Source organism: Coffea eugenioides, chromosome 4 (assembly GCF_003713205.1).
Source record: "Coffea eugenioides isolate CCC68of chromosome 4, Ceug_1.0, whole genome shotgun sequence".
NCBI classification, from domain to species: domain Eukaryota; kingdom Viridiplantae; phylum Streptophyta; class Magnoliopsida; order Gentianales; family Rubiaceae; genus Coffea; species Coffea eugenioides.
Window position 1 is genome coordinate 2139936 of NC_040038.1, and position 212287 is coordinate 2352222.

General features: G+C 38.0%; 31 protein-coding genes, 2 non-coding genes and 1 pseudogene across 48 annotated transcripts; 22 read left to right on the forward strand and 12 right to left on the reverse strand.

Annotated features, from left to right (window-relative positions):
• Nucleotides 1-5997: 5997 nt before the first annotated feature.
• Nucleotides 5998-15953, reverse strand: LOC113768490 (ABC transporter G family member 35-like). Its single transcript, XM_027312870.1, has 21 exons — nucleotides 15535-15953; nucleotides 13542-13751; nucleotides 12987-13071; nucleotides 12753-12912; nucleotides 12578-12654; nucleotides 12412-12465; nucleotides 12088-12178; nucleotides 11073-11374; nucleotides 10328-10926; nucleotides 10000-10160; nucleotides 9483-9592; nucleotides 9177-9330; nucleotides 8703-8878; nucleotides 8260-8592; nucleotides 7872-8162; nucleotides 7662-7745; nucleotides 7451-7584; nucleotides 7140-7367; nucleotides 6857-7028; nucleotides 6364-6618; nucleotides 5998-6270 (listed from the first exon to the last, which is right to left on the reverse strand). Exons 1-21 carry the CDS (start codon nucleotides 15951-15953, stop codon nucleotides 5998-6000), a joined length of 4368 nt encoding a protein of 1455 aa, XP_027168671.1.
• Nucleotides 15954-20789: 4836 nt separating this feature from the next.
• LOC113768343 (flavonol synthase/flavanone 3-hydroxylase) lies at nucleotides 20790-22515 on the forward strand. The gene is made up of 3 exons (XM_027312662.1): nucleotides 20790-21422; nucleotides 21541-21898; nucleotides 22227-22515. The coding sequence occupies exons 1-3, from the start codon at nucleotides 20878-20880 to the stop codon at nucleotides 22449-22451; spliced, it is 1128 nt and encodes a 375-aa protein (XP_027168463.1). The 5' UTR covers nucleotides 20790-20877; the 3' UTR covers nucleotides 22452-22515.
• Nucleotides 22516-24861: 2346 nt separating this feature from the next.
• Nucleotides 24862-29299, forward strand: LOC113768282 (protein SAWADEE HOMEODOMAIN HOMOLOG 1-like). Its single transcript, XM_027312564.1, has 9 exons — nucleotides 24862-25053; nucleotides 25805-25890; nucleotides 26000-26045; nucleotides 26140-26350; nucleotides 26567-26630; nucleotides 27241-27292; nucleotides 28245-28388; nucleotides 28675-28794; nucleotides 28898-29299. Exons 1-9 carry the CDS (start codon nucleotides 24988-24990, stop codon nucleotides 28940-28942), a joined length of 834 nt encoding a protein of 277 aa, XP_027168365.1. The 5' UTR covers nucleotides 24862-24987; the 3' UTR covers nucleotides 28943-29299.
• A 622-nt stretch (nucleotides 29300-29921) lies between these two features.
• TRNAK-CUU lies at nucleotides 29922-29994 on the reverse strand. Its single transcript has one exon. It is a non-coding gene; the product is annotated as a tRNA-Lys (tRNA).
• A 1004-nt stretch (nucleotides 29995-30998) lies between these two features.
• Nucleotides 30999-37206, forward strand: LOC113768006 (casein kinase 1-like protein HD16). 2 transcript variants are annotated; one of them, XM_027312217.1, is made up of 16 exons: nucleotides 30999-31838; nucleotides 33422-33553; nucleotides 33640-33713; nucleotides 33794-33863; nucleotides 33990-34045; nucleotides 34150-34221; nucleotides 34561-34655; nucleotides 34746-34812; nucleotides 34949-35078; nucleotides 35190-35408; nucleotides 35495-35637; nucleotides 35772-35946; nucleotides 36088-36178; nucleotides 36261-36418; nucleotides 36502-36690; nucleotides 36781-37206. In XM_027312217.1, the coding sequence occupies exons 1-16, from the start codon at nucleotides 31437-31439 to the stop codon at nucleotides 36838-36840; spliced, it is 2133 nt and encodes a 710-aa protein (XP_027168018.1). In that variant the 5' UTR covers nucleotides 30999-31436; the 3' UTR covers nucleotides 36841-37206. The 2 variants fall into 2 exon arrangements, with proteins under 2 accessions (XP_027168018.1, XP_027168019.1); XM_027312218.1 differs by having other exon boundaries at nucleotides 35507-35637.
• Nucleotides 37207-47329: 10123 nt separating this feature from the next.
• On the reverse strand, nucleotides 47330-47968 carry LOC113767861. Its single transcript, XM_027312065.1, has one exon. The coding sequence runs from the start codon at nucleotides 47966-47968 to the stop codon at nucleotides 47330-47332; it is 639 nt and encodes a 212-aa protein (XP_027167866.1).
• A 5943-nt stretch (nucleotides 47969-53911) lies between these two features.
• Nucleotides 53912-54777, forward strand: LOC113768841. The gene has a single exon (XM_027313348.1). The coding sequence runs from the start codon at nucleotides 54070-54072 to the stop codon at nucleotides 54619-54621; it is 552 nt and encodes a 183-aa protein (XP_027169149.1). The 5' UTR covers nucleotides 53912-54069; the 3' UTR covers nucleotides 54622-54777.
• A 3962-nt stretch (nucleotides 54778-58739) lies between these two features.
• Nucleotides 58740-62434, forward strand: LOC113767864 (annotated as a pseudogene).
• Nucleotides 62435-67046: 4612 nt separating this feature from the next.
• On the forward strand, nucleotides 67047-69936 carry LOC113768438 (protein transport protein SEC13 homolog B). Of its 3 annotated transcripts, none has more exons than XM_027312788.1 (2): nucleotides 67047-67265; nucleotides 68788-69936. In XM_027312788.1, the coding sequence occupies exon 2, from the start codon at nucleotides 68863-68865 to the stop codon at nucleotides 69760-69762; it is 900 nt and encodes a 299-aa protein (XP_027168589.1). In that variant the 5' UTR covers nucleotides 67047-67265; nucleotides 68788-68862; the 3' UTR covers nucleotides 69763-69936. The 3 variants fall into 3 exon arrangements, with proteins under 3 accessions (XP_027168589.1, XP_027168590.1, XP_027168591.1); XM_027312789.1 differs by having other exon boundaries at nucleotides 67047-67257; XM_027312790.1 differs by lacking the exon at nucleotides 67047-67265 and adding an exon at nucleotides 67329-67459.
• A 3657-nt stretch (nucleotides 69937-73593) lies between these two features.
• On the forward strand, nucleotides 73594-75729 carry LOC113768644 (GATA transcription factor 12-like). The gene is made up of 2 exons (XM_027313083.1): nucleotides 73594-74056; nucleotides 74681-75729. Exons 1-2 carry the CDS (start codon nucleotides 73727-73729, stop codon nucleotides 75458-75460), a joined length of 1110 nt encoding a protein of 369 aa, XP_027168884.1. The 5' UTR covers nucleotides 73594-73726; the 3' UTR covers nucleotides 75461-75729.
• A 5799-nt stretch (nucleotides 75730-81528) lies between these two features.
• Nucleotides 81529-82389, forward strand: LOC113768847. 2 transcript variants are annotated; one of them, XM_027313353.1, is made up of 3 exons: nucleotides 81529-81647; nucleotides 81920-81982; nucleotides 82133-82389. In XM_027313353.1, the coding sequence occupies exons 1-3, from the start codon at nucleotides 81576-81578 to the stop codon at nucleotides 82328-82330; spliced, it is 333 nt and encodes a 110-aa protein (XP_027169154.1). In that variant the 5' UTR covers nucleotides 81529-81575; the 3' UTR covers nucleotides 82331-82389. The 2 variants fall into 2 exon arrangements, with proteins under 2 accessions (XP_027169154.1, XP_027169155.1); XM_027313354.1 differs by having other exon boundaries at nucleotides 81529-81641.
• Nucleotides 82390-83456: 1067 nt separating this feature from the next.
• LOC113768634 (nuclear pore complex protein NUP35) lies at nucleotides 83457-86668 on the forward strand. 2 transcript variants are annotated; one of them, XM_027313072.1, is made up of 4 exons: nucleotides 83457-83612; nucleotides 83929-84540; nucleotides 85219-85330; nucleotides 86196-86668. In XM_027313072.1, the coding sequence occupies exons 2-4, from the start codon at nucleotides 83945-83947 to the stop codon at nucleotides 86499-86501; spliced, it is 1014 nt and encodes a 337-aa protein (XP_027168873.1). In that variant the 5' UTR covers nucleotides 83457-83612; nucleotides 83929-83944; the 3' UTR covers nucleotides 86502-86668. The 2 variants fall into 2 exon arrangements, with proteins under 2 accessions (XP_027168873.1, XP_027168874.1); XM_027313073.1 differs by having other exon boundaries at nucleotides 83932-84540.
• A 227-nt stretch (nucleotides 86669-86895) lies between these two features.
• Nucleotides 86896-89793, reverse strand: LOC113768635 (CASP-like protein 3A1). Its single transcript, XM_027313074.1, has 3 exons — nucleotides 89439-89793; nucleotides 88325-88460; nucleotides 86896-87276 (listed from the first exon to the last, which is right to left on the reverse strand). Exons 1-3 carry the CDS (start codon nucleotides 89720-89722, stop codon nucleotides 87061-87063), a joined length of 636 nt encoding a protein of 211 aa, XP_027168875.1. The 5' UTR covers nucleotides 89723-89793; the 3' UTR covers nucleotides 86896-87060.
• A 7195-nt stretch (nucleotides 89794-96988) lies between these two features.
• LOC113768207 (probable inactive ATP-dependent zinc metalloprotease FTSHI 2, chloroplastic) lies at nucleotides 96989-105041 on the forward strand. Its single transcript, XM_027312474.1, is given in 13 exon segments — nucleotides 96989-97989; nucleotides 97991-98591; nucleotides 99470-99642; nucleotides 99986-100087; nucleotides 100175-100339; nucleotides 100470-100610; nucleotides 100886-101044; nucleotides 102096-102181; nucleotides 102466-102544; nucleotides 103367-103489; nucleotides 103898-103954; nucleotides 104055-104294; nucleotides 104428-105041. Coding segments are annotated over 12 exon segments (2661 nt in total). The 5' UTR covers nucleotides 96989-97227; the 3' UTR covers nucleotides 104268-104294; nucleotides 104428-105041.
• A 490-nt stretch (nucleotides 105042-105531) lies between these two features.
• Nucleotides 105532-106507, forward strand: LOC113767867 (mavicyanin-like). The gene is made up of 2 exons (XM_027312070.1): nucleotides 105532-105733; nucleotides 106125-106507. Exons 1-2 carry the CDS (start codon nucleotides 105532-105534, stop codon nucleotides 106505-106507), a joined length of 585 nt encoding a protein of 194 aa, XP_027167871.1.
• A 1986-nt stretch (nucleotides 106508-108493) lies between these two features.
• LOC113768161 (uncharacterized isomerase BH0283-like) lies at nucleotides 108494-111909 on the forward strand. Its single transcript, XM_027312411.1, has 6 exons — nucleotides 108494-108650; nucleotides 108783-108992; nucleotides 110416-110730; nucleotides 110897-111058; nucleotides 111153-111236; nucleotides 111420-111909. Exons 1-6 carry the CDS (start codon nucleotides 108621-108623, stop codon nucleotides 111525-111527), a joined length of 909 nt encoding a protein of 302 aa, XP_027168212.1. The 5' UTR covers nucleotides 108494-108620; the 3' UTR covers nucleotides 111528-111909.
• Nucleotides 111910-112452: 543 nt separating this feature from the next.
• Nucleotides 112453-117409, forward strand: LOC113767488 (ruBisCO large subunit-binding protein subunit beta, chloroplastic). Its single transcript, XM_027311600.1, has 15 exons — nucleotides 112453-112621; nucleotides 113542-113800; nucleotides 113910-114035; nucleotides 114183-114320; nucleotides 114410-114505; nucleotides 114731-114973; nucleotides 115067-115301; nucleotides 115392-115561; nucleotides 115653-115730; nucleotides 115813-115884; nucleotides 115986-116090; nucleotides 116172-116264; nucleotides 116375-116467; nucleotides 116818-116941; nucleotides 117062-117409. The coding sequence occupies exons 2-15, from the start codon at nucleotides 113558-113560 to the stop codon at nucleotides 117073-117075; spliced, it is 1830 nt and encodes a 609-aa protein (XP_027167401.1). The 5' UTR covers nucleotides 112453-112621; nucleotides 113542-113557; the 3' UTR covers nucleotides 117076-117409.
• A 7679-nt stretch (nucleotides 117410-125088) lies between these two features.
• On the reverse strand, nucleotides 125089-126143 carry LOC113768288 (ethylene-responsive transcription factor TINY). The gene has a single exon (XM_027312572.1). It carries the CDS (start codon nucleotides 126005-126007, stop codon nucleotides 125258-125260), a length of 750 nt encoding a protein of 249 aa, XP_027168373.1. The 5' UTR covers nucleotides 126008-126143; the 3' UTR covers nucleotides 125089-125257.
• Nucleotides 126144-131711: 5568 nt separating this feature from the next.
• LOC113768663 lies at nucleotides 131712-135134 on the forward strand. Its single transcript, XM_027313111.1, has 9 exons — nucleotides 131712-131929; nucleotides 132237-132313; nucleotides 132703-132931; nucleotides 133061-133215; nucleotides 133337-133382; nucleotides 133471-133562; nucleotides 133654-133750; nucleotides 134134-134190; nucleotides 134736-135134. Exons 1-9 carry the CDS (start codon nucleotides 131789-131791, stop codon nucleotides 134901-134903), a joined length of 1062 nt encoding a protein of 353 aa, XP_027168912.1. The 5' UTR covers nucleotides 131712-131788; the 3' UTR covers nucleotides 134904-135134.
• A 732-nt stretch (nucleotides 135135-135866) lies between these two features.
• Nucleotides 135867-138751, forward strand: LOC113768477 (cytochrome c oxidase assembly protein COX19-like). The gene is made up of 4 exons (XM_027312856.1): nucleotides 135867-135942; nucleotides 136675-136763; nucleotides 136877-136974; nucleotides 138417-138751. Exons 1-4 carry the CDS (start codon nucleotides 135933-135935, stop codon nucleotides 138517-138519), a joined length of 300 nt encoding a protein of 99 aa, XP_027168657.1. The 5' UTR covers nucleotides 135867-135932; the 3' UTR covers nucleotides 138520-138751.
• A 149-nt stretch (nucleotides 138752-138900) lies between these two features.
• Nucleotides 138901-145278, forward strand: LOC113767496. The gene is made up of 14 exons (XM_027311614.1): nucleotides 138901-139718; nucleotides 140412-140829; nucleotides 141093-141184; nucleotides 141502-141660; nucleotides 141816-142152; nucleotides 142500-142618; nucleotides 142714-142786; nucleotides 142880-143103; nucleotides 143200-143256; nucleotides 143361-143478; nucleotides 143616-143741; nucleotides 143838-144008; nucleotides 144597-144656; nucleotides 144778-145278. The coding sequence occupies exons 1-14, from the start codon at nucleotides 139666-139668 to the stop codon at nucleotides 144895-144897; spliced, it is 2127 nt and encodes a 708-aa protein (XP_027167415.1). The 5' UTR covers nucleotides 138901-139665; the 3' UTR covers nucleotides 144898-145278.
• An 812-nt stretch (nucleotides 145279-146090) lies between these two features.
• Nucleotides 146091-152266, reverse strand: LOC113768677 (tRNase Z TRZ3, mitochondrial). Its single transcript, XM_027313130.1, has 12 exons — nucleotides 151754-152266; nucleotides 151215-151304; nucleotides 150200-150244; nucleotides 150057-150111; nucleotides 149907-149950; nucleotides 149342-149821; nucleotides 148994-149256; nucleotides 148712-148859; nucleotides 148564-148614; nucleotides 147400-147797; nucleotides 146629-147298; nucleotides 146091-146510 (listed from the first exon to the last, which is right to left on the reverse strand). The coding sequence occupies exons 1-12, from the start codon at nucleotides 152246-152248 to the stop codon at nucleotides 146196-146198; spliced, it is 3054 nt and encodes a 1017-aa protein (XP_027168931.1). The 5' UTR covers nucleotides 152249-152266; the 3' UTR covers nucleotides 146091-146195.
• A 633-nt stretch (nucleotides 152267-152899) lies between these two features.
• TRNAN-GUU lies at nucleotides 152900-152973 on the forward strand. The gene has a single exon. It is a non-coding gene; the product is annotated as a tRNA-Asn (tRNA).
• Nucleotides 152974-153086: 113 nt separating this feature from the next.
• Nucleotides 153087-155679, forward strand: LOC113768472 (photosynthetic NDH subunit of subcomplex B 3, chloroplastic). 5 transcript variants are annotated; one of them, XM_027312845.1, is made up of 6 exons: nucleotides 153091-153428; nucleotides 153537-153647; nucleotides 153835-153891; nucleotides 154127-154231; nucleotides 154393-154455; nucleotides 155145-155679. In XM_027312845.1, exons 1-6 carry the CDS (start codon nucleotides 153162-153164, stop codon nucleotides 155235-155237), a joined length of 696 nt encoding a protein of 231 aa, XP_027168646.1. In that variant the 5' UTR covers nucleotides 153091-153161; the 3' UTR covers nucleotides 155238-155679. The 5 variants fall into 5 exon arrangements, with proteins under 5 accessions (XP_027168650.1, XP_027168648.1, XP_027168646.1 ...); XM_027312846.1 differs by having other exon boundaries at nucleotides 153096-153428; nucleotides 154127-154189; XM_027312847.1 differs by lacking the exon at nucleotides 153835-153891 and having other exon boundaries at nucleotides 153088-153428.
• Nucleotides 155680-156883: 1204 nt separating this feature from the next.
• Nucleotides 156884-158404, reverse strand: LOC113767632 (aquaporin TIP2-1). Its single transcript, XM_027311785.1, has 3 exons — nucleotides 158112-158404; nucleotides 157534-157784; nucleotides 156884-157446 (listed from the first exon to the last, which is right to left on the reverse strand). Exons 1-3 carry the CDS (start codon nucleotides 158236-158238, stop codon nucleotides 157078-157080), a joined length of 747 nt encoding a protein of 248 aa, XP_027167586.1. The 5' UTR covers nucleotides 158239-158404; the 3' UTR covers nucleotides 156884-157077.
• Nucleotides 158405-162331: 3927 nt separating this feature from the next.
• On the forward strand, nucleotides 162332-164034 carry LOC113768704 (protein JINGUBANG-like). Its single transcript, XM_027313156.1, has one exon. The coding sequence runs from the start codon at nucleotides 162484-162486 to the stop codon at nucleotides 163816-163818; it is 1335 nt and encodes a 444-aa protein (XP_027168957.1). The 5' UTR covers nucleotides 162332-162483; the 3' UTR covers nucleotides 163819-164034.
• A 1564-nt stretch (nucleotides 164035-165598) lies between these two features.
• On the reverse strand, nucleotides 165599-171275 carry LOC113768121. Of its 3 annotated transcripts, XM_027312362.1 has the most exons (14): nucleotides 171142-171271; nucleotides 170925-170988; nucleotides 170551-170683; nucleotides 169649-169947; nucleotides 169239-169276; nucleotides 169086-169165; nucleotides 168623-168690; nucleotides 167798-168134; nucleotides 167447-167559; nucleotides 167306-167371; nucleotides 166637-166727; nucleotides 166425-166492; nucleotides 166199-166236; nucleotides 165599-166075 (listed from the first exon to the last, which is right to left on the reverse strand). In XM_027312362.1, the coding sequence occupies exons 1-14, from the start codon at nucleotides 171171-171173 to the stop codon at nucleotides 165889-165891; spliced, it is 1614 nt and encodes a 537-aa protein (XP_027168163.1). In that variant the 5' UTR covers nucleotides 171174-171271; the 3' UTR covers nucleotides 165599-165888. The 3 variants fall into 3 exon arrangements, 2 of the variants coding, with proteins under 2 accessions (XP_027168163.1, XP_027168164.1); XM_027312363.1 differs by lacking the exons at nucleotides 170925-170988; nucleotides 171142-171271 and adding an exon at nucleotides 170856-170924; XR_003468056.1 differs by lacking the exon at nucleotides 165599-166075 and having other exon boundaries at nucleotides 166204-166236; nucleotides 166425-166490; nucleotides 171142-171275.
• A 2447-nt stretch (nucleotides 171276-173722) lies between these two features.
• On the reverse strand, nucleotides 173723-177159 carry LOC113767870 (protein JINGUBANG-like). The gene is made up of 2 exons (XM_027312073.1): nucleotides 176593-177159; nucleotides 173723-174454 (listed from the first exon to the last, which is right to left on the reverse strand). Exons 1-2 carry the CDS (start codon nucleotides 177157-177159, stop codon nucleotides 173723-173725), a joined length of 1299 nt encoding a protein of 432 aa, XP_027167874.1.
• Nucleotides 177160-177928: 769 nt separating this feature from the next.
• Nucleotides 177929-179784, reverse strand: LOC113767871. Its single transcript, XM_027312074.1, has 4 exons — nucleotides 179780-179784; nucleotides 179066-179414; nucleotides 178675-178908; nucleotides 177929-178262 (listed from the first exon to the last, which is right to left on the reverse strand). The coding sequence occupies exons 1-4, from the start codon at nucleotides 179782-179784 to the stop codon at nucleotides 178188-178190; spliced, it is 663 nt and encodes a 220-aa protein (XP_027167875.1). The 3' UTR covers nucleotides 177929-178187.
• A 233-nt stretch (nucleotides 179785-180017) lies between these two features.
• On the reverse strand, nucleotides 180018-183536 carry LOC113768754. The gene is made up of 4 exons (XM_027313224.1): nucleotides 183137-183536; nucleotides 181927-182371; nucleotides 181658-181773; nucleotides 180018-180524 (listed from the first exon to the last, which is right to left on the reverse strand). Exons 1-4 carry the CDS (start codon nucleotides 183486-183488, stop codon nucleotides 180103-180105), a joined length of 1335 nt encoding a protein of 444 aa, XP_027169025.1. The 5' UTR covers nucleotides 183489-183536; the 3' UTR covers nucleotides 180018-180102.
• Nucleotides 183537-184518: 982 nt separating this feature from the next.
• Nucleotides 184519-187709, reverse strand: LOC113768245 (auxin-responsive protein IAA27-like). Its single transcript, XM_027312518.1, has 5 exons — nucleotides 186983-187709; nucleotides 186053-186279; nucleotides 185469-185610; nucleotides 185073-185134; nucleotides 184519-184835 (listed from the first exon to the last, which is right to left on the reverse strand). Exons 1-5 carry the CDS (start codon nucleotides 187516-187518, stop codon nucleotides 184798-184800), a joined length of 1005 nt encoding a protein of 334 aa, XP_027168319.1. The 5' UTR covers nucleotides 187519-187709; the 3' UTR covers nucleotides 184519-184797.
• Nucleotides 187710-194716: 7007 nt separating this feature from the next.
• On the forward strand, nucleotides 194717-195836 carry LOC113767866 (protein THYLAKOID ASSEMBLY 8, chloroplastic). Its single transcript, XM_027312069.1, has one exon. The coding sequence runs from the start codon at nucleotides 194930-194932 to the stop codon at nucleotides 195629-195631; it is 702 nt and encodes a 233-aa protein (XP_027167870.1). The 5' UTR covers nucleotides 194717-194929; the 3' UTR covers nucleotides 195632-195836.
• A 5156-nt stretch (nucleotides 195837-200992) lies between these two features.
• LOC113768391 (transcription factor bHLH68-like) lies at nucleotides 200993-204623 on the forward strand. 3 transcript variants are annotated; one of them, XM_027312728.1, is made up of 7 exons: nucleotides 200994-201495; nucleotides 201883-202204; nucleotides 202563-202637; nucleotides 202845-202910; nucleotides 203252-203317; nucleotides 203627-203701; nucleotides 204270-204623. In XM_027312728.1, exons 1-7 carry the CDS (start codon nucleotides 201266-201268, stop codon nucleotides 204396-204398), a joined length of 963 nt encoding a protein of 320 aa, XP_027168529.1. In that variant the 5' UTR covers nucleotides 200994-201265; the 3' UTR covers nucleotides 204399-204623. The 3 variants fall into 3 exon arrangements, with proteins under 3 accessions (XP_027168532.1, XP_027168531.1, XP_027168529.1); XM_027312731.1 differs by lacking the exon at nucleotides 203252-203317 and having other exon boundaries at nucleotides 200993-201495; XM_027312730.1 differs by lacking the exon at nucleotides 202845-202910 and having other exon boundaries at nucleotides 200993-201495.
• Nucleotides 204624-208022: 3399 nt separating this feature from the next.
• On the forward strand, nucleotides 208023-210514 carry LOC113768181 (probable inactive nicotinamidase At3g16190). Of its 3 annotated transcripts, none has more exons than XM_027312439.1 (5): nucleotides 208023-208149; nucleotides 208355-208468; nucleotides 208884-209118; nucleotides 209247-209392; nucleotides 210056-210514. In XM_027312439.1, the coding sequence occupies exons 1-5, from the start codon at nucleotides 208093-208095 to the stop codon at nucleotides 210071-210073; spliced, it is 570 nt and encodes a 189-aa protein (XP_027168240.1). In that variant the 5' UTR covers nucleotides 208023-208092; the 3' UTR covers nucleotides 210074-210514. The 3 variants fall into 3 exon arrangements, with proteins under 3 accessions (XP_027168240.1, XP_027168239.1, XP_027168241.1); XM_027312438.1 differs by having other exon boundaries at nucleotides 209247-209363; XM_027312440.1 differs by having other exon boundaries at nucleotides 208884-209049; nucleotides 209247-209363.
• The last annotated feature ends 1773 nt before the right edge of the window (nucleotides 210515-212287 follow it).

Consider the following 212287-nt stretch of genomic DNA (forward strand, 5'->3'; position numbering starts at 1 on the left):
TTTGGAACAGTGTAGTTACTTAGGCCCCAGGATTGGTGCAAATAGCCAAAGAATATACTGTAGTACTTATAGTAACAACTTCTCTTCAATGGTTTGGTACCAACAAATTGTTGGGTTGTTGGGTTTGTACTTCGTACGTCCTCATACATATTTTGCCTGTTCATAGCTTAGGAACAAAAAAACAAAATCATTTGGTAAATATGGCATGTAGATCAATTGAATTTGGAAGTACTTTTAATCACCACCAAAAACTTGCGTTATTTGTTACTTTTTCGCAAATTGACTTTTTTGTATTGCATGCTCTACGGTCATGAAAAAGTTGATGAAAAGAAAAAAAAAATTGCTGCACTTTTCTTCCTTCTCATTTGGTGTTGTTTTCACGGGGAACCACAACCAAGTAATTGAAGGGTATCTTCCATTCATGCTTGGTCTTCAGTCACTCACGGAATAAACTTATTACATCTGTAAATTGATTGGCCGTGGCCTTAAATTCTCGATTCTTTATTTGAAGATACAGACTTTAGTTTAACGAATCGAGCAAATATTGAACCATGTTATACATGAGAAATAATTGTGACATGGAGTCTCACAAGCGATCAGTTTAAAATTTTTTTTTTTTACATAAGTTGGCCTTAAACTATTACAATTGTTTCAAATTGGCTCCTCAATGATAAAAAAAACAACAAATTTTGATCTTTCAATCATCCTTATCGTTAAAGTTGATGGGTCTAAGGGGCAAAATTGGAAGGATCCAACGGAGAACATAGAATGAAAGATTGAAATTTGACACTTTTTTTTGTTGTCGATGGATCAATTTGAGATTTAAAATAGATGTCGGGCCAATTTAGCTGCATGGTACATCACTTATGTGATGATAGCGTGGTAACAATGGAAACATACAGCAATTCGCTTTTACGGTAATTATCACATGAATGTTATTATTTATGGACAACTAAACAGTTTAGGACTTATAATTCAAGGAAGAAGTTGCTAACAGACCAATAGAGTCGACTGCTTGTACATTATCATATTGACAAAGAGTGCCAAACCTTTGATTTCAATGCCACCACAACCAGAATATATAACGACTTGGCCCCTTTGTGTCAAACTTTTGCAGAATCATTTCACACCACCTATATATGTACCAAGATCGTATCCTGCTGCCTAATTATGTACACTACATGATGTCTATACACATGAGCAAGAGCAAGCAGGGATTAAAGGATCGATTTTCCGTGTTTAATTCTCTTCCATGTAATAGATTATAATTCCATTGGTTTTACCGGTCCACGGGATTTTATTATTCCCTGTGGAATCTTGAAATAATAAATATAGTAAAAGGCAAGGAAAGGATTATACAAAAGCTGGCTGTATACGACGACGCACACAACACAGTTATTAGTATATCTAAGCATACAGGAGATGCAAATATAGTACTACTGCTTTTAGACTACTAGTGTTAGGGAAGAATTGAGCAGCTTTCCCTGACAGTGAAAGATGCCTTCTAGTCTAGTAGGTATATGTAGCATTCGGGGGCCTCGAAAAATAAAAGAGGTACTTCAAGATTAATTGCATGGATAATTAACTAATACTACTTGGAAAGAAAGAGCCTAATATTAAGTTAGCCCCTTCTTTCACTACCATCAATAATGCATAGCTAGCATGCTGTGGAGTGGCTTCCGTTTCAAACTTTGTTTCGTGTAATCTTCTACTTAATTTCTTGAAAGCAAATATTTTTAACAGTACTACTAATGAAGTGTCTAGTACTTATTATGATGCTTATTCAATCTCAGTAGTTTAACTTCAATGCTGGAAAAACAGCTTAAGATTTCACATTAGGGACACCTGCAGGAACTTGAAGTCGTGTTTCAGTGAGGGTTTAGGCCTAGTAGAATTTCGTGTCCTGCCTGTTTAGCATTTTTAATTAGGGACTAATAAATTCTCAGCATCTCTTGAGTGTTCCCACAGGAAGTAGACTTTGATAAGTTTAGCTTGTGCCTAAGTTCATAAACAATCAATGGCTTAACTTTGAATTTTAAAGTTTGATCTCGTAATCAAGGACATAATTTTACCCGTTATGTATGTCAAGGAGTCGACCCAGCAAAAGCTTTAAAGACTGTTGTATTTCTTCATTACCAAAGAGATCTCCATACAACACTACTAGTGATTATTTTGTATGCTTTTAATTAACCTACTAGTGCTCTAACCATTTCCGGTGCATGTCGTTTGCAACATCTTCCAAGCATGAAAACCACAGAACCTATAATTTTTTTAAGGGCAAAAAAAGAAGAGGGGATGTATCATATGTAGGGCCGTCGTTCACCTAATCCCTTTTTAGCCCCGTTACTTTCAGAATTGGCACGACACTTCAACAGTAAATCCCTTTCATTATCTGTCTTCTAATGTTGTTGGTTTTTGTTGTTCCCGAGTAGGTATGAAATTTGTTCCTTTTTGACGCCCAAGCCACTTTGGTAAACAAGGTCCACGGCCTTTTACCTCCTGGGGTCGTCCTCGTTGAAATATTGCGTAAAGAAGTTAATAGATAGGTCCCATTGTTCTTCTTGTATAAATTTCTGAGGTACGAAAATGGATCAACTAAATCAGCTCGATCTATCTCATCCTTTGATAATTGCGTATGTACGTGAGCATGTATTTTATATTCAAACTTCAATTCTTTTCTTTGAATCCTTTACTCCTCCTCCTCCTCCTCCTGTAGAAAAGGGTCCAATGAATTCCATTTGGGTGCTTCCAGTATTGCTTTTTTCTATCTTAAACGATAGATGATTGAGGAATGAAATTGAAAATTGTTGCAAAATTTCTCCAACTAGGTGACCCACCAGTCTAGCTATTGGAATCCTTTGTCATTCCTTTTTTTTTTTTTTTGGAACCAATCCTTTGTCATTCTTGAGTCACCATTGCGTATAGTTTTTACAAGTAAATTATGTAGCAGTTAATTAAGGCATCAAGGATTAGGATTTGGGCAAGACTCGACAGGCGCATGTTGCGTCTTCTATTTGCCCTCTGTCGCCTTCTTAATTTTCTAAATTCATCATTTATCAATGGAATTTATCCCTCACATTGATCACTTTGATTTTTTCCCCCTCGTTTCAAGGATCGACCATTTATCTTTTTTTTTCATTGGATAAAAGAGAATAGCTGCGATTCAATGTAAACAAAATATATAAACCTGCTGGTCCTGAAGTGATTCACGCACATATCTCCCATTTTTGGATTAATTTTTTACTTGTTGTCAGTGTAGAATTTTTTTTTTTTACTCTGATGGATGTGAATTTATGCACGTGTACAAACAGTAAATTTTAAATTTGAAATCTAAATTTAGATTAAGTGACATGCATATGTAAGTAAGTCTGCTAGTATAACAAAATAATTACACTAATAATGTATAAAAAATTAACCCTATACTCTTGTATAAAAAGTTTTACACTATTGATGACGAAAATGATTCAAACCCTGTCACAATTTCAATCAAAACAATATCATTAATCGGGAAAAAGATAGTTTATCATATACTCTTGATCAGAAAATTTCTTGGCCATGGCTTTATAGATATATACCTAAACCCTGTCACAACTTCAATCAAAACAATATCATTAATCGGGAAAAAGATAGTTTATCATATGCTCTTGATCAGAAAATTTCTTGGCCATGGCTTTAAAGATATATACCTAGAATGATTGAAACTCCGGCCCTCTGCCACGAGGTGAGTCCAAAACATGCAGCCCCACTCGTGGACTCCATCAAGAAAGAAGGGTATGCGGTCGCCCAAAAAAATGGATCAGCACAGAAGGTCAAATTTGTTGGAAATTTTGAAATCGGCTTTCGATATCAGGTTGTTGAGATCTATTGACTTTCTAGCCTCATAATAGATAGGTAAATATATACTACGTACTAGCAAGCAGAAAACAAATTTTTTTTGGCTCCTATGGCTGGTGACCAGACTTGCACCCATCGTACCAATCTTCCAGGCGTACTGAATTAGGATGGATCGGTGTTGTTATTTCATTATTGGGGGAGCCGTCAAATGTAAAAGGGTCGCTGTTATTTATGCGTGTAATTTGTCATTATGGATCATCAATGAGATTTACATGGTAGTTTCAACTATTTGTGACTAGGTCTCGACTGTCTTATTCTTGAATTAAATTGAACATGATCTAATCGTCTAATGCGATTTAGTATTTGACGAGGTTAAATCAAATACCGTACGCTTATGTATGGTTGTGAATTGAAAGATAGAATAGGTGACAACAATTACATTTTAGACTCGACAAATTGTCAAACATAATGCTAACTCAAGATAATGTCATACATAATAGTTCAAGATGATGCTTATTTGTAAATTCTACTGCATGTCCAAAAACTCGGGGGGTGTTTGGTAAGTGGATTTTATATTATACGAGAGAGTGGATTTTCAATTCATTATAGTGATGCTTATAATTTAGTTATGGCTGATGGGAATATAAGTTAATAGGTATAATAAAATCGGTCTCTGGATTTTATGATTAGCCACTTCTTAGTGAGGAATTAATGTTTATATGTCCATGAATTTACAATTTTAATTTAAAAAAAAACTAAAAAGGATTAGAAGAAAAAGATGACTGCTAGAAAAACATGTAAGAAAAATGACGAGGAAAAGGAACAAAAATGTAAAACTGAAACCTAAATTTTAGTTACCAAACACTTTATAGGTTTTAGCAAAACCTCATTATTATTAACTAGTTAATCATAGTGATACTGATTGTAATTCATGATTTTTTTTTTATCAAATAACTCCTTAATTCAACTGTAGAGATATTAATTAGACAACAATGAGGTTTTTGATTTGTTTATCAATCCCTCTCCTTTACCTATTGTCCTGGTAAAGATTGGAATCTCCATTAAACCAAAATAAATATATGTATATATATTACAAAATACATTTTCATCAAAAAAAAATTCATTTATCGAATGTAAAACTAAAAGGTAAACAGGAAAAATCTATTAACCGATGTGGCCGGAAGCCTAAATCCAGTAAACTGCAAGTCCATAATCTTTCCACCCATGCGGCCCTTAGATGCATGGACTTGGGAGAAAGAGCGACGAGATCGTAAGAAATATTTATTTTAATGCTTCTCTTTAGACCGCATCGATCGGCATTCCCGAAGTCCACAAGACATTTCAAGGAACGTATCCTGGCCCATTCTCCTTTCTTCTTTGGAATCTCCCTGCCTTGAGCCCAATGTACAACTTGCTCTTCTTTTGGGAGGTGGAAGCTTTTATAGAACAGAAAAAAAAACTAACAAGGTATATATTCCAATCAGGGGGTGGGCGTTTCTTTCTAGTATTTTTGTTCCTATTTGTTTCTTTTTTTCCCCCCCTTCTTTTGGCCTTTCACTTAAGCCAGTTTCTGCTGAATTTTGGCATCATGTTCTTGAGTGGAGAATAGACCATAGATGCTTTCCTTGGTGTTATATTTCTGTTTTTTGTTCAGAGTTCACTGTGTTTTGCTTTCTCAAAACTAGTTTTGGTGGATATAAGTATGAGGTTTCTACTACCTCTACTGTAGAGCTTTCAATAGTTGCTCAATGCTAAAAAAAGGATCTTGGCAAGTGATTCTCTCTTTTGCCCCTAATTGAGTTTTGTGTTGTTCTTGAACTATTTATGCATCAGTGCTTTCAGCTTTGGCGCTGCGGTAAGAATTATAGATCAAATGATATCCCTAATTAGTTGATTGGCACAACGCGCATTTTGTCTCCCAAACGAAATGCAATGCTGCCGGGGTCCAGCATTTCTAAGCCCAACAATTGCTTTGAGAAGATATCGTGTAAGGATGAATAAGATCTTACAACCTCTTCACGATTTTGGTGTACAAATCTCCAAATTTAGAAACAACAATTCATAAAAATGGTTTATGTTAGTTGAAACCTTATTACTTGGATCTTTAATTAATGCATGAAATTCTTATCACATTCTATTCACCTAGAGAACATATTTGCTATCCTATCTATTCTGGAAGTTCAGTGTCTTAATGCAGAAAGCGTACACAAATGCAAACAAAACACAGAAACCGATCAAAACTGCTGCCGCTGGTCCCATGAAGTCTGATTCGTATCCGAAGTGATCCCTGATATAATCTTTGATTTTTGGATCAGGAGACATTCCGGGGACTTTGATTGTATCCTCTACATCACCATATTGTGATAAGACTAGTCCGTAGAGTGTCCATGACACAGGGCAAATCCAGTAGTACCATATCCACCATTTGGGAATTTTCTGTCATTATAAACTAGGAATAAATCCACCATTTGTTGACGAAGCATTTTCAAAAGACAACTATAAGACCTTAGTGAAAATTAACTAGCTTACTGGTCTGGGGATGTAGAATCCAGCGAAGATATTGAAAATTCCGTAGAATGCTGCTGCAATTATTGATGCCACTTGGTGGTTTGGTGTGATGGAAACAGTCATCATTCCGTAATATGTGAAGTAGAGAAAAGAGAAGAAGGTCACAAAGTAGAACCAGAAAAATTTTGCTGCTGTCCATTCGAAGCCCACCATGGCATACACTATAAGTGAATAGTAGGAAGTTTGCAAAAATATGTATGGTATCTCTGCAATAACCTGTTTCAAATGAAAAAACTGTTCAGTAAATTGACAAGTTTTGTATAACAAGGTGGAGAGGACTGTATATTCTGTGAACTAGACTGATTTTTGTGGCAGAGCTTAATAAGCTTCATAACATTCTCTTCTTCAACTTGAGCATTAAACAAGTTGAAAGTCACCAGAAATGTTAGCATACACTTGGCTCAATAGTATAGGTAATGTAACTTGTTGGATAGAAGTTTGAAATGAGCCTCACTTGTGCCATGGCATATGGTATGGCTGAGTACATCCCAGCAGCTCTTTCCCGATAAACAACAGTTCTTTCGATGGCAACAACTGGTTGCACAGTCGAACAATTATTGATCCCAATAAAAAGTACAGCAATGAACATAGCCCCAATGATGGTCAGAAGATCAGCATTGCTCTCCCTGGTGTATGCAAAACATAAAGAGAAGGATTTAGTGCATAATTCTTTATCCTTAATTCTAATTATAGCTTGACTGCAAAAATTGGCTTTCCATTACTCCTTAGAAATAGACCTTTTACTTCCAACTCTCCAAAAAATTGTTCCAAGAATGAGTGCGGCAGCTAAACTGAAGACGATTCTGACAAGGTTATAATCGGGACTTCTCCAGTAAGTTATCTGTTGCTTCCACAGGCAGGATTTGAATTGACTCCACGTGGATTGACAATATTGTGTAGGGAAATAGAGGTCATTTGCACCTTGAAGTGGTATGCTCAACTCTTTCACTAGAGCCTTATTTTGTCTGTTTATAGTTATAACTTGTTAGGTGCTGTCCTGTAATTTCCAATCCTAATTCAGAATGGAATTTTTGTCCAGTTTACTTACGCATACAATACTGAGGATTTGTATGTCTCAGCAAAATCAATTCCATGCCTAACTTCGGTGGCAACTGAGCTAACATTTAGCATCCATGTTGCTGGATTGTACTTCTCTGTAATCTTTTGCACTCCAGGAATTGCCTGCAGTGGTTGGATTAGTCTTTGTTTTTGTAATTCTGTAAACTCTTAATAAGAAAAGGTTTAGGAACATCAAGTACCTCAAAGTATTCTATCATTTTCTGGGAATGCCGTCCTATTGGTCCTGCATAAATCACTTCGCCTCCTCTTTTCATCAAAAGTAGCTATTGGATTAATTAGAATAAGAGACGTGAGAGAGACAGAAAGAGCAGGGAGCAGCAACATCATTTAAAGGAGGTACAAACATAAACTGGAGAAGAGGAAAACTTAGTCCTGGAGACACAATCTACCTCATCAAAAGCTTCAAAAATGTCTATGCTAGGCTGATGAATTGTGCATACAACTGTTCTCCCCGTGTCGACTGTATTTCTCACTGTCCTCATAACAATGGCTGCTGCTCTTGCATCAAGGCCAGAAGTGGGTTCATCCATAAATATGATGGAGGGATTGGCAACAAGCTCAACTGCTATAGTCAGTCTCTTTCGCTGCTCTGTAGACAAACCACTAACTCCTGGAAGCCCCACAATGGCATCTTTTAGGTTCTCTAGTTCAACCAGGCCCATCACTTCATTCACAAAAATCTGGGAAAAGCATAAAGCACACAGATGTCAAGTAAATATTTTCTAAAGCTACATTTGTGTAATTTCACTTATATTGATTGATAGCACTGCTTCTGACCATCTTTTCCTCCTTGCTGACTTCTCGGGGGAGCCGAAGGAAAGCCGAAAAAATCAGAGATTCACGGACAGTTAATTGAGGTGAGTGGATATCAGTTTGTTCACAGTAACCTGAAACTCTAGCAAATGTTTCTTGTATCTTTGGGAATCCAGATATTCTTATGTCGCCTTCGATGTAACCACCTGTTTTCCGTCCAGCTAAAACATCCATCAGGGTAGTCTTTCCTGCTCCGCTGACTCCCATTAGTGCAGTTAAAACACATGGCCGAAATACGCCAGTTACGCTACTAAGTAATTGGAGCTTCTCCTCTGTGACTCCTTGTTCTCTCATTTCCTGTTAAAGTGGAACAAGTTTGACGTTAACAAAGAGATTCAAAGCACTCGTTTCCAGTTAAGCGTAGAAACTTCTGTATTAAGTTGCATAGATTGGGTTTTAAAACTTACACGGGGCATGTCCACGAAATAATTCACGCTGTCAAAGGTCATGGTGAGTGGGGTGAATGGCAGAACCATTCCTCTCTTAGGAGCAAAACCACTTGTAGCCTCAAGACGTGTATCTTCCTTTCTACTGATTAAAGTGCTAGTGGAGTGCGTGCTCACTGGCTGGATTGCTATTTCTCCTAAAAGAATTGTACGCTGTATATAAGCATGGTGTTCCTTTCCATGTTTACTGTAATTTTTTTGTAATGAGCAGATAAGAATTGAGCTTGTGAGTAAACCTTTCTTTGACTTGTTCACTTTAAGTCTTGTTTCTTCCTTCAGATCTTCTTGATTATCTTCCATCTCCCTTGCCTGCTCTTTGGAAATTATAGCTTCCGGCTTTCCAAGAGCTATTGTGTTGAATAGACAACAAAAATCAAATTGCCACAGTGAAAGCAGATTCTAATTAAACTGAAAAGAGTTTGTTAGAATACTCACGGTTAAGGTACGTGAGGGCAAATGTGTAAAGGATGTTCAAAAGTACTATAAAGCCCAGTAGGGCTGCTGTACCAATCCAATACCAAGATCTTTGGGCGGAGACACCGAAGTTCTTCAGTATTTCCACTCCTAAACTTGTTTGATTATCAGAAGCCTGTAAGGAGATAAGCATAACCTGTTATGTCAATTATTTGTTTTGTTTTTCTGTGTGTAGTATGTTTTGTTTCAAAAGTGTGTTTTTTCTGTTGCTGGACCTTGCCTGGGATGAGAACTTAAAACTAGGGAGGATGATATTAGCAGGCATACCAATTTGTTCATCCACCTTGGAGCAAACATTTCATTGACGGTGATGGCATTGAAACCATACGTTAGAGGTGAAACCCAGTATCCCCAACCCCACCAATCAGGAATTTTATCTGTCACAAAGCAACACACACATGAAGTTTGATACATTTTGTGAACAATGTTACAGGATAACTAATATTGCTAGTCACTGTAGCTGTATCATGTATGTTTCATTGCATTATATATTCACTGTGCTGCAGAAAATGCATTTGCTGTAAGTAGGGATATATCACCCTTTAAATCCAATTTTATGTGAAAATTGGAAGTTTAATAGTTCATTTCTAAATTATTCTCACTATGTTGAAAGAAGTTAAAATCTAAAAGTACATGGGACACATGTAAATACTCTTTTAGTAATGCAAATTTTTTTTTATCTTTTAGTCTTTTCTTACTGTGTTCAAGGTGCACACCATCCTAAAGATGCATACTTTTGATATTCATGATTGTATTATTGCCCATTTTTAGGTTATCTACTAACCTTTAGGAAGGACAAAACCACTCAAGAGAGTGACAAAGAGAAGAGCTAGACTTCCTCCAGTATTTGCAATTGTCATTGTTCTACAGATTGCCGCAATAAACCTAAATAATCCGGCTGCCATCTGCTGGATCAGAAATACTAGCAATAGTTGCTTGAAGAACCTAGAAATGGAGAAGTACGGCAGAAGGTAAATTTGGTGTATCAAAATTTTTTTTTTTTGGTTTTTTTTTTGGGGGGGGGGGGGGTGGTGGGGGGTTGTTGGGGAGTCTGTCCTTTTGGATAATAAACCTTCTACCCTGGATTCACTCTTTAAAAGTTTAAAGTTTACCTGCTGGCTTCAGGGGCTAATCCAGCGACGTTGTACGTTACAACCGTCCACACAAGAGACTCTAACGCGGATATTGGTAATGCTAGCAGGAAAGATGGTAAGGTAAAGGCCCACGGCGGATGGAAAAGAAGATCCCTTTGCTTGTAAAAGACCGGAAGTCGCTTCATGGTAAGTGCAAGTTCAGCAATACCATTAAACATATTGGCAACCAAGCTAAACCCCAATACTCCAACGTAAACTGCGCCATCGGCTTCATTTCTGGTGTGCATTTTAGTCCTTAGGAACACCGTTGATGCGATGAGTGATACAATGGTGTGTTGGAAAGTCTTGAAAATGTATAAAAAAGAGTTTCTCTTGATTAGCATCCACTCCTTGTCAAAATTTGCTTTTAGAAGCTCTTTTTTAGAGACCGAGTACTTTTTGAACACTAGAGCTGCTTTGTGACTCCGTGCCTTGTCGTAAGGGACTGAGAGCTCGTTCTCTAGAAGCTGACCAACATGGAGACGTTTGAACATATTTGCAAATTCGGCAACAGATATATATCTATATGGCTTGCTTCGGTCTGCCCAGTACTGCTCCTGGTCTTTTCTTGACGTAACCTTTTAGCAGCAAGGTGAAAGATTAATATCATGTTTGAGATGATAATTATGTGCCGTGCTATTACAAATCTAACTTGATTGTCGACTGATTTTAATATTTAAGCGAACTATGGCTATCATATATTGAAGGCTGGACGTGTAATTACCTCCTGCAGGAAATCAGCAGTTCCCTTTCTCTCTGGACACTTGAAACCACAGCTCTCAAAGAATTCAAGAACGTGCACTCTTGGACCCTGATATACAATTTGGCCTTCTGACAAAAGGATGATATCATCAAAGAGGTCATAAGTCTCGGGAGCAGGCTGCAGGAGGGACATTAGCACGGTAGCCTCTGTCGAGTGCACAATCTGTTGTACGCACTTGACTATTTGAAATGTTGTAGAGCTGTCAAGGCCTGTTGATATTTCATCCATAAACAGTGTCTTGGTTGGTCCAACAATCATTTCTCCTGTTTGACATAAGATCATGTCTTAAGGCCATTTCCATAGCTTAGGAAAATCTTAATAAGTAGCTCCTAAGTTCTAATCATGTCAAACGTCGAAACTAACACAGAGAGAAATGAAGCTGTTTACTGCTTAGTACCATGTCAAGTCATTAAACAAACGAGAAATCTGTACGAGTGGCGTTCATTATTTTGCCTTTACAACGTCCAAAAAACCATTTTCAAATCTTACGAATGATTTTTTTTTTTCTCCTTAGTTCCAGGTATCAGAGAAACTTCCCTTCTTGCAAGAAAAAACCTAGGTTCCTATAATGACATTAACCATGTATTAATTTTTTTTTTTACCCTCACAAGAGCATGGACACTAGGTCTCCGATATTGAAGGAGTTATAGTTGCTTGTGTTTTTTTTGTTTTGTTGGATATGCACAAGTTAGCATATACGTTTCACTATCTTTTTGCTGATGTACCTATGGCTAGTCTGTCATGCATGCATCCACAGAATATGAGAATTTAGGGTTAAAATTTGGTAGTTTGATATAACACATACATTGTCTAATTTAGAACCAAGGGGAGACATAGGATAAGCCTTGGAGCCCTTGTTGCTTTTAGTACTAGCTATAACCTTTTTCTTTTATTCTAAGCCCTAAAGCCTAAACCCATTTTTGTTTAAATATTAGGACAAAAAGAATACACAATTTAATTAGGATAAGGGAATAACCTGTTGTGACACGCTTTTTTTGACCCCCGGAGATCCCTCGCTGCATTTCATCCCCAATAATAGTATCTCGGCAAATATCTAGTCCCAATATCTGCATAAGGATTTTCACCAGAAAAATTAACAAAAAAATGTTAAATTCAGCGCAATTGCCACTTCTCATCAAAATGTTGTTTACTTGGGGAGTGTCATAATGATTCCTGACTAGGATTTTTGAGATATTCTACTCATTCTTTTTATTGCTTATTAATCTCGAAATTTGTTGACATCACTTGCGGTGTTCTAACGTTCGTTGAATTGAAGTGATCGCCGGTGGTCAATTCATACTCTGAGAGTGTAGTCGGTAATGAGACTGCTTTCGGCACCTTCCACAGCTGTTGCCTAAATATGGATATGAAAAAGGACAAGTCAAATAGTATCATGACAGGCGCTGATCGAGTTAATATGAAACAACACAGAGTGGCATCAAATTGGACGCTGCACAAAAATCTACCTTCAAGAAAAGATCAACTTCAGCCTCAGGGCGAATGCCAGCGTCCCTTTCCCTCCTTTCAAGCTCAGTCAAAAGTTCTATCCATATTCGTATATTATTATCAAACTTGTACAAGGGAATAATGGTGGGAGTTCAATATCTACAAGAATGAACAAATGACAATTGATTTTAGTACCGTATCGGGATCCAACCCCTTGGCATCTTGCAGAGAAATCGAGTGTTTCTTTCACTGTCATTTCTGCAATGTGGACATCATTTTGGCTAATGTATGCCGCTGTCTTTTGCGGCACAAATTCTTTCAGGTCATGGCCGTTGTAAGATATGTATCCTTTCACCTGTTCCAGGTTCGATCACTTGTACGCGAAGGCGATCCACTTTTGTGATTAATAATTATTGAAATCATCCTTACCTTCAAACGACGGTCTAATCTTCCTGCTAGAGCCAATAAGAGCGTTGTTTTCCCAGAAGATGGTGGTCCTAATAGAAGGGTCATCCTGTTATGCAGGTAATTCATGACAATCATAATTAGCAACATTGCATTAGTCAAGAAACGAATGTGTTTCTCTCTTTTTTTTTATCAATTTTTCTTTTCTTTTTTAGAGCATAGATCATGCATACTTATGTAATCGGATCCAAGTAAGAATTCGTTAATATACCTAAATCATATTTAACCTATCCTCTCATATGAATACACGTACACTAACAATTATTATTCTATCTTACACTTATACACTTTCCTTATTTGGCTTTACTTATCCAAAATATCAACATCAGAACATTGGAGCCTATGTAATTTTTTTTGTTTTGAGTGAAGTATAGGAAAAAAAATAAAAAAGACATTGATCTTTGTGCATAGTTGGGCATGGCAACAAAACATGGATAAAAAATATTTGTAGTACAGCGTAAGGTTTATTTCAGCACATATTTGTAAGTATTTGACAAGAAATTTGACCAATAGACTTGCCTGGAAGGTTTTATAATGCCGGAGACGTCTTTTAGTATATTGATTTTGGCTCTCTCGGCCAGTCGGAAGCCAAGACAACTGAAAGCCGACTCCGCAATATTTCTGGCGACATTTGGCAACGTAGGAAGAGCTCTGTCCCCGACGTAACATTCGGCTCCAACAGTTAACTGGTCGAACCTAACTTCCACCGTGGGAAGAATAATCCCAACTCTGCATTAATATGAGAAAATCATCAATGCATCAATCTAATCTAGTGCTAATCGCCTGAAATTTACGTTTATGCGCGGAAAAACAAATGTTGAAACCCGAAAGAACACTACACTGGAGGTCCTGAATATTAATTTTAGATTTTAGTATGTCAAATAAATTTTATACTTTTTCTGTGGTCGTACCTTTGGAGGATATGGTACGTAGTAAATTAGTAGTTGAAAAGATATATTTTACCTACCATAGAAGCGTACTATTTCTCATTACAAACTGTACATAGTGAATAGAGTGCTAAAAAAAAATTAAAACACAAAATAAGTAAACTATTTGAAGCTGAGGTTGATCTATGGGTTTTTTTTTTCGAAATAATATGTGATTTTATAGATATTTAAATCCTTTACAGTTTCAAGTAAAGATTTGAAAGAATTTTACAACCAGTGCATACTAGCACTGAGGAATCCAAAATTCCTCATCTTGAATAATATCTAACGCATAAGCGCTAATTCTGTTACTAACATGGTTAAGATCCTTATTAACTAAACAAAAGAGCACATGCGAAACAAAGACGGTAGACTATGTATGTCCTCAACCGATGGGTTCATTGATAAAGAATACACATTTGTACCCTTGTGGAAGAAAAACATTTTTTTTTTTTTGGAATGACAAGCGATTCTTCATTTATTTATTCTTTTGCCGATCATCACTAATTGGCTTTTGTTCGTTTCTCCCTTTTTTTCAATCGTTTTGTTACTCTAGTAAGTGTTTGAAATTTGGGACCTGCAAGGGAAATTTGACATATGCTTTTAAGGGGTTCAAATTCTCTTTGCGGATGATATAGAGGATCGTTATCAATTTTACTTCTCAAAATTTTTTTTTTTGAAGAGTAATGGAGCGGAACACTGAAGAATACTTCATACTCATTCTAATATACGCAAGCTATAGAAGGAGGAGTACTAATCTTAATTGAGCATGCAACTGGCTACACTCTATATTCGATTGCGAGCTCTTTTCTTCTTTGTTTTGTTTACTTCAATGATCTCGTTAATGTTTTTTTAGTGAAATTAAAATGGAAATTAGGTGCACTGTTTTCTGTGAAATGATAAGAAAAGTAAGTGAATCTTCGTAAATTCAAAACTAATTAAACAAATCAATGAGTAAACCTTGAGCTTCGTAATTCTTCTCACTTTTGTCATGCAACTTACTTTGTTGAGTCAAAGGGTAAAAGAACGAAGAGTCCGAAGTTAAGAGAGAGATAACTTCTACAGTGAAAAGCAAGGGGCCAGGCCCACACGATATAAAAACAAGGATAGTCAACAAAACTTAAAAAATTAAATAATAACAGTAATAATAATCTTATCTTACCATATAGTAATGCTTGAGGTAGTGTTACTATTTTTGTCATCTTTTGAATCACTATTTTTACCCTTATAATTTTATGTAAATTACAATTGTAGGTGACTAACAAGCAACCACATATGTATCCTTTTAATTGCATAAAATTCGCTAACAATTTGATTTTCTAAGTGTAAAACCAAATTCTATGTAACGAATGAATATGATTTTTATCATGCGTTAATCTTATATACACCGTCAATGTATATATTATCAGTTTATCATGATTGAATGTATTTCAAATTCAAATTAAAATTAGTTGCCATAATAATAATACATACATATATACACATAAAGTGTATAAAGATTAATTCTTTTATTATTTACATACACAGAATATGAACTTATATACACTAGTCCTGATGATGATGATGATGATAATAATACAACTTACCTGTCGAGCCGGTTTCTGAGCTTTTCCAAGAACTTGCCATTATCTTCCTCAGCAACTTTAAAGAGCCTGTCAATGAATTCTTGGCGTTGATTGGTGTCAAGCTTTCGGACATCAACTTCTTGGAGCACTGACTTCTTGCCCTGCTCGTCGTCATTCTCATTTTCGATGAAAGATTTCAAAACAGTCGTCCGCAGTCGATTATAAGTTGGTAACTTTTCTAAAGCAGCCCATTTTAGGGATTCCTCATCCTCCAAAGCATTACTACTGGTACGCATCCTGGCGCTTCCAAAAACATCCTCCGCCACGTTCCAACCTCGCCTGCTGCTCATTGTTCTTTTGCTGCTCCTGTTTACGCTTGCATTGCGACTCAGTCCCCTTCTTATTTCTCCCGCCGCACCTCGATCTTTCTCCTCCTCCATTTTCCTCCTTCCTGACTGATCAAACAACGATTAATGACGCTGAATTCTCTCCTCTCCGTTTCTTGAAATATTAATGGAGGGTTCAATTTATTTCTGGAGCCTATGTGTATATATAGACATATATATATATTGGTTGGTGGCGTACAATCTAGTTCTCGATCACCAACAAGTTTAATTTAGCGGAAAAAAAAATGGTCAGTCAAACTCTTTATTTTCTTTGGGTTTTGGTAGAAGAGAAAGTTCCCTGTGCCCCAAGAACTGGGGTGGCTCGAGTGCAACTACGTTCTTCTGGGAGAGATTGTGGTCATATATAAGCCAAGGAAATGGGACAGCAATGGGTGGAAATGGCATCCTTCTAGAAGATTATGAAGTTTAGCATGAAGCATACCGCATACATACGATACAGTGTAATTTTCATCGTTGGCATTTTCTGAGGAATACATATTAGGTCTTAAATTCTACAGTCCTAGGAGATTCTTCCAAAAAGAAGTAGACAAGTGGTGGTCTAAGTGAAGGACAATAAGTCGGCACATTTAAAACCGGCTATCAATTAATTGCTGTAAAAATGCTAGATAAACGAATCCAACTAAACGTTTGTTCGGGAGAAGGAAGTATCATCTGCTGTGGTGATCAAGAATATCAAATTTACTAAAAAGTAAAAATTCGTTAGTGACTCAATTAGGGGAAGATTATGCATAGCCTGCAGAACATACCACATCATATATACCTCTAGCATTTGGACTCCCCATTGTAATTGTTTAGAAGTCGGTGTTCTTAATCAACTCTCATTAATGTTTTTAGGTACTCGGCCAGTTGGCCTAGGTATTGCAGGCAATTTATAGGATGAGTATTTGCGCCAACTACCTTAGCCATAGCCATAGGTTTTCCAATTGGATATACTGATAAAAAAAAAAAAAGGGAAATGAGGTTACAAAGATTTCACTCAAATCTAAATTGTGCCCGTCCAATTATACGTGACATAATACATATAGTTGCATAAATTAGTAGTATAAGGTTTTTCTAGTTTGCTATAGATTTTCTCGACTATGAAAGATAATTATGAAGAAAAATTAAAATCAGTTCAAATTAGTTTGGGAACATTATAGATTTTTACTTTTTCAGCTATTAAAATATTTAATATATAAAGATAAAAGAAAACAAGAACACAAAAAAAAAATTATCCAAAATGGGATTAGAAAATCACAGGAGATTTGAACAGGTCCTACAACATGTCTTGCATACTTTTTCTTACAACGGAAAATGTTGTCTGATACTATTAATTTCAGATGTAACTAAAAGATGCCTCTCGTTCCCTGCTTTCCTTTGATTACTTGTTCATCAGATTGTTTGTCATTACTATTTTGATAAGTTGGTTGAAGGTTTCAACCAAGGTCGTCTTGTCATTTTTGTTTATCTACATCCTCATGTTCTTTTCCTAAGTAACCTTGTACTTGCGAGAAAACTATGCATGTAAATTACTGTAGTTAGAAAGGGAAATGATCCTAGGGATGGGTAGACAATGGTGACCATTTCAACAGAAATCATTTGAAACTCAAGCCACGCCTCATTCTTCTTTATTCCCTTGTCTATAGTGTTTGTGTAGCACTATGAATAGTAATACAAGACATTGCGCGTAAATTCGTGTTTTAGCGATCGAGTTATATATATAGACAGCCAATGCGACAAACTATACATGCTTTCTGAAATTTTTATATCAGGCAACAGCCACTACCCTTCTGTCTTAGCCACAAAAACAAATGATATGAATCAGCAATTTTAAGAATTTTCTGGAAACTCAGATGAAGATTCAGTTGGTGCCATCTTCAGAAAAATAAAATAAATAAATAAAATGGTAGCATGTTTGGTTAACTAATTGAATGGTTAAGGATTAACGAATACAGCTGATATGGAAATCCCATACCACGAATGACAACCAACTTTCAAGAAACATTTAGTTACGTATTTTGAGGCAATTATTGAAGAAGTGACATATGGAACTCAGAGAACTGTGGAGGTGGAAACTGGAAGGCTCGTGATTGTAAATTTTTGTAAATTTGTAACAGCAAAAGTATAACAAAGTATCCAAGTGAGCTTTATATAGAGAGGTTCCGGTCACGACGTGTACGAGTAATCTGATGGCTGATCTGGGCTGGCTGGACGGCATGGCTAGTTAATTTGAGAAGTGAATTTGCTATATTTTCTGCAGCCTTGTTAAAATTACTTGATGAAAATGAAAGCTATTCTATGTTGTTTGCTGGTTCAATTTTTTTTTTTGTTTTGTTTTGTTTTGATACAGTAAAGAGTACATGTAAAAGCGAAGAAAACCAAGTGATTATTTGTGCTAGTCTTTGATTCTTGGATCAAAGGGAACCCTGAGAAAAGATTGAAAGGTGAATTAAAAGTTGCTACAAACGCTGCTGGCCTTCTTGTAGGGTACAAATACGATGGCAACTGTCGTCATTCCAGAGCATACATACATATATATAAGGGCTCATTTTGATGTTGACCTTCACAGAATATCTTAATTATTGTGCTATCGTAATTTTTCTTCCAAAGTGAAGGTTTTGCCATTTGAAAGGACAACTCCGAAAGTCATCCCTCTACATTTACATCTAAGGTCCTGACTCTGCCACCGCTCATCATCAGGGCTATTCATTACAGTATATGTTCTCATTGCACAAGTCAAGTTTTACAGTTGCAATTTATGCTATCTTCTTGTTGTGATGAAATGTTGATTACAAACTTGGTGACATTTTCCATGTATCCACTCTTCTTCTCCATTCAAAAGATGTTCTATTTAGTAAGAAGTACTTGACTGTGTGTGAATTGGTCATCTGACAGTCTTTTAAGTTTTGTATTTTCCAACATCTCCTCCAAAGAAGCTGGTAAATATTAGTACAAAAGTTCGGCCGTGTATTTGTCATGTTGTGTTACGAAAACAAGAAGCCTCAGAACTTCTGTCTTCATGATTGAGATCTATTCTACATTTTTTTCATTTCATGGTGCGCAGTTCTTTACTCGGTAGAGTCATAAATTTTACCCTACTCGATTATCACCAAAAAAAGTCGGATTGTACATTTTGTCTTCTTTTTCACTAGTTTCTTGGGTCGGGTAATTCGTGACTAATTCACTGTCCGGTATTCTACCATGCTTTAGGAAATATGCTATTGCCATTGGGGAATTACATTTTAAGGGGATGAGGTCCAGTTATGGTTGAATGCCAATATCTATAGTCTATACCATACGTTGAACAAAAGAATGTAGTGAGACTGACACGTCTCGCTAATGGTGTGCTTACCACAGCCTAAGCCTGCTAGTCTATACTATACGTTTTACAAAAGTAGATGCTAAAATTGACCCATCTCGCTAATGCTGTGCTTAGCACAGCCCAAGTCTGCTAGTCTATACTATACGTTGAACAAGAGAAGATAGTGAAATTGACCCGTCTCTCTCGCTAATGGTGTGCTTTTATTCCTCGGTGATCAAACTGTTGTACTTCCTAATTTGTAATACTTGCATTATATTTAGGTATTTCCAGTAGATTACAATAGCATATTTATTATTATTATTATATATAAAACCTTATACTATATAAGAATGAGTTGTGATGAAGGGGGTGCCTAAATCTAAATCCAATGGGAACTTAGAATGAGTTGTGGTTATACTATATATAAATGGATAAATCTTATATACACTGAAAGTGTATACACTATCACCGTTTGATTCATAACATGTGTGCCAAAAGATGAATTTTAAATTTAAATTTTACATAGTTGTCATTTATCCAATACTGCTGACAGTGTATACAGTGTAGGAAAGATTAATCCTATATATATTAGATGGATAGATGATTTACTCTTAACACATTAATTTTCGATCTAAGAACAGAAGAGGGGGGTCAAACGCAATAAAGAATAAGAATGAATGGCGCTTTAACCTCAGTAAAACTTTGGAAAAGAAAAACTAAGAGAGTCCTAGAGAGAAGTCCAAGCGGATACTGAAAACAAGGCCTAATCAACAAAGCTTCAATAGCCCAACTAAGATAGGCCTTAATGAGGTTTTGTGGACTTGCAACTTTGATTTAAACCAAGCGAGGCAGTGTTTCTTTGGGCAGAGATGTTGATAATTTGAAACTGGCAAAAACAGGAAACATGACATATTTTTTCTGTCATCAAAAATCTAAATGAAAAAGGGACAAATTTAAATAGAAATCCAGTCTGCAGTGTTTAGATGGTGTGCAAAAATAACAAGAGCATGACAAGAATAATATCAGCCCAGATTACAAAAATTCATCCAATTAATTCAAATTTGTGCATCAAAGAGAGAAACCACAAATTCTGGATAACTGTTTATCTTCAACAATAGTTTAAACCTTAAACCGATTATAGAATGAGAGTTTGAGCAAGGTGGCCTAGACACCATCATCCAAACACAGACGCAAAGTGAAGAAAAGGGGGGGGGGGGGGTATAATCCTGTTCATGGGATTTGATTAGAGCAAAATCATAAGGTTACCTGCTTGAGAAAGTGATGTGCACAACAGAGAATTATCAAGCAGCCTGTAATCAACATACCCACCACCATATCCCCATCTCATGCGAAGCTGGCCAGCAAGCAAGCATCAAATGATAGTATTGGCAAATTTCATAATTATTATGAAGGTTGAGTAAAAAAGGGAGCAAGATCTGTAAAGCAAAGGCCATGCATACATCATGAAAAAAGCAAACAAAAGAAAAAGTGAAAAAAACATACTGATTCTTCCCCCATGTACCTGACCCTCCAAACATTCCCATCATTGCTGCTTCCTCTGCTTTCTTTTCTTTTGCTTTTACTACCAGCAAAAGTCAGTCTAAGAATGACTTGAGCACCCTAGTGTACCCACGGGAGAAATAAGGCCAGAGAGCCAAAATAACAGAAGAAAAAGTAATGAAGAAGGCTCTCATGAGTACACCGGAATCATTGCCGGACAATACCATTATTGATTTCCGTGCACCGCCACCTTCTCCAGTTGCCTCTGGCCGGCGATCTTCCTTCAACAATGAAGATGCTTTGTCTGAATTCTTGGAAAATTCCCTCGAAGTTCCTGACCTCATTCTTCCTGATCGCGTTTTTCCTCAACAGAAATCCCTTCAAAACCCGCCAAAGCTTGATTTTCGGTATTTAAACTCGATTGAAAATGATTCGGTCACCAAGTTTGTCGATTCTGTTGCTCGAATTGGATGTTTTGAGGTTGTCAACCATGGAGTTCCTGAGGGGCTGATCAAATCTGTTTTGGCTGCTGGGGCTGGAATTTTCGGGATATCACAAGAGAAAAGGAAGTTGGTGACGAGATCGCTGGAGAAGCCATATGGGTTCGAAGAGTTTCATGGGGAAGAGGAGAAAGCTGTTACTGAAGAATTTGTTTGGTCACAAGATGAAAGCTTGAAGATGGATATGGAGGGAATCTGGCCAGGTGGATATTCAAATTTCAGGTAAATTTTGCTGTAAATTATTACTGACAGATATTGCAACAGTTTCTTATTGCATGAAGTTAGTGATCATGCAATTTTATCACGGAAAATGCTGATCAAACGTGATTTAAACTAACAGTGAAAGGATGCAAAAGCTTGTGTTAGCCATTGAGAACGTGGCCGTCACAGCTTTGGAATTTCTGGAGCAGAACACATCAACTATAACCAGGGAAAATGTAAAACAGGATCCAGAATTTGGTCCAATCTGTTACCTCCACAAGCATAATGGCCACATTATAAATGGAGATCAGTCTGTAAATTCAGTACTGAGATATGATGTTATCAGGATGCTGGTTAGAGGATCTGAATTCCCTCATGCAATATGTTTGCACATTTGCGATGGAGCTGAAGAATTCCACGTCTATTCCAAGAAAGGTTGGGCCTCTTTTTGCCCAGATCAGGGTACCATAATAATCACCACCGGAGATCAATTACAGGTAATCAAACCCCCCCCCCCCCCTCTTTTTCTTCTGCAATATTGATTGGAAATGCCGATTGGTTCAAGTCTCAAAATCACTAAAGCTTCGTTCACCTGCTAATTTTGTTCCCATAGACCATAGTAACTCCGTAACTAGCTCTTTTTAAGTACGCCTGGTAACATTTCCAAGAGGATTCTATAATTAGCTTTCTCCTTTTACCGATTCTTTGCATGGCCTGCTCTTCTTCAATATGGTTCACGGGGATAAATGATGCCCTTGATAGTTTAATGAAACATTTAAAAGGTAATATGTATTTCTTTGGCAACCCTTTCTTTCTCTCAATCAGGCAAGCGGCAAGGGACCATACAAGCATGTCATGGGAAGGCCAATATTCAGAGGTGCTGATCAAGAACGCATGTCCATGGTCTTTCCGTATCCTTCAGTCATCCTCAAATGTGATAAACATCACAAGGAACAAAAAATTTCAATTTGTTGGCAATTTATAGCTACTCTTATACTGACACTTTTCTTTCATTTTGCTGTCCGCCTTCAAAGCCATACAAGGAAATAGTGACTTATCAGCAATGTATATTCATAAGCTTCTAATTTGCTAATTCCATGCCTTTTTTTTGTCACCCAAACAGTGCATTTCAAAACATTCTTTTGAACTACTATTAAGCACTCTCGTTGCAGGTCAAAATATTCTTTTAAACTACTATTAAGCTAGTAGTTCTCTTGTCAAGGGAAAGCTAAGTTGAGAAGAACCTAAATATTCTTGTAAACTACTATTAAGTTAGTTCTCTTGTCAGGGGAGGCTAAAGCGATATCAACTTTAACTGCGAATGAGAAGAATCTAACTATGGACATCTCTCTAATTTACAATTTGCCGGTCTAATTGCTCTCTATGTCAACGAGATTGATTGTTGATTGGGTGTGCCAAAACAATCCCAACATTCTCAAACACCCACCCAAAAGGAAAATATATTTCCCAATGATAAGAAAAATATTGAGCGTGAAAAATCATCAGAACAAGTCTCGATTAAATTGACATCCCAATATTTAGAAGCATAAGTATTCACACCAGAGTCTCAATATTAAAAACAAACAACTGCTACTACTGCTACTACTGCTACAATCAATTTAGTGCGCATTGCCTAATTGAATACTCAGCAGAGGAGGCTTTGGACCACGTATTTTACTTGTCCAAGAAATTGCATGGTAAAAAGTTCAAATACTAATATTTAGGGATAAATACTAATATTTAGGGCGACTTTATCAGCGGAGTTGGGAATGAGATGGCAAATTGATCGTTTTTCTTTTCTTTCAAAAAGCAACCAGGACTTCAAGTGTTTGTTGGATTCTTTCGTTGGACTATAAATCTTGCAGTTTTGAGCATAAAGCTTTTCTTCGCCATTTGATTATACGGATGCCATCGCTTGGGCATGCGGAATAGTCGCTTGCTAGAGCACTGCGTTCAAGATTTAGAAAAGTTTTATTAATAATATGTCAAACGGAAACTAAGAAAAATATATTTGAAATAAGAGAAAAAAGAAATTAGGAGGGGATATGGGGGTTCTAATTCTTCATGCTCTAGTTGCAGGGGTGTCAACAGGTCGGATTCGGGTTGAAAACGAAAATTTTCGAATCCGAATCCGTTTTTATGTAGTTGATCCGGACCTAATCCGTATACCTGACAAGTCTTGATCTTAGAGTTCCAGCACCGGGTTCAATGGGTCCGAATTGGAAAGGACCAAATTTAAATATTCCAAAATTAAATTTAAAACCAATCACAAATTCAATTTCCAAACTTAAACAAATCAAATTACAAAGCTAAATCACAAATAATTCATAATAATCAATCCAAAACTAACCACAAATCAATCTACAAAATTATTACTAAATTGTTAATTTGGTAAAAGAATGTATTTAAAAATATTTATATTTTATAATTATTTATATTATTCGGATCCTAATCGAATACGGATCGAAATCCTATATTCTGTATCCAGCCTGCTTTTTTGTTAGAGTAACGGGTCCGAACCGGGTTCAGGTATCGGAGTTAATATTCAACCCAAACTCGAAAAAATTTATCAGATCCGAGTCGAGTCCGGATCCAAATCTAATCTGTTGACATCCCTATCTGGTTCCGAGGAGAAGGCCAAATTGTGTTGGTTTCGCCAGAATCAACACAAATTTGCATGGGTATGGTAGGAATGACCACTCCCCGCCCCCTCCTTGCTGTCCACTAATTCCCACACCCCGCCCTACTCCCTCTGTGGGTGTCTTCGTGGGTTTAATAAAAATTTGTCATATAATTTTATTATAGTCAAATTTTAGCAAATAATCAAATACTAAAATATCAACATATCACCAAGTTATTATCCATTATAATTTCATGATTGAAATTCATAAAAATAATCAAATGAAAGTTATTTGAATACAATGCAATATGATGGAACCAATACAACTAAAGTAATCAAGTTTTCACAAATACAATCACTAAGTCATTATTATTTTTTTAGAAAAAAAATATTATTATGTTAATTGTAATTAGGAATTTAGTATAAATGTGTTAAAACATTTTGTATTAATTTCTATGAGTAGACATATATAATTATTAGTATAATTGATAATATCAATTATATTACATATACTAATATACTTTATATAATACATATAACTAATTATATTATTTTATAAGTTTATAACTAATTAAATTAAATATTATACATATGTTTATATACACAAATATATATAATTATACACACATACACATATATATATATTAATTATTTTTAACAAGTGACGGGCGGGAGATGTGGCGGAAGTATACTCCCTTGTCTCCGGCCCCGTTTCTACCACGCAGGGTGGAAGCCTTTACTCGTGGGGTCTATTTGCTACATTTACAAAACTTTGGCGGCTACTTTGACAGTTTTACTACGAGTTAAGGGATCCAAACAAAAATACTCCAATAAATCACTAGTACCTTTCGGTCCTTTCCCTTCGACTCTCCGATTAACGCCGTTTTACTTTGCCTCTCTCATAACATTTTTTTTTTTGGGGTCAAATTTCATAGCCCGTTTTCAGAGAGAAGTTGGTCTGAGTTCATGGACGACAGGCTTAATTCAGTAGAAATGGAAAATGCGTTTGACCCCGAGTTCACACTAGCTGAGGTAATGAGAAGTTCCAAACACACTCTTTCTTTCAATTATTCCGACGTTTGTAATCCTTAATCCAACGTTTTGTATTCCTTAATCCATCCTAGTGTTGTCGTGGGTAAAGGGTCTCCTTTATTTCATGATATTTTATCGCTCTATGCACCTGCTCTATGCTTTCCTACCTGCATTGTGTACTACTAGCAGCTTAAAATTAGTGGTTCTTGAATGCTTTAGGCTCTTAATTAGGATGGTATGATTCTTATGCTGCTGCTAATCTCCGCTAGTTGAGCTTTTTAATGGAGCACTGTATTAATATTAGAGGCATTGAGCATTAATTCTGCTGTGTTTGTGCACTTCTCCTCATGTTGAAATACTTGTGATCTTTTGGTTGAATTAGTCTTACTATTTTAGAATAAGACTTCAGGAGAGAAGAAACTTTAGTAGCCTAAACCAAAATAAGATGCTGAAATGACACGAGATGATAAATGCTGATTAGGGCTTTTTAGTTGGTAATAAAGAGAGTCAAATAAGGTCATGTAGCTCATTTAAGGGGATATTTTGCTCTTTTCATGATCTTATTGTGCACATTAGTGAGGTAGTTAAAACTAAGGGTCAAACAGTTGATCTTTTTTCCAATTATCAATCAAGTTGTCTGAGAAGAGAGTAGTTCAGAATAGTTTTAAAATGTTTCCCAGTTTTTCTTTTGTGATTAGAGAGAAAATTAAATGGCATAGATAATGTTTTTTTTTTTCACTTCATTTATTAGATTGTGGAAATGGAAAACTTGTACAAGGAAATGGGAGGGAAATCCCTTAACCAACAGTTCTATCAGGAACTCGCTACCAAGTTCAGGTATGTTGTTGGGATGCTGAATACATAAACAGATTATTTTGGTGGTTCTGTAATACGAAATTGATGTGTCTCTAGCTAGGGAGTTAATAAAAATTTTTGTTCCCTACAGCACCTCAGTTCATCGATGTGGCAAATCTTCAATAGGATGCGAACAGGTGCTTCTTTATACGTGTCAAAGATTTCTTATTTTCGGTTATATTTGTCCTTATCAAAACTTTGCAAGCTCTAGGATTACTTATGATGTTGCAGGTGCAAAGCTGGTTTGGTGATCTAGAGAAAGAATTGGAAGCTAAAGTTTCTTCCTTTCGCCGGAAAGTTGAGAAATCTGTTGGTCCTACCAAGTTAGCAATGAATAAAAGTGAAGTTCAAAAACCTTCATTTGTTAAGAGTGAAGAAATTGATGCTTCCATGCCTGCAGAAGTCCCAAACTTTGCGGATGAAAATTCTCAAAAGCCCAAAGGTTGTTAGTTGTATCACATGATTGTGATGGCAACTGTAACATCTGGTTTTTGTCAATAGATGCTTTGTATTGTTCAGTTGTGCTTTGCACATCATATATGCTTATATGGTGATAATAATGTGCACACTGGTATAAGATGAACAGATTGGTTGCATTTGTTTGATTAGGGCAATTGCTGATTCTTGTAAGCATGCTGATGTCCATCTCATATGGCAGGTGTTAGTGTTGCAGAGCTTTCAGAGTTGGTTTTTGAGGCTAGATCCTCAAAGGATCTTGCTTGGTGAGCCTTCCTTATGCCCCTACATTACCTCCGTATGTACATATGTATGTTTTAGAGGTTTGCTTTGTTGGCTATGGAAATTAGTTTGCAAGTGGCCTATTATGTTTCTTTTTTTGTACTTTTCCATGATATGTACTTGATAAGTACTTGAGTAGGTGAGGAAACATGCAGCTGAAATAGAAGCAACCAAGTTAAAAGTTCACTTGTCTCGAATATCTTCCAGTTTTTCCTATTTCTTGACCAGATTAACATTGATAAGGACAAAAATTCAACCACAAAATTTTAAGGCAAGGTTCAAATAAAGAACATGGGATGCCTTATTCAGTCATCTAGCATTTTTGACTACTCAAAAATTCCTGAAATTTTAGGGCCACATGCATTTAAAATCTCTCATGGACCTGCTGTTGCTTTCTTGATCTCTTTCAAAATGCAATCTCAAGTGATTCAGTCACTATAAGCAACTAGCTAAACGTTTGATGTCTGAAGTTATTCTGTCTCTATTGTAGGTCTAATTACCATATCTCTAGTTTTTTTCTGAGCCTAAAAAAAAATGTAAAGTCGTATAAATATGAAATGAACTTAGTGCGTGCTTCTTTGTCTGGCTCTGCAGGTATGATGTTGCTTCTTTCCTCAATTACAGAGTTACAAGTACAGGAGAGCTCGTGAGTTTTTTTTTTTTAAATGTTGAACTTGTACCTTATCCAAAATAAAGTGGCTTGGCTTGCTGACAGTTATATTTCAATGTGTTGCTCGTTGCATAAAGGGGTTGCAACTGTGGTGCTAATAGACATGGCTAATAAAACTCAAGCCAAATGAGTGCAGAATTAATCGGCGAGCAAGATTTTGGTGTCTAGAGCGGTATCCTTTTAGACCAACCCCTAGGCTTACTATTTATATGTTGTCTCTTCATGCTTTCTGGCTTGGTAAAATTTATAATAATCAAGCCTCTCTTGTTGCCCACTGCCAACTGAATAACCAATTCTCTGGGGCCAAAATGTACTTCATGGCTCTGCAACTCATGCCTGTAAATGCCAATGGTCAACTTGTGGCTGCAAACACCTGGGCATGTATGATGAAGTGTAGCCTTAGGAAGACTAGGTCCATCCAGGTTGTGGACTATAATTTTGCTTTCTATGTCTGTTAGATGTTGACGGAACTCTTTAATTGTTTGATCCTTGTAATATCATCAACTAGAAAAAGTACAGGGGTTTGGGAGTTAGTTTACCTGTAGATTCTGCAGAATTGAGGAAAACCATGGTAGAAAATCCCAGAAATAGAGATAAATGGCATCTTGTGATTCTATCCAATACATTGGAAGGAGTTAATTGCTAATCCTTTGATTTTACTTATCATAACGTAATGCATGGAAACTGAGGTACAATCTTTAGGAGTTTGATAAAGCTTACTTCTAGCACGGTTGTATCTTGTATAAAATCATTAGCATGAGGACACAGGGCCTGATTAGCTATGGATTCTCAAAAATCACCTTCTTTCATAGGCTGTTCAATTGGAGTTGACGTAATCCGAGGACAAGTTTTGAGCTGAACAAATTTCGTTACCAAGCTCACTTAGATTTGAGTACTGCTGCAATGTACTATTCTTCTTTCTTGGCAGGAAGTTCGTGTACGATATGTTGGTTATGATAAAGACCAAGATGAGTGGTTGAATGTGAAACGATCTGTACGTGAACGTTCTATTCCTTTAGAGCCTTCAGAATGTGACAGAGTGAAGGTTGGGGACCTGGTCTTGTGCTTCAGGGTACGCTTTTATTTTCCCCTTTTGGTCAAAAATCTATTGTAAAGATCTTCGTTTGTGCTGCAATATGACTGTATTCTTGGATTTAGAAAGGCGGTGCCAATTTAATCCTTTCCTCAACATTCTAAGTCAATTATTTAAAATTTTGTTTTATGATAGAAACTCCTCCTTACTCTATTGTATGTAGTGTACAAAAAGTGACAGCTCACCCTGATGGGTAATAGAGAGATACAAGGTTGAAGCCACCATTTCCTTGCTCTATTTCATTTTTTTTCTTCCCTTATATCAGGAAAATGAAGATGATGCTGTATATTGTGATGCACGAGTAGTGGATATCCAAAGAATAGCTCATGATAGTGATTGCTGCTGTTGCATATTTCTCGTTCGTTATGACCTAGATTTTTTTGAGGTAAGCCTTGGAGAGATTTGAAACATATGCCCACTCTCATCTCATCGTTCTCATTTCAATGGGGTAAAACACATGTTGACTTGTAATTTTGTTTCATTCCCAGGACCAAGTTCAGCTAAAGAAATTGTGTTGCAGGCCAGCAACATAACATAATGGATCAAGTAGCCTGAATTATCTCTTCAACGTCATCTACTTTGTCCTGAAGAAATTTTAGCAAATGCAGTTTATTGTGGGTATTAGAATTAGATTGTAGACAATTGCTCTGCAAATGGGGGTAAATAGATGATTGTCTTAAACTGGTGGCGCTCTGAAGCAGCCTAAGCTTTGTGCCATAGTTGGGATTTCAGGATATTAACCTGTAGATGTGGTGCTGAAGTGATTGTATATCTGCTTATCTCGAAATTCTTCTGAGCTTAAGTGGGCTTAATTTCGTGCAAGAAACAGAATGCACATTGATCATTTGACCAAATATAAATCCTCTGCAGCTGCAGCTTTTGAAATGGAATATTCATCTCAAACTATGACGAACGTATCAATCAGAATCGTATGTCAATGTATTAGTGATGATATTAGAGTCAGAATTTGAAAAAGTAACAATGGCTAAAAAGCATTAAGAAACAAAGGAAAATGTGCCAAGAAAGCCTTTGAAGCATCACCTTGAACCAAATCTCCGTTGATGTAGAATGACCAACATTAACATCATCCATGATCAGGGAACGAACCTAGCTCGATAAGTATCGCAAGAGGGTCACCGATAAATTTCGTGATGTTTAACAAACTAAACGAGGCGCAGCGAACAACTTCTAACATTTTTTTTTTATTTTGAAAGGGTACACCGGTACAATATGTGCCAGTGAAGAAGTCAGTGGCGACAACTTTCTATCTTCAACGCGGGACTGTGATTTTGTTCATTCTACAAATACAAACTGAACTCATTATCTTCGATTCTGTTAAAAATCACTAGACCATCACTCGGATCTGCCAACGATTGTCCAAAGTCCGATAATATGAGCTTCGTTAGATTCATCGGACATGACCCAAGGAACAAGTGAAAAGGTCAATCGGGCACGCAGCCCAGTGCTGAAAAAGAAAAACAGCGCAGAAAAAAAGAACGCATCGCTACAGAACGCCCACCGTGGGGCTCGAACCCACGACCACAAGGTTAAGAGCCTTGCGCTCTACCGACTGAGCTAGACGGGCATCTGCTCAGGTCAATCTGTCTTTTGCTTTATCTTAACTTCTTTCGCTTATTAGTAGATGTATAATCCACGAAAGACAGCAAAAGAAGACGAACTTTTGACGCAAAAACAGCAAAGTCTTGCGAAACTAAACACCTTCTTCAAAACCTCCATTCAAAATAAAAAATATATATGTATATAAGAGTCAATACCTTTTTTTATGTCAATGATAAAATTAGTTTTTTCAAAAAAAAACCCTATCAGACGTGATTTTATTGGCTTGAGGGAAATTAGAACAACAAAGTAGTGTAAAAAGTTTTGCGGAAAATAATTCTTGAATTTTTTGAAAATATTTCCTTGATATATTTCTCTACTGCATAACACAAAAAAGTGTTACAATATTGTATTGTTTACAAAAATCCTTATAATTAAAAAAAAATGCAATTCAAATGGCCACAAAACGTTTTCTTAACAAAAGCATTACTAATTGAATATCCAATGATTGTCATAAGTCTTAAACATGACTTAACCTACCTAGATGTATGATCCATGAAAGAACTAGACAAGTCAAAAGGTCAAAGCTCCATAATCCCCCATTGTTTTTATGTACGAAAGGCAAACCGTGGCCAAAATTAGGCTGATAAACTCTTTAAAAATATCCAAATCAGAGTAAAAAGCCGAAGCCGTTACAAATAAAATTTTGGACGTTTATTTAATTCTTGTCCTAATCAAGCATTCACCCTGCTTGATGAGCATCGCATCGACGGCCCAGATTCAAAGTTCCACAAGTAAATCCTATACACCCATTACCACTCGGAACTCTACACCACCCGGCTTTAGAAATTCCCGAACACGAGTCCTCCTTCGTAATTTCACTCAGCCCCCTCTCCAGCCTTTCACATTTTCCTCGCTAGACTTCCCAAAATATCCACTCCCATCTCCGCCGTCCATTCATCTCCACCAACGGCCACCAATCACTCCCCCTTCCAACAATATTCTTGCACTAAAATGTACGAGTAGCCGAGCTCTATGTATCAAATATCTCCTTTCATCTCTCTCTCTGTAAAGATCCCTAATTTTTGTAGAAAACCCTAATTTTCTGCACAGTTAGCCTGAATCAGCTAAGCTTTTATTGATATATTTGCCGATCATCATCTCTTGAATTAATATTTAAGAATTCTTTCCACATTTGTATCTTCTTCTTCATCAGTCGTCAACATTTTGAGCCCTCATTTCTCATCGCCTTCGATACTAGTATTTTTTTGCCGTATATTTTTGTCAAGTTGATTTTTTTGAGAAAAAGTGTTGCTGGAGAAGACGATTTAGCCGGTAAGGGGAGTGAGTGGTCGGGAGGAAGGAGAAGAAGAAAAGTATTTGAGTGTGGGAGAGGAGTTAAAGTGAGAACTAGTGAGGGTTTTATCGGAGCATTTAGGGTTTTTAGGAATGAAAATTGAAGAATGAACCATGCCGGTACTGCGTAGCGGAGTGCGCAGAGGCCGGAGAAGGAAGCAGCAAGAGCAGGAGGCGGCGGAGGAGGAGGGGCAGCGGGCTCAGCAGCAGCAGCAGCAACAGGTGAATAATCAGGTTGAGGACGAGGGGATTGCAACAAGAACAAGGGGAAGGAGAGCGGCTGCAGCAGCAGCGGAAGCAGCGGCGACGGCTGCTGTGGCGGTTGATGAGAATCTAGCGGCGGCTGCGGCACCAGCAGCTGAAGTGAGGGGGGTTGAGGAGGAAGCTGTTCCGGGTGAAGGGAGGGAAGAGGGCGGTGATAAAGCCAATATGGATGATTATAACAGTGGTGGTAAAAGCAATGACAAAGGCCATGCGGCTGACGATGAAGGAACTTTGGCGCCCCTTCCTGAAAGGGTGAGAGTTATTCTTTTCGTTTTTATTTTCTCACTTTTTGCTGCATATTGTATGGGTCTTTGCTGCAAGCATGTAAATGTTTGGTGAAAAGATTTGGATTGAGAGTGTGTGTGGTATGTAATGAAAATTTTGGGGCATTTTCTTCTCTTTTGTGGGTTGGTTGACTGATTCTTTGGATTGATGAAGTCTTGCCTGAGGAAGGTCGAATCTTCAAAGTATTTTAAGCAAATATACATGTTTTTTTAAGATAGACATTTGTAATCTTGTAGAAAGTGGGGTTGAGGCTATGTGTTGGTGTTCCACTTCGGGTGTTCTGTTTACGAGTCTTGAAGGTCTTAACTTGCTTGTTTGATGCTAGAGTTTGCACCCTTGCGACTTCTGAAAGATTTACATTTCTGGGACCACACATGTATTAGCTTTAAGTACAATGTGATTTCTGTGCTATTTAGTCGATTTTTATAATTTCATGGCTGAAAGGAATAAATTTGTTTATTTTACGTGTTCCTGGGTAGTTACAAACGTTTATTTGAAATTTTTGTAGTAGAAGTTACATTCCATCAGATAGTTGTTAGTGTTGTTTGAGGATTTTGCTCTAGTATCTGCTGCATTTTCCTTTTTGGCCTGCCGTTTGTATAAACTTAATGACTATTGTCTAGTTTTGTCACATTAGTTCGTGCCTGCATTAATTTTTTTGCTCAGAAATATTAATTGTTAGATCTGTGTCGTTTTCTTGTGATTCTAGTTTGGAACTTGTTCTTTTCATTTTCTTGTTATTCAAGTTATATTCCATCAGAGAGAGAGAGAGGTGTAGCTGTATTTGAGCATTCATTTTTGCATGTTGAAAATAAGATCTTGAGTGCTGTTGATTACTATTTTTAATTTACTTTTATTACAAATGGATTTAGATCTGCTTTGTATGTAGATGATTATACTTGTGTTTATGCATGTAGCTGTGCCAAAGTTTATCGGTCTTCATACATGCCCTTATGACCTCCTCAGTTGAGCACATGCGCATGCCTTTCTCTCTCTTTAGATTCAACTCCTGGATACTGAGTTGACTGGTTGCATCTCTACACTATTGCTGTCATCTCCTATTATGATTCTTTTAAGGAAATATGGTTTTACCGACATTAATCCCAGGGTTCCATTGTTGGGCAGGACTTAACAACTTATTATGGTCCTATGCTATGAGGCATTTGCCGTGGTAGAAGAGTTCCTCTTCTTCCCTTGTTTACCCGCGTATAGAAGTATAAAGCTGTTTACAGTCTGACACTTGGAAGTTTTTTAATGAGTTTTGCTTGTATGGCCTATGTTTTCTGCTGGCTTGCTGGCATATTGCTGTTTTTTCTTTTCAACTTGACCATTTTTGCCAATAGAGATTACTGGGAAAAGAATGTTTGAGCCAAAGATGGTTGGCATTCTAGGGCAAAAAATAGGTGGGTAGTATCCTAGTTCTAGAATTAAGGTTAATTTGCAGGCTAAGTGAATTGGCTTGATTTCTTTTGTAATTTTCTTTTTCTTTAGTTTCTGCAGTCAGAAGAATGTATTACTGAAATTGACGTGTCCTGATTACTTTGTTACAGGTTCAGGTTGGTGGTTCACCTATGTATAGAATAGAAAGAAAGCTTGGGAAAGGAGGTTTTGGCCAAGTATATGTTGGTCGCCGTGTTTCTGGTGGTATTGCTAATGATAGACCTGGCTCTGGAGCCACAGAAGTATGTGTTGTGCTTGTAATCTCCTGTTGTTGATTTTTGTTTTATTACTAAAAAAAGCATTTACAATAATGCGTCACACGTTTCAGGTTGCCTTAAAATTTGAGCATAGGAATAGTAAAGGATGTAACTACGGCCCACCATATGAATGGCAAGTTTACAAGTAAGTTTATTTCTGCAGAATCCACTCTATAGAAGAAATTCTATCTGAGTGAGGCTGACATTGTTTTGATATTTGCATAGCACTCTTGGTGGCAGTCATGGTGTTCCTCGGGTGCACTACAAAGGCCGACAAGGTGACTACTATGTCATGGTATGTGATAATTATTGCTTCTTCATTCTTTTTCACCCTTTAGTTGTGTCTACGGTTCAACCTTATGTTTCTTCAGCCCTCTTGGTTGTGAGGTAGACCATATGAATGGGGTTGTCATTTCTGCAGGTTATGGATATGCTTGGACCAAGCTTGTGGGATGTCTGGAATAACAAATCTCATTCGTAAGGGGAATACTTGAGAATCTGGATTTTGTTTATAAGCTAACTGTTGCAACTTCAAACCTTTTGTTGGATTGTTAAACATCTAATTCTTATGTTAAATTCAGGATGTCTACTGAAATGGTTGCCTGCATTGCAATTGAAGCAATATCTATACTGGAGAAGATGCATTCTAGAGGGTAAGTTTCTTCTTATTTTCTCTTTTGTTACATATTTTGGTTATGCTTCTCTTGTTTGTTCGTGCTCCTTAACTTTTGTTTTCCTTTCTGTCTTAGGCTTAAACTTGGCATCCTGCGCTTTACTTGTTTACATGTAGACCCCAAATCCTTGATTTTTTTGAATAAAAACTGCAATCCTTGATATGCAAAATCTGTGCATTTAAATAGTATTATTCTGGTTTTTGAAATATACAGTGTTTTAGATGTAGGTTTTGAAGCAACCCTTAGAGGCCGAGAAGCAGATTATTAAGGGTGCATTTTTTGATGTATTTATGTATTAACTTTTGATTTTTTTAACAGGTATGTCCATGGGGATGTAAAACCTGAAAACTTTTTGCTCGGTCCACCAGGGACTCCGGATGAGAAAAAACTCTTTTTAGTTGATCTTGGATTAGGTATCTTACTGGGTAACTGAATCTCAAGTTTTTGCTTTTACTCTGCAATGCTTTTAATTACAATCACTTGTGTTTTTCTGGGGATATCAGCTACTAAGTGGCGAGATAGTACAACTGGTCTGCACGTGGAATATGATCAAAGACCAGATGTTTTCAGGTGCTCATCAAATTATCTTAAATTGGTTAAGGTGTTAATCACATTTTCTCATCATAGGATGTATGTATCTCTGGACCTGTGGCCTCACATTATCCTTGGTCCTTGGCTGATTTGGCTGATTTATTTGGTCTTTCAGGGGAACAGTTCGTTACGCCAGCGCCCATGCTCATTTGGGCAGAACTGGTAGCAGGAGAGATGATTTAGAATCGCTTGCTTACACTCTCATCTTTCTGCTTCGAGGACGTCTGCCTTGGCAGGGATATCAGGTTAGTCTTTGAAGAATGGCACATCTATAATCTTATACTGGTTCTTATGTTACAGTTGGTTTGGTGTTATCTTTGAAATTTCCTTCAATAACCTTGTATGTTGAAATTTAGGGCGAGAACAAAGGGTTCCTTGTTTGCAAGAAGAAGATGTCAACATCTGCAGATGCTTTATGTTGCTTCTGTCCACAACCTTTTAAGTTGTTTGTGGAGTATGTTGTGAACTTGAAATTTGATGAGGAACCTAACTATGCAAAATGCGTCTCCCTCTTTGATGGAATAGTCGGACCAAATCCAGATATTAGGCCAATTAACACAGAGGGTGCTCAGAAGGTGCTTATAACACATAATTTCCATAGAAAAGAATTTCTCAGATGTTATGCAGGAAAATGCCTGATTTTGGGTGTTGTATATGAAAGCTTATCTATCAGGTTGGTCACAAGCGAGGCCGGTTGACTTTTGAAGATGAGGAAGATGAACAACCAAAGAAGAAGGTGCGCATGGGTATGCCTGCTACTCAGTGGATTAGTGTTTACAATGCTCGTCGTCCTATGAAACAAAGGTATGGTGTCTATATTAGGCTCGAAAAGATGGAAAATGCACATGCCACTGTTTTCTTTCTTTGCTTCTTACTTTGTACACCTTCTCGATTTAGAGATGTATTAGCATGTTGATAGAATGGTATTTGTGCTGAAGGTATCACTATAATGTTGCTGATGCAAGACTTTCTCAGCACATCGAGAAAGGAAATGAAGATGGTCTGTTTATCAGTAGTGTGGCATCTTGTCAAAATCTCTGGGCACTAATCATGGATGCGGGCACTGGCTTCACTGCACAAGTTTATCAACTTTCACCCCACTTTCTTCACAAGGTCTGTGGTTTATTCAACTATTTCATACACTCGGGCACGTAGAATGCATGCAATGTTGTGAATGTTTGAAATCAAGAGACTTCCCTATAATTCATTGATTGAAGTATGTTGCTTAAATTTGTTCTTTTTGGCATTCTAAAGGAATGGATCATGGAGCAATGGGAAAAGAATTATTACATCAGTGCTGTGGCAGGAGCTACTAATGGGAGTTCATTGGTAGTAATGTCAAAGGGTAAGCCGATAATAATTTGTTTAGTTCTGCCTGATTTTTTCTATGCCTTTTCTTCTGACCTTATTTGGTCAATTCAATACAGGCACTCAGTATTTGCAGCAATCCTACAAAGTCAGCGAGTCTTTTCCATTCAAGTGGATAAACAAGAAGTGGAGGGAAGGATTCTATGTTACCTCCATGGCCACTGCTGGAAGCAGATGGGGAGTCATTATGTCTCGTGGTGCAGGATTTTCAGATCAGGTTTCATGTTATTGTGTATACTGTCAGTTGTGCAATGTGTTAATAAAAGCTTTATGTTGGACTAAATTGTTTTTCAAATTTAGGTCGTGGAATTGGATTTTCTTTATCCAAGTGAAGGTGTGCATCGGCGGTGGGATTCTGGATATCGTATTACTGCAACTGCAGCAACTTGGGACCAGGTTGCTTTTGTTCTTAGTGTGCCAAGGAGGAGACCAACAGATGAAACACAAGAGACACTTCGAACATCTGCCTTTCCTAGCGTACATGTCAAGGTAGTTTACACTGTACACTTTAGCCCTGCAGAATCAATATTGAATGTGAAATTTTGGCTCTGTTACATACTGTTATGGATTTCACTGCAGGAGAAGTGGGCAAAGAATCTCTATATTGCTTCTGTGTGCTATGGTCGTACAGTTTCATAGATCTGCCAATCAGACGTGCTATTCCTGGAAAGATCAGCTCCGCATTTTGATATAATTGTGCAATTGTGTGCCCTGGATATATGAAGAGGAATCTAGGACACAGAATTTTTGGTGGGCGCAAGCTTCTAGTTGTAGTTTTAAGATGGAAGGCAGTCATAGGCTCATCTGTTGTATGTCGTATGATGTGTCTTTGATGTCCCTTGTCTTGCAAATCCTTGGACGATGATAGGCATCATCACTTGTTACGTGAAATTTGTACAGTGTTTGGACAATAATTTCTTGTAATGGCTATGCTGCCATCTGTTAAATATCCTGCTTCTAGCATTCTCTGGAGTAGAATGGGTAATTTACTTGGATTAATCATCATGCCTTTTGGTCTTATTGACCGATTCTTGACTCGTAATTATTTGGTTAAAATTTGTTCTTGTCTAGAGGTTACAAGAGCTTCCCAGAAATAAGACAGAGTACTAGGAGATGCTTATATACCAATGCGTACTGGAAAGGACAGATTTCCAATAGTCACGATTGAATAAAAGTCAATAGAGCTAATGCATAGAAAAGTCACTGTTCATCGAAGGTGACGTTCAAATTTTGTGATTTTAACTGTTTTTTTGGCTGTTCGAATTTGGGAAGAAAAACCATTGGTCCTTGGTTTAGTGGCCACCAGCCTCGGCTGTTGATCGGAGTTAGAATCTTGATAACATCATTTCCGTCAAAGAACAATAGCAGCAATAGGAAGTTCCTTCTTGATCGTAGGTCAGAGGTCAAACCTTGATAACATCATTTTCTCTCAAAGAGCAGTACCAGCAATAAGAGGTAGGCACACCTTAGGAACGGTGGGAGGAAGGGTTTCCCCCCTTCTTACCATTCTCTTTTCCAAGGCCTCTCATTGTAATAGAATAAGATCTCATAAAAAGAGGTAGGCATATCATAGGAACAGTGGGAGGAAGGGTTTCACCCCCCCCCCAATCACCATTCTCTTTCCCAAGGCCTCTTATTGTAATAGAATAAGATTTCAAAAAAAAGAAAGGAAGAAAATGTCTACTAGAGCTAATGAGTAGGAATAGACGTTCTTTTTAAAAAGATAATAGGGGCAAAGTTTGCGATTTCGCTATTGAGATTTGGGAATGGATTTTTTTTTTTTGTTGTGGGGATGGGGGGACTTAGCATACCAAAACAATTTTAAGCATTCTGAGCTAGCCCTTGTGCTTTCACCTGAGAGTAAGTAGTAATTGTAACAAATCTGTCGGGTCACTTGAAATTTCATCTTCCCTCGAGAGAGAATCGTCTTCTTTTTTTTTTTTTTTAATTTTTGGGCAGATTCAAGTAAAATAGGCCTTACAAGGAGGGATGAGAAAAATGAAAGGATTTGAGAGTCAATCAAAAATGCCCAATGTCCAACCAGCTGAAAATTCTATGGACAAGGCAGGAGTAGACATGGAAACTCAGTTAGAATAAGGCTTGGTGATTTGGGTAAGGCCTACTTACGATAAATTTCTAAGGCCTTGATACCAATGGGAGTAAGAAATTCTTGCTCATCCCTTAAATTGGGCCAACGGATCCTGCCTGCGTTAAATGAACTGAGAGGAAAGCGAAGAGCAAAATCTTCCGAATGAATCAGCCTACTCCGAGGCCCAAAAAAAAAACAAAAATTCTGCTGGTATGTCTTCAGCAAACTTCTACAAATTCATCGGGTTGACAATTGTTTACAGACTTCTATAGACTGCCACAAAGGTTTTGGGGGGGGGGGGGGTGGTTCGCTAGCCCACAGCTTACTGGGCTGTTGAAAATGTTGTACATATATTTTGTTACATTGGAACAAAAGCTTTCCAATCAAGAGCGTTATAAGTTGAGTTCTGTGTAGTTCAAATCGATTTGTGTATTCTCACAATTTTCTATATAAATTTGTATAATTTGAGTGTAAATTTAAATTTGCTAACTCATAGAATTAAATTAGCGATTGTACCAAAACTATGTAAGTTTACACCAAATGGACTAAGAATTACATAAATCGATTTAAATTGTATATAACTCAACTTCTGAGACCCCTAATTCAAAAATTAAGGGCCCTGATTTGCAACAAAAAGTATATCAAGTTTCTATTGTCTCCACAACTAGTTGTAGCAAGAAGCAAGCTCTTAATTAGGGCTTGATACTTGAAGATGCTGAACTTTTCTTCTAGAGTTCCTACTTACACTTGACGACACGGCACCACTTAACTGGGATCAAAACCACCACGCCAGTGCTCCAAAGATGTTGATGTAACATATATGTAATACCTCAATTAAACACAAACTTTGGATATTATGGAACTCTCAACCCCACAAATCACAAAAGAAAGGAAAGTTACCCTAAGCTATATATATAGATCAGACTCTTCAGTCTTCTAAGCTTTGACATCCCTCTATGCCATTTGCTGCAGCGGGGCATAGCTCTTCTACACCGTATGGATGTCATTGGAGGCAATGTCATACATCAACTTTGATAAAAGTGGGAAAAGTAGAGAAAAGAGAGACCAAAACTCCGGAGAACTATTATTTTACGCTAAAGGCCGTATCCGTTCCCATTTTCTTCAATAACTAACAAATTTAAAGAGAGGATCCCAGATGCGACTTTGTGCGATCCCTGTCTACCTCAACATTGATAAGAAAGGGTCATATAACTCGATTTGAATCTGCTAAAGCAACGTTAACAAAGGGCCTTTGCTTTATGTTGTTATCAAAGTTTGAGGAGTTAAATATATTAAACAACTGCATATCATGATTAGTGGCAGATGTTTTCTAGATAATCAAAGTTCTTCTACATGGCATATAAAATGTTAAAGCACTCAAAGAGAAAATAAAACGAAATGAAACAAAACAACATACCAGTGGCAGAGCCAGAACAAAATTTTAGTAGGGGCAAAAATAACATTAAAATTTTTTATCTACTATTTTTCTAATTTTTTAAGAAAAAAAAATAAATTCACCAACAAGTACAAATGATACGTATATTCCATGAAAAACATAAAAAGACAAACTCAAAATTATTAATATAATAATTATTTTATTTCAAAAACAAACTAAACTATTTACAATTGCTCACGATGAATTTTCATATTTTGATAACGATTTATAACTTTCTCATTTTGAATTTCACGAAATATATTTTTCTCAATATAAGTAACTAAACTAAATTTTGTGACCCATTCTTTCACATCTTTTCTAAAAAAACTCTGGGGATACACTTAAATTATGTCAAAAATGTATAAGTATTATAGGAATTTAAGGGGGACACTGGGGGCGTGCCTTAAATCTGCCCCTGCAACATACGAGCCCCTATTGCCCCCACCTTAAATCCGCCCCCCGCAACATACTCCGATAATCCGTTTCCCATTTGTTAAGTCTGATATTATTGATCTTGTCCTTGAAATTTCTCCCTACCTCACATAAACAAAACAAAACAAAAGCAAAAAAAAAGAAACTGTGATATAATGGTCCTAATGGTATAAAGATGAAGAGGAGCAAGTTTTTGTTCAATCACAGAAACCGCTCTCAAACTAATACACATATCAATAAAGTTGTTGGGCTAATGAATTGGTCACTCATGCCCAGGTCCTTTTTTTTTTTTCTTTCTTTGAAAAGAATGCCCAAGTCTCATATTCACCATGTAAAATGTTATACTAATAGAAAAGCAAAACATAGAGCAGTCGTGTAAATAATATGGTATTGGTTTTGCTTCCATGCAGACAGGAGCCAAGTGGCATGATCTACAGATTCACTCGCGTGTGATGACATGACACCATCGACAGCAAGTGAACAGGGCTCTTCCCGAAGATTCAAAAGCTCACAGGATATCTGGGACTCAGCTCCTGGGAGCCAGTCCCCAATCAATCGTTCTGAGTATTAACTTTGCAGTCACCACCCCAAAGAAAGGGGGGAGGGCCGGGAGGGGGTTGAAAGAGAGAGAGAGAAATAATCTGATTTGTGAATTCCGGGACTTCAATAATTGAGCACTTCTCAGCCTCCACCAAGAACAAGAAGTCCACCTTACGTCTTTTTCAGAGGGTCGTCCTTAATTAGTTTATTCAGAAAAAAAGTACCCACTACCTAAAACAAAACTTGCACTAGTTCATTACGCTTTTCTTGATAAATTTGTTGGGACACCTGTATTTACTTGCAGATACATTACACATCCGTAAACATCATTACACGTATAAACATTACCCATCATGTTTATATATGGTGTTTCATGCCATGTAAACATTACCCATCAGTTCTAACGGGACGCTGTCTGTGTTTTTGACGTGTTCTCTCGCATATTAATCCAATTTCCGTGTTAAATGGTCAAAACGACATGCATAGGGCCGAATGATTTTCTGATACACAGTTCTATGTATGGGAGAATGTTGATTTAGAAGATTATAGTATATTATAGTAGGATGGTAGTTATACGATAAATGTTTATATATTATTTTCCATAATTCTCGCAACCTATTGCATGGTTAGCCCACAAAATCAAGTTACCTAAATTCATGCAAGCAAAGTTGTTCAAGTCATTGATGCAAATTAATCAAATGTGTGGATGTCGATGACTATTCAACTATGCAGGCTCAGGGCACATACATTCCATGGCTTGCTTGAAACTTGAAAGTGAAAGGCTACTTTAATTTTTTATGGGCCACTTTAATTAGTTTCGGTAAAGCTTGGCATGAAAGAAATGAAGCTTTTTGAAAAGCTTCCTCTTTTTCTTTTTTTTTCATGCTAACTGCCCCACCTTTTTCAGCAGCCTTCCAAAGCCAATGGTTTTAGCCTTAGAATAGTGGATATGCAATAATGCATGAATAAGTGAGTCTTAGGCATGACATTAAAAATGATACTATACATCATGTGATTCATCATGTGATTCAAATTGATCTTTAGAGACCGTCGCTGCCTATAACCTTCTCATCCCTAAATCAGTAAAATTCTTAATTGAGAGTAATTTTAATGTAGACCTCGTGTAGCCATAAGGCTCATGAACAAATTTTTTGTTCACCGCTCGAGCTTGAGATTATGGCGATAACAAGAATCCTTAACCTTGAAGCGCTCTTTTTTCCTTATTTTCTCAAAATTTTCATCCAAAAATTCCGACATCGGTTTGTTTGGATAGGAGTTTATTTGAATGATTTATTTGAGATAATTACTGTAGCACTTTTTGTGATGCGACTTATGTAAGATAAAAAGGTGATTGGAATTTGTGAAGCACTTTTTTTAAAAAAAAAAAATCATCTCAATCCAAACAATAAGTTTGTTTAAGTCTTCTTGCTGCATAATACTGTGCGAGACTCTGAGATATAGCTAAAGTATATAATAAATAAGCATGAATCTTCTGTCACTGCAGTCGGCAAAATAAGCACTACAACATATCGCGCGCAGCTTATCCGCCTTCATCTTTAGAATGAAGTATTGAAATCTCCAGAACTTGATGAAGAAAATATTCACTTAGGGTCTGTTTGGTTGGAAGTAAAATGTTTTCCTTGGGAAAATATTTTCCGTGGAAGTAATTTTCCATGAAAATCATTTCCTTTTCATCATTTTCAGGTGTTTGGTTAGCTTATTGAAAATATTTTCTTACTTCATTTTTCTGGTGTTTGTTTAACTTTTGAAATATTTTCACTTTTATCTCTATCTTTACTTTCTACACATTATAACTACATACTTCTTCCCATGCAAAATAAGAAAATTTATCTCATTGTTTAACTTTAAAAAATCTTGGAGAAATGTATATATGAATAAAAAATATCTCCTTAAGCAATAAACAAATTGCTGGCCATTTAGTGTCAAATATCAATCACATGCAATGCTTATTATGACATATATCTTGCACTCTCACTGCTAAAAATTTCTCTAGAAAAGAATGTCCCTATTATACATAATTAATTACTAACATAGGATGAACAGGATGAGATTTTTTTTTATTTTGAATATACTAGGGGGAGAGTTGGGTTGGGTGGTACGGGGGAGGGAGTGTAAGGAAGAGGTCTTGGGTTCGAGTCCTCCTGTTTACACTAAAAAAAAAAAAAGAACATACTACAAGATGTTTTCAGTAAGTTTGGAACATACTACAGGCGGGATGCATGCATTTCGGAAAACAACTTCAGTAAGTTTGGAAGGGAAGTTGTTTTCCATAAGATGAGTGAAAATATTTTACATAGGAAAATGTTTTCAGTAACTTTTGTGCAACCAAACACGGGAAATTAGGAAAATATTTTCCTGGAAAACATTTTCACCCGAAACAAACGGACCCTTATTTTCAGTTGTTTTCTATTTGTTCTTTCTGGTGGGGCAAAATATTATAAATCTTTTATTCATCAAAGCTTTTGAACTTGTACAAGGGCTTAACAGTTTGAGACAAATTACGTACTCGGCAAGAGTTAACATTCACTCAAATTAAAAAGCTCAACGAAAAGGCTTCTCTGTGGGTGTGGGTTAACTACACAACTTTTACCAATCCGGATTTTGCATGCGCCTATCTATTACTATACTTCTATAAATTATCTACAACTCGTTTATAGGGCAGATCGACGTTTAAATTATGTTATGTTAACGGTGAAATAGAAGATGATCCACGGAGAGTGGTTCGATGATATCGTTGATCAGCTGGAAAATTCATCAAGTTTCAATAATTAGTGACCGGAATGTCAAAGTTCAGTACTGAGATTAAGTACTTGAAAATGACTTCAAATTATTGAATTTCGCCCAAAAAAATCACGTATATATGGGACCAATTTTTGTTTTTATCAGCAAGTCGATGATACAGGATACAATCTTTTCTTCGAGATTGATGGTGATGTATCCTTTTTTGATGTTTTTTGTGCAGCTTACCATGTGCTTTCTACTAGCTTCGTTGATCGCTCTCTCTGGCTAAGTCAAGAAAAAGTGGCTACAAAGACTCAATAATTAAAACAGTAATTTCCCGTTGAAAATAGCATCTCCTACAGCCCAAATGTCCAATGTGCCAAACCAAATCCAAAAGAAAAAGGAAATAATTTAAAGATAGAAAGGCAGATCGATATGTTTATTAGCCTGAGCATATCATTCAAGGCTAATTTGTTTAGGCAAGGCATTAGTAAACAAGTTTAATGTTGACATTTAAAGATACCACACTTTCATCAACAGATTACTTCTTTAGGTGGAGATTGCCGTAATAAAATATATATATTCTATTTTACTTTCTTATCTTGTGTTGCCTATAATATATGACTGTCGCATAAATTTGCGGAGAACCATTTTCGGATCAAGTAGCAACAACATTGCTAGTGCTTTTACTTTTTGTGTTTTTTTTTTTTTTTTGCAGCATGTTTAATTTTCTTAAACATTTTATGGGCCTCATTTTGTGGCCTTTACTAGTTACCATTGTACTATCAGAAAGGCAACAAGGAGCATCGATTTATCACTATTTATTTTTGGGATAATTTTACAAATCACCTCTGAGGTTTCTCACAATTACAAAGAGCTCCTCTCATGTCTTAAAAATTACATAAATCTGGCCTACTTTTACTGTTCAGTAACAATGTAGATTCAGGATTTTCTTTCAAAAATCCTAAATTGTCCTTTTGTACAAAACTAAGAAAGAAAAATATAGTATACTCAATCATTTTCTTCCACACTTTGCATAAATCTAAACATAAGTTCTAAAATCAAGTAACTATCCAAAAGATCTCAAATTGAATATACAGTATCAATACTTGCTACAAAAAAAAAAAAAAAAAAAAAACCACACACACACACACAAAAACCACATTGACAACCAATTTTATACCCCCAAATTAAATATCAATACTCAAATATAAGCTAATTTGGTCTAGAACTATCATTACAACTCTTCTATGACTTAAAAAATATTAATATCTTAAAAGTGGAGAATAAATTCTACCTCCACAATAAAATCATAAGACAAAATTTCTAATCTAATGAAAGAAAGCATTATGTAATTATTGACATTTTATAAAAGTTTTTCTTGACAACAAACAAAATATAACAAATTTCACATATTTAGTTCTTTTTTCTATTTCAATCATCAATTTCATTATTTATTTCTCTATCACTGCGAGTCTCTTCATTTCCTTCTAATTTGACACATAATCTGCTCTCTTTGTAGATTTTGTAATTTCAATTTGCTAATATCCACAAGGAGATAAGTGTAATTTCTTAAACCTAAGGGGACCCGAGTGAAATTATCAGAAACCTCAAGGGGGGTTTCTAGAATTATCCCTTTATTTTTTGGCTAAGACAATAATTAAGGAGCCATCGCCAAGAGATTTCACATCCAAATGTACTGTCCAAGAATGCAAAAGTCGAGTTCAGAAGGTGACAAGTGTTTTCCATTTTCTCGTTTCCGATCACTTTCAAAATTTAACCTACCATATCACCAAAACTTTTGGCTTTTCCTTCGTCTCATTCAAGAAGAAACGATTTTGATGCATGAGAAAAGTAATACCCTTCGAATTTACAAACCGGCTCCGAAAAGTGGTAGTAGAATTTGCCTGCAAGAAAACTCAATCCATCTCTCTGTCAAGATTCTCCTCACGGACCTCAATTATTTCTTCTTTCTGCTTAATATTTTCACCCAAGCAATATGTTATGTGTCCCAAAAATCTACAACTAATATGGCCCAGAAGGAAAAAAAAAAAAAAGATTGACAGAAAGGCGTCATATCTTCAGTGTTAAGCTGTATTTAGCATAAACAATCAGCAGCTTTTTAATTTTATCTGGGTATCCTTGTCCGTTTCTTTAGCTAGCAAGATCTTGAAAATTCTAGTAGTTAAGAAAAGTTTGCTCGAAATAATCTATTTTCACAGAGTGTTTGGAAATCTTTAGAAAATCAAAACATTCTCAAATTTCCGGATCCGTAATCTCTGTGTCTTCGTAGTAATTATTCCGAGCAAACTGTAAAGCTACGGACGGTGCCAGACAGCATAAAACAAAAGATTCTTAGTCCCCACTCTGTGTAATACTTATAAAAGTCTTGGGCCACTCAATAAATTTTCTCAGCGCATGGTTTGGTTTGACAGGGTGGTTTAAGTGTAAAGAGAGAGTTTAATACTAGAAACTCATGAAATCGGCAACAAGCCGTAAGGCTGCTGACATTTCTGTGTATGTAAACATCCCAAAATATTTTACATTCACTAGTCTGATGATGATCTGAGTTGCTAATTTGGTATTTTCCTGATATATGTGATCTAATAAACTTTTCGAGTGATTAAAGAAAGCATCAATACATCCTTTATAAATGTAGAGACAGAAAAGAAAGCGAGAGTGGTCTATTGGATTTGAGTTTAAAGAAGTAATTATAACCAACGAAACATCTGCGGGCATGTCAAATGGCACCTAACTACAAAAGGGATATAGACGTCATGTAATCAGCAAATTTTTTTAGTTGCTTAGAAGACTCATTTCATTGCTTAGTTAGTTAAAGATTACCTCAATAGTTATTAAGTGTCTCAAGGTATCATGTAGTCAGTATGTGATATCGTCCCAAATTCAGGTGATTCCTTTTCCCGTGAGGTATTATTAGGTTTGTGCACTTTATGCCCGTAAGTACTCTTAAACAAGCTCGATCGAGTAAAGTTGTTGCTAATTATAATTTATAAACCCAAGTGCAACAATTTATTTTTTTCATAGTTCGAATGTGCCACCCCAAGGAGGCTTCCTAGTCGACTTCCAAACCTTAAAAGAAGAGAAGTTGCTTTGTTAAGCAATATACTATGCTCCCCGGACCCCAAAAAAAAAAAGCCACAGCTTACTTAGCACTCAGGCCACAACAGACATTCTCTGGAAAGTAGTGTGGACCTCAAGACACCGACAAAGTGGAACCTCATTAGTCCATCTTTCTGAATGAGTCCTCTGATTTATTTTGTTATAGAGCGAATGGTAAATCAATTTAATTTGAAAAATTCAGTGGAGATGAATTAAGGCCGGGGAAGATTGATAATAAGCTCTGGAAAAAAAGGAGGGGAGGGGGGAGGAAGAAAAAAGTCTCATCCTGCTTATTCCTTAAGATGAATGTCTGATCAATTAACATATAACATCTAAACTCTATAACTGAACATTTAAAATTACAAACTAGAATTGAAAAGGTGAAAATCTGATTGAATATTCTGTTTTTGACATATAACCTCTATGTAACACTTTGGAGCAACAACTACACATGATCTACATTAAAATGTCAAGTGTTTTATTTTCTTTTATTACGGAAATTTCCTGAGTGCATGGAGACACTTTTCTAAATATTTGCATCAAGTTTGCACACCCCAGAAACTCTCAAAAGTCTCAATCTTCAGTTCTTCACAAGCTTTTCCCTCTTGAAGGCACCACCACAAGCACCAAAATCAGCTCATGCGCCCTTGAATTCGTCTTATTAACTCTTTGGCCCATACAAGTATACAACACGTACACGACCATACCACAATGCATGGAGTACAGAATTGAATCCAACCCACAAGACTTTTTCATTACTAGTTTCTTCATCAACAAGGTCCCAAAGCAGCCATTGCATTTTGCCTCCTCTGATCTTTGTAAAACCTGGATATGAACTCCTCTGCAGCTTCATCCACATGGCTATCTTCATCCACATCCCTTAGAGGAAACGGCGAGTCGGTTATCCTCAGCTGCCTAACCATAGGGCTCTTTCCAAACCCTGGCAAAGCCGGCGAGGCCGTTTCGCTATGCAGCATCTCTAAGGCCCTCATGACAGCATGCACGGCTGCGTCCGAGTCCTCCGCCGCGGGCGCTTGAGTGCAGGTGAAGAGGTTGGAGTGGTGGTTGCTTTTGCGCTTGCTTAGGTGGAATGGGAGGTGGAAGCTAGGGTAAGCTGGGCTGTTGCTACAGCTGAACTCATAGTATTCGCCAGAGGGAGCCGGGAAGGGGAGGTGTTTGTCGTGGGAGCGGCGGTGATGGGCGGCGAAAGCAGCGAAGGATGATGCCCAAGTATGGCTGTGGTGGAACATAAGTTTTTGTATTGCCTTACCGGCTATCTTGCCCCGTTTCATCATCATGTTGAGATCAGTCATTAGTTTTCCCTTGGATATCCCTTTCCTCAACATGAAATATACCACCCGTACCATGTGCCAAAACTTTTTGGCTATCACTGGCAAATTTTGTTCCATTGTTCTATTATTGATTTTGGGAGTTGAGCAGGTTAGATTTTTTGAAGATAGCTGTTTTCGAGAGAGGAAGAGAGAATTTGTATGAGAGAGTTTTGGAGAGGAGGGTAGGAAGAATTAGAAATGTGTTTTAATTTGACAAGAGGGCAAGGAATGGGAGGTGGTATATAAAGGGCTGAATGGCGAAGGGGGACCCATATGAAGTTGTACTTTAACGTTAACCTAAAGTGACCAGTTAGTGCACGGAAATTTCAGCTTATTGTATTTGTAATTGTGGTCGCGTCTGTGTGTGTGTGTGTTTTCTTGCATATGTGGGATACTTAATTTGCGTAATTATTGACACTTGTATGCATTTTAACTTTTGGTAGAGTTAATCAAGGGTTAGACTTCACATTTGGTTGATAAGATTATTCGAAGTTTCTTCTGGTTGTAGAACTCTGGCCATATCAAACAAGCTCAATCAGAAATGGCCAGCAAACATGAAAAACATCATTGTTAATTGTACATCAATCATTCATTAGTGATCTACTTAACATTCATAATTAAGAATTTAGGTTATGATAATTGGCGATAGAACTACTTCCTACCTATCAATAATTGTAATGAATCCAGTAAGTAATTAACGAGTATTCAAATGGGCCAAACTTTTTGATGGCCATAGAGATATTTGTCATTTGAAAATGACCTCACAAACGAGAGCAACAAGTGTCACCCCAGTTGTAGTTTTTTTTCATGAAAATTACTAATCCTGACATATATCCGTTGATCACAAATTAATAAATGAGCATGCACCTACACATGAAAATCATTTTTCTGATGTCTGTTTCTAATGGTCAGGAACATAGGAGGGATCAGAAACTTGAACACGGTTTTGGGAGAAAAATGGTATTGAAACTTAATTAAGCCAAATGTCTGGGTCACTATAGTATACACTGTTCACTTGAACCAATTGTTCCTCTCAACACAAGCGTTGTTTCAGTGAACTCTTCTTTTTTTTTTTTTCTTCTTCAAATGATGCTAAGGCCATGCTTGGATTGCTTGTTTCCGTCGGAAAATATTATCGTTTTCCGTGATCATATTTTCCTATAACCTTTTTCCCTCACATGTATCAAATCGCTACAATAATTTTTCCATGAAAAATGACGAAAAATGCAATCCAAACACAACCTTAAGCTACTCGAACCCAAAAACGTTACTGATCAAAGTTGCATACGAGGGAGGGCCTAAAACAAAAATAACTGTTCATTTTGTAGTTTAGAAGCAAAGCTGTTGGATGAGGATCAAGGTCATGAGACATTTATTGGTGCTTGGATAATCCTGTTCCTGATTTGATGTATGGATTTTAATACGAAATATGGCGTCCAAGTGTTAGACAAACTAACAGCTGCCCAATGTTTAATTTCTCCTTGACAAGGATATTTTCTCTTAACTTTATCACACCTGTCCTTTGAAAAAATTAAAAAAAAATGAAATTACGGTTGCAAGAAATGATTACTATGCATCGGCAGAAAGAAGTTAACTTTAGCCACTGGAAAAGTTTACTTAGCAGGGAAGGTTTCCCCCAGCCATGTGCCGCGTTGTGTTCAATGTGGGGAATGGGGGAAAGAAAATGATACGCAAATCAACAAAACGAAAACTTCCATCCCATAACCAAACAAGGAAACCATTCCAATCTAAACTTGGCGGCCTGTGGGCACTTTTAAATCTGGAAAGCCAAACGTGCATAATTTGGTTGGTCACCTTCGATATCATAATTCATATCTTCATATACATATTTTTTTTTAAAAAAATCCCATTATCTGCATGGATATTGCTGGACCAGAAATAAATCTCAACTGTTACAGCCTCAAAACAAAAAAAAGTTGCGAATATCAGATTTTTTTTTTCCTTTTCTTGGATCATTATTTGTTTTTTCATCATCGTGAACCACTGGACCGTTGGCTCAATGGCCACCACCTACTTGCCTCCCACAAAAAATGTCACTGTGACTTGTCTCCAAAAAATTCAGGCGGGTGTGCTGTGCACCCGTCTGGTCTGATGGTAGTTCAGTTCCCTCTAGTTTATCCCTGGACTTCCTTAGATCAGCCCATTTCCCCTTAGCATAGGATATATTAGGTTTATCGTCTTCGGCAAAAAAAAAAAAAAAAAAAAATCATCGTGAACATACTACTCTCATTTGTCCTTTGTCTTCTTACAGAGCTCGAGGTCGAGGCACGAGCAACTAGAGAATAAGTCAAACCAACGCCAGTTCCAGGACCAGACGGTCGGTACTACTTCTTTGCCTTAGCCCTTAAGGGAAATTTTGATGCTATTTCTTGCAACACATACGAGTATTAGTGGCATTACGGACGATGGGAAATGTGGGTAAATTACTCTGATCTCCCATGTACTTTCATGGACATTCCCTCAGGTTGAATTAATACAATAACGTCCATATATATTTTCCTTCTCTTCAAGCTGCTTGTGCTTCAAACATGTAAGATTCATCTAACGTAACGTAATGGTGACACAAATATTAACAAAGCTTTCAAATTAACTGTGGGGGTGATCTCTTGTATTTATACCATGATGACAAACTTCACAAAATTAAGAGCAGATGGTGCTGTAACTTCATTCCACCACCTTCGACCACAGTGGAGGATTCAAGAAAATGTTAGTGCAGGTGTTTTCCAGCAAGTTTATGCATACGAATTCAGAGACGAACATTTGTATATACACTGAACCCGCGCCTGCATGTATGCGCACGCATCAACAATACGTCCATACACTTTGCACGAATGATTACTACCAGCTAAGCTAGTAGATAGAGTAAGATTTTTAGCTTTATTTCTTAAAACCGCAAAATGAGCCTTGACAATGCTTTGCACTAAAGCTATGACTTTTACCTATGAATCCATCCCCGGTTTCCTCCATTCAACAGGCACAGCTGTTGACAACTAGTAAGTAATAAGACAATGGGGGAAAAAAAAGCCTGTCAAACTTGAGCGCTCTATTACTCTATGCATGGATTGGCCATCAAACTCAAAGTGTGCGACCTAGTCCCTTTTGCAGTTTGCATTACTAAAAAAATGATTCTTTCTCTTGCTTTTGTGCTCTTTTTGAAGCTCGCAAGTCCTTGCTAACTTTCGAAATTCACCGAACTTTGTTGCTCTTTTGGCCATATTGGTTGACGACCTAAAAAGATATGAAAACTACATGGTTTTGCTTTATTAGCTCTGCCTTTTGCTTTGAGTGGTCGAATTTGGACAACAAAGAGAATGATAAATATGATCAATTGTTTCCCACTGCAATTTCCACGTTCTTCACTTCTTTGCTACTATTACGAAATCACCGTCTTGGCTCATGAGATATGTGTATTTAGCTCATGAACTGAAACCACTACTCTTTGAGTAACCTGCTCCCAAGATCCTTTTTTTTTTTTTTTTTTTTTTAATGTCTCTCTCTTTCTTTTCTCAAGCAAAAACTAAACATTTCCAAGTATTACATAACGTTAATGTATTACATGCACCCCTTCACCAAAATTGTCTCGGGATTAAGTGTTCCCCGGCCACCCCTCCAATTCCTATTTTTGGCCGGAGACATGCGATTTTCTTCCGCTGTACTTCATGGTGTACATGGCCCCTCCAATTCTATTAATATTGTACTATTAATTTATGTTGAAGCAAACGCTCTTCCAATTAAACTGGACTTCAATAGATTTTTCATTAGTCATACATCACTGCTTGTATAGCTGTACTCCTGTACTTCTGTCTCTTTGCAAGCATAGAGGGTTATAGTGCCGTTTTGGCTTTTGCTTTGTCTTCCTTTTTAAGTATTCTACTATTTTGTCACCAAAAGGCCTTCAAACACGGAGTCTGAGAAATGCGAAATTTGAAAGATGGTCAGAGCAGCTTTACCTCTACCTAATCAAGTCTTAGGAGTAAGGGACACAATATATGCGTACCGTGCTTGTGAAAGCACCCAATTATTACCCGTACAGACCCAATTATAACCCGTACAGATTATGGTGTACCTATATAATGAGTAGTTAATTTTGGGGGTTTAGCATCACAGATTTCATGTGATAAATAATTTTTGGTAGAGATCTGAAATTGTCTAACATATAATTTTTTCTTTGGTTAATTAATGGAGAAGATGCAATCACTTAATATATATATATTTTTTCTGCCATTGCACTACGATGAATCAAAAATCTTTTTCGTGACCCACATTAGTTGTATCATCATTGTCGGGTTTCTCTTATTTCTGGCGCGTCAAGCTTTTTATGCAAACGATTCCCATCGAAGAGAGAGGAAAGAACTTGTCCCGCGTTGGACCCGGACAAAATCGGAAAAAAGAAAATGAAAAGTTAAGAATTGTTGAGAGTAGGGTGGCGGGTGGCTGCGACGAAAATTGATCCGATAATATCTTGGGCTGTAATCTAACGTCTACTATGAATAATGGTCTCTGGTCCATAAGGTGTAATTTTTGGAGTTGGTCATTAATGAGGTATGCCAGAACTTGTTACCTGTTTATTTAATCGACTTGACAAGTCCAGCTTAATTTTTTTTCCCTCCTTTTGGCTAATTTTTGCCAAGGAAGATGAAGGGAAACTAAAACTTGTAAAATTTGTTCCACAACTTCTTTTATCCCTTTCTGTTTTCCCATTCTGGGTTTAATTTCATAAATATCAAAAGTGCTTTAACTTCTTTTTAACTTCTAATCAAGACCATTCCATGAAGTTTTACACTCAGTAATACTACTAAATGCTTTGAAATCGTACAACAGTTTGTTTTGATAACAGGCTCCTGAAACATTTTGTTAAAAGAATTCATAATCTATGCTAATGAGAGAGAATCTTTAAGAAATGACCTGACTGCTGCTGATTCATTTTGGTTTGCGTAGAACAAAGTACGCAACGTGCTGAAGTCAAGAAAACCTCTGCTCCATTCATTCTCAAGAAAGGGAGATATTTTGAGTTCTTCTAGACCGTCTGATTGTCAGTCACGCGAGAATTGGTCATGCAAAGCTGTACTATCAACTCAACTCAAAAAGTAAGTTGGAGCATCGTCCAATTTTGCATGCACGAAAGGCTACTCATACCAAATTTGACAAAAGCATTCATGTAGTATAAAGCAACAATTTCTCCTTTCATCTGGAGCAAATTAATATGTGATCTACGAAGCATGTAGTCATCTTCAATACAGTTACGTTACATTACATCGACCACCAAAGGTTGGGTTGGGGGTTCATAGATTTTGGTTCTCGTGAACAGTGGTTTCATTCCGATGGAGTAAATTGATTTCGATCACAGCCCCTCCCCTTCTCTGAAAAAAGCGTGCTTTCGTTTATATGGTTAAACTTGGCCGACATGTGAACTCGCGCAACTTGTAGCAATTTATGGACAACGTTAGCCCTCTTAAAATATTCGTGAAAGGAACATACTACGGAGCAGTTACAAGTTAATTATTAGGAGACACAAAAAAGAAAAATAAACTCTAAATTTAGGAGCCGAAAAATGGGCATGTTAAGCTCCATAACATGCTAGTACTATTGGAAATTAACCTTGGGGGATTATTATGTGTATTAGCATTAAGTATTTGTCTCAATCGTTTCAGCAACTAATTATTAATTCCGACGACGGAGCCTTGATTAAGAGAACTCGGCTAAATAACCTCGTGCAATCTTAACAAATTAATTACTAATAACATCTTAAATAAATACCTCGTGATTCAAAAGAGATGCTAGCTTTTCCTGTTGAGTGGCTTCAGTCCCCTCGTGAAAAATCCAGTGCTTTGATGTTTGATCAGCACCAATCACATTTAGATTCGAAAGTGGCATCTAAGTTTCTATGGTCCACAGATTCTACTTTTTGGCTGCCAAGAGGAAGAGAACGTACGATAATGTCTATATATACCCGATGCATTAGGCTTAAATTTCTTCCAACAGTACTCGTTGATCACAGAGTATCCTCAACAAGGAGGTTCTTAGCTTCCCATCAAGTCAAAATATTTCACCAATAACAGTACTACGTACTTTCATCAAGAAGTCTTGAGTAGTCAGCTCAACTTTGCTGCACAAACAATTTGACAATTGAGACCCCCTCCAACCAAAATCAACGTAATATGGCACCTCATGGAGAGGCAATAGTAAGCTCCTACGCCCCAGCCAACAACTTCAACAAACCCCGGAGGCTGTCAAACGATAACCTTAAAAGAACAACATCTGATATCTCTTTTGAGCTGAGTAAAGAGCCAGTAGACGTAAATCTACAGGCAATATGCGAGGTTGAAGATGCGAAGTGCGAGTGCTGTGGCATGACTGAAGAGTACACGCTCGAGTACATCAACGAAGTTCGCGACAAGTTTTGTGGGAAGTGGATTTGCGGGTTGTGTACCGAAGCAGTCAAGGAAGAAATGGAGAAGAACGGAGGGAATAGAGAAGCAGCATTGGAGGCTCACATGAATGCATGTTTTAGGTTCAACAAGTTTGGTAGGGCCTATCCAGTTCTTTCCCAAGCTCGGGCCATGAGAGAGATGTTCAAGAAGAGCGTCAGTTTGGATGGAAGAGGATTTAGAGCGAATAAAAGTGTCCAAAAGAAAGGTCAAATTGCTCGGAGCTCGAGCTGCATTCCTGCCATAACCAGGGAGATCAATGACTTTAAACTAGGGAATTAACTCTATGTATATGTACTATTTGGATCGATCTTTAATACTGTTTTTTTTTTTTTTTCTTAAACAGTTTTTGGTTGATCCGATGCTTTCTGTTAACTGCTTTTTCTGTAGGGATTTTTTTCCCTTCGGTTAATTTGTCAACTAAGTTATATTGCGCCACTAGGGTATTCTCCTGCTCTTCCCCTTCCCGTGTATGTGAGCATCCAAATACTGTAGTTTTTTTTTTAATATCCAAATAATGTAATTCAAAAGTAAATACTCTGGATTATCCAGAGTGTTCTAGTTTTAAGAAATATTCATTTCCTATTTAATTTCTTTTCTGTTTGATATTCATTTCCTGTCTCACTAATTTTTTTTGGAAGCTTTCAAGGTAGTAACATTGGTGGTGGTGGTGGTGGTGTGGAGAGTCGTACCGCCAATGGTACTACAATCTCGTGGCGCAATTTTGGGAAATTTACAACCACAAACCGCGGTTTCTTGCCAAAGTCACAATTCTAGGATTAGATTTGGCAAAAAAAATCATCTAAAAAAACGAGTTCATCATTTCATCTAAAAAAAAACGACTGAAAATTGTGACATTCATTAGTGAAAGACAGAAATATGAGAATTCTTAAAATTAAGGAAATGGATCAGTGTCATCTTTTAGTTTTTTTTTCATTTAAACCATATTATCATTTAATATAAAATTTTCTTAATTAAAAATAGAAATTTCTTATCGTGTGAGCGGCTACAGTTGTTGTAAAATAAATTATTTTTCTTACTTGGTTCCACCTCAACAAGATACTTGGGCCTCACAGGAGTCCGCGAGTACCCATTATATCGAAATCCAGGAGGCCCTAGAAATTTAAAGATGACGTAGATTGCAAATCGCCACTAAACTAACATGAAGGTGAGGCCCGGACAGTTTCTATGTGGCAGTATTTCAGGCATAGACATCAGCAATGGCCACCGCCTCAATGATTTTAGTGGCCTAGATGAACCTAATCAAGCAACTTAAACTTAGTTTGATTTTTTCTTAGAGCTCAAAATCATGTTGAATTTTGAATTGATCGTCATTTAAACTGTTTTATTGAGACACCAAAAAAAAAAAAAAATGTCTGAACAAGTTTTATTGATCGTCATTCTTTTTTGCCAACTGATTTATTTAAACACTAGCCGTAATTACTTCACGTACGGACCCTAACAAAATCACAGAAAATAGGCCTTCGTACATGCAGTGCACATAAGCATGCCCTCTGCTTTCTTGTGTGTGTCTCTTGGTATGATTGATTCTGTTTGATCCTAGGTGGCACTCTTTGTGTTTCTCTGCTATGATTTGACTATTTCTTGTTTTTCCATCTATTTTAGGTGATGATAAGTGACACTGAAGCATGGTTAATTTCATCATAGCACCCAGTCAGAAAAATGGAGAAAAGAAACTATTTGAATGGATTGTAGATTCAACTGAGAAAGTAATCAATAAAATTAGTGATGCGAATACAAAAAGAGAAATACAAAATTAGCCCTAACAAAAGAACAAAGATGACCTGAAAATACTGGAGAATGTTCTTAGCATTTCCTCTGCTTTTTGCTCCAAGAATCTATTTCCCTTTAAGCCTAAAATGTTAATCGAATAGTAGAGTATGTTAGGAAAATGATCAGATGAGAAAGCGAGAGAGAGAGAATTTGTGATCCGAAATCTATTTCTGATTTCTCAATTCTCTTCGCAGCAGCAAAATCACAAAATTATAGATCACAAGACTGTGTGGAAAAATCATTCTTAATGCACAAAAGCTATGCTGAGTTTTTGACACCTTGCTGTGTAAAATGATAAAATGTTCTTGTTATAAGTTCTGGAAATAAGTATTAAATATTTCCAGCAACCAGTACCAACATATTTACAGTCAAATACTTCAAAAATGGAAATCTTGTTCTTTTATAAAGTTCCTCATTTTATTGATGCCTCACTCGATCAATGTTTTTGAGATACTTATACAAATTATTAGCTCAAAAGTTATAGTAGTGACTCTTATAGATAGATTTAGTATACTCCAAAGTATTCACAAAGATAAAGGAAAATGTCCTACATATTTTCGAATATATTATTCTTTCAACTCAATTGAAATCAAGAGTTTGTCAATGCATGGACAAACGTACATTTGTGTAAATTACTTTTCTATTTGGGGGGGAGGGGGAGACATGCATAATAAACTCCATGCACTCTTTTTACCCAACATTGAGTATGTGCAATGTTCCAAATATCTATTCATGAACCAAATACAATATACAACCTACTTTAATTTCTATAGAGATCCATCGACTAGTTGTAATACACCGAAAGCATAGTCATTACCTTCCTCGCCTCCTATCTGCAACATTCAAAAAGTCTATTATTGAACGAGGGAACTGATTTTTTATGGCTTTTTCTTCCTGGTTGATGCTCCACTATTGTGTCGGATTAATCATTTATGGCTTTTTTTAAATTTTTGAAGTGAAAGAATTTAGTTAATTACTTAATTTACGGTTAGATCGTCCATCAAGTGCACGACCTTACAAATCGAACTGCCGTCACTGAGCAGTTGTTTCTGTTTGTATGCAGCCTATCTATTGATTCGACAGTAAGGCCCCAAATAGGTCTCTGCCTCTGCTTACAAAAATGAAGCTAGAGATTGTGCAATCGGGAAAGATACCTAAGAATCAGGCATTGCTAGTGTATAACCGTAATTTGAAGACTGAAGAAGAGGCCAGAAAAGAGGATGATGCTAATTTGAAGGATGCTGAAGCTGCCAAATTTGCCGAGGACCCAGTGGAGGAGTTCAAAGCTGCAGCTCGACGGGAAATTACAAGGGATGCTGTTGCTGGGGTTCGGGTAGCTATTCAAAAAGGGCCTATGGAAGGTCCAGTTGAATTGACCAGCAAACTTCTTGGATATTCGAAACGGAATAGGTCATTGGAGCAAAAGAAAAGGCTCAAGCAGATTGTAGCAGTCAGGGAGTACCTCCAGGAACTTGTTAAGAACCAAGCTGCTAAGAAGAGTGGTGGTCCACATGTTGTTCGGGCCAGGGGCGGCGAAGAAAGTGAACAGAATGAGAATGAGAGAGAAAAAGAAAAAGGGAGTGGGAATGAGAGTGAGAATGATGGTAGCACTAGTGGGAATGGGACCTGGAATGATAGTTTGTTTGGCTCGGATCTCTGGTAAAGGAAAGAGGAACGAGGATGCATCTTTAATATTTCAGATTGTGTTATTTTTGTTAAAGTTCCCTAAAACCTGGCAAGTACTTTAATTCCCCTACGTTGAAATTTCTGTGTTAGCATGCGACTGGCTTGTTCGGACAGCTCATGGTATCCAACTCGTTAATGTCTCTCTATACCCTGCAGTTTGCGTTACTGAAGTTAATATATTTTTATTCACCTCGTTACAAGTCTTAAGTTCATTTTTGTAGAACTTGTTGGTATTTGTCTTTGCCTTTTCGGACAGCTTATGGGTTCCAATCTGTTATAGCATGGAATCTAAACAGACAATTCGAGCATCCATCACATCTGTTGGTTGGACCGGCTGCCTTGTATTGCTACCAGGAAATATTTGGGATGTGGCCCTAGAAGCTGATTCTTTTATGACTACAATAGCCATTACTGCTTGCAAAAAAGAATGAACTTTCAGCTATGGTGCTCATTAATTAACATTCTCTGATTTCGGGGAACAAGGAAGCGTTGTAAAAAGATCAGCACTATTATCTTGTGAGTTGCAAACCATGCCAAGATTTTGCAGTGTGTCTCTGCGAAGGAGAATCAATGTTGAAAATTATTTGACCGTTTAAACTCTTGCAGCGAAATAAGTGTGGTCCATTTGTCGCGGCTAATTACTCAGAATATTGTCAAAAAAAAAAAGAAAAATTGGACATCTATGATTTATGACTCTGACAATGGTGTGGTCTTGAACTATTGCTGCCCAAAAGTCAATTTTTTTTTCTAAAAAAAGCACTGACAGCCCGGAAGCAGTTGCAAAAAGTCAAAAGAAAAGGGCTGGTCTAGTTACACAAGTCGATGAAAAAAAAGAATATGAAGCAAAAAACTCAGGTAGCAGTGAAGAGAAGATGGAACTCAGATAGAACTAGAAGATAGCAATGAAGGGGTACTAGAAGATGGAACTCACAAGTCAAGGGGTACTAGAAGATGGAACTCAGATAGCAGTGAAGAGAATGGAAGCAGGGACAATTACCAGCAAGGCTTTGAAGGAATTCCAGGCAGAAATGAAGTTCTCTCCAAGGTCCGGCATCGTCATCTGGTTTCCCTTCTCGGTTACTCTATGGAAGGAAATGAGAGGCTACTTGTTTATGAATATATGAATCAAGGGGCTCTAAGTAGACATCTCTTTCGGTGGAAGAACCTGAACCTAGAACCTTTATCATGGACAAGAAGGTTATCTATTACTTTAGACGTTGCAAGAGGTGTCGAATATCTACATAGTTTGGCTCACAGAAGCTTGGCCAATTGCTTAGAATATATGTAAAAAAAAAAAAAATATCGCACAAATGTATTTCTAACACACACCATTTCTCATTCTATACCTGCCGTGCTGACTGGGCACGACCGCAGAACGAATTGTCAGAAACTCTGCAAAAATGTCAGTGGATCAGCGGCCCACAATTTTTTTTTAATTAGCCTGTCCCCAGCCGTGCTGACTGGGCACGGCTGGGGACAAGCGGCAAAAAAAAAAAGGGCCAGCAAATGGGATGTATTTGGGGACATGAATTTTGTAGCAAAAGTGAAACGAAAGGCCATACAAATTCACTGCACTAGCTGCCCTCTTTCTTTCTTTCACTCTTTTCTTTGCTCTTTATTTCTTGGAAGAGATATCTAAACGATTTTATTGCACTAATCCTAATCAAAGATTTTGGTTTTATAACTTAAAGATTTTGCTGTGGAGTCTTATAACACTTAAGTTAGGAAGATCAAATTTTCAAAGTGGAAATGGAAGATTATTATATTTTTCAAACTGCAAATTAGTATAATTCTATGTACAATGAAAATTCAATGCTTGCTCAAATTTTTTGACGAACAACATGTGTAAGCTAATATATGAATATTTATATGTAAATTAAATGCAGTTTATACGCGACAAAATTCATGAATAAGAATCCATATATGTAAAATTAATATACATTTTTAAAATTTTTGCTAGTAATTAGATACATTTGTGACTAACTGGTATTCAAAGCTACATTTGTGAATTTATATAAATATGAATAATTTAAATAAGAAAATTAATAACAATCCTACATATTCATTCATATTAACTTTAAAAAATTAATGTATGCTAAATGTTCAATTATTTATTAATTTTTAAAAATTTGTTTACACACTTTCACTATAATATAATAGTATATATCAAACAATGTATCACATATCAAAAATTTGGTAGATATTCTTTTTTTATAAATATTCTATTAGATAATTTAAATTTTTAAGATGACCATAAATCTAGAACTATATATTCACATTTAATTAATAACGGAGAAAGGAGGGAAAAGAATAATAAAATTTGAAATTTTTCAGTTCAAAATCATAAGAATCATAGCAAACATTAAGTTAAAAGAGATGATTAGTCTATTTTACTAAATTTTATAATCATTAGTATAGTTTTATTACTTATTTGTATTGTCTAATTTATTAAATGTGAACTTTTTAGATGGTTAAATGTGTTTATTAACTATTCCTAAGTCTTAATTGTTTTTATTCTTTTACTAATACGACATATATACATGCATTAAAGGGTATTTATGGAATAAAAGTTTTATCTTTTTTTTTTTAAAACTTTTTAAAAGGGTACTTTTTTCATTTTAGTATTTTAAAGGATGCTAGATTTTTTCATGCTTCGTATTCTAAATTCTCTTACTGTCGCTCCTACATGGCGTGACGGCCAGAAAGATTTTTTTTTTTTTTTTAAATTCTGAATTCTCTGGCCATTACTCCTATATGGCGCGAGGGCCAGAAAGCTTTAAAAAAAAAAAAAATTGCCCATCGTGCGTCATGACGGGCATATATTGATACCAAGCAGTCAAGCCACCATATTTGACCGACTTTTTTGTCATCTAACAATATTCTAATCAATTGGCCCTGCGGCTTATAAAGTCCGTCCTCTTTTCTGCTAAATTTCTTACATATAGTTGTGTTTCTGGTTATCAGAAGTAAACCTGGTCTTAGTGCAGGAAAGATTCATACTAATGTTAAGCAATTTGTAGTAATTGGCACTAGATTGACTTTTGTTGCACATTATCTGACAATTTATCATCGTTTCCATCCTGTATTTTGGAAACCATCATTCATTTGAAAATTTCTTCATCCTGCAATAGCGAATTAAGTTTGAAAATTTTTTCCTTTACCTGAATTTGATTTTCCATTTTACGTTGTCCATGTTTTATCTTTTTTATCTTTTTGTGGGTAACAGAGTGAGTTGGTGCACATAGCAACAATTTAAATCTTTCTTTTTTCGTGAATACTGCCTTCGAAACCTATGATACCTGATTTACTGGTCATTTTATGTTTATGAAGATTCGTCGTATTTATGCAACATAAAGAATGCCTGATGAAATGAAAATCTCTTAGCCAAGTTCATGCTGCTGTTAGCTTGGCCAAAGTGCGTAAACTTCTACATTTGATAGCCCTGAAACTTCTTCTTAAACTTAATTTTGCTCAAACAGGCTGTCAAAGGTGCTGATAACTAGCAAATTGGAGGAGTTAAGGCTGTCTCATTTTCATTTTACTTGGTTAACAAGATACCAGGACAGAAGATTGAGACTGGTCACCAGGATACAGTTCATGATGTGGCAATGGACTACTATGGCAAGTGTCTTGCAACAGCTTTTTCAAATAACACCATTAAGATAATTGGTGTTAGTAACTCAAACTCGCAGCCTCTTGCAACTTTAAGCGGTCACCAAGGACCGGTATGGCAAGTAGCATTGGCGCACCCCAAGTTAGGGTCCATTGTTGCGTCATGCTCCTATGATGAAAAAGTCATAATATGGAAGGAAGGGAATCAGAATGAGTGGAGCCAGGCCCATCTTTTCAGTGACCATAAAGCTTCTGTGAATTCTATTGCATGGGCTCCTCATGAGCTGGGCCTTTGTTTGGCATGTGGATCCTCAGATGGGAACATATCAATTTTTACTGCGAGGTCTGATAATAGTTGGGATACATCCCAGATTGACCAGGCTCACCCGGTTGGCGTTACCTCCGTCTCGTGGGCACCATCAACAGCTCCCGGTGCTCTTGTAGGTTCTGGTGTGCTCGATCCTGTTCAGAAGCTTGCCTCTGGAGGATGTGATAATGCGGTGAAAGTGTGGAAGCTTTATAACAGAATCTGGAAGATGGACTGATTCCCAGCTCTTCAAATGCATACCGATTGGGTAAGAGATGTTGCATGGGCACCCAATTTGGGACTCCCAAAGTCAACAATTGCTAGTGCTTCTCAAGATGGAAGAGTTATCATATGGACCGTGATGAAGGAGGGTGATCAATGGGAGGACAAAGTTTTGAAGGATTTCAAGACCCCTGTTTGGAGAGTCTCATGGTCACTGACAGGAAACATACTTGTCGTGGCAGATGGCAGTAACAACGTGACATTGTGGAAGGAAGAAGTGGATGGAGAGTGGCAGCAGGTGACAACAGTTTGACTTTTGACTTCTTCTCAGCAGTATGATATCTCTTGTAATTTCACATATATGGTTCTAATGTGCTTGGACTCCTCCACGTAAGTCTTTTGACTTGTTATGGACCAGATCATGATGACGAGCCTTTGAGCTGAATACTAACTAGATAAGACACTTTCTGCTTCTACTCTTGCTCACCGAATAGTTTTTCGTTTCAATTTCTGGCCATTGTCATAAGTTTTGCTTGCGGAGAACAGCTTCATTCCTGTCACCCATCAACTACTGCATGTGTGGAAAAAAAAAAACACATTTCCTGCTAGTCTGGGCATTGATATGGTTTGGTGTTGCTTAGTAATTTTCACGGGAGAATTATTGAGATGACAGGGAGGATAAAAGTAATAGTTGCATTATGGGACTCCCTATTCCAACTCACGGGCCTTCTCTTTGGGCCCATGACGCAATCCTATGATTTGTTTTTAGGCAGCCCAATAAACAATTTGAGGAAGGTAAGTTGGGCTGAATGACTGACAAATAGTTTCAGGAAATGACAACTATGCGAAGTTGTAAAAAGGTAAAAGAGAAGCTGAAGGAGTCCCTCCTTGTCTTCTTGCAGGCATATCAACGGTAAGCATGGAATTAAAGAGAGTAATGATTGAGAAAATATGGCCACATTCTGCGGGCAAAAGGCACGTGCAGTGTGTGCCTTTCACGTGACGATCCTACACGTGCAGCCAGGTTGGTTGCGGACATGCATGCATGCATACTGTTGGCACACGTGTGGGGAAGTATCAAAGAGAAGACGGTGAGGCAAATGACCTATGGCGAGAGCTCGGAACGGGATTCCAATTTCGCTTCCGGCTATGACTATGAGCTACTTACTTAGGTTGTGTTTGGATTGCATTTTTCATGAAAAAATTACTGTTGCGATTTGACGTATGTGAGGGAAAAAGGTAATAAGGAAATGTGATCACGGAAAATGACGTAATTTTTCGACGAAAAATCGCAATCCAAACAAGGCCTAATTTATTTGCCCATGAATGTAATAATAATGTACTTAGGCTGTAGCAACTAACAACTTGAATTTTGACCACCGCTTGCTTGGTAGTTGGTACGTGGCCGGCCAATCTGACTTGGAACTCAAACCTAATAAACTGGCAAGAGGTGTGGTATCTAATTCTAAGCAGCACATACTCTATAAGATAACTAATTCTATAATGAGGTATTTGCATCTGCGAACGGTTCATATAAAGTCCGCCTCACACTCACAACGGGCATAGCTCTTCTACACTGTATGCGTGTCATTTGAGGCAATGTCATACATTAACTTTGATAAAAATTGACAAAAGAGAGACCAAAACTCAGGAAAACTATTTTTTTACGCTAAAGGTTGTATTCGTTCCCATTTTCTTTAATAACTAACAAATTTAAAGAGAGGGTCCCAAATGCGACTTTGTGCGACCCCTATCTATCTCAACATTGATAAGAAATGGTCCTATAACTCGATTTGAATCTACTAAAGCAACGTTAATAAAGGGCCTATGTTTTATGTTGTTATCAAAGTTTTAGTTAAATATATTAAACAACTGCACATAATGATTAGTGGCAGATGTTTTCTAGATAATCAAAGTTCTTCTACATGGCATATAAAATGTTAAAGCACTCGAACAGGAAATAAAACGAAATGAAACAAAAGAACTTATCACGATAATCGGTTTCCCATTTGTTAAATCTGATATCATTGATCTTCACCTTGAAATTTCTCCCTACCTCACTTAAACAAAACAAAACAAAAGAAACTGCTATATAATGGTCCTAATGGTATAAAGATGAAGAGGAGCAAGCTTTTGTTCAATCCACACAATTTTCCTCGGAGAAAATCATGCTTATTAACAATTAATTAGGTAAATCAATTAGCAAGGATCAATAACCGCTCCAACCAAAAAATAAAAAGAAAAAGAAACTTCCAGAGATGCGGAAACTGATTAGACAATGAAAAAACAAAGCCAACGAAAGTTGTTTTTAGCCAACAAACTAAACCACCTCTGCACCAAGCATCTTCTAACCATCTGGACCTTCTTTATCACCTTCTTCTCCACTATTTTCTTCAGTTTCTTCTCCTCTAATTCCTGTAGACTCTTCTTCCCTGCCAATGGCGAGGCTTTTAGCAGAATCCTTTTTAAGTTTCAATATCAATGACTCAATCATTTGAAGTTCAAAATCTATATCAAAATCAGCCATTGTGGAGTCCACCTCATATCCACCGAACACCTTCTTTAGTAGGGCCTTTCCTTCGTCAATTTCTAGCTTGATTCCAGCCAACAAGCCACCATGTTCTAAAACCGACAACAAGAACAAGAGATCAGAAAATTTCTTTGTCATGGTTTCATCAAGATCTTCAAACAAACCTTTGACAGAATAGGGAATATGCTGGGCAAGATTTAGCTTTTGAAATGTGGAAGGATGAACCACAATCTTTACACAACCAGGCTCTGTCCTCCTATTTAGGAGGACTTTAATGTCCATTGGAATGAGACACTTTTTTACCAAAGACCTTCCCACTTCTTCAAGTGTGAGAGATTCTCTGAGAACCTTGCTATACCAGGCCGCTAAACCTATGATCCGAGCTCTCATTGTAAGGTTTTGAGGATTTTAGATGAGGTTTGAGTATTTTTTGGTTGATTTGTAGGGTTTAGTGTTCTTCGTATGGTGAAAGGATGAAGTGGAGAAAAAGCATAATGCCCATGCGCCAAGTAGTTGGAAGAAAACCTAAATATGCCATAGTTGAAGTCCATCATGGACTGATATGTCAGATTGGATTTGAGCGGAGAAAGAAAGAAAAAGACTCCGCTTTGCTATGCATTGTTTCCATTAGCTAAAACACTAGGGGGCAGGGGCTGTTGCGTGCCAGGTCTAGAGGAGAAAGAGGCGTACTGCGTACGAACGAGCGAAGAGTATTTAAAAGCGGGATTCAAGTGTGGGACCCACCTCTACCAGCGCGTACTTGAGTGTGGGACGCTCTTCGAGGAACTTTTTCCTTACTCGGCTAAACCTACCGCTAAGTGCTATACTATACCTGGTACAAATTTCTGCTGACTAGTGGGTAAATCATTTTTACGTCCCTGGTAATTTGGTGCTCTCTAGTTGATAGTACCACACATATATGATCTATTTTACCTCAAAAAAAAATCTGTACATATAATTGTAGAGATAATTTGAGAAACCTCCCTTAAGATTTCTAACAATTTCACTAGTCTCCTCTAAATTTTATAAAATTATACAAACCTCCCATAAGGTTATAATTTTGATAACAAAGTTATTCCAATTAGAAAAAAGTAACATTAAAAAAGTATTTTAAAAAAAGAGACGAAATTTTTATTTCATAAATACCCTTTATGCATGTATATAAGTCATATTATTAAAAGAATAAAAATAAATAAAACTTAGGAACAGTTAATAAACACATGTAACCACTCAAAAAGTTTACATTTAATAAATTAGATAATACAAATAAGCAACAAAATTACACTAATGATTATAAAATTCAGTAAAATAGGTTAGTCATCTCCTTTGACTTGATGTTTGCTATAATTCTTACGATTTTAAATAGAAAAATTTTCAAATTTTATCTTTCTTTTCCCCTCCTTTCTGCCTTATTAATTAAATGTGAATATATAGTTCTAGATTTATGGTCATCATAAAAATTTAAAGGGTTAATCACAATTAATCCTCTTAAGGTATACTTCATTTCTCACTTTACCCCCTAACTTTTAATTTTGCTCACTTAACCCCCTATAGGACAAAATTACCCTTCCATTATTTTGATTATTCATTTATCTTTTTTCCTCTCTTTTATTTCTTTTTCTCTTTCTTCTTTCTTCTCTCTTTCATCCTTCCTAGTAGAAAACTCCATCTCAACGAAAATTTTTATCTTGAATTTATAATTGCATTTTTGGGTGAAAGTTTAAAATGCACCAAAACTAATTTTTATTTTGTGTATGATGCCACATGTCACAATTTTCAATTGATTATTATTAATCAGGTCACAATTTCATCTTTTGATATTTTCTTGAGAATAAAATGAGAAACTATAAAGAAAAGAGGAAAAATAAAAAATTAAAAGAATTGAAAGAATTTGAAAAAAATTGTATTTTAGTAAAGTGGTTTGAATATTTTGTAATCATTTAAGGAGAAAATAGGTCTCTGCAATTCCTCTTTTTAAATTTCAATCATTAAGATGAAGATTTTTTGTGGGAAAGAGAAAGAATTAAAGAATGAAAAAAGAGGCAAAGAAAATAAAGGAGCACAAAAGGGGAAAGGGAAAAAAATAAAAGAGAAAAATAAGAGTTTAGAATAGTAGAGGGATAATTTTGTCCAATAGGGGATAAAGTGAGACAAAAAAATGGTTAGGGGGTAAAGTGAGAAATGAGGTATACTTTAGGGGGATTAATTGTGATTAACCCAAATTTAAATTATCAAAAAAAATATTTATAAATATCAAAATTTTGATATGGAATACATTGTTTGATATATACTATCATATTATAGTGAAAGTATGTGAATTTTTTTTAAAAATTAATAAATAATTGAATATTTAGAATACATTAATTTTTAAAATTAATAGGAATGAATATATAGTATTGTTGTTATTTTTTATATTTATATAAATTTATAATAAATAAGAAAATAGACTATGTTAAGGCACAGACCAAATTTTAGTTTTTATTTTGAAAAGTACATTTCTTTTTGGTTCAGCTCGAGAAGTATTAAATGGTAGTATCTTTTTGGCGCCTAGATAAATTACAGGTAATGGGCCTTGGTCAATGCTAAGGCTCTAAGTTGGGCCCAAAACAAATCACCTGTAACGGGCCTTTTAGCAAGCTCAGAGTGCATTATATTAGACGGCAGTGGCAGAATTGTGCCATCGCGAAGTCGGGGACAACTTGACAACGAGTGGAGGCATTTCAGCAGAGATCTTGGCGTCTAACTTCTTCCCTCTTCGTCTCTCTAGGTTTGCCGGTCTGAAACCCACATATTACCTACTAGTGTTTTCGATAATCGATTTGAATAGCCTTTTTTTTTTGGTTGTTTTCCTGATTGGTTTCTGTGCTTGAGGGTTCTATCAACTTGAGTTTGAGTGTAATGTCTAGTGTCTAGAAATCTAGAAATTCTATCAATCTAAGTCACTGATGGTTCAAGGGAATTGGGAAAAGGTACAAACTAGAAAAACCTTTATTTTTGGTTCGGTTTGTTGTTCCTTACCACTTGTTGAGCAGATTGACTTGGCCAAAAGTCACAAATTTGGTTAGGCTAATTACTGATCATCGATGAAAAGATTATTGGATGATGTCTTAGGAAAGCGTACTTGATACCCTTTTTCCCCTTCCTTTTCTTGCTTGATATGCTTGTAGTTGTAATTTTCAGTTAGATGATTAGGATACCAATTTGATTTAAAGGAGGTCTGGGAAATACTAAGATGGTGCTGTCATGTCTTGTAGAATTTTTTTTTTCAAACCTTCTTGGATGAAAGGGTACACCAATATCTTATCTTATTTTTAAAGTGCATTAACATGGTTTTGAACTGAATTGTGAGTTACTTATTGATGTCTGTTTGACATGTATGGTAATGTTGCTTATTGTTGCATTTTGGGCTCATGACATTTCTGAATCTCATATTAAAGCACGAACTAGTTATCCAAATTTATGGAGTAGGGTATTTGGAAATTGGATGGAATTACAGGATTTTCTTCTTGCATTTTCTGCCTTTGCTTTTACTACTACATCAACTTTAGTAGTTCTGTGGAACTAATTTCGATGTCCTGCGTGTTGTCAGCCTTGAGCAGTAATTCCCACTGAGTACCTAGCATTCTCATTCAGACTAAGATCAAGCTAGTACATTGATGTTTTTCATTACTGTATAGCTTGATCAATGAGTGGCAACGCAATAAACTCTGACCTGTCAATTAGTTCCTGCTTATAAATTCCGTCCTATTTTCTGCTAAATTTCTTACATACAGTTGTGTTTCCGGTTATGAGAAGTAAACCTGCTCTCAGTGCTGAAGATTCATACTAATGTTAAGCAATTTGTAGTTATTGGCAGTAGATTGACTTTTGTTGCACATTATCTGACAATTTATCATCGTTTCCATCCTGTATATTGGAAACCATCATTCATTTGAAAATTTCTTCATCCTGCAATAGAGCAATAAGTTTGAAAATTTTTTCCTTTACCTGAATTCGATTTTCCATTTTATGTTGTCCATGTTTTATCTTTTTTGTGGGTAACAGAGTGAGTTGGTGCACATGGCAACAATTTAACTCTTTCTTTTTTCATGAATACTGCCTCCGAAGCCTATGATACCTGATTTACTGGTCATTTTATGTTTATGAAGATTCGTCGTATTTATGCAACATAAAGAATGCCTGATGAAATGAAAATCTCTTAGCCAAGTTCATGCTGCTGTTAGCTTGGCCAAAGTGCGTAAACTTCTACATTTGGTAGCCCTGAAACTTCTTCTTAAACTTAATTTTGCTCAAACAGGCTGTCAAAGGTGCTGAGAGCTAGCAAATTGGAGGGGTGAAGGCTGTCTCATTTTCATTTAACTTGGTCAACAAGATGCCAGGACAAAAGATTGAGACTGGTCACCAGGATACAGTTCATGATGTGGCAATGGACTACTATGGCAAGCGTCTTGCAACAGCTTCTTCAGATAACACCATTAAGATAATTGGTGTTAGTAACTCAAACTCGCAGCCTCTTGCAACTCTAAGCGGTCACCAAGGACCAGTATGGCAAGTAGCATGGGCACACCCCAAGTTTGGGTCCCTTGTTGCGTCATGCTCCTATGATGGAAAAGTCATAATATGGAGGGAAGGGAATCAGAATGAGTGGAGCCAGGCCCATCTTTTCGGTGACCATAAAGCTTCTGTGAATTCTATTGCATGGGCTCCTCATGAGCTGGGCCTTTGTTTGGCATGTGGTTCCTCAGATGGGAACATATCAATTTTTACTGCGAGGTCTGATGGCAGTTGGGATACATCCCAGATTGACCAGGCTCACCCGGTTGGCGTTACCTCCGTCTCGTGGGCACCATCAACAGCTCCCGGTGCTCTTGTAGGTTCTGGTGTGCTCGATCCTGTTCAGAAGCTTGCCTCTGGAGGATGTGATAATGCGGTGAAAGTGTGGAAGCTTTATAACGGAATCTGGAAGATGGACTGCTTCCCAGCTCTTCAAATGCATACCGATTGGGTAAGAGATGTTGCATGGGCACCCAATTTGGGACTCCCAAAGTCAACAATTGCTAGTGCTTCTCAAGATGGAAGAGTTATCATATGGACCGTGATGAAGGAGGGTGATCAATGGGAGGGTAAAGTTTTGAAGGATTTCAAGACCCCTGTTTGGAGAGTCTCATGGTCACTGACAGGAAATATACTTGCCGTGGCAGATGGCAGTAACAACGTGACATTGTGGAAGGAAGAAGTGGATGGAGAGTGGCAGCAGGTGACAACAGTTTGACTTTTGAATTTACCCAGACTTCTTCTCAGCCGTATCTCTTGTAATTTCACATATATGGTTCTAATGTGCTTGGACTCCACGTAGTCTTTGACTTGTTATGGACCAGATCATGATGACGAGCCTTTGAGCTGAATACTAACTAGATAAGACACTTTCTGCTTCTACCCTTGCTCACCGAATAGTTTGCCGTCTCAATTTCTGGCCATTGTCATAAGTTTTGCCTGCGGAGAACAGCTTCATTCCTGTCTCCCATCAACTACTGCGTGTGTGAAAAAAAAAACACATTTCATGCTAGTCTGGGCATTGACATGGTTTTGGTGCTGCTTAGCGCTTTTCACGGGAGAATTATTGAGATGACAGGGAGGATAAAAGTAAAAGTTGCATTATGGGACGCACTATTCCAACTCACGGGCCTTCTCTTCGGGCCCGTTACGCAATCCTATGATTTGTTTTCTAGGCAGCCCAATAAACAATTTGAGGAAGGTAGGTTGGGCTGAATGGCTGACATGGTTTCAGGAAATGACAATCATTCGAAATCAAATTGTAAAAATGTGGCCACATGCTGCGGGCAAGAGGCACGTGCAGTGTGTGCCTTTCACGTGATGATCCTACACGTGCAGCCACGTTGGTTGCGGACATGGATGCATGCATACCAAGGTTTGTAAAATCGGGATCCTACATAGGATCGATTTTAGTTTCACAGGATCGGATCGTAGGATCGAATCGTAGAATCGTAAGATCCTACCAAAAGCTCTTAATTGCAATTAAAGGTTGCAATTCTTTGATAAATTACAAATATACCACAAATATTTTCATTTACTTGCAAAATGGAGCTTCGTATTTCACAAATTTACAAAAAAATTGTAGGATCTTACGATCCTACGATCCTACACGATCCTACCGATCCTGCTACGATTCTATGCGATCCTACAAAGATTAATATGATTTGCGACTCTGCATACGATCCGGATCGATTTTAGTTATCCGGATCGCGATTTTGACAACTATGATGCATACTGTTGGCACACGTGTGGGGAAGTATCAAAGAGAAGACGGTGAGGCAAATGACCTATGACAAGAGCTTGAAACGGGATTCCAATTCCGCTTCCGGCTATGACTGTGAGCTACTTACTTAATGAATGTAATGATAATGTACTTAGGCTGTAGCAACTAACAACTTGAATTTTGACCACCGCCTGGTAGTTGGTACGTGGCCGGCCAATCTGACTTGGAACTCAAACCTAATAAACTGGCAAGAGGTGTGGTATCTTAGCAGCACACATACTCTATAAGATAACTAATTCTGTATGGGTATTTGCATATAAAGTCGGCCTCACACTCGCAGTCACATGATGGCTGACAGTATCCCCTCACCTTCGTCACGTGCTAAGTCGGATTTGAAAGCCATACATAATAGTTACGTACAACTACAAAAAGTAAATGCTGACTATTAATTTAGGAGTATTCATTCATTCTTAAATTCACCCAGAATAATAATGAAAGATAAATATAGGGACTACTATTGTAAACATCTCAGCTCAGCATAGTACGTACAATCAATCAATCAATCAATGTAACCCAGATTAGTTGGTGCAAAAACCAGCCAATTAGAAAGGCAAAATGTTAGATTGAAGATTTATTGATACGGATGAGTCCTTCAAAAAAGGCTCTATATATGTATACATATCCAAGAGATGGTGGGATCACAGATGTTGCTAAAGACGAGTCTAGCAATTCTCTGCTTTTACTTTGTTTGTTTAACTTTAACCTCGATGATAAGATTTAATATTAGAAGGTAAAAAAAAAAAAGGCTAGCGTGATGATTGGTGAGAATAGACAAACTTTTTAACTTTATCCAATCCATTTCTCAACCGCGATTGGCATGGGGATTTGTACAGGTGACTCGGGCTAGAAGTTAATGTCGAGGTTAAGGGAAGCGAGTGGGTGAATTGAATGCTTTCGTCTCAAGCTACAAACTAAAGAGCGCGTGAAATTTCCTAAAAATGAAAAAAAAATTACCAGCAATATTATTATTGTTATGTAATGAAGGAAAGCTTTTTCTGTTAGTACTTGTCTGGACAAAATAAAATGATCACACGTATGGTAGTGATTATGAAGTGCGATTCCGATTTTGATATTTGTCAGCACAGAGCTAGCTTTGCATTCCGACTTGGACAAAAAATTGTTCAAAATGGAATACTACTACATCTTCCACAAAGGCACGTTATTTTTTTTTTATTATTAATTTTAGTCTTTTTTCCTTCGAGTTCATTCCATCCGTTAACTAACCTCTTGAAATACGTACCAAGGGCGGAAAACATTATTTTTCCTCTGTTTAGATAAAGCATCTTATTACTAACTAGTATAAGAAATGAAATCATGAAATTGATGATCAAACGTTGTTTTGTTATTCAACCCCACATTCTCAGACCCAAAAACAAGAGAGAGAAAAAAAAAAAAGTGAAACACATACACATACGGGTAATTTAATTCACACCTGGAGCTGATGCGTAGTAGCATTTTGTTTGGTTTGAGGTGAGCTGTAAGCATCGTGAGGTAACGTGGGTCAAGGAATATAATAACGTGTATGGTTTTTTTTTTTTTTTTGGGAAGCAATAATAACGTTACGTGTGTATTAGAGGGTAGAAAGTACTAACTATTAGTAATAAATATGTGGGGTAATAAATTATGAGAAACAAAAATCAGAGGCAGGAAACACAAAGCGAAAAATATTTATTGAAATTATAAAAAAGAAGAGGGAAAAGCGCAGGTCCCGAGAGAAAAATAATGAGAGAGAGAGAGGAAGCAGGGGAATCCGGCTGTAAACTTGGACAGTAATGGAATGGAAGAGTCACGGCGACAAAACCTGCTAGATCGATTCTTAAGGGAAAAGGGGTTGAATAATTTTCAATTACTACTTAGTACTAGTAGTATTTCATCAATTGATCTTATCTCTCTAATATTTCAGCCCCTTTCCTTCAGTCCTCCCCTTCATTCATTAATTGATTCCTACTAACTCACTTCCACGCCCAATTAAAGATTCCGCAGCTTGCGGTTTAATTATTCACGTTGCACATGACGATGATGATATCACTTGCGTGAATTTCTTCCCACTCCTTTTGTACCATCTGGAAACTTTAGAATTAAAATAATTTTAGATATTTTCAACTTATTTACACACCCCAAATAGAAAAGGGAAATCAAACAATTTTTTAGTTGCCAATACTAAAAAATTTGTGGACGGGCTATGAGAGAATTTCAGTATAGGAATACAAAAACAAGAAATTCACGGTGAACACACGCTGCCAATACTTCATAATGGAGTCTGTGAAGGTTCCCGGGCGGCCTTGATGAGCGTGAACTGTGAAACATTTTTCCTTTTTGGGGCCAGCATTCTCATATTTTCATCTTTCAGAAAAAACATTCTCATTTTTTCATAAATCATTTCTTTTCACTAACTAATATAAGAGACAAAAAATTCAAGAAAACCAAAAAGGAAAAAGAAAAACACTTAAAAAACGAGTAGGAGAAAAAGAAAAGGGATAATAGGATGCTTAAAAAGTAAATAAAGAAAAAGAAAGGAACGTAACACCATAAAAGGAAAGAGGAATACGACTTTACACTGCAGTAGTTGCAAGTTTGGGAACAACTGATTTCTACAAAATAATTTATTCGACAGCAGGTAAAGATGCTGTTTCCAGTTCAAATAAGTGATAAAATAAATAAAAATCAATAAAATATTCCCAGTTAATTCAGTTGCTATTTTGTTTGTTTACATTTCTACCCCTGATTTCACTCGTCAAAACCCCCCCTCACTTTCAGCCCTCTTCAAAGTTCAAACTCCACTCCACCCTTTTCGTCCCTCTATTCTCTCCAAATTTGACACCCAAATATCTTAAAAGGGCAAAAAAAAAAAAGGGACCCAAACCGAAAACGTTACTTGGCTAGAATCCCCATACACAAAATGGAAGCTTCATCGGAATTCTTTGTCGGCGGATATTTTAGCCATGCCGGAGATAACGAATTCGACCATAAATCGATGGAGAATCAAAACATCACTGGTAACTCCAACAATTTTACGGTGGACGACCTTTTGGATTTTCCCAAGGAAGATGAGGTAATGACCGACGCTTTTTTTGACAGCATTACCGGAAATTCTGGCGAGTCTTCTTCTCTTACCGTGGTCGACAGCTGTAACTCGTCTGTCTCGGGTGGTGACCGGCAATTTAACGGCAATATTAGCTGCCGCAGCTTCACTGATACACAATTCTCCGGCACTGAACTCTGCGTTCCGGTAAAAACCAGCATTTCCTTCTTCTTTTGTATAATTCCCTGTCTTAAAACAATTTCCGTAGAATTAAATTACATGTTTAATTCATCAGAAGAGGAAAAGTTTTATAGTCGCTGGAAATATTAGGAATAATTTACAATGATGGAAAATTTACAGCCGTGACCGTGCAAGAACCTTTAGCAACTTTTGCAGAATTATCTGTTTCCAATTTGGTTTTTAGGAATAATTTACAATGATGGAAAATTTACAGCCGTGACCGTGCAAGAACCTTTAGCAACTTTTGCAGAATTATCTGTTTCCAATTTGGTTTTACAATTAATGCTCATCTTTAGTTTTTTGTTGTTTTGGCTCTTCACCAATTTGTGTAAGTTTCGTTTTTAGGCAAGTTAATAACGGGAGATTTTTTTTTTTTTAAACAGAAAAAACAATTGATACAATCTTAGCAACAGTAGCAAGTGTTTGCACTCTAAGCTTATAACATTTGTACCAGCTGACCAGTACTGTCTAAGTATTTTACGCATGTTTATCAAAAAAATAAAAAAAGAAGTATTTTACGCATGAGATAAATTAGGAAATAGTGGACTCATGATTTTGGAAATTAATTGGTTTTATTTTTGTCATGAACAGTATGACGACCTGGCTGAGCTTGAATGGCTCTCGAATTTTGTGGAGGAGTCGTTCTCGAGCGATGACCTTCATAACCTTCACCTCATTTCCCCTACCACAAATTTTACAGCTCCCTCCGCCTCTTCCGCAGCTACGGCTAACGCCACCACCGACACCTCCTCTTCCGCCACTACCATTTCTACTAATAACGACAACAGCAATTCATCATCTCCAGTATTCCCCTCCGACGTTTCCTTTCCCGGAAAAGCCCGCAGCAAACGCTCCCGTGCCGCCCCATGCAACTGGGCCTCCCGCCTCGTCCTCCTTGCATCCCCTGCTACGTCGTCATCCGAACCCACGAACGACGTGAACACTCCTAACCCAATTAGCGTTACCATAAAAGCTCCCAAACCGGCGCCGTCAAGGAAAAGAGAAACAACTGAAACTCCCGGTCGGCAATGCCTTCATTGTGGGTCGGAAAAGACGCCTCAGTGGAGGACGGGACCCATGGGGCCCAAGACTCTGTGTAATGCGTGCGGTGTCCGGTTCAAGTCGGGTCGATTGGTGCCCGAGTACCGGCCTGCTGCGAGCCCGACATTTGTGTCCGCGAAGCATTCGAATTCGCACCGGAAAGTGCTGGAACTCCGGCGGCAAAAGGAGCTGCAGAGACAGCAGCAACAGTTGCTCAGTCAAGCCTCAATTTTTGGCGTATCCAACGGCGGAGATGAATACTTGATCCACCATCATCATCATCATCCTCATCAGCAAAATGTGGGTCCCGATCATAGGCTCATGATCTAGCGATCGCTGGTGTACTGAAAATTACGGTGTGCCAGCAGAAATTTTCAAGTTTATTACTGGAAAGTAGTAGTACCACCATTTAGATTTGAATTTGACCGAGGAAAAGGCAGCAAAACAAAACTAGTCATAATAGAGCCGAACAAAAAAAAAATGTCAGCTTCCAGCTAATTAGAAGGACAAATGGAAGGAGAACATGGCGAATTAATTGTAGACTTGTGTAATTTCCTGCTAATTTTGGGTTTTAATTCATTTGATTTTTTTTTACTAAATTAGTGTATTTTTTTAATACTGCTTTTCTAGATTTTAGCTGAGGTTTAAGAAAATTAGGAAGAATTTGATCATAATTTGGTCGTTGACAAAGTAAAGAAGGATCATGAAATATCTGCTGGAAAGAAAGTGGCACGCAATCATACAGCTGGGTGAGACACTTTTATCAAGGCCATGGGCCACGCTAACAACGGGAAGAGTATGGTTCAGATTTCTTTAAAAGCTTCGGCATTTGCACATGGCGGGCTCCTTTGGGGCTCAACTACCGTATGAATTCTAAAGTTACGGAGGCTTTATCGTGGAGTACTGAAGAAAAGCCATTAATAAAGGGTTCCAAGTGTACGTTTAGCACTTATTAGTGTTGCTTTTTATTAGTATTTAGAAAAGTGGAATGCCCAAGTCCAACGACTAATTAATCATCTCGGTTCCGCTTTCGAACGCTGTCCAGAAAAGTAAAAAGTAATTAAAAAAAGGGAGAAAGCTTGAAGTCAAAGATTAATTGGAAACTCTCTCTTACCTAACAAGAAACGAAGCAAAAGTCAACACCGGTATGCATTTCAGTGGAAAATTGACCTATTTCAGACGTGAGGATTTGCAAGAGGGAAGAAGTTTAAGAACATCGTGCAGTGTACGAAGTAAGCTGCATGGGAGTGCGGTTCGAATCAATGTGGGAAAAGACTGAGAAGCTGCAAGAACCCAGAATACATTTTCCATATGATTATTTACTGTAGGCCATTAAAAGAAAAAAAAAATCGTGAATGCCAAGGTGTTATAGTTGAAGGGGGGAAAAAAAATTAATCAAAGAGGGTACTGTGACATTGGGGGTGATTTAATTGTCTACCCGATCCTAGACATTTTCCCTTCCAAGGGGTCCCACTACAATATCCAAGTCAATATGTAAATGCAAATCTTGTTATTTTATGAGACTATGCCATTAGTATGGCTAGAATGACGCATTGATCACAAGCAACGTGGTAGTACTACTTCATGATAACCAAAGAAAAGTATGGTCCCTCTGGAACGTTGTTCTACTAAATATTGAAACTATAAGTTGCCATTCTTTGTTTAGCAAATGGAATATGTTAGGCTTTAGCCTCAGCTCCGGTTATTCCTTAGTTAATTAGATGAACTTTTTCAGTCTTTGTGGATAGCTAGGAGGCGGCTACATCTTAGTTCTTGAAAATGAAGTGCTAAAAAATAAAAAGTGATCTTGTGCATGGCCAATCTACGCTAGGATAGAAGGTTCCGTCAGATTAATTTAATATTTCAATTAAAGTCCCTTTTTTTTTCTTTCTTTCTTTTTAAAAAGGGAAAATATGAGGAGAAATGACGAGAAGATATTAGAACATCACTTTAGAAAAGATGATAGAGGCAAAGGGTTCATATTGGCTCGGTAAAAATCAAGAAGTTCAACCGTGTCGAACTGTGAATCGAAAGATTTTTCGGCTCACTCTCCGGTCCGAGTTTAAAAGCATTGCCTAAAATGCCATCTTATATCTCTGCAAAGTGTAAGGGCATTTATATTATAAATCTTGTTAGAACTTTTCGTGGTTTATCAGAAGTTTGTGATTTGGTCTTTCAAGCGGGAAATCAAGGAAAACCATTCTTAATTGTTGGTACAAAAAATAAAGCAGCCGATAGAGTTTTTACCAAAGAGGTTTAATTTTTTTCCCAAGCCAAGATAGTGTTTGATAGGTGAATTATAATAAGATTAACCCGATACTTATCTGTAGATATGTGTAGACATATTTGTACGCACGCAAACACATACATATTGATTATTGCTACTTACACACTTCATGTATACTTTATTTATGTTTTTACTTGTATATACGTGTGCACTTATATTTATATATCTATTTACCTATACAGTTATATTTCTACAGTTTTCTGCTTAGTTATTGTATTACTGATCCTATATTTATGGTTATTGGGTGTATTTTCACTTACCAATATATCCATTTTCATATGCTTTTTTTTTCAACGGCAAACGGGAAGAAATGTCATCCCTGTTACTGTTATTATATATATATTAATAATGGAAGAGGAAAAGAGGGAGCGTTTTTGGATTATGAAATTATGAGAAGTGGAGAGATGTTATAGTCGTAGCACGCAAACAACTTCGTCTGATTTTCGTCTTGTCTCATTAGCTTTAGAAGTTAGGGTAAAGAGTAAAAAAGATGGTAGAAAACAGAAACAGCAGGCCGACACCGCCTCTTTAGAACTTAGGCAAGCAATAAATTGGAGCGGCCTACCCATCTATCATAGCATATACTATAATGCACGCAAGCTACTTGTTCTGATGAGGAAACAATCAGAATACATGACACATGCTAGTACTTGAAAGTACAATGTATGTACATATTGAAAGGTCACAAAAGTTTCACTTGCCCGGGACCATGCATCATGCATGGAGAGATCGTATCGTATGTACTTATTGTATATCAACTCAAATTTCCATGATTTGTGTTGTGGGTTCAATTTTGATGAGTGAAAATGATGGCCGGAGGGGGGGGGGGGGGGGTACAGGTAATATAGAGACGGACGTGCATGTGGGAGATAAGAAGCAGCACATGCAGTGAGTGACGGGCACGACTGTTTTGTGCAGGCTGTTCTGGATAATATATCCAAAGTGTGTGTCTTAGCAATGGCTCTGTGTCCATGTCTTGGGATCTTCTTTCCATGTTATTTGATGACCGGACGCCTTTGTTCTTGTCTCCAGTCTTTACCCTCCACATTCCACTCTACCATTTTCCCTCCCCACCACCCAAAAAAAAAGAAAAACCATTGCTTCACTGACAACGACTCTGATTACTGAAAGAAATGTTAGGATAAGATAAGTCGGCCGTCAAGTATAAGCCATATATGCTGATTACTGAACCATATAACATTCGGCACAGCTAGCAAAAAACAAGGCGGAGGAGTTGAGCTGAACATGGTGCCGGCCGGCCAACTAGACTAGAGGTGAGTCTAGAATAGATGGGCGAATGGCCCCATCCCTCGGATCGACCATCGGTCCGTGGGGTTGCTGCCTGCCATGCTTCAGCCAAAAAGGGAGCACAAAGTATTTGTATTTATTGTAGCGAAATAACCAAAAGGAGAAGCTTCATATGAATGAATACACGCGGTACGAAATGCGCAATTTGAAGAACACCATGTATGAAATGGATATGAAGAATAATAAATATATATACTTCCATAGGTATATCAAATGAGAAAGACAGTCTCATACAATAAGCGTACTTTTGTAACCGAAGAGATATCCATGCAAATGGGATCCTCAGTGACATGTTTTCTATGCCAATCCAATACCACCTATAGCATTGTGCCAAGTGTCCTGTTATTATTTACACTTTAATTTTTTAATAATTCAACTTGGTTTGGTTTAACACAAGTTTTCTCTACCTCTAAAATTTTGAACCAAACTTAACCAACCGATCTAATTCATATACCAATACTTTTGTAAGGCAACCACTCAAGATCAGTTGCTTTGGAAAAAAGAAAAAGATAACCCTAAACAAAATTGCCTCCAAAGTTCAAACCTTTTCATCGTTGATTGCTTTGAACAAAGTCAAAAAGAGAAAAAGTCCCTGAAAGCTTATGGCACCGTTGCCTAATAAGCTAAAACTGTAGCCTTCGACTGTTGAAGCAAATTGACAAGATCTATTCAGGAAGTACGCAAATTAAAGCCCTACCATCCCTAGCTTTCTCGAGCAAAGAACAAACCAGATGGCATCCCTAGCTTTCTGGGAAACTATCTATTGCGAAGGAAACAGTTACGTCCCATGACCATCACCATCAAAAGGTGAAGCATAATCTTGGGAAGCATTAAATATCCCTCTGAGTAATGGCAGAAGCAGCAAAATGGCGAGCACCTACAAGTTTTCTGTTGCATGACCCAGATGGAAAATCTGGAGTTACTTCACAAATGCCAGTAAAGTGCTACGGTACTGGATATGAATTTTCAGATGTAGTATCAGAGAAACTGGGATGGGCAAAAGAAGGTGGATCTGAAACTGCTGGTGAAGGGATTGTTATTGGATTCATCGACACAGGAATTGAACCAAAATTAACCACTTTGGAGGCAATTTTGTTTAGGGTTATCTTTTTCTTTTTCCCAAAGCAACTGATCTTGAGTGGTTGACTTACAAAAGTATTGGTATATGAATTAGACCGGTTGGTTAAGTTTGGTTCAAAGTTTTAGAGGTAAAGAAAACTTGTGTTAAACCAAACCAAGTTGAATTATTAAAAAATTAAAGTGTAAATAATAACATGACACTTGGCACAATGTTATAGGTGGCATTGGATTGGCATAGAAAACATGTCACTGAGGATCCCAAGTGATATCCATGTTACCATCAGCTGACTGGAAAAATTAGCAGAGAGGGAGAGATAAAGTATGAAATAAACACATAGTACTTAGCCTCTGACCACAGGACAATGGTAATTATTTCCTTAAAAAAAAAGAGAAATCAACTTGTTAGCTGGACACGTGCCTAGATCCACTACAATAGTTCAGCAATTAATACGGACCATTCTACAATTTGTTGAAGCATTTTGCTGCATGTTACTATTTCCAGAAGCAATCAAATGAGGATGGTAATTATGCGCTGTTAAAGGTCGTTCATTTTGCATAACGTGCCGGCACGAGCTTTCGCTCTTTTACGTTCTACTACTATTACTTAATGATGATCTCAAAGAAAGCGTTGATCTCAAAAGAGCTATTGGGAGCTTAATCGCTTAATAATTAAGGGCAAACATTAAAAGTCTCTGTAATGAAACATCAACTCATGGTGTCATATTTTGGTTACAACTCACAAGTTACAAGAAAGGTTGCTTATGAACTTTGAAATCGACACTACAAGATCACCCCCCCCCCCCCTCCCAAAAAAAAAACCTACACGCTATATATATTAGTTTGTTCAAAGGCTCAACTTCCTTTCTGTGTGGACTAGTTAATGAATTAAATACATAGCTCTATGCTCGGTCAAAATGAATAGGATGAATTGGGCTGTTAGCCAATTAGTTTTTTTTTTTCACTTGGGGTATCTCAACTTTTCGGCCAGACTAATCCCCTAAAACTATATAGACCCTTGCCCCAAGAATATACAGTAAGGCAGCACATCAAAGTCGATCGCGAGATCTGTTAGTAACTAAGACTATGAAACCAATTAGCCAATTAGTTGGATGGATACTTGATTTATAGTTTAGTAATTTTGGAGTTCAATTAAACTCGCTATTGATAAAATATTATGAGAAAAAAAGAGAAAGAAAAACTTAATTGTAGGTTCACTTATTTCATTGGATTGATAGTACATATTTTAACTACTTGCAATTTACATTGTTTAAGCTTTCAATAAAATTAAAAGGAGAAAAGGTATAGTAATTAGTAATTCCAGTTACTTACTGTAGAAGGCAGATCAAATTTTTGCAGTGATTCTTTAGTCCTTCAGCACTTCGCACCAAGAAAAAGATAGCACGATATTTGATCAATTCTCATCTCAAATTCCCAACTAACCAATTGATTGCACGAAGCATTGACCTCGTGAATTTATGTGCATGCTCAGATCTAAGATAGCCAGTCCATCGTTAACCAGGGAGGGAACGTTGTCAAGCCCTAATCACGGGTTGCAAGTGCTAAGAAGCTCAACTTTGCTTCTCCACCTCAATTTTCGGAACCCAGAGTCCACTAGATTCCGTGATTCCAACTAAGAAGCCGAGCGATGTCATCATCATGGGCTACATCTATATAAATATGCATGAATGGGGCAAATGTATTGAGAACTTGCACTGGGCTACGACCCAAACCATTTGCAACAACTTTTCTGAGTCTGCTGGTGTCTCGTCAATGGCGAACTTCTGTTGTTCTATTGAATTGGAGCCCAGAACCCTGAGACAGGGGCAAATCGACCAAGCTAGGGTCAAGTCTCTTTCTCATGGTGTTTTTCCTCCATCCTTTTTTTTTTTTTTTTTTGTTTAAATGGAAGTCTAATTACAAGCTTAGCTTCTTTCATTTTTCTTGTAACAACAAGTGGATTACCCAAAATCTTGCCATTTATTAAGAATGATAAATAAATAACTACTATCTTCGTTCATTTGGTTGAGATTGTCGGATCGATTTTCTTTTGGATGACTAAAGCATGGCACGAAATACACTTCTTACATATGTTCTTTTAAATGTTTTGACTGCAGGAAGTTGCTGTCGATATAATGCAGAAGAAGGAACAAAATGAAGCATCTAGCATTTTGGTCGAGGTAGGGTTGTGCTGCCCACTGATGAACTGCGTCTTCATGAACTAGAAAAACATCCATTTTCCATCAAAGTTACTAATAAGTTTCTTTTTTCGGATTGATTTTCAATTTTAGAAAGATGGATGATACGAAATATGTGTGGTAAATTTTCAGGGACTGAAACCAGTTGCTTCAATCAAGGAAATGGTAATGGTTGTGCAGGAAATAGACATGCTACACAAAGAGGATGAGGCTAAGGACAAGATCATCAATAGCATAACTGAGACATGCTGCCAATGTTCATGCATTTCTACCACGATTGATTCTCCAAATCAGTCTCTGCTTAAGGAGCCTGGTTCCGCTCCCTTCTAAATATTAAATAGCACCTTTATTCAACTTTAAGAAAGGCAATCGTGATTGTTCTTGTTCAATCTTGGAAAGTGCTCATAGTATTTTTTTTCTATGGAAAATGGTATGTATTTTCAATAATGACGTTCGAACTTCGCTAGAAAGAAAATCAGTATGGTCGGGTGGGTTGGAACTTGGAACGCACCCATTCACAAAAACTGAAGTGCAGTGTTACCTGAAAAGAAGATATCGAGCTACAATTGGTAGTTGCCAATAATGTTCAATATTAGTCCAAAGCAACTTTACCAATGTATGCGTCCGTGCAGGAAACGTCAAACAAGAGCAACGGAGTTCTGATTTTGGACAAGTTAATCTCCACAAGATAATCCCACCAATCAAAAAGAGATTAGTGGAACAATAATAGATGACATACACTAGGGTTGCTGCCATGCTTCTTGGGAACAAAAGGCATCAAGACTTGGCAGCAATTTTTATTTTAATTTATTCTTCGGGTTACTAATTCAACAGTAGAGTACTCGACTTTTAAGTGCAACTAGTATCTTTTACATATTTAGATGAAACTAAGGATTCATCTATACACCATCGGTAAAGTTTGGAAGATCACGACTGATCCTAAAAGAGAATGAATGGAAAAAACAGTATGTCGAATTGAGGGAGAATTTTGAAAATATTTCATTTTTATTGGATCAATAAAAAAAAAACCTGGTTCCAATCCTTGGAATGGAAGAAAATAAAGTTGGGTTGAATGAATAAATGAATAGGGTCTCGCGGCTTCAATTAATTATAGGGAAAGATAAATGATCAATTATGGAGGTTCGATTTTCTGTTGTAGTAAGAAAAAGGGTTTTGGGAAGGGGGAGGGGGTCGGTGGAGAAGAAATCAAAGTCAATTGATTTGTTTGAGGATAAAATGCAAACGTATTGCCTCATGCGGGACAGAATTTCATCATTAACAAGTAACAACACATAAGCAGCCAAGCGTTAGTTTGCCTGATTGAATTTTTTTACTTACTAATAGTAATACATTTTGTACATGGTTGCAATTATGTACGAAAGGCTATAATAGTCATTTCATCCGAAACTTCAAAATTGAAAATTCTCGAGGTCTCGTTTCTTAGCGTTGAGCGGACGCCTTTTACCCGTTTGAATTCTGCTGATGAAAACTGGACGAGTCTAGGGTTTCATCCCCCTGCTTTGCTCGCTGCTGGGGCAACTCAAAGTCCCGGTATTAATCTCCTAATCAAAGGCCCCAAGCAATATTCCACCACTCCACTGCCTCATTAAAGGTAATCCAACTCTTTTTTTTTTTATCTCTTTTCGCTGATCTTTCGGCTGGAATTTCCTGTAATTGATTCAACCTCCAGCTCATTTGAGTTGCTTTCCCCTTAGTTTAATGGCTTTTTTCCACATAATTTGGAGCTTATGCATTTTTACCCCGAATTGAAAACTGATTATAATAGCTGCTTAATAGAGGTTAATTTCTCTTGATTACAAAATTGGCGTATGAATTCGAATTTATGCCAGTGGTTTACAAATCCGTTTAAATAAAAGTGAGCGATTAAAATAATTGAAATTGAGCTAGTGTTTTTCTTTTTTTTGTAGAAGGTGTAAAATAGAAATGAGCACAACAATACAGAGAACTCCCAAATCCGGGAGGCAGTCTTTATTCTTCCATGATTTAGCTACACCGGTTTCATCTAGAAAACCTGGCGGAAAATTTGCAACCCCGGGTCAGGCAGCCGCTGTATCGGCCCTATGGCGTGAAAATTTTGCCAACTCTGATCTTCCGCCTCCACCAATGTTCACTCTTGAAGACCGGTCGGATTTATCTCCAGAATCTGGAATTCCTGACTATCCAGTTTCTCCTGGGGTCGGGTCAGATCCAAGAACACCACTGCGTAGTTTTGGCAGGGAGTTTTCAACTCCTAAGAGCAAGTCTGGACCCAGCACTTCTTATGCTACTACCATGGGAAAGCAGCAGCAGCAGCAGAGTCAGCAAACCCCAGTGGCAAGTTTGAGTTGGTGGTCGCCTTCGAAGAGTGGTGGTAGTACTGAGCAGGAGGATAAGGGAAAAGGCTCACCTGTTGAAGGTGTAGTTCAGCCTGGTGCATTAATTACCCTCCCACCCCCTAGGGAGGTTGCAAGACCAGAGATGAAGAAGAATTCAGTTCCCATAGGTAGCCTGGATGAGGAGGAGTGGGTGACTGTCTATGGGTATTGCTTCGTTTCTCATGTCTCTTAATTTCCAAAGTATTGTTGAACTTATATTTGGATTAGTTTTACTAAGACTGAATCAATGGATGGAAAAAAGCAACAGCCTAGTAACATAGCTTTCTACATACTGAAGAGTGTTGATATCTTCTGGAGTGTTACATTTTATTACCGATCTATACTGTGGTAGTCCGTATATTTAAAATACAGAGGTAGGTTTTCAGAGGATCATAGTCTCTTTGGAGTCTGTATGCCCTTGGCAGCTCCTGCCAGTAAACCTCCTGAAGGAAAAAGCTAAAAAAATGTTTACATCTAGTTTTGTCAAAATTGGGTGAAATGGCTTGATCAATTCAGTTATGTGAATTACAAGGTTGTCAGTTAGTTACTCTTATAAGTGTGTGGCATCGACATTTTCAATTCTAGATGAAAATCTATTTGGGAAGTAGACTTGGTTAATGGATGTAGGGTAAACTTTCATAAGCAAAGTTGTCTGATGGGGACTATATGATATCAGTCATGTTGCGCTGTTGGGTAATCTGCTTCTGATACTTTTCTTTTGGTCATCTTTTATCACTTTTTCTTAATTAGACATTTCATCATATAGAGATAATATATTAGTTTGGCCACATATTTAAATGTTATTGATCCCTTATGTATCTTATCAACCATTTCATTTTACAGATTTTCTCCAATAGACACCAATTTAGTGTTGCGGGAATTCGAAAAGTGCGGGGTGATTCTGAAACATGTCCCAGGACCAAGAGATGCTAATTGGATGCACATTCTCTATCAGGTAGCTGAATATTACGATAAGGTTAACAATCAAGGGCTCCTTGGTTTTGTATTAAAATGGTCTAGTTCTTTTAGTGTTGATGGCTTCATGTTGCACTAGGATATGGAGTGGAAGTTCCTGTTTTTCCATTTTGACGCATTAAATTCTTTCCCCTTGGCAACCAAATATGGTGGTCAGAGCAAGTACTTGTTTAACAGAGAAGACGTTGGAATTCTGAATGTGTCCCTGGTGTTCCTTTACGAGAATGCCTCAACAAGTTCTTTTTCATTTTTACTTCAGGGGAGAAAACAGTTTTTTTTTCCCTTTTAGCGTCTGCTTTCTTTATGGGCTTTTGATGCTGCAATTGTCCTTAGAGAAAGCATGAAATATATCTTTCCATTGACAGAAGTGTTAGAACTGGATTGTCTGTTCATCTAGGAACACCAGGATACTTTTGCAGCTTGCTTCCAAGATTTATGTTGATTTCTCACTTGTATTGATTTCTGTTGCAATTCACTCTCTTGTTAGATAGCTATTTTCCTGTATCTTTTGTTAAGTGATTTTGGAAGGAATGGCTGGACATAGACCTGCATTTTGTTCACTTTCACTAGTGACTGCTTTGTGCCAAGTCCTCCTTGTGATGATTGACCCTGTAGTTTTAATCTTACTTTGTTCTCTGATATTTGGAAAAGTAAAAGCAGCTGGTTTCACTTCTTTATTGCTACACACAAATAATTTAGACTTTTGTCATGTAGTCGACAGAATAGTTGCAGCAGATCCTTGAGCTGAAGCTTTCAAGAATTAGTTCAATATCTATACTTTTGGCAAATACATTAATCTACCTTGCTTTGTAATTCTAACATAACGTCACTGCCTTGCGGTGCAGAATCGCGCTGATGCTCTAAAAGCCCTCAGCAAAAATGGGATGCAAATAAATGGAGTTCTCATCATTGGGGTGAAACCTGTGGATCCAATGCAACGCCAGGCTCTGAATGAAAGGATCAACAATCTAGGATTCATGACTTTACCCCCTGCACCGTCTAATCGAATCTCAGAGTCAAATTTATCTAGAGCTTCCCCTCATCCATACTATCTTCAGAATGGAAGTGCCAGCAAACAAGCAGGCGGGACTGTTGCCGCTCCTGCCAAATCCTTGGTGTCTAAAGTTGTGGACTTGATGTTTGGTGTCTAATTCATTTGTATAATGTCTCTGTAGTCAATTGCAATTTTCGACATTCCCTCTCCCAGCACTGCATGCGGCTGTCTCAATCACTTCCCATTTGGTTGAGTTTAAACGTTTTTTTTTTCTGAGTTTTACTTTATATTGAGTAGCAGTAATTTGGGCTGGTTTGGGAGAAAGATTTGTTTTCTTGTTATTGTCGGTGCAAAAGTTGTAGAAGAATACAATATATTATACATGGTTCCGAAAAGATCATTCATCAGCATATAAGAATGCTGGAATGCTTCTGTGGCGCCTAACGTTATTCGAACTGGACCGAGAAGTGATTTTTTACTAGTTTGTTTATTAGGAGAAAAAAAAAAAAGGAACCCACGTAAGATATTCCGACTTCTGAGCTATACTTCAGTGAAGAAATGTTCATGATCTCTCAGATGGATCATAGATTAAGCAGTCAAAAGTCAGTCTTCGTTTATTTCAAGAGCATGGATTTGAACTGCAGAATCCGCTGAATCAGTCAGAACATGCCTTGAGCCATTATAATTACATGCCAATGCAGGAAGAATAGAAAGCTCTAGTACTTGGACAGCCAGACGACATCAAGAACCGTTGAAATGGCAAGGAATAAAGAACTCAAGAATGCAAAGGCTATTGATGCTGCAACCCGGTCGCAGAAACCATGCAAGGGTTTGCAGAAATTTGGAAGAGCTGAATGTCGGATCCCTGTACGATTCAGATTGGTTACTCCTGATGCAGCTGATCCAGCACTCAGCATTGCAAAAGCAAAGACCTACAAGTACAAGATTAAGGCTAGGTAGACGTTTAGTACAAGAGCCACAAAAAGACGAGTGATTATTTAGGAACTAATTCCTGCTTATCAGGCATCTCTTTTGCCTTAGTTTCAAACTTTTCAGAGCATATTCGATGTAAACTATGTTCCACTGTCCGTGTTACCATGTTCATGCACATTTACTATGTTCCACTGTCCGTGTTAGAAACTACGTTTACAGGGATAAAAAACAAAATATTGTCAAGCAAGCATTTGAACCCCAAAGATGAAAAAAAAAAATGCAAAGTGAAAAGTCGCACCCTGACATTGTACATCAAGGGGGCTGCTCATCAATAATTGACCAGAGTAAATGACCAACAAACACCAGGAAGATTCTAAAGCCAAGAAAACTGTTCCAACATCAGTGATAAGTTATTAATGGCAAACAAAAAGTTTAGAGGTTGAAGTAAAATATTCTTTCAGAATTCTGTTTGCAACTCCCAAATAGCATTTGTAAAAGAATCGCCTGATTGCTGAAGTTTAGCGTTCTAAAAAGTTTGAGTTTCAGAACACCTAGGAAAGCAGGACAAATAGCTTGGGTAGCTTGTCCAAATTTACTAGTTCAGTGGTATCTAAATGTATGGAGCACTAATGAGTTTTCCGTCCACTCCCTCAGAAACCAAAAAGATTAGTTCAGTGGTATTTAAGAGTATGAAGCATGAATGAGATTTCCATGCTTTATTCTCAGTATTCTCTTTTTACTTCTTTAGGATTCATTTCTAGGATCACTTGATTGATGCGACAATAAACCACTTTTGACTTTTAAGCTGCGATGCACAAACTGTGGGCTTGGCAAGGAAAGGCAACCATTAGAAGTGTAGCAGTTAGGAGGAGTATCATATTATCTTCTTCAAAGTCTGATTGGTCAAGTTATCAAAAAAGAACTTAGCCACAAGATTTTAACAGGATAATGATGAAGAAAGGAGGATAGGAATTGAGTTAAACCAGACTTGACCAAAGAAATAAAACACTTAGATCGTAATTTTCCAACTGGTACACCCTCAATTACCTGATCCCCAGCGAAAATAAGCCAAGCATGATTTCGAGAAGGAATGACTGGCGATTTTCGTAGAGATCTTGATCCGCTAATAAGCAGTTGAAGCAAGGAATGAACTGCAACAGCTGCCGAAACTCCAACCAGGTACCTGATCTCCATCCATTCCCATTACTCAACCAGTTTATGATTCATAGAGCATTTCAAGACTTTTAATCACGATTAAATGACACAATACAAACGTATCAGCTTCATGCAGGCTTTTCAGGCAATAAGAACACATTAATTAGAACAAAACATACATTTTTGAATTTCAAATGTCAGGTTCAAGGCAATTACTTTGCCACTCACTGCCGACACCTTCTTTTATTGTTGAATTTTAAAGATCTTTGCTCGTGGACGCGAGGAAAGGAAAACAAGCCAAACTGACTGATTAAAACTCTCAAGCAGGTAAATCGCATTAAAATACTAATGATAATACAGAAGACGAGGAAAAACGATACGTAGAGACTAATTGAAAATAAAAAAATATACACGCAGACATAGCTTACTTATAAATCCAGAAATAAGGCAACACATGAGGACAATTTTGGACGCTCATGTCCAGAAAACTATCACGGGAGCTTGTTTCCGTAAATAATAGTAGTGCTATGTGTAAATGTCCTTGAACTTAGGAAAGCGACAGTTTCAAGAATTTGTCTCCACTCACCACAAGTACATAACTATTCAAACTCAGGTGGCTTCCGAAGAAGTAGCTGCAATTTCATGATCTTCAGCATTTGTACAATTCAAACTTAGATAGACAGCCTCACAATTTTACTGAATTTCAATCCTAGTGGACTGAAGAATCAAATTAGTTGAACAAAATTTTGAGTAACAATTGGTTAGATGATCATGCATGCACATTATAAGAACGGAAAATTTCCTTGAAAAGTTAACATGACAAGATCCCACTATCTTGCCCGTGAAAAAAGGATTTCTTAAAAAAATTTGAAAATGCAAGATCACGAAATGTAAGACCAGCGGACTAGATTCTTGAACTAAACGGAAAAACCCAAAAGGGAAAAGGATATAAATCACACTGTAGTAGTGAAAGAAAGCAGATTTCAGGGCAGAAAGGGTAGCTTACTCGAAAGAGTCAGAGAAGGACCAGTTGGAGCGGACAGGGACGTTAAAACCATAAAGGGAGAGGGTGGAAGCTTGTTTAGCAGTGGCCATCAGTGACAGTGCCGTGACTGAAGTTAAAAGGCACGCCAGGCGTAAAACCACGTGGGCGATGTCCATTTTGCCATGAACGCTCCGGCTGGGCCTCGGGGCTACCAATGGGCCGCTCATTGTCCCCATCTCTGCTGCTACTTTCATCTCCGGCAGCTGAATGTTCACCGCCTCCCCTGCGTTCTTAGCTCCGTTCATTATTGTTGTTCTTGTAATTTTTTTCTCTTTCTTGGGTTTTCTTGGTTGTATCACCACAGGAGAAAAGAGGGTTGAAGAAGGAAAGTAGTTCTAACTTCTAAGGAGTGTGAAGGGGCTTTAGAAATGAAGGAAAGCCGGTAAGTGGTGGGGTCTGGGGGACACTTGGGAGGTGTACGAAATGATACACGTGTCTTAAGGAGGTGTCGGTCAATGGAGTCAAAATCCACTGCAGAGAGTACCCGTGACTCCTGATTTAACGGTATACTGTAGTACACTGGACTAGAATGGACTGTAGAGAAGTAATAGGGGTTTAAGGGCTTAATATTTAATACCCCCGAAAACAAATTAAACGGAAAAAGTTGTTGAGTAATTGCTGTTTAGACCTAACATTCATATCATGATGATGGATGCGTTTCTTTTAATTTTTAAATCATACAATTCAATTAGCAGTGCTAATTATTCCTTTTCTGCTTTAGCCGACGAGTAGAAAGAAATGAGAAGAAAAACCATTGTTCGTGCAACTGTACACTTTCGTAAGGGTCTCAAAATTTCCAAATACAGCTTTGTCGCATAAGGCATGTGGACTTGGACTTGGCCGATCTCCGTTGAATTTTCTTTCTATTTTTTCGTAGTGCACACTTCAATATATGGCACGTGTCCTCATTTTATTAATAATGATTAGGATTATTTAAATTTAAAATAATTATATCCCTTTCTAATAAATAAAAACACAGTATCATATATCCCCAGTTATGCATTATAAAAAATAGAAAGAGAATCCATTAAAAAAAAAAAAGCACTGCAGAGGCCCCGTCCTGGCCTATACACGTGGCAGCCCAGGAAGGTCTGAGTTGGGTTTAGACACCGGGCCCATGGGAACCATCTCGCGGCCCTCCGCCGTTAGGGCTCCGAGGGGCTCCAGAGTACAATCCCGCATAGGTCGGGATTGCTCCCCTTCAGTGCGGGATTGAGGCTATTCTGGGCAGGTTCCGAAACGTATGGAGGTCGGACTCCTAAGCAGGTATAAATAATGAAACGAATCGACTGCGCAAGGTACGCTCACTATTGGACAATTACTCCCGACCGTTCTACTTCCCGTGAACCTCACTCACCGGAAAACTAACTTGACCGTCGGAGTGCCCTCGGGGACGACCTCAGGGCCCCTGTTAGTTCACTATCTTGTTTGTCTTTCAGGCTTAGGACGCGCTTTTTCCATCAGCAAGCCGAGCTCATCAGCTCAGCTCGGTCCGGGGAAGTTCCGTGCTTCTTCAGTTGGCGCCGTCTGTGGGAATGAAGGTACGAGTAGTTGTGCTGAAGGCGAGAACGCGTTCAAAGCGAACTGAAGAGAACACCGACCCCGGAGCCAACGAGGGGTCCCGGCGAATGGAGACCGAGGCGGCTCGGGGCGCCGGGGGCTCAGCCCTCTCAGAGGAACGAAGACAGCAGATCTTTCAGTTCGTAGCGGAGAACCTTCCCATGCTGGAAGACATCATTCGGCAAGCAAAGGAGGGGGGCGAGGCCGGGGGCGCGCAAACCTCCAAGGCAAAGGGGAAGGAGAGGGCATCGCCTCCCGTTCCCTCGGAGGATGAGTCCTGGGACCAGCCCCCCAAGAGGAAACGGCAACGGACTCCCCCTCGACCGCGGGCCTCGGTGGTCGGTGACAGCGAGGGATATTCTCGCGATCGGACCGCGGGGGGCCGACCGAGAAATCCCTCCTCGTGGAAACTCGCGCGGAACGAGCTAGAGCGCTCCCCCGCCCGATCTATCAAGAGCCGGCCGCGAGACCCTCCCCAGTGGCCGCCTGTCCGGGACGAGATTGAGCAGATCCTGCGGCCGCGGCTTTACGAGGACAACTATACAGCCTCGCCCTTCACCCGAGAGATAGAAGATTACCCATTGCCGCGGAGATTCAAAATCCCGAACATCGAACTGTACGACGGCTCGACCGACCCGGAAGACCACCTCTCGGTCTTCCTGACACACATGCGTCTGCAAACCGCCGCTGATGCACTCCGCTGCAAGACCTTCCCCATGTTTCTGAAGGGGAAGGCCCGGCTCTGGTTCCAGGGCCTAACGCCGGGGTCCATCGGAGTTTCGCCGAGTTGGCCAGACAGTTCGCCACCCAGTTCGTCTCCTCGAAGACTTACTCGAAAAACGTGACTCATCTGATGGCCATCAAGCAGAAACCGGACGAGTCCCTGAGGAGTTTCATGACCCGCTTCAACACGGAGAGCTTGCAGATCAGGGATAAAGACGAGAAGGTGATCATGGCCGCCTTCATGAATGGATTTAGGGTGGAAGAGCTCTTCTACAAGCTCGCCGAGAAGCCCCCCGGAAACCTGGAAGAACTCTTGACTAGGGCACACGCTGCCGCTATTGCGGAGGAGGCTGGTCGCCTGAAGAGAGAATCAGATAGGGAGCTCGGAGATCGCAGGGGACGGGTGAACCCGCCCGAGCATAAGGACGGGCGGCCAAGAAGAATGTTTTCGACCGGCTCTCAAAGGATAAAGCCCCTGCTCAGCCGTCGCTTCCAGCGAAAGGCAACACCCCCCTAACTCGGCCCAGAGCCCAAGTTCTGGCCGTTATGGAGGCGGAGGGCCTAGTGGGGCGGCCACCTAAGATGGGGACACCCCGGAACAAGAGGAACCAGGACCGGTACTGTGCCTTCCACCGTGACGTTAGGCATGATACGGAGGGGTGCTGGGCCCTGCAAAAGGAGATAGAGGATCTGATCCAGCGCGGCTTCTTGGGGCGATTCGTGCAGCAAGATCGGCCAGGCCAGGAGCGCGGACGCACCTACTGCGGAGACAGGGGCGAGAGCCAGCGTCGCGACCGCCCTGAGCTGTGTGACGTCCCTCGGGGCAACTCTCCCGACCTGGACGCTCAAAACTTGGCAGGAGTAATAAACACCATCGCTGGGGGCCCCACGGGAGGGGACAGCCATGCAGTTCGGAAGAACAGGCGACCCCCTCCGGAGGGGGATAACTCCTTGAAGCGCCTGCGTATGGACGAAGAGATCACCTTCGGACCAAGGGACGCGGTTCCCCTGGCGTCAGGAAACCACGAGACCATCGTGATAGACGTCGTGACCAATAACTACCGGGTGAAGAAAGTGTACATCGACCGGGGAAGCGCGGTGGACATCCTGTTTTACCAGGTGTTCAAGGAGTTCGGTTTGAAGGATGGACAGCTAACCCCGGTTCGGACACCCCTGGTGGGTTTCACAGGACCGCACATCACCCCCGAGGGGATGATCACCCTGATGGTTACGGTAGGACAGGCGCCCAAATGCCGGACCATTCCCGTCAACTTCGTGGTGGTCAAACAGCAATCCCCGTACAACGTGTTCTTGGGACGATCCGCCTTGAATGCCCTCCGAGCTATCCACTCGTTCCTCCACCTCAGCGTTAAATTCCCCACCCCGGGAGGAATAGCTGAGGTGCATGGGGATCCAGAGATGGCCAGAGCTTGCTACCTGGCCGTGCTCCGGGGACATGAGAAGGTGGTCGTCCAGACGACCAGCTTGGAGCCTTACATCCCGGGGGAGAAGGTCCGGCCACTGGGCACCCAGGACCAGATTGCGGAGTTCCCACTGAGGGAGGACAGGCCTGACCAGGTCCTCCGCGTCGGCGCGTCGCTACCCCCCGAAGAAAAGGAGGGCTTGAAGGCCCTACTAAGGGAGTACGCCCAGGTCTTCGCGTGGACGGTAGAGGACATGCCTGGGATTCCGACTGACCTGACTGTCCACCCACCTCAACGTAGACCCCAACTTCAAAGCAGTGAAGCAGAAGAAGAGGAGTTTCGCTCCAGAGAGGAATGAGTGATTCGGAAGGAGGTAGGCAAGTTGTTGGAATCCAAAATCATTCTGGAGGTGTATTACCCGACCTGGTTGGCCAACCCCGTTCTGGTAAAGAAGGAAGACCAGTCCTGGAGGATGTGCGTGGACTTTACAGATCTCAACAAAGCCTGCCCGAAGGACTGCTTCCTCTTGCCGAGGATCGACAGGTTAGTAGAATCTACTGTTGGTTTTGACGTCTTGTATTTCCTGGATGCTTTCAAGGGATACCACCAGATAGAGATGGCCGAAGAAGACCGGGAGAAGACCTCCTTCATCAGGAACTTACTGCTACCGGACCATGCCATTTGGGCTAAAGAACGTTGGAACTACCTACCAATGTCTGGTCAACAAACTGTTCCAGAATCAGATCGGCAAGAGTATGGAGGTCTACGTGGATGATATGATCGTCAAGAGCCGAACTGATCGGCAGCTCGTCCCCGACCTCAGGGAAATCCTGAAAATTATATGGGAAAGCCGAATGCGGCTGAACCCAAAGAAATGTACATTTGGGTTAGGTCGGGAAAGTTCCTGGGCTTCCTGGTCTCCCGAGAGGGGATCCGGGCCAACCCGGATAAGCTCCAGGCCATCATGGACATGGCCCCCCCGAGGAACGTCAAGGAGGTTCAACGGCTCGCGGGAAAGATGGCCGTCCTGAATAGATTCCTCTCGCGCTCCGCGGTGAGGGGGCTGTTTTTCCTTCGAATTTTGAAAGCACCAAAGGACTTCCAATGGACGGAGGAGTGCCAGACAGCCTTCACCGATCTAAAGGCATACTTGGCTGAACTGCCTGCTCTGACTGCCCCGGAGCAGGGAGAGACCCTGTTCCTATACTTGTCTGCTTGCAACGAGGCCGTAAACGCGATTTTGGTGCGAGAGGACAAGGGGGCTCAACGGCTAGTATACTACGTTAGCCGAGCCCAGCGAGCAGCTGCTCCCTGTAAATGGCTACAAAGCCAGGGGGAGGTCGGCAGGCTCGATCGGTGGGTCCGGCGGCTCGCGACTCGAAGTCCGGAGGGATAGAAAAAGACCCGGCCAGCTCGGCCACCGCCCCGGGTGAGAGGGTGACCTCCTCCCGGTCGGGATGACCGTAGTTGAACTCAGAATCATTCCCCTGCTCGGAAGCAGGGGTCCTCTCGGAGGAGTCCATGTCCTCCCCAGCTCCCCCCTGGGCTCCGCCAGGGGAGTCATGTGGAGACTTGGGGGAGGGGATAGAAGTGGCTTGCCGTTCGATGAGGGCATCGAGCTCGGCCACCTCCTCCAGGAGTCGGGCAGATGGAGAGCTCATGATGTCAATGGGCTCGAACAAGTCAGGAATAAGGAAGTTGGGATTAGAAGCAGAGGAAGAAGAGAGAGGAGGAGGAGAAGATGAAGATGAAGATGAGGACAAAGATGAAGAAGAAATGAAGATTCTGGGGGCTCTACGGCGGACCGGAATCTGGGATGCGGTGGAAGTGATGCCGGAATGATCCGACATAAAATGCAGGAGGTGGCAAAAGAGGAAAAGAAAATGCGAAAGAGGAGGGGAAGAACTTACTGATGATCGAAGCGAAAAAGGATGGAGAAATCGCCGGAATCTGGGCACCTTAGGCCGGAAATGCTGCCGATGGAACTCTCAGAGAGAAGGAAAATATGCAAAGAGGAGAAAATGGCAAATAGAGTCGGAAAGAAGTTTGGGAATCCCTATTTATAGGGAGTGAAGCTGAAGGGATGCACTGGGATGCACTGTTTCCCTATGGAGGGAAACGGCTGCTCGAATTTGAACCGCCCCATGTGAACGCATTTAATAGCGGTACGGGAACCGAAAAGACGCGACAACTGAAAGGACGCGGACGCAGTTTCCCAATGGTAGCACTGTACCGGAGGTGACCGCGGCAGAGCAGTGTGATGCTGGGCTCCCACGTGGCAGGGGTACAGATTAGGTCTGCTTGGAGGACCTACCTAATCTAGGGGGCTAGTGCAGAGGCCCCGTCCTGACCTATACACGTGGCAGCCCAGGAAGGTCTGAGCTGGGCTTAGACCCCAGACCCATGAGAACCGTCCCGCGGCCCTCCGCCGTTAGGGCTCCGAGGGGCTCCAGAGTACAATCCTGCATAGGTCGGGATTGCTCCCCCTCAGTACGGGATTGAGGCTATTCTGAGCAGGTCCCGAAACGTACGGAGGTCGGACTCCTAAGCAGGTATAAATAATGACGCAAATCGACTGCGCAAGGTACGCTCACTATTGGACAATTACTCCCGACCGTTTTACTTCCCGTGAACCTCACTCACCGGAAAACTAATTTGACCGTCGGAGTGCCCTCGGGGACGACCTCAGGACCCCTGTTAGTTCACTCTCTTGTTTGTCTTTCAGGCTTAGGACGCGCTCTTTCCATCAGCAAGCCGAGCTCATCAGCTCAGCTCGGTCCGGGGAAGATTCCATACTTCTTCAAGCACTATCCCATGTGATTGTACACATGGATGCAAATAAATTGCAAGTATGCTCGGTTAGAGTTAAAGTGCATGTTGATTGACCTCGAACCAAGTCTGAACAGCTCTAATACCCTATTAGGAGGCAAGCTTAACTGAATTTTAAACACATACACATGTATATAATTCGAGTTCAAGTGTTTTAATTCAAGTCAGAGCTCAAACAGTGTATATATTCGAACTCAACTCAACTCAATTACACCCATAGAACTTGTACATAATAAACGTACCCAATTATAGAGGATAAATGTAAACTATGAAATCTAAAGTTGCAAGCACATCAATTTTAGGTATTTTGATATTATACTTGTAATTAAAACTTTAACAAGTTAAATTGAATCGAATACTTGATATTCAGATTCTATTCGTAAATTATACAAATAAAATTTGAGTTTGATCGAGTACTAGATGAGCTATAAATGCTGATAGAATTCGATTCATTAATTTGTATAGATATTTGAGTTCAAATTCGAGCACAGCTTGTTAAATTAAACCAGCTGAATCCAACATTGAGTTCAATCTTGAATTTGATTTTGAAAATTATTTAATTATGGTTTTTAAAAATCATACATGATTTAGAATAATTTTAATTCTATTTCTTTGTTTTAGAAAATAAATAATATTAATTTGAAGTAAAATTTTTTTTGAGAAAAATAGTTTTAAAAGTTCTACTGACCTTGAATTGCCTAGTGGTATAAAGCAAATATTGTGATCTTGGACCCTTGCCCGCCTCTGGCAGCTCTTTGGGCCTCGCCGGGTAGAATGCTTTACTCACTGGAAGCTAAAAAAGAAGAAATCATCTAACCTATGTCAGAGTACTATCTTGTATTCTCTTCACCCTAGGCCCGCATCAAGGAGTCCAGACCACCGAATGGCCCGGCTCAAACTTAGAGCTGGTATATGCGAATGTAAGAGAAAAAAGGCAAAATTTCTTGCTATCTTTATCAGAATCTAATTGAACAATTGAACGAGAAGCGGCGAATGTTTCAATTCCAAGTTGAAAACAGAGTCAGACTTTGCCCGTGTAAACTGAAGTAACGAGCTGCAGTTGAGACCATTTTTGTATTTCATCAGCTTTATGGATTGCTACAATTTTGATGGCGGATCTTTCAGCTGGACTACTACTCCATAATCCGAACAATGTAACTCTCTTTGCCTTTTTCCCCTTTTTTTCTCCATTGTTAATATAAAAAATTTTAGCAATGGTCTGTACTTGCACTTTTTCTTCTCCTTCTTCATTTTCGCCATCTTTATCTTTTCCACAATATAAAACACCAGTCCGCTCAAAGCACCATAAATTGATCCCAAGTGTAGTAATTTCATGCCACAAGGCTAAAAACCCCAAAGCCGATGAAGAAGTAGAATCAGAATCAGAGTCTGAGTCAGAATCAAGGTTTAGGAAATCCCATTTATTATTGCTCAAACTTGCAGTAACTTCTACTGTAATTTCAGCTGCACTTCCCCAACCCTCATTAGCTGCTAAAGTATCTGCAAAGAAGCGTGCTGGGAAAAAATCTGAGGCTTTAAGTCCTCAAGAACTGAAAAAATGGTCACAAGGGCTTCCTGCAGTGACCCAGAGGTTGCCCTATTCAGAGATTATTGATTTGAGAAGAGGTGATAAACTTAAGCATATTATTAAACCCCCTAATGTTGAGTTTAAGGAACGACCTGAGGTGGTTTTGGCTGTTTTGGAGGATAATAAGGTTGTTAGGATAGTCTTGCCTTCTGTTGATGGTGACCCGAAATTTTGGGCAGAGTGGGATGAGTTGAAACTTGATAGTGTTTGTATGAATGCTTTTACTCCCCCTTTGAGAAAGCCTGAAATCCCTTCGCCTTATTTGGGACTTTTGGGGAAGATTCCATCGTGGATGTTTTCATTGGTGAAGGTGAAGCCACAGTCAAAGAAGGCATTGGAGTTGAAGAGGATGAGGGAGGAGATGAAGAAGAGGCAGAATGAGGAGTTGGGCAAAGATGAGAAAAGAGAGGGAGATGATTGAGAAAGCGGCTAGGATGGAGAAGAAAATGGAAGAGAGGAGGAAGAGGAAGGAGATGAAGAGAATTAAGTTCCAGGAATCATTGCTACAAGCACAGAGGAGTGCTCAAGATAGGTCGAGGTTTTGGGACAATTTAGCTAGTGATCCTAATGTTGTCAATTTTCTTGGCTTGTTCTTTTTCTTCATATTTTACGTTACTGTTGTTCTTAGTTTTAGAAGGGGGCAGAAAGATTATGAAGATAGGCTGAAGATAGAGAAAGCAGAGGCCGAAGAGAAGAAGAAGATGAGGGAGCTAGAGAGGGAAATGGAGGGCAGGGAGGTTGAGGATGATGAAGAGGCAGGCGGGAAAGGAGAGGAAAACCCATACATGAAGATGGCAATGCAATTCATGAAATCTGGTGCTCGCGTACGGAGAGCCAAAAGTAAGAGACTCCCGCAATACTTGGAGAGAGGCGTGGATGTGAAGTTCTCAGATGTTGCAGGGCTTGGAAAAATCAGAGAAGAGCTTGAGGAGGTTGTCAAATTTTTTACCCATGGGGAAATGTATCGCAGAAGAGGAGTTAGAATACCTGGTTAGTTTTTAGCATGCCTTTTCTTTTCTAATGTTTCTATTTACTTTGTCTTGAACAAAACTACTTTTTTTTTTGTTTCATTAAAAAGCATCAAAACCGGTACTGTTTGCTGTTTATCTATTCTGAGATCTCCTACTTAGAAGTTTTGATCTTTTATTCCATGAATTTTCTCTGGCTATTTCAGTTGTTGTGTAAGGACAAGATTATCAATTATTTCTTACTAATGAAGAACCTCTGTGTTGGGGCCAAGGTGTTGTGACTTTCAAGCAATGTGCTGGAATATCAAATTATACCTTTCTTAGAGTGTTTTCGATATTGCTAAGGGGGTCTGGGAATCATTTTAGGCTGACACAAACTCGCTTAAAATATCTTTTTCTCTTTCATACGCTTTATGTGCTGACACGTAGGTCATTTCCGCTGCTGCAGAGTCTTTTTTTTTTTCTTTATTTTTTGTTCTTTGTTCTTTCTTTGCATCAATATGTGCAGCAAAAGTTTTTTGTTTTTGTCCTCTCTCACAAGTATGGTTATATGTATCTAACTGTAGTTCTTACTCACTCACCTATAATAGCTAACTATGCCTTTTTACAGTTGAATGATATTACAATTTTCTTTGTCTGATTTATCATATGGTTCGCCTTTACTTCAACTTTAAGCACTGTGTATGCTTGTGTTGTGTGAACTTGTTTTCTTTATATGTGACCACAATCTTAGGCAATTACTTAGACTGTTGGTTGGCTATAATAAAGATTTCATTGTACACGGCAAGATCACATGTTAACTCCCGCTCTGTCATGATTCAACATGATGGGTGTAGGTTATTCTTTTGGCATAGTACTCTGATAATGTTCACTGGGCTTTCTGTCTTAAAATGCTTCCAGGGGGCATACTTCTTTGTGGTCCACCTGGGGTCGGGAAAACTTTATTAGCAAAAGCTGTGGCTGGCGAGGCAGGTGTAAACTTCTTTTCTATATCTGCTTCTCAGTTTGTGGAAATTTATGTTGGTGTTGGTGCTTCCCGTGTTCGAGCACTCTACCAAGAAGCAAGGGAGAATGTAAGCTATAATTCAGTGTGTTTTCATTACCCACACAAACTTTTCATGTTTTTTCCTTGGAGCTATGTGCCATAGTGCATTTTGGTTGTAGTCATATTTACAATCTGATCTATTGCGTTAACTTTCCCTTCGTTGTCTTTTTCTTTTCCTTCTTCTGCTGTCTGTTTTACAATAAAAGCAAGGGTTATTGTTGTTTTCCACGGCTGTTGTTCTTAAAAATGTGCTTCCTCTAATTAAATTCTGCTTGCATGTGAATCCCCTCATAATCATTACTAACAACCATAAAATAAAGCGGAAGTTTATCAGCTTATTCTACCTGAGAACATACACTTTGTTTGCATAGGCTCCATCTGTTGTCTTCATTGATGAGCTGGATGCTGTGGGGAGGGAGCGTGGTTTGATTAAGGGTTCTGGTGGACAAGAACGTGATGCTACTTTGAATCAGGTTTCTTTAACATACTGCACTTGTATTCTATTTCACATATTGGTATTTCTCTCCATTTTGAAATGCTATGGTATTGTTATATTTCAGCTTCTTGTCTGTCTAGATGGATTTGAAGGTAAAGGTGAAGTGATCACTATTGCTTCCACAAATAGACCAGATATCTTGGATCCAGCACTTGTAAGACCTGGACGATTTGATCGGAAAATATATATCCCTAAGCCTGGATTGATAGGTCGGATTGAAATTCTGCAGGTGTGATTCATCCCTGTTATAATTTAGATTTGTAATTCCAAACTGTAATTCAGAATGTGAAATTTATTTTTCTGTAATGTCTTGAAATGGACTAAATATGAGTAATATTCTTTCTTGCATGTTGTCTTAGGTCCATGCTCGTAAGAAGCCTATGGCTCCAGACGTTGACTACATGGCTGTTGCAAGTATGACTGATGGCATGGTTGGTGCAGAGCTAGCCAACATTATTGAGGTTGCTGCTATCAATATGATGCGTGATGGAAGAACTGAGGTATTATATTGCCCACAAAAGCAAAGTTGCTTGACAATCTTGTACCTGTCTTCATAAAATACTTTCCATGTCATGTCCTTGATTTTTCCACTAATTCTTTTAATCTTTCTTTTTTTTTGGGGGGGGGGGGGGTGGTGTGGAAGCAAAATCTTTCATGGATGCTTCTGGTTTGGTGTTTTCTTTTGTTAAATAAATTAGTAAAGAAAGAGCCTTCACTTTCATGAATCAGTTGATTGTGTCTAGTGGATACCCTTAAGATCTCTACATTTCTGCAGATAACAACTGATGATTTGTTGCAAGCTGCACAAATGGAAGAAAGAGGTATGCTAGATAGAAAAGAGAGGAGCCCTGAGATGTGGAAGCAAGTTGCTATTAATGAAGCAGCAATGGCTGTAGTAGCAGTGAACTTCCCTGACCTCAAGAATATTGAATTTGTATGATCTCTACCTCATAGTATAGAATGATGAACTTGCGATTACCCGTTTTGCTAGTTGTACAACTGAGTCCTTTGTTCCCTACTTTGGTGATAATTCATGGATAATGAAACTTGTAACGAGTTTCTTATTTTCTATATCAAATTTATGCTTTTAGGTTGATTGTTTAACACAGTTGAAAATCCTATTCTATTACTCATGATAATGAAGCATATTAATACCAAGATACTTGCACGAAAAATATGACAGTTGATATTGACTACTTTTAGTGTTTCTTTTATTGATTAGTTATTTAGGACTTTGTTGGCTGCTGAAATGTGAAAATCTGCTTGTAACACCTATCAGTCTTGCCTTGTGATGCTAAGAAACTGTCTCACATTGTTTTGGTTAGATTTTTCGTTTATAACAATAAGCACTGTTCCAATTTCTGTGCATATTGGACATCTAAAACATCTACAAATAATAGTGGGAATGTTTATCCTGTTTCATTTAACTTGACAGATTTATTGGCAAAGAAAGCCTGTAGAATTCAACTTTTAGCTATGCAGGTTCTTAGTGGCACCTAATCTCTTTCAAAACAGACTAATATGACAGAATTGAAAGCCGTAATTGTTTATATATTTGTTCTGTGTGAAGTTTTTCATTCCAACTTTCATTTTGAAATTTTATTGAAGCTGAATTGCTATTTCTTTAATTGATGTACTGGGAATGCAGTTCTGTATGGTCAGTTTTTGCAGTCATTGGATGTGGTTAAGAAGTTATATGCTGGTCCCAAAGTATTTTATTACTTACTGGTTTAATCATTGTTGATACTACTTCCGTTTCCTTTCTGCAGACATATCCCTTGAAATCAACATGCTGATGATAATATTTGTTTGATTTACCACATTCCTCTTGTTTGCATTTGATATAGTTGAAAAATTTTCTTTTGCATTTGATTGCTGATTATTTTCCTACTTGGACTTATTGCAAATGGTTGTTCATTTGCTTTTCATTTTCATCATTTAATGAGTCGGGAATTGATTTGCAAATTTATTATTGTTTTGTGCAGGTAACCATTGCTCCAAGAGCTGGAAGGGAACTAGGTTATGTTCGGTTCAAGATGGATCATGTTAAATTTAAGGAAGGAATGCTAAGGTATGACTGCTTTTACCATCAGTGGTGCTTCCTGCATAAAAAATCTGTGAATAAAAAAATTGCAACATCAGTTTTAATTATTGGAGAGTTATTCATATCTGTGAGTATTTTAGCAAACTTCCAAAGATTGACTAAGTAGTGCTGATGCTTCCTATTGTTTACATCTTAAAACCGGATATTGGCCCTCACAGAAATATAGGCACAGAAATTGTGGTAATTTCTTTGACTTCTCAATAATTATACATGATTGTTCATTTAACTCTTCATGTCTGAATTTCTTGCAGCCGCCAATCTCTCTTAGATCATATCACTGTTCAACTAGCACCACGTGCAGCTGATGAGTTGTGGTATGGAGAGGGCCAGGTAAAAGAACTTTAGATCGTACTTTCCTAAGGAACAGACATTCAATTATTGGCATTAACGGTATCAGTTTTAAGTCTCAGATCAAATTAGTTGGGTGAACTTTGAATGCCTTGGTGATGCCTTTATGTGTTACTGCCTGTTGTAAAACCTTTCATTGTAAGGACTCCTTTAGAATTCATATTCTCATGAAGGACTTTAATCGTTGGCTGCAGAAGCAAACATGCAGAGACTTTCCTGAGTATTTATCATGATTCCTATAAGCATTTAGAAACTCAAACTGCATTCTGATTATTGGCTAGAACTTTAATAATTAAAACTTCTACTGGCCTTACTGAACTTGATAACTTATGTGGCCTTAGGATATTGCTAGAGCGATCAGCTGAGAAGCAACAGCCAAATGAACGAAACTTTACTCAAAAATCAAATTTCTCTCGTAATATCCTAGTATGCATCTTCCATCAATGCTTTGCCTATAATGCACATTTGCTTTATTGCATGAACGCAGATTTGTATATTGATCTGAGGGAAGATTTTTGCTATTAATTCATTTGCAACTAAAATGCACGTGCTCCTACTAATGAATCCCATCATTATGGATCTGATTTTGGTGCTTTTGGCTTATAGAGTGGGTCAAATAATGTTTTATGGGACTTGGTGGTGCTCACAACATCTTATTTAACTGGCTTTCAGAGGAGAAAATGATAGCCATTTATGGCTCTTAGTTTAAACTAACAATCCCAATTACAGTGAATTAAAAATTCTTGCATTTGTGTTTTAACTGTATTTTTAGTAACTTGCTACTTCTGTGCGATAAAATTCCAGTTGAGCACGATATGGGCGGAAACTGCAGACAATGCTAGGTCAGCTGCGCGAACACTTGTTATTGGTGGTCTCTCGGAGAAACATTATGGTCTGAATGACTTCTGGGTTGCTGATCGTTTGAATGTAAAGCCTCACTCTGCCATCCTCATTGGTCTTTTTTATTTTTTATTTTATTTTTTCAGGGGGACTTGCTGAAGCTTCCATCTCTTTTGTTGATTTCAATTTTTCGCTTTAACTTGAGAATTGTCTTTTCGCGGTTTTCAATTTTTCCCTTTAGATTGTCAATTTTCTCAGTCACTAAAAAGAGAGGAATGATCTTGTGGTTAGAATTACACATATGACTAGTTCATGCCTTTGCAGTTTAAGCTTTAATTGACTTTTGAGTTATATGTGAGATGACTGAAAATGCAGAAAATGCACACTGCCTTCTTATTACCCTTTTTTTTGTTTTTTCCTCTTGGGTGCTACTTTCTCTAGCATAAATATGCTCGTCAAGCTGCTGACATGGACAACGTAAATCTCTTTTTTCAGGACATTGATTTAGAGGCTCTGCGGATTGTAAATATGTGCTATGAACGTGCTAAAGAGGTGGCTGTACATGATGAGATGAAATATTTTATCAGAAGCAAAAGGGAAAATGATATTTAGAAATTGTACTGAATGTTTGTACTTGTAATATTTCACGCAGATCCTCCAGCGCAACAAAAACCTCATGGATGTGGTGGTTGATTCTCTTGTTGAGAAGAAAAGCCTGACCAAGCAAGAATTCTTTGACTTAGTTGAATCACACGGGTTTCTCCAACAAATGCCCCCAAGCATAATAGATATCAGGTCCACCAAACGTTCAGAGTTTCAAGACCTGATAACTGACCAGCAAGAAGCATCTCTTAGAAGTTCTTGATCATAGTTTTTTGAGAGGATCTATAAGGTTCTTACACGTTTTCATCATCTCTATCTATTCTCCCAAACTAGTATAATTGGTTTGAGATTTTGAGCATTCCTCTCTTTTGCTGTCCTCTTTTTTATCTATCCTAACGGTAGTTTGTTTTTTTTCCTTTCAGAATCAGAAGAGCAGACACAGTGTATAAGCAGTTGCCTGCTGAGCTTTCAGACGAACTATGCAAATTATAGATGAATGAACCAGACGATTGCAGCATCCAGGCTGGGGCATGGTGATGCTCTCTCCGTGTATCCCTGTAAAATGTTGGACGCTGAGGACATGCTATATCACCCTGCAGCTGGCTAACTAATTGTTCTGAGTTCCCAGAATTTTGAAAGAGAAAGCCCAGGAGGGATGAACGAAGAGGCCCTTCTTTATTTGTTGTCGATTATTAGCTCGTAGGTGTGCCCCCAAATGAATGCTGGGGTTTGGTAATTCGTTCGGAAATTTTGTTACTGCGAAGAGGGTGGCGGAGAGTTCACTATATGCTGTTATGATTTTTGGATTAAGTTCCGTAAGTGGTACTATAAGTTGAGCATTAGTCTCCATGGATAATTTTACATCATGATCTTTTGAAGTGACTATATATATATATATATAAAGTCGAGTTGGATTTCGATTTTTGCGTTTTTCTTGCACTTGGGCAATGTCACCTCTCCCTCGTATGACCTAGCGGCTTGAACTGGGGCCAATGTCGCCTTTGTTTCGGTTTAACCATCATTTTGCTTATTCTCATACTATAGTTTTTGTACTTTTTATCAATGAATAAGATACTTCTTAGTAAAGTTACCCATATAATAGGATCCAAAATCTGTTGTATTTGTTTTTATTAACTCGGACTAATTTTTTTTTTTTCCCGTGAGCAAGTTTTGAAAATTTAAAAGGAAAACATGTGTATATTACTGATGATCAAGTGAAAAAGACAACAGACAACTATCTCTGATTATCCCCACGACCTCCTCCACTCCTGGATTTTACGTCTTGCTTGAGTAGTTGAAGCGCCAAACACAGCAACTCCCTCCACGTTCACCTTGTAACTACTGTACCACTACTTTCAATTCTGCCCTTTTGCTCTTCAAAAACTGCAACTTTATATATCAGGGAACACCACCCCCATCTGCCTACCTACAACTTCTTGAAGCTTTTCATATTTCCTCTCGAGAAGAACCTTCGTTTTCAGTAACAACAGCATTAACAAGTAGTACTGCTGAAAAAAAACATCAAAATGGCACCTCGTTCAGTTCTCTGCTGTGTTTGTGCATTAGTCATTCCAGTGATATTCTTCAGTGCTACTCCTACCATGGTCGTGGCTGCCGAGGAATTCAAAGTGGGTGATGCTTTAGGCTGGCGACAGCCCACATTGAACGAAACTGATATGTATAATCTATGGGCCTCCAGAAGGAGATTCCACGTTGGAGATTCTCTTCGTGAGTTTTCGTACTCATTTCTCTCCTAAACTAGCTTTATGTTGCATGATATTAAAACCGCAGCATGACACAAGGCTAATGCAAAGTTTTTTTTTGTTGGGTTTTGTTGAGGGAGTAACTTGCATTCTTATTATGTTTCTGCGGTGACAATCTTGAACCGTACTCAGTGATGAAGTTTTTTCATTTCTAATTACAAGAACTTTAGTAGAAAGAAAAGGGCAGAAGAAGTCAGAAGTTGGAAGTGCATAACATAAGGATTTAGCACTCATTCATTACAAGACAAAAAAAAAAAAAAGATCTCTTAAATCAAGGGGTTATAATATTCAATCTTGTATGCTTGAAATGGTAACGTAGTAGTTGTTAATGTGGACAAGGTTGTGTTTTATACCAGGTTTCGAGTATACGAATGATTCGGTGGTGGTGGTGGATAAATGGGGATTCTATCACTGCAACACAAGCAGCCCAATTACCGCATACACTGACGGGAACAATACCTTGATTACTCTGGATGCACCAGGCCCTATGTACTTCATCAGCGGAGATCACCATCACTGTAAAGAAGGCCAGCGGCTGCTGATCGACGTCTTTCCCCTGCACCCCAGATCACATTCTCCTCCAGCCATTGCCCGTCCACCTCAGTCATTTCCTGGAATCTCTCCAGCCCCATCTCCCCTTTCGAATTCAGGACCGACAATTTCATCAGCTGATGGGGTGGCTTCGATATCAGTGGTCTCAGTACTGGTTGCTTTTGTCGCGACGGCACTGATGGCTTGAGTTATAGTCATAGGGGCAACTCAATACATCTATTCATCTATGTTAGGGAGACTCATTATTACATTATTATTTGTATTTGAATTTTCTAGTACGATGCAACTTTCTCGTTGATTTAATTTATGCAGTCAAATATTTCAGTATTATTCTAACTCTTTGGTCTGCATTTTGTTTTTGTAATCTTTGAACTTTGCATAAGGAAAGTATAAGATTAATTGGCGCTTCAAAATTTATCCCTCATTTAAAGTTGGAGGAAACAAGCCCTTGGCATCTTTCTGGAAATGAAAAAGGAAGAAGAGAAGACTAATGACAGACTTCTCCATGCATTATCTAAAGGAAAGTAGTTCTCTTTTTGCGACTACATACGCTGATTTCTTGATTCCTCTTGGACATTTTAGAAAACAAGCTGGAGTATTGATTTAAGTCGTATCAAAGATAGATAGTTTTTATCTTTTTACGTTGAGGATTGAGAGTTGAGACAGCCTAAAAGGATAGGAGGTAAACCAACATTTCAATTGGCAGGGTTTGACTTGAGTTGGCTAAGCAAAGGATGAAAAGGGCCCCAACAGTAAAAGTGCAGACAATTTTTTTTCCCCAACAGTAAAATGTAAACAATTGCCCTTGTCTTTTTTTTTTTTTTTTCTGAAATGATAGAGCAAGTCAAAAGGATGCATTTTTGCCCCTTTTTTAAGAATATTCTGAGTAGAGCAGGTGCAAACTTGGCAATAGTTGTCACGACCTTTGATTTGACTTTTTTTTTTCCCGGACACAGAGGTATCCGGGTTCGATAAGTCGAACCCGACTAATCTCCCTATGATTTAAGAGGAGAGGCTCCTTCCCCTTAAACACGTTAACCCTAGAATTCGAACCTGGTGGGAATGGACAACGTACTCTGAGGAGAAGCTGTGGCCAACCGAGCTAATAAGGTGGGGCAAGAGATCAAAATATGAAACAAAGATTGCTAAATACTATGGTATAACAAAGTCAAACATTCTAACGATTGTGCCAGTGTACTCCCTTGATGTAGTTGGGTCTATATACCCACTAACCCCCTACCACAGCCTCCTTAGGCTCCCCTTTTCCCCTAGATTAGGATAGAGTAGGTTATATAAATGCATAGCAACCAAAAAAAAAAAAAAGTCAAACATTCGTGTACGTTTCTTGTACCACTGAAAACAGAAAGTTAAGTCAGTTTTTGGCCCTCCCTTTTTTTTTTTTTTTGGTTCCTTCTCCGGCGTAAAGCTTTAGCCTAGGGATGGCAACGGGGCGGGGTTGGGGCGGGGGTCCCCTCCCCCGTCCCGTTGCCTATTAGTTCCCCCCGTCCCCGCCTCCTGCTCCCCCCGCCCGCCCGCCCCCCCGCCCCCGCCCCGTTCCCCCGCGGGTGCCCCCGCGGGGTTAATACAATTTTATTATATAATTTTATTATAATTAAATTTTAATAAATAATCAAGTACTAAAATATCAACGCATCACCAAATTATTATTCATTGTAATTTTACAATTGAAACTCATAAAAACAATCAAACAGAAGTTATTTGAATACAATCCAATATGATGAAATAAATATAACTAAAATAGTCAAGTTTTCACTTTTAGTACAAATGCAATCACTAATTCATTATTGTGTTTGTGGTTTTTTTTGAGAAAAAGTGTTATTCTATTAAGTGTAATTAGAAATTTAGTATAAATATATTAGTAAATTTAGTATAACTAATTAATAAATTCTATTAGTAAACATGTAGAATTATTCATATAATTGATAATATCAATTATATTACATAAACTAACATACATTATATAATATATCTAACTAATAATATCATTATCATAAGTTTATAACTAATTAACTTACATGTTATATATAATTATATATTTTTTTATATTTTTTTTTGTTTTGCGGGGGGCGGGGCGGGGCGGGGGGCGGGGGAGTATACCCCCGCCCCGAGAGCCCCCCGCGGGCACCCGCCCCCATTGCCATCCCTACTTTAGCCTGCCCCAATTCTCACTTTCTCAGTGGTTTGCTGTCTCAGATACTCCGGAAAGCAGTAGAGTAGTATCTTCAGCGCACGACAGAGCAAGAAAGAAGTCTTCTTCTTTTTTTTTGCTCGTTTGCAGAATGGTCAAAAAGCCCGTTAAATACTTTGTGGTAAACAATTTGTTATGTCATTCGTACTAGTAGTGAGACTTAGAATTTAATTGTCACAGGCAACGAGTATATATGAGATGAGATTGCTGTCTAAAACTAAAAATTTAATCAGAGTTTTGTGCGAAACTTCAGGTGGACGCCTTCACGGACAAGGCATTCAAGGGGAATCCAGCGGGGGTGTGTTGGTTGGAGGAGGACAATAGAGATAAGGAATGGCTGCAAGCTGTTGCTGGGGAGCTGAATATGTCAACCACAGCTTTTCTCACTCCGATTGACGGCACCGACGAGTTACAATCAGCATCTCCCAGGTTTGGAATTCGGTGGTTCACTCCAGTAGCTGAGGTCTGTCCCGCCTGCACCAACCACATTTTTCTTCTTCTTTCTTTTCTTTTTTGGGATAATTTCAGACAATTTTATCTTACAATTTTATCACACAAATATTTCAGACAAGTTTTGACAATTTCACTGAACTCCCCTAAAGTTTAAAAAATTATATATGCCTCCCTTATTATTTTAAATGATAATACTATCCTTAAATATTTTAATAAAATTTCATTGTTTGGTATGCTTATAGTTAGAATGCCTTTAAAATTATTTTTTCATTATTTTTTACTTCTTATTCCTCTTCATTTTAATTTTTTGCCAATAAAATTGTAAAATTACCATCATTATCTCTAGTTTCTAGCTTTCTATCATAACCAAATGTCAAATTAATGATTTTTTTAATGAGTTAACTTTATACGTAATCTGGTGTTCTTTGCTAATTTTTATTTTCTATTTTTTGGTATTAAAATTAACAATAAATCCAAAAAAAAATACCCAAAATCACTACTAAATTATGATAATCTCACTACTCAAAAAATTTATAAATTTTGAATCAATTTTTTCAACATTTTATTTTCTATCTTATAAATCTAAATCCATGATAAAATACCGTCAAAAGTATCCTATCACAGTGATAAAATTATTATTATAATTGTTTATCGAATAATAGGTATGAACATGAAAAATTTACGTATTTTCTTTATAATTATATTAGATAATTTTATAATTCTATAGGAAAGTAAATTAAAACTCATTACACAAGAGCATTTTTGGATATTCATTTAAAAATGTGATCAAGTCAATATTATTTTAAGGTTTTGTTACAAAAACTATCAAATCAAGGGAGGTATGTGTAATTTTTCAAATATCAGGGGAGCTCAATGAAATTGTTAAAAACATCAGGAGAGGTTTCTGAAATTATCCCTTCTTTTTTTTCAAAGCTAAATTTGTGAAATGCGCTGGCTTGCCTTGGATATTTAATTGATAAATATGCTTAATTTGGACTTCTCTTTTGAATTTTGGCATCTATAGTTATTTTCCCTCCCTCCTTTTTTGCCAATTAGTTTGGGTTTAGGTAAGCAGTCAAAATTATACACCGCTAAGAAACTTCATCGCGTAATAAAGTTGAATATTTTTCTTCACCTTTTGCCCAACTTCAGATTTCAGTTTATGATCATGAAGCTCTGTGCCTGAGATTCCACTTGTGGTACTAATTTCTATTCCAGCAGAATCTTGATTGTTGGATAGTAAAACGTTCAACTCCATCTTTTGTATAACTAAATGTATCTTTGGTACGCATATAATGGCCATTGTTGATCAATAGACACTGATGCTTTTATGATTTCGGTCATTTTTTGTGGCCTTTTTATATAGCTATGTATCAGTAAGTGTCAGATGTTTGAACGATGAATTCACTCTTCGATATGACTTCTGCTTGCAGGTGCAACTCTGCGGACATGCAACTTTAGCAGCCTCACATACTCTATTTACATATGGTCTAGTGAATTCTCATAGAATCGAGTTCCTGACTCTGTCAGGGATTTTAACAGCCAGGCGAATCTCAAAATCCAGGGCCTCGGAATCTATTGAGCTTCAAAATGGAGATAATGCTCAAGAGGACTACTTTATTGAATTAGATTTCCCAGTCGTCCCGGTTACTGGATTTAATTCTGCAGACGTATCGGAGATCTCTAAAAGCTTAAATGGTGCTTCTGTGGTTGAGATCCTGAAGACTACCACTGCAGAAGACCTTGTAGTCAGTTTCTTTGCCATTTGAATTATTAAACAATTTAAAAGAATTGTTCTATGTCAAGTAAAAAGACGAATTATAAGTTCGCAAATTAACCAACCACTGATACTTGTTTAATAGTATATGCTTGAGGAGTTCATTCCAGGTGACATCACTAATCGTACTTTGATAGGTTGTGCTCCCATCAGAAAAAGCAGTTGCAGAATTGGAACCGCAGTTTGATGAGGTAAAAAGATGTCCAGGTAGAGGGATAATTGTCACTGGGCCTGCATCGCCTGAAACTGGATTTGACTTCTATAGTCGCTTCTTCTGCCCAAAGTTTGGGGTTAATGAGGTGATCCTCTTTATTCTTCTAGATAATCTTGGCTCTGATATAGCACCGGGACGTGCTCCATATATGTTGCATGACTTTGCTTTGCAAATATCAGGATCCTGTCTGTGGCAGCGCACATTGTGCCTTAGCGCCCTACTGGAGCAAGAAGCTCGGCAAATGTGATTTTGTTGCTTATCAGGTGCTGTTTTACCCTCGCTCTCCCCTCTCTTGGGCACGGCGTGCACAAATTTAAAGACAAATTACAAACAAACCAAACTGCATCTTTGCATTTGTGCCTCAAAAGGCTGAGGAAATAATTTGGCAAAGCATACGAGAGCAAGAGATTAATGAATATGATCCCAGCGTTCTTCTCTTGATGCAGGCATCTTCTAGGAGTGGTGTGATTAACCTCCATTTGGACGAGAAGAATCAAAGAGTACTTCTACGGGGAAAAGCAGTTGTCGTGGCAGAGGGCTCTATCTTGGTCTAGAACCATTCTACTCGAGATGTTCATCTGTTCCTCAAAAACTGGTGTGTAGACCGAGGTTGAGATTATAAAAACCTGCCGAAACTGGACCAACTGCTAATGCAATTTAGTTGTATCCCATGCACTTGTGAGGTTATATTTGCTCTGTGTTTCGCGGATCATATGTTGTTGCAACTGAGATTGCGAACTGAGCGGATCATCACAGTGCTACTGACTTGTGCCATCATATAGGGAGGGTAGAAGCTTTTGTACTATCAAATAGGGCAGATCTAAAGATTCCACTCTGGCCATGTTTAGTCAGTACTGTAGACGATGTCAAAGGATGGATATCTCTGGGCAAAGTCGCAATATGGCGAGAGAGAAGAAGATAGTAATTAGTGTCGTATGACAATGAGAGTATTTTGGATTTTTCTTTAAAATATGGGATTTGAAAGTATATGCACCTCCATTTTTGTGAGGAAAAAATAAATAAATGAACGGAATAATCGATGGTACTATTATGAAACTCCATAAACTTTTTTGAGTGTAAGGCCTGGGTTTAAGCCTTGTACGATGAATGCATTTTTCTTGCCAATTTTGGTTGCTTCTGTAACATCAAAACGATCCAGGGACAAAAATGGGTATCAATCGGATTAGCAAATGTCTAGAACATTCATTCAGCTTGTTTATAAAAATTCCATCGACATAAAACATCAAAGATGGAATGAAAAATCTAAATCCGGGGCAAAAAGCCTTCTGCTTAATTGTGTTTAATGTGATACCCTGAAGTGGAGTATGGATTTGTCTTTTGGGCTGATTTAAGTCGCAAGTAGTGCAGTGCAACTAGAGTTTACTTCTAAGCTGGTTAGGTATTGAGAAGATACCTTAAAAAAAAAAAAAGACAATAATTTGCAATTTCCAAGTGGTAAAAATTCTAGAAAGTTCTAAACCACCGGAGCTCCCAAAGAATCTAGCCAGTAGCCCCGTCCTTACCTTCTTCCTCCTAAACACTACTAAAACCCTAACACGCCCTCCGCCCCACCAGAAAACCCCTTTTCTCATCTTCTCCTCCTACTACCTCCTTCCCTCAGCTAACTCCACTTACTTATATTCTCTCGGTAATCTTTTATTTCTACATTCTGCAATTTGTATTGTGTTCTCAACTCTCCTCATTGCTTCTTTCACAGTATAGTATCGTTTATATGTCTGATTATAATTTATTGATGTATCTCCATTAGTACTATTTTGGGATTCATTTTGGTTTTTAAGTTTTTTTTTTTGACCTTCTTATTACGTGCTTTTAAGGTAAAAGTTAAAATCTTTTTCTGTTTATTTCGCCTGATTATTCCAAATACTGCCCATTGTGGGGATATCTGGATATTATTATTGTCATCCTTAAAACCTGTTTTCTTTTTCTTCCCTTGAATACAAGAAAAAAATTTCATTCTTGTGCAGTAAAAATGGGTGGATGGTTGGTCTGTTCCAGTGTTTTTTTTTTTTTTTTTTTTTTTTTTTTTTGCGTCTGTTCCAATATCTATCTTGTAACAAAAATATAGTGCATCCAGCTTTTTCCTCCCTGAAACCCAAAAAAAAGGAGCTTTGTGAGTTGTTGCTGAAGGATGTGGGAAAGTTTGTATTTACTTATTACAATGACGTTGAGCTACACAACTGCTCCAGTCTAATTTTTGCTGAAGTTCCAGTTCCAGATGCTACATCTTCACAAGTTTGCTCATTTCTCTAATAAGAATTAATCACGAGTTGAAATTTCATGCTGTAAACATCCAATTCTACTTCCTTATTCTTGCTTGAGATCATTACTCACTTTAAATTTCTTTTGGTGCTCGAGAAAGAGACTACAAGCATAAGATTTGCAAAGGAATAGCCAATTTCTATGCTTGATGATTAATTCTTGTTAGGTTGTTCTTTTTGCAACACATGTTTCCTGCAATTCATTTTCTCTGACTTCGCCTCATAATTATGAAATGCGAGTGACCTTTTACCTGAAAGTTTTGACATGCTGTTGTTTTCACTGTTGCAGATCTTAGTATTACAACATGGCTTCTACTTTCACTGCTATGTCTTGTGTCGGTTCTCTCATTTCGCCTAGCACTTCTACAGCAGATAAGAAATTTGTTAGTTCATCCGAGGCTCTGTCCTCATTGACATCTATATCTGCCAATAAATTGGGAGGCAGGAGACAGAATGTTATTCTTCGCAAAAGACTTAGCTGCAAGGTTCAGGCTATGGCCAAGGACTTGCATTTCAACAAGGATGGGTCCGCTATTAAGAAGCTGCAGGTGACTTCCATTTTTGGATGTCATCACTATTTTTCTATGTCTCAATTGGTATATTTGTTTCTTTTATCTCATCTCTCTTGTACCTAATACTTACATTTCTCTATTTCAGGCCGGTGTTAACAAGCTTGCTGATCTAGTAGGTGTTACACTGGGACCTAAAGGAAGAAATGTAGTACTTGAAAGCAAGTATGGGTCTCCCAGAATTGTCAATGACGGTGTGACAGTAGCTAAAGAGGTAGGGCTTCCATGAATTAGTCCCCTGACATCTTCAAATGATATATTTCAAAATATCAGCTTTTATTATCTTCACTTGTATATTTCCTTTGACAACATTGTATATGGCCTACAAGTTTAATATAATATGTCATGACAATCATAATAGGTCGAATTGGAGGATCCTGTTGAGAATATTGGTGCTAAGTTAGTAAGACAAGCTGCGTCAAAGACAAATGACTTGGCTGGGGATGGGACAACAACATCTGTAGTGCTTGCACAAGGTCTAATAACTGAAGGTGTTAAGGTTTGTTTACTTGCGTATAGCTTTAGTAGAGTTTTTAATGGCTATTCTGCTATTTTAGGTATTTGAGTCTTTGAACATGATTCCTGCAGGTGGTTGCTGCTGGTGCAAACCCTATTCAAATTACAAGGGGTATTGAGCGAACAGCCAAAGCTTTGGTGGCTGAACTCAAATTAATGTCGAAAGAGGTAATGTGGAAGCTTTTAAATTTTCCATATTTAACACACGATCTATAAATTAATATCTGTGCAGGATGCCTGATATGAGTGCATCTTCAGGGGAAGCATTGCAAGTTCGTATGTCTCACTAACAGGGTCAATTTTGGGCTGTCATCTGCTGAGTTTCAGATATCAAAAGTTCTCACTCTCCTTTGAATTTTAATTTCAAATGTTTTCTCTTATGTGGATTTGCAGGTAGAAGATAGTGAATTAGCAGATGTCGCTGCAGTTAGTGCAGGAAACAACTATGAAGTGGGTAATATGATAGCAGAAGCAATGAGCAAAGTGGGTAGGAAAGGCGTTGTGACACTTGAGGAGGGTAAAGGTTCTGATAATAATCTGTACGTCGTGGAAGGCATGCAATTTGACCGTGGATACATGTCCCCTTATTTTGTGACTGATAGTGAGAAGATGGCTGTTGAATTTGAAAACTGCAAGGCAAGCAGCTATCACTTGAATTTTTCCACTTAGGTTGTTTAAGGGGAGTTTCTTATCTTGATTTTGTTAAATGGTTGAGCACAATATGTGCAGCTTCTTCTGGTCGACAAAAAGATTACAAATGCGAGGGATTTAATCAGCATTTTGGAAGATGGCATCAGGGGAGGATATCCAATACTAATAATTGCTGAAGACATTGAGCAGGAAGCTCTTGCCACTCTGGTTGTGAACAAGCTTAGAGGAGCTTTGAAGATTGCTGCACTCAAAGCTCCTGGTTTTGGGGATCGCAAGAGCCAATACCTTGATGATATTGCTATCCTGACTGGAGGTGGTATTTCATGTTGTGATACATTCCTTAAAATGCATCATGTTCTTCTCTAGATGAAGCTCATACTTAATCTCACCTATATTCCATCAGGTACTGTGATTAGAGAGGAGGTAGGATTGTCCGTAGACAAGGTTGGGAGTGAGGTTTTAGGTCATGCAGCAAAGGTGGTGCTGACAAAGGAAACGACGACAATTGTTGGTGATGGTAGCACTCAGGATGCTGTAAATAAACGAGTTGCACAGATCAAAAACCTTGTTGAGGTTGGAACAATGATTATTCTATCTCCTGTCATAGTTCTGATTAGGTGGATTTTTCTGGTCCCCAGAGTCTCACATTTGGGTGGTCATACAGGCAGCTGAGCAGGACTATGAAAAGGAAAAGCTTAATGAAAGAATTGCCAAACTTTCAGGCGGTGTTGCTGTCATACAGGTCGGTCTTTTTGCCAATGCCTTGCTTATTTATTTCCTTCAATAACACTTCCTTTGTTTTGATTTTGGTTGCTTGTGTCCAGGTTGGGGCACAAACTGAAACAGAACTTAAGGAGAAGAAGTTGAGAGTCGAGGATGCACTCAATGCGACGAAGGTTTCTTTTAACAACGTGCTTCTAAATTTATACACAACAACTCTGGTACACAGGGTTTCCTGTACGACAATTCATCATTGGAATCATTTATCTTACAACAGGCCGCTGTTGAGGAAGGCATTGTCGTTGGAGGTGGATGCACCTTATTGCGGCTTGCTGCTAAAGTTGATGCCATCAAGGACTCCCTTGACAATGATGAGCAGAAGGTGATATGTCTGTGTGATTTTCCAACGTGCCATCTGTGGGGTTCCTGCATAACGTTGAACTCATATGTTGAATGGTTGCAGGTCGGAGCATACATTGTTAAGAGGGCATTGAGTTACCCAATGAAGTTAATTGCCAAGAATGCAGGGGTCAATGGAAGTGTTGTAATTGAAAAGGTGCGGCTTGATGTAAATTGCTCCACTTTATGTGCTCCTTTTTATTGTAACAATTTTTTTGAACATTTGTTTACTTGGTGAGTTGAGTTTTAAACTCCCTCCCTCTACAGGTGCTGTCTAGTGAGAATGTTAAGTTTGGTTATAATGCTGCAACTGGAAACTATGAGGATCTGATGGCTGCTGGTATCATTGATCCCACAAAGGCAAGTGTTTTGTCTCTAGGCATACAGAAATACTTGGTTTGGCTCATATCTGTAATGTGTTGATTGTGATAAGATGATTAGTCAAGCCAAGTGTTGCTTTATAATATGGTTCAGGGAACTTCACCTTAAATGGGTTATACCCCCTTCGATTGGCTTTGTAATTAGGAGAGAGAAAAGCCTGGCTCGCTCTACATCTGGCACCTCATGCCAATAACAATTCCACTTTCATATGTTAATTGTTCCTCAAAGTACATAAACCTATTCTCTGATCAATTTGTACTTCTTAGATGTGTGTCCATCTGAACATTCTCTCGTAAGCTTGTAACTAGGTAAATGTACTTGTTGTTCAGGTGGTAAGATGCTGCCTGGAGCATGCAGCATCGGTTGCCAGGACTTTCCTCACCTCGGATGCAGTGGTTGTGGACATTAAGGTGCCAGAGCCTGTGGCTGCTGGAAATCCCATGGATAATTCAGGTATATTATTAGTATCTTCCATAATTCACACAATGCACTTTAAAGTATCTATCTAGTGGTAATGCCAGATCTATTTAGGAAGCTGCAACTATACGTCACTTTCATTGTTTGTGTGATCAGGTTATGGTTACTAATTGCTGCAGCACATAGTTGATTACCCGAACCATGAGGACTCAATTCTAGATGGGTTATCAGATCTCTTTTGCCCTTGAAGAGAGCACGAGAAACTCGTATGGTCGTTGGAAGAGCCATTGGACTTGTATTTGCAGCATTTTTACCTGCCTGATTTCTTTCATTCGTTCTGAAATTTTGTCATCGCTAATCGGTAACAACTGCTAGTCAAATAGCCGATATTTATGGCACAAATTGTACTCATCAGCCATCCATGAACCCGTAAGTTGTGCAAGTAAATCATAGTCAGAAGTTCCGAAACGTTGAATAAATCAATCGTACACTCGTTTTCTGCAACTTATTAAAGTTAGAAGATCAAAATCAAGAAACAGCAAAAGACCAAAATGAAGGAAAAGCAAAAGGTAGACGATCATCATTTTCAAATATTAACTAAATCAAATGGTGGTGAAGTTATAAGAAAGGTATCGGCTAATTCGAGACGGATCCCAGCCCCAATGTGTATTCTGCGGGCCATTATTATTATTAGAGGATCCGGCTCGGCTCGGCTCATTATTATTATTGTTATTATTATTGTATATAATTATAATAAGGTTGTCTGCGCTGTCGTCTCATTTTGCTTGTGCGACGGTAAAATCAGTTTTCATCTTTCTTCACGTTTGTGAGGATCTCCTGGGGCTAATGTTTTCCCTCCACCGTTCGATTGGTACCAATCTTCCATATATATTATTATCCATTTGTCATAGGGAGGGAGGGAGGGCGTGCTGATCTTAATCGTTTGGATATGTTTGGTGGCTGGCTTTGGACGGCGTCTAATCACAAAATCGTGTGCATTGTAAATCAGTCATAACTTATCTTCTTATGCATGCAGTTGGAACCAACTTAAAAAGGCACTCTACAACAAAAAGCATAATCATAGTGCTTTAAGACTATATCATCTAATGTGACTTGCAGCCCAAAGAGAGAAGAGAAGAGAAGAGAAGAGAAGAGGAGGGGGTCACTTTCCAGACAAAAAATAAAAATAAAAGCCATTTTCTCGTTTCATTTTATGATTTATCCCCTTTGTTTAGGAAGAATCAGTCACTTTCCAATCAACCATTATTATACTGTGTCTTCACTAAAATAACCTTCATATAATTGGAAGAGGCCAGGGGGTGGGTTATATAAAGTCGCATGCCAAATCCGACAAGAAAACTCCTGTGTGTATCCTAAGAAACTCCTTTGTGGTTTCCGCAGGCCACGTAAGTGGGGTATCTTAAGGCAAACAAAAGGAGAAGAAAGAGGCCATGACTATTACAGCTTACCAAATTGCTGTGGTGCATCATCAAATTTTGGTTTTGTTGTTACTCTCTTCTTCTCTATTATCGTTCGTGTACTATATGATGTACAGAAGAGCCATAAAATACCAAATTTTGCGCCCGTTAGCATGATTTGGCACATAATCATTCCTTTAGATGCATGTACGTGGCTAATTTTTGTCAAACCCTTATCATTAGTCTTTGACACAGATTATATCCGTGCCTCAAATCGCATCGTTGGAATTTGAACAATCACGAGTGTTTAATGCAAAATGTTGCAAGTTTGGATTGTTTATTTATGACTTTTTGGATTAGTCTAGAACTACATACTAATAATAGATATACATGCATGTCACACGTGTAAAAATTGAAGTTAAAATTTAAATTGGGAATAACTGACATGGCATTCACACCCGTTAGTAAGCAAAGCACGTATATATATATATACACGAGATCAGCCTCTTTTTTTTTTTTGTACCTCATGTAAAATTTCAAGGAGAAGAGTAACGGAAGCTCAGTGGTCACCAGGGAGGGACTTAAGTCCCTTGGTTTAGTACTCCTTTGGTTTAGTTGAGTTTGTATACCCACTAGCCCCTAACACAAGCCTCCTTAGACTCCCCCTCCCCTTAGATTAGGATAGAATAGGTTATACAATGTATCGTTGCTTCCGTTTGCATGACTTGCATACATACAACAAGGGAAGTCTAAAATGAAAGGAATTTTCACGAAAGTTGTTGTTTATATCTTTTAGCAATGATTATGGACGTGGAATGAGAAATTTGTTTATGAAAAGTGCAAACTGGTGGCTGGATTAGGAATGTAACATGAAAGGGAAAGAAAGATGGAAGGCCAAGAAATCCAATTTAGTTTAATTCCTCCAACTTTGGTAGTGCCAGCCAGCAATCAAGATGAACAGTTCTATGCGATTCCTTCTCTGGGGCAATGAAGAGCCAGTTGAATTCATTTTGGGTTTGTTATTGTCTAGTGATGATTGACTTTGTTAAAGATATACTAGTAGTATCTTAATCATCTGGTGACACGTATTGGGAAAGAGAAGGTTTCCGTTTTGTGGAGACACTACTGTGCTTTTAAGATTGTGAATGAATGATTTCCGTCGTCCCTACCAATCCCATACAATCAAGAGACAAAATACGAACATCGATGAATGCAACCGAAGATGAAAAGAACTTTTGAGTTGGAGAAGTCTGCTATAAAATTGCAGCATTCGTTCCCTCGTTCATTTCCAGAAATAATAATACCACTACAATGTACTAACTAGTAAAAGATGGTGCTAGACGCTCGCAACTTCACGAGACTCAGCGCAAAACTTGATCTCTAACTCTTTAACATTATTTGTCAGCACAAAACTTGAGTGTTTGTTGTATTAGCTATAGTTTTCTTGGCTTCTTTCATCACGAGACTCAGTTCTGTCTGCCTGTGTCTCTAGACGCAAACGACAACTAGGAGCAATGGAATGAATTCTATAATTGTTTTTTCTTCTGCTAGTCATTCTTTAAACAAAAAAAAAAAGAAAAGAAGAGAAGAGAATCATACAGTTGAAGTTTAATTTTCTGTCTGCTGAGCTCAGTGAACATGCCAGAAAAAGAAAAGAAGAGAACGCATATACTGAAACGAACATCCTGGCCAAATGTCATGATGTGATAATTGGGGCGGCGGTTAAATTTTTCCAAGGACCAAATCATGGAGAGTATTATAAGATTTGCCTTTTTAATTAGTTTTAGAGACAATAATGAGAGCGGCCAAATTAACGGAATATTGCGGGCGTTTGCAGATGTGAGGTGGGCAAAACCATTTGACTTGTTCATATTTATAGCATCAGACCGTACGAGTAGTTCCGTTATTCTTCTGCGCAGCAAAATGCGGTACCTGCGTGCATCTAAATGGAATCGTGACTCAAAACCTGAGTCAGAAAATGATGATGATCATCATGCTTTACCTTTGATTCGTAAAAGCACACATCAATTATGCGATGCGATGCGAAGGTACACGGGTTATTTATTTTTATTTCCACGCTAGCTCCAGCACACCACTAGTAAGTAGGACACGGGGTTCAATTGGGTGTAATTTTGGACTTAGTTGCTGAAAAGGAAAACGTGCAATTTTCGCGTTCACAGGTTTTGACTTTCTTCCGACATCTTTTTTCTCTTCATTGAAGGAAACGAGCAGTGACCAACGAACAGGTGTCCAATTATATTGATCCATTTAAATTCCTCCCATTAACTTTGAATGTGGCTATATGCTACTCAATTAAATCCGTTTAATTAGTAAGTAGTAGGTTGATTCGACTCATCAATTTATATCCATTTATTTAAATGAGTATAAATAAATGGGTTGGGCAGATAAATTCAAATTTCTTACAAATTTTAATAACAAAAAAAATTTCGTTATTTCTTATCAAACAACGTGCGAAAATCACCCAATTTAACACCAACTTCTGTCATCTATCGATCGTGTTATGCTATGGTACAACAAGTGAATGACCGACCATTCTTAGAAAGTAGTAGTTGTATGGTGGTACGATAGAACTAATGAAACCATTCCATCTATTTTTGGCTTGGCCGGTATATGCTTTTGTTCATCCAGTCTGTCACCACCAACCTCCCGAAATTGTAAACCTGCAGCCTACAGCACGTGCTAGAAAAATGCATATCATCATATATACATTCCATTCCATTCACGGTAACCGGTAACCCAATTCTTCAATCCTAGGAATTAGGATATATATACATATATATATAATGCTGCTTTTAGTTTAATTTTCTGTCCTCTCTACTCTCTACGTGAGAGAATTGCCTCTCAATCATGGATCTCTTCTCCGGTTCATTTCACTGCAAATGTTGTGGCAGACGGCAAACCACGTGACACGTTTTACACTACGTCTTTCTTTTGAAGTTTGTTAATGATGCTTTGATTATGGGAATTTGATTGTCTCGTATCGTTACCTAACTTAACGTGCAGGGGTGAAGAAATGCATAATTGGTCAAGCTACAACATCTCTGCAACTAGCTAGCTAGCTACCATGACGACCAATTCTTTCTTCTTTTTTTTTTTGAGTGTTGACCAATTCGGCTACCTACCAATCCGCAAAGTGTTAGAATGAAGAAGCATCATTCTAGCTACCATTCGTAATACGTACAAACATGTTATTAATTAATTATGATCGATATTGCTACTACTTAATTACTAGTAGTTGTCTGTGTCTCTTGGTGATTATGTGGTCAATGCACATAAAAAAAAAAAAAAGGATAGCCGGAGAATTAATTTCTTGTGGTCTCATATTTGTACAACTTGTCCAGCAATTAGTAATACGGAGCTAGATTTCCCGTTTCTTTTCTGAAAAGAAATTGAGCTGTAACGATCATGCCCAACTAACTAGCAGTGTAAGCTCTACCGGTTTATTCCCTCGATTAAACCCATTTTTCACCGTTTCCATTTTTTGAGATTTCAAGATCAGGATTCGAATAAGTCTTATGTATGGTCTTCTCGCCTATATATAATTAAGAGTTGAATTTTCCCTCAAAATTCTGAACTTGAAAGCGAAAAAATCGTGTCGTAATTTAAACAATTGATGTCACTGTGAAAAGCAAGTATAAAAAGGATCAAATGTTAATGTTGTTGAAATATAGGTTAATGAAATTAAAAAAAATAAATAAAAAAAGCTTTCAAAATCATGTGGATGCGTTCGCTGTAGATAAAGTTGTGTGTATTAAACCATGTGCGATTAGGGTTTTGATTAGAAAAATCCTCATTGGTGGAAAAAAAAAATGAAAGAAAGGGATCTTCGTAGCCGTACAGTTCATAACAAGATTAGGGTGAGAGCCGAAAACTGATCGAAAGGCAACATCATCATCATCTTCTAAGCTGGCGAAGGAAAAGGCTCCATTATTAGCTTGATTATATAAGTGGTCCACGAAGCCCTGGGAAATAAGCTCCTGAAAATTCCCAGAAAGAAAGAGAGAAAAAAGTCATTTTCGGGAACCTCACATAATTCTTGATTGTCCCTCCAAAGCTAATGCATCTTTTAGTAATGCCAGCGCCTTGGAGGGTGACTGGTGATAGAAACTTGGAAAACTCGGAGAGTGACTGATGATAGAAACTTGTTTTAAAGTAAACAAGACTCTGCTCCGCCTCCGCCTTGTTTGAGTATGATATCCTGAAACGGGGTTCTAAAGAGTCATTCATTAATTAATGGCTAGTAGTATAATTTAGTGGTACATCTCGTATGGTATTTCATTTTCACTAGAAAATGAAGCATGATAGATAGGGTGAATTACGGCAAAGTCAACTTTTGTTGTATTACACTCTTGTTACGTTATGTTATGTACTCGTACTCGATTGGAATTTGTCCCATATAACAATGGATAAGAATCTAAATTATAAAACATCTCTTTTGATCAATTTATTGTTTGTAAGACATTTCACACTTGTCCCTTTAAGAAGTTATCCGACACTAGAACACAGCGGGAAAATATATATATATATATATATGATTGTCGAGAAAAGAGCATACTTATCAATTTGTGTCAATGGTGAAACCATTCAAGAATTAGTGGCTGGATAGTGTCATTGTTGGCATTGAGATTTTGTATGTTGTAAAAAGATACTTACAAAACTTGGATGGATGCATGGATTATAAACAGTTTTATTTATGGACTTTTGACGTTTCGAGAATTCTCGTGATATCCATAAAGTCTAAAGGCTTCAACATGTGATGGAACCACGTACGTACTCATCTAATCTAACTAATCAAACATGTGAATCTGCATTAATTTACGTTGATGGTGCTGGAAAAACCTCTGCAGCCTACACTATTAATATTATTATTAATATTGCTGAGTGAGTGAAAACTTGCAGAGGAGTTTATTTGTACCTCAAAAAAAAAGAAAAAGAAAAATTTTACATGTACCAAACGTCGATAGAATGTCTTTTTAAGTTTTCCAAAGCTTACATGTACGAAGTCGCCAGTTACTGTATCGAATTAACAATTACCAGGAAGAAATTAATTTACTCACTTTCCCTGTGTTATTTCCCAAAAGCCAGGTCGGTTTCATCTTCACGTGCAACAAGTTTCAAATACTTGCCGAATATGGTAGACTCTTGATGAAGATTAGTACTCCCTCCGCCTCACTTTGATAGTACTGTTTTTCTTTTTCGTCTGTCCCAAATTGTAGTCTATTTTTTAATTAAAAAATGCAGTTGTCTTTTAATTTTTTTTAAAAATATCCTTATTTAATATAAATTGTTATTACTATAACTATTTTATTTAATATAGATTGTTAGTATTGAATATAACCTAACTCATTTAATACATTTAGATTTTTCAAAACATATTGATATATGAAAAGCCAACTTTATTTAATGTAAGGGGGGTTTTTAGAAAAATAGTAATCTAAATTTGTTTTTCCAACAAAGGTAATTACTTTTTCTTAAATTGTGTGGAAAAAAAATTAGAACTATCAAAATGAGACAGAGGGAGTACGAGGAAAACCTTAGCAAAAACAAAACAGGGGGGAAAATGTATTTTGTAAAAGACGTATCATGTAACTGATACGAGAAAGAAACAAGTAATCGGGTGTAAGGAGAACCAACCCGACTACGTAGTCAAAGCAAACTAATTAAGCTGAGAAGATAAGGTACGTGGCTAGACTCTGGAGATGCAAGTCATTATGCCCACACAGATTGCAATATATCTGTTCTGCACAAATGATTTGTTTTCCGGGGCACAATCTCTTCAAATCATTTGAAAGTTAACAAACAAACAAGCAAGACATAATAGTTCAATATTATAACGTCTATGGTTAAAATGATGACATTAGAAAATGGATTAAATTTATCCTAATCATTACTTACTATATACTGCTGATAAAAAAAAAAAAAAAAATCTGCCAATGACTTAGAGGGACAAGATGGTAATGGCATATGACTTTTGACTGGGACATTTGTTTGCTTGTAGACAAACTACAAAAACTAGAACGCCCATGTTGTCTTTAAGATAATGGGCATCGATGCTACGTGCGACAGTCACCACACTTTTTTATAAGTAGATAGACAGAAGACCCCTCTCAAGTCCCCATGAAGTATTTTGTTCGTGTTGTCCAATTGACCATTCCACACTTCTTTTTTCATTTTTTGTCAAGAAATGGGAAGAGATTCTGATTTGCTTCTCAAAACTTTTCAGGCCCAGCCAAGTAAAGCTCGTTTTGTTGGCCACGAAGTAGTTATCAGCTTTTCTGGTGAAAATTACAGCACGAAGTAAAGCCATGGCCGCCACGTTATGACCTTTTAGGCGATCGTCTTTAGTCTTTCACCCGTAAGAATTACTACAAGTTTTAAGGACATTTTCTGAATTCACAGCTTCCAGTTCAATTGAAAATGAAATAGCATCATCCCATCTTACAAGCCCTCTTCACAATCCTTGGCCTTCTATGCGAAAATGAAGCATCTCATATATATACATACCACAAAGCAAAGAGCAAAATACCCAATTACAAAAAGGAGAGATGGTAAGATCACTTTTGTTTTGGTAGAAATTACTTGCAATCTGAACTATGTAGAGTGGAAGAAACGAAGTGATCAACAGAAACGGCAAAACATGTCTGATTATATAGATATAGATATAGACTAGTCTGTGTGAATAATTATTAAACAGCAAAAGTATGTATATATATGTATATATTACATGATCATCGTCCGGGAACATTAGCAAGAACCAAAATATTATAGACATGGGTATATATTATATATTGTGGCCCTAGTGGAACAAAAATGTAAACCATAAGCCAAACAGCTTCTAGACATTTTCTCTTTATAATAAATAAAAAAAAAGAGGAAAAAAAAATTCTAGACATTTTAGGTGTACCACGTGGAGCTAACCCATTTCAATGTCCCCAAAGCTGCTGGGTTTCAGCAACTCGCAATCACCAACCGCAGCTTGACCCAGCAAATAGCCGTAGAACTCAGCGTCAGACACCCACCACGGCGGGAACAGCCACCCGTCGACCACCGAGTCAGACAGTGTCAACTCGGACGAGTCAAAACTCTCCTCCAGACTCGGCAACTCGATAATCTCATCCAACTCCTCCGACGAAGTCGTCATTGTAGTTGTTGATGGTGATGATATTGAGTCGCTTGCAGATGACGATAGCGACGACGAGGAGGAGGAGCATAAAGAGCTGAGCTCCGCCATTGCGGCCGCCTTAGCTGCGGCAGCTTGAACGTCCCGGGGAGCGAGCGAGACCGGGCGGGGCAACGACTCAACGAGTTGAGGAAAATTTAAAATGGCCGAGTTGCCTTTAATACTCAGGGCAGCTACGTCATGGGCTCTAGCAGCCATTTCAGCGGTGGAATAGGTTCCGAGCCATATGCGCGATTTTTTACGTGGCTCGCGAATTTCAGACACCCATTTTCCCCAGCTCCGCATCCGCACTCCTCTATAAACTGGATGCTTGTTCCCGCTGTTGTCGCGTTGTCTCTTGAGCCGCGGCCTGTCTTCTTCTTCTTCTTCCTTGGAAACTTTTACGAGCTCGGTAGACGGGTTAGACTGAGTTGACCCGGAGGACGATGATGACGACGACGAAGAACTTAAAGATGAAGAACACGAACTCGGTGGCTCAGACATTATTATTATGATCAGGAAAATAAAAACCGCATGCAGGGGTGTTGGTACACTGGAAAGAAAGAATGGTTAAAGATAAATATCGAGGAAAAAGAAGAAGAAGAAATAGAATGTAGAGACGAAGGGGACAAATGTCAATATACCCGTTGGGGAATGGGGGGTGGAGAGAGAGAGTGGGGGGCTTTATAGAGAGGAGGGGGGTGGGGGTGGCCTGAGTACGAAGTTAAAAAGTTAATACGCTCTCTTTCAATTTCTGGAACAGTGACAATTAACCTACCGGCTACCAATTACAGCGCTTACTTACGGACTAATAATGAGCTCATTCATACTCTTGCCTAAGTGGCTAAGTACTAAGTACTAACTACTACTACTACTAAGTACTCCCTCACTCACTTACTTGAGAATTGAAAATGAGAGACCCACCCCCAGTCCGAGAGAGAGAGAAGCTGAAAAGTACAAACAACGAGGCCGAGGGCAGAAGAAGAAGAAGAAGAAGGAGAAGACGGGGGTTTGGAGGGTGGGACCTACGCAAGAAATGGGTCATGACGTTGAACAGTAATATATGTGGGCTCCATAATGGTTGGTACCCAATGCCTTAAAAATAAATTTTGAAAATGTCTGCCCATCTTGAATCACTTTGTTTTTCTTTTTATACTACACTCTTTTTTCTTTTTTTTTGGTTGTTTCAACTGGTGGCATCGGTAGCACAAATTTGAGGAATTTTTTGTCGCTGAAAACCAAAAGGTTCAATTGACGAAGTGTAAAAAGTGATTCACATGAAGACGACGTCTAATGAAAAAGTATGATCCGATTAAAAGGACAAGAAACTATGTATCAAAAATCAACATGTTGTCTTGAGTCTTGACAAGTTAAATACTTATTCCGTCCCACTTTGATAGTTCTGATTGTTTTTTCACACAGTTTAAGAAAAAGTAGTTAACTTTGTTGGAACAATCAATTTAGGTAGCTATTTTTCTAAAATACCCTCACATTAATTAGAGTATAACTTTAGGGGAACTTGAATTGATGGTAAAAAAATAATCAACTCTCATTAAATGGGGTAAGTTTATAGTAACAACAACTTACATTGAATAAGGGTATTTTAGAAAATTTAAAATACAACTACATTCTTCAATTAGAAACTGAATTATAATTTGGGACAGACGAAAAAGGAAAACAAAACTATCAAAGTGGGACAGAAGAAGTACTAAATACTACTCCCTCCCTTTTTTTATAACTGACGTTTAAGGTTTTGCACACCAATTAAGAAAAGTTTTTCATTGTTTAAATCTATACACTACTTTCCTTTTGTACCCTCATTAATTGTCCAATTCACCCATGTTTTCTCTCACTAGAGTACTAAATGGTGCTGTTTTACTAGGCCAAAAGCAATGCAAACTAACTAGGAGTAGTAATTAAGAACCCTGTATTGGAAAAGAGAGATAAAAGGGTAAAATTGTGAAAAATTAATTAATGCTGCATGAGGATAGTAAAACGACAGATAAAAGTACTTAAGAGCAAATTTCTTAAATGTCAGTTATAAAAAAAGGGAGGGAGTATTAGTACTATAAAATCACTGCTTATTATACTAAGATATAAAAGTTTGTTTTTTCAGGTTTTTTTTTGGGTGAAGTCCTTTTATCATATTATTAGAAAGTCATTCTATTTCAATTTATAATGGGGAACAAAAGAATTACTAGTACCAGATAAAGGCCTTCCGTCACCAAAAGGAAAAGGTCCGCCGTTGTTGGAGCAAGTCTCGTAGAATGGCATCTTTCAAATTCCATTCATGTTTGTATCCGTTGGAGGGATCCTACTCCTACGTCGTAATCCTGCCACTTACACTTTGTCCCGTTGTCCGTTATGGATTGGTGGTAGACCAAATAGTCGTACTTAGCAGTAGTCGTCGCAAGCTATTGGCCACTGGGTGTGAACGTGATTCTCATTTGCCTCCCAACTCTTCTTGAATTCATTCATTATTGATGATTAGGAAATTGTAGTCGGAGAGCTCCGCTCAGCTCTGTCCTCTCCTCCTTGCTCCAAATCCCAAGAGCTGAAAGACGGACCGCCCTTGTGAGCAAGTGACGACACGAATGAGCGAAAAAAGCAACGAGATGACGCGAAAGCGCATCTATCCAATAAAAAAAAAACATGTTAATCGCTCCATTTCAATTATTTTGTTATATTTTGAAATTTTAATTTTTTTTAAAATAGTGCTATGATTGTAACGTTCATACCACTCTTTGGAATTTTATTCTCACAAATTCAAAATCTAAATTTGAATAATAATATATAAATGATTAAAAAAAGAAAAAAATTAAAAAAGTGATTTAACTTTCTCAACATAACAAACATACTAGGACGTCCGAAAATGAAAAGTACAATGCTTTCGACGAATGAGACAGAAGGATTACTATTTTTGTACATCTTCCTTTGAATGTAATTCATGACAACCCTTTTGTCCTTTTCTTTTTTTACATACTAGCAATAATTGACCTTATCTCGTTCTCAATCCATATGACAAGCCACGCCATCTAGTTGTAGTAATTAGCCGACTGTGAATAATTACTCTTTTGTGATGTATTTTACGTGAAAAGAAAAGATAATTAAAAATATATTTCTGGTCTATCTACCGCTTCAGTAATTTGGTGGGATGAAACAGGTGCGAAGAAGTTACTTTGACATAATGCCTCCCAGAGAGGTTTTGTGGCTCACGGTATTTAATTGTCTGAAATTTCCAACCAAGTTGTGAATATAGCTGGGTGTCAGTAGTATCCGTCTGCAGGCCTCCTCAAATTTGCCAGAAAAAGAAGACGGACGACCTCTTCTTGTTTATGTCTTGGCACGTACTACAATGTTGTACATCAGGCCCCTTCTGCTGCTCCGCTTAAAATCCCTACTATTAGACCTACTGCACACATCCTCCTGAAGCTCTGGAAAACTACACTTATTTCCCTGTAAGAATGCTGTTGTGTCAATACTCCGATTTATTACCGACCGATGGCAACTCACCAATCCCAATCAAACAATAAGGCCCCCCAGACCCAGTTGGAGTTATGAACTGTGACAGGACATTGGGATCTTAAATTTTGTTTGACAATTAATTCGTGAAAAGTTCTCGTAGAAGCAGCATAAGAATCTTTTTTTTTTTTGCATTGCTATTAATTTTGGACCTTTTTATTAAAAAAAATATATATTATAGCAATTTAACGTATGTAAAATAAAAACGTGATTGAAATAGGTGTTCATAAAAAAAAAACGTAAAATATGAAGAATACTTTGGCTTATACAATGGGAAGTAACAAATACACTGCTGCTAAACAACACTCAAATTGTTTTTCAAAATTCAGAACTAATTCAGCAATTCTTATACCACAATAAATAGTTATCCAAAAACAAAATATCCTTTGGGTTGGTGGTCACCATCAATGCATTAAAACTTGGTGGGGTGGGAGACAAGGTCATCAATTTGCCACACTACAACGGCTCTGTTTAAAAAATTCAGGGGGGTGCACAGAGCACTCATCTGGTCCGGTAGGTGATTTAATCCCCTTCGAGTTACTTTTAAACCTCTTCAGATCCTCCCATTCCTCCTTAGTGTAGGATAATCTATCGTATTTTTTTTTTTTTTTTTTTTGAGGTGAAATTTTACTCCTTGAGTTTTTGGCCCAAGGCATACTCCCGAGAATCAATTGCCCATAGCAATTTGTAATACATATCAAGCTTCCTAGCCCCTTAAAAAACTAGTAATTATCCCGTGTCTCATTTGCTTGAGACAATGCCATAATCTGTTTTAAGATATACTCATATATGCATTCGTAGTATATAATATAATTGTTGAAAGTCATTATTTTTGTTGGGGATACATGCATTGCAGTATACGGCTCATAAATCAATTCGCAATCTACTTGTCATCTTACGATAAATGATCTTACCATCCCACAACATTAACATATTATTTCGTGCCATTCACACAAATATAAACTTCAATACGACATTATTATTGTAAAATTGTTTTGCTCGGATAGCCCCATCATTGTGCTACTTTCAGATGGGCTTTGGAATATGTCCCAAATCATCAAAAATTTGTCGGATTCTGGAGGGTGTTTACTCAGCCCACATATACGCTCTTGGCCCGCGTGAATGTGCCCAACCATATTTTGCGGCTCTCGAGAAGCGTTAGTACTTACTACTACTAGTGCTCTTCTATCGGTGTCAAATTAATAATGTTAATCAGATTGATCAACCAAACAACCTCTCCCGTTTGGAGGATTTTTCTCTAGTCATTAGTCAAGAATTCTGTTCTAAACATGTTTGACTGATCACCGCAAAAAAGAGCAAGTTTACTTCATTTTCCTAAGATTGCTGATTTCAAAGAGGTTTTTTTTTTTTTTTTTTTTTAAATTCAATCAGCTGCTAGAAGAAGGCTCGACACCATGAGAAAATATAGAACCACCAGAGTACCTGAAGAGAAGGGGGAAAGAAAAATATTTAACCCCACCCCACCAACTGCAGCATAAAGAATTTAATTTATGATGAAACGAAACTATGAGCAGCATAAAGCTCTCTAATGGAGTGGGATTCAAGAAAGCAGTAGTTTGCAAGTGTGTTTGTTCACCTAATGTGAAGTATGCTTTTTTTTTTTTTTTGTGATGTAGTAACTAGAAGGAATTATATTATATATAATATAAATGAAGCCAGGCCTAAATGGAGCTACGGAAATTTGGATTAAGGTCAACGCCAGTTGCTCAGGACTGGCAAGTTGTTGGTCAGATTGTAATCAACCCGTGCGTGCTGATCTGTTTCGATTTTTTGCATTTTTTCTTTTGAAAAAAATTTGATAATTGGATGGATCGTGGGGCGGGGCGGGGCGGGGGGAAAAGGAAGCCAGAATAAAGTGCGCAATTAAATCCTAATCGAAATCCTTGTTCAATATGAGCAAAATTTTCCTTCTTGTTAGTAGGCCAGATTTCATCATCCTCTTTTTTTCTTTTTTTTGGTCTCAAATCGGATGACCATCCGATTGTTGAGCTAATTCCAGCAACGAAAACAACAAAACATACAAAATTATTATAATGGGGTCATATCATAAGGACTAAAGATGCAGAATTTGAAGAATGGTTTCGTTGCATGTTTTTTTTCAACAACTGCACATCTCTGACCCGCAACAATATATAATTTGGACTTCACATCTTTAATAAAGAAAATAAAGAAAGGAGAACTTAAATATTAGTAGTATCTTATGTAATTAACGGACCCGTGGTTCCATAATTCTTTGCATAAGGAATAACACATTATTACCTCCAGAAAACGAGTTTAAGTTCATCTCATTTGAAATCTTTTTTTTTTTTTTGAGATTAACTTATCCAAACCTCGATTACAGAGATAAGTAATTACAATTTCAATATGTAATAGATTACTAGATTAAACCATTAATCCAACAAAAAAAGAAATCTATCTAACCTCTCCTACAGATCTACCAGGAAAGTAAACAGGGTTTGCGACATTAACGCGATAGTACAAAACAGTAGTGTAGTAATTAGTAGCAGATAACGAGGACAAAGGAGTCATTTCGAATCCACAATTCTTGGTTAACATAAGCTAAGCTAATTAAGTGGAGAAAAATTTTATTAAAAAAATTTAAAAGGAAAAAGAAAAAGAAAAGAAATTCAAAGCTACACTATTGACAGTAGCAGTTTTCCCCGCGTTATAAGCAGAAACTGATGAGAACGGAAACTCCATGGTTGCTTTTTTCTCCCTTAGAATTTGAGAATTCCCCCAAGGATGGAGGCGTCTAAGACTAGTTACGATGGCATCAACGAAGCTTATCGCCCAATCCCTTCTCTTAACTTGGCTTTTATGGTGGTTTGGCTCCTCTCTGCAGCTTGTTGGACCATCAACACTTACAAAAACCGCCATTTTCAGGTCTCTCGTCACTACTCAAATCTTGGCATCCCACCTCAATTTCGACCTCACTGCTTCTTTGATTTTGAAATGTCAATATATATTCATGAGCCCAATTTCCAAATGGGTTCTTTTATTTGATCCCTGTAATTTAACGATTGACCTCAGTATCTTATTTTCACATTTTCTTCCTGTTTTGCCTGCAAGTGTGGTTTCAAGAATAGACCTTTTCTTTTTTTTTTTAGCAGAAAATTTTGTTCTAAATGTATTTTAAGTTTGAAGTGCTAATTTGTGAATTTTGCGGTGATTGTTACTGTCACTAGAACAGACGAATAAATTGCAATGGACACTGACCGCTGTTCCATTAATTAAAGCTTTGCAGCTGACCTTATCTTTTCTCTTCTGGTAAGTCTTTCTTTGTTGGAAGTATCATGAATTATTAGTCGCGGTGCCTAGTTGTTGATTGTTTTCATCACTAATTTCTGAAATTTGTGCAAGTTTAGCAACTAGTTAATGTGAAGGACAGGCCCATATTTTTCTCCAGTGCCTATTATGATTTAGGTCTCTTTTGTACTCCCAGACTCGTATTAGTATGTTTGGTTTAATGGTTAGAAGATATAATAAGAGCTCATGTTCCCATTAAAGAAAAAAAGAAGTTTGGGTAAACACATATGAGCAGAAATTTGGAACTGAAATCTAGACTTGATGCTAAAAGGGGACAACTTATGTTACTTCTATATATTGATTACTTTCCTTGCAGAGGTGCGTTCTTTGATCTTGTGTTTTTCCTGCAGGTACTCGTGCTTTTATCTTCAAGTATGCTCTTTATGGATGTCTTTTGGTGTCTTTGTAACTGGAGTGCTCTTTCAGACTGTAACTTTTGTGTTGTTCCTCCTGATTTCTCATGGATATTGCATCACATATGAGCGTCTTTCCATTATCGAGCGGAGAACAACAGCTGCTCTTGGGTGTGTCTTTTACTTGACTCTTGTTGGTTATCGAGCATCCGTACCTTACTTCTCAGTGAGTGTTCCTTTACAAATTTTTGGCCAAAATGCAGCTGAACTAGTGTCGTGGAGCCTTTTCTTTACAGATTAATTTCTCTAATCTATAGAATTAAGAAACTGATTCAGCTTAGTTTCCGTGAAACAGGCTCTTATGCTGCTAAACTATTTCGTGTCCTTCTATATGATATTCCGCCACATATCCCAGAACTTGTTGTTACTACGGGAACAGTTGACAATCATTGAAGATGAGGAAGTTCATGCAATGCATGACACAATCTGTACAAAATACATGATGTTCAAGTATGCATTACTTTATGTAGTACATTGTGCTTTTCTGCATAAATCTGATATCCCATTTATCCCCGGGCAAAAGTTTAGAACTAAAGTAGTTGATAAAGTCTCGTGTGTTTGAACTGTCCAGGAAATTTCAAGGTGCAATGCATATTGTGGCAATGGCAGAATTGGCAGTAAGTATATTCTGCTTCTACCTTAGTTCTGCAGTAGTCAGAATGTAAAATGCAGATCTCTGTACTAAGCAAACATTTTTCTTTTCAGATATTTTTTAACATAAACGATTCATTGGACAACTATTGGCTCCGGTTGGTGGTTAGAGAATGGGCACAGTTCTGCATTATCCTTTACATCGGGTTTGTAAGATAATTTGTTGATTATTTAGGTGGAATGCATTAAGTTTTCAACCCTACCACTTTGATTAATTATACTCAATTTTTGTTGCAGATGGACTTTTAGGTCAAAAGACTTGGCACCACGTTTCTCAGTTATGCCTACTTTAAAGAGCAAAGGGACGAAAATGGTGCCTCCGATATACAGCATTGTAAGTTTTATGCAGAAGTCTAAGCATTCTGTGAAATCACCCACCCAGATGCATGCAAGATATGTATCTCGCCATCTAGTGAGTGGTAATTATGGAAGAAAAACAGAAAGGAAGAGATAAACTGGTTACATTGGACCAACAGAGAGATAAACGGTAAAATTCCAAAATAATGACGTCAAAATAGTGGGAAAAAAATGGTGAAATATCCAATTCTGCATCTGTTTTAGCATGACATGGCAGTGTAGTTGCATACCTTGGGAACATTTCAGTTATGTTTATCTCGTTAAGTTTCGCTTGATCTATGGAGTAAGCTAGTAACTATATGTTCTTCCAGAATTTGGTAGAACATGGTTTTCAAAAATTCTTTTTGTATTTTGATGCAGGAAATGGATGCAACAACTTTCAAAGAGTTTAAGAGTCATGAGTGGCATATTGGTGTGGTAAGTTAGGGTTGTTGAAGCTGAAAGCTCCAAGTTACTTTGAAATGCACTTTCTTGTGAACTTCAACCTTGACCTTCATTCTTTTAAGTACAAGTGGAATGTTTCCCTACTCTCCAATAGGTTAGTCTCAGAATATGTCATTCCGTTTTTAAATTTTAATATCTTAGTTTAGACTATTAGCCAATGCACTCGTGGATTCTTGAAAAACTAGAATGAGGGAAAGGAAGAAAGATATAGTAATTGTTGTCTCACTTTTTAGCCTGACTTTAGTAATAATTCTACAACCAATTAACTCATCTTCTTCTTAAACATGTAGTCTCTTCATCAGCGGTGATACTTTTTCTAATTTTAGCTAAAGGGTTTTAATAAGGCAAGGTAAGAACTGGTTGGAATGAGGGTTATTTTTCTTTTTCTTTTCCACACTAAAAAACCTTGAATTGCTTCCTTATCACTGCCTACCATTTAGTAGTTTGCTCTCGGGGTGCATTTCTTGATCTCATGATTTCATTGCTATGGTATTGAACGCTATGGTTTGTACTTGCAGCCCACTTCTCTGCAGAAAGGACGCTTAGAGGGTTCAGTCTTAGTTGTGATTCAGCATCCCCGTGCAGATACAATGACCTCAATCAGCCCTGCCTCGCTCTGCACCACTCAAGTTCATGCCTCTAACCTGCCTGTAAACCAAAGAAACTTCAACAATCAACTTGTATAGCTGTAGGTATTCACATATATTATTATTTTCATGACAACACATTTTCTGAAAGAAAGGTTCGCGTATGTCATACCAGTTCGTCTATTGTTATATGGACTTGAAACTAGAGCATCTCTGATGCAAACAGATTCGTCATTTTGTAACATGTTGGGCAGAAATGTGCAGCCTAATCAATATGTAAATGGAACATGTTAGGCATTTTCTCATGTGGTATCCTCCCTCCCAGGTTTCAAGAAGCAGTGTCACATAAATCAATTAATCTATTCTAGCCAAACAAAAAAAAGTGATTGAATGTAAGTAAGACTGTTTGTTGCATTCAATTTTTTCGTGAGAATGGTCCAATACAAAACCGACCTAAATAGTAGCAGTGACTTTGCCATGGCGCAAGCCGATAATTGGACCTTCGAACCATCTTTCGTCGAAGACTTGCTCCTGTAAACTTTGCAAAACCGAGTAAAGCTCCAAATGGTGGTGATATTTGGAAAGAGCTCTTAAACAATGAAATTTTTGGGGAAAAAAAAAATATATATATCAAGTAAATGCAAGTTTTAAAAAAATGTATTCAGTGAAACATAATTTTTAGACAATAAACGTCCACAAAAAAATAATAAAAAATGCATTCTGCGAATACAACTTTTTCAATAAACATTGCATTTAAAGAAAATTTCTGTGGGAAGACCTTTGAGAATTTGTTTTAAAAACTCGCGCTCTTTGAGAATCTATTGTCGCAAACCTCGTAATAGACAGATCAGCCTATTTAAATCTCACAAAAACGAAGTCGTGATGAAATGTACCACACCTAAGCATAAGGTAGGGCAAAGGCCCAATTACTTTTCCCAGACATTTGGACCTTTACATTGGTGGGTTGGGCCACGAACCCGTAGAGATAATTACAGTACAGCTAACCATTCGGCCCATGTTAAGAGAATGCGAAGGCGTTCATCCTCACTCCTCAGTTGTGAAACCGGCGGCAACGGAGTATCGTTTTCGTTTGTAGCAGCAATAACATTCCCAAGAACTTTAATCCCCATGAGTGCTGGTAAGTTCTCTCTCTCTCTCTCTCTCTCTCTCTCTATGCTTTTCCATCATAGTATTTGCCATTTTCATTGGAGATGACGGTGTCGACTATGTGGCCAATTGGGATCACCTAGATTGCACCAATTATTATGAATATTTGGCTTTGACTATGATGAAGCTGTACCTGAATATTTGCGCCACATAAATTTGTTTTATTAGCTGTTCTACGTATTTGTAGCTTGAAATACAGCATTTTTGTTTACGTGTTACACTTGAATTTTATTTGCTTATATGCTGTATTGAGCTTCTTTTTCTCTTTGTTTGAAGTTGATCTTATTCTTAGTTGGGTTCGAGATAAAGTTTTGTTATGGAGCAACCCCTGTAGAAAATTTTGCTATTTAGCTGCTTTTTTCCATGAAGATTGGTCTGGAGGGCGAAAAAGATTAGTTTGTTTTTTTAATCAGAACTTTCGCTTTTGTGATCGCTCTCTTGAAAGAAATTTGAATTTGGAACAGATGTAGTCATAGTGGAAGAGTCGGTTAATATTTCCGGACACTCTATTTTGTCTTCCAGATTGACATTAGTTACTCCCATAAAGGGGTAGATGCTGGATTTCTTTACATGGTGTAGAAATATTCCCGTCTCATACCATATCAATCTCCGGGTTAAGGCTGTTAAGCTTGCAAGGAAGAACAATCTCCTTAAACGTGCAACTTACAGCTTAATGTGCCTTTCTTTGCATTTTGCTTTGCAGGTGGTGCATTTGGCGGAAATAGAGGAGTAAGACCTGTACCACCTGAAAAAGGAGTTTTCCCTTTAGACCACATGCATTTATGTGATCAGGTATGGCCATTTAACTGTGTCTTTTGGTTATCATTTGTGTATTTTAGGTTGCTAATCGTTTAAATATGGTAAAAGTTAGTTCTGCAAATCCTTGGCCCTCTGAATTGTTTCAGGAGAAGAAAGAATATATCAGTTGCCTTAAATCTTCTGGGCATAAATCTGAAAAATGCCGTCACCTCTCAAAGATGTATTTGCAATGTCGTATGGAAAAGTAAGTAATCTGCTTCTTTGACAATATGGACCTCTTAATCTGTTTCTAAATTCCCGTATGAGGTATTTGATTTTTTTTTTTTTTGTTGGTTTGAAAAAATCATTCAGCAATCTGTTTCAGTTTGTGGGCTAGGTGCACTATCTGCTACAGTTAGCTTCATTAGTCCCATGTTGACATAGATATTTGTGCCCAAACCTTTGGACTGACTGGAGTCAGTCTGAAAAAAAGTGTTTTGCCATTTTTTTTGTAAATAGTTTTTTTTTTTTGGCCATTATTACTACCTGAACCGCTAATTTTCTTTAGTCAATTGAACCTACGAGGCTTTCTCAGCTTCTTGTGCTCTGCAGACCATTTCAACCTTCAACACTAGCCATTTTCAATTGCAAATATCCGTTTGTGATGGCTGATTCATAATGTGAAAGTCTGAACAGTTTCCTGGATATAATTTGCCTCTCTATCCATTTGAATGACAATACACGCTCAAATCAGTAGTGAAGATCGCTTGTTATGCGTTTCATTGTTTAGAAGTACGTATTTCATGATTTTTGTACCATTCAACCCTAATTTTTTCCTCCTAATTCAACAGACAAGAAGCTAATCTTGTGTAGTCATCCAGGGAATCATTCAAATAAAATCCTGTGCATTTCAAGAAGTATATCGATTTCTTATGCATCAAATACACAGTGATACTGTTCCTGGATAATTTCCTGTCAAAGAAGATCACTTTTTTATAGATAGAAATGATTGCAGCACAGCTGCCCTTGTGCTTCCCACACCTACTCTTGAGTTTGTCTGGGTTGTTTTGACTCTTTATTGGACCTCTGCTCAAAAGATTATCCCCTCCCGTCTCTAGTTCCAAGTTTCCATTGTCAATCTAGAGCAGAAAAAGGACTAGATATGAGCCAATAAACTCTTGCCCATGTTTGGAAGAATTTGTTGTAATGTCCCTGTCAATCAGTGCATCATTTTTGTTTAATGACTATTATCTCAGGTAGACATATGACTCCTGTCCTCCATTTGCATTGCTATTGCTAGATGTGTGATCTTGGAGAAAAGGCATAAAACTACTTTATTGATACTGCTATGAAATTGGTCTTTGAGCGAGCTGGATGGCTTGAGGTAATTCAAATAGCCAACCGTATCAATGTGAAAATCTTCAAACAGATTGAAAAGAATTATGACCAACACCAGCTTATTCAATTTGTAAGCCTAGTTAAAGAGATGTTGTAAGACAACTAAATCTGGAGGATACAATAGCTTAACGTCCCTGCTGCATGCCAATCAAGAGGACAAGCAAAGTAGAAGAGAGGAAAGAAATGGAAATTTTTTGTGTTGCACGCTTCCTTTCTACATGATTTGTTTTTCTGAATAAATTCAGCTCTATATGAATGCACGGAACTATTGGCTTTACAAGTAATTCTTGTGTGGGATATTGCATGCAGGAACTTGATGGCGAAGCAAGACATGTCAGAACTCGGATTCAGAAAGGAGAGTGATGTGGAAGCCTTACGAGATGGAAGTAGAAATGGTAGCTTAGATGACTGAGGAACTTCATTGCTGGGCTCTAACGGGACAATTGCTCACCGAAGATAGAATTTCCTGACTTTGTTGTATCATTACAGTACTGCTTTGCTGTATTATTACAGTACTGCTTTGCTGTAAAATTGTGCATATCGTGCCCATAAGGTTTCTGGTCCTTTGACATGTTAGTAATTTGTCGGAAGATTTAAGGTGAAACTGTTGAGTTTTTTAATCTATTCATGTTTTGTTGCATTTACTATTTCGTTTTGCTCACCTTTTAAGTAATGCTAGAGATACAAGAAGTTGATCAGTTGATGTTAGGTGTATCTATGCCATATATCTTTCATTTTCTGATGTGGAAACCATGATGCTACAGCTTTACAAAACTATAAAATACCCGAAAAACCTGAACTCTCCTAGCGCCTCCCTTTCCCCCCCCCCTTCTCGGCATCCCCAAACACATACAAGCAGGGACATAGCCACTGGCCTTGTATTGCACAACTTCTTTTGGCCATTCTAGAGTAGTTGCTAACCAGAAAAGACGGGGTTGAAGGAGAAAAGGAGGTGGGGAAGATACAATGATGAGATAAGAATTCAAGATTAGCCTAACAGCCATCAAGGACCAGAATAAGAAGTAAGCTACGAGGCTTTTTATAATGATGGAATCAGCGCCAAAAGTTTGGCGTACAATAATTAATAATAGCAGGGATGTGATTCTGAAGGATCCACACAAATCAACTTGGTGCAACTCAATTTAAGGACCTTATTGGATAAATCTTGGCGCTTGATTGCGGCAGCTCACTAAAACGCAAATACCGTCGAACAAGAAATCGACCGTATTGGATACATCTCGTCGCTTGACAGCAACAGCTCACTAGAAGGCAAATGTCGTAGAACAAGAAATCGATCAGATATTGTTTGGGTGCTGGTGGGGGAGTTAAATTCAAGAACTTCTACATACTTGTTCAGAAAAAGTGGATAATCTTATTTTTGTTTAAATTCAAGAACTTCCACATGCTTCCACAGAAAAAAATACAAAGTATTGTTATTGTTTAGTTAAATTCACTCATATTCTCTCTCTCTGTACCTCGATGGCTTCGCTTGAGCATAGTTGTTTATATACCAATCTTGGGTTTGTTCCATTTTCTTCATTTTTTCGTCTCCAGCTCCATGGCTTCCCCTCTACCTCTGCGACCTGCCCTATTTCACAAGGACTACAGCCCGTAAGCTCTCTTTTTAAACTACATTCTAATCACCCAGTTTACTTCATCATTTCACTGTTAAAAACAACATAATAAGAACTTTTTGGCATCTAAAAGGTGAAATGTTCTGCTTATTCCTACTTTAGTCAGCTGGAGTTCTTGCAGTCAATGTGCTCACTTTAGTTTAGTTCAGATGATTTCTGATCATCAGCTCATGCCAAAAGACAACGTTTCCATGATGCAGTCAAAGTTATTTCTATTTGTTGAAAGGATCTGATAGAGCATTCTAATTCCATGGCGATGTATTGTTCGCCATTTAAGTTTGGATCTAAACCTAATTGACAATTGTTTATAGAGAAATCATGAGCATTCGTAGCATGGTGAGCACTCGTAGTTTTGTAGATAACTGAAAGTTGAAATAAAAAGCAGTTTTAATATGCTATTTAGGATGTCATTAAGCTGGTATCCAATTGCTGTCAAGGATTTAATTAGGGTCACCAGATTGAGAGACAAGGCACAGGACTAATCCATAAATTTAAGTCGTTTCCATCTCAAACTCCAGGATAGTTCTCTGCAACTCTCAGATTTGTGTTGCAGAAAATCTGCAATACCTAATGAGATAAAAGGCAGAGGACTGAACTCCATGAATTTAAGTTGTCTCCATCTCAAACTCCAGGATACTTCACTTTGTGATTCTTATTTTTGTATTTGCAGAATATCTGCAATACCTAAGTCCAGCGCACTATGTCAATCAAAGGTAGTTAACACGAAAGACCAAGAGAATCATGGTCCAGCAAGAACTTCCATTTCTCATGGATTCCAGTTTCCATGTTGTACATCAACAATCCAAACATCTTCACAAAAACTGATGCCTCCAGGAGTTTTATCATCCATGGGATCAGCCCCTGAATCTGATCACCTGATCACAGACTATGAACCTTTTGTAGATAGGGCTAATAATCATGAAATGGAATTCACTCGGGTGAATTGTCTTGTATGGGTATTGCATGAATCTGCCAGAGGTTTTTCACTTGCTATACAGGCGCTTGAGTTGGCAAGGACTGGGCCAGAGCTTGCAATGGCATGGAGAGGAGTTGATGTGCATGCCTGGCATAAAAACATGGCATATCAGGTATGTCAAAATGGAACAGGAGTATGCCCAAATAGAGAAAGGGAAATAAATATTTCGGAAGAAAGAAAATAATTGAAACATTAGAGTTGGGTGGTACATATAAGATCTAGTGATATACTTTGTTTAAATTACCATTTGACTAATAATCATGATCGCCTCCATTTACTGTGTTGGAGATGTACCAGAATCATTGATATTTGGAAGTTCAAATATCATCTGATGAGGACTCGAAAAACAACTACTTCGTTAATATGGTTGTACAGGTAGCAGTGTTTGCTTTGTTGAAAGCAGCAATTGAAGTAGACTTATTTCTTTCTCACAAATGCAGCAACAACCTCTCTCCTGTCCATGAAATGTAAGTTGCAGAGACTAAGTTGAAATAATATGTTGAATGTGGTTGAATTTGAATGTTTAAATCATGAAATTCAATGTTTCTTCATAAAACCTTGCAAGCTTCCAATTAAACATGATGAGAAATGATTTCTAGTGTAAAGACGACACTATCAAGCAGCTGTTTATTACCTTGACTCTTTTGATGATTGGGATCTCAAACTTACGTGTCTGGCATGAGGTTTGCCATTATGATCCCTAAATCTGATTAAATGTTTAGTAATTCAAATTGACAAAAGAGGTTTACATTTAGATGTTAGTATAATTTTGCTTTTGGCTCAGCTTGTCCGTGAAGGCAAACTTACTTGGTGAGCACATAGAAAGAGAATTGAGCACGAGGAATCCAAGATTACTGCACTGGTTTAGAACAGTGGAGCTGCCACGCATTGCTGGGCTGTTCATTCCGTTATTTCAGAAGTGGTCTATGGAATATGCTGGAAGGTTTGTAACTTTATCCTCTTAGCTTCAGAATCTTATGCCTTTGTACTGAAACTCCAACCATCAGTTCCTCCCAAGTCAGTTTCCTATATACTTGCAAACACCTCGTACTTGACAGTCTGAGAAAATCTAAATCATATAGTTGGCACTTGGCACAGTGGTGTTGCAGGAACCATTCTCGCTATAAGCTGTTGTGCTGCAATAAGGAAACTGGATCCTGGACGAATTTCCCGTCCTTTCTTTTGTATTTCAATTGAAGATGCATTAGTGAAACTCATGAACCTGTCACACAGTCTCGTTTCATTAGATAAATTGCATCATTTGGCAAGTGAAGCCGGATTTGAAGAGGATTTCCTCTTGCACTTTGGTAGAAATGTTTTGCCTTGTAAGAACACAGAAGATATAGAGTTCTGGGTTGGATTGGTACAGAAGAAACTCTCTGCAGCATTCTACAGAGAAAGTGTATTTACGCACAGGCATATGTTCCACAACAAGGTTAGCCTCTATGTTGTATTGATTTCTCTTTTAACCTGGAGGTATAAATGCTTGAAAAATCCTATGTTATCCTAAGTATCCATTTGGATGGCTCGTGGAGCTTGCTTTGGGTTCTTATGCAATGTATTAAATCATGTTCTCCACATGTTCTTCTTATGGTTATGCTTGCCTGTGGCTTTTCAACACTCACATACTCTAATGAACCTCATTGTTAAATGGATCTCTCATTTTTCCTTGGGATTGTTGTTTCTCACTCAATAGATTCCATGTTTTTTCTGCAGATGAATGATTGCATTTCCTATTTCCCCCTGATCAATAGTATAGTTCTCAATTTTAGATCTTATCAGGTTCAAGAGAACAGTTTGGCTACTTTTGGCCTTTTTGCTTATCTAGGAAGAGAGACAAGACTATATCTTTCAGGAATGGGAATTAAGGATCTTGACAAGCAAACTAAAGATTTCTTGAGGTTGATTCCTATACATTTGGGTTTACCTAAATCTCACAATTTTGACCCCTTCGTACATTGTTTAAGTAATGAAGCTCCTATACACTTCCATGCAGTTATTTAGAGTGTGGTAGCCTTGTTATATATCCTGAACTTTCAACCTTATCAGAGTATCAGCTCTTCATGGAGGTGAGTTATCTTTATATTGAAACAGTGGAAACATATGGTATACAGTTTGGGGTGGCATAAAAGTTTCCAGTGCTGCTGCATTTGTGGCTACAGGTAGTAACTGATGAAATTGGATGGCTGCATTTTTATCCTGTGGTTGGCTTTGAATGGTGTCAAGATAGGAGGAGGTCCAAACAGTGCATGATACAAGCAGAGAAAGAGATTGTTCTCTACAAGGTTCTTACTGCATGCTATGATGTTATCTCAGGGTTTGCTCATTACAGCCACTCAAGAAAGCAGCCAATGGACTCAAATTTGTTAGAATTCTTACTTCATTGGTAATAAACTTTTACTGCCATTGCTTATTTGCATTCTGCCTTCTGCCTTACTGGGTTTGCTTGAATTTTGAGTTAGTTTTTGGTCATATTGTTTAGTCAGAGCCTGCTAGCGACTTGTATGAAGGATTACTGGGCTGCTTATGATGAGATAGGGTATGAAGCTTTGCTGACCGGCCTATACGTTTTGATTATTTATCTTCACCATTAACACTATGATTTTTATAGAAACCATAAAATCTGTTAATTGTCTGGAGCAGTGAACCACAAAAACTTGTGGAAAGAAGTGTATCAGAGCCAAAATATCTTGTGGCAGAGCACTCGTCAAAGGATTGGATAAAAAGAGGAAAGGATCAATATGGACCTAGAGTAAATAATGTAAAGTACCTTGGTACTCATTTAGATTTTATCCAATTTCACTTGTTCCAGATGGATAACAACAGAGACTTTAATACCAACTTTCACACATCTATTTTTATTCGCAACTACTATGAATGTTGGTTTGTAAATGTCAGGAGGCGATTGGCTCAGCTGTGGAGAATGAGATAACCGTAGGGAACTCGGGCCCTGCTTCTCCAATAAAGCCTTCAGATGAGAACTTTCTGCAAAAATCCTCCAGGAAAGTGATATCTGCAAGTGCTGTAAGTATAGTAATCTTGTGATATTGTGTCATTGATTGGGTAGAAACCTAGAATATGTTACTTCTGGATAGCTAATTCGCAAATAATACCATTCAGAATGTGTGGATGGGTACTCAGTTACTCTTTATAGACATGCTTGATGTTGTGGGGCTTCTGAAGAAGCAACTTCGTGGCTGCAAAATGACGGAAAGGGAGAAGAAGAAAATAAAGAAAACACTGGTCGACTTTGCGACACTGGTTCCAGTAATAATATTAATGCTGCTTCCTGTAAGTCTCGACACCGAAATTTTATACTCAAATTCACCTATTCATTTCTTCAGAGTTTTCAATTATTTCGTTGTACGATTTCTCTGTTGTTTGATAGTCACGCACTGCTAGCATCACTCTCATTCGTGTACTAATGAATCTAATGAAAGTCAAGATGATATAAAACAAGCCAAAGTCAGGAAGCTGAATATTAGGATGACACTGTTCTGCATAGAAACATGATAATCAATCAAACTTTCAAGAAACACCTGCTTAACATGTCGTTTGTATTTGAATTGTGGTTGTGCCCCATGAAATCATTTCTTGACAGAGGACCCCCAAAAGATTTTCAACAAAAAATAGAGCGCTGTGCTGCCATCATTGGCAAACACTGGCCCAACTAGAGCTAGTCCATTGTGTCTACTGGTTTGGCTGCTCAGAGGCTGGTAAATTAACCAAGATTTAAAAAAAAAAAAAAAAAATCAGATGTGCAGCATCCAAATGGCAAGCTTAATTATTCTTAAAAGAAGGAGCCAGCAAGTCCGGATCATGTTGTAATCCTGCAGTTGAAGTGAGAGCTTAAGAAACCTTTTCTTCTTCCACTAACAGGTTTCAGCTGTCGGGCATGCAGCAATGTTGGCAGCAATCAAAAAGTATATGCCATGTTTGGTATGTCATCTAATCCCTTCGATAATAGAACCGTACTCTATGGGTGTATATGTTTATCAGCGCATGCATTTGTTCGTTTTCATCATCGTCCTTACTGTAGATTGTCGCTATCATTTGTCAGATTCCTTCGCCTTATACTTCTGAACGTCTTGGTTTGGTGAAACAAATAAAGAGAATAAAGAAGATGGAATTGCAACGGAGGAGCAGCATCCAAGATGCTTCCACTAGAGTTATTGTTTGACTAATGTTCTCATGAGACCTGGCTTTTCAATTTGCTCTGGAAGAAAAGTGCAGTGCAGTGCAGTTTTCCGGTCGGTAAATCAGAGTTACATTTTTATTGCGGCTGCAAATATGGTGGTGGACAAGCAGTGTAACCCGCATCACCGAACAGACTGCAGTTTGCTCGCTTAGACTTTTTATTCTCGGCTTCTGTGTTTGCGCTTTTAAAAGAAAATACTCCATTCGGAATCCACTAACAGTGAATTGCCTAATTGTACTCGTCGAATTCCAGCTTTTCTACTTTCTAGGTTTCATGTAAATAAGCCATTTCATCGCATTTCAGCATGTAGCTTCCTTCTACACATCACAAGTAATAAGAGGGAATATATGCAACTTTCAATTATTTTTTCTTTGCATTGTGAAATAGGGTAAAAAAAAACTAGGAGGTCACTAAGTTGTGTGGACTGTGGACCAATGGACATTCCCTCCCTTTTAAGAGTTTTTATAGGTCCTTTGAGAGGGTCTCCGTATCTTACTTTCCCGTTGGACCATTTACTTTTATAGCTAGTTTGTGAGTTGAGGATAGAAAAGAAAAGAAGAGAAAGGGTAAGTTATGTGAGAAAAGAAAGGATAAAAAAAAAATTTGTAAGCTTCCATCAGTTTTCCTTCGCTTTCCGCCCGTTTTGGTCAGAAAAATTTTGCACTGTAGCAGCGCTTGGCTTCTCTTCAAGATCCGTTCGTTTCTTTTCTTTTCCGTCTCACTTAAATCTCCCAAACGTGAAAAGTCCACCTTTCCCTTCCTTTCTTTTCTATTCCTTTGAAATCTGAACTCCCAAACTAGCTTTTAGAGTGGTTATGGGTTTCTTTCCTGTTCATATATCAAATAGGGACTCACTTAAAAAAATTTGTTAACCTCCTAGGCACCTTACAGTAAATTTTCTGAACATATTTAGTGTTTTTTGGTAATCATTGGACCTCAAGTAAAACCACGGAATCCCTAATTGATTGGCAGACGGTAGTTAGACTAAAATAACTTTCATTTGACAAGAGACTGTAAGAACCTAATTCTCTTCCCACCAACTTCCACCTGCTGATATCTAATTTCCCTCTATGTCACTCCCCTTTAAATGTCCACTCGTGGAAAAGGAAAACCACACACCCATGCAGCATCCAAAAGGCTTTATGTTATCTTGCTTGAACTATATATATACCAACTGTATGAAATGTAACCATCCTTGTACTACTATTATGGTCATGGCCCAAAAAAATATGGTGTGTCAAAGAATAAACATATACATCTGAAAGGCAGAAAGAATATCTTTATGCAACAGTGGCTATATCATTCATGTCGTCAGATTCATCTACAGCCATCTCATCTCTAAACAGGAGTTTAATGTAGGGAAGAATTCTTGGAAGTAAAGGTAAATCAGCCAAGTTGACACTCATCATGTCGAAAGCAATGCAGGTATTATGGAGGTGACTTTCATCAAAAACTGGAATCTTAGGGTATCTTTGGCTAAAGTGTGTAAGGATAACACGATATGCTCCTGCAGAAGCCCCAACTTCAACAGCTTCTTTTGTTGTGCTGTGATTTCTTGCTATAGCCTCCTCGATCAGTCCATCTTCAAATGTAGCCTACAATTATGAACAAGAAACTGTTAACATCTGTTCAAGTCCCACCTCAAGGCATAAGATAGTTGCTTGGAGAGAATAAGTTAGGGTAACAAAGCATCTATGAAATGCCTATACATACCTCATGTACAAGAATAGTTGCACTCTTCGAAGCTTTCACCAGTTCTGGACAAGGTCTAGTGTCACCAGAATACACGATCTTCCAGCCTGGTATTGTTTTTCCAGCGCCATTGGTTCTATCTGCAGCCTTCAGCACAACACCATATGCCTGTGGACAGTGGATTACAGGAAAACTTATTAATGCCTGTAATCCCGCTTCCCTGAGCACCTTCATTAATTTCTTTAAAAGTGGATAGACCATAGCATTTTCGGCTGGACTGCCAGGCCTCTTAAAATAACTCTGCATACGGCTTCCTTTTGCAAATAGTGTGGAGTCGATTTTTTGATCCTCTGACCTGATTCTATCGGCATCTTTTATGTCCTGACAATTTATTGCAGCTTTTGAAGCTAGATCAACTTCATTTGAATCAAGAGCTGCTAACGAAGATTCTGAGGTATGCTTACAGTCGAGGAATTGCATATCTAGATCCTCGAGTCTGTGGTAAGCATCTAGAAATCTCTTCAGCCGCCAAGGACCAACAACCATCAAAGGCTCATGAGGTACTCCCTTTAACAAGTCCCGTCTACGAGCAAGTATTCTTGCAAGTCCTGTATGGTGATCTCCATGAATATGAGAAATCCAGATACACCTTAAATCTCTTATGATCTCATCCGCTCTGTCAACACCAAACCTGTTTTGCAAACAGCATACTAAAGTATTACCTCCCAGATGTCAAGAAGGCAAGAAATCGAAAGGCAAAACACAGAATGAAAACTAATAAGAGTAGTTTACCTTCTTTTTAGTTGGCCAAGGGTTCCTTCACCACAGTCAAAAAGTATACTTCCTTTAGAGAAAAGATTAAGAAGAATAGAACTGACATTCCTATACTTTGAAGGCTGAGAAGACCCAGTCCCAAGGAGAACAATTTCTAAATCTTCCCTTGTTACGCCTTCCAAGCAAGCTGGAAGTTCATTATTGTGCAACCATGGCTCTTCAGTAGGAAGTTCCTTAGCTTGCTCAGACATCCTCTCATTTTTCCCATTCTGAAGCCAAAGCTGGCTAACTTGTTTTGATGCCTCTGTAATTTCTGGAATCCTTGATACCAGCTCATCAACAATTTCTGATTGTGATGCTGAATCAGGAATCCCAGATCTGTCCAAGCCAAGCTGAGTGATTGGACGCAAATGGAACTGTTCCAAAATTAACACAGTCACCTCCTGCCAAACTTATGGAAACAAATACAAACTACTAAAAAAAAAAATTTTGTTTTGCCAGTACACGATGATGTGTCTATAGATGGAACATGCAATGCATCAATATAAATAAAAAATTTAATGCAACACCTGTATCCATTTTGCAATAGTTGGAGATGCCATTAACAAACAATCGCTTAATATAGGCACCATAAATTATACTATTTCTTCTTATCAGAACCCAAAGAAGAGAGTCAATTCAACTCCACAAGACGTGTACAACCATAAACTAGTACTCCTTTAAAGGACAGGGAAAGGGATGAGCATGAAATATATGCAAAATGAATTTCTGGGTCCATTTTAATCTGGAGAAGCAAATGTATTACATTCAATAAAATAGGACTGATAGAATGCATCCTATAAGTTGTTACTTATCAGAACCCATGTTTTAGCATTCTCTTCCCTTTTTCTTCCTAGAGCTAATGAGAAAGATTATTTAACACACCAGACACAGATGGCAGGAGCTTTCCAAAGAGATAGCTTAGTAGCCACATTATTAGCACCTTGGAAGAACTATAAATAAAGGAGCAGGGTTCCTAATGAAAAAGAGACCAGTCATATGTAGCATAGTCCCGGGAGAGCCACTTGAAATCTACAAACATACACACACAATGTATGTAACATGTCTTGGTTTTAACATCATAATTCAATAACTAAAAGAAGCAAAGGAGGAAATGTCAATATTCATTCTTGCAGACCATACCTTGAGGAGATTCTGTGCTGGTATGCTTTCACAAAGATCTGAGAAAGGACCCTGTCAGCAAGGAAAAAAAAATTGGCTTAATTACCCATAAATCTTACCAAATTTGATATCCTTATCAATCTCTGCGATACATAATGCTACAACCAACCTCACTTGAAGCCCTCAAGTCTGATGCTATATCTTTCAAGTGCTGGAGAGACCAGATGCCAGGAGCAGGAAAGAACTGAGGGCAAAGGTAGTTAAGCTGTGCTGCAATTCTTGCGCTTGATTTTATAATTGGAACCTCAATATTCCTCCTGTGACCAAAAGGTAACGCATCAACTCTCCAATTATCAGTGTAAAAATATGATAGGCATGTATGTGCGTATTGCATGCACAGACAGATAGATTGGCACTTGGCAGACTTGTTAAAACAACAACCAGAACTCACATTTCATGTCCTGCCATGATATGCTGGGCTTCAGGAAATCTTGACATCCACTTCTGATACTCGATTGTGTTTGTGACATGAGAAGGACTAAGGTGAATGACGCAATTTACTGTTCTGGAACTAGAGTTACCAGATATTCCAGCATAATAGGACGAAAGAGATTGTACAGATGACACGTCTTTAAAATGAGACAAAGTTGGGCAGTCCACGAGGAGTACAATTGGACCAGGAATAGAAGGACCCAGGACGTCACTAGGGTGAACCTGAATTGTGCATATTAAATTGCTTATAAATATGACAGTCAGGAAGCAAACCAAATGCTTATATAAAGTGTACTATTAAAGTTACCATAATATCTTGACGATCTGACTTCACTGAGTTACCAAGCTGAAGTTCACGATACTTTGGACCAGGTCTCAATCCGAGAGCAGCAGCTTTCTTAGGGTCAAATTTCCCCTTAATTTCAGGCAATTCACAGATATAAATCACTGAAAGATCACCAGGCTTTGTGGATGGCTCAGCTCTGGGCTTTGAAATTGAAGATGATAATTGTTCCACTAAATGTTCATCTGCCTCCTGTGATCCAGGCTTTTTTGTGGAGGAACCTTCTGCTGCCTGACTTGGTCTCAAGATGATAGCTGATAGTTTCACAACTTCATCGTCTATAAGAACTACAGGATCACTGAACACATCCTTTGCAGGAGTCACAAGAGCACTGGAATCAGATGCAGGCCCAAAGCTACGTGTATGAACCATTGCAGCATTTGGAATGAAGGCTCTCATTGCATCTACTAATAATTTGAGATCCGAGGGGCCCCACACATTAACCTGAAAACAGAAAAGTGTCATTGTCATCAAAATTCCTATTTCCTAGAAAGCAATGGATGGCTATTATAGAAAATCTGACACTTACAGACATTCCTTCCTCACTTATGCCTGCCAAAGTCAACAAAAGCCCTGCAATGAAAAATAAAACTTAACAATTATAGCCATTATTCTGGTTAGGCCTTTCTGCACAAGCAAAATAAGAATAAATCCATCTACCAACTTGTCAGCAACAAACCTGGAAGGCCACCAGCAGTTTCTGAGCATACGCGTGAGAGAAAAATGTGATCAATCTACAGGGATTACAAACCATTAATAACATTGCAAACTAAAAAAGAAAGAAAGTCTCAATCATTTTAAAATCCAAATATAATCACACACCTTTGACAACTTGATTTTATGTTCTGTACAGAAGCGTTGCAATCCCTGGAACAAAATTCCCATAATAAGGCTTTGAAAGTCCTCATAGACATTGAATTAACCAGGTAACAAGTTATATTTTGCTTTTCTGTGTGTGTAAAGAAGAATTCCTTATGACCGTGTAAAGAAGAACTCCCAGTCGTGAATAACTCCATTTTACACTTACATGCCAAACATGAGCATGTAAAATAAGGCCAAAGGCCGTTGACCATTACCAGAACCAAATAAATAGGCCTAAGGAGAATAAATCCATCACCAGTAAATCAATCTCTTCTATTCAGAGGAGATATCTTCCTTTTCATTTTCTCCCCTCTAGAACAAGCACCTATTCTTTAGCTCATAAGACAAAATGGAACAACTTTGTTAACCCATTCATACATCTATTTGGCTATTTTCTTATTTGTTTCCCTTTCTCTCTTTAAGTCTCATCCAGATATAGAAAACAACGAGAAGAAAAAATCAAATAAGCATCTCCAGACAATCTAGCAAATAAAAATGTGCAATTTTAGATAGCTTACAAAAAACTGCATCAGAAACGTACCAATCATATGTAGGATTAGCAGCAGCAGCAGCATGAGTAATTGCAGTTACACCTTAAAATCAATATCAAATGGCCTAATGTTCACAAACTACTCCACTGAACAGTTTAGAGATATAAGAAAAGCATAACTCAGCATATGAGATCAAATCAACCCATAAACTTTTCTTTAACCACATAACCACCAGAAGAGTATCTTGCGTTACAAGAAAAGCAAGAAATGAGTGAAGCTCACCACCAGATGCATTAACATGAGTACGTAATATGCAGAGAAAAAATTATTCTCCACTTCATAAAGCCGTTGTAACTCTCAGCACCCAAAAAAAGATAGAGCTTCTCCAAACTTCAAAACATGCAATTTGCTATGTTCAATGGAGACCACAGTCCATCATTAAGAAGTTAAAGAGAATAGTAGGAGTATCTTAAAGAGATACTTACTTCTCCAGCATTAAAAATAAATCTCTGCTTGTCAAAAAATAGCAGGACAGATGGTGATGTATCATGCGTATCCATTCCAGTACCAAGAATCTGCAACATGAATAAGATCAAAATCTCACTCCACTTATGGTGCATAATATTTCCAACTCAAGAATTCACATCCCACAGAATAATTTCCCTCAGAAAGCTACTGCATTCATGCAAACTTTAAAAAAAAAAAATTTAAGATATAAGTAATCCAAAATGCGAAACCCAAAACCCACGAGAAGTTTTGCTTCCTTCTTTTCCGCATGTATACAGCCTCATAATTATATACCAGTCATATCAGAGAAACAATTGTCGCATTTCCTATTGAAATAAGCTGCAAACACTTCGCCCAAGTCAAAGAACCATAATGGAGGAAGCAAACAAAAAAATTTAGGTTGCCTTCAAATTAAGCCAATGGTTCAAGCCTCGAACAGAATTTGACTAATGGAGGAGCTACAAAATTCCCAAGTCAAATTACCAAAAATTAAAACGAAAAGGGAAAAAGAAATGACCTGAACATAACAAATAGTATTAATAGGATTCAGTTTTCGGACTTTAAGCTCAAGGGTCTTCCTGGGCAAATCTTTCTTCTCCGAACCATCAGCCCTTTTCTTATTATACACAAAAGTTGACTCAAGAGCGTTGTCAGCAGAACCAGCCTCTTTTTCCAATTCCATCGACAACCCACCTTTCTGGTTATTAAAATTATTATCCCTCCCTCTCGTATTAGAAGTGCTGCTGTTTCTATGCTGCTTAGTGCTGGAAAAGGGAGAACTTGAACTATTCCTATTGCTACTCCGGCGGGGTTTTCTGGAATAAGAAGAAAAAGTAGTGAAGAAACGTAGAGTGTTGGGAAAAATACGGCGCGGCAGCTGCAAAGATTGGATTTTGGGTTGGGAAAAAAGAGGAAAGGAGGAAGAAAGGAGGTTTGAAGAGGCGGGAAGGGTGGTGATATGGTGATTGGCGGAGGAGAATAGGAGGCGAAGGTTAGTTAAGTGGGGAGGCATTGCCTTTCGTGTTGCTTGTATTTGTAGCCTTTTAATTCCCAGTTTCCCTCTGCCATTCCCCAAAGGGTTTAAGGCTACTTCAGTCTCGTTTCACTTTCAGCAAAAACCCATAACCCATAACCACTTTCGTCATCCCCGTTTAGCCCACCAAAGAGTCTGTGATGGCGCCCGGGTCGGATATGGAATTTTATGCCACTTGAACTCCAAAAAAAAAGAATAATAAATAATAAAGTAAAAGAATTTTAATGGAATTTTATGTTGATTGCAGATTTTCTTTCCAAACAATTGAATATAGTTACATAATTGATAAGTTTAAAACTACTGTTGTTTTAAGTAACTTCTTTTCTCTTTTTGTTAAATAAAAAACCAAACATCAATTAATAATAGGATTTAAGTTCAACGTTGCATTTGCCAAAACAATATGTTTTTGGTAATTTAATACCTTCTCAACGAAAATGAATAGGATATTAAGCACTAATTTACAATATATGAACTTTAGCATTTGCATTCTAGAGTCAAAAGAATATGTTTGACCTTCTAATATTGCTTCAAAGTTCAAACTAGTTACTATTTGTATGTTTTAAAATTTTTTTATATGAAGGAAACTCATTGCTAAATTATAATTAATTTAACACACCGCCTACACAAGAAGCTGGAGTAGCTCAGTCGGTTAGAGCGTGTGGCTGTTAACCACAAGGTCGAAGGTTCAACCCCTTCCTCTAGCGTATTTCCCTTTTTTCCTACCCCCAACAGTACTGTGTCACGATCAAACGCCTGCAAAATCAGATAAGAGGAATAAGGGCCACAAGCAAATTCCAAAAGGAGCATCCTAACTATCCAATCCACTATATCCATCTCAATAGAATATATCCCTTTTTTTTTAAAAAAAAAAAAAACTTCCCCTAAACGAAAGATGGGAATTCTGGAACTGAATTCAGGTGCCCGCTTAGCAGCTTCTTTCTCAGTGTCGTCTCACAGCTTGAAGAGCAGTAACTTTTTTCCAGCTCCTACCAATGCCAGAACTTGTGCAAGGTTCCAAGGCGCGGATAAGCAGCACCTCAACTTGAACTTGTCCAAAGGAAAAATCAGAGCTGTTGGGTCTTCTGCTCCAGATAGCCAATCAGCCGAGACCAGCACAACTTCACATGAGCCTCCTGCAGTCAACTTTGCATTCGTTAGCGTGAGTCACTTCACCTGTGGGACTTCACAGTTCATAATACCCCTTCTTCTTTTTTAATCGATCATTTCTAATTAGTGGCAGTATACTATATTGTGATTTTGTGGTTAGTCAGTTTTGCTTCCTGATGGAACACCTGACGTGCATTTTCGCAAAGCTTGCGGGGGCCAGAAACTCAGAGACATAATGCTTGATTCTAATGTTGAGTTGTATGGACCATATGCAAGTCCCTTTCACTCTCCCTTTCTTTTTCTTTTTCTTTTTTTTTTTTTAACTTTTAATAGTAGAAGAGTAAAATTGAGAAAGATAAAACTAGATTACAATTATTTTTCTTGCTTAATGTTTCTCATGATGCTTAGCCATATTAGTTATTTATTTGTTGTTTTGGTTCTTTTGACGACATATATAGGCAAGACCTTTGCTAAATTGTGGTGGAGGAGGAACCTGTGGGACGTGCATTGTGGAGGTGAAGATGATCAATATATAATTTCACTTTTTAGTTTTTCTTACGACTAGAATTTAGTTAGTAATTTGTGATGTCATTAAGCATATAGCGAAGAAGACTATTTAGCTTGTTAACCTGTGGTCCTCTATCAAAAGAAGATCTGCAAGCTATATCCATGATGAAACCAATCAGGTTTCTTTTTTATTTCCCCCCTTTTGTTCATGAGAATTTTTTTTTTTATGTGTATTTTGTTCAGGTTGTTGAAGGGAGAGAGCTATTAAGCCCTCGCACGGAGAAAGAGAAAGAAAAGCTCAAACGGGTTTCTTTTATTTCCTTAACAATCATTACAAGTCCAAGAAGAGTAGGATCTTTTCTTTTCTTTTTTTCAGACGGAAGAAGAGTAGGATTTTTAAAAAAAAGTTTACAAAGAAGGAATAGGGATTATTAGAAATAGAGGAATCAACAAGATTGCCCTCCTAATGTTAACTCCACTTAGCACTGATGTGATGCTGCAAATTGCAGAATCCAAGAAATTGGAGACTTGCTTGTCAAACCACCGTTGGCAAACCAGATTCGACGGGGCTGGTTCGTAATCTCTCCCTCTCGGCTACTGTATTAGACTTTTATATGTATATGTATATGTATATGTATATGTGTATATATTATATAGTGCATTGCATCCGCTTCAATGGCACCTCCACCCACCTGGAAGCTAGGCGCTAGCTACTACTGTAGGAGTATTTGTTTTCTTTCTCACGTAAATGCATCAATGCTTATTTTAAGTCAAAGTACGTTTCAAAAATGCAATTTCTAAGCTAAGAATTGATATGCTTAACACGAACCTCGATGCTTTTAGTTAAAAATCATGCCATGCCGAGTCTCTTCCTCGCCTCTTTCCCTGTCGGAGGGGAGTCCATCTTTTGTTTTCTTTGGACATATTTTAACAAATCTTCATCAGTTCTCTTTTGTTGATTTTTCTGGGTGAATGCCCAACTCTTATGTCAGGTAAATGGGTCCTTCTACATCATAATGGCACAATTCAGATACACGGAACCCCGTCGAATTTTGCCAGATGAAATTAGTTCAATAGGCTCAGTAACCAAACTAAAAAGAACAAAAAGGAAAACAAATCAACTTATAATCTTCAAAATCATGGCTCGTCATCACAAATATTTCCATTTTCGAATGATTTAAATGGAAGTCAGACATCCAGTTTCTTGGTCGTCCCATGAGAATTAAAAACTTTTCATTTTGCTCGTGCACTTGCTCTGCAGGTTGTGATTCAACAACTACCTGAATGGAAAATGCACGAATGGAATTATGGGAAGCAGCCACCCCCAGAAGATGCATCTTGTTACTTCTTATAATTTTGCAAATTATAATTGGCGTTTGTTAAGAATTTCCCCTGGATGATCAGTAACACACGTATACTCTGGGTTGCAAAATCTCCGACTTTACACAGAACAGAAAGGTGGCCCAAGCAGCAGATACGCAGAAGAACCGGCAAAATAGTGAGAGTAAATAATCTCTATATAGGGAGCCTTGATCCAATTTCATTTTACCCTTGTGTTTTTTTTTTCCTTTTCCTTTTATTGTGTTTCTTCCTAGCCTAGCAGGCTTCTGCTTCATCAAAGCCAATTGTGCCGCCTTAGCATTGCTCAATGCAGCCTGGCAGACTAATTCTGTCAATACATTGGCTCTCCCTGCCCTTTTTTTTTTTTGTGTTTTTTTGGCTTTCCATGCTTGTGTAGCATGTCAAGACTTGCATAAAATATTATAATACTTTAATCTGTGGGTGATGCATATTAATAATTTTATCTTGATTTTGGAAACACTACTTAGACCAATAAAATTCGGCTTAAGGATTTGTAGCCGGAGGGCAAATAGAAGGAATTTGGCTTTAAGGATTGGTAGCCAAAGGGCAAATAGGAGGGCAAATATGTAGTAGTAATTCTTAATGTACAAATTAGTACGAGTCCATTAAGAAAAAATCTGGAAATTTTTCCAACGAGAAAGGATGGCCGGATGAGATTGGTTCCTTTTCTTGCTTCTTTTTCTATAGCAGCTAAAGGTAACAATTCGTGTTAAACGAAGCATTGAAGGGTGAAGGATCATGTCTAAACTGGACCTTATTCATAAGCACTAATTGGGAGGAAACGCTCTATCCAGAGAGAAAAAGATTATGAAACTGGTTGCGAAAGCAAAATTTTTATTGACTTTCATAATCACACTATTGCAAAAAATGCATAACGAATCTTCTATCACGCTTTCTTTTTGTCACTCTTTGTTCCATTTTTTATTATTTTACTATTTCTTCTTCATAAACAACATATTTTAGTTCATTCTTGTTTTCCTAAGATCCAATAACTATTCCCTGATTTAATAACGTAATACAACAATACATTCATACTTAATTCCTGCTACTCAATCCCAATTGCAATGGATTTATTCAATCCAAGTTTTTGTTCATTTGTTGATAAAATATTGTAAATGTTACAGTAGCATAGCATTTATATATGAATACGTGTGAATAAGCATTAAAAGTTTCAAATTCCTTACAGCAGGAGGAAATTTGATCCATCAAGGCTGCTAGTGACAGTAGCGTAAGAATGCACTACACTTATTCTCTTCAATGTTTCTCTCTTTGATTTTCTTCTGATACATTTTTGTGCTTTGCTTTCTGAGTCTTAAGAACAGCAAACCTAATTTGATAGCCTAATACAATAGGACATTATATTTAATTTCTGCAGCTCAATTCCAATTTCAATTGATCTATTTAATCTGTGTTTTTTGCTGTTTGTTGATAAAATATTGTAGATATTACAGTAATTATGTTAGACATGCATACTTTTTGATAGATCCCATCTTCTTCTTCTTTTTTTGTAGTTGAACGTGGATCTTTTGATGACCTTCTAGTCTATTTTATTGCTTTTTATTGAACGAAACTTACCCATTTGCGGAATTAGGCGTGTAGGTGCTACATAATTGATATTCACCGACTTTATCTGCAGGCTTCAAAGGTTGAAATATCATCCTTTCGTTTCAAAAGATAAGAAGACAACTCTTGGCAGAAATGGATTCATAGCTACACACCAAGAATGAAAAGCAAAGAATAGCACAAATTTGGCCATACTTTTTTTTTTTTTTTTTGTAATGGTTTTTTGTTGGGGAGAGAAAACCAACGGAATAATGACAAATTGTCATAATTTAAACAACGCTAACAAGAGGAGCATGGTCATGCTGCATGAACACATAGCCATAGATGACACCGGCCAAGCCACCACCAATGAGGGGTCCAACCCAGTAAATCCAGTTGCCGCTGAAGTTACCGCTCGCCACGGCCGGTCCAAAGGAGCGAGCTGGGTTCATTGATCCACCGGAGAATGGTCCGGCGGCCAAGATGTTGGCACCGACAATGAAACCGATGGCAATTGGGGCAATGACACCCAGTGAACCCCTCTTTGGATCAGCTGCCGTGGCATAGACTGTGTAAACCAAAGCAAAGGTGGTGATGATTTCCATCACAACTCCTTGAAGTGCTCCTACCCCGGCGGCAACACTGTGGATTGGAATAGCCTGACAAAATTCACCACAAAATTACATTAGAAAAGGCATCTATAATTTCGAAACACACTAATTACGGACGTTAGAAATGGAACTTACCAAGCCTCCAGTGACAACTTTGAGAAGGTAGGAAGCCACAATTGCGCCCAAAAGTTGAGCAATCCAGTATAGGAGACCGGTGAGGATGGTGATTTGACCCCCCAGAGCCAAACCGAAAGTAACGGCGGGGTTGACGTGGCCGCCGGAGATGTTGGCTGCAATGGCGACTGCAACAAAGAGAGCAAAACCATGGCAAACTGCGACTGCCACAAGCCCAGAAGGATCAAGAGCCGCGTCTGATGTCAGTTTGTCTGCCACAAATCACAATTTATGTAAACAAGCTAGTCAAGAGATTATAAGCAAGCCATAAATGGCCTTAGTGACCAACTCAAATCTGCATGGGCATGCATGGGATGAGGACTCCATACTAGGTTTTTTGGGTCATTGAGATGCATTGAATGATTGTAGGGAACATTAATAACACTATCAGGTGTGTGCTATTATCGCTGCTAAAGATCAATGTTATCTGTTAAAAATGCATTTCTCTTTTTCATCTTTTTCTTGAACGTTAAAATTGACTAGGCTTGTGTGATAATCTAGAAACTAGAAAGTAAAGGTACATAAGGAAGCTTATTTACTGTAGGCCATGGCTGAACCAACTCCGGCGAAGACGAAAACCAATGTGGAGATGAATTCAGCAAGATATGCCTTGAGAGACCCTACACTAAATGAATCATCAAACCGTCCGAAAGCAATTCCAGCCATTCCTTTTTTTTTTTTTTTTTTCCTTTTGCTTTTGGGGGGTGGTTGGGGAAGAAGGGGGAGGAAGAGGAAGATAAGCCTGAGAGTTGAGAGCGGCGGAAGGCTGGAGCTAGATGTAGGAAATGGATAGAAAGCTTTCAGATGACAAAGCTACTTTTTCTTTCTCACGTATATATACTAAACACGTACAAATAAAATAAAGGTATTTGGATAGCAAATTATCCGTGAGTTTTGTTCCTGTAGCACATGCCATTTGCCAAATTCTAAACCCAACCAATAATCATTTATGTATGTAGTAAAGATTAAGTAGTACTAGTTGGATTATGAACTTGATAATGTGACTGCTGGGTCATCGATATTGGATTGGGATCCCGAGCTCCGGATGACTATTTTCCTCGTTAGAAGATGAGAGGAATATGCTGTGTACAATTAATCCATGCATTTGCGAACAAGGGCTGTGTACATACATTTCTTGCAATCCTCCTAGCTGTCCTTGACTAACATGCCTTGGATGCAATTGTCAGGAATGATGCATCCATGTGAACCGACCAATAGGAGAGGAGGCTAATGGTGAATGTCCCTTTTGGTGCCCCCCACCCCCTTTCCCTCCCTTTGTGATAAAAGGAACTAAGTCAAATAATGACACAGAGAGAAGGAAAGGACGAAAGAAAGAAAGTGGTTTCCGGCATGAGTTAACTTTGCGCCAAAAAGTGGACCGACCATTACTTTTTGAAGAGGTAGGGATGATTGAGGAGGACTGAGTTGCTCAAAAATGTGTGGATAAGAATGGAGTAGGATTACTAATTACTATTTGCTAGCATCTAATTTTTGTTGCTTAATGATTGCAATGCGCACGTACTTTCAAGGGGTTTGATCAATGTAATTGATCAATTCTAAGATGGGATTGGGAGGAATCTCGTGAGGAGTTGTTGGCATATTTGGAGGTTTTGGCTCCATCGTGGAAGATATTAATTGTTGTACTAAAAATGTGCTTAATCATTTACGTATGTTGATGCATGGTTCAACATGTCCAATTGAAGAATTAAAGCATTTTGTTTTCGTTAGTGGAGGAGGGTTCACATGATTCCTTTTGTCCCCTGGGACTGCATCGGAATTAGGGATGGCAATGGAGACGGGTGCTCGCGGGGGACTCTTGAGGCGGGGGCGGGGAGGAATTTTTTCCCCCCGCCACCCTAAAAAAAAAATAATTATATATAATATGTAATTTAAATTATAAATATGATAATGATATTATTAGTTAGATGTATTATATAATGTATATTAGTGTATGTAATATAATTGATATTATCAATTATACGAATAATTAGACATGTCTACTAATAGAATTTATTAATTAGTTATACTAAATTTACTAATACATTTATACTAAATTTCTAATTACACTTAATAGAATAACACTTTTTTCTCAAAAAAAAGCACAAACACAATAATGAATTAGTGATTGTATTTGTACCAAAAGTGAAAACTTAACTATTTTAGTTGTATTTATTTCATCATGTTAGATTGTATTCAAATAACTTTTGTTTGATTGTTTTTATGAGTTTCAATTGTAAAATTAAAATGAATAATAAATTGATGATGTGTTGATATTTTAGTACTTGATTATTTATTAAAATTTAACTATAATAAAATTTTATTAATCCCGTAGGAAAAATTTTATTAACCCTGCGGGGGCACCAGCGGGGGAAGCGGGGCGGGGCAGGGGGAGGGGGGGGGGTCGGGGGGAATTGCCATCCCTAATCAGAATGTTTTAGTGACGACGTATTGACAACTCCAATTCATCAAATACTACTATTCCACGTACGTTTATTCACTTCACTACTATATATTACTGTGGCCTTATTCCAAATTTGGTAGTATCGATCAAATTGGAAAGTCTTGTGTCCTCATATGATATGAGATGGTGGGGCTGGTAATTAAAATGAATTAGCACTAAACTTCCAACTTAGTAGCATGTGCACTTAATAGGTATACCATACAAAATCTCTACAACTTGTATCCAATCGCGCTATCATTCATCTGCGCACTCGCAAAAGGGATTTTACTTTACACGCCTTTTGGTTACTTAAAGCATGAATTGCCATCGCCACAAGCTTTGTGAGTTAGTTCAACGGTACCACTCAATGGCCGTGCTCTTATCATCTCAGAAGGGCACCACCAATACCACCTTTAAGCCTGAATAAGGGCGTTTACGTAAAAGAACCTTAGACTTTCACAGTTTTGGGCCTAGTGACTGCTAAGGCAATAAATATATAATGGACAAAGAGTAATCATTAGTGTCCGTCCACATTCTTTGAAAATTGACAAACCCATTTAAAATGCCGGTTGTTTTCAACCCATTGATAAAGCGTCTCCTTGAAAACAAACTGAAATCCCGCTTCTTTGATACAATCGGGCCAAGATCCATATCGAGTGATATTTCTAAACAGAAATCAAGTACTTGCAAAAAACATGATCTAGATTCTTTTGATTTCATTAAAGAATTTTCCAATAACCAATGGATGTTGGTGCAAGTAGAAGACAGGAAGACGCTTGCATCTCTTAACCATGAGGTCTCGGATTCGAAACTCTTGAAAATAGAAAAAACAATGTTGGAAGAGCTTCCCTGCAAGGGGCCCGATCTTGCTCGAATAGAATTAGTGGCAGACCGTAAAACGGATGCGAACACCTGTGAGTTATACCTAAAAAAAAAAAAAACGGGGTCTAATTTGATACACACATTACAATTACATTTATTTTTTAAATTATAGAGTGCATTTTTTTTTTCAAATTTAAGTTCACTTTTCCAGACCACCATCAAGTACTAGTTGGACGTTCTTTTCTTTTATTCTTTCCTTTTGGATCAGAAAAGTTCTTTTCTATGTCAGGCGAGAACGGAAAACACAAAACTCTCAAGAAAGGAATTTTTTGTCCAAGGATCTTAAGCAGGGGCAGAGCCAGATAAGAAAATCGAGGTTAATGAATCCCAAGTTTTTTCTACTTTCAGTTTTTGCAGCTAGATTTTGAAGAAATTTGTCTTTTAGAATATATATCAGAGGCAACTGCGATTAGAATTTATTAGAGATCAAGAGACGACAGAATTTCCATATTCAGGTACTTTGGGTCAATGAGGCCTTAGTTTGGTTACGCAACAGAAAGTGATTATCTGATATCCAGACTTGGGATAAAAATCCCAATTGGCAAAAATCTTAATTTTAGTTCTTACTGGTGTATGAGTTCTTGTTCATATGTAAGTTTACTGGCCGGAACTGAGACTTTTCAGCAATGCCAATATGCTGATTTCATCACTGTTGAAATGAACCTGGAAACTGGAAATATGACTCTAAATTGAGGAATGAAACAAATTGCATTTACATTTGCATGCATGTAGTAATTGCCAGCACCGAACTTCTGTCAAATTCGGCAAGTGGATAAAATAAACCGCTGTTCATGGGGGTGGGGTAACAGTTTTTTAAACCGAGAAGATAGCAATGCCAGTAGTTATTTATGGACCAGCTACTTAATTTACTGGAACATGGCTCTTGCCTCTTGGCTTGGGTAGAAATAGACACTGTGCCCATTGCCTTGCTGAGAATGTATTGATGTTATGTGCGCCCACGTATTCAACAACTGTTCTCCCTCATCGTTTCACGAATTGATTCATGACGCGAGAGCTTTGTCAATTTAATTTTAGAGTTTAGTCATTCACCAACGGGTATTTACTATCACTATTGTGTTCGTTGAAACTTGAAAACAAACAGTACAACACCAGTGCCAACTTAATCAAGTAGAAATTATAGCAAGAGGTCCAACAAAAACGGGGACTCCTACCACACAGGATCCTCAGTACTATTTTTTCTGTGACAATTCAGTGTGATTTCTATATTTATGTCAAATGTCCTGTTCATTTAATTTATCAAGTGTTGTTTATTTAAATTTCTTCTACCATCACGTGATAAGTGGAATTGGCATTGGATTTGACACCGAATAGTGACACAGAGAGGGATCCCAACTGATCTCCTACCCGCCCTTGTGCATTATGATAAGCAGTAAGCTACTCCAATCCAATACCTTACCTGGCAGTTCTATAGTATTAACTATTAACGCCACCTGGTCCAGAGTTCAAAGTGTTTCACTTGAGCGATCAATATAGCAAATTCATGCGTTCAAGTTGATTACCTCACTGAATCAGATTATTCCTTCTACTCTTAACCAGTGCCACTTTGAGCCCCAACTCATCTGCATGCTATGGAATTCAGTGGGGAAAGAACTCTTTGGAGTTTTGTGGATGAGGAGAAAAAGAACATAAACTTGCCAAGGAGACTTTCATTTGGAAACCAGGAGCTTGATTCTCATTTGGCTTCCGCAAGAACATCTTGTGCTTCTGCCGCATCTTTCCCACTCTGGCCGATGAGCCCTGAGACCCCGTGGACCAGATCTCCGTTGCATGCATCCGCATCCCCAAACTCATCTCTTCTCTACCATTGTATAGCCTCTCTCCATCGCAGTGAAGGTAAAATCTTCTCCATAGCCGCATCAAAAGGCTTTGTCTTCACTGCGTCAGACAGCAGAAGGATCCATGCATGGAAACTTCCGGATTGCACGGAGATGGGATACATCAAGGCTAAAGCTGGGGGAATTCGAGCCATCTTGGCTCATGGGAAGCTGCTCTTCACTGCGCACGGCGACCACAAAATCCGGGTTTGGGACATGCCACCAACAGAAAACTTTCAACACAAGAAAATCACCACCTTGCCAAGAAGATCTTTCCTGGTGTATGCTAAAATGAATATCCATAAAGACTCTATATCATGTATGGCTTACAACCACATGGAAAACCTTCTGTACACAGGTTCCTGGGACAAGACAGTTAAGGTGTGGAAAATCAGAGAAAAGCAATGCCTCGATTCGTTCGAGGCTCACGAAGGTAATGTGACTGCAATTGTGATAAACCAAGAAGACGGCTGTGTTTTCACGGGTTCTTCAGATGGAACGGTGAAAATATGGCGAAGGGTTTACCGTGAAAGCTCCCACATTCTCACAATGACCCTAAAGTTTCAACCATCACCGATAAATGCCTTGGCTTTGAGCTCGTCACCTGGCGGTTGCTTCCTCTATTCTGGCTCGTCGGATGGGCTCATAAACTATTGGCAGAAGGAGAGAATGTCCGGGAGGTTCAATCATAAAGGATTTTTACAGGGTCACCATTTTGCAGTTCTTTGTTTAGTGTCGATTGGGGGCTTGATCTTGAGCGGTTCTGAGGATGCCACCATAAGGATATGGAGAAGAGAGGACGGAGATTCCTTCCATTCATGTCTTGCGGTCATTGATGGCCACCATGGGCCAGTGAAATGCTTAGCGGCTTCACTAGAAACCGCTGATGTATTGATTCGACTGTTAGTTTACAGTGCTAGCTTGGACCAAACTTTTAAGGTATGGCGAGTTAAAGTATATCCAGCTGAGAATGTGAACTTGGAAAAGTCAGAAGCAAAGCATAGCCAAGTAGAAATGGAGTGTCAAATGAGTCCAGTACTATCTCCTTCATGGGTGGAGAGGAAAATGCAGGGAAGCCACTTTGAATAGGATAATGATAAAATACATGAACTTTACATGCATGTTTATCTGATAATCCTGTTAAGAATTTAGGTTATTGTAGATGACAGCAGTGTACGTAGTGTCCGATAAGATCTAGTTTCAAGTAGAAATAGAACTGCAAAATATTGAGTTTATACTTGATTCGTTTCATATCTTTTCTTAGTTCTGTGTGAGAATCTAGCTCCATTTATGCAGGCAGATTATGGTGCCATTTCAGTTAACCAAATACTGAGTATTTCTTGCTGCCTGGCCTGAATTTAAGAATTTAAGGTTGTGACTTGTGAGTGCGAGTTAAGCGTTCTCTGACATCTTTTACATCTGTTTGTAGCTTTATGTTTCCTGCTCAACAGTACGGATTTCGTGAGGATGAAGCCTCTACATCTTATAACTGTTCGAAGATGTACTTTGCCTGTGCTAACCTGTCAAATTGTGATTTGCAATCTAAATAGAGAGGTAGGAATCGAACCCGACCACTAGGAAGGACCTCAAATCGCTCAGCATCCCTACGGGGCGGGGGATGGCCGCTAGGGATGGCAACGGGACGGGGTTGGGGCGGGGGACCCCTCCCCCATCCCCCGCCCCGCCCTACAAACTCCCCCCGCCCCCGCCCCCACCCCGCTTCCCCCGCGGGGTTAATAAAATTTTTCCCGCTGGGTTAATAAAATTTTATTATAGTTAAATTTTAATAAATAATCAAGTACTAAAATATCAACACATCATCAAGTTATTATTCATTTTAATTTTACAATTGAAACTCATAAAAACAATCAAACAAAAATTATTTGAATACAATCCAACATGATGAAATAAATACAACTAAAATAGTTAAGTTTTCACTTTTGGTACAAATACAATCACTAATTCATTATTGTGTTTGTGCTTTTTTTTTGAGAAAAAAGTGTTATTCTATTAAGTGTAATTAGAAATTTAGTATAAATGTATTAGTAAATTTAGTATAACTAATTAATAAATTCTATTAGTAGACATGTCTAATTATTCATATAATTGATAATATCAATTATATTACATGCACTAATATACATTATATAATACATCTAACTAATAATATCATTATCATAAGTTTATAACTAATTAAATTACATATTATATATAATTATATTTTTTTTTTTGCGGGTGGCGGGGCGGGGGAGTACCCTCCCCCCGTTTCTAAACGGGGGGAAAAAATTCTCCCCCGCCCCGAGAGCCCCCGCGGGCAACCGCCCCCGTTGCCATCCCTACGCTCGGCCCACCATCCTTCCGTTCCGTGGGTGAATCCTCCGCTAAGGGGCCATACCAACTTGTACGGCATACATAGAAATTCATAACTCAGGGCAAATCACACCACCATCTAAGTCACCCCATTTTGCAACCGAATTTGTCCAAACACATCAAATGGTCCCCATCAACCCAGTCTACCAAATAGTACTAATTTTTCAATCAAATTTACGAGATGTTGGGTTTTCTTCATTCAATTAATGACAGCTAACCACCTCATTTTACTGATGGGAAGTGAAGGGTCCTCTAGAACGGTAATCTAGTTGCAGAACCTAATAAAATTTAAGCTAACAAAATGATAGATCGAATCACCAACAGGACAATAACTGCACGATGATCTGCTCCCGAATCCTGCATTAGAAACTTGGACGAAGCAAATTCTTCCAAACACGAAAGTGTTACCCAATCCCCTCGACACGAGTTCCAACAATTTTTTATTTGTATATTAGCTCAAGGGGATGATGGAAGACATTGTGGATAAACTAATAGTCGATTACAAAACACGCGATTATTAGATTTGGCATACTAGAATAGTCAATTACAAGACGTGTGATTATTTGATTTGTTGTGTATGTCACGTTAAAGAGAAAAGAACCTCAGTAGTCATACAAGTTCCAGCAAAAAATCAAACCGCATAAAATTTCTTTCCTACACATATTGAAGATTGTGCGTCACATCTTGGGTAAATGAGTATGAAGACAAAACCAGGTGAAGAGAAAATACTAAAAAAACACTTAAACAGCTAAAGAGGGCACAATGTTTCTTTAGATGCAGGCGAGCAATCTAATCTAATTGCGTATCTTCGGGAAAGGGAATAGAAGTGCAGCAATGGTAATAACCATTTTCATCAAACCGAAACCTTTCAGAAAGATGGGCTTCACGGATGACATACACTCCCCAATCCTCAGATCCGTATTGATCAGCAATACTTCGTGCATCAAAGAAATCAAACTTTCTTGTTCTCATTTTTCTGCAATTTATCACAACGAAAGTAACCTTTAAAAACGGCAAAATCATCAGGCTGTAGAAATGATCAAATACTCAACCATAAATAAGTTAAACTGATTAATTAAAAGCTTAGAAAGTAAAGCACCTTTTTCTGTGTCGGACATTCATCACAGTGGCATGTAACTGCATTTTAACGGGAACAGGTTATTGCTGCAACATTCTAAATGAAACTACGACAGCAAATTATTGAAGAAGCAGCAAATACATACTACTATAACAATTTAGTAAGGAAATATACCAAGCAGCACCTGGATAGAATGAAAGGTTTTCCGAGGGGGGGAAAAAAGAGATAAGAAACTCCAGTGCCATACCTTTAGCTTGTGTGTCGCATCTCTCTCAAGAACAAGACCAGCTTCAACAAATGCATCAATGATAACCTCTAACTTTGTTCAAGAAAAACACAATAAAAAAAAAAGAGCACTCGGTATAATGTTAAAAAATAATGATTTGGCAAGCCAACTATAATACTTCATGTGCAATGAGGAACAAAAAGTTAAATTGGACGACCAGAATATTTGGATACGACAAGCACGTAATAGTCGTTCCTCGCCACCAATTTCTTCAACAGGAGCATAGAGAACACGAGCTTTAGCAAAAGAACCCTTCATGCATTCCTACAAGAACATACACAAGAAACCTTATGCAGTTGTGAAGAACTAAACATATGATGAGCTTAAAAAAAGGAAAAAAAATAAAAATCGTCATCCTTTACTTTTTTTTTTTTTTTTGGGCTGCAGGGTGGTGTCTTTGGTATGAATCTCAATCTGGTACTCTCTCTAGTAAAGTAAGTCTATAATAACAATCATTCAAGTAACCCAGCAGTGTGAAATGTAATTGGGAATTGCATACGTTTAAGGAAAAAAAATAAAAACCGTCATCCTTTACTTTTTTTTTTTTTGGCTGCAGGGTGGTGTCTTTGGTATGAATCTCAATCTGGTACTCTCTTTAGTATAAGAAGGATTGGGATGTAAAGTAAGTCTATAATAACAATCATTCAAGTAACCCAGCAGTGTGAAATGTAATTGGGAATTGCATACGTTTTTTCTAATTTGCCTCAAGGATTTTTTTGCTTTCTTTCTGTTATGAAAAACTTCAAGAAGTTATGGTTTTCTTAACAAAAAATGTGTTTTAAACTCGTAAAATAATGATGCTCTGCGACTAACTTTCCAAGATTAAAAAATAAAAATGATACCAGGCCTTTAAGTTGAATAGAAACAGGCCGGCTGTCCAAGGCTTGGATTACTTCTGATGAAATGCTCTGCACGGCAGGATGTCTGTCATGGTCCACCACCAATGTAACTATCCAAACTCAAGATTATGAAGACAACCTTACCTGCAATACCTCGGCTGCAGCTCTAAGTAGGTCCTTGTTCCATAATTTCAGCATCAGTACAGTTAAGTGAAAAGTTTTCGGCCTAATAAATATGGATCTCTCAATGCCTGACTCTGCCATGTGAACACTACTTCAAATACTACTCAAAGATGAGAAGAAATGATATATGAAGATATATTAAGGCAAGAGAACTATTTGACCAAACACTGTCAAGCAAGAAAATAGTCTCGGACAAATATTGATGAATGAACATATAATCTGCGGAAACTTACAGGTAGACGCCAAGAACACCAAAGAAACATGATGACAAAATTTATTAATTCCATATGCCATAAAGACAGACTTGCATACCAGATACTTTTGAAGTCTTCTCCAAAGCAGAGGCCTTGGACATTTTAGGTGGGTAACTTGCAAGTGGTATGCTGGTGACACTCCTTCTAACATGTTCATTACCATCTCTGGCTTTAATTTCAATTGCATGTTTTGTTGCTTTATCTGCGTGCTGTACATCAGGTTCCTCATCTGATGTACTTGCATCTGAATCCACGGTTAGTATATCGCCTTGATCTGTGTCTTGGGTTCCTAGGATTGAATTCTGAAATTGGACCAGCTTATCTACCAGTTGAGGATGTATAGCCAATGGAAGTGAGACAAAGTGAGAGTAGTCAAGACTTGGGCTTTGAACTGCCTGTAGAGATCAGAGGCATACAAAAGCAATACGCATTACAAACTTAAGAAAAATAGAAGACTCCACTGCCTAGTTTGAATATTCTAGAGCCCAAAACAGATTCAAGAGAAGAAGAGAAAGACAACACATACAAATGAGGTGTGATGATCAGATGTAATAAAGAACAACAGCAGGAAATCTACAGACTTATTTGAAGACTGACAGAAATGACAAAAGGATATCTTTGCAGGATAAAATCATCATGTGGTTGCAGGTAAATAGGTAAACCAATTCATGTAAGATAATTTTACAAGAAAACAAAAAGAAACTCTCAGCAGTTTCCTTCAGTTTAGCTTTCTAAATCTTGCATTCAGTGTATATATGATAAACCAATTAAGGATGATGGAGGTTTGGGAGAAAAAAGCTGTGCACTAAGATGCCAACCAAATGTAGTAAAATGATAATAATTACTATAACAACTTCAGGAATATGTTCTAGCTGGTACTGACCTCATCAATAATGTCCAGTACTCTCTTGTGTGCTCTATCAACACTTTCAGCAGAATCACCTTCAATGACTGCAACATATGACTGTCAAAGTAAAAACTATGATACCCTTGTGAATTTCAGCAGTGCATCAGAAACTCCAAAACAAGAGAGTCCAATCCTTATAATGGAGGGAAAAAAAACAAAGAGGAAAACGCTTAAAACAGGAATTAAGACTCTGAGAGCCTGATGGTTGAGAAAAAGATTGTAAAGAGTGTACAACATGAGTGAGACTCTATTTTATCAGCTACCAAGGACAATTTTCTGATTCAGTTGTCCAACTTCAGCAAATATAAAAGGATTACTAGTGCATTATATGCCATCAGAGGCTAAGATTGTTGACCCTAAATCACAGAGCAAGATGTTCATCATATACGTTCATAACAGAAAAAGACTGAACTAAGTTGGTCAGATATAAGAAACCTACTTATAGATTCCTCCTTTTTGGAAGAAGGAAAGATAATTTGAACTCCCATCTCTTCCTCAACTTTTCGTTGTGTGGCTCCCCTGTAGGAGAAAATTTTTAGGAACACATAGAATGATAAATAATCTCAAAAGAAATGGACATATGCTTTCATACCCTTTTCCTTTGATAAAACGGATCAGTGAAGACCCCACCTACAGATTGTCAAATAAAATTAGACACAAGAAAGACGAGAAAACAAAACTACTAAATATTATGTTGAAGACAAATTGATACTTACCATCGTATAGTAGCAAATTAGTCATATGCTAGGAAAAGGATAAGAAGCATGTAAATAATTACACAATGCATATTAAACTTGTGATAAAATTTTGCTTGACACACGTACTTTAATGGTTAAAAACTCAGAACCCCTTATATTCAGAGGCATGCAGGAACCGACATGAATTTACAAATCCATAATGAAAGTTTGTTACTGCAAGCAACTTCCTACTGCTAAAACATATGCTCCCTAGGAAGATAAAGCAAGACCAGTTATGTCGGCAGTAGATATATCAGAAGCATACCTCTAGTGAAATCGAATGCTTTGCAGTTGAAGATATTGGCTCTATTGAAGCTGCATCCTTCTCAGATGAATTTATGGGTTCTCCTTGTAATCCTTTAACTTCATCACCAGATTTCACTGACCGAAGATTAATCTCTTGATCATCCCCAACTCTGACTTCATTTTCACGTTCAATTGTTGAAAGATGTGAAGAAATGCCATCCTGCACTTCTTTCACTTGACTCTCTATTTCATTCTTCTCACTACCAGCAACAACTGCAGAGTTCTCAGAATCAATCTTTACGCTGTTGCCTTCAAAATCTGTGCATTCACATCTAAAACCAGTCAATTGCCAGACGTAATTCCATTCTGGAGTGCATGTGTACCAATATCAGCAGTTCTAAGTTTCAAAGACAGATCAAGATCGGTAATTTCAACAAGTTTTTAGTAAAGCATCTGCAGCATAAAATAGATATTGTAAGAGCAAGGCAGGTACTTCTTCGGAACTTGGAAAACAACAGTTCATCTGATCAGAACACCAACACCACTTGGTCTCACACTTTCAACAAGTCACAAGTGTAGTCTTTTCACATGATCTTCAGTACAAATTTACCCTGCTACCTGCTCTTCACTTTCTCCCAAAGAAATTGAACAGCGAATAAATTCTTCATTTTTGTCACTTGTTAATTAGATTTTTTAACCCATCCGCGTTTCTAAAATGACAGAAATAAATTTTCCATAAATGATCATCTATTGGTCTTCCTAAGACAGCACCAAGCACCGTGAAGTGAACATATGAACAATTCCCAGGAGTTGATTGGTACAACATGAAGCAAAGTTGTAGTGTGACTAAAATCGACGTGGGAGGTAGATATACAAATATGCAATGAAAAGTGAACTTCAGATTCAGCTGAGAAACCTCACCTTGGCTGCTACTTGATTGTGTAGCCACTTGTCTCCACACACGGGAAACCTTATCTCGTCTTGTCCGGTCCATATCTGAATGTAGAAGTTCCCCAATATCAACGCTCCGCAACTTATGATGAAAAGAGCATCTCTGCCACATGAATTACCAGAGTCGGTTAATTCAGAAATTTGTACCACGAAAATTCATAATTTCAAATTTTTCTCTCCTCATTCCTCAAAATGAAACATAATAGTACTCATAACCTCACTATTCAGACCGTGTGAAAAAAAGTGTAATTCTAGCCATACGATTTAGATAATACATTAAATGAGAAAAAGACATGTATCTCCATTAAAGAACATCTTCAGCAATTTGTGAGAGGAATTCCAACCAGTAAGTGTCGTACGGAGTTAGAATTTGCAGAGAGTTTAGTGACTGTTCGAGCAAGGTCGGCTCTGCAGCGACAGTGAATTAGACATGTAATTAGAACCAATAACTCTGAATAATTGATGAATTGCAAGAGCTGTTAATATGTGCAGTTCAAAGGCGAAAGAGGTTGTCTTTCTGAATTTTAGTGGCGGAGTGAAGTTACGATTTTGCGAGTTTACCTAATGAGGGACCTGCAACTGCAAGCTAGCATTCACGAACGTCGTCGTCGTTGGCGGCGGAAGCAGCTGAGATGAGTGGGAAATTGGCACTTAGGTCTGATCTCTTGGTAATTTTATTTTTAATTTTCCTTTTGCTGTTTCCAAACACGTGTGAAGAGTTGGCCTAAAACTAATAAAATAAACTACAAAAATAAGAATAGAGAGAAAATAGAAAATTATTTTTTTATTATTTCAGTTGATCGCAAGTTGTTACGAAAAAGTTAGAACACCTCTGTATGTATATATATATATATAGATAATACGAGATTAAGGATACATGAATCATATTAAACATCCATTCACGAATTTAGTACTTCAAGTACATGAATTGAATAGCTCCATTAATGAACTAACGAATAACGAAAGGATTCACCTAATACACCAATGAATCTTGTCGAGAATTCATGAATCAATTTTCTCGAAAATACGAATGGACATTGTAAAAGTTAATTAATCCTCCCCTTAACATTTAAGTAGAAAAAAATTAAAGCTTGAATAACTTTTATGTAAAATTTTATCTTTTTTTTCGACTGAACAGAAGGCAGGAAACAAAAGAAAGATTTATGTATCAAGTATGTAATAACTTATGTAAACTTAATACAATGACCTTTAGTTATAAGAGGTTGGTTTTATTTATAAGCATTTGCAATTTGGAGATCCATCTAAAGCAAGTTGTGAGAATGATCTGGGAGTTGTTCGTGTTTGGATCAAAAGTAGACTCAATTATGGTATATTCACCCGTCCTCAGTGTTCCACTTGGTCACAAAAGCAGAGAAAGACCGTTTCTTAAATTCTCAAAAGCATACCTTAGATTGTGCGCAGAGTTGATGTAATGATTATACAAATCAATCAAATCCATGCTTCGACTTTATTAAAAGATTTTGCGCACTGAAAAAAAGTGTGCCGGTATACCAAGTCCTTTTCACTATCAAATCAAACAAATACCATACTTGGGATATTAGACTGCCAAATACCATCAGCTAAAGGCAGGAATACCATAAGAACCCTTTCTTTATTTTTGCAAGGAACCTCAAATTCCAGCTTATCCTCTACCTCTATTTTACAGTTCCAGAGAGCCATAACGGGCCTCTGTCAAACTGATGGTTTGCTTAGGAATTGCATTCAGGTGCAAGCACACTTCTGGAATATCTTATCTCCTCTCCGCGTTGGTGATCGTAGCCATTCTTGTGGGGTTAAGAATACTTTGTTACGGCGTATATCGGCTTTCGCATCGACGGGAGCCCAGCAATTATGGTTCTGATGCTGGGGTGGAGTTGCAGCAGCCGAGCAGCGGTCCATGGCAGCCTCCCCTGAGTTATATGATCAGGACAAGTTTGCCGGAGAGTAAGCTTGTGATCTTAGCTGCTGGAGATGATCAAGTTTCATCCGTGGCTCAACCCGTAACCTTTCTTCGCCCCAAATGATTGATTGGCTTATGTGTGATTCAAGAATCAAGCCTACCACCATTACTGGATGTTCCTTTCATGCTGATGGCGGCAATGAAGTGTTCATTTTTCAACCTCAAACTCAATTAAGTACCCAAGTACGTATACACCAGAAATTGATTTGTATAACCACATCGCCACCATTAATAATGCTAAATAGTTGATAAATTCACCGTTCGATTATTTGAAGGCCTCATTCCTGAGTTATAGGCTTGTTCCTTTGTGGGATTTATGCTCTACCCAATACTGAACAAGTGGGGTTTCGAATCATAATTGATTGGGAAAAGGTGGTAATATTCAATACACTTTGCTTTCTGTTGCGTCTTCCCTCATCTGAGATCCCTGGGGAAGGGGATCAAGTTGGCCCTTGTGAACAGCTTGCTGCAGTATCTCCCTTTAACCCTTTGAGCGAAATGTGGCAAAAGGAAGAAAAATCTATGGACCGACCCCATCATCTCCCCCCGTAGGAACTAAGAGATCACCCCAAGGACGCCTTCGGCATCCAGGGGTCACGGACCGACCATAGAACCATGTTCAATAAGTGGAACACATTAGCTGTCCGCGTTGGGTAGTAAGGGTCGGGAGGGCCTTAATCCACGATTCCTCCATCTTAAATATACACCTAATTAATACTACAACTTCTTTACTAGTGTCATGAAGCAGCAGGAGTGTGAATTTACTAGTCCATTCCTAAAATTTATCACTAGCATCATGTTTTTCCAAACAACAATATATTAACACCTTATCTCGGAACTAATCATTTTAAGCGTTTATTTTTTTTTCTTTTTTAAGTTTGAACAGAAGAAAAAGCAAAGCATCCAACACATACACGTACTCCGGGGTTCATAGATGAAGCAGGCAAATCTCATACTAATTCACAGTTGCTAGCCAGCACGAGTAAATCCAGTATTACTCCCTAGTCTTCTGTACATCTAAGCATTAAATTTGGTCGTCTAAACTTTGCTCTCCTGGTGTCCATTCCTCGAAGATGGGAAGAACTGAACCGTCATTATATATCTCCTTTTAGTCCATGGCATCTAAAAGACTGAAAACAGTTCCAGCGGGTTTTTTACCAGACGGGTGGGTCATTTTCCATTTCATGCAAGCTCAAAGTACTCGCAGTTGTTCTGTAGGGTACCTCGTGCGGTACTACTTGCACACTTGACCCGCCAAACTTTAAGGACTCCATCCAAACTTCCAGTGCAGATGGTACAACCATCATCAACCTCCTCATTGCCAGTCCCACAAGCAGCAACAAATGCTGCAACGCACCTGATCGGTCCTCTATGACCCAAAAGGACTGCCAAACATTTATGCTGACCCTCTGGATCCCTAACCCATACCCGGCAGCTGGAGTCAGCCGACCCGCTAACCACATAACTGGCCGCGGTGGCCAAGCACATTACCGCGTGAGTATGGCCTTGGAGGGGGCCCCCATATTGCAACTGCCCCGAAAACCAACCTTTTAGCCAATAGTGTATGTAGCCATCGGTGCACCCGCCGTAGAGGAACCCTCCATCCGCCGTCAAGGTCAGGGTTTTTACCGGGGAATACTTTGCGGGCAGGGTGACTGTCAGGGAATGTGGGCGGTCCCCGCTGCAAAAGTTGCGCCTCCACACCCTGACCGTGGCATCGTCGGATGCGGTGTAGAGGACTCCGTCGTCAGCTACAACTATGGCATTGATGGGCTCTCGATGGGCTTGAATTGTCTCCATGCATTTTAGATCAGATATTCTCCATACTTTTACTGTTCTATCAAGAGAAGCTGAGTAGAGGATGTCATCTGATACGTTAATTGCTAGTGATGTTATTGGTGCCGCATGTTTCATCTGTACGTTGCATGTATTGATCAATCTTTAGGGGCCAAAAAAGAGGGAAAAGAAAACTCAAGGGTTATGCATGTATGGGTTCAATTGTGAGCGATGTTTACCCGTCCATCATGTTGCATGCGTTGGTACATCTCTAAAAGAAAAAAAAAAGGGGGTGGAGAAACAAACTGCCTCCAAAAATATCATGCAAGATTCTCTAATGAGATCAAAAACAGAGTTGAGGGGTTGACACCTTAAAAAAAATAAAATGTAGTTAAATAGGAAAAATATATAAATATAAAGTAGGATAATAATTATTAATATATGCACATACATGTTAAGTTAGATGTGATTTTAGATATATTAACGAGTATATATTGAACATTCTTTTTAAAACAAAACCCTGTATATGCACAAGTTGGATACTCAGCATGCAGCACAAGTATTTAAGATGGAGGGATGGTATAAATGTTTGTAGAAAGGCCATAGTTGCATGGTAGATGAAAATTGTCTGCCATATTATGGAGCTCGCTCTGGACTTAGTTGTTTGTGCATTTAATTGCATCACCTTTAATTTGCTGTCCAAACCCAGAAAATTGCACAATAAATGGGAACGGATGAATCTATTGAATATGTGTATGAAAGCTTTGTTATGATTTCAACAAACAACTGCTATCTAGCTGATATATTCAGAAATATTTATGATAGTTAAGCTGATATTTGGAGGGTTAGGTTAGATGGCAAAAGCCTCTTAGTTAAAATTAAAAAAAAAAAAAAAAATCTTGGCATTATTGCACTTGAAGACACATATCGGGCCAATGTCTACATAATTTGCTTTTATGAACAAAAGAGGCCAATTCATGGCATTGAAGGTTTATACTACTTGTATCATTCTGTGGCTTTCCCGCCACCGGAAGACCCAAATTCCCAAATTGTTTGTGAAAGATAGGGAAGACGGCGGAGACGGGTGGGCATACGGGATACTTGATTACATAATGCACATAGTATATGATTCCATTTTTAATGATAATCTAGTTATTCTCTTTCTTATTGCAGTCGTTGAAAAAAGCTTTTTAATCATTATCCAAAGAAAAAAAAAAAGCTTTTTAATGGGAACTGGAGTCCAAAACTTGACTTTAATTAGTTTCAATCCTTGAAAGGCCCTAAAACTCGATTTCCCAATGGCAGATAGTTCCTGAAACAAGTAAAAGTCAAGACTCCTCCAATCATATGTTTAGACCCCCTGCATGCTTTTTAATCTCTTGTAAACGGCAGGCCTACAGTCTACTTTTTATTAATGAATTGCACTCTCATTATTTATTTTATCATATGGTCTAATAAATGAAATTCATATGATAAAAATGACAGTGGGGGTTTGCAATTAACAAAAATTGGAGTGCGATTGACATTTTTGCTTTTTTTTTTGGGAAATCCTGATTAGTAAATCATACAACGTAAGAAAATTAAACATTCAGTTCTCTAAAATCTTGTCATATGCCCAAAAAAAAAAAAATTTTTGATTTCGCATATAACAAAATTACTGCACCAAACCAGCTCGGTTCTTTAAAATAATAGAGTTGTTTTCAGAAACTATGCTACTTATAATGGGGTTAACCTAAAGTAGTTTAGCTCCCCCCAAAAAAAATTATGTTAAAGTGGACTGCCCAATTGTTAAAAAAAAGTGTAATGAGAGTCGAATATTAAGGATGGGTTCAGTTTTATTCTTATCCAGGTTTAGTAATTCATAATAGGAAAAGGTAGGTTTGGAATTCATGTCCGGAGCAGTAATGGAACCTATGCTGTTTTCTGCATTGCTATTTGGAGGTCTATTTAGAAGTTTTAAAGCAACTGTTGCTATGAATCTTATAAAGAGTCGACTGAAGCACGCGATCTTTGAAGCAACCACATAATCATCACCGTATTTCCATCCACATGAGGCTTTTTTTTTTTTTTTTTGTTGAAAACAGAAAAAATTAGTAGTAATAAAATCGTTCTGATCCTAATTAAGGACCGGTGTCCATGCAGAACACAGTGATATTTAGCACTCACACATGGCCGACCTATTCTACTCTCTTCAGATTAATTATGATATACAGTTGTATGCCAATTAACTACAACAATAAAAGAAAGCTTGAGTAATTATGAAGAAGAAAGATTACCATCTTATCTTTGCCGGTGATGTAGCTGCGGACATAACCTCCGGGCTTAGGAATAGTTGCTACTCGTACATGTTTTACAGCTCCTTCCCAGGTTCGGTGCCAAACCCGGATTTTACAATCGGCATACGCAGCGTAAACCTTATCATTCGATACTTGTAAGGAAACAACCATGTTGGCCTTGGACTTGAGCTGGCCGCATTCGGCGAACTCGGGCAGCTTCCATATTCGAATGATACTACCCTGGGAACCGGTATACACCAGACCATTGGACGCTGCGATGGACAAAATCTGGCCGTCCTTTTTTAGCACCGAAGAAATGCATCTGTAGATGGTGTGGAGATCATGGTCCTGCTTGGAGGACGTGAAGGAAAGGCGAGGAGAGGAAGGTTGAGAGAGGTAAAGGCGGGGAGAGAGGGAAGTTGAACTTAAACGAGGTGGGGTTTCAGCGAAGGAGGCTTCTTTATGGGAAATACTCCTGGAGAATTTGTTGGTGGCGTCTTGAGTTCTTATGGCTAGAGATGGAATATTTGGGGGAGAATCGGGACGGGGAGAGTCTAGTGATGCCATTTGCATCTCTCTTACTCTTTCTCTACTATTTTCCTTTCTTGATCTTGAATGGATGGATGGAGAGATGGTACGGGAATTATGGAGCTGGTGGAGCGTTACGGTAGTAGAACATTTAATTTATGTGCCATGCACAAATTAATGCTTCTACCAAGATTAGGCAAAGTCATCATGTCAGCAGCGTAATAATTATGGCAAAAATTCTTATTTCTTAATTCTCTGGAGGATGTGGTCTGTGTGAATGGTAGCGTGGGTAAGGAACGTAAAAGTTTTGTCACATGAAGTTGTGATAAGCATTTTTATCTTAGTTTTAGCACAGAACGTCGTGTGTCAATCTTTCATTATCTTAGGCCGGCTTTTATTTATTTATTTATGCCCAGGATTAGAAAGCGCAATTGCTACGCATTGTGCCATTGGCATTAGTGCTGTTAATCGAACCGAATCGAGTATCTAAGCGCCGAGCTCGACTCGTGATAAATTCGAGCCAGGTTCGAGCTCGCTCGACCGCGCGGGCGAGCCATGATATGCACTCGAACTCGACTCGAAAAATAGAAATGTGACTCGAATTCGAGTTCGAGCTCGACTCATTTATCACAAACGAGCCAAGCTCGGAAGAGCTCGAGCTCGAGCTCGAAATATCTGTCCTAGCTCGAGGCTCGATTTTGAGGCTCAAGTTCGAGGCTCGAGGCTCGAGGCTCGATTTCGAAATCCTGCTCCAGCATAGTTCCAATTAATAGATCCAAAAATTTGTCCGGAGTTAGGCTATCCAAAATCAACAAAAATTACTAGGATTGGCAACCAATGCCAATCTTATTCAAGACTACACAAACTCTAACCACATTTCATCCGAGACAACATATAAGACCATAACATCCATATAACACAAACTAATAATTAAAGACTAGGCAAGAAAACAACCATATTTACCTTAAATTTAAGCTATATGCAAAGTAAAAAAAAACTTTATTGAAAGGTCACATCTTCTTTCTAGTTTTACATTTCCTGATTGTACAAATTTCTGAATCGTTCGTTCAGAAATTGGCCATCAAGACTGCCTCCCCAAGAATGTGTCTTTCGATTGCTTCCATCACCTTCTCCTTCGTCACCTACATTTATTACAGTAATAGTAGAAATCGATTAATTACACATTAATATTTCCAATGAACTCAGTAAAATAAAATAGGGGTATACACATTAAATCTGATTCTATTCAACACAGAAAACTTAAAAAAAAAAACTCAGTCTTGAACCCATATATAATCAGCATAAGCAGCCCCAATACTCAGTAAACAAGAACAGGCTTAAACTCGTATGAACATAAAAATCATGTTTAACAATAATGAAAGGTAGCTAATATCAACATTGGGCAGCCAACTCTTCCAGACAATAATGCAACAAAATTGGGCTCCAGATCATTAATTATTTGATGAATTGACCTTGCTGAAACAGTGAAACTTAAATATGAAAATATTTATAACGTCTTTTGCCAAATACAGGAAATTAGCACCAGAGATTTACCTCATCAAGAGTTGTTATCAGTATACCACGAACTTTTTCCTGCACAAGGTTCTCTCTCAAATCTTTTAACTTGTCTGCAACTGAACGACCAGAAAATTGTGGAGGATGCACAGCAACAGGATTCAGTTCAAGTGGTGGGCGGCTAATCCAAACTTCATCCACCAAGTTTCTGGGTGTCTGAATCAACTTTTGCCGTTTCTTACTAAAAGCAATGGCAGCATCTTTTGGTAAATTCTAGTGTGGCAGTTAACAAATACCAGTTAACGTGGTGAATGTTTCCAAAAAAAGTGGTTCATCAGGGATTAGGAAACTAAAGAATTGCTTCTTCTTGCGGCTTCACCGCTTCAGTAAACCCAGAAGTAAAATTATATAATTTAAAAAAAAAACTAACGTGGGTAGCGGCATGGGTTGCCAAGCCTCTGGCTGTGTTTTGTTGTTGCGGCTGTGGGTAGCGGCGGCAAAGCCTCTGGCTGTGGGGTGCGGGCCGTGCGCCTGAGAGGCAGAGACGGAGAGGGAGGTTGTGGGTAGCGGCGACGGCAAAGCTTATGACTGTGGGGTGTGGGCCGTGCGGCTGAGAGGTAGAGACGGAGAGGGAGGTTGTGGGTAGCGGCGGCGGCGAAGCCTCTGACTGTGGGGTGTGGGCCGTGCGGCTGAGAGGCAGAGACGGAGAGAGAGGACTGTGGTCTAGTAGGGTGCGGCGGAGAAGAAGAATGAAATGAAAGCAATGGAAGTATCGAACCCTAGTCCAAATTTCTACTCTTTGACTGCTAAAATGACAAAAATGGCCTTCGTTGTCGAGCTCAATCTAGCTACTCGATTAAGAAAAAAATTCGAGCTTACTCGGCTCGATAACTAAATGAGTATATTTCGAGTTCGAGTTCAACTCGTTAACTGAAATTAACAAATCGAACTCGAACCTTATCGAGCAGAACTCTAACAAGCTTTCAAGCTACTAGTTTAGCTTAACAGCTCTAATTGGCATTCAAAGGTTTAAAACAAAAATGGCGCGATAATAGAAAAAGAAGAAAGAACTTCCAATCCTAACAAACGCACGATGGCCATGTTATACCAACTTCAGAGGCACCATAAGTTATACTTAGATTACACCATTAGCCCTGCTTAGAAGAATTTAAAGATTTGACTCCGCCTCAGATCAACCACAAACATTGGCCTCAATTTTTAATAATATGTCTCGAAAGTTGACCGCGATGCACAACTGCTTTCTTCTCCTTTTGCATTTTTGCCCGTCTACACTCCGCAATTACCTGCTAGCACAGATTCTGGTGCAGTGATAACTAAGAAATTAAGACGAGGCATCCAAGGTCTATCAGGAAATGCGCAAGGAAGTCAACTTGTTACGTCAACTAGAATCTAGGCTCTATTCTGAAAAAAGGAAAAAAAAAATACAACAAATGGCCCAAACTAGCCCTAAGAGTCTTGTTCAGAAATCTGGAGGTATACCATCTGAGTATATCCATTAAATACAGATGTTTCTAGTCGACCTAATCCAAGCCTCCGGAATAAGCCGTATTTCCCATCCTCAACAATAGGACTGGGAACCCGAGCTGGATCATATCTTGTTTGATGGGTAAGTGAAGGACCAGCAACAGGGGGCAGCTCCCAATAAATATCCAGCACCGACTCTACAAACCTGCTGTTCTGAAAATGTTGCGAGTATGTTATTGCCTTGTTACTGTGATTAAAATCATCGCGCATCTGCCCTCTTACACCCCACCATGCCTCACCTGGCCCACATAGTTCATCCATATCCACAGCCTTTTCCCAGAATTTCTTCCTTCTAAACCTTATCCTAGCTTCGTCACCATCTCTAAAGCAGCTATGGCCACCACCTGGAAGAAAAGCACAACTATGTCCACTGATTAAGAAAAAAATACCTACTTAGCAATGCAACGTCAATATTCTAAACATCCCCAGTTCGAAATGCTTACATTAAAAAAAATCTAATGTACAATACAAGCAAATCAATGCTTATCTACAGCATGAAAATGATTAACCACCCTTCAACACTTGCATTATGTGATGAACATATCAACAAAGCAATTCTCATGTGAAGGGCAATGCTCTAACATGGAGGGCTGTCTTTTTTCTGATCCTTCTGCACTCTCGCAAAATGTGTACTCTTTTTTCAATTTATTCCTCATTTAGAAAAGAATCCTTAAAATCTTAACACAGTCCTATTACCAGAAACACAGTAAGCTGCAGAGTTGAACAGTATTTTATTGACTGATGAACAGATGGATGATTTGGAAGCACCAGCAGCGTAATAACAAATGACTTAACACACATGCATGTATGAGGATGATTCACAAGACCCGAACAAGATATAACTTAATAGGTCAGAAGATCGAGGCCATGAAGGGGCAAACATGTAGAGCTAGATTTGCGCAGAAAAGATTACAAAATGGGACAGCAATGATTGCCACATATCCTTGAGGAAGAGTACTCAATTAGGCTCTATATTTTGTTAACTGACAACACTGCAGAAAAGATAAATCCTAGGCTCTATATTTTGTTAACTGACAACACTGCAGAAAAGATAAATCCTACAAAACAAAAAAAAAAAAAAAGAAGAAGAAGAAGAAGCTTTCCATATTGCGTAGCCTTTCATGTGTATGTTTTTATTAGTTACAGGATAACCCTTTTTATTCTTCATAAGATGCTAGGAAATGAAATCAATCTCAAATGTGACATGGCCAGTAAGAATCTTCTGCTTGCTTAATAGATCAATAAAGCACAGGCAAAATTACATAGTTAAGCATTAAATAAAGTTATTTAACAAAATTGATTTTACATTTGAGTTGGCGAAGTTTCATCTTAAGAATGAAGTTCTATAACATGTGTCCCATAACAATTCATCTGTCCAAGACAAGAAGACTAGGTGAGAACAATTCATCTCATAACAATTCATATGTACCACAACAATTCATCTGTCCAAGACAAAGAAGACTAGGTGAGAACCAACCTCTAATATAACTTTGATCACATATCTGTCTGAAGGAATAATGATCCCCTGTTCCAGTGTCATAGTTATCCTCAAAAACCAGATGCCTGAAGCCAGCTTTGAGTGCTTGCTTTAACCTACAAGTCATATGAAAAAGTAAACAGAAAAATAAAGATCAGGGCTTTGATAAACTCGGCCTGCAGGATATAACTGGATAGTGGATTGCTGATCGTAAATAATCCAAGTTCTAACTAGAAAGTGCAATCCGAAATTGCAGAAACCATGATCACCTTTTCAGTTCATTCTGATGGTCATCAAAGAAGACAAGAACCCGTGTGAGATCTTTTATTTTGTGTTTCTTCATCACTCGGCCCCAGTCAACACTGCCAAAATCCACAAAGTCTTTTCCAGCAAAGTACGTGCAATTCCCATCAACATAAGCAGGCCCTTTTTTCAGGTACTTCTCAGGATGGCGAGGGGAAAGCGATACAATTGGTGTATCAGGCATTGCTTGCCGTAAAACCCATGTTGAATGTCCCTTGAAGGCACCACTCTCAATCATCAATTCTGGTTTCAGCCACTGGGCAATGAACCAAAGCCCAAAACTGTGGTCAAAGCCCATGCCATACATGTTGTTCTTTATTGGTCGAGTTTCATAGATAGGCACAAACTCCTCCAAACCTTTGAGTAAATCCTTCATTGTCCATTCAACAGTTTTTCCTTGTTTCGATCTGCCTTTTGACAAGGATAGCAATTAAACGGATGAAAACTATATAAACATTTCTTTCTGTTCTCAACTTAATCCTCAAAGTGATAAAAACGACGAGTTTAATCTCAATTGTGCTAATTGGTTACTGATTTGATTCGCAACACATTTAGGAACAAAGCCCCTGAAGGAGAAGAACGGTGAGAAAAAAAAAAAAGTAAAAAGGCCAACATAAAAGGTCCGGATAATAGTAGTTGAGCGGCTTTAGTACACCCAAGGCAGCAATTAACAAGTCGTGTCAACTATTGCTTGTAGGATCAAGTAATGGTTGCCGCACACAGGTAAAGGAACAGTAACAAAGTACTAAGTTAGACACTGAATTATTCTTCTACTTAATCCTTTTGGACAATGACCAAACATTTTATCTTCAAACCCCATATTCCCAAGCAAGAAGAATGATATAACTCAGGCACAGCTCGATTTTTCTTCTGTATAAGCCTGATTAACCCCTCTTCCCCCCCCCCCCGGGGGGCGGGACCCCTGCCCCTTCCAAAAAAATACCGAAACCGCAGCTCCAAAGGTTCCCGCACAATTGATTGGCAAATTAATAACTCACCTTTAGTCAGGCAAATCCTAATAAGAAACCCTCAAGAGAGATGAAATTTTTCTCAAAATACAAATCCACATATATCACAAACGATTAACAAAAAAACTAATCAAGTCAGATCTGTATTAACAAAGCTTCCTTAAAACCATAAAAAATCCCTGAAAAGAGAGGGAGAAAAAGAACTTACACCAGGGAACACCAAGGGACCCGAAATCCGACTCAAGGTCATCGAAGCCGAAGAAGCGTAACCGAGATATATGATCGGACGAAGCGGCCTTGAGGCAGACCAAATCACGGGTGTGGACGAAAATGGAGCAAATCACGATAACCACAAGACCTAGAATGAGAATGGGCCATAAATGTCCAGTCCGGGTCAAGTAATTGGTAAGCCGCATTGCAGCAGTGGAAGCGTGCTTCCGGGTCTTGGATTCATCGGCGCCGGATTCTTCGTCGCCTTCCACTTCATCATTCACTTGCGCCGCCCTTCGTGTCGATACCGAGAGTGCCCTCTCCAGCATCTTGTGTGGTGTACTCGTCATTTTCGTTCCTCCACTCTCTTTATTAGTGAAGTGTTGAGGAGAGCAGACTAATTAATCACTGTTGGAACCTAAAGTTTAAGAAGATTAATTAATCACAGACTTATATCCTATGTCGTGGTAGTACTAATTGGAAGCGGAGCTCCCTTCTACCGCTTATTTGTTAAGTGCATATTACCATGCGATTTTAAGACTTTCCCTCTTATTCTTTTTATTACTACCTGATCAAGCTATCCTTAAATTCCATCCCACCGCTGTTTCGTGTATATGCAAAAATATATATAATAATAAAAGTGAGAAAAATTTTTAAATGAATTGTTGCAACTCGTTCAGAAAATTTTTGAACCAAAATCAATTCACAGTACACAACCTAATACACTCCGTTTGGAATAGTTGTGTTTTGAAATATTTTTGAAATATTTTATTACAACAATTTATATAAAAAAATTTTCCCATAAATATTTTTTGTAATGTTTTTAAGACATTTTGGAATGTTCTTAAAACTTGAAAATTTTTAAGATATTTTTTAAAAATTAACACTACTACCCACCGCCACCACGCCTTCTCTCCCTCCTCCTCTCTCCTTCCCCTCCCTCTTCCTCCTCCTATCTCTTCTCCTCCCTCTCTCACTTCCTCCCCTTTCGCACTCCTCCCCTCCCCTTCCAAATCACAGCCTTTGGTTGCAACCAAAGATTGAGGCCAGATCCGAGAAGGGGGGACCTTAAGAGGAGGGTTGTGATGGAGAAGGAGAAGGGAGGATGGGAGGAGGAACACGAGGAAGAAGAAAGAGGGAGTAAGAGGGAGAAGAAAGAGGAGGAAGGAGAAGATGTTGGTGGTGATGGATAGAAAAAGAAGATGGTGTAGATTTATATATATATATATATAGAGTTGTTTTTGATATAAAGTATGAATGTGATGTTTTTGAATTTGTTTTTGTTTATGTATTACTGTAACATTGTATATAAAAAAAAACTTATTTTTCAAAAAATGGAGAATCCAAACAGAGCATTTGTCTCAAGCTGGCCGAGCAACAAGAATAAATAATCTCCAACAAGTGAATAAACATCATCATGCGACAAAGGGAGGAAGGTAACAGTAAAACTGATTTGCTGTTAGCAAGCACTTCATTTACATTCTGATTTCTGTTCAAGAAGTTAAATAAAAGGAGGAAACAAGATATCTGGGCTTTCTCCAGTTGTGCTGCTGTTCGTTACAATATATTTCCATCTAATTAAACCTAACACTTTAACCCAGCCAAAATATCAAGAAAGCTTCAGCAAAATCCCCCATTTGTGGAACTTTTTGCAACTTTTTAACTTTGGTTCTTGAACTTCTGCATAGCCCTCGGAGCTGCACGAAACACAGAATAGATGTAAGCCGCTTGTCGGTCAACATATTTCAGAGCTAGCTATTCAGCCTATTGTAATAGATCGCCAAGTTGAGCAAAGTTCATCATTTCTAATGGCCTTTGGAAGAAGTATAGTCTCATATGAAACCATTGTTGCCTTAGAATTCTAGCGCAAATGAGAAACTAAGACAAAAATGGAATATATCAATCAAATGGAAGCCTTCATGAGTTGGACGTACCCAGCCCAATTGCCTCTGACCCTCTCATGATCCTTAATCTCTTGCATGAACATATGAACATCCTACAGAAACCAACAAGAAGGAAATAAACTGTCAATTTTCTTCAGAAGTAGCAAGTTCATGAAAAAACTTATAATATTCATATCAATGATATGACTCCCAATCCTCCTAACTTAATCACCAGAGAAGGCTTAAAGAAAAACCAAGAACTCACATGAGGCTAAAGAGAGGGAAAAGAAGAGGATGAGAAGGAAATTCAGACAATATTTCATTATCCATCACAACTCCTCCCATGATGGCTAAGGCACTATTCTTCAACTAAAACCATATTTAACAAGTTACATATACTAATTTCTACAGACTTATGAAGCTAATTTAATTGAGACTGAGACTTACTCCCATGGAACATCACCAACTAGCATCCAATCACCATCCTTGTCTTCATAGGTTAGCACATGTTCAGAGTCATGGAGGAGATCCTTTAAGCCCCTCTCATTGAGCCCCTCTTGCTCTGAAAGTCCATTAGAAGTGCACTGTCCTGAATTACAGCGAGGAAAACAAGTCAATCATCACTGTCATACATGATTTTAGAACATGACTAATAACATTTTAACTACAAATTAACCACACACAACGGGAAGATGATGTTCTGGCACCAACACATGAAATAACTAGGCAGGCAGATTGCTATGAAAAAATTCTCAAACTAAATCTAGCTTACTTGATGTCCAGTTTTATACTAAGAATCTCAAAGAAAGAAAAAGAAAAAGGGAGGCAAATAGCATCCCTAATCTGAGAACAATGTAAATTTTAGGTGCTAATTATTAGACTAGAACTATTGCTGCTCAAATTTTCAATCCTTCATGGGCAATCAAAATTTCGATCTTTCAGAAATGATAAATTGTGCAGATGAATATGTTTCCGCGTCTGTGTAACTGTTCATCCGTGTGATTGTGTGTCCGACAGAGTTAGAGACTGACCAATTGTAAAGCAGCTGAACATCTTCTCAAGAGCAGATGAGAGTTCTGCATAGTTGCAGTATGTTTTGAGATCAACTTTCCTAAGGTATGGAGCACCATCCATGCTGACCTTAACATAAAGGCAGCTTGGTCCTGATTTTGCTTCAGCATCACTATTTTTTGATAAGTTTGTAGCAAGGGTGTTCTTTCGGAAAGATCGAATTGGTGGCCATCCTACCACTTGTGCCCTATCAGAAGATCATATGTGCTGAGTGACTTAAAAGCGTTGCAATATATCACATGTGACAATAACTCAAAGGACAGGAGCACATAAATAAGATGCATTAAGAGCTCCCAAAGGATTCTGAACATGAAACAGGGAAAAGGGCAATCACAGGCGCAAGTAAAATGTATCCATTATGACACACGCTGCCTTCTTTTTTTAGTAGAACCAAGTAAAAGTAATACTAAAGCTGCAATCAAACAAACTAGAAGACTCACTGATTATTACTGGAGTACTTCAATTTTTAGGGTATCCCTGAAGAAGGGCAGAGTTCACCTCTGATTTGCCAAGATTGGCGATCTTCAAAAGGATATGAATTGAGAGCTTCACCTTTTTGATGTTTTCTGAATAATCCATCGGAAAACTGAAGTTCAACAAAGCTAGATAATAGCCTACTTGCAAATCGGCTTGAGTCGTGCAAAGACTACTATTAATTCTTATTTAGCCCAAGAAACTCGACAAACGAAACTATGCATAAACCAACAAAATGCATTCGTAAGCCCACATGTAAGTTACAGCATACAAAATCTCTCTAATCAGCACTTTTTTGAGCAGGAAAAGAAAAATGAAAAAGAAAAGAAACAGCTAGACACACGGACATAAGTAGGCGGTAAACGTTAGAAAGGGGAAACAACAAAGAAGGAAAAGGGGAGGAGAGGGAAACTTACTTTGAAGCAGGAGAGCTGCCATGGTCTTTAGCAGAAGAGGTATTCTTCTCCTCAACAGGCTTAGCAGCAGGGGGAGCACCTGCCTCTTTCCCAGGGAGCCCAGGCAAACATGATTGCAGAGTATTAATGTTCTTAGAAGCACCATCCTTCCCTCCCCCAGGAGAGAACAAAACCTCAGTCTTTCCAAAAGACACATCAGAACTAACCTTCATCCTCAAATCCCATTTTCCAGATCCATCAATGGCATCAGAAAAACCCCTCTTAGCCCCTGAGACACAGCTCTTAAACCCACTAGTTTTTTCCTCTAAATCCTTTCCAAATAGGGAGACCCCATGTCCAGCTTTCCTTTCAGGAGACTGTGAACCAGGCAAGCCAAGTCTCAGCTCAGTCTCCTTCAGATTCAAGGCATTATTTCCTTCATCCTCCGGGCAAATATTAGAGGAAGAAGATGACGAAGACGAGATCTTGTCAGAGTTTCTTTCAACTGAAGAAGCCTCTGATAAGCCTATGTAATATTGCTCCTGTGGTGGAGACATTAAAATCTTGAGCAAAAAATGAAGGTTGAAGAGGAATGGAATGAAGCAAGGAGAAATGAAATGGAGAGAAAGAAGGCAGCTTGAATGCTTGAAGCAAAAATATGCTACAAAGTAAGGGAGTGGTTGCTCTTGGTTCTGCACTTCAGCAGCAAAAAGAGATGGTTCTTTTGATGGCAGAAAAGAAAAGAAGCCTCTTTGGCCTTTCTGTAGCCTTTTCCATTTGTCTGATTTCAATTTTATACCTCCCACTGTCCCACGATAATAGATTTAGCCAAAAATCAAACAGTCCTAACATAGGAAAAATTATTCATGTTACTATTATACTCTCTCCCAGAAAAGTAAACATAAAATTAACCAAGTCCCCTTGATAATTTGCAGGATATAGTTAGTGGAAAGAGTGCTATTTTGTGGATAACTAGAAAGATATATCATTTTTATTATGTAATATTTTAAAATTTTTGAAAAGTTGAAATACAATTCAAGAAGTAATTTGTTGTGTAAGAAGGATTTATGTTAGTGCAAAGTATACAAATGATGATATTTTGTAAAATGATGATATTTTGTAAACATAGGGTGTGTTTGGATAATTACTATTTGTACAAAATTTATTTTTTTCATCGCAAATAAAATTTTCAACTCATTTTTTTTATCTTTCTATTAACTTTTTTATCTCACATACAATACATTATAAAAAGTGTTAAAATAATTATTTTAAATAATATTTTAAATAAACTCGTAATTGGCACGAGCTACGCTAAAAGTTCATGTTCAGATTCAATTTATCTCCTTCTCGCTGCAAAATAAACATAGGTAAAAAGAGCGCTATGAGGGGTAACAAACTTGAAATTGCCTATTCAAGTTTAGTTTGTTTATTTATTGAAACGAACCTAAACAATGTCCGAGTAATTTGAAATGTGTATATGTATATTTCCAATGTGACGCTCATCGAGTCGAGTTTGAAATTTTATCAATTATGAAAAAAAATTTCACATTTGATATCAATATATGGTTGATGTTGTAACTTTTATCATTAATACACATTTTAATGAAATTATGATATTTTATTAAAAAATTAACAACGTCAACAAAGTCTAATAATAATGTCGAGCTCAAATCAAGTATTGAGTTGCTTTATTTGTCTTTCAACCCAAGCTACAATTGAGGTTAAGGCAACATTTATAGAATTGTTAATAATCTTACGAGTTCGCTGACGTGGTCTAGTCTTCTAGATATGCTATTAGTGTCAATTATTAATTACTAGTAAAATGCTGATAAATACGGCTAAGTACATATCTTTCGAGACAAAGCCACCAAATTTCGTGACCGCGAATGGCCACGGACACGAGGACCCCATCCGGCAAACCCACCGACAGGAGACAACCTTTAGCCAGAAAAAAAATAAAATTATCAAATCGAATACTAATAATTTATCTTATCTCCCTAATCTACTTTAATCAACAGCAGCTAACGTGCACCGTCCACTAGGCGGCGCAGGTTAAAAGGAGGAATCAGTTGCACGGAATAGGAGATGGAGAAATAAGATGGGAAAAGCCCGAGGTAAACCCGTAACGTATTTATCAGCAAATTAATAAAACAATAAGCGATTTTACTGAAGGCGACAGGGTGAAAACGTGCGAAATCCTAGAAAATTTTACAGTCACTGGAAACACTGACACAAAAGATCAATTGTAGAACAACCAGAGCAGACCAAACTTAAAAGATGCCTCAGAAGCAACCGTAAAGAGTTAAAAAACCAATTGTCAGCTCTGCTTTTTCTTTATTCCTTTTTTGTTTTTATCTTTTATTTGTCTTTTTACTCAATGGCTCTACTTTTTTCTTTTTTTTTTTTACCACGCCCATATCTAACAGTAATTATTGTGTAAATCCAAAAAGTAAACAAGCGTGCGGATTTGATCAGACGGTGTAGAGTGAATGGGAGGAATGGAAGGCTAAGATCCATGCACTTCCCATCACATTCGGTGGTTAGGGGACACAACAGCGTCTGGTTGTTGAGTTGAGTTGACTGTAGTAAGCAGATATGATGGAATCGTTGACCCTACGGCGCACGCCTCCCTCCTTTAACGTTTTCCGGGCCGTTGATCACCAGCTCGTTAAATTGCTAATTAGACCTTCACATTTCTAAAAATTCTCAATCAAGTCTGTTTATTGGCCAAGGAAGCAAGCAAGCACCAAACAAATACAAGTCGTACATGGAGGGGAGGACCAAATATGAGCTAGATTCTAAAATGTTTTTCTATACTGAAATTTTTAGCATTATTGGGACCATAGTGACCGAGTTGCCGTCACCGTTAACTGCTTACTCTGCTAAGTCTTCAAACATTTTTATTTTGCAGCTCGCTGGGAAACACCATCATGTGCATAGAATTGTACCAGTCTCCCATTCCTTTTTCTCTCTGCAATCATTTCTTTGATGAAATAGTAGCAATATAGGCAGATGTGATTAGAGCTGTTAATCGAGTCGAGTATTTGGCTGCCGAAATCGACTCAAGCTCGTTAGGAAAATCAGCTTTAAAATGTGTTCGAATTCGGCTCGTTAAATGTACATGTGGCTCGAGTTCGAGTTCGAGCTCGAGCTCGTGCAAATTAATCTTAATAAAAATCTATAATTTTTAATTTTTATAATTTTGATTTTTAAAATGACAAATATGCCCTTCATTAACGAGTTCTAACGAGCTACTCAAGTATCAAACGAGCCGAGCTTACTCGACTCGTTAACTAAACGAACATGTTTCGAGCTCGAGCTCGACTCGTTAACCAAAATTAACGAGCCGAGCTCTAACGAGTTTTCGAGCTATTCGATTGACTTAACAGCTCTAGATGTGGTGAAGAAGCAATGAAAAGAGTAAAACAAGGGGCTATACTTTTCTTTTCTTTCTTTTATTTTTTGACTTGTTCCTAGTCTATAGGATTGAAAAAGAGTGATCCAATCGGACCAAATAAGAAATTCAAGAGGACTGAATCACTATCGATACAGACAAGTACCTGCTGACAAAACATTGATCAATATATCCTTAATCTATATCTAAGTAGAGCCTTAAAACTCTTTTGTGGTCAGCTATTTTAAGAGCAATTGGTCAAGGGGCTATACAATGAATCGGTATGCGGCATGATATACTCACACTCGGAAGATACTACCTAAGTAATTACCTAGACTTGATCCAATTTGCTCAAGCCTTTTAAAATTCAAAGCTTTCTTCTTCTTTCTTCTTTCTTTTTGTTGGTGATTGTCTACCATCCAGCCTTTGAAGCACTCGTTAAAATGTAGTTTAAGTGTTGAGGAAAAAAAAACCTTTTAAGTGTTGAGGAAAAAAAAACCTAACAATTGAACATGTGGGTGAGTCAAAACACTTAATGCTTAGCTAATCAATAACCTTGTATTGTTTAGACGTCTTAATTGAAATTAACCACACCCTAAAGATTACATCATGCTTGCTTCAAAAATCAAAATGGGTCCTGTTTAGCTCAAATTCCACTACGCAAATGCTCAGGATTCGGTCAATTGACCCATCTGATTTCGACTTTGACTTGCATTACAGGATTCGTTGTATTTGGATGCCAGCTTGACCCGGCGTTGAATCAACCGGTGGCCGGTGGTTGGCCCTGCCAGGAGTCAATACTTGACTGGTTGGGTTTACCACTTTGCTGGCTTTTACTTGCTCGCCTTTTTGTTGTCTACCCTGCTTTCGTTGCCTCGGGCCTCCCTTGTTCATGTACTATGTTAGCGTCTTCCTTCCTTATCGAAAAACCAATTGGTAAGAAGAAATTAAACTTTTTTTTTATAATTCAAATGGAGACTCCAACCATTAAGAGTCCAACAAAATGTCTTCTAACTCTAAATCTCATAAAGAGAAAAGGGAGAAATTTAAGAGCAGAATCAAAAAAAAAATTTTACAGTCATTCAGCTGACGTCGTTACCAATTCAATGGCGGCGTTTGCAAGACATGAAGAGAGAGAATACTTACCAGTTACCAGTACTAGAATGGTTATATTCTATCAGAAGAGGCTGCTCTAACGATAAGGGAAACTTTGCAAATTGAGTAATAGCCGAAACATTTGATGATGATCTTGAATCCTGATGCCTGAAACGAAAAAGAAGAAGCAGATGTTAAGTTTCAGAGGCCCGCTTAAAAAATAAAATATGGGTTTCGGGTCGAAATGTGCCGGTAGCTGCTGGATCTGGATGGCGATTGATTCAGGATTGGTTGGTATGGTGGGTCCTCGAAATGTGCCTGGCACAAGATAGTGGGCCCGCCCAAAAGTGCCGGAAAAAGGAAATCAAAGTGTTATCCATGTAGGGTCACGGGTCACCGGCACCGCACAGCTTAGTTTTGTGGTTGAGGAAATCCGGGCCTGGTGATGACGGTTTAAAAAGCAAAAACGAGAGAGACGGGAGAAGAGTTCGTATCAAAATAGTAGTAGTGGAATCAGCAACCAGCCCAACCAATCAGTATTCACCATGTATGTATCATGTACGTATTGTTGATCAAACACTTTTTTAATCAAAATAATGTGGGCATGGCACTGAAGGATGAGCCCACTTTCTGCCTGCCATTACTACAGTGCATACAAAGTTGCCAATAGCCCATAAGCTAGACTTAGTCGTCCTCTTGGGGAAAAAAAAAGGTAAGTACCAGCGACATTCTTCATCTCAAGATTCTCTATTCCATAATTCTCTTTGTCAACGAATTTCATAACATCTTTTCACTCTATCGTTTAGGCAGTGATTGTTCCATCAAATTGATGCACCATTGTTGATTCATAGCTTCCCGACTTGAGGTGATAACTGATTTGAGTTTAAAGGGTTTCGAAACCAAATTTCAATATTGAAGATTATGGCGGTCAGTATCATATGGCTATCATATGATTAGAAGAAAAACTTATACTGCTCAGAGCTGTATTTGTCCATTTTGAAGTTCATACACCACATTACAATTTACAAATTACAACAGCAGCATGGAGAATCTCCATCAAGACGAATGCTTCCTACTTCAGAGTGAATGCCATGATGAGGCTTCTATATACTTTTGCTCGATGCTCTTTGCTTTTTTTTTTTTTCCTCGGAAAAGAGAAATCACAGTCCATTTTGAATGATGATAATCCGAAATTAGTGCAACATTTTGGGAAAGTAATTAATATTCATATTCGATCATTTTATTTGGGCTGTAGAGAAGTTTGTTAATGGCCGATGATATTCTTCGCATTCTAAAAAGAGTTAAATGACATAAACACTCACTCCATAGATTTTTCTAATTTTTTAAATGCCAAAATACGCTCAAGGTATAAATAATTTAACGATAACTCTGTATTACTTTTGTAGAAACCTTTTTTTAATTTAAAAAAAACTCTAACATTATTGTTTAATAAATCCTAAAGTAATACACAATTTCAAAATAATAATAATAAAAAAAGTTTAGTACTTTACTGAAGAACTACTAAACAATTGATCATGGTTGTTAAGATTCTCTTCTATCACTAGTTGTATTATAATCCAAGACTAATTTAAGAGTAGGAAAAATTAAGTGATAAAATAAAGAAATTTACTACCATTAAATACATAGATGGGCACTTTTTTGTCTCCAAAAATATTTTTGTGTCATTTTATTAAGAACAAAAAAAGAAAGAAAGGAAGGATGAAGTGTCTGGAGCATTTTTCGAAATGCTTAAATCATTTGCATTGATATTGATCTCAGTTTCATAGCATTGTCATTTAGCAGTAGCAGGAAGGACAAACTTAATTTTATTTTTGCTCCCAAACTGTTCTACTGGCAGACGTCTCAATCGTTCTCCATCTGTTGCGCGCCCATATCACACACACTACTTCGCCAGTGCTGGAAGAAATCAAAAGAAGGTGGCTTTTTTTCTTTTTTTTTTCAGATCATCCTGATCATAACTTCTCGGACTGGGATTTGAAAGTTCAATGAACGATATCAATGTTGGGCTTTGATGTGTCATCATCAGGAACTTGATCTATATCCGGAAGGAAATTACGTATTCGAGCACAAGATACACCATCATTCGTCGGTGGAGTAATGCTACGTATAGCAGCCTCGTCAACTTATTTTGTAATTGCAAAATGTTGAAATTTCGTGAAAAATTTATTTCAAAGGCATTATTTGATAATTCAATTCAACACTTAAATTTAATAGATTCAGATGAGTTTGATAATAAAAAAAATAGAATATATGAATGAATTAATTAAACAATATCGAATTTTCTAGATAAAACTTGCTCTAAAAAAATAAATGATCAGTTATTCGCTCATCAACTTAATATGATATACACTACTTAACAATTCATTAAATAATAAAATATATATTCAAATATAGCAGATTATATATTTAACAACTTATTAACTTAATCGATTCAAGTTTCAGATTTCAATTTTTAAATTTTAATTTTATCAAACGCTTTATTATTACAAGTGGTGTGTGCCTGAGATCTCCCTGCCTGTCTGTCTGTCTGTCTGGGCCACTGCCATGGGTCTCAAGGCATGTTGGTTGGATTGCACTACTTGTGACAAGTCCAACAAGTGATTCAGTGCGTCTTTCATCGTTGGTTGATCATTGATAAGTCGCTGACTAATTCAGTCTATAGGACGGTACTAAAACAATTGGGCTGCAGCCTCCTTCTAGACCCATAAGAAGGACCCTCTAGAGACATGTTGCTGTCTTTTGCACTTTCAAATCAAAATTTTTTTTTTTTGGTTCTAACTTTTATTAGAATTTATTAATCACGTTAAGCTAGTTGTAACAAATAAAATGCATGAAGGTATTAAAGTAAAATACCGGAGTGGATTTGTTGAGCCAACAGTTCAATTCCGAAGGAATTAAGAAATCATGTATTAAGATCCTCATTGAATCTTGCCAGTATCACTGTTCATATCTTTAGAATGAATTCCATGATAAGAAAAATTGAGTCAGAAATCCACAAACTTATTAGTATAATAAAAAGAATAAATCTTATATATACTGACACATATGTAAAAATTAAATTTTAAATTCAAATTTTATATAATTATCATTCATCCAACGCTAACAGTATATACACTGTCAGTGTTAAAAATATTAATCCTAATAAAAAACACATAGTCACTATTTATGGTCCCTCAAGTCTGCAATCATGGAATATTTATTTATTTATTATTATTACTATTATTTTTTGAATGGAGGAATAAATCAACTAATCAAGCAGTGGATATCCCCGTTCCTCTTATCATTGTTATTTCCTTTTTTTTTTTTTCCCACGGGCAGCCCCTTTTCCTACAAGGACATAATCGTCACTTGATAATTTCGCTCGCATGTCTGACTGAAAATGACCCATTATCTATTCATCTCGAATTCTTCAGTTAGCACCCACTGCTGAGTGCTGATCTTCCTTCACCCGTTCAGTCATGGCGGCCTCTCTTCGCTCAAACGTCAACTTCGTCGCCGCCCCCCATTCTTCAATCATCCGACCAAATAGCAGTCGGAGCCACACATCCATACGCTGCGGACCACGGGACAATCGTGGTCCGATAACCAGAGGCCGCGTATTAAGCACAGAAGCAATCCAAGCCGTTCAAGCCCTCAAACGAGCCCACAGAGCTAACCCCACAAATCTCAACGACAGCACCCATCTCTCCCAAACCCTCTCTCGCCTGATTAAAGCCGACCTCATTGCAGCCTTCAAAGAGCTCCTCCGCCAGGACCACAGCGAAATTGCTCTCAAAGTCTTCTCAGCCGTCCGATCGGAATACAATCTGGAATTGGGTCTCTACGCTGAGTTGGTCACAGCTTTGGGCAAGAAAGGTTTGACGGAGGAAATCGAGGGAGTGGTCTGGGAATTGGAAAGACGGGGTAGAATCCAGTGTGATGATAAGGGGCTGGCGAGGTTGGTTAGAGCGTTGATAGCCGCTGATTGTGGGGGATCAACGGCCAGGATATATGGGTTGATGAAGAGGAGTGGATGGGGGTCCAGTTTTGAGGTGGATGAGTATTTGGCAAAGGTGTTGAGCAAAGGATTGAGGAGATTTGGAGAGGAGGGCTTGGCTAACGAGGTTGATGCGGAATTGAGGAGGTCTTATGAAGGTGTTTTGGAGAAAGCAAGAAGTTAACCCAACCTCTTTTAGTGTACTGATGCTAGACTGATTCCGTAATTTAGCAATACTTGATTTATAATGGAATCATGATTTTGTTTTCTGCTTTTATTGCCCTTTATGGCCATTACCGATAGAATGTTCCACGTAACACCTAAAATGCACTGCTGTAATTTTAGTGGTTAGATATGTATGAAGCAGCCTCAGATTCTACCTTTTTCTATTTAAAATATTTTTTAGCACATTTGTTAATTATTAACCTCACTAATATAAATAAATTATATATCTATATATGTGTGTATTTATGTATATGTATGCACACACGAACATGCATAAATTCAAAACAAAAAAAAAAATCTCTAATCCAATTGAGCTTTTACCTAGGGGTGAGCGCAGATCGGGTATTCGTCCCGTCCATTATTTGATTGACTCAACTCGCATCTTGCAGGTAAGTTATTTTTTGATCCTTGCCCGCCCCCCGCATATCAACGGGTACCTAATTATAAGGTATCCGTTGAGATAGGATTGGGTCAACGGGTATCTGCCTCACTCTACTTATTATTTAATTTTTTAAAAAAATGATTTATATTAATTTAATTTTATATTTTACACATTCATCTAAAATTTAATAAAGATTTTTTTCTCAAAAAAAAGTCTTCCACTAAGAAATAAACATGTGAAGAGAATACAAGAAAAGGAAAAAAAAATTTAAAAGAATTCAAAATCAATAAAAATTTGAAATAAGTAACATATTTTTTTAAATATATGTTCCATATTAATTAAACTCTTTTCTATAACACATAAGATCATGACTTCTACAAATGAATCTTGTAAATAAATTATAGTCTCTTATATTTGTAATGTAATTTGTTCAGTGAAATTGTTTATTTAGCTCTAAAAATATTATTTTATAGTACGTGTATAAAAATAAAAAATATATATGCGGGGTAGGTCGGGTATCCGTGGATTTTTAATTTGTGACTCTAACCCGCCATACATTTTAGTGAGTATCCGATCCTCTTTTGACCTGATCAAATATTACAAATTGGATATCCTAATTTTCGGATCGAATCGGACTGGATACATCGGGTTTTTGAGTTTGCTCATAATTTTGCCCACCCCTACTCTTACCTTTTTTTTGGTTAAAAAATGGAAGTAGGCTATTTTACCTCAAGAAAAATACAAGAAAACAAAAGAAAAAGGGCCATAAATTAGCAGTCATTTCTCCTTATGTTTAAGTGCTAGGCTAGCCCTCACTCCTCCAAAACAAGCTAGTAGTAGTACTACAATTTACCCTCGGCTGCAGCAGTCAGTGTACAGCTAGATTGTCCAGCCGCGGGCCTGGTGAAGGAGAAAATAGAACGAAAGCGCGAAATATTCTTGGTTAATTATCATTCATCTTGAAAGTCTACAGCTTAAAAATTAGGCAAGGAGAACGGACCCGAACTTGATCATCGTCTTCCGCTAATAACACTAAAAATCCTCCACCGCCAGCGGGCGCTCCCGTTGATTTCTCCCTCCTATTCTATTATCCCAACATTTTCTGTCTAATAACTATCCGTATTTTGCTCGAATTTAGTTTTTTTTTTAAAATAAAAATAAAAGAAAAACATTATCCCATTGTAAACCTCATTTTGGTCCATCAGTTACTGGGAGATAACGTAAAACACTAAAATTTCGTCTCACGTTGTGAAAATAGAGACCCTGAAAATGATTCTCTATTTCTTCTGAAATTATTAGTTTATGCTATTAAACTATTAAAAGAGTAGTCCTGTGTAATTCCTCAAGGTGTTGAAGTACGTACTATGCATTGTACAAAATGTTGCTAACAATCAAATAGAGCCTATATGAACTTGAATATTTATCTTCTTTTCTTTTTTCTTTTTCTTTAAAATCCTTCTCCATGAGTCTGGAAATCGATTTCTCTGAAATGGACTCTCTAAAATCGATTTCAAAGAATCTACTTCGGCTTGCTGGTTCTCATAGACTGCACGTCTCAATTCTTCGTTTCCGAATTTTCTCCCTTCTTCCAACTTCTCGCCTTGCAGTTTTATTCCTGCACTTCGCTGCTGACATGATCGAAATTTTCTCTTGGAGAGGCTAAACTAATAAGAAGCTACAAGAAGCACTAGATTTTCTATTGACCATTGGAGAGAAGATCATTACTCTGAATTTAAGAAGAGCTTCTTTTCGATGTAAGTACAAATGTTGGTTGGGACCGTGTTGGGCCTTTATGACTAGTTGGATGAGATACTGTTGCATTGAACTTCTGTAGAAAAAGTTTAGATCTTGAAGTGCCATCCAAAATTCCAAATTGCATATCATAGAATCCCGATTCCCAACTTGTCTTGTACCATTATGTTTGATCTTGCTATTCTAGCGCGTTGTTTGTTAACTGACATCATATAGTTTCCGCCGTTGTTTTCTGATTTAAGCTACATTGAAAGGGATGTCTGGGCTCCAATGGTCAATCAAAAAATTGATCTGTTACCACTCATTCCAGTCAATGTCTCGGGGCTTGGCTGATGTTGTTATCGTTCGACTCTAAACAGGCTATATATATATATATATATATATATTGCCTCTGTCTCTCTCTCAAGACTTACAAACACATGCACACACGCGCACACACACTCACGCACACCTTTGTGTCATTTCCTACCATCCACACAGCTGCTGTAGTATTTGCCTTGACAAGGAATGACAAACCTTAAAAGTTTACTTAACTCTTCTCTATTTTTGTGTTTCTCACAGATCACTGGAATGTCCAATGTCAAGCATGAAGTCTCATACAATGTACAGAAACTTGCAGAGCGTCATCCTTAAGCAGTCTCCTTGTATATCTTCCCCATGGAAGATGTGTCTTTGAGAAGTAGATGTCCTTTACATTTATTCTGAGCGCACACATCTTTTACTATCAAAATAGCTGCCAAATGACTGCTGCCGTGGACTGAGTCCTGACCAATGTGTAAGCAATTGAATTCTATGTCCTGGCAGGTCTGTTTATCATTTTGTAACACGGTGCTGTGCAGCTTATTCTTTTTTTTTTTTTTTTTGGAGTGCTTTGGTGCTTTAGATGCTCTGAACCGCTTGTTATACAACTGCAATACTACATAGCAATCTTGTATGTTAACCTTGGTGCTTTAGATGTTTTCCATCAGCAATTTTTGGAATGACAAAGAATGATGTCCAGAAAAAGCATTGCTATTTCAATTCTTTAGGAAAAGTATCTACGCCACTTTAAGGAGTGCATCCAATCCTATGAAACGTTACATGTGAATTGTGATGTCCAAAAACCCATGTTGCTGTTTATTTTTGAGCTGTCCCTGATCCATTTGCTCTTCTTTCTTTCTTTTTAATGATTCTATTGTTACACTTTTCTTCGTTTTCTAAAGTCAATCAGAACTTCATATGATTGTGGTTTGACTTCAGAAATCTCTCCTTTTCTGCCTTGCTGGATTCCTGGATTGCCATAGCCCAATTAGAATAGGGATATTCATATATTTAGAGCTCGTGGGTGCATTACCGCTCGGATGTCTACGATGAACAAGCAAAGCAAGGCTCTGCTTAGGTTAGGTTTCCATAACCACGCTGAGTGTGTAATCTCGACCCCCCGGAAATCCAGACTTGATGTCTTCTTGAACTCCGACATAAATTTAACCTATATCTTGGTCATTTACGTAACCCAACTAAGCTATAAATCGTAATTTTTTTTTTTTTTGGGTTGGCGTTGAGAATTTGATGTAAAACCCGTTATCAAGCCTTTATTAACTGGATTCGAAGCTTTACGTGTCAGGCATTATTCGACTCGATCCCCAGATGCAATTCGATGGCCGCGCACGCTCCCAAAGGATATTGCTGGATCCCGCTCCTCTTTCAAATTGCTGAAGTTCGTTACCAAAAACCAAGAAATTGCTACCACTATGGAGGGGAAAAAAAAGAAGAAGAAGAAGAAGAAGTTGCTAAAGCGTGCTTTGAAAACTTGATTCACAATTTCACACATTGCAATTACCATGGAAAAGTATGACTTTAGCATTTTAAACATTAAAGTAGATTGTGGTAATAACTGAAATGACAATACCATGGGAGTCGGAGCTTCACCATGGGAGGAAAAGGGTTCTATCGGCACTTAATAAAGTTTCCCTTGATATGAAGAGGCTAATATCACTTTTCACTCTCCTAAGTATTGCTTCTTTGGTAGTTTATATCTTAAACTTTTACCTGTGACATTTCTTACCTACACTTCTCTTGCCACTTTGACGCAACTGAAACGTAGATGCTAATTTGTGAATATGTCGAGCACTTAAGTAGCATTTTCGTTTTATGAATAAAAACATATAGATGACAATCGTGCTCTATAAAATAGTCTGGTTAATGTTCAAGAAATTATGTATAACTATGCAAATATACTTGTAGTTAGCGGTGAATTGCTAAAACAGTATGTTGTCTTTCTCCATTTCGCGCAGCTCCCTTTACAGTGAAATTCGAGGACTAACATTAGGAGTCTAGGACAACGGCTTATGGCGCCTTCGAGAAGCCCCCTTTTGTTTTTCAGGTTTTGAAAGGAAATGTTATTTACACTCCCATTTTTGTTATTTACAGTTTTACTGTCATTTTAATTTATTAGATTATATGATAAAATAAATGATAAAAGCGCAGATAACATTTTCTGATCTTGAAATATTGGATGATCTTTCATCCAAAGAATTTATTCTTTCCACAAAGAAACCACATTTTCTATTTTCCTATGTATATATGATATTGTCAATCATTGGCCTTTAGCCTAATAGTCATATCGTACATTAGATCGAGGATTCAAATCGCACCTAATACATTACAAAGAAGCATTGTGCTTCTTTTATTTAAAAAAAAAAATTTAGAAAATGCAGTAGTACACTTGTCACCCTCCATCCTAAAACAAGCTCCCAGTTAGACTCTTTCTCCCCATAGAATATGAATAGTGTAAATTGTAGCTGTTAGACATATATGTGTATGTATGTTTATATATATATATATATATATATCCTTTTATCATTGTTGCCCATTTATTTTTGGGCACATTCGACTTTAAGCTACTAAAAATGTGAGACATTAGCTATATCTAATCATGGCTTGGGAAAAGGGCATGCTATCCCAATTAACACATAATGATATCTGGACCTAACCCTAACCCTAACCCTAACCCCAACCCAACTGTATTACAATCCCTAGTTACCACCCCAAATCAAGGAAATAAGCTCCACAAATGTTTGTTTTTTGGCCTGAAAACACTCCTCACCAGCTTTTTTCTGCCCCCACTTTGTAATAAAGTTAAAGTAAGAATAAAAAGAGCAATAGATGCATGATATATGGAGAGAGAAAGGAAGCACACACAGACACACACAAAAAACACAAAGCTTCTCAACCCCACAAGTATGAAATACTACTACTTTGTTGACAAAGACATTGGGTTTCCTGAGCCTCTTCTGAGAAAGCAAACACAACCCTGAAAGCTTCAACAAAGGCTCATTTTGGTGTTCAAACAAGGAAAGATGACAAAGTGAAGAGTAAAAGCTAAAAAAGAGAGCAAAAGGAATTGTTACAGCTTGTTCTATATATATTTTGCACGAATGATTCGAATAAGCAGCTAAATTACTAGTACTACTGTTACCAATGATGGCAGGAAACCCTAACTGGTGGAGCATGAATAGCATGCATCCACAGTCTCATCAGCACCAGCAGTTTCCTTCCACCACTACTTTTCATTCACCTGCTCCTCCTCCTCCTCCTCTTCCTCCACAGTATAATTTGTATGGCGGATCTTCTTCACCTCTTTCTGCCAACTCTTTGTCTGATCATCATCCCAACCAAGACTTCCCACGCTCATGGAGACAACTGCTCTTGTAAATCTCTCCTTCTCTTTTTAATTATTTGATGTCTGCTAATTCACGCATTTTCTTTAAAGAGGGTCTACTTGAATTTAAGTTCTCAAAGATGAACACTAGTCCTTTCCTAGCTGTACTTGTTCTTCCAGCATGTTAACTTTTCTAGCTTGTGTGTTTGTGTTCTTTCTTTATCTATTGATTTTAAATAGTAATCCTCTGTAGCTTTTGCATATCTAACCAGCAGGTAGATTAAACAAACTTTTGCCACTCAACTTTTAATTTTTTTTAAAATTTTTTTGATTCTAGTGTCTGATAAGATAAAGTATTTTTTAGCTCAAAGTATTTGCCGTGATTTGAAGAAACATAGAACATGGATGATCAAATTTAATGATGATTACTTTGCAGGGGTGGGTTAGCTAATGAACAAGAAAGGTTTGTTGGCAGTCCTTTTCAAAACAAGAAGTTGGAGAACTGGGAAGACCAGACTTTGAACCCATCTTTAAGAGTTCCTGTTTCTGATGTGAAACAAGAGGTTGCTCTAAGTACTAGCGTACTTTTTGGAGCTGCTGCAGATGAGGAATTTCAAGCTTCTACTAGGCCTTCTTGGTCACAAGTCGTGCAAGCATCTTCTCCGACCTCTTGTGTTACAAGTTTAAGCAGTAACCTATTGAACTTCTCTAGTAGCAAAGCTGAAGGAAGGAATCAAAATCCAGAAAATTCATCTGAGGTAAGCCATCAATTCAGTGGTGAAGGGTAGATTTCTCTTTTTCCAGCTCTTTCTTTTCTGTTTTTCCTTTTTTGGGTTTTGCTAGTGGCCAAGGTTCCATTAGTACATGTCGAAGCTCTTAATTTTTTTCTATTTAGTATGTCCAAAAATTAATCAACTTTAAGATTTATTTGGTCTGCCGCCAGTTGAACCACATTTATGCAGAAGGAGAGAACATTATCTTTGCACCATAGCACAAGAATGGGGTGCTAGCTGATTTTGTACATTAATTAGTCGTTGAACCAAACAGTAGTATTTCTTCATATTTAAATTATTCCATTACTTCTTGCTTATCGTTGTCTTTGTTTTGTTGTAAAAGTGCAACAGCTCGATAGCCGGTGGTGTGTCTAAGAAGCCTAGGATTCAACACTCCACAGCCCAACCAGCTCTTAAGGTAGTCATTTTATGCCTCCACTTGTACAATCTTGCATTTCTCAAGACTTCATAGTCAGCAACCATGTCTCATTCTTCAATGTAAAAAAAAAGAGAAAAAACTGGATCAAATATTTGAAATGCATGCTGGAAATAGGACTTCCTAATTATTTAATCCGCTTACTTAAAATTTACCATATATATATGTATATATATTCATTCTCAACAGGTAAGAAAGGAGAAGCTAGGGGATAGAATAACAGCCCTTCACCAACTTGTTTCCCCATTTGGAAAGGTACATATATCCAATATTAATTAAACATCTCCATCTGGACCGTCTCCATTATTTACTTGTTATATCTCAAAGCCGACTGTGATCACTGAAAAATAAATTAATTAAGATAAACGAAAGAAGAAACTTGTTTAGTTTATGATAAAGGCCATCATGAAAGTTTTACTTAATACAAATACACAATGATATGATGCTTAACCTTCTTTCTTTTGAGAGGAGGAATGAGTTAGCTAGCTAATATTCCTCAACTTTATCTTCCCTTCCCATCTGGTTTGTCTTTTGAGATTGAGAAGACCCGGTAAGAAATGACTATGTGGGTGTTGTGGCATGTTTCTCTTTTGCAGACTGACACTGCTTCTGTCTTATCAGAAGCTATTGGGTATATCAGATTCCTTCAGGCCCAAATTGAGGTGAGGTGATGTACAGTAGGATAATTCTTTCTAATCTTGCATCAGATTTTTACCCTAGACACTTCAGTCTGCAACGACCTAAAAAAAAAAAAACAGTTAGCTAGTGAAAGCGTGCAGTTCAAAAAGTTCCCATCTGCTCGTGCTTTCCAGACATCCATGCATGAGCTAATTTTTGCAGTTGTAAGAGATGAACAGAAAAGAAGAGAAATATTCTTGTACAACAATTTTCTTTTTCTTTTTGGGTAGGTGCAATCAATTTTCTTTTAGGAGCTGCTTTAGTTTAATTTGCACCTGAAAATTTGATTGCAGGCACTTTCCTCTCCGTACTTGGGTAATGTATCAGGAGGATCAGGGAGCATGGGTCAGGGTCACCAACAACAATCTGTAAGATAGATAGCTATTCAATCCTTACAACATGCGCATCTTCACATTTCCCCAAGCAAAGGGGAAGATCCTCTTTCTTTCTTTCTCTCTTTCATACACGTGTGTTTTACTGATTAATGCTGGCATTCGATTCTAGTTCTGGCCACCTAACTGGTTATCAAGATGGAATTGTTTAAGATTCTGCCTACAGAAAATGGAATTGTTTAAGATTGAAGAATAAATTCTGCCTACAGAAAAAGGAATTGTTTATTTCTTGTTCGTCTAAGAGCTTAGCAGGCATGCTGTATTGGATCCATTGCTAGCCTTAGAGCAACTCATTCTCGAAGTCAAAGAAAGCCTTTTCCCTTCATTATTGTCGTTGTTCTTTGCTGAAAATTATAGCAAGTTGATATGTGCTTGAGGGTCGGACACCCTCACCTACGCACAAAGTTTGTGAATAGTAAATTAACGTACTTATCCTATGAGCTGTGCAAAAACAATAATAATTTTCTTCATGTCTTGACGTTATACCTTAATAATTTTCTTCTTGTTACACTTATTTAGGATTCATATCTTCGTGTAATCCTAGGTTGTCCAAGATCGGCCTAAGGACTTGAAGAGTAGAGGGTTATGCCTGGTTCCCATATCTTGTACTCAGCACGTCGGAAGTGATAACGGAGCAGATTACTGGGCTCCAGCTCTTGGCGGAGGATTCTAGTCGTGGCAGCAGTCTGCTCTCGCTTTATCAATGGAACCCCCTTAATTATGGAATGATATAACATCACCAGCAGTCATTCTTCAAACTAAGACTGACTGCTCTTGATGCTACTATGCATTCCAAGAGAGGAAGAAAATTAAAAAGATCATATGCTACTAGCTTTGTGTGTAATGTATATGCTCTTCAATCTCAAGTTCATTTTAATTCCACTCCCCTTCATTCAAATCCTACGATTGTTCATGTCAATGGTACAAGTCGATCACAAATCCTAGCTAGTAATAGTTTTATGCTTTAAACATATTTTAGAACGTACGGAAGCATGTGGATTTAACTCCTCCCAATGAGTTGCCTTCTGATCAGTTCTTAAAGCTCCAATATTCTCACTGACATAAAGCAGATGGATATTCGTTAATTTGACAAAGAGAGAGTGGTTACCATTTTCTTTTCTCACTACATGAATGATGAAACTCCAGACTTTCTACTCTTTGAAGAAAGAAAGAAAAACTGGTGTTTCGTTCCTTTGAAGGTATGGGGAGAAGTTGGTGTGCTACCTTTGAGTCAACTTCTTTTTGAAGTAAAATTACCTGAGCCATTAACTAATCAATTTAGATGGAAGTAATTAATGGCTTAGATAATGCAAATCTCTGGATATATTAGAACTGCACTTAATTAATTAGCTTGATGTTAAATCATATTCGGCTAATTTAGCACTTCTTAATCTAATTCACCAAACGCAAAAGCAAGCCTTGTAATTTTGTGTTTAAATGAGCACAATTAACTAAACAAGTAAAAAATGCATCCAATCCCTTTTTTTTTTTTTTTTTTTTATAAATGCACCGTAATTCCAAACAAACAGGGCCTTAATCATATAAGAATTTTGTGAGCCAGCCAAAAGATCTTGGACCCAGGCATGCACCGACCAAACGAAGGTCAAATTTTTATGTCCTTCTTTGGATTACTCATTATTAATCTGTTCATTCATGACATTTTACACGGATCGGAGAGCTGCTAATGAACTTGCCATTATTATTGTTAAGGAAGAAAAGATGCTTGTATTGTATGTGGCGCCAAATACTATGAAATATCAAGCAGGGTATGGCGGTGGACGGTGGGGCTGCGGCTAATCCGCATGTGCGAATCTGGCCCCGATGTCTTCCTAGGCCTAGCTTGAGGGTCAGGTCAACCTGGACTTCTCCATTATTATGTTCATCACGTACTGCTGCAACTGCAAGTGTGCCAGCCAACAACCCAAGTGAGGTCGTGACGTTAGCCTCCATCCATCGGGGGTTCCTTTTCTACTTTTCACCACATATCTTTCTCATTTCCACTCTCGCTGCAATTATACTTTTTCTCCAACTTCCATTCTGTTTTTTTTGTGCCTAAAAACCACACTAGTAATTAATTGTTAGCGCATGTTATTGATTCATTCGACTCATAAAAATGAATTACTTTCTCATAAAGACTTGTTTGTTCAAATTTCTTATTCCTGTGAGCGACTTATAGTTTCGTTTCAGAGTTTCAAAGTATGCTCATACTTGTGATGACGATACAATACTCAAAACCGGAAAAAAATAAAAATAAAAGTAGTAACTAGTAAGTAATAATTTCTGCAAGAACCAGTGATGCTTTTTCACTGGTCCGGTGGGAGGGACCATTCCTTGGTCTCTCCTTCTTGTGACAAGTTGCAGTGTCGCAATAGTGATGTCACGTATTCATCAGACGCATTATGTAGAATGGTATAAAGAGGAAGGGTTGCCAATTTTTATTATTTTTTTGAAAAAAAATTATTTATTTTTATTGTTTAAAATTTTTATGAGGGAATTGTTTAAATACTCACTCACTCACATCTTCCACTTAGATATTCCACTTGCTAAAAAAGAATGCCTAATAGTACTACTGAGGTTATTATTAGAAGTAGAGCAATAAGTGGCCATTATTTAAAGAAGACTGCAAACCTGTGGGTCAAAACAATCATCAATTAATCATACTAAATTATGAAAAGATTGATTGTCTGCTTGTGCTTTACAAAAGGGCTGTAGGAGTTGTTTATTTACTATTTTTCCAAAGCAAAAAAGACAGCAAATAATAAGCGATCAATGGACGGGGGCTTTGCCAAAATGCTTGCCCCTTTGCACTGGTAATTGCCACAAATTAAACTGCCAATAATGATCAGCACTGACCAGCGACCTTTTCCCCCTTTTTTATTTTTGTTTTGTTTTGTTTTGGCAGAAGCACAATCAGACACGAGGAAAGAACTGTTTGGTGCTTTTTATTTAATAATATAAGACGGACATTGGAGATCTCCTTCAAATATCTGGTCGAAATACAACAGAGCGACATTTTTGCTTTCTTGTCAAAAAGCCAAACAGGGTCTTCATCAATCAGCGTTAGTGAGTGAGTCTTGAGTTGTTCCAACAAGTCACTTGACATGTAAATTCTACATTTTCAGCCTAGTCAAATGAATTTCAATTGTTAAAGAGAAAGTGGAAAAATACCCAAATAAATTCGAATTACAAATTTGCTTCCAAAGATTTCCGGCGAGAACGCTAGGTTGACACCACAATCCAGTTCAAATTCTTGTGAATCTTGGAAGTCAACAACTGTAAGAGTTTATTTGCATGTTTCGATTATGTATCTAATAAATAAAGACAAGCTTTTGGGTTTTGCACCCCACAACAAAAACAAGAAAAGAAAAAAATCCCCATTTGTTTTTTTTTTTTTTGGCGGGGGGGGAAGACATATCATAAATACCAAAGTACTTGGGTTTTAAAGCAAAAATCAAACCAAAATCTGTACGAATGGTTCACCTGTACTTGTTTTGTTGGTTGGTATTGTTGGAAATTTTCCTTTAGGTTCATGATAATGCCTGTGTTTGGTGTCTAGCTTCATCTGCACCCGAACTTTGCCCCCTTAAAGATGGTCGATCTGGACCCCTCGACGTGACCAAAATTTTCCAGTCTCATTAGGAAAAAATTCACTCTGAAAATTGAAATTTTAGTTGGCAATTGGAGACCGGAGAGCACATCTCTCTCTCTAAAGTCAGTTTCATTCATTCTCTGTATATAAAAATTGATGTTGACACTTGTATATTGGCAAGCCCTGAACATTAAGCTGAATCTTAAACTCATCTTTCTCAGGATTTACCAGGAAGGCCTTTATTCAAGTGAACAAATAGAAAGGAAGTTTATTTTCATTTTCAAAAGTATTCTTGTGAATCTAGAAATTAAGTAATAAAATATCGTTATGATTTATAATAAGTTAACGTCCCGGAATAATAGCCTAAAAATATTAACAAGAGTATTATTAAGAGCAATTTGGCAAGTAAATACTAAATAGAGATAATTACATTGTTGGGAATTGCCTTATATTGATGCTACAAAGTACAAAATAATGTGCTTCTGGCCCTCAACTCTACAGGTTTGCTCGGGGATGGACGGGGCCCGAACTGCTTTGGGCTAGCCGTGGAACAAACGAAACCTGGCCTGTGTAATTGACAAGATAAAAGCCCAAAATCGTCCGTAGACAGGACCCAGAACTCATTAACGATGACCCAATGTTTGATATTAGTTACCCAAAAGACAAAACCTATAATCTCCTCTGACTTGTATTTGCTGTATGGTGGATGGTATCCCCTCTGCAATTTGGATTAGTTTAAGAGTTTAGACACTGGTATTCGGCTATTTGCTGCCCAAAAATGGCCGAAACTGATAGTAAATGGAAGAAGACTGCTCTTCTGGTCATAGACATGCAGGTGCTGGCCATCCTCCTACCTTCTATTGATCTTACTTTTAACTCAGAAAGTAATCATTTCTGGATTCTAGTTCTACTGTTCTACATCTGCCTTTACTATTTCTTGTTTGGTTTGCAGCCTCTAATCATTTTCTTGATATTTTTGTCTTTCTAATTCTTGAGTTTGGATTGAAGCTTTATACAGCCTTGAGTTTGGTTGTTTTCAGAATGATTTTATCCTCCCAGGAGGTCCAATGCTCGTTAAAGGTGGGCAAGCTATTGTTCCCAACGTCATCAAGGCTGTAGAGGTTGCCAGAGGCCGGGGCATCCCTATAATTTGGGTATTCTTCAGACCAGTTTTTGCGCTTAGCTCAGTTTTGTTACTCGGCAGACAAAAGACGAAAGTTGAAACTTTGGCTAGAAATCCCAAGTTTAAATCATGATTGTTTAGACTTGCGTATTTTGGTCAAGGCAACTGGAAAATTTCATCTTAATCAAATGGTAATTTTATATTCTGGTATCAGAGTAATCAGAGGCGAAGAGAAAGTTCAATTTTGCTGTGAATTTTTAATTCGCACAAGTGCTTTATCCATCACCTAGTACATGATCCCTATGTGAACCCAGAGAAAAAAAAATAAAGAAGGTATACGATCCCTATGCATGGACTGAAAAATTACAAGTTAATAATGTGATGGGTAAGTCTGGGAATAGCGATTCGCTTTAGCTTGCAAATGACTTTTGGTAAATCGACTGTAGGTTGTTCGTGAGCACGACCCTTTAGGGAGAGACGTCGAATTATTCCGTAGGCATTTGTACTCTCCGGGGAAACCAAAACCAACATCTAAGGGCAGTTTTGGAGCAGAATTAGTTGATGGCCTTGAAATTAAGGGAGATGATTATAAGCTGGTGAAGACACGTTTCAGTGCGTTTTTCAATACCCACCTTCATTCATATCTTCAGGGTGCTGGAATTAGTAATTTAGTTATCACCGGTAAATGAGCTTTGGGTGTCATCTCCTGTATTTTTTATTTTTTATTTTTTCTATTTTGCTAGGAAATTATACTTGTTAGATTTGTACTTTCCATGTTGCGTAATTGATTTCTTAAATTTCTTTCCCAGGTGTCCAAACTCCAAATTGTATCCGGCAAACTGTCTTCGATGCAGTGGCATTGGATTATCAATCTGTAACTGTAATTATTGATGCTACAGCTGCTGCTACACCTGAAATACATGTTGGTATGCAATGCATGTCTTCAATCACATCAGTGAGTTTTATACAGAAAGGTTTTCTTTTGCTCCAATGGGGGCGCTGTTAATTCCCCATCCACACCATCTTAACCTCAATGTGCACTAAAAGATGGCCTCACTGTGCATGTGGATTGGAATTTGTATCACTGTACTTGCTGCAATTGAATGAGTGCGAGGGCACTGCCCATTTGTTGTCATTTTTGTACCCTGATATCTTCAATTCCCAGTATGTTAAACTTCTCTAAATGAAGTTATGGAAACCATTCCATGCCCTGGTAGGCCATTTTTCTTCTTCTTCTTCTTTCATTTAGTTCTCTGATTCTATTGCGTGGACATGGTTCCTTTAGCCAATGTCACAGATGCATACTGTAACAGTAGCATGAATACCCCTAAATATGGAAGAGTGATTGTTTGGAGTTTTTATGGTAAACTGTGTGTATTGGCTATATAAGAAATGAGGAGTGCACCAATGAGAGGACGGTGACAAAACACAATACTTATTTCTGGTTTCTGTGACCAATAGACCAAGTAATAATGAAATCTGGCTGAGATAAGTGGAGGGAAAATTTCATGGAAAAGGACTCTTAAAAATGTCAGGGTCTATTTCTGCTGCTAAGTGGCAATCTCTTAAAAAAGTCTATTTCTGCTTTCTGATACGATTGCTTGTCATTCCTCAACAGCAAATATACTGGACATGAACAACATTGGAGTCACTGCGCCAACACTCGCAGAATGGGCTGAATCCAATACCTGAAGTATAGTCGGTGTCAGTCGGGTAACAGTAGAGTCCTTAAAGACTGAATTTCAGCTGGTCATATCATATCCCAGAAGCTGAATATTGGGCTCTGCGCTCCCTGATTTCAAGTAATCAGCAGGTTTTTGCTTGCTTTGGTTTCTGTCATTATTGTGATTCAGAAGTCTCTTTTGTTGGCTAGTTCGCATTGAATGCAGATGGCTTCAGCTGTTGCTGCTCTGTTGTAGTTTCTCATATGTGTTCAGAACCGTGCCTTGGCTTTCTTCTTTTGGAACGTTTTTATGTTTCTGACTTTGGAAGGCAAGATGGAAAAGTTAAATGGAGAAAAACTCCCCCGGGCAAAATACTTGGGCTTGGCCCAACTGTAGCCGGTTATTAGTGCTGATTCTGTTTGATGGCAGTAGAATGCCGTGCCAAATTTGTGCTTTTATTGGCCCTACTTCAGTAAGCAAAGGTGGGGAAGCCCAGCCCCCCCTAATGGGCCTTTGTGTAAGCTGACGTTGCTTTCAATTTGCTGGGCAAGTCAAAACCGTGTTTTGGACTTTTGGTTTAGGTACCACCAACCACCGCCGTGTCAGTGAGAAAATGTGAGGAATTTTGCCTTAAAAAACAAAAACTATTTCTGGAGTGGGTCCCAAAAGTTGAATATCTTTGGTAAGTCCAAGCACGTTACTACTTACTACTTAGTAGCGGGCTGGGGCTTGGTCCGCTTGGACGTGGTCCTCCCTCTCTCTGATGTGATTTCCCTCGCTTTTGGACAATAGCCGCTTTTTTCTTTTTTTTTTTTGAAAAAGACGATAGCCCGCTTTTTGGCAATACAACAATGCAATTGCAATCTAAACAGGTCTATAACACGCATACGAAGGTGACCCCTATAGGTTAAATTAATTGTCTTTTCTAGGAAAAAAAATGTTGCAGCATAACATAATAGGTTTAATTCACAAGTTTTTGGACCCCCCGCTTGAGACCCAGAGAAAATTGTTAGTCAAAGGAAGACTTCTCAGCAGATGAGTTGCCTCCCCTCCATATCTTCTTTCTTGGATCACTCTCAGAAGGAGTGACACACACGTCCATATTTTGTCTCCTCATGTTTCATGATCAACCAAAATAGATCCGATGATACGCGTGTTTAGGTTTTGATTCTACTTTTAACATTCTTCAAAATTCATGCTTCATTTTGTACCATTACTTTGCTCTTTGCTTTTAAGTTCAGCCCAACAATTGCCAAATTCAGAGTTGAGCTCAGCTCAAGTGACTCGACTTGATCATCAAATACACTAATATGCTATGCTTGATCATCAAATACCGATATCTTCTATTTGCATTTTGCAAGGTTAACAGAGTCTGAATATAATATTATATTCAGTTTGATTCGACTCGTTAAAAGTTTTAAGAATATGTAACGTGTAGCAATAATGTAACGAAGAAGACAACTTCAATGCATCTTTAATTACTCCCAAAAAGAAAAAATGAAGAAGACAACAATATGTCATTGTTAGTTTCGTTGTCAAACCGATTATTAGAAAGAAGCTTGGGAGAGAGAGAGAGAGCTGGCTTCAATAATTGGGAGAGAGAGAGAGAGCTGGCTTCAATAATAATGAGCCAGAACCCGTAAGGAACGACTAACGAGACAATGACAAGAACCATGAAAAAGAAAGATGGCTATGGGTACCGGCCATCGGGGAAGAAGGTAACACGATCCGTGTTTAAGGATTATTACTATTATTATTATTATTAATTATTAAGCGGAGAAGGGAGGAGATTTAATAAGTGATGAAGAAAAATGGAGATTCATACCCAAAATTTTTAAGTTTTAAGATCTCCAGTTTAGTTACTGAACTAAAACCTTCTCGACTCTAAAGAGCTACTAATAATATGTATCAGTGATCACCGCAAAACCAAAAGTTATTCAGTCACTCTAAAAGCAGAAATTCACACTTAGAATGCCCCTTCAAGTTTCAAGTAAGGATTTTCATCAAAGTTTGCGCCTCTGATTCACGAGTCCCTCCCTGCAATCTCATAAACTCTGAAGCTTCCCAGCATGCTTGAAAAGTTGCAACCGGGAAGAACTGATAAAGGAATTAGTACACAGTAATTCACATCTATCTCTTCATACCAGACTTGTCGGGCAAGATACAATAAAATAAATTACAAAGGC

What these genes read in the sequence shown, in the direction of transcription:
- LOC113768490 (XM_027312870.1), bottom strand. Translation starts at nt 15,953, where the DNA reads ATGGAGGAGGAGAAAGATCGAGGTGCGGCGGGAGAAATAAGAAGGGGA. An exon ending in AAATCCTCAGTATTGTATGC is followed by an intron (nt 7,368 to 7,450) that starts GTAAGTAAACTG and finishes AACTATAAACAG; the next exon opens with ACAAAATAAGGCTCTAGTGA. An exon ending in GATTCTACATCCCCAGACCA is followed by an intron (nt 6,271 to 6,363) that starts GTAAGCTAGTTA and finishes TTATAATGACAG; the next exon opens with AAAATTCCCAAATGGTGGAT.
- LOC113768343 (XM_027312662.1), top strand. Translation starts at nt 20,878, where the DNA reads ATGAAGAAGGCTCTCATGAGTACACCGGAATCATTGCCGGACAATACC. An exon ending in GGTGGATATTCAAATTTCAG is followed by an intron (nt 21,423 to 21,540) that starts GTAAATTTTGCT and finishes TTAAACTAACAG; the next exon opens with TGAAAGGATGCAAAAGCTTG. An exon ending in CCACCGGAGATCAATTACAG is followed by an intron (nt 21,899 to 22,226) that starts GTAATCAAACCC and finishes TCTCTCAATCAG; the next exon opens with GCAAGCGGCAAGGGACCATA.
- LOC113768282 (XM_027312564.1), top strand. Translation starts at nt 24,988, where the DNA reads ATGGACGACAGGCTTAATTCAGTAGAAATGGAAAATGCGTTTGACCCC. An exon ending in GAACTCGCTACCAAGTTCAG is followed by an intron (nt 25,891 to 25,999) that starts GTATGTTGTTGG and finishes TGTTCCCTACAG; the next exon opens with CACCTCAGTTCATCGATGTG. An exon ending in TTACAAGTACAGGAGAGCTC is followed by an intron (nt 27,293 to 28,244) that starts GTGAGTTTTTTT and finishes CTTTCTTGGCAG; the next exon opens with GAAGTTCGTGTACGATATGT.
- LOC113768006 (XM_027312217.1), top strand. Translation starts at nt 31,437, where the DNA reads ATGCCGGTACTGCGTAGCGGAGTGCGCAGAGGCCGGAGAAGGAAGCAG. An exon ending in GAGAAGATGCATTCTAGAGG is followed by an intron (nt 34,222 to 34,560) that starts GTAAGTTTCTTC and finishes TTTTTTTAACAG; the next exon opens with GTATGTCCATGGGGATGTAA. An exon ending in TTCCTAGCGTACATGTCAAG is followed by an intron (nt 36,691 to 36,780) that starts GTAGTTTACACT and finishes ATTTCACTGCAG; the next exon opens with GAGAAGTGGGCAAAGAATCT.
- LOC113767861 (XM_027312065.1), bottom strand. Translation starts at nt 47,968, where the DNA reads ATGGAACAAAATTTGCCAGTGATAGCCAAAAAGTTTTGGCACATGGTA.
- LOC113768841 (XM_027313348.1), top strand. Translation starts at nt 54,070, where the DNA reads ATGGCACCTCATGGAGAGGCAATAGTAAGCTCCTACGCCCCAGCCAAC.
- LOC113768438 (XM_027312788.1), top strand. Translation starts at nt 68,863, where the DNA reads ATGCCAGGACAAAAGATTGAGACTGGTCACCAGGATACAGTTCATGAT.
- LOC113768644 (XM_027313083.1), top strand. Translation starts at nt 73,727, where the DNA reads ATGGAAGCTTCATCGGAATTCTTTGTCGGCGGATATTTTAGCCATGCC. An exon ending in GCACTGAACTCTGCGTTCCG is followed by an intron (nt 74,057 to 74,680) that starts GTAAAAACCAGC and finishes TGTCATGAACAG; the next exon opens with TATGACGACCTGGCTGAGCT.
- LOC113768847 (XM_027313353.1), top strand. Translation starts at nt 81,576, where the DNA reads ATGGCGAACTTCTGTTGTTCTATTGAATTGGAGCCCAGAACCCTGAGA. An exon ending in GGCAAATCGACCAAGCTAGG is followed by an intron (nt 81,648 to 81,919) that starts GTCAAGTCTCTT and finishes TTTTGACTGCAG; the next exon opens with GAAGTTGCTGTCGATATAAT. An exon ending in CATCTAGCATTTTGGTCGAG is followed by an intron (nt 81,983 to 82,132) that starts GTAGGGTTGTGC and finishes GTAAATTTTCAG; the next exon opens with GGACTGAAACCAGTTGCTTC.
- LOC113768634 (XM_027313072.1), top strand. Translation starts at nt 83,945, where the DNA reads ATGAGCACAACAATACAGAGAACTCCCAAATCCGGGAGGCAGTCTTTA. An exon ending in GAGTGGGTGACTGTCTATGG is followed by an intron (nt 84,541 to 85,218) that starts GTATTGCTTCGT and finishes TTCATTTTACAG; the next exon opens with ATTTTCTCCAATAGACACCA. An exon ending in GGATGCACATTCTCTATCAG is followed by an intron (nt 85,331 to 86,195) that starts GTAGCTGAATAT and finishes CTTGCGGTGCAG; the next exon opens with AATCGCGCTGATGCTCTAAA.
- LOC113768635 (XM_027313074.1), bottom strand. Translation starts at nt 89,722, where the DNA reads ATGAACGGAGCTAAGAACGCAGGGGAGGCGGTGAACATTCAGCTGCCG. An exon ending in TCCTTCTCTGACTCTTTCGA is followed by an intron (nt 88,461 to 89,438) that starts GTAAGCTACCCT and finishes GATGGAGATCAG; the next exon opens with GTACCTGGTTGGAGTTTCGG. An exon ending in TTATTTTCGCTGGGGATCAG is followed by an intron (nt 87,277 to 88,324) that starts GTAATTGAGGGT and finishes TTGTACTTGTAG; the next exon opens with GTCTTTGCTTTTGCAATGCT.
- LOC113767867 (XM_027312070.1), top strand. Translation starts at nt 105,532, where the DNA reads ATGGCACCTCGTTCAGTTCTCTGCTGTGTTTGTGCATTAGTCATTCCA. An exon ending in CCACGTTGGAGATTCTCTTC is followed by an intron (nt 105,734 to 106,124) that starts GTGAGTTTTCGT and finishes GTTTTATACCAG; the next exon opens with GTTTCGAGTATACGAATGAT.
- LOC113768161 (XM_027312411.1), top strand. Translation starts at nt 108,621, where the DNA reads ATGGTCAAAAAGCCCGTTAAATACTTTGTG. An exon ending in AGCCCGTTAAATACTTTGTG is followed by an intron (nt 108,651 to 108,782) that starts GTAAACAATTTG and finishes GCGAAACTTCAG; the next exon opens with GTGGACGCCTTCACGGACAA. An exon ending in CAAAGTTTGGGGTTAATGAG is followed by an intron (nt 111,059 to 111,152) that starts GTGATCCTCTTT and finishes TGCAAATATCAG; the next exon opens with GATCCTGTCTGTGGCAGCGC.
- LOC113767488 (XM_027311600.1), top strand. Translation starts at nt 113,558, where the DNA reads ATGGCTTCTACTTTCACTGCTATGTCTTGTGTCGGTTCTCTCATTTCG. An exon ending in CCGCTATTAAGAAGCTGCAG is followed by an intron (nt 113,801 to 113,909) that starts GTGACTTCCATT and finishes TCTCTATTTCAG; the next exon opens with GCCGGTGTTAACAAGCTTGC. An exon ending in GCGGTGTTGCTGTCATACAG is followed by an intron (nt 115,731 to 115,812) that starts GTCGGTCTTTTT and finishes GCTTGTGTCCAG; the next exon opens with GTTGGGGCACAAACTGAAAC.
- LOC113768288 (XM_027312572.1), bottom strand. Translation starts at nt 126,007, where the DNA reads ATGTCTGAGCCACCGAGTTCGTGTTCTTCATCTTTAAGTTCTTCGTCG.
- LOC113768663 (XM_027313111.1), top strand. Translation starts at nt 131,789, where the DNA reads ATGGAGGCGTCTAAGACTAGTTACGATGGCATCAACGAAGCTTATCGC. An exon ending in ACAAAAACCGCCATTTTCAG is followed by an intron (nt 131,930 to 132,236) that starts GTCTCTCGTCAC and finishes TCACTAGAACAG; the next exon opens with ACGAATAAATTGCAATGGAC. An exon ending in TGCATTATCCTTTACATCGG is followed by an intron (nt 133,563 to 133,653) that starts GTTTGTAAGATA and finishes TTTTTGTTGCAG; the next exon opens with ATGGACTTTTAGGTCAAAAG.
- LOC113768477 (XM_027312856.1), top strand. An exon ending in ACATGCATTTATGTGATCAG is followed by an intron (nt 136,764 to 136,876) that starts GTATGGCCATTT and finishes GAATTGTTTCAG; the next exon opens with GAGAAGAAAGAATATATCAG. An exon ending in TTGCAATGTCGTATGGAAAA is followed by an intron (nt 136,975 to 138,416) that starts GTAAGTAATCTG and finishes TATTGCATGCAG; the next exon opens with GAACTTGATGGCGAAGCAAG.
- LOC113767496 (XM_027311614.1), top strand. Translation starts at nt 139,666, where the DNA reads ATGGCTTCCCCTCTACCTCTGCGACCTGCCCTATTTCACAAGGACTAC. An exon ending in ATAAAAACATGGCATATCAG is followed by an intron (nt 140,830 to 141,092) that starts GTATGTCAAAAT and finishes ATGGTTGTACAG; the next exon opens with GTAGCAGTGTTTGCTTTGTT. An exon ending in TAATATTAATGCTGCTTCCT is followed by an intron (nt 144,009 to 144,596) that starts GTAAGTCTCGAC and finishes TTCCACTAACAG; the next exon opens with GTTTCAGCTGTCGGGCATGC.
- LOC113768677 (XM_027313130.1), bottom strand. Translation starts at nt 152,248, where the DNA reads ATGCCTCCCCACTTAACTAACCTTCGCCTCCTATTCTCCTCCGCCAAT. An exon ending in AACTGCTGGTGGCCTTCCAG is followed by an intron (nt 149,951 to 150,056) that starts GTTTGTTGCTGA and finishes TTTTCATTGCAG; the next exon opens with GGCTTTTGTTGACTTTGGCA. An exon ending in CAACTATTCTTGTACATGAG is followed by an intron (nt 146,511 to 146,628) that starts GTATGTATAGGC and finishes TCATAATTGTAG; the next exon opens with GCTACATTTGAAGATGGACT.
- LOC113768472 (XM_027312845.1), top strand. Translation starts at nt 153,162, where the DNA reads ATGGGAATTCTGGAACTGAATTCAGGTGCCCGCTTAGCAGCTTCTTTC. An exon ending in TTGAGTTGTATGGACCATAT is followed by an intron (nt 153,648 to 153,834) that starts GCAAGTCCCTTT and finishes CGACATATATAG; the next exon opens with GCAAGACCTTTGCTAAATTG. An exon ending in TCATTACAAGTCCAAGAAGA is followed by an intron (nt 154,232 to 154,392) that starts GTAGGATCTTTT and finishes TGCAAATTGCAG; the next exon opens with AATCCAAGAAATTGGAGACT.
- LOC113767632 (XM_027311785.1), bottom strand. Translation starts at nt 158,238, where the DNA reads ATGGCTGGAATTGCTTTCGGACGGTTTGATGATTCATTTAGTGTAGGG. An exon ending in TGGTTCAGCCATGGCCTACA is followed by an intron (nt 157,785 to 158,111) that starts GTAAATAAGCTT and finishes GATTTGTGGCAG; the next exon opens with ACAAACTGACATCAGACGCG. An exon ending in AAGTTGTCACTGGAGGCTTG is followed by an intron (nt 157,447 to 157,533) that starts GTAAGTTCCATT and finishes GAATTTTGTCAG; the next exon opens with GCTATTCCAATCCACAGTGT.
- LOC113768704 (XM_027313156.1), top strand. Translation starts at nt 162,484, where the DNA reads ATGGAATTCAGTGGGGAAAGAACTCTTTGGAGTTTTGTGGATGAGGAG.
- LOC113768121 (XM_027312362.1), bottom strand. Translation starts at nt 171,173, where the DNA reads ATGCTAGCTTGCAGTTGCAGGTCCCTCATTAG. An exon ending in AGTTGCAGGTCCCTCATTAG is followed by an intron (nt 170,989 to 171,141) that starts GTAAACTCGCAA and finishes CTGTCGCTGCAG; the next exon opens with AGCCGACCTTGCTCGAACAG. An exon ending in CAAAAAGGAGGAATCTATAA is followed by an intron (nt 168,691 to 169,085) that starts GTAGGTTTCTTA and finishes CATATGTTGCAG; the next exon opens with TCATTGAAGGTGATTCTGCT.
- LOC113767870 (XM_027312073.1), bottom strand. Translation starts at nt 177,159, where the DNA reads ATGGCATCACTAGACTCTCCCCGTCCCGATTCTCCCCCAAATATTCCA. An exon ending in TCACCGGCAAAGATAAGATG is followed by an intron (nt 174,455 to 176,592) that starts GTAATCTTTCTT and finishes TGCAACGTACAG; the next exon opens with ATGAAACATGCGGCACCAAT.
- LOC113767871 (XM_027312074.1), bottom strand. An exon ending in CAACCCATGCCGCTACCCAC is followed by an intron (nt 178,909 to 179,065) that starts GTTAGTTTTTTT and finishes CTGCCACACTAG; the next exon opens with AATTTACCAAAAGATGCTGC. An exon ending in TGATAACAACTCTTGATGAG is followed by an intron (nt 178,263 to 178,674) that starts GTAAATCTCTGG and finishes TAATAAATGTAG; the next exon opens with GTGACGAAGGAGAAGGTGAT.
- LOC113768754 (XM_027313224.1), bottom strand. Translation starts at nt 183,488, where the DNA reads ATGACGAGTACACCACACAAGATGCTGGAGAGGGCACTCTCGGTATCG. An exon ending in GTCCCTTGGTGTTCCCTGGT is followed by an intron (nt 182,372 to 183,136) that starts GTAAGTTCTTTT and finishes CCTTGTCAAAAG; the next exon opens with GCAGATCGAAACAAGGAAAA. An exon ending in TGATCAAAGTTATATTAGAG is followed by an intron (nt 180,525 to 181,657) that starts GTTGGTTCTCAC and finishes CTTTTCTTCCAG; the next exon opens with GTGGTGGCCATAGCTGCTTT.
- LOC113768245 (XM_027312518.1), bottom strand. Translation starts at nt 187,518, where the DNA reads ATGTCTCCACCACAGGAGCAATATTACATAGGCTTATCAGAGGCTTCT. An exon ending in GTTCAGCTGCTTTACAATTG is followed by an intron (nt 185,611 to 186,052) that starts GTCAGTCTCTAA and finishes GCTGTAATTCAG; the next exon opens with GACAGTGCACTTCTAATGGA. An exon ending in GTCAGAGGCAATTGGGCTGG is followed by an intron (nt 184,836 to 185,072) that starts GTACGTCCAACT and finishes TGTTTCGTGCAG; the next exon opens with CTCCGAGGGCTATGCAGAAG.
- LOC113767866 (XM_027312069.1), top strand. Translation starts at nt 194,930, where the DNA reads ATGGCGGCCTCTCTTCGCTCAAACGTCAACTTCGTCGCCGCCCCCCAT.
- LOC113768391 (XM_027312728.1), top strand. Translation starts at nt 201,266, where the DNA reads ATGATGGCAGGAAACCCTAACTGGTGGAGCATGAATAGCATGCATCCA. An exon ending in TCCTTCAGGCCCAAATTGAG is followed by an intron (nt 203,318 to 203,626) that starts GTGAGGTGATGT and finishes ATTTGATTGCAG; the next exon opens with GCACTTTCCTCTCCGTACTT. An exon ending in AGGGTCACCAACAACAATCT is followed by an intron (nt 203,702 to 204,269) that starts GTAAGATAGATA and finishes GTGTAATCCTAG; the next exon opens with GTTGTCCAAGATCGGCCTAA.
- LOC113768181 (XM_027312438.1), top strand. Translation starts at nt 208,093, where the DNA reads ATGGCCGAAACTGATAGTAAATGGAAGAAGACTGCTCTTCTGGTCATA. An exon ending in TAGTAATTTAGTTATCACCG is followed by an intron (nt 209,119 to 209,246) that starts GTAAATGAGCTT and finishes TTTCTTTCCCAG; the next exon opens with GTGTCCAAACTCCAAATTGT. An exon ending in TACACCTGAAATACATGTTG is followed by an intron (nt 209,364 to 210,055) that starts GTATGCAATGCA and finishes ATTCCTCAACAG; the next exon opens with CAAATATACTGGACATGAAC.